At 37.0% G+C, this 288,358-nt stretch overlaps 2 protein-coding genes across 7 annotated transcripts; both read left to right on the top strand.

The window, feature by feature from the left end:
- The first annotated feature begins 153,193 nt into the window (after positions 1–153,193).
- On the top strand, positions 153,194–266,578 carry LOC145688027 (uncharacterized). Of its 6 annotated transcripts, none has more exons than XM_081761702.1 (17): positions 153,194–153,653; positions 164,719–164,806; positions 173,939–174,060; positions 180,203–180,304; positions 186,590–187,387; positions 208,284–208,410; positions 215,374–215,517; positions 217,048–217,169; positions 224,093–224,289; positions 230,922–231,028; positions 232,366–232,469; positions 244,509–244,677; positions 248,562–248,703; positions 250,712–250,764; positions 258,757–258,844; positions 260,456–260,565; positions 265,842–266,578. In XM_081761702.1, the coding sequence occupies exons 2-16, from the start codon at positions 164,729–164,731 to the stop codon at positions 260,557–260,559; spliced, it is 2,457 nt and encodes an 818-aa protein (XP_081617828.1). In that variant the 5' UTR covers positions 153,194–153,653; positions 164,719–164,728; the 3' UTR covers positions 260,560–260,565; positions 265,842–266,578. The 6 variants fall into 6 exon arrangements, 5 of the variants coding, with proteins under 5 accessions (XP_081617828.1, XP_081617829.1, XP_081617827.1 ...); XM_081761703.1 differs by having other exon boundaries at positions 208,281–208,410; positions 248,571–248,703; XM_081761701.1 differs by having other exon boundaries at positions 208,281–208,410.
- Positions 266,579–277,015: 10,437 nt separating this feature from the next.
- On the top strand, positions 277,016–277,516 carry LOC145687188 (uncharacterized). The gene has a single exon (XM_081760653.1). It carries the CDS (start codon positions 277,016–277,018, stop codon positions 277,514–277,516), a length of 501 nt encoding a protein of 166 aa, XP_081616779.1.
- The last annotated feature ends 10,842 nt before the right edge of the window (positions 277,517–288,358 follow it).

The raw sequence follows: 288,358 nt of genomic DNA, 5'->3' as shown, positions 1-288,358 counted from the left end.
ATTTGCATTCTCAAACCCCTCCATGATGGTCTTGGTTTCGTCACGCCACCCAGCAATAACCAAATTAATATCCTTCTTGTCGCGTACATACTTCATTGTGACATATGACGTGATTTTACGGCTCACGATATTGTTTTGTTGTTTGAGTGCCCCAGTCCATCCGTGACTAGCATTGAACGTACGGAGACTACACTTCAGAGCCTGCTCCTTTGCCCATAATTTAAGATCACTGTCATGGACAATGCGGTTATCACGTCGCGCAGCTATAAATTGTTGCAGCCCATGTTCTGTGATTTCGCGATACACTTCGCGTTTTGTTTTCAATAAGCCTTTGTCGCGTTGTTCTTTCCATTTAAACAATGTTCTCACCGAGGAACAGTTGCGGAATCTGTGTTTCATCGAACAATATGAACGATGTGCGAATGTTTGACGCCCTTTGCCTTTTACGTCAAGCCAGTATTGTAACATGTTAACTTTGTCCTCTAGCGTATAATATTTTGTATTACCTTCGTTTCCATTCGGCTCATAGTCACTGTCGGACGAGAACGGTGTTGCCTGTGGTTCGGGCGAAGAATCACTCCAAGGCAGCGTGCTGTCACCACTATCCGCGGCATCCTCTTCACCTGTTTGGGCCGGACCGGTTTCGTATTCATCAATGTCGAGAGTCTCATCCACATTTACTTCTGTTACATCGTAGTTGTTCAAAAACTCCAGCATGTGTTCAGCTGCTTTTCGTTCCGCCACTGTCGGTTCTGTCTATTGAACGTACCCTTGTTTTGAAAGCTCCCTTTGCATAACTAACACCACATTGAGAGGGTTCATATTGCAGGTCTACACTGGCGTTTTTAGATGAACAATAGTGCGGACACATTCACTATACAGAATATTGCGTGTTTTGACTCGCGTATGCCACAAACACACTATCACTTCTCACGGGCTAGCACTTGCTGTCACGCTCACTTCGTTCCATCTGTGCCAGTGAAACCCGTAAACACAATTCGAGTGGGCTCACTGTGTGGTAAATTAGCCCTCTCGTGGGAGATTGCAACAACTCATGGAACTCGACTCCGCAGCGCTGCCTTTCACTGATACTCTGATTTTGTTTGGGACCGTCGAAAAATAAAAAAATGAAATGAAATCTTTGAGCTTTACGTCCCACGATTATGCCGGTTAGGCTAAAGGAGACAGTGATGATGAGAGATGAGTGAAATGGTGGAATGAAGAAAGTGGGAGGAAACGGGAGAACCCCGAGAAAACCCACGAGCACGGTGTTTGTCCACCACAAAGTCCACACGGCGCAAGCTGGGATCGAACCAGGGACCCCAAGCACCAGAGGTGGACGCTTTACCACAGAGTCACCGCGTCTCCCGTCGAAAAACAGTGTAGCACATTGCGCAAAAGAAAAGAAACATTCGTAAAGAAATGTCAGCTAGAACATGGCTGGGCCTTATCACCCATGCATACTTTGTTTCAAATACTGTTGTTTAAACAAACGTAGGCCGGAATGTCCTTTGTTCTCACGAAACAGCAGGAAAAGTGAATAAGAAACGTACAAAACGTTGCCCAGGAGTGAGTTTCGATCCCAGGTAGGTCCTGCTTTTGGTAACCAATCCAATATTATATTACCTACTCTCCCGATCGAGCTGCCTTCATGCTGTTTCACAATAGATAGCCCTTTGTAGTTCCTGTAGTCTTCAAACGAACGCTCGTATCGCGGGTGCAACTGCGGTTTTTACTGTACCAAGCCGGGTCCCAATATCCTTGAAAGATATAATGCGCCAATGCGGAGACACTTCCATGTACATACACTGTTACGTTTACTTGTCGCGTACCATTGCCGTGGCATGTTACCCAATGCCGTGGCGTCTTCTGTCCTTCGCATACACGTTTGTTTTATCCGAGTCTTCTACACTTTCATCATTCCAACATTTCATTCATTTCTCATAGTCACCGTCTCGTTTAGCCTGCTCGGCATAACCGCGGGACATAAAACTAAAAAATTTAATTTTTCTTCTACACTTTATCACGTCCTCACCATTACACATATGTTTTTCGCGATTACATCATTGATTTTCATTTTGCATTTTACCTTACATTAATATATCACACATCCCACTTCTCATTTCAATACCTTACGCTATATCCAAGATCGTGGCTTTCAAGATGGCCGCCAAAACATTGTTATAACATGTCAGGTATCTTTTTGATATCATCCCGGTGCTTCTCGCCCTTTCCGTTTTCGACATAAACGGGTATCTTTGGACGTTTACCTTAGATCATATTGTCGCGTGGTGCGTTATGTTGGGGAGCATAACTCCGGTGTTTCTGGCATTGGGCAGCTCCATTTTGGCATTTTTTCTTCTTTTCCATTATGTGTCTTCTGGGCGAATTTTGAGTCGGATCTAAGTGTGCCTCGTTGTGGACCTTGCTTGTGAGTTAATTTTAGCTGGAGGCGAAAAATTGTGGAACAAGATACACAAACTCATTCTCCTTATCTGGAACAAGGAAGAATTGCCACAAGAGTGGAAAGAATCAATCATTGTCCCAATTCACAAGAAAGGCGACAAAACTGACTGTAATAATTATCGAGGCATTTCTCTTCTGTCAACATCCTATAAAATCCTTTCAAATATTCTGTTAGCAAGATTGACCCCATACGCAGATGAAATTATTGGAGATTATCAGTGCGGATTTAGACGAAATCGATCAACTATCGACCAAATATTTACCATTCGCCAAATACTCAAAAAGAAGTGGGAATACAATACCCCGGTACATCAACTATTTATTGATTTTAGAAAGGCTTACGACTCGGTTAGGAGAGAAACATTATACAACGTTCTTACAGAACTTGGAATACCGAGAAAGCTAATTAGATTAATTAAGATATGTTTAAGTGAATCCCAAAGTAAAGTCCGGGTAGGAAAATTTTTGTCCACGAGCTTCCACGTCGAAAATGGCCTGAAACAAGGAGATGCGTTGTCGCCATTATTATTTAACTTTGTGCTGGAATACGCCATAAGGAAAATCAAAGATAGCAACCAGGGCCTAGAGTTGAACGGCATTCACCAGGTTATAGCATATGCTGATGATGTAAATTTAATAGGGGATGGTAGGAGAACAGTAGAAATAAATGCAGAGATCTTATTAAACGCTTGCAGGGACATGGGTTTAGAAGTAAATGCAGAGAAAACTAAATACATGGAAGTGCGTCGGGACCGTAATACGGCAAATTGTGGAGGCGTTAAAATATTAAATAATGCTTTTGATAAAGTGGATACTTTCAAATATTTAGGATCAATATTAACAGACGAAAATCATGTTCACGAAGAAATTAAATGTCGACTAAAAGCAGGGAATTCGTGTTACTATTCGGTTCAAAATCTCTTGTCGTCGCGAATCCTGTCGAGGAATTTGAAGCTTAAAATATATAAAACGATAATCATGCCTGTTGTTCTGTATGGTTGTGAAACATGGTCGCTTACTCTGAGGGAAGAACATAGACTGAAAGTATTTGAGAACAGGATCCTGAGAAGAATATTCGGACCCAAGAGGAACGAGAATGGGGAATGGCGGAAGCTTCATAACGAGGAACTACATACTTTATACGGTTTACCCAACATTGTTAGGGTCGTCAAGTCTAGGAGGCTTAGGTGGGCAGGTCATGTAGCTAGAATGGAAGAAGGTAGAAACGCTTTCAAAGTCTTGACTGGTAGACCCATAGGAAAACGACCATTAGGAAGACCTAGGTGCAGATGGGAGGACAATATTAAGATGGATCTCGCAGAGATAGGAATACAAAGTAGAAACTGGATGCAATTAGCTAAGGATAGAAGTCAGTGGAGAGCTTTTATGAACGCGGCACTGAACCTCCGGGTTCCATAGGCCATAGAGTTAGTTAGTTTAGTTAGTTTGTTCCTTGTTGCAATGCAGTATACTAAAATGGACTTACTTCAGTTGAATGTTTTGAGCATTTCCTTACGCCAATTGATACCAGCCTCTTTCTAATCTTACGAGCATGAGATACAACAGATTGAAAAATTTCGTGCGTTCAGGTGAACTTGCAAAATCAAAGGTATTGCTTTCGTGATAATACTCAAGAATGCCTGAATCACCCAGTATAAAACATTTTGATCTCCTTCAATCATTTCCGCAAAGCATCAGCATTACTGGCAACGACAGAGGTGGACGGATGAAATTCGCGAAATTTATCACTGAGAAATGTGATATAACTTTTGGTATTCAAAATAAATAAATAAATAAATAAACAAATTGTACTACCGCGAGTAGGAATGCATTCACACTTCCAATATTTCACATTTTGTAAAGATAGACAACCAGCAATACAATGAGGCTTGCTGGGTTGAGAACTAAGTAAGGCGTTCTACAAGTACCCTAGTTTGTTCAAAAGATGTCAGTGTAGCAAACTCCAAAAGAGAAAAATATATTCCATGGGCCTACAATGAATAAACAATCGAGAAAGAGATAGCGTTTAGTATTTACGGAGCAAATGGTATCATGAGAAAGTTAGAAAGTGATCTTATTTAACCTTAGCGTACCAAAGAAAAATCAACTTTGTTCAAATCTTGTTTCACATGGTACAGTATTTCTCAAAAACTTCTTAAACAATTTATCTTTTTCACATTTTGTAAATCAATATATATAACAGTTTTGTTTAACGTCCCACGAATATGAATCGAAGGTTAAGAGTGACTAAGTGAAAATGATGATGATGAGGTGAATGATAATGGTGGAATGAAGAAAATGGGAGAAAACGGGAGAACCACGAAAAACACACGCACACAGTGTTTGTCCGCCACAAGGTCCACTTGCCGCGAATAGGATCGAACCAGCGATCTCACATACCAGAGGTGAGTATCCTGCCATTAATCATTGGAGTTCCAGGTTCGATCTCAGCTCGCGCTAAGTAGACTTTGTGGTGGAGAAAGAACGTGTGCGTGTGTTTCCTCGGTGTTCTTCTATATAACATTACAATATAGCCGATATTTTTTTCATAGGAAAACCTGAGGAGATAGTTAATAGGTAGGATGGATTTTTGACTTTCGACAAACAATATCAGTAAACAGTATTGTGATTATAATTCTTTTGAAAAAAAGTTTCGTCGGATTTACGCGTTTTATATCGTATACATGATTTAAAAGTGACTTTCTGATTCGATCCATCTGTCCTTTCCTTTCTACAGACCTAGAGGTCACACTGTTCAGTGTATCAAGTCAAAATTCTAAAAGAAAAAAAAATGATTTAATAAAATATCTCTAGGACGTATGTTGAATGTGTCTCGTGTAGCATAAAACAAAAATAGCGAACATTCTTGTTATATCAATACAAAGTAGCTTCCTTTTGAAGAAATTGAAAAATCTCGTCGAAATAATTAATGATTCACAAAATAAAGTGTTGTAACAATGCATTTTGGCATGGAGAAATTCATCAACAATACTCGTAATTTACATGGATATGTCGGATGTTTACAGTGTTGTGCGGAAAGGGGGATTTATTGGTTTTAACCCCTCATTCAACAAGATACTATGTAAAAATAAACAATTATCATATTAAGATATGATTTCAAAAATCGTGCGTACCCTGAAATAGAGTGATTTTGGGTGCTTGAACTTCCTCCATGATGAAATTCTGTGTACATCACTGGTTGGTTGATTGATTGGATGGTATTTTCACATCTTTTCAGCATCGAGGCTATATGAAACATAGTTTAAGGAGGAATCCGAATGACTGTAATGCTTTAAAATTTCTGAACCACAGGTATGTGATCTAGCTACCAGATCAACATGGAGGCTATAGCTCTATTTTGTTCTATCAGTTACCTTTCATTTCTGAGGGATTTGTACTCTCTTATAACATCGGTAGAAGTGACATGAGAAAACATTGAGCCTCACATTGAGTTTGAATTTAGCGTCCGTCCCAGCAGCGAGGCCATATAAGACGTGGACCTACTGATTAATGTGGAATTCGAACCACGCGAGCTCCCGCCGGGAATCGAACCTGGCTCTCCACGCCAAAGGACATGAGAAAAAGTAGAAAGATCTAACTACATAACATTTTAGAGCAATATTTTAGAGTAATGATAGTTCCACAGAGGGAAAGACCGAGACAAAATTTTCACAAGATAAAGTGACTTTTTGGCGCCCCCTAGTCCTAGCCTATATTTTACATTCTATTACAGAGATTTTAATATTTTAAACCCATTTTTCAAAAAGAAAAATTAATACTCAAATGCATGATATAGATATATTTAGTATTTAAAAATATGCATATGGTATCAATTACATTGTAAATTAAATGAAATGAAATGTTTAAGTTTTACGTCCCATGGTTATGCTGGCTAAGCTAAAGGATACAGTGATTAGAAATGAATGAAATGGTGGAATGAAAAAGTGAGATTAAACCGGAGAACCCTGAGGAAACCAACGCACCCGATGTTTGTCCACCACAAAGTTAACTTGGTGCGAGCTGGGATCGAACCAAGGTCCCCATGCACCACAGGTGAACGTTCTATAACTGAGCCACCGCAGCTACTCAATTACATTTTGTTTTTTATTACATTGTGTAAGTGCTATATATACTGTTCCCGCTCCACTACTACTTTAAAAGATAAACATATATAAAACTTAATAACATTCATTGCCTGGGAAAAGTTCACAAAGAACATGGCCAGTTATAAACAATACCAACTCCTCTTCCACCCTTTCTTCTACATGTCATGTCTCGTTTTGTCGATAAAGCCCCCATAATACTATGAAACTCTCTTCTTTCATGGTTTAATGAAAAAATGACGTAATTGACGCTACTGTATAAGAATATAAACCAAAAAAGTCAATAGAAAACACTTATAAACTTTACTTTTTGAAGCTCGTTTTGGCGCGCCCTGACTGTGGCTCCCCGAATAGTCGCCCGTGTTGCCCGGCCCTTGGTCCACCCCTGCACTTCCATACTTAAATTCAAAAAAATATTCCTATCAATATGCGTATAAAACAACTATACTATTGATATTATAATAACAATACTTTGTAGGTAGAGCTAATTTCTAATAGTTAACAATCGATGCTCCATAAAAGAATGTCCAAAATAAGACATCCATCAATCGATAGATCACGTTGAGCTTAACGATATGTGTGAAATTAGATACTCATAAGTGATTCTTATGCAAGAAAAATCGATGAAAATATTTTTTTATGCTACAAAAAATATACAATTCATGGATAACATTAACAGGCTCAGTAACTAAACTTTTACCAAAACATATACTATCCAACCTTTTATTATTTCACTAGCATGAAGACAGTCCACCCTATGGTTAATGAGATATAATAGCCTAAAATTATGATTGTCTTTTTAATTTTAAACGTATTTGAATTAATGTTTTCAGAATTTCTATTTATATACACTATAAAGACGCAACACTCTTCTCCTTTTAGATCAAGTTATTATTATTATTATTATTATCAAATTTTGACTGAGTATTCAAATAGGTATTTAGGTAAAATTCAAGATTGTAATTGTAATAAGGTTTCCCCTTGAAGCAAGATCGTATGAATCATAACACCTCGAATAAGGCACTGATAAGAACTATGAAAAATGTTTCAAAAAGTGGGAAAATTTCACCAGTGAATAATCCGTGGTAGACTGAAGTGGTCATTTGTCTGAAAATATTTCTGGCGAGCAAGAAAACTTTTAATATAATGATGGTAAGAAATGTCAGTCCATAAAATAAAAGCAGCCATATTTTCTAAACTACAAACTTCTGAGTACACTGGTTTCGGATGTCGCTGATGAATAATCACTTTGGTTTATCGATTAATTTAGATTATGTCGTCTCTTTTCAGCACCAAGACTATATGGAACATGCAATTACAGTTTAACGTGGGATCCGAATCAAATGAAATCCCATGGAGAATCGAACTCGACTATCCTATGCTAACACCCAGTTATCGTTTTAATTATTGTGACTTAGGAAATATAAATATTGACTTGTTTGTTTGCTTGTAAAATTTATCGTCACTTTTCAGCACTGTGTCTATATGAGACGTCGACATACAGTTTAAGGTGGAATCCAAACGACCGTAATGCATTTAATGCTCTCCAACAAGGAATCGAACCTTCAACCACGTACTGAAAGACGCAAACACTAGAAACTGGACCAGCTGGGAGAGTAATAAACATTAAGTATGGTGTGAGGGAAATTATTCAATATGATCTCGTAATTTCTCAGTTTCTCTCCCATCAAATATTGACAGCTAATCGTTGCACCTCGTAACTTAACACCCGTAGATATTATCCCATACCATACACCTAACAGTCTGTGATTTATCATAAAGTGGTTAGGTTTTGTTATCCTTCACTAAATGCCAATATTCTCCTCACAGTACACCCAACCACAAAAGTATCTCCCCTAAGTGCTCTAATTCCATTACTTGGGGTCAATTTGCAGTTATGAGAACGCCTAGACAGATGCAACCCAACGTACACTAAATTTTTCTCGGCACTGACAGCAGTTGGTAGCCCTGATCGAGGTGTTTATCCAGGTAAAATTGTAAAGTAGGTGACTAACGAAACAGTTCTCCATTCTAAGATGAATCTCTATGGTTCGGATGGTGTTTTCCAAAGAACACCATATATTAATCTCAATATTGCTGTGTATGTAATGTATTATTTCTTTATATACGGTATGTTTAGAGAAACAAAAATACTGACCGCACATTTATCAGAAAATGCTTGAAAGTAGCTGAAAATATCAAATCTAGAACAACTGCTGGAAATAAGTTTGTAAATGATTGCTTCCATTGAGAGACCTTCTCCCATTCTCCTCATTCCAACATCATTTTCTTTCTGGAGGAGATATCTTTCTTGTCACACAGAAAATGTATTGAAATGGAAATTGAAACATTTGAAAAAGTTTCAACCGGCTGGGATCGGAACCCGGGCCCACCGAACAGAAGTTAAATACGCTAACCACTTACCTACCGTGTCACTTAACCTTTTACCTAAACTTTTAGCTAGTTAAAGTCCTTGCATGTAAGACTATACAAAATACTAATGCTCGTATGAGAAGACGTTCTTTATGATTTACTCGAATTTCCTTCTTTAACTAAAAAGCAAGTTATATAGTCCTTCGTCAATGAGGAAAATATCACGAAACGTTCTTCAAGTTGAGGCTACCCCATCGTTTATAACTGCTTCCGGTTTACATTACTACTATTCTTCCTAATCGTAACTTCTAATTTCCAAAGAAGAGCCGGCAGCCCAAGAGTTTCAGTATTCGCGCGCTACCCTAGCCAGCTGTTTGAAGTGGGTCATGATTAATGTACAGAAAAATTTGAGCAAGAGAACAGAACCTAACGAACCCCTGCGGGGCTTCTAACCCATTCCTGCCACTACTACTACTGGTATTATTATTATTATTATTATTATTATTATTATTATTATTATTATTATTATTATTATTATTGATCCGTATAGTAAAACTGCAAGCTTATTTTAATGAAAGAAGTGTTATGAACATTTAAAAAAATCCTTGGGCAAGGTTTGAACCCACGCCAAAAACTATTTTCATTACCAGAATGTTGCCCTAGAACGCTCGGCCACAAGGTGCGAAAGCAATTGACCTTAATTTCCGCTATATGTAAGTCATGACTTGATGTCCTATCTGTATCGGCCAATAAGATCAGAGAATATCCTAAATTCTTGGAATTAGCGAAAATGCAAGCCGGCAGAGAGGCACGTAGCCAGGATTTTGTAATAGTAAAGGGGGCGTGACATGAAATATTGTGGTTACCCACTAGAGCAGCGTTTCCCAACCGGTGTGCCGCGGCACACTGGTGTGCAGCATAACGCGCCCGTAAAGAAACCGGTCACTAAAAAAAGAAAAAAATTAAACCAGCCTTTATCAATCGGGCGCTTTGGGTGCGGGTCATCTGAAGATTACTGTGTACGATATCTCAGCTCAATCCCCCAACAACCCTTACCTTTTATTGGTTCAATCAGTATCAAATTCCACCAGCCTTCAATTGAATATAACTTGCAATTAAATTGGCTGAAATAAAATAACACATACATACATACATATAATCTCAGAAATAATCACTCAAGATTCTTATTTTATAATTTTTATTGGATTCCAAAAAGGGATAACAAGAAATAATTCATTGTAAAGAATAACAACTATATAAATTTAATGTCGTATCTGTTTGCGACGTGAACCTTCAAAATTTCAAACTTTAAATATCTTCTCTTTTTCTTTACTTTCGAATATATCGAACCTTCTATAATTTCAAAGCTATCTAAAGGTCGCAATGTTTTACGCAACTCTTAAAAGTTACTGATATAAGAAATCTGGGGGGTACCTCCACCTAACCTTAATCTTTATGCAATTATCTTCTTTTTAATTTCTTTCTTTTTTAAAAATTCAATTTAGATTAGATTTGAATCAATTATAAATCAAAAGTGACAAGTGGTCACGCCACGTACTCATACTAATATAACACTGTGGTTGATTCCGTCAAGTTTCAACATTAATTTCAGTTTTCAAATATTCTCATGCTAATAAATAATTTAGTATTTCCAGGCAACAAAATGATCTCCTCTTCCTTCAACTGCTGTAAAAATTCGTTTTTTAGGATCGAGCTGAGATTTTTGCCAATAACGGCTGAGTAATTTAAATACGGTCTAGATAACTTTGTACTTAACGAACTACGGAATATAACCTGATTAAAGAAAGCACTCTAAGAGACAACCAACACATCTGAGAAAAATATTTCCCTAACATTGACAAGGGTCACAGGGAAGTACAAATATTAAACTGGTTCTTACATTGCAATGGTGGTCAAATACCTTTCCTTACCACATGACTTCTCGTCGTCCCTCTCCTTTGTACGGAATATTGACCTTCGATTTAACTCCTACTCAAACCACTCCATTCACCACAAATAACAATAGAAAAGACAGAAGACGATATCCTCTCAAAAGAAGTAATAGCGTAGCCAGGAAAGACGAAACAAAGTGGAGTGATCGATCTTTCATCGATCTTTCTACAAACAAACGATCTGGTAATTGGCGTGATAATCCAAAAATCATTCACTCTCTATAGTTTCCTTTTCTGTACCAGAATCGAATATTCGCATTGGGATTTAACTAAGTCCCTTGATATTTAATGACTCCACTTTCCTGCCCCACTTTCCGACATTCACGAGAATATATCGATTCACACTTTTTATATTTTTTTTCAGATATATTATTACTGATAATTATAAAACTTGGTCTCCTTTAAATGCACTAAGCAAAAGTCAAACGAAGTACCTAACACACCGAAAGAACAAACTCGTGGTCATGCAGCGAATCCACGCTTCCTCATGGTCACACAAGCCTCTAGCAGACATCCACACACCGTGGCAATGCCGAATACAACTCACAGGCAGGGAATCCGCTTCGCTCCAAGGAAAGAGGAAAACAGTGTTGCCGTGTGGAAATACTATTAACATTTTCCCCCTTTTTCTTACAATTCTTTTTAATCGTCGAAGTTTTAACTTTTACTTCTTTTTCAAAAAAAATAAAAGAATGTTACAACATTTTTCGACATTAAACAGTATAAGTTGATTTTATCTCCTTCTGTATTTGTAATAAAAGTCGCCCTGACGATTCTCTTCCAAATCCAGGATTCAGTGGCGGCTTTTGTTACAGCCGCGAATGGACCGCTGGTGTGCCGCGAGGAAATCGAAACAAAATTATTAATTCTATAGCAACCAAATTGCAAGACACAGGAAAAAAAATGTATATTTTTTTGTATTTCACATTACTATGAATTTCTACCATGGAAAAAATTACTGTAATTGTAATATATTATTCTACATATATTAATATGTAGCAGACAGTATTTCGGCTCGTACACATTTCCACGGTTAGCTGCTATGTTACGCTTCAATTGAGAGTCATACTAACACCGAGAAATGGAAGCACTTGTACGGTACACGTCAAGTGAACATCCGTAAAACACTCATTCGCACGTGAATGACAGAACAACACTGTACAACAGCCGTGTTTTGACTTCGACGCATCGTAAGCTGTGTGATTGCAGTAATATGCACTGGTTTTGGTTAAAACAGTAAAGTTAAAAATACAAGACATTTGTTTGTTCATTCGTTATTTAGTGATCCTCGTTCTTAGTGAAAGGTTAGATAATGTTTTGGAAAAAGAAAGCGTATTTTTAAAACTCTGAGTCTTATATTTCATTGCAATTGTTTTCTATTTTAAAATTAGAATAAAAAAAATAAGCATTATGAATTAGTATGGGGAAAACCAGTGATCGAGCTTTCATCTCTGTGAGGAGATCAGTAATCACAGAAAAAAATTACCATGGTATTTTATATTTGCAAATAATAATATCTATGAGTATGCCACGAGAATTCAAGTTACACCCGTAGTGAGCCACAAGTTGAAACAGGTTGGGAAACACTGCACTAGAGGCTCGATCAATCTAAACTATTTTACTGACAACGTATCCATATTGGTTTGTTAGGACAAGAAAATTAGGATATGTTAATAAGTAAGACTAACTTTAGTAACAAACTATGAAGAAATCCCGAGTAAAAGTATATTAAAAAATTGATAAAGATATAATCTTCCGAGGTCCTTCGCACTCGGTTCTTCTTGTCTTTTCTTTTTCTTGTCCATGTCTTTGTTTAATGTCGTTAAGTGTAGCAACGAGGCCTCTTTCGGCAGTGAAAAAATCATGTCGCGAAATGGATTAGTGTTGCCGCGAATTTTAAAATTTCTTTAACAAGTGTCACTGGTATCTATATTGCCAGGCTCATATTATTGGGGATCATTGGTATTTTTTAAGTTCTACCTGAGAGTCTATCTGATCATCATTTGTGGTCCATAGGATTAGCATGGAGCTAGATGGAATTCAGAATGCTCCGTTACAATAATATCGATTTTTAAATTGACACCCTTCCAGCCTGTTTCCTCCACACAATGCTCCTCATGAGAAAGAGTAACCAAACGCCTGCTCTAGTTTTATATTTTTAATTTCTTCTTTTTCTCGTTTCTTTTTGTTTCATCTTTCTTTTTTTTCATTTCTGGTCTCGAAGTTGGGTCCAAACTCCCGGAACAACCCTTTGGCTAGGTGCCTGCGGCAGCAGGGGCCAACTGGCCCACCCTGCAAATGCAGGGTGGGCCCCCTCCACTGATTTTAAAAAGATGTGCTCAGTTAAACCTACCAGCATCAAAAATATGGCAGGGTAACTCCCGCAAATTTGTGTTTTGCATAAAAAAGACGTAAACTTAAACTTTCATGAACAGACCTTATTCTTCTTCACGTTTATCGACTTGAAAAGGTTCCGTCTATGAGACAATCAGGCCCTGGAACATTGCGGGGTTTGTGATACAGCAGCTGTTAAACACGAGCACGTTAACTAGTACTTTTTTAAATATAAGAAACACTAGGCTGTTATTGGATTTGGATACCATTGCCTACTCCAGTCCTTTTACAAGCCGGCGAGTGGCGATGTTTTAAGGAAACTATAGTTTCGTAGATATTGTTGTTGTGGAAAGTGGAGGTGGAGCCGGAACGCTTTTGAACTGCATTTTCCTCAGACCAAGTTTCGAAGAAAGAAATCGGATCAGGCTTCGGTGTTTTTTTTTTTTTCCTTTTCAGTGCGGTAAAGCGAAAAGAAATTAGTCGCCACTATCAACGATTGTTTTATACAACCTCAAACAATTACTATGAAGTTGCTGCCCTCGGCTTGTGTTTTATTTGTATATTACATCGAAGAGCAAATCCGATAGCAGCAATTCAATTATTGGAAAACCAGTTACGTGTCGTTTGTCGTGGAAGACATGTAGTTGTGTCAGTATGGATGGTAGGAGTGATTGTAAGGTTACTGTAAAGAAAAAAATATAAAAGTGGTGCTAAAAATCGAGAACACAAACGAAGATGTGATTTACAAAAAGCTGCATCTGACCCAAAACAACGTAGGCTATTTGAATCTGTGAAGCCCCAAGAAACAAATGAGCGTGATGTGACTCATTCGAGAACTGCAGGACAGTAGTCAGGTATTTTTTTTTCTGTCTAAGGTGTTTATAAATTATAATGTATACACCACGTCTTTGGATGATTTCAGTCAATTGTAGCTTATCTTTTATGGCTATTTTTACTTGAAATTACACAACTTTAACAGGCGAACACGAAATTAACTGAACTGTTTGCTGCCGCGTAGTGCTTTAAACGGGTCAGATCAGGCTTTCATGGGTTAGGGGTCGAGTCAAGCCTGCTTGAGACATGGGTCGGGTCAGGTCACCTACGCTAGGGTCAGGGCTGCTCTAGTCACGGGTCGGTTCGAGTCAACTTTGTTTTGCGCCGTTTCGGCTAAATCCTTCTCGGGTAGGTTGAACTTCGACCCGACCCGACTCATGACCCGAATAGGTTTTAGCCGAAACGACGCATAAGAAAGTTGACCCGAGCCGACCCGTGGCTAGAGCAGCCCTGACCCGATCTGTGACCCAAGGAGGTTCGACTCGAGCCCTGACCCGATGAAGCCTGACCTGACCCGTTTGCGAGCACTAGCTGCCGGCACTGGGCTCAGTAAGCGTTGGTGTAACTTCTAAAAGTGCTGAACACTTATGCTGTCAGTCAAATCAGTGTGTATATCGTGTAAATCCCTTTAGTTATTTAAAGTTAATTTAAAATAAAAGTGTAGTAAAATGTAAAAATTATGTGTGATGTGCAAAGTAGGTATTCATATGAAAAGAGAAGTTGGGGCCAGCCGAGGAATGGGCGGACTACACTAGAAGATAGACGATATCTAATCTTTCTGCGACATGAAGATATGATATTATGACTTACTTATGTCAAGGAAAATCTTGCGTTTCGAAATCTATCGCAAATTTACCTTCAATCGCATTGAGACCACAAAGTTACAGCTTTTTCAAGTTTCCAACACTGACGCCATGTCTGTTGTCTCACCTGACACGCTTGGGGGGGAGGAGTTGTCTGCTAAGAGCGGGGCGTACTTCCTCGAGATTATACAGCAATATTTAGACGAGTTTGTGTATGTGGGTTACAACGTTTTCTTCTCGCCAAAAAGACAGGTACAGAGAGAGATTGCGGCACATTCGCGAGCAGACTCCCGACTGAAGTAAGTAGAATGCCAAGTACATTTTTTACATTTTTACACAGTGGGCCCTTATTTCAGTTTAGCAGGGTGGGCCCTATGGTTGCCAGTCCGCCCCTGTGCGGCAGACCTTATTTTCGCATTCTTTGAATTGCATCAACACGTGTAGAAAAAGAAAGTTCTATTTTTATCTTCCGTAACTACTAGTATATTGTTTTATCTTTGTATGAGGAATTTGTGGTAGATTGGCAAATTATGAAACTCGTATGGCAGAGACACGGGTTCGAATCCCGTCGTGGCAGCGCCATAACTTAGATTTTTTCTGGGGAGGGGGCAAGCATTAATACGTGTATTTGCGCCCCATAGAAAAAGTCGTTATCCTAATTCTTGGGAACCTCTTTCCACCCTTCTCTTACTCTTTATGGGCTCCCAGAGCGTGTGGGCCCTCCCGCACAGCAATGTCTGCGGGGTCGTTAGATGCGCCTCTGGGCACATTTCACACGCTCGGCCACGAGGCCCGACAGCAGTTTGCCTTAATTTCAACTATATGTAGGTCATGACTCTTGATGTCCTATCTGTATCGGCCAATAAGATCAGAGGATATCTGAAATTCTTGGAATCTCCCGCACTCCAAGGTCTGCGGGGTCGTTAGTTACGCCTCTGTGCCCGTTCCATACACGACAAATTAACTAAGGGGACCATATTGACAAATCTGACAATAATATACCAATATATATTATTTCTAGTGCCGCTAATAGTAGACTTTTTTTTTTGTACTGAAATGGGCCCACGACTCATTATTGTTTTACCTTTAGTGTGCTGTTCTGTTTATGTAATGTAGTGAGCCTGTTTGATGCTTCACTAATAATTTCATTTTCGTATCGTATATGGGGTAAGACAATTTTGTCTTAAAATGGGAACACCTTGAACGGCGGGGAGCTTCCCTGGGGGGGACAGTGGCCCTCCTTTCCCCCACAAGTTACGGCCCTGCGTAGTGGCAACCATTTTTTCTTAATTGGAAAGTATTGCTTAGGTAATTAGTTTTGGAATTCAGTTATTCCTTTATTATTATTATTATTATTATTATTATTATTATTATTATTATTATTATTATTATTATTATTATTATTATTATTATTATTATTATTATTGCAAAGTCGAGACTTGGCTATATATTTTATATTTTATTAATTTTCTGATTGGATTTAAAGTCTTTTCGTTGAATAATCAACATACTCCACTTTTGGGGTTTGGGGGCGGGAAATATTATCCTGTTGCTTTTCATTTGTTTACTTGCACGCTACACCAAGCCTGGATACTACATTTCACCTTTCTATATCTGCGGGAAGTACCCTAAAGGTTGTGATGATCGTAAGAAAATAAGTGAATAAGTGATGAGATCAATGAACTTTGCGTATTAACAACATTTAATGTATCAGGTTGTCGGAAAAGTCATTACGTATTTCGGTAAAATATGACAAATGATGGTTTGTGGATATACTAGACTTATTCGGATCATGGAATAATTTGTCATGAATAGCTAAGATGTTGCGCGTTTTGTGTATTAATATTGCTCTTTGTTGGTTTGGGTTTGCAGATTTGATCAGAGATGGTGTGGAGTGGATCAATGAAGAATTGACCCACCACCCACCATAACCCACTCTGACCCACTACACAACATGACCCACTCCGAACCACCATGACCCACTCCGACCCCTTCCCCCATGAACAACTGACCCACCAAAGCATATCATCAACTCTGACACCTGATTCACGGCCTCTTTTCTACCGACTAAAGAGTTATCATCGCCTCGGTGGCGAAGTCGGAAGAACGCCCACCCAGTAATCAAAAGGTTGGTGGTCCGAGCCCCTCTGGGGTAATTTCTTGGTACTATTTTTAGTGTTTTTAGACTCACCTTAATGTAAACAAAACACAAATATAGGCGATTTAACATATTTTCGGGGAGTAATTTTGTGGTTCATTGGCGTATTGTCGCGTCAGAAGATGCTGTCTAAAATGCAGTGAGCAGATAGGGCCGGTGGGTCAGACTGCGTCATAGTGAATGGTGGGTCGCAGTGGGTCACGGTGGGTGGTGGGTCGCAGTGGGTCACGGTGGATGATGGGTCGTAGGGGGTTATATGCTGTTGACCCACGACCCACTCAGAAATGTCGAATCATTTGAGACACTGACCCATTCCAACTCTAGATTTGACACCACATAGAAAATGGAAGACCGAAAATTGCATGTTCACCATATTTTATAGTTTTACTTCACGCAAGGAAAGAACGCGCGAATAGTGATTGTGATTTTTACTGTCCTCCATGTTTCTGTGTTTTGTCCCTGTTCTTAAGGAGTTAGTGGAAAACCGTAAAAGTGACTAAAACTCATCAAAATAGGAAAGAAGGTACTGAGGAAGGTTCGTTAGATCAGTTAACTTTAAAAAATAATCCAGTGCCCTGAAACACCACACTTGATGTGCTCCGATTTAAATGTTTTAACGAAAAAGTTGTAAGAAATACCGTTTAATTAATCCGGAGTCCCTTCCAACAGCGTCAGCAGCAGCTAAGTTCCACAGCATGATAGCTTACTACCAAACTTAAGTGTGGAGGGGAAATGATCAGCTGCTACCAACAGAATGTGGATGGTCCATTGACCCTGGACGACTACTTCCAATACTAACAGATTTACCTTCTGCACTTAAGGATGTATTGAAAATGGTCCAATATAACTGTAAGACAGACTATCTGTTCTTGCCGAAGCCATAATCTGACCATTCTCCTGCATGTGGAGAACGTCGGGGTTCAGCGTGCTCGAACAGCACACATGAGTACGACATACTGCATGAGTTCGAAGATGAAGATCAAAAAGATGATGATTTCCAGTAAGGATGAGAACAAATTATATAATGAACGTTTATTATTGATCGATAATATTACATATAATCATACACTACTATATAAACACCAACTGATCATTTATTTATTCCTGGTATCTGTCTTTTTCGTTAATCTCATTAGCAGCGGTGTATTTAGGAGGTGGCTATCAGGCCAATTAAATTTGTTATATGCACAACTTCATTCAAATTTGTCGGTACCCAAAATGAAAAATATAAGCGTTTATTCACGTGTTGTGCATAGCCCCTCCCGAAGCAAAGTCCTAAATACGCCACTGCTCATTGGCATTCAGTAGATTTGGTTGATTCGATACTGTACATTTTATATATATATATATATATATATATATATATATATATATATATATATATATATATATATATATATATATATAGTTATGTGTGAAATTCTTAACTTGTTGATTTGATTTGGAACATTGCACAGAAGAATGCTGTGAACGATAAAAGCATCACGATTTTTACTATATTTGTCTCTATCTTTCATTACAGTGACATTCTCGTCACATAACATGATCCAGCTCGCTTAGTTTCTAAGAAAACGAAACCATTTTATTATCAATGGAAAGAGCATATTCTACTCCACAACTTCTATTACGGATGAGTTTTTGGTATCTATAACGGTTTCATAGTTATGTGCCAATTACCATAAGTCACAGACCGAACCTAACGTAATTTTGGGGAGAACAGCCATATTTCGAAATGGCGGTATTATTGCAGGACTTTACCAGCGTTCCTCACTTCTATGACATATTACCATCAATTTGACACAAGAACGATGTTCCTATCTTAATTCTGTGAGCATCTATACCTGCTGTTTCAAAGTAAGGTGTTCACTTCCAATACCCAATTTGGCGGCTCAAAATGGAGGCAAAATACGCGTCAGATTTTGCTACACTTTTGATATACTGTTTAGATTGCTTTTCTCTACCACAAAATCGAAACAGAGTTTCTGTTACAATTTATTCCGGGTCAAATCATATTATGACTGGACTATTACCGTTTCGTTCTATGGCAATAAAGATTGGGACTGGAAATAGCTAATTTAAACAACTTCCCTTTTGAGTAGAGGGTTAACAGAGGAAATGGAGCCTATTTTCAACAAACTTAAAACGTTTGTTAGTTAATTCTCTGTGTATCTGTCTCTGTCTGTCCGTCTGTCTGCTATTTGCGATTTTTTTCAATTTTGAACCCTGCATTCGATAGAGCATCAAAAACTATCAGAGAAAGTGATTAAATTTTTCACGTCACTCTTACCGTTCCCGAGATATTGGCCCAAAATGGCCGATTTCCAGAGATTTAAGGAGCCATAGCTCGGGAACCATAAGTTGTAGAGAGATGATATTGATGCTGATCAATATGTAAAAGCATGGTAAATATTTAGGTAACAAATAGTAACGGGTGGCCACTGTTCAACTGGCCACTGGTTTGGCCAATGGCCAGTTGGCCAGTGGACACCAATCAATATCGGTACCAAAATGTTTACCATCCTCTTAGGTATTGATTAACACCAATAAGATGTCTCTATGACTTACCATTCCCGTGATATTGGCCAAACAATAACCAATTTCTAGAAATTTTAGGAGCCATAGCTCGGGAACCATAAGTTGTAGAGAGATGATATTGATGTTGATCAATACCTAAAAGAATGGTAAATATTTTGTCTCCACATAATAACCGGTTGCCACTGTCCAACTGCTCACTGGTTTGGCCAGTGGCAATTTGATGGTGGCCATCAATTAATATCGGTATGAAAATGTTTAATATTCTGTTAGGGATTGATTAACACCAATATTATCTTTCTATGGCTTACCGTTCCCGTGATAGTGGTCAAAAGATAGTTCCGATTTCGGGAGATTTAAGGAGCCAAATCTCGGGAACCATAAGTCACACAGAGATCATAGTCACATAGATCAACACATTAAGTGTTGGTCAATACCTAAGAGGATGGTGAACATTTTGGTACCAAATAGTAGGGATGCGCACGAAACAAGATTTCTTGCTGTCTCGTCTCGAAAATGTGCTGTAAAAGTGATGTCTCGACTCGAAAAATGTATATTTTTCTATTGGAAGAGCAGTGTCTCGACTCGAATTTTGCCAGAAAAATCCTGTCTCGGCTCGTCTCGTGCGCATCCCTACCAAATAGTAACCGGTAGCCACTGATTAACTGTCTACTGGCCAACTGGGCACCGTTTCCCAGATATTGGCCAAAAATTTTAGAATTTCTAGATATTTAAGCAGCCATATCTCGAGAACTGTAAGTCATAGACAGATGATGTTTTGCGAGAAAGAGAAGGTGCGGATAAAATGAATTACTTTTACATCTGAACAATGACAGTTATCTTTCCCGCTCCATCTCTCCATTCTTTTTAAGTTCGTTGTGGCAATGCTCTTGGAGCATTCTCAAGTGGTTTATTTCCGAAATAATTACAAGAAACCGCATCTTGAAAATATTTACCTTCTACGCTTCACGGAAATCCGTATTGCAACTGTAAGTAAAGTAAATTTGAATCGCATAAACTTTCGGTACAGCATTTTGGATAATCGTGGTATGTTGTCTGAAAACCTCGATTCGTTTGTGAAAAACTGCTTCTCGCTCTATTTTATCGTTTTTGTTCTTTGGCAAGAAACGCTGAAACCGGAAATTGATAATTTCAACTACTTTCGGTTTTAGTAGAGGGTTAAGGGAAATAATGGAACCCATTCTTGGGACCCTGAATTAATCGCAAACAATCATATCTTGATAATATTTACCGTTTCTGCTCTGCGGAAATCAGTTTTGAAACCGAAAGTAACAGTAAATTTGAACTACTTCCGATTTTGGTAGAGTGTTGTCAATAGTCATGATTTGCGAAGAAACACTTCTCGCTATATTGCCATTTTCATTCTATGGTGATCCATGTTCAGATCAGAAACGGGCTAATTTGAACAACTTCTGGTTCGAATAGAGAGTTAACAGAGGAGACAGAACCTATTCCTTGGACGCTGAAGCGATTGGGAACGAGTCTTCTCCATATCTTTTACCGTTTTTGATCTGATACCTGTTGACAGACGGAAGGACGGACAAAGCCGCTCTATACGGCTTCCGTCACTTATGTAACACCATAAGTTTACAAACTTTTGTTTGGTTTCATAAACATTATGAACAATGACATACTAAAAAAAAACTTCTGTGTATAGTTCAAAACGTCAGCCGTGATATTATGCCAAACCGAAACCAATTGTGGTATGCCCGTTTTTACATTATACGGGGTGGCGCACGAAATGTCATACTATTTTTTTCTTTCAATTGCGAATGTAATATTATAGATGGAATGTTGAGAACTCGTATTCGTATACTTTGGTTGATGTCACAAAAAGTTAGTATCGAATATTTAATTAGCGCCAAACAGCACTTTTCAAGATGGCGCATAAGAACAGATTGAATGTTGAACAGAAGGTGAAACTTTACTGTTTTCTACAGAAACGAGGAGCTTTGTAGTAACACGAAGACGTTTTCATGCACAATTTCGTACAAAATGGGTTCCAAATAAACAGACTATTCAGAAATTGTAGCGTAAATTTGAAGCAACTGACCCTGTGGTGAAAACGAATCGACGGCGTGAACCAAGTGTCCGATCCCCTGGAAACATTGAAGCAGTTCGCGTCGCTTTGACACGAAGTCCTAGCAAATCAAGAAGGACGGCTGCTAAGTTAGGAATATCTCGTCGATCCATATAAAGGATTCTGCATTCTGATCTTCACAATCTCCCTTTCAAGATAACACTTGTCCATAAATTAACAGCAGAGGACAAGAAACGAAGACATCAGTTCGCTTCATGGTTAGTGAAAGAAGATCATGTTTTACAAACACGTGGTTTACTGACGAGGCGCATTTTCATTTAAATGGTGTAGTGAATAAGCAAAAGGTTTGTTTCTGGGAAAGAGAATATCCTCACATTCTGCACGAAGGAAAATTAAGGAGTAAAGATCAGTGTACGGGCAGGAATTTCATCCTATGGAATCATGGGACAATTTTTCTTTGAGACGGTAAACAAAGATCGACATAATGACATGTTGGAAAACATACTTATTCCAGAATTATTGGCAATAAGGTCCCATTACAATTTTAATGGTTCATTCAAGACGGAGAGCGCCACACACTGCAAATGTTCTTGATTACCTGTATGTCATGTTTGATTGACAGGTAATGTCACATTGGTTTCCTGAGCGTCACCAAGGTGGAAGACAGAAGCACCCTCATAGCCCCGACATTAATCCATGTGATATCTTCTTGTTTGACTACTTGAAAGATAATGTCTTCGCAAGGAAGCCTGCAAGTGCAGCTCAACTCAGGGCTCTCACCATGCAGTTGTGCTATCTAATTTTAGAGGACTTGTGCAGGAAGGTTGTGACAAATGTAAAGGTTTGCTTGCAATAGATTGTGAAACAAAATGGTGATCACACTGAACATGTACTACATTGAACTGAATTTTCATGCTCATACAATTAATTCTGCACTAGTTCCGTAATACTTTGATGATAAATACATGTATAATGAACAAAAATGTTATGACATTTCGTGCGCCACCCTGTAGGTGGCGTAAGAGATTTGTAGGTGTTCAGGTAAAAGCAATACAAATTTCAATACGCATACTTTCTATTTTTCATCGGGATAGTAATGTATAAGTCATTTTCCATACAGCTGTTGACACATTGAGTGTTTAAACACGCGAATTGACAGTGTTAAATAGTTCAGAAACCTAACCCCTAAGGCAATGACAATGAGTAAGGCTTCGCTCGGTGGCAGACAATTTCAGTAACGTTCTATGCCAAAGAAAAACAACGCATTGTTGTGTAAATAACATGTTATGGCGTTGTTCTATCTTTTGTGTGAACCTTACCTAACCCTAACTAACGCTACCTAGTCACTAAAAATGCAGGAAATAAATTATTAGTAAGTATGAACATATAGTAACGTATTTCGTAAGAAAAAGCAATTCGCACCTACCGAGATTTGAATGATGGTTGCTATACTCAAGAAGCCAACACATTGCCGCATCAGCCACGGAAGAGCTTGCAAGTTCCCTTTTCGAAGCTTTGTTTATACCGCATGTGTGTTAAGTAACAACGTCACAAGATATTAGTGGAGTAGAGTAATCTGCATCCATGGACCATTTTTGACCTTGAAAGTACTCTCTAGGTACTCTATGTATACACGACTCCAAAAGTGCATTACCACCTGCATTTCTCGTTTTTCTGCAATAGCAGGCAACCCAAAAAGCTCGGCGGTTGGGTTGGTTCCGAATTCGAAAGGCGCTGGACCAAACCTCAATTTTGTAACAAATATATCAGTGTGGCAAACTCCAAATAAGAGAATTAAATAAATTGTTAAAAATGACAATTTTATAATCGTGACGAAGTTGGATGAGATCAAAAGTTACAAAATGATCTTACTTAAGCAGTTCAAACTTAGATGAATGGCAAGAAACAGATATCAGAGGAAAGCATTTCTCTCCTCCCCCCCCCAAAAAAAAGAATCTCATAAAAAAAGTTACATAATGTAAAGTTTAATAATAAAAACCCCACTCCAAATGGTGAAAGATAACACCCGAAAGGCAAGAACAACTGAACCAAAGTCAATGAAATTGTGCACAGATATTGCAGACGTAAAAGGAGGGAATACGAGTTTCGTATTTTCCTAAAAAAAAAAAAAAAAAAAAAAAAAACTATTGGGTGGGGCACGGACCAGTGCAAATCTTTGATCACGAAATATCAAAAGTGCTACTAACGGTATGTCAGAACTGCGCGAAAGACATGAAGAATTGCAACGAAACTTTTTGTATAGACAATACGCAAAAAATAAAGGAATAGGGCTTTTTTAGTTTTCTGCTCAAAAACGGATTTAGGGGCAAAAGCTCCGACCCAAAATTTTGAAACTTGACGCCCAAAAGGTAAGAAGAAGTGAACCGAAGAGAACGAAATTGTGCACAGATATTGTAGACGTAAAATGAGAATACGCGTTTCGTATTTTAATGCAGAAAACGGTTGGGTGGGGCACGGACCCGTCCCAAACTTTGATCACGAAAAATCAAATGTGCTAGTAACAGTATGTCAGATGTGTGTAAAGGACATGAAGTATTGAAATTAAACTTCTTGTATCGATAATACGCAAAAAATAAAGGAATATCGGTTTTTCTATGTTCTGCGGAAAAACGGCATTAGGGGGGAAAGACTCCCAACAAATAATTTGAAAATTGACGCCCGAAAGGCAGAAAGAAGTGAACCGAATTGAATGAAATTCTGCACAGATAACGTAGGCATAAAATGAGGGAATACGGGTTTCGTATTTTCCTGGAAAAGAAGTTGGGTGGGGCACGGAACCCTCAGAGCCTTTCATCACGAAATATCAAAAGTGCTAGTAACAGTATGTCAGATTTGTGTAAAGCAAATGACGAATTGAAACGAATCTTTATGTATGGCAATATGCAGAAAATAAATGAATAAGGGTTATTTTCTGCAAAAAAAAAAAACACATTTTTAAGGGGCAAAAGCTTTGACCCAAAATTATGAAAGTTGACGCCGGAAAGGGAAATAGAAGTGAACCGAAGTGAATGAAATTATCCATGGATATTGTAGACATAATATGAGGGAATATATGTTTGGTATTTTGCTGGAAAAAAGGGTTGGGTGCCGTACGGACCCCCCTAACCTTTGATCACGAAATATGAAAAGTGCTAGTAACAGTATGTCAGATCTGTGTAAAGGACATGAAGATGTGCAACACAACTTTGTGTATGGACAATACCCAAAAAGTAAACGAATACGGTTTTTTTAAATTCTGCGTGAAAACGGTTTTAGGGGCAGAAGCTTCCACCCTAAATTTTGAAAGTTCACGCCCGAAAGGCGAAAAGAAGTGAACCAAAGTGAATGAAATTGTACGCAGATATTGTAGACAAAAACGAGGGAATATGGGTTTCGTATTTTCCTGGAGAAAACGGTTGGGTAGGGCACTGACCCCCTCAAAACCTATGATCACGAAATTTCAAAACTGCTACTAACAGTATGTCAGATGTGTATGAAGGACATGAAGAATTTGGACGAAGCTTTGTGTATGAACAATAGGTAAAAAGTAAACGAATACGTTTTTTTATTTTCAAGGGAAAAATGGTTTTTGGGTCACAAGCCCTCGTTCAAAATTTTGGAATTTGATCCCAAAAGGCAAGAAGAAGTGGACCAAAGTGAATGATATGTGCACTAATATTGTAGAGGTAAGATGAGGGAATACGTGTTGCGTATTTTCCTGAAAGGAAAGAAAAAACTATTGAGTGAACCGAGTCGTTGAGTGGCGGTATCAGTGGAAATTGTATGTAGATATTGGATATGTAAAATATGGCCTTCCGTGTTTCACAAGTGTCGTGTCTCCATCCGATTTCTTCAAATTTGACATATCAAGTAACAGCAAGCGCAAACAGTATAGCGTATTTTATAGTATTTCAGAAGGCAACTTTTACCCTTGCAATGTTTTTCCGCATAAACAAAAACACATGTCGATTTATTTCCATATTGCTGTTGATCTGTCAAATTTGAAACAAACCGGATAGGGACACTTGAGAAATACGATAGGACTTATTCTACATATGGTCTATATAATATGTACACACAAGTTTAATTTGCTTGGGTCCACTTCTTCCTGGTCTATTATGGTAATATTTCCCATTTTTTCTGATGGGGCTTAGGCCCCAACACGGTTCTTCCGCAAAAATTAAAACACGTTTCATATATTGTTTTAAAAATAGCCTTTACGATTTTTCGTTGCACCTCTCCTTATTCTTTAGGAACTTATGCTTATTTGCACTTTTCATATTCCGTAATCAACAGTTTATAAGATCCGTGCCTCACTCAACCACTTTTTTTTCGGAAAATACGAAACCAAATTATCTCATTTTACATCTACACTTTATGCACACAATTTCATTCAATTCGGTGCACTTGCCCCATAAAACCGGTTTTCCGCAGAAAATAAAAGAAAAGCCGGATTTATTTTTTGCGTATTGTCCCTACACAATGTGTTGTTCCAATTCTTCATGTCTTTCAAGCACTTCTGACATACTCTTATTAGCAGTTTTGATATTTCGCAATCAAAGTTCTGGAGGTGTCTGTGTCCAACCTAAACGGTTTTTTTCCGGAAAATAAGAAAAACGTATTCCCTCATTTTATGTCTACAATATCTTTACACAATTTCATTCACTTCCTCTTGCCTTCCGGGCCTTAACTTTTGTTTTGGAGGGGTCCGTTCCCCACCTAACCGTTTTCTCCAGGAAAATACGAAACACGTGTACCCTCATTTTATGTCTGAAATATCTGTGTAAAATTTCGTTTACTTCGGTTTACTTGGTTTTTGCTTTTCGGGCGTCAAATTTCAAAATTATGGGTGGGGGCTTTTGTCCCTTAAAACCATTTTTCCGCAGAAAATAAGAAACCCGTATTCGTTTATTTCATGTGTACTATCTACCTTTCAAATTTTATGGAAATCGGAGTGTTACGCTTCGGAAGTGTTGCTTGTTAGTAATAATATTTTTTAAAAATTTTACGAACAAATCGAGGGAATTAAAGCGAAAGATTGGGATCTATTTGAACTTTCGGCTCCTACCAACATTGAAACAAATGACAGTACAAATATTTGGATGCAAGGTAGACATGAAATTTGAAACTGAGGTTTAACTATATTTCTGTCATGATTTTAATGCACACAGCAGTGTTCTTAAATGCTAATTAAGTCAGGATTTTACATCCAAATTAAGTTGCAACATAATAATTCTTGTTAGAAAACCCGAATCGGCAAAGCGAATTTAAGATTAGCCGATACTTTAGATAGCTTGGGAAAAGGTTGAAGAGTGTAACCTAAGTGTGTGGCCAAGTGGGTTGCGAGGTGATTTAATATATTGCATGTCTTCTACTTGGCAACATCCACCTCAACCGTTTCATTTTATTTGAACACAAAACATTTTTATCATGAGTTACATTTAAGGATGCGCACGATACGAATCGAGAAAGGATTTTTATGACAAAATTCAAGTCGAGACACGGCTCTTCCAATAGAGAAATATACATTTTTTGAGTCGAGACATAACTTTTACAACACATTTTCGAGACGAGACAGCCAAAAATCTTGTCTCGTATGCATCCCTAGTTACATTAGCACACACTACATGAGTGACAATTTATATTATGATAGAATATACTATGAGCTTTAATAGAAAAAGTGTAGTCACTCGAAAATTATTACGTAGTAAGACTTCAATTGATTCAGGGTTGATCGTGCCGTGTGTGAAGTTATGAAATTTGAATTGGTTTCAACAGGCGTGGATCCTAGGGGAATTTTATAGGGGTTACAACCCCCCATGACGCTCAGGTATACAGTGGATAAAATGGGTTTCAATGATACTTTATTTACACTGGGTAAAGTTGGAAATTATGGTTTAGTTCATCCCTTGATCATATCCTGGTTCTGCGATGTTAATGTCTGGTCAGAACTTGCTGTTCTAGAAGCCTCAAGTTCATACGTGATAAAATAGTATTTCTGCATTATGCACCTTTTAAAACTATTTTCAATATCTGTATGTATCTTCAGACAAACCCTACTCGAAAAGATTGCTGTATTGGATATTGTATTTCTGACGATGCTTCCATTATCAAATACTGTATGTAGTTTTAATTAACATAGAATTGAATACTCCAAAACAGTTGAAAACTTTCTCATTGTTTTAACTTTTCTTGAGTTAATTTTGAGCTTAACGTCCCTTTCAGCAGCGAAGCTATATGATACGTGGACCTTTTAGTTAACGGGAATTGAACCTGGGTCTTCCATGCGTTAACTTTACTTGAATTTGCACTCGAACGTTCTCAAGTGGATTTAAGAGGGTGCACTTGCTAACCATGAATTTTTCAATGAATGTGTTTTTTAGTATATAATTATATTAATTTTACTTTTCAAAAGCGTAAGCATTTCGCTTTTTTTAAAAAAAAAAAACCTTGAATGATACGTAGTCAGTGTTGAACACAGATTTCATTTTTATACTTGACAATAGTAATTTGCATAGTCTCCTCTCTTCTACCTCTAGACACAGAAATATTGCTTTTAATAACTGCCAAATTACGATTTTTATCAATAAAGAGTAGCTTTCCTACTAGGTGGTCCTTATTTATATGGGGAAAAATAAATTTAGGAATTTTCTTGGACGAGCCCTCTAAAATGGTTCCATATGGGACTAAATTAAGCAAAAAGAAAAACTAGATCCATTGAATAATTTTGAATGGTGCCTCAAGTAAAATAAAGTTTTGAATCCGATTACAATACGTAGTATATGGAGAAAATCTGGAAGAATCCTTTGTAATTTAGAAAGGGTTTAAGGAAATGAGAAGATATCTTGAATAATGGAACTAGAAAAACAGACCAATCTAATCCTGTATAGCATTATCATGGCGGCCATCTTGAAATCCGCCATCTTGAATTCAGGTAAAAAGTTTTAGACAGGAAGAGGGTCACAGGACATATCGTTTTGAGGTAGCGTTTAACCAGAAGCACAAATCTGGCATTATTTTCAAGATACCTATAATCATGTAGGAGTCATTACACATGAAAAACGAAATGCTTCTTATTGTAATTATAGGCAACATATATGTAAGAATTTTGAATTTTTTACATAAAGTGAAACAAACTGCTGGAAAAACCTAAATCTTTGTTTCGCTATGAACTAAAAATAAGTTTTCATCATGATGACTCATAGTCCATTATGAGGAAAGAGATAAATTATAAGTTGGAAGAAGTTTTCAATCTTATTTGCTACACAGTTCACTTCGGACAACATCTAAGAAGAGATTATCTGTGGACCTTCACTATCCGCAAAAGAAACTGTTTCTGTTCCTCATTTTTCGTAATAACGTTGTTGTAATCTTCTATTAGTTTCACTTCCCTTTCTGCTGCATCGTTTGTTACGTGAATGAATTTAATAGTCATTATTATTTGACCATGAAATCTTATCACACTCAAGAAACCCTTTAGGTATTTTAAATCTCTCGAGGAAAATTTGTGTTTATTTTAACAAAACGACTGATTTCTCTTTTCACAAGAATTTTTATCGTGTCATCTATTGAATCAAACCTCTTTGCTGCTCCACGGTTTCCTCTTACAGTTATCATTCTTTCAATCATTTTTTTCATAATGCTAACAAGTAAGTACATATAAAAAACTACGTGTTCCTTCGCCAAGTACCAGAGACGGCGAGAAAATTTAGAGAGTGAATTCAGCATCTATTTGTCTATAACTGTGCAAACCTTTCAAAAGTTGCAGATCTTGTAATGGTGAATGGGATGCAGAATTACATTTAAACCAAGCTTGCATATATAATCGTATCAGAAAAATGCATACTCTCCGAAGGCCCGTTTCTACGAGTATTTGCTTCGTTAAACGAAATTGTTAGCGAAAGGGAAATGTTTTTAAACAGTAGATTGCTTTTCCCTTCCACCCTGCATGATGAGTTGTTCCAGGCAAACGAACGAAAACGCCTCGAGGAGGAGGTATACCACCCAAGAATATGATGACCAGTCCTAAAAATTCCATGTAGTCTTCCTGTGGTGTCCTGTTTCTACAAGTTTAATACCAAAATTTAAAACTTCATTTCTTCCATCGGAAATATTGTTCCTTACAAAGTACGAATTACAAATTAAATCATAACTATATTCAAAGTGAAACTAAACGAGAATTAATGGAATATGTTTTTGACGGACGCCAAAACTTTGGGTCTAGGTCAAAAACCCCACAGTCAAGAAATGTCAAAACGCCCACACGATCGGTCATAACTTCCACAGAAATGGACAAATCTCCCAAACGCACGAACGATCAAAATCCCCACAGCCAAACTCCAACACTCAAGAAATGTCAAAAAGCCCACACAATCGGTCATAACTCCCACACAAATGGACAAAACAGCCACACAGAGCAACGGTCATAATCCCCACATAAATGGACAAAACTCCCACACAAATGATGAAATCTCCCACATGCAGAAATTGTTACAACTGCCACACAAATGGACAAAACCCCCACACAATCGGACAATTCCCCCTCACTCTGAAATGATCGTGATTGCACGTCTTTGTTGCTGCTCTTTATGACGCCAACTTTAGTATTTTTTTCGTTAGAAAATAGTGCTAGAAGAATAGTTGCAACATCAGTTTAAGTGGAATAAAAATGCTATTAAAAGTACAAGGGCGAGACATGCAACCAGGATCATTTCAGAGTGTGGAAGATTTGTCCGATTGTGTGGGGTTTTTGTCCATTTGTGTGGTAGTTGTGACAATTTCTGCATGTGGGAGTTTTGTCCACACGTGACCGTTGCTATGTATGGGAGTTTTGACCGTTGGAGGTTATGACCGACAACCAGTGTGGGGGTTTTGGCTGTGGGAGTTATGACCGTTCGTGCATTTGGGAGATTTGTCCGTTTGTGTGGAAGTTATGACCGATTGTGTGGGCGTTTTGGCATTTCTTGAGTGTGGGGGTTATGGCTGTGGGAGTTTTGATCTGTTCTCAAAACTTTAGCTTAGGTTACATTAGCAAACGATTCGATTAGGTTACATTGAATGGCATTACCGTACTTCTTATCTTAAGTACCGTTCTGTATATTATGAATTTCTAAAGTTCTTTGGTTTATATTTTGAGAATTTCTGCCAGCTATGAGGTTATCAATTTCGAGAAAAATTAGATATACTGTTTGCCTGATTAAATGCTGTAGAATTACCATTTCTGTTTCTTCTGGAATTGGGTTCGGTTCTATTACCGGAATAACTAAATCTATCATTACTTCTTACATTAGGACTACACTCTTCACGCACACTGATATTTCGGATTGGAATATGATTAGCGTGGTTTCGGTTATTACTAGTTTGGTTTCGAGCTAGCATTATTTTGCACCATTGATTGATTTTCAAATTTTTGCACTATTATAATTAGATGATTGAAATTAATGCATTGTACAGAAATCTGTATTTGCTGCAACCTAAAAGATAACAATATCCGGATTAATGCTATATTACAAAATCAGTAAGATTCTTATCAATTCTTGGATCATAACCTCTGTTTCGAACCAAAGTGTAAGCAGTCGAACTTACATCGTAATCATCAATTCCTGGAATAAAGTTAGTGCAACTTATTTTAGACCACTCGTTCTGAGAAACGCTTAAACAGAGGAACGTCCTGTTCAGCTGCAAACCAAACACAACACTTAACAAATACACATTTTAAAACTAATTCATAAATGTGGTGTCTACAAGGAAGGTATATAAGATATTTTTGGAGCTTCTACTTTAGCAGAATGCAAGAACCGTTGACCTCGTCCCTTCTGTCTTTGAGACAAAAGAAACTCTCTATCTTTTTTGATTTCAATTATACCTATAGCATTAGTGTGTGCTATATCAAAAAAATCAGGCAAGATATTTGAGAAGACTATTTCTTTTTGTCTTTGCACTTCACTCGACGTTTCATTGTTCTTCTGTAATGCTCACCATTTCTCATACAATATAATAAGTTTGTCAACACTGCGTTGGGCATCCTTTACCGAGATCTTTGCCTTTTGCTAAAATACCTCAGTTTCTTTAACAGCTAATCGTGCACTTTCTTTCACTGTCAGATTTACCGTTCTCAAGTTGTAGAAAAAGACACTCAACACTTGCTTGTTTGATGGTAATTTACTTTCCAAAATCTGTTCATTGGCACTAGTAATTAAATTAATTCCTTTTCGACATATAATATGGTTGTATCCGCAGCTTGCATTTTTCCATTAAAATTAACTAGAAAATTGAAATATTCAAATGTTAACCCTGACATTTGAACTAAAATAACATTTTTTTGGGGGGGTTAAACAAGAGTTTCATTTCTGAAATCATTTCATAGGTAATAATTCTTACACGACTAAAGCTATCTTTACAATACTGCCAGATTTGTGTTTCTGGTAAAACGCTACCTCAAAACGATATATCACATGACCCTCTTCCAATTTAAAAATTTTGATCTGAATCCAAGATGGCGGACTTCAAGATAGCCGCCATGCCAATACTATACAAAATTAGGTGTGTCTCTTTTTTTTAGTCCCATTATCCAGGGAATTTTCGCATTCCCTTAAAGGTTTCTAAATTACAAGAGTTTATTCTATATTTTCCCCATGTGCTATGTATAGTAATCGGATTCAAAACTTTAGGTCGCTTGAGGCACCATTTAATATTATTCACTGGAGCTAACGTTTCTCCTGGCTTAATTTAGTCCCACATGGAACCATTTTAGGGGGCTCGTCGAAAGAAATTCGGAAATCAAAAATTAAGGACCACCCTACGTCCTATTAACTCTGCTATCGATTTCCTGCTAAGCAGGGATAAAGTGAATCTGAAAGGGTAGGGGGACGGTAGGTAGCGGCATGACGTCACGCCGTCCTCCATGCCTATCTTTGCCCATTGTAATTTCTTAGGAACTGGGGGGACGCCATACACATTTTTTGGAGATGGAGGACAGCGTTCCCCCGCGTTCCCAAGCACTTTTACCCCTGCTGCTAAGTATTAATTGCTGTGAGGACTAACGAAAAAAATATGTGATACTACTACTACTATTACCACTACTACTACTACTACTACTACTACTAATAATAATAATAATAATAATAATAATAATAATAATAATAATAATAATAAAGGATCTGAATGATAAAGATATTTTTTCAACTTTCTATCCTGTGGGCTTCCGTGAATCTGGATATATTGTTTTTATAAGGAATAAAGAGGCTTCAAACAACAACCTTCTGTATAATAAAAAAGTCTTATCAGTTGTTTTACGAAGACCTAACCTTGTGTCTGCTTTTTTTAACACAATGTTACAAGGCACAGAGCCACGCTTGCGGGCATTTTGCTTGGAAGGCAGCTTTAGTACTAAAATCAAGACTTTCATTCTGTCGTTGGCACGTATCGAATCAGCTAGTTTGCTGTGCGATGTTTTGCCTTCGGGCGATCGACTAGATAGATAGAAGAGTCAAGAAAGAAAGAAATAAAACGATATGCTTATTTCATGGAGATATGCTTGCTTCTTGGCATTAAGTGTTTGAAAACCAAAACTGTTCTGAATATCCATTTTGTTATTTCCATAATAAGAATAAAAGGAAATGTTAATTCTCATATATAGTAGGGGTAAAACTGAGGGGGAACGTCGGGGGACGTCGCCTCTTCACTTCCAGAAAACATATGAGGCATCCTTCCACTTTCTAAAAATTTACAATGGCAAAGATAGGCACGGGGAGCGGCGTGACTCATGCCTCCCCCTACCTTTTCAGATCCACTTTTACCCCTGGTATATAGAAAGAAAGAAAGAAAAAATATATTTCACACAAATAACAAAATAAGATATTATACTTAACTTCGCCTTGGCCTTGTGTGTTTCAAAATTGTTCAGAATGTTTTCCTAACTCCAATAGAAAAATGATGGAATTAAAGGAATTGTTAATTCCAACAAAAAAAATTAACTTATTAAACAAAAAGAACAAGATAAAATATTTCAGTCTGTCTTTGCAATTCCGAATGCTTAGAACTATTTTTTCCCTCGCGAATACTTCAAACTAATATTAGTCTTGAACAAAGCAGTCTTAAATAAACATAAAAATCTTATAATTTTAAACCTAACGAACCATTATTATCTATCACCGCATTCATTCGAGGAGGCATGGAATCAATTAGTGACGAAGGAAGACAGGAATTGAAAAGGAAGGAGGTGAACTGGGACCTGTATGTTAGGTGCCATACCGGCACTTGCCTGGTATGAATGAGGAAAACCGGAGAAAATCCTCACTCAGAATGGCTGGACTGAAAAAGCTGTTACATCTTTACGACCAACTGTCCCCATACACATAATGAATGAAACCTCTTATTTCTCAGCATTTTCAATCAACAGTCTTCTTGGAGCGTTTTACATGAGATCTGATTCTTGATTATTTAATGGAAGGTGAAGATGTCTGGATCATTGTCCATCTGAAAATAAAATTTTTCGTTTGGTGTGGGCAGCATAATATTCAACTTCAAAATCTTTCTTATTCCTGTTACCTAAGGGTTTTGCTTTACTACTTCCTTCAAGACTAAGGACGATTCTTTCTTAATCTCTTAATCTCATTTATAAAGAATTTGTGATCCAAACTTCCCCCTTAACAAAGAGAAATAATGAAACCTGTTAAGTTAAACGCGTGAAACAATATTAGTGAAAATTTCACGAGCAGCAATTACGCAATAGATGATTAGGATATTTAAAACACAACTTATACAATAGTAGAGATGCTACAACTATAAAATCTTTTATTGCAATGTATGACGAGTAAACGACACGCTATAATACTGAAAACTGATACACATGCTATTTACTGATGTGTGTGTTATTGTGAGCCCAAAGTAATGTTGCTGAGGAAAAGACACAAGACGACATCGTCCAATAGAAATCATTAAACCTTTTTGAAAACGAAATTGAATTTCCATGATACTTCACGAGACGAGAGAGACCCCCTTCGTGAACAATAGTAGCAAAAATCATGAAGTTTACTTCGTTGTTGATAATGGTACCGGTATGTATACGTTTCGAATATAAATAACCCTCACAATTATACTGATGTAATCGCAGCTTTCATTCTTGATATCTGAGCATTTGAGATTAAGAAATAAACGCTTATAAGTTGTTCTGAGAGATAATATGTTTAACCCTGTAGTTGTAAGAGGTTATAAAAACAAAGATAGTTAAAGAAAAATGTACTGTTTCTGGGTGTAACTGGGTAACATTTATTGTTGTCTGGGTTTAACAAACTGTTCTGCGAACTGAAAATTTTTTAACAACCGGTTCTAGTTATCCGGCTGAATAGCACCACTTGACCGTGGGGAATTTCCTCGTAATAGTTAGAGTGCTTATTTTCGGCACGGGAGACCCGGCATCGATTCCTGGTGGGAGATTATGTGGGTCATATTCCACGTTAAGATATAGGTCCACGTCTTCAATTGCCTCGCTCTGAATAGAATAGTAAACTCCAAATCAATCCACCACCCAACCAATCGACGTCGGAACCGGGAGCGCCTTTCCGTCACAATGAGACTATGGTGGCTCAATGATAGATGGTGGTTTCAAGGTCATAGTCTCGATTCCAGCCTATACTATGTAAGTTTATGTTGAACAGCTTTGTGTCAATTTGTTTCTAAGAGTTCTTTATTGCCTTCCATTTCATTCCTCAGTTACTTTCATTAATTATTTAGTTCACTTATCATCTGTTTCCTTTAGCCTTCAGGATATAATGGTGCGATGTTAAAATTCCCATTTCATTTCAAAGTATTAGACCAATAATGCAATCTTGAATTTCCGAAATCACTTTTCATTGTTCACATTTCAATTACCTGTGAGTAGATCATGAGTATTTAGATATCTAAATTAATTATAATAGGTAATCTGGCACTTGTAAACTACTATGAATGAATTATTTGTTTTGTTTTCCTTCTCTGTCTAAAAGCATTAAACTTAGTATCCAAAAGAACATTGCTTTTCAGCAGATACTGGATTTGTTTTGGGATAGCTGCTTATAGACCTCACGTGAAAGCAGCAAGTCTCTCGGAGAAGTTAACTCACGTGAACAAGGTTGGGAATATTTTCCCCTCTTGCCCGCCTGACTTATTTCTTTCGTGACTGTACGTTGTAATCCCTTCCCCTCTTTTGCACACTGTGTGAAATTTAACTTGTATACTGTAGTGAGTTACAGAAATGATAATGCTATTTTTAATAAATGACATCAAATAAGATTGACGATTGTCACAATATATTCAAGATAACAAATATTCATTTAACAGTCGTCGTACGTAGTTGTCTGCACTGAAATTCATATAATGTGCTTTCTTCTTTACTAATATGAGCTCCGAGCTTCGTGACTAAGTGGTTAGCATACGCGCCTTTGGCGTGAGAGACCCCGGCGAGAGCTCAAGTGGTTCGGATTTCACGATTAATCAGTAAGTCCCGTCTCATATAGCCTCGCTGCTGAAAGGACGTTAAACTCAAAATCACATAAACTAATATGAGCTACTTGGCAATTGTACTGGGTTATTTCATAATTTCTTCGAGAAGATCTTTGTAGGAATGAAAAATCATCAAGTAGTTAATCTATGTTGGGACATGGTACTCCGAAGATAAGATTTCATTCTTGATAGAAACGAAAATAATCTTTCTGGTGTCACTGAAGTCATAGGAACAGGAAGGTTAGCTTATTAAATTCCGAAAACAAATAATGAGTTACCTTTTTTGGTTGAGATTTGAATGAAACAACCAGATCTTGAACACCTTCAATGACGTTCAAAGAATCATTTTTGCTTCGGTGAAGCGAGGAAAGTGCTAATAACAGTATGTCAGAAGAAATTGAAGAACATGAAACATTGGAACGACACATTCTTTAGGGACAATACGCAAAAAATAAACGAATACGGAAAAACGTATTCGTTAATTTTTTGCGGAAAAACGGTTTTAGGGGCCAAAACCCCCATCCAAAATTTTGAGTGTTGAGGTCCGAAAGGCCAGAGGAAGTAAACCGAAGTGAATAAAATTGTGTACAGATGTTTTAGACATAAAATGAGGTAACACGGTTGGATTTTGATATTTGCAATTGTAACACGGTTGGATTTGGCACTTACTACTTGGCTTTTGAGATGCAGGCTGTGAGATTTTAGAGTAGCTAACTACTGACAAAATTGGTTTATTACAAATATAACTTCTTTAGTCAGTAGAAAGGATGGCGTTGATCACGAATCAAAGTTAATGACGATGTATTTTAGTGGGTCAGAGTTGGTCACAATGGTTCAGAGTTGTATATAGTTGGTGGTGGTTCAGAGTGAGTTATGTTGGGTGAATCGGTTACGTTGGGTGGTGAGTCATTGTGGGTGACGGTGGGTCGTGGGTCACGATATGTGGTGGGCCAGTATGTTGTGGATCAAGGTTTCATTGACCCACGCCATCTCTGGTTAATATTGTACTAAAGAGGAGAGGCTCCGAAGGTGCTCGTCGGCGATTTTCTCAAATTTTGCACATAGATAGTACCCCACCAGAAAGAAATAAATCTCGAAACGGTTCACAGTACCATCTCACAGAACTCAACATAGAGGGATTTGTTTGATTGACTAAATGAAGACCTCAAAAATTTATTCTTCAACAAGCGAGATTTTCTTCATCCTTTCCGTGGCGAAGTCAGAAAGATACGCGGCTAGTAAACTTAAGGTTCAAGGTTCGCGCCCAACTCGGGGTACTTGCTTTATTTTCTAGTGTTCTTACTAGGGATGGTTACAAAGTTCCGGTTCCGGCGGAACCGATTCCGCGAGGAACCGCTTCTCGCAGATCCGGTTTTCAGAACCGATTCCAGACCTGGATCCGAAAACCCGGTTCCAGAACCGGATCTTCTAGAACCAGATCCGTTCAGACTCGAAAACCGGTTAAACTCGGAACCGGTTCTGGCCATCCCTATTTTTTACACTCACCTGAATATAAACGAATCAGGTATATAGACGATTTAACATATTTTGGTGTAGTAATTTTGTGGTTCGTTGGAGTTTCGTCGAGTCTCTGACTAGTGGTATAATTTTCAAAACAAAAGTGGGGCACCACGGATCGTAGCTGCTTCATCGCCAACTTTTGGCGAAAGGTCGTCAGTTGCGTATCGGTGGTCCACTGACGCTTACGGCATGGGGGCTTGTATCTGAAAACTAAGAGAATAAAGAAGCATGGTATCCATGAAGCCCGTTGGCACTCCTAAAAGTCTGAAACGATGAAACAGATGTCAAAACTGGAAAACACGTATTTTATAATTTCAAAGGTACCCCGTATCGAGGTAAAAGGATTGCGCCAAGGTCCCCAGGAGGGGTGCAACTCAAAATTTGAAGATGGCAAGGGGAATCAAGTAGTATATAATTTAAAAATATTGCCAAAATTAAAAGAGATGGTAAAAGACTCGAGTATTTATGCTAAACTTGTGCAAAATAGCAAGCGTTCAAGATGGTAATAAATCCTTCATTAAAACCTCCGTGACCACCTCTAGAAATGTGAAACTGTGAAACTGATATCACAAGAGGTAAACACTTGTTTTACCATTTCAAAAGTATAATGCACCAAAGTAAAACATGAAGTGCCCCATTGTGGGTTTATTACATCATTAATAATAAATTCTACGTTCCATGGTTGTGTCTTTAGTCTAAAGGACAAGGTGATTGTGAATTATGAAATTAATGGTAGAATACAGAAATGGAAGGAACGTTGGTACATTATACTTTTTGTTCTACGTTGGTGCATTATACTTTGCAATGATAAGACAAGTGTTTACATCTTCTGATATCGGTTTAAAAGTTTCACATTTCTAGAGGTGGCCACGGAATTTTCAATGAATTTACTATAGTAGTAGAAAATGGATCGATCTGGAACAGTATAAGACAACTTAGGACAACTCACAAGCCCCTGGGACATTGAGCACCGTACACCGTGAGCCCACGGTCTTTTACGACCTCCATTTTAGGGGTGAATTTATTCCCTTTTATGACCACTTTTTAGGGGGTGTATTCGTTCTATTTTATGAGCACATTTTAGGGGGTGAACTCGTTCCCTTTTATGAGCATATTTTCCAACCCCTACGAACATACAGCAGAACAGATAATACATAAGACTCGTTCCCTTCTATGAACACTCTTTCAGGGGGTGAACTCGTTCTCTTTTATGAGCACATTTTTAACATAGCAGAAATACAGCTAATAAAAGAGCATGGCATATTTTCCAACCCTAATTTTAACATAGCAGAAATTACACTGAGACTATGAACACACAGCAGAGCATAAGACTACGTAACACACAAGGGTGTACTAGTTCTCTTTTATGACCACTTTTTAGGGGGTGAACTCGTTCCAACCCCTATTTTAACATAGCATAGAATACATGGAGACTATGAACACATAGCAGACTCGTTCCACCCTTATTTAGAGTATGGTATATTTTCCAACCCCTATTTGAACCCATGGTCTTTTATGACCATTTTTTAGGGGGTGAACTCGTTCCCTTTTATGAGCATATTTTTCAACCCTTATTTTAACATAGCAGATAACAGATAAGAATATGGGGTGTATTCATTCTCTTTTATGAGCATATTTTTAAGGGTGAACTCGTTTCCTTTTACGAAACATGGCAAGGGTGTATTCGTTTTTCAACCCCTATTTCAACATAGCACATCAGACAGAGACTACGAAACATAGTGAAGATTAGATAACACATAAGAGTACATAACATAACATAACAAGAGTGTATTCATTCTCTTTTATAACCACTTTTAAGGGGTGGACTCGTTCCCTTTTCCAACCCTTATTTTAACATAGCAGAACTAGTAAAAGAGTATGACTTATTTTCCAACCCTTAACTGAAGATAGCAAAGAATACATAAGACTACGGGGGTGTATTCCACCCCTATTTGAACATAATGAACATAGCAGAGAATAGGGGTGTATCCGTTTTGGATTCCACCCTTAATTGAACATAGCAGAGAGTACGTTCCCTTTTAAGGGTGTACTCGTTCTAATGTAACATAGCAGTTGGTCTATTTTTCAACCCCTATTTGAGCATAGTCTATTTTTAAGGGGTAAACTCGTTCTAACCCTCTATAGTAAATATAATCATTTAAGCAGTGAACTTGTTCTAACCTATATTTGAACATAACAAAGATTATTTAAAGATTGCAGAGGAATGCGAAACTTCCGTGTTTGTTATCAGTTACATAATAACTTCCGCCATATGTGGATAAAATATATTTGAAAAAAAATATTTTAAAATGTGATACTGTTTTAAATGAGGATAGTGGATGTTTTTTAAATAATAAAAGAAACGACTGTTTAGATATATTAAAACAAGAACAAACTAAGACATCGTTTAAAGTAAATTTTTCTTTGGCTACAACTTTTGTAAAACCAGTAGATTTAGAAACATGTAGATTCTGTGTAAATAGTGGTAACGAAATTATTTTACCGAGTACAGATGTGAATTCTATAATAGAAAAACTATTTAATAAAATTTTAGTTGAACAAGAAAATAGAGCAATTAAGAAATCAGGGTGGTCTTTATGTTCTGAACCAAACCATCACTTAGAAATTAAAATCAGTAAATATGATCCTCTGTCAGCTTCTTCTTTTATAAAATTACCTCAATGGATTTTATCCAAAAAGAAATGTGATATAAATATTCAAAATAACGATAATAGATGTTTTATGTATAGTATTCTAGCTGCGTTGCATCCAGTAAAAGAACAACCAAATCGTGTAAATAATTACATACAATATATTAACACTTTATTACCATTATTTGAAAAAACGAATATAAAATTTCCAGTCGAAATAGAACACATAAGCACATTTGAACATATGTATAATTCCGTATTTACTAAGGAACAAATTTCTATTAATATATATGGCATTGATTATGATAATGAAACTATTTTTCCATTACGTATAAGCGAAAACACATCTGTATTTAAACATATAGATTTACTGTATTGTGAAGAAAATTGCAACACTCATTATTGTCTTATAAAAAATCTCAATGCGTTATTGGAAAGTCATAAAGAGAAAACCTATGTAAAATTGCCTCAATGGATTTTATCCAAAAAGAATTGTGTTTTAAATATTCAAAATAACGATAATAGAAGTTTTATGTATAGTATTCTAGCTGCGTTGCATCCAGTAAAAAAACAACCAAATCGTGTGAATAATTACATACAATATAATAATACTTTATTACCGTTATTTGAAAAAACGAATATAAAATTTCCAGTCGAAATAGAACACATAAGCAAATTTGAACATATGTATAATTCTGTATTTACTAAGGAACAAATTTCCATTAATATATATGGCATTGATTATGATAATGAAACTATTTTTCCGTTACGTATAAGCGAAAACACATCTGTATTTAAACGTATAGATTTACTGTATTGTGAAGAAAATTGCAACACTCATTATTGTTTAATAAAAAATCTCAATGCGTTATTGAAAAGTCATAAAGAGAAAACATGTAAAATTGCCTCAATGGATTTTATCCACAAAATGTGTTATAAATATTGAAAATAACGATAATAGATGTTTTATGTATAGTATTCTAACTGCTTTATATCCCGCAAAAGATAATCCACATCGTGTAAATAATTACATACAATATATTAATACTTTATTACCGTTATTTGAAAAAACGAATATAAAATTTCCAGTCGAAATAAAACACTTAAGCAAATTTGAACATATGTATAATTCAGTATTTACTAAGGAACAAATTTCTATTAATATATATGGCATTGATTATGATAATGAAACTATTTTTTCCGTTACGTATAAGCAAAAATACAGGAGTATTTAAACATATAGATTTATTATATTTAAACTCTCATTATTGTTTAATTACAAATTTAAATGGTTTAGTTAGACATCAGTTAGGTATTCATCAAACATTTATTTGTAAACGATGTTTGGTATCTTTTTATAACAAATCAAAATTAGATGAACATGACAAATTACGTAAAGAACACACTCCAACTAAAATTAACACGCCGAAACAAGGAGAAGTTTTAAAATTTCGAAATTTGAAATTGCTATTACAGAATGATGTGATAATAGTTGCAGATTTTGAAAGTTTATTAAAACCTATAAATAAACAAAGTAGATCTCATACAATACAAATTCAGCAACATATACCATGCAGTTTTGGTTATATTGTATGTTGGAGTAACAACTATATGAAATCAGATTTAGTTATTTATCGAGGAGAAAATGTATCGATGAAGTTTATGTCTGCTATGGAGAATGAATTAAGAAAAATCATAAACATATTAGATCAACAAAAACCATTAATACCATTAAATAGTTCTCAGTTACAGGAGTATAATATATCCACTGAATGCTCGGTTTGCGATAGTAAATATACGAGTAACAATAGAAAAGTTAAACATCATTACCATTTAACTGGTCAGTATATTGCCACGGTGTGCAACAGTTGCAATTTACAAATTAAACGTCAAAGTAATTTTATCCCTGTCTTCTTCCATAATTTGTCTGGGTATGATGCACATTTATTTGTGAAAGAATTAGGTTGCACCCCTGGCAATATTTCGGTAATTGCTGAAAGCACTGAGAAATACATCACATTCTCTAAACACTTTAATTTTAATGGTAGACCTATCGAGTTACGTTTTGTAGACCTATTTAAATTTCTGCCGTACAGTCTCGAAAATTTGGTGTCGAAATTAAAACCTGAGCAATTTGTCTATACAAAGCAATATTTTTCTGATGATAAGTTCCCTTTAATTCTTCGTAAGGGAATTTATTATTACGATTACATAACAAATTTAAATACATTTAATGAAATTGAATTTCCTGAAAGAGAGGCATTTAATAGCAAATTGAATGGAACACAAATTTCCGAGACTGATTATCAATATGCAAAACTGATTTGGCGTGTGTTTAAATGTGAAAATTTAGGGGACTACCACGATCTATATTTAAAATGTGATGTACTTCTCACAGCAGATGTGTTGGAGAATTTTAGAAAGACATGTTTAAATGCTTTTTGCATTGATCCTCTTAATTGTTTTACTGCACCTGGGTTGGCATGGCAAGCCATGTTATATAGAACAAACTTTTATCAGATATCAATATGTATATGTTTGTAGAAAAATCGATTCGCGGAGGTATTACTCAAGCTGTGTTAAGATATGCCAAAGCTAATAATCCTTACGTACATGATTTTGATGTGGAAAAAGAAAAATCTTATTTACTGTATATTGACATGAACAATCTGTACGGACTATCAGTGATTGACTATTTACCATATGTTGGTTTTCGGTGGGAGGATAAAATTGACAATTGGCAAGACAAAAATAAAATTATCAATTGGCCCACGGATAGTGAATGTTTTTTTTTCTAGAAGTAGACTTAGAGTATCCAAATTATTTACACGAATACCATTCTGATTTTCCGTGTGCTCCCACTAATGAAGTTCCACCAAATGGTAAATACTCAAAATTACTATTGACACTTAAATCGAAATCGAATTATATCTTGCATTATAGAGTATTACAATTTTATCTAAAACAAGGTTTAATATTGGTAAAAGTACATAAAATATTATGGTTTCGTCAATCTAAATGGCTTGCATCTTATATACAAGAAAATATTCAACGCCGTGCAAATGCTACAATTGAATTTGAAAAAGATTTCTATAAGTTATTAAATAATTCTGTATACGGAAAGACAATGGAGAATGTACGAAAACGAATTGATATAAAATTAATTAACTATGAAAAAAGTGTAAAAAAATTAGTAGCGCAAGATCAGTTTCAAAATTGGGTAAAATTAGGAGATAATCTTGCATTATTCCATATGTTAAAAAAATCTGTAACTTTAAATAAACCGATCTATGTAGGAGCTACAGTTTTAGAATTATCAAAATTAGCAATGTATGAATTCCATTATAATATAATGAAACCTCGATATGGAGATAAGATTAGTATTGCTTATATGGATACTGACTCTTTCATTTACTATATTAAAACTAACAATATTTATAACGATATAAAAGATATGAATGACTATTTTGATACCTCAAATTATCCTGAAAATAATTCTTTATATAGCACAAAAAATAAACACGTTTTAGGTAAAATGAAAGACGAATTAGGTGGACTTCCCATAATTGAATATGTTGGCTTACGAGCAAAAAATTATGCAATAAAAACTGGTGAAAATAAAGAATTAAAAAAATGTAAAGGGATCAAGAAAAATGTAGTTAAAGAACAAATTACGTTTGACGATTATAAATCATGTCTATTTCAAAACGAAACGATTCATAAAACACAATTTGAAATTAAAAGTAAATACCATAATTTAACAACAAATCAGGTGACAAAATTAGCGTTAGATCCGTATGATGACAAAAGAAAAATTTTAAATTGCAATAGACATACTGTTCCTTGGGGGTATCATAATAAAGATTTAACATGTACGATTTGTATATTGTACACCTTGTCTCAAAAAGGTTGAGCGCATTCTTTACTGGTGTTTTGAGGCAATAATTTTCTAAGTCCAGCTTCGGGTATCTTCGGGAAAAAGTAAGCCAGGTTCGAACCTCCAAGTCAGCCTTTGCAATCGGGAAAAAGTTTGCAGATGTGTTTTTCTTCTTTTAAATATAATAAGACTTGTTACCAAGTGTTTAAAAAAGCAACATTGATTGAAATACTTAATGACACAATATTTCGAAACTTTGTATTAATGTCACCACATGCTTGTTTGTCATTTAGCTCTCCATACGTAATGGAACATTTAAATACGTTAAGGAATCTTTCCATATGTAAAAGAATGCTCAAAGTTAAGAAATAGAACTTAATTATCGCCTGAGTACTAAAATAAAAGTCAAAGTAGAACAGAAACGGCGTTTGTAATGGATATGAATGTCATAATTATCTTGAGATCCGTTATACATCGCTAGAAGGTTGTGTTAGCTCATTGGTAAGCTGTCGGATTTCAAATCATAAGGTTGAGGGTTCGAATCCCGTCTAGGCTAATCCTTTTTTTAAAATTATATTTTCCGCAATGCATGAAAAATTATATAAAATAATTACATTAGAATACATAAGTTGTGTATATATAACATAATCATTGCAGAACATAGTAATTATTATGTTTAAAATATAACATCTGAGATAATTTTCACAGTAGGTCGGTATTATATATGAGGATGTAAATACAAGTTAAGAAACTCGTTCAATAGCAATAAATAAATCATGTAGCGTATTTATTTGCAGCTATTTGTCATATAGAGGGTAATTCTCAACATTCATAATACAGAATGTCATTTATGTTCTTGAAAAGTTATTCGATGCATAAACAGAAGGTATAAACAGAGAATCCAAAGTCGGAACGCTCGCAAAAAAAAATTCATGAACCCCAAAGGTCACGTGAGCAGACTGGAATTGTCCTTATGAAGCATGCCACAGCAGAAAGTCTTTACATAGATTTTCAATTCAATTCCTGATATATGCTTTTGCAATGTGGAGGTGGTGATGCCTTGAGTCGCCCTCTCTCGCTCGCTCACTCTCTATTTATACAGAATATAAAAGTGGATTTATGTGTGTATTTCAACATAATTCTGATATATCTAGAGCAATTTTAACTATATTTCTTACAGTCTGGAAAAAGAGTACTGTTGGGATACATATCAAAAATGCTAGAAACGGGTCGATATTAGTATCGAATCTATAGTTTCGTGGTCTCTTAGGTGAATAGTTCTACTTTCAATTCAAGTCCAATTAAGCTTCCATTAGCACCCAGGGTGGTTACGTAGCGACATAAAGATATCGAAATCATTCGATATTAGAATCGAATCGTAAGTTTTCAGCGCCGCTAACAGTGCAGCATTTCCCATTAGTCCACATTAGTCCACATTTCACATTAGTCCCATTGCCTAGAGGGCAACATATTTGCAGAGTGCAAAGTTTAAAACTTGAATAATATTTTAAATTTTTCCGTATGAAAAAGTTATAAATCAAGAGCAAATATACTATTTCACGAACAATCCTCTTTTACTATTCTAATATGTTTAATAATAGCGTAAGAAATCTAATAGTAATTCAGAACATGTTTCACAGTTGTTATTTTTTGTTACATAGTTGTAGCTGTAGCATGTAGTGAGTAGAATTTAACTGTAATAAATTCACTAATTAACCATATTCGAATTAAGTTTTATTTTTAAGTTCGGGATGAAGGGGTGGAGAAATATGTAGTTATTGGGGGCACCGAGCTTTTCTACATTTTACTTTCAAGATCTCCATTTTTCTTTTGTCATTTGTTCCTAATAAAAAAAGTTCAGTCACTTTTGGATTGTCATAGGATAGTAGGAGTTGGATTTTGGGATGCAGCATGTGAGATTCTAGAGGAGCTAACTGCTTGAAAAAATATTTTTGAATCATCTGTAACATATGAAATAAGGATATGTATCATAAAAAATTGAAAGTAACTATGTCTGCGTAATCATCACGGTCAAATTGCAAAGTCAAATGAATTGACGTTTGGTATATAATCAGGCTTCATTCCCAACTGGGAAGTTACCATACGCGTGTCACTTTCATTATAATACATATCCTTAGGGGGAGTAGAAGTCCGAATTTTTGCGAAAAATTTAGTATCTTACAAGCCGTTCAACTGAGAGCTGAAATTCAACATATAACTCTTTATTAAAAATAAAGAAAATATGTCCTGGCATTTTTTAAAATTATCTTTTATGAGCGGGGGGACGGGGGTGCATTTTCTATATATTGGAAATTGGTAGTGGGTTGATTTGTAAAAATAATCGAAAACGATTGATATTAGTTGAGAAACAAATTGAGTAATGCAAACTAAAGTTCTTTTTGAATTTTATACCCACTGCTTTCTATTTATAATTGCTGAAGCTGGTGTTTAATGTATGGAGCGTTCCGAGCATAAGGCAATCAAGCCATAAAGTTAGAGAAAAATGGCCATAAAATTTGTATTCTAAACTTAATTACATGGGCATTTTCAATTAGTACGGCATGCTTAATTATATAGAAAATTAGTTTCTCTCTCTCTCTCTCTCTTTTTTTTTTTTACGTTGGTCTACTTTTCTTTGATTTGAAACTTTCAAATTTCACCCTATTTTCTACTGAAATGTGTCTGTAAGGCAACAAAGAAATAATTATATATATGATAAATTTAAATTCATTTTAATTTGGAAGATGAGAAACACTTTGCCATTATATATCGTAAAGGTCAGACCCACCAGTATTGTAACAGAGAGGTGCTTGAGCCATTGACGGTAGAAATTCAAACTCCGATAAGTGATAATTTCACAGTCTTGTTTTATTACAAGTGTAACCTCTTTAGTCAATGGAGAGGAGAACGTGGGCCATCGGTCAGAGTTGATGTCGATGGGTTTTGGTGGGTCGGAGTTGGTCGCAATGGTTCAGAGTGGTTCATAGTTGGTGGTGGGTCAGAGTGGATCACGATGGTTGATGGGTCAGAGTGGGCCAATGGGGCATTTGGGTGGTGGGTGATAGTGGGTCATGGTGGGTCGTGGATCAAATTTTCATTGACCCACACCATCTCTGGTTAAAATTGTACTAAAGATAAGAGGCACCGAAGATGCATGTCGGCTATTATGCTCAAATTTTGCTCATGGATAGTACTCCACCAGGAAGCAATAAATCTGAAACGGTTCACGGTATCACCTTCTAGAACTCGAGATGTAGGGGTTTGTCTGATTGGCTAAATTAAGACGTCAATGATTTATCCTTCAACAACCAAGCTTTTTATGATCGTTTCCGTGGGGAAGTCAGGAGAACACGTGCCTAGTAATCGTAATATTGATAGTTTGCGTCCACCCCGGGTATTTGTTTTGTGTTTTTTTGATTCACCTAAATATAAACAAATCACACATATAGGCATTTTGACATATTTTGGGAGAGTAATTTTGTGGTTCGTTGGCGTTTCATCGCGTCTCTGCTGCTGGTGGTAAAGTTTCCAAAACGGAACTTGGGCCACCACGGATCGTCGCTGCGGGGCCACCAATTTCTTGCGAGAGGTCAATAATTGACCATCTGTAGTCCACCGACGCTTACAGCTTAGAGTAATGAACGATGTCTTTGCCTTGTAGAGTTCATGACTACCGACGTCGGCAGTCAACTAGCTTTTAGTATTCTTTTACTAACCATCTATTGTTCATGTTTTGATAAACTTGCTGAAATTGTGCTAGATTTGGGCAGGATGCTAAAAACAAGATGCTAGATGCTAGAGACATGCAAATTATGCTAGATCTAGCATCATTATGCTAGATCTGGCAACGCTGTTCCCCACAATAGGCGTGTCGTGCAAGTAACCAATCCCACGTCAGGTACTAGCTTTTACCTATTGCTTCCTTATGGATAGACGTTGAGTTGAGTTGATTTTAGTTTAGCGTCCCTTTCAGCAGCGAGGCTATATGAGACGTGGACCTACTGATTAACGTGGAATCCGAACCACATGAGCTCCCGCCGGGAATCGAACCCGGACCTCCCACGTCAAAGGCGCGGACGCTAACCACTTAGCCACGAAGGAGCTCATGGATAGACGTACAGCAGTAATTACTTTATGGGAGTTGGAAGGTTATTCTGCAACTGCAGCTAGCAGGCGAGTAGGTGTACCGGCCTCTACAGGAAGGCGATGGATTCGGAAATATGGTGCTACAGGTCAGACTGATAATTTACGATCTCCTGGTCGTCCGCATGTGTCAACCGAAGCCCAAGATGCGAGATTAGTAAACGAAGCCCGGTTAGACCCACTAAGGACGTCTAGACAGCTAAGGGAAGTTTCTCTCTTTCCTGGTAGTAAGCATACAGCTCTGCGAAGGCTTCGTCATGCTGGGCTACGTGGCCGTGTTGCTGCCGTGAAGGAAAAACTCTCAGGTGACCACAAAATTTACCGTCTCGCGTTTGCACAGGCGAATGTGGGTCTCAATTGGGAAAACGTAGTTTTCTCAGATGAATCCATATTCACAACATCAAAGGAGGGACGCCGTTTTGTGTATCGTCCGAGAGGCACCCGATATGACCATGGATATGTGGCTGCTTGCAATCGCAGTGGCCATGTATCTATTTTATGTTGGGGTTGGATTTCCAGTCGCGGAGCAGGACAGCTTCATAGAATTGAAGGACATCTGGACAATGCTCAGTACTTAGACATTATCAGTAATATCATGGTGCTATCTGTACGAGTATTTCAGCCTGATGGTGTAATTCAGTTCCAGCAATACCAGTCGCCAATACATACTTCCCGTGTGATTCAGGAATGGTTCGCAGGGCACCCTGAGATTGATTTAATCGACTGGCCGCTCGTGGAGCAGACCTCAATCTCATGGAAAATATGTGGGCAGAAGTGAAGCGTACTCTAAGGGAAAGTTGGCCTGAGGCAGATCCTCCAAGAACTCAGGATGACCTGTGGCATCTTGTTTCCGAAGCATGGCTGGAGGTAGGGGAAGGAGATAGATTTGTCACCCATGTAATAGATTCCATGCCCAGAAGAATGGAGCGTGTAATAAATTCAGAAGGGTCTTGGACACAATATTAATGTCCCCGCCTTAACTCCCGAAAACAGCCCTTTTCAGGGCTACCTAAACGCTTCTGAAAATATTTCTAGAAGTAAACCACTCCTTGTATCCGATTTCTGTGCAATCCTACCAACAAAAGAATGATAATTAGCTGTAGGCTTTGAACTCAAGACCTCTTTATTGGCAAGTCCGTACTCTACCAGTGAGCTAACATGAACACGCAAACCCAATCTGAAGAAACACGATTTTCAATTTCTGATATTCGATGACAATGATGCTCATATACTTGGCAAATGTTGTATTCAACTTGGGATATTCCGCAACACACACACACACACACACACACACACACATAAACAAAGCGAAAGAGAGAGAGAGAGAGAGAGAGAGAGAGAGATGAATATACAAAAGCATATTCAACGTATTCGAATGAGACTCTAAGCAACGACATTCCGTTGTAAAGAGAATTTGTGTTTCTTCCCGTGACGTTAAGGGGATCGGGAAAAGTTATGTGTCTTGAAGCAGGATACGACTTTGGATACTCTGTTTATACACTTTCTATATCCGTAGGAATATATTGTATTTCACGAATGTAAATGACATGCTGTAATGAGAATATTGAGAAGTTACATCTGTATGACAAATAGATGCAAATAAATACACTACATAACTTATTTATTGCTATTAAATGATTTTCCTAACTTGTATTTACATCCTCATATATAATACCGACCTACTGTGAAAATTATCTCAGATGTTATATTTTAAACATAATAATTACTGTTCTGCAATGATTATGTTATATATACACAACTTATGTATTCTAATGTAATTATTTTATATAATTTTTCATGCATTGCGGAAAATATAATTTTAAAAAAAGGATTAGCCTAGACGGGATTCGAACCCTCAACCTTATGATTTGAAATCCGACAGCTTACCAATGAGCTAACACAACCTTCTAGCGATGTATAACGGATCTCAAGATAATTATGACATTCATATCCATTACAAACGCCGTTTCTGTTCTACTTTGACTTTTATTTTAGTACTCAGGCGATAATTAAGTTCTATTTCTTAACTTTGAGCATTCTTTTACATATGGAAAGATTCCTTAACGTATTTAAATGTTCCATTACGTATGGAGAGCTAAATGACAAACAAGCATGTGGTGACATTAATACAAAGTTTCGAAATATTGTGTCATTAAGTATTTCAATCAATGTTGCTTTTTTAAACACTTGGTAACAAGTCTTATTATATTTAAAAGAAGAAAAACACATCTGCAAACTTTTTCCCGATTGCAAAGGCTGGCTTGGAGGTTCGAACCTGGCTTACTTTTTCCCGAAGATACCCGAAGCTGGACTTAGAAAATTTTTGCCTCAAAACACCAATAAAGAATGCGCTCAACCTTTTTGAGACAAGGTGTACATATGATATATTTTTTTGGATATATTAGTATTAAAAAATATGTCACAATCAGTTCGAGAACAAATAGTTGCAGAATTACATAAAAGTGCAAGACGAAACTATCCTCGAATACCCGTTATAACGAAAGGGATTCATGATTTATGGCAAGCTGATTTAGTTGAAATGAATAGTGGAAAATTGAAAGGTCTAGCAAAAATTAATCGAAATTACAAATATTTATTAACTGTCATAGATACATTCTCTAAATATGCTTGTTCTATTCCTGTGAAAAATAAAACTGGGAAAGAAATTACACAAGCATTTATAACAGTAATGAGAAAAGCAAACAAAAGCCCTAAATTTTTACAAACTGACAGGGGTCGAGAATTTTATAACTCAGAGTTTCAGAAGGCGATGAACCAAAATAACATTAAACATTATTCCACGTACAGTGAAGTGAAAGCAAGTATTATTGAAAGATTTAATAGATCATTACGTAATTTAATGTGGAAAAGATTTACACTGCAGGGAAATTATAAATGGATTGGCATTCTGCCGGAATTACTACATAATTATAATAATACTATTCATTCCACTATTAAAATGAAACCTATCGACGCTATTAAAAAAGAAAATGAAAAACATCTATTGACAAACATCTATTGCAAAAAGTTTTCTGTGATAAAAAGAAAAAGTAAATTTAAGATAGGTGAATATGTAAGAATTAGTAAACTTAAGCGTCCTGGTTTTGATAGAGGTTTTACACGCAATTGGAGTACAGAAATTTTTCGAATTGCTAAAGTTTTCTTCACTAATCCTCCGACATATCAATTAGTAGACTCAAATAATAAACCTATTGAAGGAAGATTTTACGGACACGAATTACAATTAACGAAATTTCCAAAAACATATTTAATTGAAAAAGTGTTGCGAAAGAAAAATAATAAGGCCTATGTGAAATGGTTGGGTCTGCCAAAAAGTGAAAATTCTTGGATCGATTTAAAACATACTATATTGTAAAAAAAGAGAAGTCAAGAATTTATAGGTGAAGCATGTCGTCACAAGTATTTCTTGTAGATTTTATAATTTCAAAAGGTGAATTTTATATTTTAAATTCTAGCAACACTGTAAATTTTCGTTGCTTAGTTAAATTGTCATCATCATCATCACGAGGTCTATCAGTATCACAAGTAAAAAGTATATTAAACCAAATTTGTTCTTCCACAAACGCTGTTTTTTTATGTAAAGGAAAAAGGAAACAAAATATTTAAAAACGCTATTTAAAATAAATTCAATATATCTGTAATAGAGATGGAATGGAAAATTCCTTTTACATGTATGGTAGCAGGTCCTACAGGTTGTAGAAAATCATATTTTGTTAAAACATTTCTTGACCATTATAGTAAGTTATTTAAAAATATTGTATGGTGTTATGGTGAATGGCAACCGTTGTATGATACTCTTTCAAACTGTACGTTAAAAGAAGGTTTACCTCAAAATAATGAATTTCAAGCACATGAGGGTCCACATCTTGTCATTATTGATGATTTAATGCGTGAGTGTGACCATCGGATTGTAGATATTTTTACTAAGGGTAGCCATCATAGAAATATAAGTGTAATATTTATCACACAGAATATTTTCCATCAACAAAAAGGAATGCGGGATATTTCGTTAAATTGTCATTATATTGTTTGTTTTAAAAATCCTAGAGACCAAGCTCAAATTAATTATCTCGCACGACAATTGTATCCAGGTAATACAAAATTTATTCAAGAAGCATATCAAGATGCAACTCGAATTGCACATGGTTATTTACTCTTTGATTTAAAACAAAATACTCCTGATGAGCAGCGAGTTCGAACAAATATCTTTCCAACAGATTCTTTTAATTATGTTTATGTGCCTGTAAAAAAATAATTGTAATATGGTTTATATTCTAACAACTATTTGTACTTTAATAGCCGTAAAAAATGATTAGTAAGGAAAATGCACATTTGTTAAAACTTTTAGCAAAGTCAAAACCGAAAGCACGTAAGGCAATTTTACAAAATGCAGATCCTGATTTAATTCGCTCTATTTGTGAATGTCCCTATAACGTATTACAGGGAAATGTTCCATTAAATAAAACAGAGATAAATAAGCTAAAAAAATATAAAAAGGAACTGAGATATTTGGTGAAAAAAGGTCCGTCATTAAAACAAAATAAAAAACGAATAATTATAGAAAAAGGCGGTTTTCTTACTGCATTGCTTGCACCTATTATTGGAGGTATACTATCTAGTTTAATTAAATAATTATGCAAAACGCACAAAAACTTATTTTAATCTCACCAGAAAAATTACATCATTATCAAACGATATCTAATCTTGATGATGAAATGAAAGAAATTTTAAATAATAAAAGTTTAAATGCAGAAGAAAAATGGACAAGATATAGAGAAGTCTTACAAAAATATTTAAATATAATTCAAAAACCGGCAGCAGTTACAACAACAGCAACTACCACTACTACGGAGGAAGAAGAAGAAGAAGAGGATGAGGAGGAGGAGGAGGATGATGAAATAATATCTACTCTCCCTGAAATTTGTAAACGTAAAGCGAGACCTTTATTACGTAAATTGAAACAAAATCCGAATATTCAATGGGACGATAATGGAAATGTGAATATTAATAATAAATTAATTCCAGGTGCAAATATAGTGGATTTGATATCCGATTTTGTTAGATGTCGTAAGAAAAATATTTCAGTTGCTGGCTGGAAACCTTTTGCTACATTATTAGCAAAAGCCAATATACCCTTAGAGTACATTGGTAATCCTCAACGAATAGATTATATTAGAAAACTAACAGAAGACGAAGAGGACGAAGAGGATGGTCCTCCACCCCGTAAACGCAAATGGTGTACTTATAAGCAATAATAATAATATTCTATTGTAATCTATTGATATTTTTAAGTATATAGAAAGAAAGAAAGATGAATGAGCCCTACCTTAATTATTACATACATCAAGCAGGAGGTGATTATAACGTGTATAGAGGTACAGCATATCAAGAAGCTTATGGCATTTGTAGCTTTCTAGGAGGTTTATTTCGTACTGTATTTCCTTTATTAAAACAAGGTGCAAAAACTTTTGGTAAAGAATTGATACGTACAGGAATTAATGTAGCAGGAGATGTACTAGATAATAATAGACCTATTGAAGAGTCTTTGCATGATCGATGGCAAGAAGCTAAAACAAATTTAAAAAATAAAGCTCAAAATAAATTAAATCAAGTGTTGGAAGGATCTGGAAGAAGAAAAAGAAAGAAAGTTCATTTTAGTGATGGTGGTGAGAAACGGATAAAAAGATCCAAAGATGTTTTTGATTGATTAATTATGGAGCAAAGTGATAGTTTTTATCTCACACTTCCTAGCAATAGTTCTATGAAATATTTTCCTCAAAATACTCTTGCTTGTTATACTACTAAATTATATCAACCTATTGTACTGGAGAAGGGAGTGTGGGAAACAGCTGTTGTTGAAGTACATTATACAAGTTCATTTCAGAATGTTCCCAAATACACAAATAATATTTATTATCGTCTCATGAATACAAAAAACTGTAACATAACTCAAATCTTACCAGGACACTATTATCATGTTGATGATATTCTATCTCAAATTAAACATAAAAGTGATATATTAAATTTACAATTAAAAGTCAAAGCATCAGTGAAACGAATTGAGGTTAATAGAGTAATAAAAGATCAAGAGAAGCATATACAAGTACGCCTATCTCCTGAACTAGCCAGAATACTAGGTTTTGATCATATTCAACAAGAAGATATTGCAGTTGTTCATCATGCTCGTTATCCACCTGATTTACAAAAAGCGCTACCTACACTTATGTATATTTACAGTGATATTGTAGAACCACAAATGGTGGGTGACACCGTAGCTCCATTGTTACGTATTATAAATACAAATATTACAGAGCATGGTATTAATAATGTACATATTTTTGATAATCCTCATTATGTCACTGTGCAACGTAAACAATTTGATCAAATTATTATTGATTTAAGAGATAGTACAGGTAATCCACTTCCTTTCCAATATGGCAGTGTATGTGTAAAATTACATTTTCGTAGACGTAATATGATATTGTAAATTTTACCATGTGTGAATATTAATAGTAAGAAAAGAGAAAAAATGCAGTGTGAGTGTATGAAATCAGAATTAGATTTATTTGCTGGTTTACCCACTCAAACCAGTATTATAGGTAATAAAATAGTTCCATATAAGCCTGTGGCTTCAATAACTGATAATGCACCAATAGAATTTGTAGTCCCCGGTCATGGGGATGACTATATTGACTTACCGCACACAATGTTATATGTTAAAGGTAAAATTACTAAATCAGATGGTTCTAATTTAACTTCTGCCGATAAGAAAATCGGCCCTGTAAATGATTTTCTCAATGCAATGTTCAGTGAAGTGCAATTATATTTAAATAATCAACTTATTTCCTACTCTTCACATACATATCCATATCGATCGTATATTGAAAAACTACTAAATTATAATGCTGAAGCTAAATCAACGCATCTTCAAACATCAATGTGGTTTAAAGATACTGCAGGGCATATGGACAGTGTGGCCGATGCTAATGTAGGATTTAAACAACGTTTTCTTCTCACTGCTTTAAGTCAGTCATTTGAATTATTGGGTTATATTCATGCTGATATTTTCAATCAGGAGAAATTTTTACTGAATGGTGTACAATTGCGTATTAAACTAATTCCAGCTAAACCTACATTTTGTCTAATGGGTGACGCAGATGCTGATGGAAAAATTGTAATTACAGATGCAACATTGCTTGTGAAAAAGATTGATGTATAACCAGCAGTTAAAATAGCACAAAATAAAGTATTACAAAATCCTAAATTTAGAATAAAATATCCTATAACAAAAGTGCAGGTGAAGACAGAAACTCTGCCACAAGGAATTATGGATAGTACACTTCCAGATCTGCTTTCAGGCCTAGTGCTTAAACGTATTATTATTGGTTTTGTTACTAATACTGCTTTCAATGGTACTTATCAAACAAATCCATTCAATTTTCAACATTGTAGTATGTCATTTTTTACACTGTATGTTGATGGAACTCCAATGCCCTTCAAACCTTTACAACCAGATTTTGATAATAATCTATATGTACAAGCATATTCTACGTTATTTACAGGTTCAGGTATTTATTATTCTAATCAAGGTAATAATATTTCACTCGCTGAATATCCTAATGGTTATACTCTACTGGTGTTTGATTTAACTCCTGATTCAAGCGCAAGTGCTGCATTTCATACTAGTCCACAACGGCAAGGAAGTGTACGTTTAGAGGTTCATTTTAAAGAAGCACTGCCATCTCCTGTAACAACAATTATTTATGGTGAATTCTCTTCAGAATTAGAAATTGATTTCCAGAGAAAAATATATATTAATTAAAAATGTTAAATACAATTGTGCTTTATGAAGCATTACAACAAAATTTGCCTAAAGATCATTTTATTGGTGTATATGCTGCTGATGAGTTACCTTTGTTTATTCATACATTTCCAGCCGCCATAATTAGAAACACTGATTCTAGTGATAAGCCTGGTGATTATTGGGTTGCTGTTTATATATCTAATATGTGTGTGGGAGAGTATTTCGATAGCTATGGTATACCTCCCTATATACAACATCATATAAGGTTTTTAAAACGAAACTGTTTGTATTATACATGGAATAATAGACGTATTCAAGGTGATTTATCTCAATTTTGTGGACATTACTGTTTCCTATATCTAGCATGTGGTGCATCTGGGTATTCACTGCACGATTTTTTAAACAAATTCTCACTTACCACTATTGATGCTAATGATATTATGCTTTATTCATTTATGAGAGTATGATGATGTTATTTTTTTAAACTCCGCCATTGCCGGTCCCAAGCCCTGGATGAGAAAGGAGGAGGGTTGCGGGTGTTGCTACCCCCGTAAAAGAAAATAATCTCTGCTGTGTTAAAATAGGGGTGGAGTTTTCAACCCTTAAAAAGTGGTCATAAAAGACCATGGGTTGGAAAATATACCATACTCTAAATAAGGGTGGAACGAGTCTTATGTATCTGCTGTGTGTTCATAGTCTCAGTGTAATTTCTGCTATGTTAAAATATGCTCATAAAAGGGAATGAATACACCCCATATTCTTATCTGTTATCTGCTATGTTAAAATAAGGGTTGAAAAATATGCTCATAAAAGGGAACGAATTTACCCCCTAAAAAGTGGTCATAAAAGACCATGGGTTCAAATAGGGGTTGGAAAATATACCATACTCTAAATAAGGGTGGAACGAGTCTGCTATGTGTTCATAGTCTCCATGTATTCTATGCTATGTTAAAATAGGGGTTGGAGCGAGTTCACCCCCTAAAAAGTGGTCATAAAAGAGAACTAGTACACCCTTGTGTGTTACGTAGTCTTATGCTCTGCTGTGTGTTCATAGTCTCAGTGTAATTTCTGCTATGTTAAAATAAGGGTTGGAAAATATGCCATGCTCTTTTATTAGCTGTATTTCTGCTATGTTAAAAATGTGCTCATAAAAGAGAACGAGTTCACCCCCTGAAAGAGTGTTCATAAAAGGGAACGAGTCTTATGTATCTGCTGTGTGTTCATAGTCTCAGTGTAATTTCTGCTATGTTAAAATATGCTCATAAAAGGGAATGAATACACCCCTAACATGGAGGTTGTTGTGTGTTCGTAATTTCTGCTATGTTAAAACAGGGGTTGGAAAATATGCTCATAAAACGGAACGAGTTCACCCCCTAAAAATGTGCTCATAAAATAGAACGAATACACCCCCTAAAAAGTGGTCATAAAAGGGAATAAATTCACCCCTAAAATGGAGGTCGTAAAAGACCGTGGGCTCACGGTGTACGGTGGTCAATTTCCCAGGGGCTTGTGAGTTGTCCTAAGTTGTCTTATACTGTTCCAGATGGATCCATTTTCTACTACTTATTATCATGTTGAAGACTCGCTATTTTGCTCAAGTTTAGCATAGTGACTCGAGACTTAAAATATTCCTTCTTCTAGCAAAACTTTCAAATGGTTTACTAAATTTCCCTTTCCATGTTCCAATTTTAAGTTGGACCCATCCTGGGACCATCCGGGGGGCCCTCTGGCATATGTTTTTACTTCGACACGGGATACCTTTGCAAATACTAAATACGTGTTTTCCGATTTGCATATCTGTTTCACCGTATGAGATTTTTAGGGGTGCCAACGGACCATGCCGTAAGCGTCGGTGGATCACCGATGGACAACTAACGGTCTTTCGTCAAAAATTGACGGCCCCGCAGCGACGATCTGCGATTGCTCCACTTCAGTTTTGAAAATTATAACACCAGCGGCAGAGACACGACGGAACGCCAACGAACGACAAATCTACATCCCCAAAATACGTTAAATCTCCTATATGCGTGTTCTTATATTTATATTTATTCTATATTCCATCTCTTATATTTTGGTGAATCAGAAAAAGAACACTAAAACAAATACCCCGGGATGGGCGCGAACAATCAACGTTACGATTTCTAGCAACGTGTAATTCTGACTTCCTCAGGGAAACAATTTATAAAAAGCTTGCTTGCGGTAGGATAAATCATTGCGGTCTTATTAGCCAAACAGACAAACCCCTATATCTCGAGTTCTAGGAGGTGGTACCGTGAACTGTTTCAGATGTACTGCTTTCTGGTGGGGTACTACTTATGTGCAAAATTTGAGCATAATTCGGTGCCTCTTCTCTTGAGTATAATTTTCACGAGAGATGGTGTGGGTCAATGAAAATTTGATCCACGACTCGCAATGATCCACCATCATTCATCACCCAAATAACCCATTGACTCACTCTGACCCACCACCAACGATGAACCACTCTGAAACATTGTGACCAACTCCGACCCACCAAAACCCATCGTCATTAACTCTGAACCATGATTCATGTCCTCCTCTCCTTTCACTAAAGAGGTTACACTTGTAATGAAACAAGACTGTGAAATTATCACTTATCGGAGTTTGAATTCCTACCGTCCATCGCTCTATTACAATTAGAGATGCAAGGGCTCGGAAAAAAACCGGCTTTTTTGGAAAAAAACTCGGTTTTTTCTGCTTCGCTTTTTTGCTTGGGAAATTTTGGGCTTTTTTCAAAATTCTGCTTTAAGTTGATAAAACAGACTTTGTTTCGCTTCTCTATAACACAAAAAATCATTTAATTAGTGGTTGATGTTGATAATAATATAAAACCTCGAAAATAAACTATAAATTTCGAAAAGATATTTCAAACAATTTTTCTTCAACATATTTACATTATGAATTCCACAGGATTAACCAATGTATATAATAAGAATTTTTTAACCTCCTATATACAAAAGTAAGCAGAGTTGGCAAGAACCATGGTTGTTTTTGAAAATGCCAAAAACCCGTTTTTTGGGGTATGTTTAAACCAGGCTTTTTGGTTTAAACCAGGCTTTTTTGATTTAGAATTTTTGCTTTATGTATTTATATTACATATTCACAGAAATAAGTTTGTTTCGTCTTGGTGTTATTATGCAACAGCGGGGTTATGCCGGAAGAACTCCCATAAGCTTAAAGAAGTCCGGTCAGTAAATTTCTTAAATTGAGAATCTCCCGCCCTAGCCATCGGGAAAATCCCGTCATTACTTGAAATGTAAGACAATAACGGGAAAATCCTGTTATTGCTTTGCATGTAAAATTTACGTATCATAATCAGTACACTAAAACTGAGGTATTAAATTACAAATTTAGTACGTAGATATCATTGAAAGTCCAATCCAACCTAATGTTGGAAGCTACGTAGGCAGTCGATAAATTTTGCCAATTTCTATCAATATATTTAAACAATCTTGGCTTCTTTGTAAAACAACAGGCATTTAGGCATGCAGAAATACAATTTGGTTTGTTTCGTATGTTTAGGCTTAACATCCTTACGAAATACCGAGGTTATCAGGAATAAGACTTTCGCTTAAACTGACATCCGAACCGTTACTTGGTTTACGCATGAAAGAAGGGTTGTGGTTCGACCGAGAATTGAACATGGGACACCTTGATTAAAAGGTGAAAGGGAAATAAAACTATTGCAGGTGGTTTGATATCTGGAAACGTCACCATGAAGTTCACACGATTCGCATTTTTCATTCTTTTTATTTTTTATTATTTTTTGGGGGGTTTAAACCAGTTATTAAAAAAAAGTTGATGTAAACCAGCCAACCCTAAAAGTAACCACTTCTTTTTTTAAAAAAATACACAAATAACTAGCAAAATAGTGTGTAGTATTTTTACTTCAAAATATTCCATATTCTCTTTTTGAAACAAAATAAAATTAAAATAAAACGTAAGAGAAATACTTAGAAATACGTAAGAGAAATTTACGTATCATAATCAGTACACTAAAACTGAGGTATTAAATTACAAATTTAGTACGTAGATATCATTGAAAGTCCAATCCAACCTAATGTTGGAAGCTACGTAGGCAGTCGATAAATTTTGCCAATTTCTATCAATATATTTAAACAATCTTGGCTTCTTTGTAAAACAACAGGCATTTAGGCATGCAGAAATACAATTTGGTTTGTTTCGTATGTTTAGGCTTAACATCCTTACGAAATACCGAGGTTATCAGGAATAAGACTTTCGCTTAAACTGACATCCGAACCGTTACTTGGTTTACGCATGAAAGAAGGGTTGTGGTTCGACCGAGAATTGAACATGGGACACCTTGATTAAAAGGTGAAAGGGAAATAAAACTATTGCAGGTGGTTTGATATCTGGAAACGTCACCATGAAGTTCACACGATTCGCATTTTTCATTCTTTTTATTTTTTATTATTTTTTGGGGGGTTTAAACCAGTTATTAAAAAAAAGTTGATGTAAACCAGCCAACCCTAAAAGTAACCACTTCTTTTTAAAAAAAAATACACAAATAACTAGCAAAATAGTGTGTAGTATTTTTACTTCAAAATATTCCATATTCTCTTTTTGAAACAAAATAAAATTAAAATAAAACGTAAGAGAAATACTTAGATTTATATGATACACTTAAAGGCTGCACATCTAGAGCTTTTGGTTCTGTATATTCTTGAAATTCTACAGTTAAGTTTTATATAACCACCATCACGGTTTACCCAATCCTCAAGTTTTCTGAATTTTTAACAAGAGGGATTCAACATATCATTACGGAACTCCCCCCCCCCCCGGCCAAAAAAAGGACTACGGAATATATTTAAGTTAAGCTAAATACAACTGCACAACAAACATGACTGAGTGGTTAGCTTTTGCACTTCTATCGGGAAGTCCGGGATCCAACCATTCTGACAAAGTTTCTCTTCATTCCATCTGTGAATGTAGAAATAGTGCGTGTACTGTGAGTTGGCCGACTTCCTTTCTTATTGTTCTTAAATCGTTATTATTACTAATTACCAGCAGTGACGGTTTTGAAAAGGTTAGGGGGGCAGTCTTTCGGACTGAAGCCCGTTCCCCAAAGTTACGGAATGTCTGCAACAAACGAAATATCTATTAGTTATTCCTTTACTTTAAACTCTCTACTCATAAACTTTAAGCTTCCGTCAAATAGAAATTACGAATGTTTAGAAAACTAAACATTAGTAAGAAAAACCCTTCCCAAAATACTTTTTTAAATCCGCCATTGATTCTCAGTATAAAATGATCTTTAAGGTTGAATCCGGAAGATTATTGCTAAACATATAAACGAAAACGAAATATTAGTTATGCCTGTACTCATAAACTTCAAGCACCTCCCAAATAAAATTGGGACTTTTTAGGAAACGAAACAATCAGAAAAAACCCTCCTAAAGTACTTTTCTAAATCCGCTACTGATTATTTGTGTAAATTGATATTCAAGGTTGTGTCCGGAAGATTATTGCTAAATCACTTCACAGCTACAGTATAACAGAAATGTGGAAGTACGGTTTGACGGATATATTGAAAAACGTACGCTTTGACGGATAAATAGAAAAACGGGCAAGTTTAACTTTTGCGCTAGAAGCTAGAGTACTAAAAGCTCTTAGAAATGAAACAAGGATGACAAACTAAAATGATCTAGAGAAGAAAAAAGATGTCGATAACTCAAAAGTTAAAATAAAGTTAAATAGCCTCTAAAATTGCCCTCAAATACTACATTCTTCATGTTAGCTTTAATTCATAAAACATGTGCTACATCCATCTTGATGGTGAATTTCAGAGCGAAATATCGCATTTAGGTCATGGAATTCTTATTTAACTATAGAATATACTATAAGAAAGCTATTTAGATAGAAAAATCATGAAAATGAAAAAAGCCAAAATTTCCAAAATTCTCGTTTTTTTTCCCAAAAAAAGCCGGCTTTTAATGTGAAAAAAACCATCGATTCAAAAAAGCCGGTTTTTTTGCATCTCTAATTACAATACAGGTGGATCTGACATTTACGATATACATTGTTAAAATATTTCTCATCTTCCGAATAAGGATGAATTTAAATTTATCATATATAATTATTTCTTTGTTGGCTTACAGATACATTTCGGTAGAAAAAAGGATGAAATTTGAAAGTCTCAAATCAAGATCAAGTAGATCAACATAAAATATAAAACTAGTTTTCCATATAACTAAGCATGCCATATTAATTTTAAAATGCTCTTGTAATTAAGCTTGGAATGCAAATTTAATGGACATTTTTCTCATAACTTTATGGCTTGATTGGCTTATGCTCTGAACGTTCCATATATTAAAAACCAGCTTCAGCAATTATTATAATAGAAAGCAGTGGGTATAAAATGCGAAGGACTGTAGTTTTCATTTCTTAATTTGTTTCTCAACTAATATCAATCGTTTTCGATTATTTTTACAAACCAACCCACTACCAATTTTCCATATATAGAAAATTCTCCCCCCCCCCTCCGCTAATAAAAGAAAATTTTTAAAAATGCCAGGACACGTTCTGTTTATTTTTAATAAAGAGTTATACTGAATTTCAGCTAACATGAACGGCTTGTGAGATACTCCATTTTTCGCAAAAATTCGGACCCCTACCCCCCTAAGGATATATAAGTTATTATAATGAAAGTGATACGCATACGATAACTTCCCAGTTGGGATTGGAGCCTGATTACATACCAAACGTCATGTCATTTCACTTTGCAATTTGACCGTGATGATCACGCAGACATGGTTACTTTCAGTTTTTTATATAATAATCCATATATTACAGGTGATTCAAAATATGTTTTTTCAGTAGTTAGCTCCTCTAAAAGCTCACAGGATGTATCTCAAAATCGACCTCCTATTGCTATTGCCACTCTTAAAATTGCAAATATCAAAATCCAAGAGTACCTGAACATTTTCATTAGAAACAAGAAAAATAGAGGTCTTGAAAGTAAAACGTAGACAAGCTCACCAATGTTCAGAAGATGCTGTCTACAATCTACTGGACAGAATGGGTCGGTGGATCACAGTCAGTGGCGTTTTGCAGTAGGTGACGTCCTTTTGACCCACAATCCACTGACCCACTCACAAATCTTGACCCATTTCACCCACTTACCAACCGAACCATTGACCCAGTCCATCTTTGATTTTAACATGTCTTATTTCATTTAAAAGATGAAACATACATCCACACAATTTCTTCATCGATTACGAAGGTTGGCTTAATATAATAGTTGAAATGGTCATTTCTTCTCACGGTGAGAAATTGATATGATTTAAAAAAAAACATTTTGAAGTGGGTACAAACTACCTTCCAAAGTTATTAGAATCGCTTTCTCAACCCCGAAAACTATGAATTCCACAAATATGTCAGTATCTTTTTAGATTTTACTTTTAGCTCTCCCAGGCCATCATCCTGTGAAGATGGGAAGGAATTTGGATGTAATCTCCATTTTGAGCAACACTATCCACGTCAACGATCGAGAAAATTATGGATGAAACACTAAGATCAGTCGTTTTACATTAATTTTACATGTCACACCTCCCACTTCCAAAATTCCATACTACTACAATATATTCTTCTTAGATTGAAAGTAATATGCCCCAAAATTTGGTAAAGGTTGTCCCAGACATTCCGCAGTTAGGTTGGAATATTCATTTATACAGAAAGATTAAAATACTTAGAGCTGTGCGAGCAATGGATTCTATGCTGCCCCTGTAAATTGAAAATCCAGCTGACATGTTCGTTCAGAAATTTTGCTATTGATCTCTGTTATAACGAAACCTTGGACTCTACACTAATAACAGTCGTTTTGAATCATTGGATATGTTACTCCCTTCGACTCTCATTATTAGATGTGCTAGGGAACCTTACACCTACTGGAAGATGAACTTAAAGGTAATCAGAACTGTTCCCAATGAACTTAGGGACCCGGAAAGATATGGATTCGACACTAACATTGGTCGTTTTCAATTACTTCTACATGCCATTTTTCACACACTCCTTCAGGGTGCTAATGGGAGCTTAACTTACATGACATCTGGATTGCAACTCTTTATCTAAGCGACCCCCAAAATTATGGATCTGACACTAATATCGGTCTTTTTTATAATTTTGATGTCAGCTCCTTTCATTCCTCCTAGGAGAGCAAACGGATGCTGCCACCACTAGGACTAAATTTGGTCTTAAATGGCATTAACATTTCTACCAATTAATTTAGCTACCAGTGCTGCATTTAGAACCTCTGCGTCCCTACTTTTGCTCTCGCCGCCCCCAATTACTACATATTTCTCCGACACTTGATCCCTAACTACAAAATAAAACAATTAGTGCTTAATTAGTGAATTCATTACAGTTAAATACCACTCACTAAATTCTACAGCTACAACTACGTAACAAAAACTAAGCGGGAAATGTGTTCTGAATTATTTTTAGATTTCTTACGCTTTCATTAAACATATTAGAATAGTAAAAGAAGATTGTTTATGAAATAGTATATTTCCTCTTGATTTTTTAACTTTTTCATACGAAAAAATGAAAATATTATTTAATTTTTAAACATTTCGCTCTTCAAAGATGTTGCTGTCTAGGCACGAGCCTAGTTGGACTAATGGGAAATGCGGCACAGTTAGCGGCGCTGAAAAATTAGGATTCGAATGTAATATCGTTTGATTTCGATATTTTTATGTCGCTACGTAACCACTCTGGGTGCTAATGGGAGCTTAATTGGACTTGGATTGAAAGTAGAACTATTTACCTAAGTGACCACGAACTATGGATTCGATACTAATATCGATTCTTTTCTAACATTTTTTTATATGTATCCCGACAGTACTCTTTTCCATATTGTAAGAAGTATGGTTAAAATTGCTCTAGACATATATGAGAATTATGTTGACACACACACACATGCATCCACATTTATATACATATATATACCGAGTGAGCGAGCGAGCGGGAGAGAGAGAGAAAGAGTGAGAGAGAGGGGGGCGACCCAGGGCATCACCACTTCAACATTTCAAAAGCATATATCAGGTATCGAATTGAAAATATGTGTAAAGACTCTCTGCTGTGGCATGCTTCATAAGGAGAATTCCTGTCTGCTCACGTGACCTTTGGTGCTCATGAATTTCTTGCGAACGTTCCGACTTTGGATTCTCTGTCTTTACCATCTTTTTATGCTTCGGATAATTTTTCAAGAACATAAATGACATGCTGTAATATGAATGTTGAGAAGTAACCTATATATGACAAATAGCTGCAAACAAATACATTATAACCTATTTCTTGCTTGGTATTATTTTCTTAATTTGTATTTTACATTCTCATATATAATACCGACCTACTGTGAACACTTATATCAGATGTTATTTATTTACCATAATAATTACTATGTTCTGCAATGATTATGTTATATATATACAACTGATGTATTTTAATGTGATTATTTTATATAATTTTTCATGCATTGAAGAAAATAGAATTTCAAAAAAGCAAAACCCAGATGAGAATCGAACTCATACCCTTACAATTTGGAATCCAACGGCTTGCCACTTTTTTATAAAAATAAACTTCCTGAGTTATTTTCTACTTTCACCACTTTTCAGGACTACTAGACTCGACAGGGACACGAACACAGATACAGCGAGGACAGTTACAAATCCACCCTTGATCTTCAAACGGATTCGAACCCCCAATGGGTTTCACCTAACGATTGTCAGCCTAACGCCTCAGGCCGCTCGGCAACAGCCACCGGCATCCACTGAGCCAACGCACGCACTCTTTGAAACGTGCTTCTAGCGATGTATTCGGCTCTCTAGATAATTATGACATTCATATCAGAGTCCTGCAAACCCAGGCCCAAAGAAGGCCCAGCCTGCCCGCCCCGGATGGATCTGTATTCTGTGCCAGGCTCGACGGGGCCTGGCCCAATGGAAAATGAGATATGTGTCGTCATAATATTGATGTCCTTTTGTCCTTCTTGAATGGGAAAATCGTTTGAAATGTTACCCAAGGTTTACTTTCTATATTCCTATTCTATCTGTCTATTTGTTATCTGTACTTGCCCTGTCCAGCCATGTTTATTATACAATAATACAGCTCATGGACGTAAAAGTCTTGTACTACACTCATTAGTGGGTTACGAGTGCTACACTGTATATAATACTAATACCACAACTGCTACTGCTAATACTACTATTACTATTACGATTACGAATGATAGTGCTAATTCCACTATGGCTGTCACTCCTACAAATATTACTACTACCAATACTACTACTAATACTCATTACTATACAAATACGACAGCGAATACCACTACAGTTATTACTAGTAATACGAAAACAAAACAATGAAAATGAAATCTTCGAGTTTTACATCCTACACTTATGCCGGCTAGGCTAAAGGAGACGGTGATGATGAGAAATAAATGAAATGGTGGCATTAATAAAGTAGGAGAAAACGGGAGAACGTCGAGAAAGCCCCTACACACGGTGTTTATCCACCACAAAGTTCACTTGGCGCGAGATGGGATCGAACTAGGGACCCCATGCACCAGAGTGAACGCTCAACCACTGATCCACCGTTCTAGGAACACCTAATAGACCCTGGCGTCTTGGTGAATTATCATTATATTTTGTTATATTTGTAGTATCAAACTATAAACAATATAGGAACATGTAACACCATTTGCTATTTGCCTTGCTAATTGAACATTACTAGAAATTGCACTGATCTTATGAACACGTCAGTTCACGGTTTCGGCCTCCGTGGGTTAATGGTAGCGTACCAAATTTATTTAGTAGGTCAAGTACTTGACTTTACCATAGGTAACTACGGCTCAGGCCGTATGGATGATGACGGGATGAATTGGTGGAATGAAAACAATGGGAGGAAAGGGGACCACCCCGAAAACTCCCACGTACACGGTGTTTGTCCACCACAAAACTCACATAGCATGAGCAGGGATTGATCCGACGACCTCTAGCACCAGATGTGAGTGCTTTATCTACTGAGCCACCGTTGTCCCTCGTACAACAAGCATCGGTTCACATTCTATGCAGACTGGCCATAACTAGCGTTTCTCTGCTTTTTCTCTCTACTTAGAAGGTAAATTCTGTACCATCAGACATGTCAACCCTGACGCGAAATCGTAGCAGTTATAGTAGTATCTAGCTGTGGTCGTAGTACTAATAATAGAAGTAGTAGTAGTAGTAGAAGTAGTAATATTAGTAATATTACTGTACGTTGCAGTCTTGAATAAAGAGTCAGTTTCCCAAACACATTACGATTAACATAAACTGGCAGTAAGACCGTACAATCACGGCAAAGGCAGGGGTAGTGGAGGAAATTTAAGAAAAAAATGACATTAATTTGCAATCAGCCTTTCAGTGCCCGGGCCGAGCCAGGCCGGCGGGGCTCGGCCCGGAAATACATGCGCCCGGTTCGGGCCTATAGCATTTGTGTCCGGCCCGGAATGTGCCGGTCCGGTTAGGGCCCGGTTCAGTTTGATATTACTTGAAACGGGCAGGGCCGGGTTGGGTCGGCCCGGGCACATTCTGGGCTGAACCGGGCACGCCCGGTCCGTGCAGAGCTTTAGTTCATATCCACTGCAAACGCTGTTTTTGTTCTATTTTGACTTTAATTTAGTACTCAGGCGAGAATTATGTTCTAAGTCTTAATTTTCAGCATTCTTTCACATATGGAAAGATTTGTTTACGTATCTAAAGTTTTATTACGTATAGAGAGCTAAATAAAAAAAAGCATGTGCTGCATTAATACAGTTTCGAAATATTGTATCATTAAGTATCTCAATCAATGTTGCTTTTTTCATACAATTAGTAACAAGTCTTATTATATTTAAAAGAAGGAAAACACATCTGCAAAGTTATTCCCGATTGCAAAGGTTGGCTTCGAGGTTCGAACCTGGTTTACTTTTTCCGGAACATACCCGAAGTTGGACTTAGAAAATTTTTGCCTCAAAACAGCAATAAAGAATGCCTTCGACCTTTGAGACAAAAAGTACCTTTCGGGAGTCAACTTTCAAAATTTTGGGGTGGGTTATTTTGCCCCCCTAAAACCGTCTTTCCGCAGAAAATAAAAAACCGTATTCCTTTATTTTTTGCGTATTGTCCATACAAAATGTTCGTTCCAAGTCTTCATGGCCTTTACACACATCTAACATACTGTTATTAGCACTTTTGATTTTTCGTCATCAAATGTTTGGAGGGGTCCCTGCCCCAACTAATCGTCTCCTCCATTAAAATACGAAACCCATATCCTGATTTTACGTCTGCAATATCTGCGCACAATTTAATTCACTTCGGTGCATTCTTTCTCGGCTTTCGACCGTAAACTTTCAAAATTTTGGGTGGCGCTCTGGACCCCTAAAACGTTTTCCCGCAGAACATAAAAAACACGTATTCCTTTATTTTTTGCGTATTTTCCATACAAAAAGTTTCGTAGCAATTGTTCATGTCCTTTACATACATCTGACTTACTGTTACTAGCATGTTTGATATTTCGTGATTAAAGGTTTAGAGGGGTGCGTGCCCCATCAAACCGTTTTTTTCAGGAAAATACGAAACCCGTATTCCCTCTATGTCTACAATATCTGTTCCAAATTTCATTGACTTCGATTCAGCTCCTACCTTTCGGGCGTCAACTTTCAAAATTTTGGGTGGGTACTTTTGCCCCCTAAAACCGTTTTCCCGCAGAACATAAAAAACCCGTATTCCCTTATTTTTGCGTATTGTCCATACCAAAAGTTTCGTAGCAATTGTTCATATTCTTTACATACATCTGACTTACTGTTACTAGCATGTTTGATATTTCATGATCAAAGGTTTAGAGGGGTCCGTTCCCCACCCAACCGTTTTCTTCATTAAAATACGAAACCCGTATTCTCATTTTATGTCTACAATATCTGTGCAGAATTTCATTCACTTCGGTTCACTTCTTCTCGTCTTTCGGGCGTCAACTTTCAAAATTTTGGGTGGGACTCTTGTCCCCTAAAACCGTTTTCCCGCAGAACATAAAAAACACTTATTCCTTTGTTTTTTGCGTACTGTCCATACACAAAGTTATGTTGCAATTCTTCATGTTCTTTACAGACATCTTACATACTGTTCCTAGCACTTTTGATATTTTGTGATCAAAAGTTTGGAGAGGTCGGCGCCCCACGCAACCGTTTTCCCCAGGAAAATACGAAACCCGTATTCCATCATTTTATCTGTACAATATCTGTGCACAATTAGTTCACTTCGGCTCACTTCTTGCCTTTCGGGCATCAACTTTCAAAAGTTTGGGGTGGCCTCTTTTGCCCCCTAAAGCTGTCTTTCCGCAGAAGATTAAAAAAAGTATTCCTTTAATTTTTGCGTATTGTCCATACAAACAGTTTCTTTGGAATTCTTCGTGGCCTTTACATACATCTGACATACTGTTACTAGCATTTTTGATATTTCGCGATCAAATATTTGGAGGGGTCCGTGCCCAACCCAACCGTTATCTCCATGGAAAATACGAAACCCACATTCCCTCATTTGACGTCTACAATATCTGTGCACAATTTCATTCACTTGAGTTCACTTCTCTTTGCTTTTCGGGCGTCAACTTTCAAAATTTTGAGTGGGGGATTTTACACCCTAAAACTATTTTTACGGAGAAAATAAAATAATCAGCATTCGTATATTTTTGCATATTATCCATACACTAAGTTTCGTTGCAATTCTTCATTAAAATACGAAACCCGTATTCTCATTTTATGTCTACAATATCTGTGCAGAATTTCATTCACTTCGGTTCACTTCTTCTCGTCTTTCGGGCGTCAACTTTCAAAATTTTGGGTGGGACTCTTGTCCCCTAAAACCGTTTTCCCGCAGAACATAAAAAACACTTATTCCTTTGTTTTTTGCGTACTGTCCATACACAAAGTTATGTTGCAATTCTTCATGTCCTTTACACACATCTGACATACTGTTACTAGAACTTTTGATATTTCGTGATCAAATGTTTGCAGGGGCCGGTGTCCCACCCAACCCTTTCCTCCAGGAAAATACGAAACCCGCATTCCATCATTTTAAGCCTACAACAACTGTGCAATATTTCATTCACTTCGGTTTACTTCTTCTTACCTTTCTTGCGTCAAATTTAAAATATTGGTGTGGGTTCTTTTGCCCCACAAAACTGTCTTTCCGCAGCAAATAAAAAACCGTATTCCTTTATTTTTTGCGTATTGTCCATACAAAAAGTTTCGTTGCAATTCTTCATGTCCTTTACACTCATCGGATATTTTTACTAGTACTTTTGATATTTCGTGATCAAATGTTTGGAGGGGTCTGTGCCCCACCCAACCGTATTTTTAAAGGAAAATAAGAAACCTGTATTCCCTCATTTTATGTCTATAATATCTGTCCGAAATTTCATTCACTTCGGTTCACTTCTTCTTACCTTTCGGGCGTCAAATGTCAAAATTTTTCGTGGGGACTTTCGACCCCTAAAACTGTTTTTCCGCAGAAAATAAAAACCCATATTCCTTTATTTTTTCGTGTTGTCCATAGAAAAAGTTTCGTAACAATTCTTCATGTCCTTTACACAGTTCTGACATAGTGTCACTAGCACTTTTGATATCTCGTGATCAAAGGTTTGAAGGGGTCCGTGCTCCACCCTACCGTTTTTTCTAGGAAAATACGAAGCCTGTATAGCCACATTTTATGTCTGGAATATCTGTGCAAAATTTTATCCACTTCGGTTCAGTTGTTCTTGCCTTTCGGGTGTCAACTTTCAAAATTTTGGGTGGGTCTTCTATATTAAACATTTACTTTATGTAACTTTTTCTTTTTTATGAAATTCTTTTTTTGGGGGGAAGGAGAGAAATGATTTTTTCTTATATCTGTCTCTTCCCGTTCATCTTTTTTGAACTGCTTAAGTAAGATCATTTTGTAACTTTTGATGCCATATAACTCCGTCACGATAATAAAATTGTTATTCTTAACAATTTGTTTTATTTCCTTATTTGCAGTTTGCCACACTGATATATTTGTTACAAAATTGAGATTTGGTCCAGCGCCTTTCGAATTCGGAACCAACCCAACTCCCGAGCTTTTGGGGTTGCCTGCTATGGCAGGAAAACGAGAATTGCAGGTGGTAATGCACTTTTGGAGTCGTGTATACATACTGTCGTTGAAGTAATGAATATTTTGATTACTTTAAGTACTCTCATTGACGTAATAAATGTTTTAATTGAAGTACAAAGATTCAATTGTAATTGAACTTGAATTATTGCGGCTTTTTACCGGTGCTTTAGGTACAATTACTGATATGTAATTACGCATGCTGTACCGGACTGTAGTCTCATTACTTCAATGTTGCTCTTTGCGTACGTAATATTGAACGTAATTAGTCTTCGTACTAACAGTTTAATTACTGTGTCCCTTTTTGTATGGATGTAACCTTGCATATATATATAATTTCATTACTCATATTTAACTTACTTTTGCACGTATGTAGTTTTATTGTCGAACTGTAATTGAAGTCCATAATGTACCTTTTATTTGAACTAAACTTGTAGTATTATGCTAATTACTAACCTTTTGCCATTAATATTAATATACGGCTGAAGGACACTTACCCTTTATACTCACCCTTCCAGGACAGTAGGAAGCATTCTTTCTTCTTGAAAGACCATTAATTTCCAAGGTCAAACCCCATCGGTTTAACTGCTTCTTACTCTTTTATATTCATATACGGAATTGATTTGTATGTAAGAAATATTAATTAGTTATAGGGATCCGGGGTGTGATCCCTATCAGGTCCATCTCGTGCATTTCTTAAGGGTGATAATATATTTTTATGAGAGAATTCTACTATAGACTCAATATTTGAAGATTGACGACTTGAGCGCATTCTTTTATGTTGTCTGGAGCGAGGTTCGGGGAAAGTTCCATCAGAATCATCCGTTCGCATTTCATGTTCGTCGGATGAGACATTGGAAGCAGAATCCTGTGGTAACGAAGTTGGTGGCGGATTTCCAGGGAGGGCCAGTGGGCCCGGCCAGACTTGAGGATGCTGCTGATCAGTACTAGTATTCTCCTGTTGAAGCGGCACTTGGCCAATAGTCGTGTAATGAAGACTCTTTGAAGGTTCCGTGGATTGTGCAGGTGCATGAAGGCTAGTCATGTTCTGAGCCAAATTGGCTGTATTTCCTTGTATTCGATGAGAGGGCTCCAACTTTTGCAAAGCCGGTTCGTTACGTTTGTTTGACACGATGAAAATACCTAATATTTTCCTCAAAAACAATAGCGCGAGAAAAATTTCAAAAGGGCAGTGATATAGTGCGTCCGGCGCGAACGAACTCAGCTCTTATTATGATAGATATTATAGAAAAATTTATATTACCTGACGGGGAATCAACCTAGATTTTCCGCTTGGAATTCTGGTACTTTAAGACTACAGATAAGTATGATGAGATAGAGCTCTCCATTTTGAACTCGCTAAACAGTTTTGTTCAGCTTTCACGTGCGACCCCGAACTGAGCGACGAGAAGCTAGGAATCTGATTGGTCGGAGAGACGCAACCTCGCCGGCCAATCACAGGGCTCCATTCCCCGAGTGTAGGGTATATAAGTGAAGTGACGGGCAACGCACCACAAATTGTATATCCAAGAGTATTCTCAGTTATGGTCAATCAAATACAAATGCAGGAAGAGGAATCTTGTTAGCGGTAAAGTCCGACTATAAACACGAATACGTACCCATTCTCCAATTAAAAACAATGGAAGCCATCGCAATTAAAATATTCGTTAAAAGTACTGCGGTTGTATTAGTTGGTATATATCAATCACCCAATACAATTATAGACACAAACGATGTCACGCTTCTTTCCCGCCTGGGAAACAGAGTTTTATTAATTGGAGATTGGAACAGCAAGCATTCTGTTTTCAAATCAAAAAGAGCTAACGAAAATGGCAAAAAGTTGCAAAATTATCTTGCTACATCAAGCATTGAAATACGCAAAATGAACCAACTTACTATCCTCATAATTGCAACAGTAATCCAGATGTCTTGGACTACGCATTATACAGGTATATTGAATTACCGCTCTCAATAATTGCTGATGATGACCTCCTTTCAGATCACACAGCAATTATTGTCACATTAAACACAGAACAAGACAAAGAACCACCACTAAAGAGACTAAATTATAAGAATGCCGAGGTTCCAACAATTAATATTAGAAGGACTAAATATAAAGATTTGAAATACAAACAAAAGGAGATATAGATACTGCCGTAAATTTCCTCACCGCATTTATTAAAACTACTTCAGAAAAAACTATACCCTCTACAACTACCCCCGAAAATTTTAGATATGATAAAAACGCGGAACCGATTTCACAAAAAATATAACAAAACTCGATACCCATTTTATAAAGCGATCTTAAATAGATATAGAGTATGCATAAAAGAAGAAATATCCGCGTATAAAAACCACATCTTTGAAAATAAAATCTCAAAAATGTCTCTGAAAGACGGAAGCGTCTGGAGATATACCAAAAATTTAAATACAAAAAACATTAACACGCCACGTATACATGGAGAAAACGGATTAGTCTACTCCTCAGAAGAGAAAGCCGAAGCTTTGGCTGACTTCCTGGAGGGTTCATTCAAACCAAATCATGAACTAGATCGTAGGCACGATATAAAAGTTGAGCGGACAGTAAGTGAATTCTTAAAAGCACCCCCATTAGACAAGATTAGGAAAACTAACACTGCAGAGTTAAATGGTATCATAAATCGGCTTCGGCCACTGAAAGCACCGGGTCCTGATCAAATACAGAATATAGTTTTAAAACACCTCCCTAACGCATGTATATCATACTTAAGTTACATCATTAACATAATGAAACTTAGCTATTTTCCAAGTGCATGGAAAATAGCCAAGGTGATAAGCATTCCTAAGCCCAATAAGGATGCTAAATTTTCTCAGAACCATAGACCTATAAGTCTTCTGAATACAATGGCCAAAGTAGCCAAAAGCATAGTGTTCAGAAGACTCAGAAGCTTTCTCTCAACACATAATATAATCACACCTGAGCAATTCGGATTTTGAGCACGACATTTACGCACACCAATTAGTGCGAGTAATAAAATTTATCACAGACAAATATAATAAAAGACAAATAACAGACGCGGCCGTGCTAGATGTGGAGAAAGCATTCGATAGGTGTTGGTTCCCGGGAATCCTATATAAAATGATACAATATAAGATTCCTGACTATCTAATTCATTTTGTGCATTGATATCTTAAGAACAGAAAATTTTTCGTTGAACACGAAAGGAAAACTACAAAGGAAAAAGACATTAAAGCAGGAGTCTCTCAGGGATCCGTGTTAGGGCCACTTCTTTTTCTAATATATGTTAATGATATACCAAAAACAACCAAAACACAGATAGCAACGTATGCAGATGACACAATCGTGTATGCATCATCATTCTTGCCAGATCAAGTCACAAAATACATACAGAATACCTAAACGAACTCAAACCATGGTTTAAGCGTTGGAAAATTAAAGTCAATGCTGAAAAGTGTAAAGCCATACAGTTTACTAAGAAATACAAACGAAAACCAAACAACCAACTAACTCCACATAACACACCAATAGAATGGAAAGATAAAGTTAAATATTTGGGAGTAATACGAGATAAAAGGTTTACCCTTAGATACCACATGAACTCCCAAAGAAATAAGGCTAGTGCTAGACTACGAACCCTAGCCGGACTTTTCCGCTCGCCTGCCCTCAATACGCAGAGCAAAGTTATATTATATAAAATGCTAGTTAGACCAATAGTCACATACGCTGCGCCAGCATGGGCTTTCTCAACACCTTGTTATACGCGGGCTCTGCAGAGACTTCAGAACAACGCTGTGCCCCATAATAACAAATTCACCCAGATATTTGCCTGTTCTACGCCTACAGCAGCGTCTAGGGTTGACTCTGATTGAAGATCACATACAGTATTTAGTAAGGAACTTCTATCAGTCTGTGAAAGCAATAGACAACGTCCTTGTGAGTTCTCTGGGTAGCTACACGATTTCAGAAAGCTACTACAAATACAAACGCCCGCTTCATGCGTTAAAATAGAAACAAATCCAAAACACTTTCGAGAATAATAAGAAAAAAATTAAATATGTAAACAAAAAGGTATGACGAGGCCTGTTAGGCAGAAACATAACTAATACATCTTACTTAAATTATTGAAATATCACTAGTATTAACAAAATTGACAAGTCCAATAGGATACTAATATCAACCATACCCCAGATACTATAATATAATTAAATACTACATAATCGTATACATGTATATATCTTAGTCTCATTTTAGATTGACGCAGTCCAAGGGTGAAGAAGACGACCAGACGCCAAGCAGGATAGACAGAGTTGAGGAGGAGAGCGGCGAAGAAGATGAGGGACCTCGTTTCTTTCAGAGCAACCCAAGTTTCTCCACAGCTGAGCGAGAGAGGATACGTGCTGAAGCACTTACACTAATGGAAGAAAACTTCAAGAAGTACCTGAGCAGAGGCGATGTGGAAGACCAGACGTTCGACTCGAGCCAGCGTCGGCACACACAAAACCAGCAAGATGCCGGCTCTTATGAGGACCACTATCCCACAAGTAGAGATACAATTTACGGATGAAGTATTGCATAAACATGAAGACCAAGCTGCCACAGCCAAACCAAAGACGAGAGGCGAGAATCTGAATCAAGAAGACGACAACTTCCAAGTGGTCCAAAGGAGAGGGAGGAAAAAGAGAACACCGGAAGAAAAAGCACCAACAGAGGAAACAAAACCAAAAGAAAAGGCCAATCTCGCACAGGAGAAAACCATTCACACACAGGTGAAAAAGAATTGCACACAGGTGGAACCCAAGCCAACACAGCTGAAAACTAGAGAGACCGGCTCGTCTGAGGACCAACAAGAAAGAAGCAACTCCACTCAGGTGGAAACCAACCCAGCAGAAGTGAAGACCAGGAAGCCCGGCCCTTCCCAGGACCAAAAGAAAGCGAGTCCACAAACCATAGCCAATCAGAAACCAATGAAGACAGAGCATCGAATCAATCACCGAAGAGGAGTCAGAAGAATCGGAGCAAGAAGCCACATATGTTCACATGTGTCATGAACGGATTCCCTTCAAACAAAGATCTAACAACCCTCGAAGAAGAACTACTCAATCAAAAAGTCCAGTACACCGCAATAACCAGGATCCAGTCAGAGAACGGACCAACTTCACTCATAAGGTTATTCTCTACCAACGCAGATCAAATAGACTAATTACCTACGGCCTACACACCGGAACTAGGACATAAAAAGTGGAGAAATCCAGAAGCCAGCCCCGACCGTCACCGTGTTGGAACTGCTACGCATACGGACATCGAAAGCACCAATGTACTAGTAAGAGAGTATGCCACAGATGTGGTGGCACGCATACAGACGCATGTAGCCAGCCAGTTAATAGGAACTTCTGTGCAACATGCATACTAATTGGTCACGGGACAGGAAGCAGTGAATGTTCTGAGAGACCAAAAACCTCAACTCAGATGTCCAGGCCCAGGCTCATCACAGAAGAACAGTACACATATTCAGGCCCTTATGGGAGACAGGAAGACAGCAGAGTTCAACAATCAAAGACAGAAGAGAGACAGAAAGAAACCAACAAACACCTAACAAATCAAGCAATAGAGGAAGCCATAGACAGAACGATACAGCAAATAGTAACATGGGTAACATCTATATTAACTATGACAACACCACCAACAAGCAGGAAAATACTTACAGACGAAATAACAATAGCAACAAAAAGATCTTTAAGTTAACAATAAACACAATGCAACCACGAGTATAGAGGTATATGTAACCAAACCACAGATGGCTACTAGAAGCAAGCAAGGCAGAAGGAGCGGCACTGCAAAGATACAACTCGAGGGAAAGGAGTGAAGTTGAACAGCTGCGACCACTGCAAACCGATAACGACCAGGCGAGTCCAAGGACCAAGTTGCATGCTTAAAAAATAACACAAAGCCCTACTAACCAAACTTACCCACCAAACTACAGACAATTAACAAGTTAAATTAAGTCACACCCAGCTTTTAATTTAGATTAAATACAGACAGTAAAATAATAATTTTACATGGATTTTTCCACCCCTTCTTAGTGTGGTTTACCATATAAATAACTTGAGCATGTTCATGACCGACAAAGGGGTTTTCCTAGACTCCATGTGTTTCCCAGGTTTTTTCCTCCTACTACCCAAGCCAATGGTGAGGTGAAAAATTTTCACCCGCTTTCCTATCTTCTATTTTACTCTTCTTTCTTTCTCTAACACACACTGCATGGTAAAAGTCTCAGGATAAAAACCACGGCGCGACACCACATACGACATGCTGCTTTAGATCTCTAACTGCAGGAGGTACACGTAGATATCGGTTGGTGCATCACTAAAGGGGGCGAGCATTCTTGCTAAGGGGCCCTCTTTATCTCTAATTTATTTCCGTATTTCGTCATGGTTGTGGATACCCAGCGGTGTTAGACGAAGCAACCATTGATTACAACAGCTATACGCCGCCCACAAGAAGAGCAGCAGAATATTAACTGCAGCAAGAAGTGAAGAAGTGCTTCAGAAAAGTAGTCCTTCAGACAAATTAAAACAGGATAGACTTTTCAGATAATCCTGTCCTTAGAGAAGAGCTGTTGATAATAAAGTTATAGTGCTAAACACACACATTATACACACTGCTTCCTGGTCAAATAGATATTGCTTTCCGTCGGCTTGACCCCATATTGTGGACCAAGATTCGCACTGGCCATATAGGTTGAACACTGACAGTCTGACGGGATCACAATACTATCTCGCTGGGATAGCGTAGAGAAGCAAATACACAGCAATAAGTGAACTGGCCCTTTTTAGGCCCACCAACCCAATTAGTGACTGTGAAAGTGACTGTGGCCTTTACCAGGACCAGCAAACCCGCAAAGCAATGCCCAGACCACCAAAAAGAACACCTACCAAGAAGCCACGTGATGCCAGCCACAAAAGAAGAGACGACCAAGTGAGTGTAAGAGAAAACGAACCGTCGTAAGAAACACCCAGAGGAGAGCCCAGCAAGGAGAAAAACCCTCCAAAAGACCGACGTCCAGGGACGACAAACACGAAGATGAAGTGAGGAAAGAAACCCATACAGAAATGATCGCCAGGGAGATACTGAGGGAGGCAACCAGACCAGCAGTACTAGAGACACCCCCAGAAGCACATACGCCGCTCAAAGAAGACTACCTGATGTTTCCGCCCGTGAGCATCTTGAAAACCAATCAAGAAATCAACATAGAAGCCATCATTAAACAGAAGATCGATGCAGAGAACTTCATGTTGCTCAACATGGGTGGAGGGAAGCATCGTGCTTACTTCAAGTCAGAAGCCACAAGAGAGATCTTCCTAAAAATATTCAAAAACAGCGACTTTGGCCCACAAGCTCATCCTTGGACGTCTCACAAACACCACAGAAACGACTCAACCAGAACGACCATCCATAGGACGAGGACAAAGCATCACGTCGAAACAGCTCACACAGGAGAGACCTCAAAATTCTGGCTCTTTTCAGGGCCACCAGAAGCACACACACAGGTGAATAATCACGCACATGTAGAAACCCCTTGTCAGGCAGGTGAAAAACCAATAACAGGGGTTCAAGAAGTTGAACTCAAGCCGGTTCAGCATAGAAGAAAAAGAAACCTACACACTGAAGAAGCGAGAAGATCAACCATGAAGACCAGGTCACAGGAAGACAGACAGCAGCACGCCCCACAAAGACAGGAGAAAAAGACTCCAACGTATACATGCGTTATACGCGGGGTTGAGACCACAACCAGCATCGATAAGATCAAACAAGCATTACATAAGCAGAAAATAAGGTTCGACAACCTCATACGCATAAACACAAATAGTGGCCCGGCACCAATATTAAGGCTTTTTTCCCAACATTTTGCAGGCATCAATAGACTCACAACTCAAGGACTGGAAACCGGAGATAAGCGATACAAAGTAGAGAATTCTCGTCAACCTCCAAGACCGATTCCCTGCTGGAACTGTTACCAGTATGGGCATCTGAAATTTCAATGCACTAGCCAGCGTGCCTGTTTCCGCTGTGGAAACTCACACCAAGAAGATTATAAGAAACCAGTTAACAATGGCTTTTGTGCCACTTGCAAGCAAAAAGGACACAGAACGGGAAGCAATACCTGCCCCCAAAGACTACGAAGCATCCCACAGCAGAAATACACTAAAATCACCATAGAAGAAGAAGCTCACCTACCGCACGTACTGGCCCTTCTCAGGACCATATCGCCACAGAAATAGCTCGAAACACTACAGAACCGAACATGCCAGAAGATCATCCATCTATCCTAGAAGACAAAATCACATCTGCAATAGAGACGGCCACAAACAGAATTATCACATGGGTTACAACCATTCTCATAGCAACCAGTCATCATGAAGAACGCACCAAGATGTTGACAATCATACAACCAGCCACAAAGAAGGTCTTCGCAAAAACAGTAAACGCCTTGACAGCAACCAATGGTTCAATAAGTGTCACCCATCCCACATATGGAGACAAAAAAATCCAGGGACAACCAGTCGAATACAAAATATAAACCAGCTTCAAAGAACAATGTAACAGAGGTGGAAGCTATAGAAAGCTGAATTGATGGTGAAACCAGCAGACAGATGACGACACATGCACAGCCAAAGGAAGATGAGGCGGCTAATTTGCATGCTAAAGAACAACACAGATCCAAACTAACAATTCATTCCCCACTACAGACAACACAGATTTGTATATAACATAATCAGATAGGCTTTAATATAACCTAATAATTTATGATTGACAGACACATTTACATGGATTTTTGCCACCCTGCTATAGTGGTTTTGCCATGTAAATACTATTGCATGCAGCATGACCGATACAGGGTCTTTTTCCTGGCTTCCAGGTTTTTTGTCCCTCTATCAAACACAAATAATTCTTCTCTCGCGCTTTCCTATCTTCTATTTTACCCTTCTTTCTTTCTAAACTTTATCTACAGATACGCGAGTAAATGTCTATTGAAAAAGATAGAAACCGCGAGACACACCCAGCGACAGCAGCTTTAGGTTACTAACTGCATGGGGGAGGGGCATGTAGAATGTTGGTTGATGCCTTACCCACTATCCAGGGCGCGGGCTTTTCCGAGGGGTGTCCTTATTTTTAACTTTACTGTTTTCTGTTTCGAGTCTTCGCAGTGATAATGTCATCCCATTTCTGCTAAGAGACTGCGTTCAAGAAGAATTGAATATGCCGTTTGTTGCAGTAGAAGACACCGTGACACACCGGGAGACCTTGCGGTGTTAGCGAAGGTATGGTCAGCTGCAAAGAAGATCTTACTCTTTGTTAAAAGAGTAGAAATTAGAGAAGAATTGTGTCAATAAAGAGAAAACTGATACAACACATTTACACACACACACCACTTTCCAGAGAAATAAGTATTGTTTTCCGTCGGCTGGACCCTCTATTGTGAGTCAAGCTTCGCGCAGGCCATATAGGTTGCACAGCCTTTGGCGACAGTCGGCTGACGGGAACGCAATATTATCTCTTTGGGTAAGTATATAGAGAAGCACTATACACAAGTTAAAGAGACTTGTCATTCCTGTCTAGAAAGCGAAACGGCCCTTGTTAGAGCCATGCCCCACTCTCGAAAGAAGACACCCGTAAGAAGAGCTGATGCAGCAGTAGATGATAATCAAAAAAAAGAAGTATTGACACTCACCCAGAAGAATCAAAGAACGGCAAGATGGAACCATCTGATCTGCCCAGGGAAGAACTGCGAGATATCTCTGCTTTTATGCAAGTATCTCCAGTATACATAAAAATGCAGACGAGGGCGTGACTGCTGTCATCAGCCAGAGGATGAACCCAAGCGAGTTCTATGCCATGGAAGAAGGAGAACGAGTTAAAGTGTTCTTGAAATCAGAATATGCCGGAGGAATCTTTTTCAAGATCTTCCGACCAAAGCACTTTGGTTCAATTACCTTGTTCCAAACGAGACGCAGCCCTGAAGAAATACAGCAACTCTTGGAGGAACGCTAGCACTCCGGGCCTTTTCAGGACCACAAGCTACAAAGACCAGAAAACCCACTAGAAGAAGACGCAGTTGCCCACGAAGACGATGCAAAAGCCACTCCACTCGAAGCAGGAACTGTAGAACATAACCAAGATGACAACTTCCAAGTTGTACAAAGAAGGCAGAAAAAGAAGAAAACCGCTGGTGAGAAGCCACCAAGTCAGGAAATTAACACCAGCACCACACAGGAGAGAATCAAACCCGCACAGGAGAGATCCAATCACACACAGGTAAAAACCAAGCGCACACAGGTGAAAAACAAACACTCCGGCTCTTACCAGGACAAAAACAAGTGTACAGCTGCCAACCAGAAGACTCCAACCAACCAATCAGAAGACAGCGTTGAACCACACAATCGCCAGCAGGGGAACCAATCAGAAGCCAGAATCTCTTCAAGCAATCAAGCAGCAAAAAGCCAATCAGAGGACAGCACTGTTCCAAGCAAGAACCAGCAGAGAAAAAAGTCACAGAACACAAGCATCAAGAAGCAGGCTATGTTTACGTGTGTGATAAAAGGTTTTCTCGCCAACAAAGATTTGAAATCTCTAGATGAAGAGCTGCACAGAAAAGATATTCACTACAGCTCATTAACCAGAATAAAGTCTGAAAATGGCCCGACCCCGCTAGTTCGGCTATTTTTTACTAACTCAGAAGAAGTAAACCAATTGATCGCACACGGTCTGAAGACTGCATCCAGAAGGTACAGAGTAGAACAATCGTAAAATCAGGCGCGCCCTCTCCCCTGCTGGAACTGCTACACATATGACCACCTGAAATACCAATGCAAAAGAAAGAGAGTTTGCCACAGGTTTGGTGGTTCCCATAATGACCCATGCAAACTACCAGTCACTTCTGTGCCACCTGCAAGCTCTCTGGACACAGGACGGGGAGTGGAGAGCGCCCCAAGAGACCAAAGGCTACTAATCAGAAGTACACACCAAGGATAATCACAGAAGAAAATTTCAAGAAATAATGCCCTTATCAGAGACACGACCAAACCAGTAACTAGCAATACAATAGAAGCACACAGGAACAGGAAGAATCCACCCAGCCACCACTAATACCATCAATAAAAGAGGCAATAGAAAGAGCAACACATAAGGTCATAACATGGGTCACTTCAATACTGACGGTCACAGCACCAGCAACAGCCAGGCCCAAACTTACTGACACAATTGCTACAGCCACTAAGAATATCTTTCATCTAACAATAAACACTCTAACCACGACGAATGGTCAGCTGTACATCACCAAGCCAAAAACAGTAAATCAGAAGCCAAAAAACAGGGGAAACTTCGAGAAAGCAGAAAAACCATTGGAGGTGAAGAGATAGGACGCTGGGACCACTGCAAACCGATGATGACAAGCGAGGCCAAGGAACAAAACTAAAGACTTGCATGCTAAAAAAATAACAGATACTCCACTAACAAATCACCCCAATACAGACAACACAGATTTGCATCAAGATTAACAGATTCTAAGCTAGGTTTACAATATAACAGATAATTAATTAATTTATTACTACAAACACTTTAACATGGATTTTGGCCACCCTTCAACTGTCGTTTTGCCATGTAAATACTATTGCATGCAGCATGACCGATACAGGATTTTCCCCTGGATCCCAGTTTTTTTTATCAGTCTATCAAAACATAATAAAATCTTCTTCCGCGCTTTCCTATCTTCTAATTTACCCTACTTTCTTTCTATCTTACACTTTATACACAGATCCGCGAGTAAATGTCTTCCGTAAAAGGTAGAAACCACGAAACACACCCACTGACAGTAGCTTTAGTTTACTAACTGCATGGGGGAGAGGCATGTAGAAGTTGGTTGATGCCTTACCCCTATCCAGGGCGCGAGCTTTTCCGAGGGGCGTCCTTATTTTTAACTCTGTTTCTGTTGAGTCTTCGCAGTTCGCTGCACCGGAACAGAGAAGAGTTCCAGAAAATCAAATATAGTTCCCCATACTAAATAAACATTTACTTCCCATAGCAAACACAGCGGAATATATGCCCAGTAGTAGCAACAGGCTAAAAGAAAAATCGGCCCAGCGGGAAAACGCTTAACAAGTTCCCGCAAGTCCCCACAGTGTAACTACGATCAAACAATTGTGCAATCTGCGATAACCCAGGCCCTTACTAGAGCCACTTACAGACGCTGCCAAGCGGTCCTTACCAGAGCCACTGAACAGTACACCAGTGTTATTTATATTACTGAAGTGTTAGTGTCAGTACCAAAACAGCCCTTCCAAGTGCCAAACACACAGACGTTACCAACTGGTCCTTACTAGGGCCACCGAGCAGTGCATCAGTGACCGCTGAATCTTCTTCTTTGAGAGCCATTCAGTGAACAGTGTCTACCACAGCCCAAGGAAGTGTTACAATAAGTGTTACCACCATGTCAGCCAAGGCAAACATTCTCCGAAAACGAGCCCTCCACCCCATCAATGAGATAACCAAGAATTACAAGGAGACATACACCTCCCTTGGAAAGGGCCTTAGCAAAAGAGAGTCCCAACAACGCTCCGCACCATTGAAGGCCCAACTGATCAGCGAGGCCATCCAGGACACCGTCGCTGGCGACAGTCATCCCCCCTCCTCCGGCGACAAACTCAATACAAGTCTTTCCCCCAGAAATTCCCCTAAGACCAGAACCAAGTGAAGTGGCAACCACCTCCTTCAACGAGATGGAAGTCGCAGATCACGAACAACCCCCCACTGAAGAAGCAATCCCCCCAGGTTTCCAGCGCCCAAGGAAGACAGCAAAGCCAGCACCCAACGGACTCATCTCCTCATTAATACAATTCAAAAACAAAAACGCCCCCCTGGGAACTCCAAGAACCAGAACTCACCAAGAAAACCATATGGAACAAGAAGAAATTGATGGCTCCGACTCAGATGGTGAGCAAGAAGAAGAAGAAAGCGTGCTCTCTCTCCCAACCCGCAGAATACCACCTATCTACATCTATGAGGTCCAAAATCCGTACACGCTCATCAAAACGCTCTCAGCCACGTGCAAAGTTCCGCCAGTGGTGCAACCCACCAAGGATTCCCTGAAAATCCACTGCATAATCATGGAAGACTTCACAAAAATCCACTCATACTGCTCCCAGACCAACCGCTCCTATTCTACCGAGTTACCAAAAACAATGCGGCGAATGAAAATGGTACCAAGGAAGCTGCCAATTGACACTGAAATCCCGGACATTCGTGCTGCCCTGGAAGAAGAAAGTTTCACACCAGCCGACATTTCTCAGATGACAGGAAGAGCAGACGCTCAAGGAAACCGCCCCAAATTCCCACTGTTCCTGGTCAGTCTATCCAAGACCGAAGCAAACACACGAATATATGAATTTCGCACCCTGCTTTACTGTAGGGACGTGCTTGAACCGTACAGCGGGACTGAGCTCCTACAGCGCTATCGGTGTCAGAGAACCGGGCACTCGCAAACTACGTGTCAAGCCACAGCCAGATGCGTCAAATGCGGAGACCCATACCACACAAGTGAATGTCCACAGACAGAGACACACCAGCCACTTGCGCAAACTGTGGAGGAAAACACCCCGCCAATTACCAGGGGTGCGCATACCCTAAGGCCGCCAAGGCAAGAAAAAACAAGCAGAACAGCTCAAACCCAAATCAGAGAACCAACCTGAAGAGGGCCAGACAACCGCAAAAGAAACAGACGCCCGGGGAATCCACCCCCTCACCAGCAGCTCCCCCACCATCAGGCAGCAGCGAGACAAAGGAACCACCTCCAGAGAAACCCCGATCAACCAACACCCAAGAATCCAGAGATAGAGATAACCCTTCTAAGGAAACCAAACCCGCACCCAGCGAACGCTCCACTGACACCACGCCAGCACAGTCGAACACATCGACGGACACGACCTCAACCGAACCATCACTTGTCTCCACCATCAAGAAAGTCATGAAGTTGTTCCAAGGACTGAACCTCGAGTCATGTCTCACAAAACTAAAGACAGGACTAAAGAAAATATCCCCAGAAACAGACCCGATTGTCAAGATGACGTCACTCCTCGAAATCTTCGCGACCCTCATCGATGATGGCTCGGCCTAAACACACTATAACCAGGCATCTACGTGTAGCGAGCTGGAACGCTGCAGGCATAAAATACAAATGTTCTATTTGTCTTCGGAATAAGATTTACAAAGTTAAAACCATATGCATTCATATTGTAAGGTTCCGTATGTCCCCATAACATGCGATAACCATGTGTACTAACATGTTTTAATAGTAAACAAAAACATCGCAGAAGACGGACCCGAAGAGGAGTCGCCCACATTCGCCAGCAGTCGGCAAGACGGAGATCACCAATGGCAGGCGACACTCCAGGATAAAAGAGAGCAGCACGCACTATCGAGCATCAATCTGCCCAGGTTGATCAAAGCACTTAAACCCCTCTCACTACGCTTGGTCACCGGGATCCTATCTTAATCTAACCCAATATTAGAGGAACTATTTACTACAATTTTGTATTTATGAAGACTTTTATAATAAAAGGTGAAAGGAAAGTACAAATCCCGAGTACATTAATTGCTGTACCCTTATAAACTGAAAGAATTTTACACGGTAGATGCGTCGGCAGGCAATAAAACGACTTTCTTACGGAACGCTCTTTTTATTAACGAAAACGGACTTAGAACCTTTTGAAAGTTCACTATTAGTGATAGTTTTACTAAAGCAGGATTATATAAAGATAATATCCGTATTGATATATGCACTTTCATTACTCTTAACGGTATATTGATTCGTTATAGGAGGCTGGCAGGTATTTATGGCGAACACTAAATCTGGGATAAATACGTATAGAGAAGGTAATAATATGGCAGAATCAGACTCCAATATACCTTTAATATTGCTCATCTAACTAGATATTCTGGTTACAGTACAGACGACCCGCATCGATTTTTCCTGTTATTTGATCATTTGGCTTTGAACCCTCGAAAAGAAGAAAGAAATTCTCCCGATGTATTTACAGGATGTAGCTTTCGATTTTGTCTTACAATTACAAAATCAAAATCAATTTTACACCCTCAATTATGTTCAACTTAAAGCCAAATTAATCTCTTTGTCTCGCCCAAATTTACCAGCATAAGCCGGAATTAGAAATTTTCCAAATACAGCAAAACGAAACTGAGTCGGTCGATTCATATTTCTTAAGGAAATTAAGGGCCATTAGGCAGCTAATGCCACAAGCTTCGGAGGAACAGAAGATCCGTTTTCTTTCATTGGGGTTACAAAGAAATGTACTACAAAAGATAGCGTTGGAATCCTTTCAAACAGCCCAGCGGCAGCAGGATCGGCTTCATGAATTCGAAAAGGCCCAGGACCTCATGCAGAAGAGGAATTATGTGGAATTGTCACAGGTAATTCATTCTTTAATCGGCCAACCTAACATCCCCTCAACATTTCTTTCTACGATTATCATAAACAAACGAATCATAATTCATATTTGCCAACCTAGGTACAACAACCAACTTCTACTATACATTGCACCCAACCTGCTCCTTGTTATTCACAATTGTTATCTTCTGCACCTCCATCGCAGAATATCTCCAATCCACAGTCAACTTCCACTCCACCTGAAGTTTCAAATCCGCACCCCCACCAAAGTCAAAACCCGCCCTCACAACCCCCCCACACGGATCTCACTAACTAGCCAACCAAATGGCCGAATTATCACTAATGGTGACACAGAACGCTATGAAAACTAATTTCAGACGTAATAACGGAGGAAGACATCGTCAGAATACCAACAAAGGGAATAACGCTAGTAGGAAAAATAAAAACTTTGTAAACGACAATATAGTATCTGTGTGTGTGCAATATAAGAACCACGGTGCAACTACGTGTTGGAATAATCAAAAAATTCCAACCAGGAAAACGCATAGATGGGCTCGCAGGCCAATGTCAAGCCTCGTTGGCCATTTCAGAAAAGTTGGCGCGGGCCACACAGAAAAAACCGCAATCAAAAAACCAACACATTCAAACTGAGCAGACAATAGCTGAAACTTTTAGGGAGACGGAGGGCAATTTTTCACTCTGGTGACCTGCAACGATCACCTAGAACATGTTAAGCAGGGAACAGAAAATAATAAACTACTACTTAATATTAGAGTAAATTCAATCAGTCTACCAGTAATAATAGACACTGGATCCAGTCTTAGTTTACTGTCTAGGCGAGACGTACCTCCTAATTGCCAATTAGTACCATTTCAAACTGGTATGAACGGCATCGCTAACAAAGTTCTGACTTTGAAGGAAATATCTCTAATTAAATTTAAAATTGACACCACAAATTTTTCTCATTATCTTTGCATTATAGATGCGGACTTCAGTCCGATTTTTGGGAACGACATTCTCACTAGACTTTTTTCTCAAATTGACCTGGAAAAAATTCCATGTCGTTATATAGGAAACCTAGGAAGCCTACGTTTCCTAAAGAAAAAAGAAACGGAAGAAATGTCACTACTCACTCTTTGCACTTGCACACAAATGCAAACGTAATCACAGCTAGTAAAATTACGATCGCAGCGAAATCACATTTCTACTTCACTATTTCAATTCCGAAGAAAAATCTTGACGCGGCATTTTACATCATTACTCCACTGCAATCACTGTTAGAATGATATAGATTGGAGGCGATGGCCATGAAAATACCAAGTAACGACCTTGCGTTATTAATCTCAAATCCTACTGCACGAGTAATAAGTTTAAATAAAGGCATGCTAGTGGCGTATACAGAGGAGGATGCGGAAGAATTTTCTTTCAAAATAGAAGACGACGACAAGAAAGACATCAATTTAGAACACAAGAAGAGATACAGGAAAAATTAAGACAGACCGCTAAAACACTTAAAATTGACCTTTTTAATATAAATCCTGATTTTCTCGGAATACCAGGGAATAGCTGTAAGCAACTTAATATACAAATACAGAGATGTTTTTCATAGAGTTCAGAGGATATAGGTTATTTTAGGAGATACGGGCATAAAATACGCATAGATAAAAGTGCGTCATTCCATCACCGTTCCCCACCTATTCCATTAAGAATAAGAAATCAAATTCATAGGCAGATACAACAACTGTTCGATGCCAAAATCATAACTGAGACACTAACGAGTAATTACTTTTTGCCTCTAATTGCGATAAAAAAAAGCCAAAGAGTTCAGAATTCCGACATGCGTTGAATCTACAGGCATGTAATAGATATACCAAATATTTAAACATACCATTCCAGTCTACAGAAGACGTTTTGCAGGTTTTACAAGGGAAAAACCTAATTACAACCCTGGACATTTCTCTGCATTAAAAAAGCACTAAATTCATGACTTCTGAGGTGAATCATATACGCAAAAGCTATAAATTCCTTAGATGCGTAATAGACCAGTTGTTCGACAGATCGTACCTACCTTAAACTCTGGAGGCTGCTATGAAGCTAAGGTTTTATCCTAACCACAACTAATCCCTGGAGGCTGCTATGAAGCTAAGGGGATCACCTTGAATACCATACCTCGTGAGGGCTGCTATGAGCGGAGGTTCCTAAACCCAATTCCTTGAGACTCCCAGAGGCTGCACTGAAGCTAAGGAGTTGTCCGTAAAGAACACTATAACCTGTAACCTTGGTCATTGAAGAGATATTTTATTGTTAGAACTTTTGTAGACCCAAAAGAATTAATTTTATAATAAAATTGGTGAAGGGATACATCTCGGTCCATTATTGACTCTACCAAAGTCATTACATGGTGATAGGCACCGGAGTTTTGTACGGGACGCTCCTTTTATTAACTTTTAAACGGTTACTGATAAGAATCTATTTTATCTACGTTTTACTATTAAAATTAAGCTAAAATTTATATAAATGCTTTCCCTCCCTTTTTTCTCTTACCATCCTTAAGTGCGATTTATGCCGGGAACTAGATCAGGTAAATAAACATACAGACCAGGAGAGAATAACACGAATATGACAGAGAGTGCATCTAATATATCCTTTAACATGCCACACTTAACGAAGTATGCGGGACACGTGCACAAAGAACCGGACAGGTTTTTCATACTATTTGACCATATGGCAGCAATGCAGGCACGGTCACCGGCTAAGAGAAAGGAAATTCTACCAATATATTTACAAGACACGACACTAGATCTCGAATTACAGCTTAAAAATCAAAATCAATTTGATACAATAACCTATGACTATTTAAAATCTAAGTTAGTAGCATTATGTAGGCCAAAGGTACCACCGTATAAAGCAGAAAAGGAATTATTCGAGGTACAACAGGGAATTATTCGAACAATAAGGCAATTGCTACCGGAAGCGACGGAAGAGCAAACGGTCCATCATCTATCCTTGAGATTGCAGAGGGATTTCCTTAATAAGATAGCATTAGAAAGGTTTTCAACGGTAGAAGCCCTACAAACTAAATTAAATACATTGGAAGCCGCTAATGACCTATGGAAAAGAGAGCATGCAGAGCTATCGCAAAGATTACAGATGTTATACGGCCAGAATAATATGCCTAACCCGTAAAATATACCCTATCCTATATCTTATGGTTTACCAACCGAACCGAAGTCAATATATCCTGGACAACAGGTATACCACCATACCTATCCTGTAGAAACGCAACCTGTCACAAAACCAATGCACACTTATGCACCCGTATATCAACAACAAAGTAATCCTTCCATGGCAATTTCTCAACCCGACCCTCAAGAATATCAAACCCGAAGTCAGGAACCCAAGACAGTTCCAGAACATGAGTAAAATCCTCCCCAAAGTGACCTCTACCTTGGCCAATAAAAAGGCAGAATTGTCGCTGGTGATAGCCCACACGAATTACAGAAGTCAACCGAAAAATAGGAACCAGGGAAACAGAAGGAGAAGTAAAAATAATAATGGGAAGAAAAAGCGGGAACGAATCCAGAACAATCAGCAAGCTACACCTACGGCAGATCAAATTTTGGTTCATGCGATATGCCGGAAGTGGGGTCATGGTGCATCTCTTTGCTACAAGCGTCAAAAAAACGCATAAGGCAGCCCTTTGACAAGGGGGCCGACAATCATCATCACATGGAACGGGGAGTCCAAGGAGAAAGTGGCAAAAACTACGACTTCCCTGTAATTAAAGAACAATCAGGACAATTGCAGAAAGAAGGGAAAACATTGCATTAGAGGACGAAAATAACAGGTCGTATTTAACAATTAGAACTAAATTAGGCACTCAGAATGCGATACTTGACACAGGAAGTACGGTGTCCCTCTGGACAGCCAAGGCCGTTCCCCCTGCATTAATAAAATTTAAAATAGGTCAAACAACTTTCACTCATTACTTTAGAGTAATTGACAAGACAATGCCAATAATGATAGGAATCGACTTTCTCGGACGTTCGCATTCCACCATCGATTTAAACAAGAATACAATCTCATTTTTCAAACGACCGAGAAAACCACAACTACTATTAGGAAGCAATGAAAATACACCGTCAGCTTTTACGACTCAGATAGTATCGCAGGCAGACCACAATTGTTTATAAGTGACTAAGCAAATAACTTTACCTCCACGTTCTCATACATATATAGAAGTTGCAGGAAAGAAAAATAGCTGATAAAGAATTTCTGTATGCATCACTGCTTCCTGGAATAAGCGAGAAGCATAGGTTAAATGCCCTCGATCAAAAGTTATTGCAGTTTACTCGAAACGTAATTTGCTTAATTTCGGATTCCAATCATAATATTAACCTTCACCAAATTGAAAAATTCTGATATGTCTTACTATCTCTTGCTGGTAAGAGGCAAAAGATCCAAGGGACAATATTTGTTTCCTCCAAGTTATGTTCCCGTTCTTGAAATTTCGATATTGTCTGTACTGAAAACCCTGATGAAAAACGCATGGTTTCTTCTTAGATGTTTCGATTACTGTGATAATTTCCATTAAGCAGCCCGCGTGATCTCCTCTTATATATTCATAACCTACTAAAATCAGCCAAACAGAATGAATCACATATATTAGGCTGTTGCATCTGCATACCCAAGCTCTTTATTAATGTATTCATTCTAATTTAGATTAACGGAGCTGAAATGGATGATTTTGGCGCACGTTCCACGGTGTGTATCGCAAATGTCCTGCTGTTTAAGGGAAAGTTTTGAACAATACCGCAAATATTAAAGAAAAGCTGGTGTTCTTGTTTTACCGCAAATGTCCTGATACCGAGTTCAAGTAATGACCAACTGGATTCTCTAGGATTTAAGTACAGACTAAGAGGGTATATAATGCAAAAGCATTCTACGGTAAAATGTTGAAGCCATTGAAGAACCTTTTACATAGCGGGAAACTAACATCTATATTAACCTTTAGGACACGAAGTAACTATATTTAGTTTCCTAAAAATAAGGCTTGGGATACGAAGTAACTATTTATAAATACCTTGCAGTTTGCCCACTAAACCTAATTGTTTTTTAACTTTCTGGGTATCACATATATGCACTTGCATGTGTTTTATTCAGGAGACATACTAGGCAACTGCAGAAATTGGCGCCGTATCCCAGGCTTTATTTTTTTTAAAAGGCTCCGTAATCAAAAGGTTAATTGAAGATGAGAAACTCCACACTGCATGATGAATTATTTACAACAGTACCAGTGTTGTCAATGGCTTGAGCGGATCGGATCAGGGCTCAGTAACAACCTAGCCGAGCCGAAAAGTCAACAACTCACCCAACGGAGCCGGCTCGAGCCAATTTCTCACCTGAGTCAAGTCGAACCGAGCCGGTTAGGCGCAACATCGTCCTGATTAACAATAAAGAAAAAATATGTTCGCCTAAAAATATTTTTGTTATTGGTAAGTAGATGGAAGTAATAAAACAAAACAAGTCTCTAGATAAACACAAAGGATGCCTTTAAAAAAACTACGTAGATGCTGTTACACGACCTTAACAATAATAGTTTTAGGCGTACTCGCACTTTTACATATTTGTACTAATATTTCATTAGTTCAGTGAATTGTATATACAACAGAGATCAAACTAGCGCCCACTGATTTAAGAGATTGATTAACGAATCAGTTACTACAAACTCAAATATAAAACATTTTGTTTGTCTTCACGTAATGAAACTTCGAAAATTGGGCTTTTGTTTTAACATTTCGTAGCAAGTAGTTAGCAACTTTAATCACAGATTTATTTCATTGTAAAACAACTAATTATCTTAATAAACTGCATGAAGTATTAACTTTATAATTGCAAAGGTTACGACAAAATAAAGAGATGAATTTGAAGAAATACGTATATTCTACATCAATTTTTTACTTGTTACGTGAGCCCACAAGCTTGTTATGGTTGAAAGTATAACACACCTATGTTTGACGAAGAAGTCCTCAGGTTTGATTCCCAGTGGGGGCGAAAGGAACACACAGTCTTGGTGCTGGTTTCCATAATAATAATAATAATAATAATAATAATAATAATAATAATATTAATAATAATAATAATAATAATAATAGTAATAGTTTATTTGTTATGTTTACTACAAGCAAGAAAACACGCTCCGAAGCAAGCGTCTTTAACAGCTACACGTTACTGCTGATTTGCAATGCAAGTGTATCACTCTTTTAGAGTTTTGATAAAATGCCTTGATCTCCGCATGTAAGTTTGTTTCCAATGAACGAACAACCAGTTTCTACTATGTTTCATTCTTAGTAATTTTGGGCCGATAAACTCTATCACATTATACATACGGAATGCAATACGAAACCCATCACTCTTCCCTCAGTTGGGTTATTTCAAAAGATTTCTTGTTTAAGAAGAACTTACGTTCTCCTAACCACCTGTCTATCCCCATACCTTAAACAGACAACATAATTTAGAAAATTATCAATTTAAGACATAAAACCTCTGTATTCTTCGTTTATTCATAAAGGTATTTAAGTTGGAAGACTGCAAAACTCTCGCAAGTGGGTCTCACTCTTGTTCGAATCTTGCGGACTTGGTCTTGAACTTGTTTTTGGACACTTGATCTTGGTCTCGGTCTTGCATATAAATACTCGGTCTTGGTCTTCGAATCAGGCAGTTTTCACCCAAGTTAGCAATCTATCAATTCCATTGGTAGTTGGAGTTCGGAGGTTGAGGTCGACGGAGAATGATTTATTGTGGGAGTTTGGAGGTTGAGTGGTACTTGAAGTTCAGAGATTGAAATCGAACTGAATGAAGGTCAAGGAGCAATCGGAGTTTGACGGTTGAGATCGTACTTACCCGGAACTAGTGTTGTCAACGGCTCGACTGGCTCGGCTCAAGGCTGTCACAACCGAGTCGAGCCAACAGCGCACCCAACCGAGCCGGCTCGAGCCTCGACTAAGTTGGGCCGAACAGAGCCAAGCCGATGGCTCACCTAAGTCAAGCCGAACCGAGCCGATACCTCACCTGAGCCGAGACAAACCGAGCCAATGGCTCATCGTAACCGAGCCGGATAACATCACTAAACAGTACAGCTGTAGACGCATATTTTACCAGAAGATAAAAATGAAATTGAAGATCAAATGTATTCATTTAATACGCACGATCTTGAAGAACAAAATCTTGAATTACATCTGGGGAGCTAGCTTTTTAATTTAAAATAAAATATCCAGCTCTATGTCAAAGAACCTCTTCAGGGACTACAGTGCAATTGGACAAAATTTATCTCAAAAGGACTAACATTTTCATCAAAGGAACTTCTGGACACAATCAAAATAGCTAACGAATATTTTCTTGAATGTAATGAAGAATTTATCCGAAAAGGAAAGAACATCATTAGAAAATTAACAGGCATCATAAAAAATGAATTTGTTAGCAAGAAATTCTGATTGACAAACGCAAGTGGATTAGGCCAACTGGGGATACAATTTAAGGGAAAAAAGAAAATGAAATCTTTGAATTTTACGTCCCACGTTTATGCCTGTTAGGCTAAAAGCGACTGTGATGATAAGTAATGAATGAAATGAAAAAAGCGGGAGGAAACGGAAGAACTCAAAGAAAACCCCACACAAGGTGTTTGTTCACCACAAAGTGCACTTAGCGAGAGCTGCGATCGAACCCGGGACACAAGCACTAGAGGTAAACATTCTACCACTGAGCCACCGGGGCCCTTAAGGAAAAGAAAAGAAAAGCGCACCACGGAAAATATCTCTAGAGTTTTGGGGAAACTTGTCCAAATAGACTTTTCTTTTTATTTGCATTTAAAAAGAAATAAAATATATTTCCACGATGGAATAAAATTCCAGTAATATAATAGACATCTAAATTAGAAATAGCAAACACAGCTGAAAGTAAGGAGAAAACAGTAATTTCACATCAGGTTCCAAAGAGAATACACAGCAGCAAGGGAGTAAGCAGACAACAGCGTTACTCCTCCTGCGGTCCTGTCCCGAGCGTGTGTCAAAGGTGACGTCATTGCACGAGTAGGACGGAAACGCTTTCAGTGATGAACTTATCAAGGCAGTAAATACTGTATTTACGCCACGGAGTCCGACACACTATAAAGTGCCTTTTATCTATACAGGATTATGCGCGATCAACATTATAACTGTTACATTTTTCACTCTCTGTTGCAAGAAAATAATTAACATAAGGATAGGACTTGTACTTAAACGCAAAATTACATAAACGATCTGATAGTTTTAGTTAGAACGATCCGTCAATTGGAGGTGGGGTAAGTTCTCAAACATTTAAATATACGACGTCTTATGTAGGTGCACTACGCAACCAGTTACTAGGAACAAGCCCCGAAGTAGGACTGGTATCAAAACGAGACAATACGGGACTACTTACAGTCAGTGGCGGCTAATGTTAGTGCTGCAGCGTTGCGCAACGACCAAAGTATTTCAAGAAAAAACATTATCAATAGTAGTAAAGAACAGAAAAATTCTTTTTAATACTCGCATATATACACTTCAAATAACATATTTTTTTACTTCTGTAACTGTCCGTTCCGTTAATCCATTTTAAAAAGCGAAAAATAATCCGTCACAGAGTCTCTAATTTATATTGTGTTGCAGCGAGCATACAACGACCAGATTCCTTCAGCGCGGGAATTGGAGCGAATGTTAAGTCTCCTTTCCCCTATCTCAGAAGTTAAAGGGACTGGTCTTTGCAGTGCTTTTGCAACACAGCACGATTTCCAGTGAACGAGGTTTTTCGCGCTAAATAAGATTTCTAAATTTTATTTAGAATTTTATTTTACTAGCAATTACCAATGGAATTTGTTTTTATGCATTCATATTTTTAAATTACAGGACCATACTGAAGCAAGTCAATATAATGACAATTAAAAAAAGGGATTGCAGAATTACAAAATAAGAAAGAAAATATTTAGTAGAGCAGAAAACAAATGAAAGTAGACCCGCATTTACAAGTTAATTCTTAGCTTATATTGTTAATGAAGGCTTCTTCCACAGTAATTTGTGCTTCAAATATTAATAAGCCAGTATATAGAATCGCCCCCCACCCTCTGTGAATAGCCTAGTATTTTAGTATATTCATATTTCTTTTATAAAATAAGTATATTTTATACTCTTGATAATTTCCACATAAAACTGTATGATGGGGAACGCCACATTGAATTTGGGACTAGTTAGCAATGCTCAGGGGCGTAGCCACGAGGGGGTTCACCGGGTCCGGACCTCCCAAAAATTTCGAAACTTGACTAACATTTGTAGACTTTCCTAACGAACTATACTTGTTTAACAGAGAAACGATTGATGTAGGCTAAATATTTTATTTTACGCCTCATCATGTACTCTCTATTTTCTTAAAAACAATTGTTCTATCATTGTTTTGCTAAGAATATAGGTGGCAGTTATTACTTATCGTCTTTTCGGATGCAGAATAAGAAAGGTATATATTGCATAGACGTATCGAACCCCTCCCAACACACATTTCTTGGTGTAGAACTGGCAGTGCTGTTTGTTTTGATGTTCTTCGACTTTTACCTTCTGTTAGGTATACTCGTACATGCTGATCCTACACCTGGCGGGTATCGAGGTTTCCTTTCCAGAACATATGACATTGATAAGCATTGTTTTGCCTTATGCGGAAGTATATTGTATTCATCGTGCATTGCATAACAACCAAGACGGATGATTTGAAATGTAGTTTTTTATTTTACGCACATGTGTGTATGTTGATGTATGAATATGTGACATTCGGAATTCATATACCAGTACCTCTTTTGTATCACTGTTTTGTTTTTTATTTATTAGATTTAATTTGATTGTGTGTGCTTTAAGTCTGTAAATAACCTACAAATTCTGAATGAATTGTGTACCGTGACTTCTGTAAATAACTTAAAAAACATTGGCCAGCTTTCAACTGAGAAAAAAGGCTTGCAATTAAGGCTTAGAGAAAGCAAGCAAAGGACAATTCAGGAGAGTGTTCCAAAAAAAATTAAGTTTAAATTTACAGGATGTTTTATGGCAGTAATGTTGTTTGCACTAGATACATTTCCTCAATTTCTTTTAAATTTTCCTGGATAAACTGTGAAAAAAGTGTGTTCAATGGACATTTTTTATAACGCTAATCTCTGTTACGAACTCTCTTCAGTCAACGCTGAAGAATAATTCGGATCACTGTCAGGAACTGAGTTTGCTAGAATGAATCGTTCGCAATAATCTAGAAAGAATATTTAGTGAATCTACAAAGCTTCTGAAATTAATATTAACTGTACCTATGGCGTCAGCAAAAGACGAAAAGAATTTTTCTACATCAAAAAGAATTGATACTTTCAAGGAATTGAATGTCCCAAGAAAGGTTATCACCATTGGTTATGCTTTCCATCGAAAAAGACCTGACAATAAGAATACCAGAGTTCAACCAGCATGTATTAGACAGATTTGCTCTAATTAAAGAGAGGATAATAAACTTACTAATTAATTAAGGTGATTAATCGGATAAAATGTTCTGCATTTTTTAAAAACAGAATTTTATTTAATTTCACATGTCATATAGCATTTGCATCTAAAGTTATGCTGATTAGTCAATGAGTCCACTTTATATCTTCTGTCTCTTATCGTTCGTACTGCAACACCCGAAACCACAATCCACCGGCCGCCACTGCTTACAGTATTAGTCTCCTTTCGATCGACAAATAGCGGTCTCAGTCTCGTCTCGATAGTCTCGAAATAAATTGTGTGAAATTATTCCACACTAAATTCGACAGTAGATAAATAAAATATACCTCCAATAATTCTCCCTATTACTTCAGAATATATCCTGGATGCACAATTTTCTACTACATAAAGTATGAATGAGCAATTCATATACAACATTCAAAAATACATATGTCTATTTCCATTGAATATACTCATTCTTTCTTAAATTATTTATTTTCTAATTGAAATACCCGGCGTTGCACGGGAAGAATAAGTTTATATTTCAAAGATATATTTGAGATTAGTTTTCCCAGTAGAATACGTATTTGAATCGGAATGAAATAGTACGAATCCATTTCCAGCAGGTGCAAATGAATAAACTTGCCGCTAACGAAGAATAAAGCCTTGGGCTTTTATGGTATCGGGGTGTCATTATTCACTTCAGCGACCCCGAAAACTATTGAATAGATACTCATATCTTTCAATTAGGAATTTTTAGGACCTCGAAAGCTATGGATTTAACAATAATATCGTTAATTTTCAATTATTTTTACATGTTCCTGTGTCCCATGATAGAACTAGAGGTGATACAGGTTTCGATTCCTGGCAGGAGTCGTGTGGTTCGGGTTCCACGTTAAGTCGTAGATGCACGTCTTGTATAGAGTCGCAGCTGAAAGACACGCTGAATTCTATATCACCTCACCTCGTTAGATATTCTACTTTTGCATAATTTCTAAACCACTCTTTTTCTTCTTTGAATCTCCTCCTTCCTCTTAGGACACACATAAGTTCAAACAGAAACATTCTTCATGGTTGGAGGATGCAAGGCTACTGTACCATACGCGTACAACCCTTGTGGGACTACGGTAGTGAGTTGCGCAGTTTGAGTAGCACGCACGAATAAACCACGCTTACATTTATTATATATAATTAATAAAATCTCATATTAGGACTTACTTCGCACGTCAAACTTTTAACAAATGCGACTTTTTAAATTCTGTTCTTCTTCTTCTTCTTCTTCTTTATTATTATTATTATTATTATTATTATTATTATTATTATTATTATTATTATTATTATTATTATTATTGCAATCGCTATATGAAGCAATTATCTCGGTGAATTTCGTTAATACACACCATTCAGCAACTGGTAGTTGTAGAAATCAGCCTAATCTAGTCTAAGTCTAAAGGTTTATTTCTGACATAATTCTTGAAATGGAAATGTTTCTCTCTTCATCTTTATCTCGTAATTCTGAATAGAGATGTTTGGATGTGAAAGAAAAAGTATACTAGAATATAAGAAAAGAAAGATAAATTACATGACACCTTTTGCAATTTTTAACTATATTTTCACCTATCTAGGACCTTTCTAAAAAGTTCAGACTTCTAGACCTTCTTTTCGCTCTCTTACGTGTCCTTTAACTAATTTCTACAGTTACTTAGTGAATCACATATACTTATATTACAGATGTCGTATCTCTTTCTCTTCTCTCTACATCATGTCTGGAGATAAATGTTTTGACAATAGGTTACAGACACGATTTTAAAAAATAATACGATCTGCAGTATCAATGATACATATTGTGGTGTTTAACTTAACATATAAAACAATAAATAGAAAAACTGAGAATACGAATCTTTTCGTGCACTTATGCTTCAATGACAGTGAACTGATGCTTCAAATCTGTGTCTTTACTCCCTATACCTATGTTAATTCCCTAGTCAAAATAAAAACTCTTCAAAATTAATCAAATTCTTATAAAACCATCCCTTCCTTGGAGTACTGCGCGGTCACATACCCGTCACGGCGATGTAAAGGCACTTTTGGCGACGAGGATACATAGTACTTATCTCAAGCTGGGGTATACTACGTACGGTAGGAGATTCAAAATTTATTCCTAAAATAATATTTTACGGATATTTATTATTACAGTTTGATTAAAATATGTGTCCGAAGGGGGAACGGACTCGTGGTCGAATAGATTGACGGAATATGGTCGTCCGCGTCCCAGTATATATACATAAGGTGTCCCAAAAGTAATGGCGAAAAATAAACCACGGATTCCTGACAAAACAAGAAGAAAATGTTTATATGACATAGAGTCCGGTAATGGACATGCGAGGAGCTAGACAGCTTCAAATGTAGGGGGAAAGGAACTTCACACCTGCCAAAGGAATAATGATAGGAGCTAGGAAGAGGGGTTCAGAAAGACATAAAAATCATATTGGCTTGACATGTTAAACGCATGTTACATAGCTGCGCCAGAGATTCTCCATATGTTATTTAAGAATTCACCGAATGCCTGTACGGCAGGGGTAATAAAACGGTGCATTAAAGAAAGAAATCATACAAAAAAGTTATCCATGACACGATTGCATGCACATGTACAATGGGAGTCAAAGCAAGGACCACTTACCATGGTTGGATAATCTCAAGGGGCAATGGAAAGTGCTAATTACTGGTAGATAGAAACTTGAAGAGAGAGGGTAGAAATAAGAACAACTGTAACTAGTGCCACGTAATGAAATAAAAGGTAGTATCCACAAGGACGTACCGAATTTGTAACGTAGTATCTTGCACAGAGTAGCACTACAAACTATGAGGTCATACATGCTAAAAATAAACGTACCTACAGATGTTCAAAGTGAGCTGTTTTCCCACATCTATGAAGCGTGCTAATCATGAGTTTCAAATGCATTCCATCACTCCCAGTGTGTTGCATAACTGTTCACTCACATCTTCAGTGCGGTTTTACTCGTATTAATCGGCAAGTTCCTCTTCCTAAGTTTGAAGTTCTTTTCCCCCACATTAGAACCTGTCTAGCTCCGCCCCTGTCCACTTCCGCAGTATATATCATATACATTTTTTCTCTTGGTTTGATGCCAGGAATCTATGGTTTCGTTTTTCGCCATAACTTTTGGGGTATTTTTCGCCGTTTACTCAAGTACTTTTATAAATTGAAAAAAAAAAAAATATGTTGACTACAAATGAATATCAATTAGGTATTTACATAAATTTGTCCAATAATTTGAATTCCTGTAGTGAACTTATCGAATATTCTACCGGCCAAGATATCAACCACTCGTACATTCTACAACAACGCTTGAATTCTTTGAACGTTCTTCTTGTAGGTAAGTTTGATAGTGTAAAAACACCAACAGGCACATTTCTAGGTGCCTGCACTTGCCTTCTGACTTTCTTACTCTGCACTTAAACAATGCGAAATACATAGCTTGAAGAAAAAGTACTGGCGTCACTGTTCTCACATCAGAGGCTGTATCTCAGCACTACAGGAGTTCCGTAGGTGATAAGAGAATATGAGGTAATGGGTGATATCAATAAAACGGAGAAGTTATTCATTATTCCCAATTTTGTAGTAGTTACTTGTATTGGTATCAATAAAAAGAGAACTGAACACTACTCGTCTCGGCTGACCTCGGAGAAGCCGTGCCCCTTTGGAGTAACCACACCTCTATTCTCGAGCCGAGTAACTACTCCGCGTTTGATATCAATGAAAATCAAAGATTCTCCGTGATGCAAGTAACTTCTCTAAATTTGTGGAGCAAGCTCAATAGGTGACTCCGTGCGAAATGTGGCAGAGTATATGATATTTTTCCTACGTAGAAAAACTTATAAATTCATAGAAATGTTGCAAATGGAGATTACAAAAAACATTATAGGTTCATGAAAGAAAATGAAGAGTTGTAACCACAACATTTTAAGGAGAATCAACCGAAATTCGGAGTGGCGCACTACGTAATGAGGAAAAGATGCGGGTTTTCTTGCGTTACGTGAGTGATGCGGGATTCCAGGTCGGAATGTCAAAGTACTGTGACAAAGTCCTGTACTGTGTCTATGACAAAGTACTGTGTCTATGACTACTACAAGTTTAATGGATGCGATTATTGCAAAATCTGGAAATTGATTGTTTCCGGAAGTGTGCGTAATATGTAAACAGCAAAAGCATAATGGCAAGAAAAATAATTATACATTTCAGGATGTTATCGGAGCACTTGATTATACACACGTGGCAATGAAGAAACCTAGTATTTTAGAGACGAATACGTTAATAGGAAGAGCTCCTTTGTAGCTAAGCGGTTAGGGTACATGCCTTATGCATGGGAGACCCGCGTTCGATTCCCGGTGGGAGCTCATGTGATTCGGATTCCACGTTAATTGGTGGGTCCCGTCTCATATAGCCTCGCTACTGAAAAGGATGTTAAGCTCAAAATCAACTCAACTCAACGTTGATAGGAAAAGGGTATACATGTGAATGTATTTTGTTTATATGAAGGTGAAAGGGGACACGTATGGTGTGGAAAAAGCAATCAGACATGCTTTATGACGTGACTGGCTAGCCTTTTTTAAAAAAAAAGAAACAAAGGGGCCAAGTGTCCGATTTCGTTCTTAAAGACAAACAATCTACAAAGACCATGGACAACACGTGATATGTGCTTGTCGTGTTAATCTTGATACAGAAGTATTGCTGGATTCGAATCAACATTCATCAGCTCCAATTAGTTCTTTCCCATGGTTTTAATATTACTTCATTGTTTCCAGTTTTTCTCTTTTTCTTTATATATATATATATATATATATATATATATATATATATATATATACAGGGTGGGCCATTTTAATCAATCCACGGAAATATCTGAAAAATGATAAAACATAGAAGAAATGTTTGAAGTACACGTTATATATTGCTAAGGGGGAAAACCAACTCCGCCAAAAGTACCCCTCCTCGCCCCCGTAAATGGGGGTAACGGGGGGTAACTTTGAAATGTCAAATGGGAACATGGGTCGAGTAATACCTCGTTCGAAAGGTCTTGGAAAACTAAGTAACGCTGTACCAAAAGATGTTTCATATTGTCCACCAGTTTCAAAATGGCCGCCCTGATATGGTTCGGAAACTCCAGTATCAGTAGTATGAAAACCATGCAAGGTAAATGAATGGAAAAAATTGAAATACGTAAATATTATAGGGTGATCCCTGTGATCCCAGTGGCCTCCCTGAAGGGGTTTTGGGGGCTAACTTCAAAATTTCAAATACTAACATGATTCGAGTGGTACCTCGTTCGATAAATCTTGCAAAATCAAACATCTTGCAGGAGAAAACGATTGAGGTGAAATGGTAGTGTTCTCAAAAGGCCGCTAATAGTTATTCAAAATGTAACTGTGGCCATCCGCATTACTCAGTGCACCAATTCTCTATCCATGAAGTCTGCCTTCCAAACAGCATTGGGAAGGTCAAGCGTACGCCCGAACCGTTGTCCGGTCGGACATTGAAATTTTGAAGTTAGCCCCCAAGACCCCTTCAGGGAGGCCACTGGGATCACAGGGATCACCCTATGATATTTACGTATTTCAATTTTGTTCCATTCATTTACCTTCCATGGTTTTCATACTTCGGGTACTGGAGTTTCCGAACCATATCATGGCGGCCATTTTGAAACTGGTGCACAATATTAAACATCTTTTGGTACAGCGTTACTTAGTTTTCCAAGACTTTTCGAACTAGGTATTACTCGACCCATGTTCCCATTTGACATTTCAAAGTTACCCCCCGTTACCCCCATTTACGGGGGCGGGGAGGGGTTTTGGCGGAGTTGGTTTTCCCCCTTAGCAATATATAACATGTACTTCAAACATTTCTTCTATGTTTTATCATTTTTCAGATATTTTCGTGGATTGATTAAAATGGCCCACCCTGTATATATATTCTCGCTCGAATATTAAAGTTTCTCTTTTGGATTTGTGTCTCAGTCGTAGATGTATTTGATATTTCGTTGCATTTCACTGTAATTGCCTTCAAAACTTCGGCTTTCCTTTGTTTACTTTCTGACTTTGAAAGTACCACTTAAAACTCTTTTATAATATCCACAAATACACTTTGAAACTGTCGTCGCTAGTTGTCCCTTCTATGGCGCTTAGGATACTGCGCCATAGGTTAAAAACAACGAAATGACTGCGTGACGGATGGGAGAAATGAGTAATTATTCCTTTTATTGATACGACTCACTGCTACGCGCAAAGGAACCGCGAGTGAACGTTCACAAATCTCGAGCAGTCTAGACCTGAGTAGTGGCTTGTTTTATTGATATGAAATTGAAGGAGGAGATTACTCCAGACGTTGTTACTCCGATTCTTGAGGAGGACTTCTCAGGAGTAGTTACTTACTTTTATTGATATCACCCAATGAGTGATAACGACTATGCGCTATCTAGTCAAAGGCAGCAGTGGCGTAAAGCAAAGGATAAAAGTGAAAGCGCCATAACAATATGTTTCGAAAAGACGAACAACGTACCTGGATCATGATTGAAGTTGCACGTGGACGCAGTTCCCAACAACGTTTTTTCAGGGTCTTCATGACGACCTTTTCGCCAAAACGAAGCAAGCACTGCGACACAAGAGGAGCCATCATCCATGCACATGGTGGTCTCTGCGAGACATTGACAAAGACGGACGCGCTGACGGTTTAGGACGGCTGCACACATGTGACAAAACGTGATAAGAAATGAGAGGCGATTACATTATCGGTATGTAACAAGTGTTCTGTTCATAAAGACAGGTACGAATTATAACAATGTTGTCATTACTTTTGTTCCAGCTCTTGTATTTGTATGATTATCTATCTATTAAAATGCTACAATTAGCAATTAAAAGCGCCTTTTTAGTGAGTTTTACCGCAGGCGATAATGTCGTCTCTTCGGGAGTGATTCAGATAGACATTGATTATGATTTATCACATATATGGACTATGAGGTTTAACGACAATAATAAAGTAAGTCACTTTATTCATACACAGGTGAATTATTATTGTTGTTGTAAAGCATAGATGGTACAAACTAGAAACACAGATATGAATGTGGAATATTAACATGTAGGATTGAGGACTGATAGCAGATAACAGTGATCGGTTGTAAGGATTATGAGTTTTAGAAAGAGATGTTTATTTAATGAACGGAGCGAATGATTAGATGAAGTGCTTGGACGCCACAGTACACAGGGAAGAGTTAGTATTCACAAATGAGCTTATCTTCTGTGTTGGGGCTACTCAACACTGATGGTAGACACGGGGGAAGCCCTTGTTAGGTGGAGTCACTCTGCAGACGATGGGTATATGTGCGGATTGAAATCTGATGGATGATAAGTAGCGAAGAAATGATGGTCAGGGTGCTCTGGATACTTCCGGCTATAGATGGAGATGATATGTCGCAGTGTAGGATAGTAATAAGTAGGTGAGGCGAAAAGGCGACTATCAATGTGTATGGTGTCCATAAGTGTATGGTGCTGTGTTCTTCATTTCTTGTCTATGTAGCGAGAGCGAAGATCTTCCAGATGTCGAGTGAAGTGCGGGAATGTTAGTCGTTCATATAAGAGACGTGTCGGGCTAGGTAATCGGATTCGAAATGCGAGACGTAAAGCATGGCGTTCTATAATACTTAGGCGCTCGTAGAAATCGTCACTCGCACTAACCCAGGCAGTGTGACCGTGAGTGAGACATGGGCGAAGAAATGCCTTGTACGTTTTTAAAACAGTATCAGTATGCAAAACCCAGGTAGTACCGACGAGCCGCTTCAGAAGATTTAAAAGATTTTGCGCTTTCTCCTTGATGGAAAGAAGGTGAGGTTTCCAAGATAACTTGGCGTCGAAGGTTACTCCCAGATATTTAGCAGTAGTGCTAGGATGGATGGGTACACCGTCTACATTAATGTTAAGTAATGATGGATTGCGGCGTACTCGACTGCGTCTCTTGTGTGGAATGATGACGAGAGCCTGCGTCTTAGTACAATTTAATTTCAACTTCCATCTACTGCACCAGTTGCTAAAAGCATCTATGGCTTTTTGCAGAGAGATGTTGATTTGGTGCATAGTTTTCCCACAAGCCAGCAGTGCAGTATCGTCTGCAAATGTGAAGGTATAAATAGGCTCAGGCATTACAGGCAGGTCACTGACGTACAAAATATATAACAATGGTGATAAGACTGAACCTTGCGGGAAACCGGTGTAAGGAAAAATAGGGAAAGATAAACTGTCGTTGATGGAGATATATGCAAGGCGATTCGTAAGAAAGTGGTACACCATACGTATATATGCGGCAGGGAGATTGAAGAAGTGTAACTTATACCCAAGACCATTATGCCACACGCGATCAAAGGCCTTTTCAAGATCGAATAAAAGTAGGCATGAGGGTGCAGTTCTATTATAATGGTTCGTAAGAATAGTGCTAAGTCGTAAGAGGTTATCAAGGAGGCTATGCTCAGGACGGAAACCAGCTTGGTGTTTAGGTAACAGGTCATGTATTAGCAAATGCCTCTGAAGTCTGCGGACTAAGATGCGCTCAAAGATTTTGCCAAGTGTGGACGTGAGCTGAATTGGCCTATAAGAAACTGGATCCGTTTTATCTTTGTGGAGTTTCAGAAACATGAGTACTTTAGATACTTTTCAAGTAGGCCGATAGTAGCCGGTTCTGAGGACAAAATTGTAAGGCGTTGCCAAAATATGTAGCAAAATAGCAGGACCTTCTTTAATATGGCGGTAGGTTATACTATCAAACCCTGGCGCAGTGTTTTTCTTGTGACGTATCACTTCAGTAATATCCACTGGCGTTATTGGCGCCGTTAAAGAATGCTGATCATCCAGAGTATGGTCCACGTTAATTTGAATATGTCCATTATGAGGGTTGGTATATCTAGCAATGCGTCTGTAAAGTGTCGACCCATCTCGAAAAGAAGTTTCTGGTGTAAAGGTAGTCTGAAGAACATGGGCAAAGGCATCCGCTTTCGCAGAGTCCGTTGTAAGAGCAGTAGTCTTTTCTAGTAGAGGGTACTGAGGGGTACTGGTTTTCCCAATTAGCCCATTGAAATGTTTCCAATACTTAGTTGGATGACATTCCTCTGCTAAAGCGTTAACTGTCTTTATCCAGTTGCGTTTTTTGTATGCTCGGATGTAATTTGGAACCATACGAAGGTACTGACGATGAAGTCGCAGTGTGACATCGTTACGGCTGTGTAGGTATTCCTTATACGCTTTCCGAGCTAGAGATATGAGTGAGAGATATAGAGGTGGTAGTTTAGGGCGGTAAAGATTACCTGTGGTTACAGGAATGTGTTTTGCACCGCTGTTTTGAATGCTTTGCGTAAGGTGATCTAAAGTCGTGTCAAACGTAGAAATGTCAGATGGAAGTTGGATATCTGCTAGTGTATCATGTATATCCTGCCGGTAGTCTAGCCAATTAGCACGGTCAAAATTTGGCCGGGAACGGAGAAATTCCTGAGGTGGTTTTGATAGATTAGGAAAAATTATGTCTACCTTTATAGGATCATGGTCGCTACCAATAGAATCGAGGACACTGACATCAAGGTATGGTAATATACTAGATGAGGCAATCACCACATCAGGAGTTGTATTAGAGGATGGACGAGTCGCTCTAAGCAGTGGACAAATTTCGCCGTTCGTGTGTGTTAATGAAATCGGTAAAGGAGCGTTTTTCGGTAGCACTTCTGCTATGATAGTTAATGTCGGCCATGACGATATACGAGCGGAAATTATTATCCAGGTAAGTGAAGAACGAAGTGGGTATGCGAACATGTGGTCGGATATATATGGTTGCTACAGTGATAGGTCTGGAGTTGAAATAAATGGTGACAATATTGTGCCCCGGTAAAGATTCAGTGAATCTATGATTAATAGTTTTGCTGGGTAACTTATGTTGAGTGCCGATAGCTGTTCCGCCATTAGCTCGCTGGCCCGGTGGTCCATCGTGGCCTATGAATTGATAGCCAGGAAAATAAACAGATTGTTTGGCAGTCAGGAACGTTTCGTTCAGGAGAAAACTATGAACCTTGTGCTCATTTAATAAAGCAGTAAGTCTCTCCTGGTACAGAGTGACTGTATATTGAGGTAAAGAAACGTAATAATGAAGCCCGTATCCATGATATATGACAGTTAAACTTCGGTTGTGAGAGGATAGATTTGAAAATGTACTGTCTGTCCGAAATAGGTTGCTTTCACATCTAGGTTGTAGAGTATTTTAGTTGCATAGACAACTTGGTGGATTATGTGAGGGCGTAAGAAAGGATGTATATTTTACAGAGATAGACTAAAGAAGCGAATCATGTCTTCGACCGTAACTGGTTCTCTGAGAGAATTATGCGGAGGCACTGGTGTATCTGGTGTACGTAAGGGCACCACCAGTTCGGGTTTAGTGGGCTCAGGTTGAGGTTTGGCCTTACATTTATAGCTGTAAGTAGGATGTGCATCATGGCAGGTGTTGCAATTTGGGGGCGCTGCTCCATTAGGACAGTCTTTAGTCAAATGGTTTTGGCCGGAGTAACCACATTTAGAAATGTTCGGACAATTAGATGTTAGATGTTGGTTGTAAATCTGGTACTTTTCGCAGCGAATCGGAAGAGGTGGAGGTGTGCGAGATGGTTCTACTTTATGGCGGCGTTTAAATATGTAGGCCCCATATTGTAATAAATGGTCAATAGCTTGCTGTTCGTTTGTCAGAACTCTAACTAGATAGGTCGGACCAGTATTGTTGGTTATACGAATACATTTTTGGATCTTAACGCCTTCAGCAGTAAGCTCTTCTTGAACTTCCGATCGACACCATTGATGACGACGGATAAAAGCGGTCGTTTTCTTGGTGGTGGAGCTTGAGTGTTTTACAATTGGTTTGCAACAGTAGGTCGGCAAAAGCTCTACTGTAGCTCTACTGCTGTTTCATTAGAGTCTTTGAACTTAAATTTCGATAAACGTAAGTATCTCAAAGCTTACGAAATGTATACCATATGCAAGAGAGTTACAATTGGAAACACTGAAATGTATTACTATCCAAAAGAGTTCTTAGAAAATAGATCAATGTTGGTAATTAATACAAGCAAACATAAATCAGTGACTGCAAGTGATAGAACTTATTTGAAATTGAGTCTTAATTTTGGAAGTTATATCCCAGATAAAACTATTTGTGATGTTATTATGATTGGTAAGAAGAATTTTGAATACGATGTACAGAAGGAAAAATGATAGAAAAAATGTAACCAATTATATGTTTATTAGATTTGTTTAGTTTGTAAGTGTTTTATGAGTATATCATAAAATATTCATTTAATAAAATGAATATACCAGATAACATTCCACGAGAGAATCTTATTGCGTTAATTGAGGATACTATACTAATTCTTGAGAAACTATTAACGAAAGACAAAAGGAAGTTCAAGAGAATAAAATGTGCCTATATTACTGTTATTACGTTATCAATTCTACTATCAGCTTCTACGGGGTTTATTAATGTGTTAATTCCTGTTATTGTGTATTTAATTATTACAACTGCTTTTGCTTCCGAGTTTGCTATTATCACTGGACTCTCAACACGATTTAATATAACTTCAAAGAAATAGTATCATAAACATATGGTGAACCAAATCGAGTTGTTTAAAGATGAGCTTAATGTAATTGAAGGGCTCGGGAGAAAAACACGATAACTGACAAAATCATGTTTCGAGATAATGAGTAACATATTTGCTATTTACCGTAATTTACTTGCAGAAAGTCGTAAGAGGAAACACTTTCAACGAGAATTTCTCTGCCATCTATTGGAGGATTGACGAATTTTCTAAACCGATCGACTGTTCTTATGATGAAGAACACAGAGATAAAATATTTCAAAATAACGAAAATGTCAGTCATCGTGTTTTCCCCCGAGCCCTTCTATTAAATTAATGAATGGTGAATTAACATATGAAAATGTAAAGGCTATTGTTAATAGAATCAATGATATACTTAACATAAGTCGAGACTATTAGAAACAAAAATGAAGTTCATAAATAAGTTGCTAGAGAGAAGTGAGACGCTAGTATGGAACCTCAAAAGAAGTTTATTCTTACCAACACATTCAACGTAATCATCAGAATGTTCAACAGAACACTGAAGTGATCTTCGAAATTCAAGGTTGCTTATTTTCTTTCAACTATGATCAATGGGTTGAGTTCAGGAAGTCACTGTTTCCCATAGAGAGTGAAGTCACTGTTTCCCATAGAGAGATAGAACTATGTTTCTTTTCGGACTACTGCTTTCGACAATAGAAGAACATTATCATTATCTTGTTGTATTACATTCTGTTTCATTCACACAAGTTTGAAGAAATATGTTACTACTACCTGGTTCCAAGCCATACCTTTATGCCGTGTGAAGCTATTTTGTGGTTATCAAGAAAAATCAACAAAACAAGTCATATGTACATGCCGGAACGATCTTGTCGTACAATCTTGTTGGAAGAGCCAGAGTGCACGATCAATTTAATGTAATACGCATGTCATCTGATATAAAAGTATACAATCCATTTCCAAAGTGTGATTCAAAGACACAGTGGATGAAACTGGCAGCAAGGTTAATGTGCGAAAGGTGACTGCTGTCAGAGTATCGGCTACTGAACCTGGGTTCATCTTGGTTAAGTGCACCTACTAATCAGTTGAGGTATGGAAGAAACTTCATGTGTCCCAGAAACATCCATGGACAGGGAGCTAATGTATTGTGTCCGCTACGGATGATCTATGGCCCCTGTTGGACAGCTTGGATGGATGGAAGATCAACTTTTCTGATAATAGGAAGATAAATTATCTGAAGTATATTGACCTGATAAAAATGATGCCATTTATTTCACCCGTGTACCACCCATTCTACAGTAGTAAGGGCTACACTTGGTCTAACTTTGGACTTTGTGCCTGAGTTTGTGACGTCATAGGTCAAAGGTCAATGACCTTGGCCCAGGGTCAATGACCTAGGCGTACTTAGGACCAACCCCTCTAGATTTTGGCAGGGGTGCCTTGGACCACCCCCTACATTTCGGCAGGGGTACATAGGACAACCACCTTAAATTTTGGAAATTGCCAAATCTAAAAATTTGGTATGGTAGCCTAGGACGATGATATGTATTATCTGTCAGGAAAGTAAATGTACACCTATTTTTCGAGTCTGGCATTCCTGCGCTCCATCCGTGGAGAGTATGAGAATTAAATCAATCAAATGTTTACTGAGGGGCAAAAAGAAAAGTTTAATCTGAATTAGACATTGCAGAGGGGCACAAGCTGTGATTAGGAATAGTGCATAGTGTAAATAAAGGACGACACCAAAAGACAAGGTCAGAAACAGCTGTTAAACTTAGAAAAAAGTAAAAATTGTCGAAGTGGGAACATAAAACACAAATACAACAAATACGCCGACAACTAAACATTCATCGAGCCATGATCTTGGTGTAGTGGTTAAGGTGCAAGTTTACAAATACGAAGGACGCCAGTTCGAATCCTCGTCAAGAACGTCTTTTAAAAATTTTGTTAATAATACATACAGCTCATGAGAGATGGTAAAAGAGGTCGTATTTAGTCTTTCGTAGCAATTATAATTGGTAATGTTTAGTACTGATAATATTTTTGTCTTTGCGTATTGCTTTTATTATTTTCTTCATTTAAAAAGAGAAGAATATCCGAACAAATGCCACCAAAATTCCTCATATCTTGAATGTAAACGCCATTTGCAATTAGTAAAGAATAAAAATTGAACGTTCCGATGTAGCTGCAAAAAGTAAAAAGGAAAACATGGATGTGGAGTGTTCGAATCCATACTCATGGTTATTAAAGTACAATTTCTACATGCCTTACACCTCCCGACCACGTTTCTACGTTAGCAAGTGAGAGGTTTGTGTTTAGGTTAGGCCGGTCAATACGTTTTGGAAAGGAGCCCGGTTTAGCTTTGACGCACCACAGATGCGAGAAGGGAGCAAAACACTTTTTCCCTCTCCCTAAGTGTGTTTATTTATCTATCTATCTGTATATATACAACGCTATTTGTGAATGCCATAACGACCCTAATTTTCAGCGGCTTGAGACGAAACTTGGCACAAACATTAATTGTTGAAATATCTTGATGAGTTCGTTAACCAGAATAATCAGTTGAAAATGTTCAAAATGGCAGACCTTCAAACTCTTAAAAACTTCCAAGGGAACCAAATTTCGCCCATAAATAGGTATTCAGAAAGTTTGAATAACTTTTCCTCTTTTACTGAAATATTTGTGTGAAGGAACTTATTGAAATATTGGACCCGATTAATCGCCTAAAGAAGGTTCACGCCCTTTCGCTATGGTCGGTCTTTTTTTTTTTTGCAGGAGGGGGGGTATTTTCCTATCGGAACAAGATGATTATTAGTGATGATATGCAATTACACATTGAAAGTGAAGTAACTTGTGAAACGTGTTATTTGAAAGAATAATATAATAAATGTACTTTCCCCTAACACAGAGAACTGTAAATCATGTATTTCGAGTTCGGGAGCCTGAATGGCGAGGTGTGTTATTTGATTTGCTTTTTAGTAACACATTGCATTGCTAATAAAGGTAGGCAAATTTAATGGTAAGTAAAACAACAACAACAATAATAATAATAATAATAATAATAATAATAATAATAATAATAATAATAATAATAATAATAATAATAATAATAATAATAATAATTCGTGTTGTTTGTGGCAAGGCAATACCTTCCTCAATTCTTCAAACGTAATTACTTTAACGCCATATCTCCCTTACAAACAAAATATTAGCAATTTATATCGAGAGAACGGGAAATTGTAGAGTGATGGGAGCAACGTTCGACAGTATGCACTCATAGTACTCAGAAAAATAAGCGATTTCAATGCAAAATGAACGAAGAGTCATTGTCATGGGTAGTCATGGGGCCACGGCAGAGCCCTCTTTAGGCAAAATGTCGATAACTTATATCGGGAGAGAACAGGAGATGATAGTGAGATGTGACCAACGTTGGACAAAAATTAGCGGGAAGGGGGTGCGCCAGCAGAATTACTTATTTCCACATAATAAGATAAAATTATATTGTCGAAATACACACACGAGTTAGCTGAAGAAAGTGGGAGGAAACGGGAGAACCCCGAGAACACCCACGAGCACGGTGTTTGTCCACCACAAAGTTCACTTGGCGGGGGCTGGGATCGAACCCGGAACCCCAAGCACGAGAGGTGAACGCTCTACCACTGAGCCACCGCGCCCCCCTAATACAGACACGAATTAGCTACTAATATTTCGTGTTATTATTATTATTATTATTATTATTATTATTATTATTATTATTATTATTATTATTATTATTATCGACAGCGTCTTTTCATTACGTGTGCATGTTTGACATGAAGCCAAAGAGAAGATCCATCATTCGTAGAAAGAATAACAATAGTCAGTTACTTTAACTGTGAACGACGGCGAAAAATACAAAAAGAGTGACTACCTGTACCGAAAAGAAATAATACTTTCTCTCAAATGGATAAAAAATCAAGCCGAGATAGATTCGAACTCGCATGGACGGCGCGAAAAGCCAGTTCATTGTCCACCTTTTTTTTAACTTAGTCACCGAACGTGTTTTAGTAACTTACTTATTGCTAATTTTAATTGCTTCACTCGTGTAACTTGCTTTTTCTAATAACTTATAACGACAGGGACACGAACACAGAAACATCGAGGACAGTTAAAAATCATAGATGCTCTCCCACCGGGAATCGAACCCGGGACACCATACACCAAAGGCACACGTGCTAGCCACTAGACCAGCGGGGAGGGCACCGCTCACTCCCTGTGTCGTTAGGGATTACGGCCACTGTATTGCCAGCTATCACTTCTGTGGGTTGTATACTATGATCACATGTTTCTTCTTTGCTGGAAAAGTTAAACCTACAATCTATGTAATACATGAGGTATTTAGACCTACATGCTATTCATATAATGTATAAAAGGGTCATGCTGGGAATAAGAAAAAGAACATTCCTTGGACAAACGGAAACTATTGGCATCAGAAATATTTATCTACGAAGCATGCGCAATAGAATATTTCAGAATAGTTACTGTTTAGTTCAGTAAACGAAGAAAGGGGTATAAAAAGCAAATATGTCGCGTCAACAAGATCGACCAAAGTTGACAGAGGCGGAAGCACATGTGTAGTAATACAACAACTTGGTTAAAATGATAATTGGTTCTTTATTCTGTAGTAGATCGTATCACAGCTTTACGGGAGAGCAGAGGAAGACTTAGTAACGCAATCATATAGCAAGCTTTAGTAACACGATTATATACACACAAATAGATGTAACTGTGAGTACTACAACTTGGATTTAACGAAAGCCGTTTAGATATTCAGTGGTTTGCAGGGTTGTATAAGACACAAAAAGATAAGACACAATACAATTCTTCATACCTCAGCTTCCAGTAGCTAGATACATGCAATTTCTGGTTAGATACTGAAACTGCTGTCGGATTTTAATGCATGACGTATTGCAGGATACAAAATGCTTCGCATTACTTGTTTGTTTGTAGACAGCTACTAGCTTAGTGTTCTGAAAGGTTGTGTATAAACTAGGAATAGCCAATTCCGGAATTATTACTTTCCGGACTCCCGAAAGTAAAACCGGACAAATTCCGGAATTCAGAAAATTCCGACTTTGGAATAATTCCGAAATTCGGAAAATCCGGAATTTAGAAGTTTCTGATTTCCTTAACATTTCGGAACAATCCGGATTTTTTCGAAATCCGGAGTTTTTCTCAATTCCGGAATTTTCTAAATTCCGGATTCTTTCCGAGTTCCGGAATTCTGTCCGGTTATGAATCGTGACGGAAATAAGTCTTTGACCAGGTAATGGCGACTGCTTTGAAGGAAATAGCATCATCATAGGTATTCTGCCTTTATTGGCAGGTCACTTGCCGCAGCTGAGAAGCTTCCATGCTCCACGGTCCTCCGCTAACCTTTTCGTCTTCGCGTATGATCTTTCTGTTTTAATATCATCCATTAATTGTAGTCTCCTTCGCCCCCTCCCTCTCTTTCCCGCCACCATACCCTCTAGGACGTCCCTCATGATACAATCTCTTCTTATGCAATGTCCCAACCAGTTTCTCTTCCTCTTCCTAATAATATCTAAAAGTGTTCTTTTCTCACCCACCATTTCTAACACTCTCTCATTCGTTTTCCGCTCGACCCAACTAACTCTTTCCATTCTTCTCCACACCCACATTTCGAAGGCTTCCAATCGATTTTCGTCACCCTTACGCAATGTCCACGTTTCCGCCCCATACAGCATAACACTCCACACGAAGCACTTTATGAGTCTTTTTCTCAACTCTTTGTTCAAGGTCCCACAAAACAGACTTTTCTTTCTTTTAAAGGCTTCTTTCGCCATTCCTATCCTTACTTTTATTTCACGTTCGCATTTCATGTCATTACTAAGAACACCACCCAGGTATCGAAAACTATTCACTTGTTCTATTTTCTCACCTCCTACTTTTATATTTGACACAGACCCCTTTGTTCCAATCACCATGGCTTTTGTCTTTCTAACATTTATTTTCATCCCATATTCTTCAAAGCCCCTTCTCATTTTTTCTAACATTTTATTGATTTTCTTTTCAGATTCTGCAACAAGGGCCATATCGTCTGCAAATCTTATGCATCTAATCATTCTACCTCCTACCGAAATGCCATCATCATCATGTAGGCTCTTTTTCACTATCTCTTCTAGACATTAAATAGTGTTGGCGAGAGGCAGCATCCTTGTCGAACTCCCCTTCCAATTGCACTCTCTTCCGTCAGTTCTTCCCCTATCCTAACACTTACTTGTTTGTTCATGTATAAGTTTCTTATGAGTCTTCTATCTTTCTATTCAAGGAAATAGAGAGTATGTGAATTCAATCTGTCACATTTGTACTTTCGTGTGGAGAAAAAACAAACTTGTGACCCAACGGTTTAAGAAAAACTCAAGTTATTAATGTAAACTTTGCCGACATCATAAAAGAAATACGAAAGACATTTTGAATCGAAGAAATATAACATACAACTTTGCAAGCGGAGACAAAGAAACCTAACGTAACCAGACTAAAAACGAATTGTTTACCGCGTAGCGATCGCGGTTCAGTGGTCAAGGTGCTTGTCCGAATGCACGTTGCAATTATTATTATTTTTTTTACTTTAGGATTTTTGATGGCGATTGATCAGCGATAACATACGTTTTATTGTATTCAGATATTTGAATACTCGGATGTTTCAATACTTGAACTATCAAATCTTCAGGAATAATAATAGTGATAATTATAAACTAATAATAATTATTATTATCCCGTAGAAGATTAAAAGCTAGGAGCTAATTATCGCTCAGGTCATACCATTACAAGCAGAAACGTGACATTTGGAAAGAGTATTTCGGTTTGGTTTAACGTTGCTCGCGAGAAGAGGAATTTCTCATCTTGTTTCTGAAACAAACAAAATAACATGAGAATTAACATTTTACATTCGAGACAGGTCAAGGCTAACTCAAAATTTTCGTCTCTCTTTGGGTATGAGAATCGAGGCGAGACGAAAAGTATCGTAAACATTTCCCGTCTTCTCTCAATTCTCGAAATAGTGTATGTCCATTCTTTAAGTAACAATTGCTTTGTAGACTGAATCTCATAGGCTATTTCGTTACATTGTATTTCAGAGCTCATTGAATTATGCTCTGTGTAGGTATTTTTGTAGCAAAGCTTTCATATTTACCTCTGCATATCCTAAAAATTAGTTTATTATATGATTTTACGGTTGCCTGATATTCAGTTATATTTATTACAGTTAATTTCCTTAAAACATACAGTAGAATACTTCCTACATGAAACTTCAATGGAACACTCTAGTTTAAAATGTTGGTAGTTGCAGAGGTCTGTCTTGAAGATACGGAACCCTTTCCCCGAAATCTCTACTTTTAAGTAAGTTTTGCCAAATTTCAGGGCAGTTTAAAACTTTTATTATTATTATTATTATTATTATTATTATTATTATTATTATTATTATTATTATTATTATTATTATTATTATTATTATTATTATTATTATTATATCAACACCGAGTATAATCATTAAAAGATATACGGTTTGTATCTGAATAGTAAAAGCTAATTGACTGTCGATCTCGGTCGTCGAGAAGTCTTCAGGAGGGAAGGACATCGGTCACTTTCTGGGTTTGAGTTCCGAAGGGGCAAGTACTCGGTCTCGAGCCAAAAATTGTTAAAAGTTATAGGCTTCAGCCAAACATGTTTAAAACAGCTGGGACCGGGCTTAGGCATTTCAACGGCTCGAGCGGCTCGGCATACAGCTCATTCACTATCGAACCGAACTGAGAAGTGAGCCGAGCCAACAGCTCACCCAACCGAGCCGATTTGAGCCATGGGCTTAGTTGAGCTGAGTCGAAACGTGTCGATGGACTAGTTTCAACTTAGCTGGCTCGAACCAGTTTACATGAGCCGAATATATGACCCATCCCAACTAGAGATGTGGGTCGGGTAAATACCCAGTGGGTAGGTAAATAAAAATTGGTATTTACCCGGGTATTTACCCCTTTTGAATTTACCTACCCAAAAAATGGGTATTTTACGAAAGTTCAGTTATTATGATGTTTTAAGAATTGTTAACAGTACCGGTGACGTTTTGCTGTATTTTGGGGTCTCTCGAGCGTGATGTCTCATTCATTCACTATAAATATACAAAATAATAACCAACTGTCCCCGTTCAGGTGCGGCGCGGGTTTGCAGGCAATTTTAACCATGGCGCGCCAGCGGTACAATTTTGGACATTATATGTTATTCTAGGTTAAAGCGATATCTAAAACCTATTTTTTAAAAATAATTTTTCTCGAAGAACTTCATAGGTAAAGAGATCAAAATATTAAGTCGAATGTTTTGAAAGGGGGAAATGGTGGGAGTGAGTTGTTACATTTTTCAGACGAAGCCCTCGTGTATACCTATACATACATCAAAGTTTTATCAATGTTGATCAAGCCAATCTTGAGAAATAATTCACAGCACATTTTACGTCATCGCTCACGAACAAATCAGATGGAGGATCAGAATCAGAGTTGAAAATTGAGGGATTAATATCTCCTCGGAGTACCTACGTTACCACCCACTTGTCGTCTCAAGATTGATTTAGGGGTATTTTACTATTGGTCTATTTATCCGTCTATGCCCTTTCTTCACCAAGGTATGAACGGCTTTTAAACTTGGATTAGTTTTACACCAAGACTTAAAAAAAGAAATAACAAATCGTAGTATGACTTAAGCCTTAGGTTGTCCAAACATAGAAATCGTACATAAACCCCCTGTGTTGAATCTTTGGGAGACAGACCCAGTTTTAAATGTACAGTCTGCAAAACGCCATCAATTTTCAAGAACCCAATCAAGTTATTGTGTATTTTCATTTGAGAACAGATGTTTTGAGACTCCTTCAATCCAACACTTTTTCCTGAAACGTAAAATTTTGAAATTTTAAAACTCTCAGAAATGTTTCACAGAAAACAACTCAGACACCCGACACATAAATAAAAGATAAACGAAAGCTGGATCATGTATCTAAAGCATTACATATCAGAGGCTATAAATAGTTGAATAAAGACAACCAAAATTATCAAAATCTTTCCGAGTCGACTATTATGAACTTCAAGATAATCATGAAAAAATGTGGGCTCTATCTACTGGTTTCGAACTTAAAAGGACATTTTAGAGTAGTTTTGCCATGAAAGGAGAAACTGAGTTCGATATATTTGATGTAGTCGCACTTACAGGTATTATATGAAAATATGCTGAAGTAAAAAACATTACGTCAATTTCCATCAAAGTACGGGCTTTCCTTAACTTTTTATGGATTCTTAGGATCAATGTTACTATTTACGATTTTTGATAGAATCTCAATATTGACGGTTTTGTATGGCTGCGAAACATGGTCGCTTACTCTGAGGGAAGAACATAGACTGAAAGTATTTGAGAACAAGATCCTGAGACCAATATTCGGATTCAAGAGGAACGGGAATGGGGAATGGCGGAAACTTCATAACGAGGAACTACATAATTTATATGGCTTACCCAACATTGTTAGGGTCGTGAAGTCTAGGAGACTTAGGTGGGCGGGTCATGTAGCTAGAATGGAAGAAAGTAGAAACGCTTTCAAAGTCTTGACAGGAAGACCAATCGGAAAACGACCATTAGGAAGAACTAGGCGCAGATGGGAGGACAATATTAAGATGGATCTCGCAGAGATTGGAATACAAAGTAGAAACTGGATGCAGTTAGCTAAGGATAGAAGTCAGTGGAGAGCTTTTGTGAACGCGGCATTGAACCTTCGGGTTCCATAGGCCATAGAGTTAGTTCTCAATATTGACGTATCTTAAAACAAATACCGACGTATAGAAGGGTAACGAAGTTTTACAGGAAGTATATTACAGAAAGTGTTGAACGAAAGCCTTGCCAACGCGATCATATTAGTGGGTGTCCCCTGTCACTTCTTGGACACTTTTTGAGGATTGAATTTTTTAAAGAAAATTCGTCCTTCGTATGCTCCCCATCAAGATATCGTCTGGTTACAAGTCACTTGGATGCTCAATACAGTGAAATACAAGGGAAAGTTTAAATGAAGTTAGAGGAATTCTCCAAATCTACATTTACAGTGTGACGGTTGGAGTAGCTTGAGAAATGAATCTATCATTTATTTCGTCATTCCAGGTCATTTATTTCGTCAGGTCATAAAGTCTGGACCTGTTTTTGTTGATTTCGCGTTGTCAAAAGATGCAAATTACTTGTCTGAAGAGATCATGAATGTTCTGTAAACAATAAAACCCTGAAAAAATTTTAGTAATCATAGGAGACAAAGCGTATAACATGAGAGCAGTTTTTATATTAGTAAAACAGAAGTATCCTAATATAGTATATTTGGGTTGTCTTGCTCATCTCCATTTGCTTTGTTCTGACCTCCTCGGATGTCCATCGGTAAAGACATTACTGGGAAGCGTAACTGATGTTAATACATAGACATCACTTGCAAGCACTATTTACACAAATATCAAAGGAAAAAAGGATTACAATTTCGTTAAAGTTGCTTGGAAAAACAAGATGAGGAAGCCATTTACACTGCTTCCAAAGTTTGCTTGTCAATAACACTAGGCTTCAGACGCTCGCTGTAAGTGAGGAATTGTCATTACCTTCAGAAATCAAGAGATCGAGAAAAATGGAGAAAGCAATTTCATCAAACGCGAACCTAAGGAAGAACTTAAATTTCGTGTCATAAATACCAGGAGCTATTGACAGACAGAATACTTAATAATAGTGTATGGTTAGTTTGGTGACAACTGACTTCACTTTCTTTGGTCATCATCATGTTCTGTCATAAATTTTATATTTTCATGTTGGTTTGGTCCACTATCGAATTCTATACTGTGCAACTGATTGGACGCCTCAGGGGCACACTAAGGTAAGAATTTATGGGATAGATGGACAATTATTTTCTGCCAAGGATAATAGAAGGAAATCTAGTATAAATAGAAAGAAAAATAATGAAAAGTAGCTAGGAAATCCGTACTGTGTTACTTAATAAATATCAAATTCATTCTTTAATTGCTAGAAAAAATGATGAATTTAGTGGTTATTTAGTGCTCCTGTTGCAGGTGATACAAATGACCATTATATTTTTCATTGACAATGATAAAATTCATTTATTGGTAATTGAAACATATAATACCCACTAAAATACCCATTTTGGGTAAATACCCGGGTATTTACCCGCTGAAATAAATACCCAGGTATTTTACATCCCTAATCCCAACTGAGAAAGCTCGAGCCATCGGCTCAATTGTGCTGAGTCGATGGCTCGTTCCAACTGAGCCGGCTCGGGTCATCGGCTAATTCTAACCAAGCGGACTTGAGCTGTTCGCTCAGTTGATACGAGCCGAGCCGGTTGATATCACTACCCGAGATGGTATTCTGCTTGGGCTCAAGAATTCGACGGTGCAGGTCTCAGCCTTGATTTTAAGAACTACAGTATATACTTATATTGGTGATTACGACATTTGACTGTCTCGTAATAATAAAAAAAACTCTTGTGTTCTCGTTATCTGGACGAGACAAGATACACTAAAATTACCCCACGAGAAGCACTAAAATTACGAGACGATACGCACCCCTGTCGTGAGCAACACTAAAAGTATTCCACATTACTGCTTACATTTCTCATGGTTTTCGCTTTCCAGTCTAATCAGGCCATTATTTCAAAACAAGTTAAAACGAGCTGAACGAGCGAGCGAGCCATTATCAAACTCGACTCAACTCGAAACTCGACCTCGAAAACAGCGACTTGGCTCGGAACTCAATTCAAGAAAATTACCTTTGACTCGACTCGAATTGAACTCGAGTCGAGTCGAATTTTGGCTCGACCCGTGCTCATCCCTATTTGTATTTGTATTTTGTGTTTCCACTTCAACAATTTCTACACATTTTCCTTTGTTTACCTGCTGTTTCTAGGTTTCTCTTTCGGTGTCGTCCTTTATTTACACCATGCACTATTCTTATTCCCAGCTTGTGACCCCCTTCAATGTCTTATTCAGTTTAGGCTTTTCTCCTTACCTTGACTACACATGTGATTGATTTAATTCTCAATTTCCGTGCAGGACCGATGAAAAAATTTTATTATTATTATTATTATTATTATTATTATTATTATTATTATTATTATTATTATTATTATTATACTATTGAACTTGCATGGCGAAATTACTGTATAATACGATATCATTTCTGTAATTTTACTCCATTGTATGTTATTTAGTTTATTAGTGGGCACTAAATTGTCTCCAGATCAACGAATAAATTAACTACTGCATGCAATTTGGTGGAAATATCATTACATGAACATGTTTGGAACTAACCAATAATGTTCCTGTAATGATATTTCCACCAAAGTGCATGCCGTAGTTAATTTATTCGTTGATCTGTAGACAATTTAGTGTCCATTAGTAAACTAAATAACATACAATGGAGTAAAATTACAGAAATGATATCGTATTATACAGTAATTTCGCCGTGCTAGTTCAATAGTATAATAATAATAATAATAATAATAATAATAATAATAATAATAATAATAATAATAATAATAAAAATTTTTCATCGGTCCTGCGCGGAAAGTGAGAATTCAATCAACCACATGAGTAGTCAAGGTAAGGAGGTAAGTGGAAACATAAAATACAAATACGAATAGGGATGAGCACGAGTCGAGCCAAAATTCAACTCGAGTCGAGTCATAGGTAATTTTCTTGAGTTGAGTTCCGAGCCAAGTCGCTGTTTTCGAGGTCGAGTTTCGAGTTGAGTCGAGTTTGATAATGGCTCACTCGCTCGTTCAGCTCGTTTTAACTCGTTTTGAAATAATGGCCTGATTAGACTGGAAAGCGAAAACCATGAGAAATGTAAGCAGTAATGTGGAATACTTTTAGTGTTGCTCACGACAGGGGTGCGTCTCGTCTCGTAATTTTAGTGCTTCTCGTGGGGCAATTTTAGTGTATCTCGTCTCGTCTAGATAACGAGAACACAAGAGTTTTTTTTATTATTACGAGACAGCCTCAAATGCCGTAATCACCAATATAAATATATACTGTAGTTCTTAAAATCAAGCCTGAGACCTGCACGGTCGAATTCTTGACCCCAAGCAGAAGACCAACTCGGGTAGTGATATCAACCGGCTCGGCACGTATCAACTGAGCGAACAGCTCGAGTCAGCTCGGTTGGGATGAGCCGTCCGCTCGGCCCAATTGAGCCGATGACCTGAGCCGGCTCAGTTGGAACGAGCCATCGACTCAGCTCAATTGAGCCGATGGCTCGAGCTTTCTCGGTTGGGATGGATCATATACTCGGCTCATGTGAACCGGTTCAAGCCAGCTAAGTTGAAACTAGTCCATCGACACGTTTCGACTCAGCTCAACTAAGCCCATGGCTCAAATCGGCTCGGTTGGGTGAGCTGTTGGCTCGGCTCACTTGTCGGTTCGGTTCGGTAGTGAATGAGCTGCAAGCCGAGCCGCTCGAGCCGTTGAAATGCCTAAACCCAGTCCCAGCTGTTTTGAACATGTTTGGCTGAAGCCTATAACTTTTAACAATTTTTGGCTCGAGACCGAATACTTGCCCCTTCGGAACTCAAACCCAGAACGTGACCGATGTCCTTCCCTCCTGAAGATTTCTCGACAACCGAGATCGACAGTCAATTAGCTTTTACTATTCAGATAAAAACCGTATATCTTTTAAAGATTATACACGGTGTTGATATAATAATAATAATAATTATTATTATTATTATTATTATTATTATTATTATTATTATTATTATTATTATTATTATTATAAAATTTAAACTTGTCCTGACATTTGGCAAAAGTTACTTAAAAGTATAGATTTCGGGGAAAGGGTTCCGTATCTTCAAGACAGACCTCTGCAACTACCAACATTTTAAACTAGAGCGTTCCATTGAAGTTTCATGTAGGAAGTATTCTACTGTATGTTTTAAGGAAATTAACTGTAATAAATATAACTGAATATCAGGCAACAGTAAGGCATATAATAAACTAATTTTTAGGATATGCAGAGGTAAATATGAAAGCTTTGCTACAAAAATACCTACACAGAGCATAATTCAATGAGCTCTGAAATACAATGTAACGAAATAGCCTATGAGATTCAGTCTACAGAGCAATTGTTACTTAAGAAATGGACATACACTATTTCGAGAATCGAGAGAAGACGGGAAATGTTTACGATACTTTTCGTCTCGTCTCGATTCTCATATCCAAAGAGAGACGAAAATTTTGAGTTAGTCTTGACCTGTCTCGAATTTAAAATTATAATTCTCATGTTTGGTTCAGAAACAAGATGAGAAATTCCTCTTCTCGCGAGCAACGTTAAACTAAACCGAAATACTCTTTCCAAATGTCACGTTTCTGCTTGTAATGGTATGACCTGAGCGATAATTAGCTCCTAGCTTTTAATCTTCTACGAGATAATAATAATTATTATTAGTTTATAATTATTACTATTATTATTCCTGAAGATTTGATAGTTCAAGTATTGAAACATCCGAGTATTCAAATATCTGAATACAATAAAACGTATGTTATCGCTGATCAATCGCCATCAAAAATCCTAAAGTAAAAAAAATAATAATAATTGCAACGTGCGTTCGGACAAGCACCTTGACCACTGAACCGCGATCGCTACGCGGTAAACAATTCGTTTTTAGTCTGGTTACGTTAGGTTTCTTTGTCTCCGCTTGCAAAGTTGTATATTTCTTCGATTCAAAATGTCTTTCGTATTTCTTTTATGATGTCAGCAAAGTTTACATTAATAACTTGAGTTTTTCTTAAACCGTTGGGTCACAAGTTTGTTTTTTCTCCACACGAAACTACAAATATGACAGATTGAATTCACATACTCTCTATTTCCTTCAAAGCAGTCGCCATTACCTGGTCAAAGACTTATTTCCGTCACGATTCATAACCGGACAGAATTCCGGAACTCGGAAAGAATCCGGAATTTAGAAAATTCCGGAATTGAGAAAAACTCCGGATTTCGAAAAAATCCGGATTGTTCCGAAATGTTAAGGAAATCAGAAACTTCTAAATTCCGGATATTCCGAATTTCGGAATTATTCCAAAATCGGAATTTTCTGAATTCCGGAATTCGTCCGGTTTTACTTTCGGGAGTCCGGAAAGTAATAATTCCGGAATTGGCTATTCCTAGTTTATACACAACCTTTCAGAACACTAAGCTAGTAGCTGTCTACAAACAAACAAGTAATGCGAAGCATTTTGTATCCTGCTATACGTCATGCATTAAAATCCGACAGCAGTTTCAGTATCTAACCAGAAATTGCATGTATCTAGCTACTGGAAGCTGAGGTATGAAGAATTGTATTGTGTCTTATCTTTTTGTGTCTTATACAACCCTGCAAACCACTGAATATCTAAACGGCTTTCGTTAAATCCAAGTTGTAGTACTCACAATTACATCCATTTGTGTCTGTATGATCGTGTTACTAAAGCTTACTATATGACAGCGTTAGTAAGTCTTTCTCTGCTCTCCCGTAAAGCTGTGATACGATCTACTACAGAATAAAGAACCAATTATCATTTTAACCAAGTTGTTGTATTACTACACATGTGCTTCCGCCTCTGTCAACTTTGGTCGATCTCGTTGACGCGACATATTTGCTTTTTATACCCCTTTCTTCGTTTACTGAATTAAACAGTAACTATTCTGAAATATACTACTGCGCATGCTTCGTAGATAAATATTTCTGATGCCAATAGTTTCCGTTTTGTCCAAGGAATGTTCTTTTTCTTATTCCCAGCATGACCCTTTTATTACATTATATGAATAGCATGTAGGTCTAAATACCTCATGTATTACATAGAATGTAGGTTTAACTCTTCCAGCAAAGAAGAAACATGTGATCATAATATACAACCCACAGAAGTGATAGCTGGTAATACAGTGGCCGTAATCCCTAACGACACAAAGAATGAGCGGTGCCCTCCCCGCTGGTCTAGTGGCTAGCACGTGCGCCTTTGGTGTATGGTGTCCCGGGTTCGATTCCCGGCGGGAGAGCATCTATGATTTTTAACTGTCCTCGATGTTTCTGTGTTCGTGTCCCTGTTGTTATAAGTTAGAAAAAGCAAGTTACACGAGTGAAGCAAGTAAAATTAGCAATAAGTAAGTTACTGAAACACTTTCGGTGAGTCAGTTAAAAGCAAAGTGGACAATGAACCTTCTTTTCGCGCCATCCATGCGAGTTCGAATCTATCTCGGCTTGTTTTTTTTATCCATTTGAGAGAAAGTAATATTTCTTTTCGGTGCAGGTAGTCACTCTTTTCGTATTTTTCGCCGTCCTTCACAGTTAAAGTAACTGGCTATTCTTATTCTTTCTAGGAATGATGGATCTTCTCTTTGGCTTCATGTCAAACATGCACACGTAATGAAAAGACGCTGTCGATAATAATAATAGTAATAATAATAATAATAATAATAATAATAACATGAAATATTAGTAGCTAATTCGTGTCTGTATTAGGGGGCGCGGTGGCTCAGTGGTAGAGCGTTCACCTCTCGTGCTTGGGGTTCCGGGTTCGATCCCAGCCCCCGCCAAATGAACTTTGTGGTGGACAAACACCGTGCTCGTGGGTTTTCTCGGGGTTCTCCCGTTTCCTCCCACTTTCTTCATTCCACCATTTCACTCATCTCTCATTATCACCGTCTCCTTTAGCCTAACCGGCATAACCGTGGGACGTAAAACTCAAAGATTTCATTTCATTTTTTTTCGTGTCTGTATTCCAACAATATAATTTTATCTTATTATGTGGAAATAAGTAAGGCTGGCTGGCTCCGGCCCCCTAATTTTTTCGATGCCCCTTATGGGTCCACGGTGTCCAACGGTGGTCCCATCCCACTATCACCTCCTGTTCTCTCGATATAAGTTATCGACAAAGAGGGCTCTGCCGTGGCTCCATGACTACCCATGGTAAAGGCTCTCCCTTCATTTTGCATTGAAATCGCTTATTTTCTGAGTACTATGAGTGCATACTGTCCAACGTTGCTCCCATTACTCAACAGTTTCCCGTTCTCTCGATATAAATTTCTAATATTTTGTTTGTAAGGGAGATATCGCGTTACAATCATTACGTTTGAAGAAGAATTGAAGAAGATATTGTTTTGCCACAAACAACACCTATTATTATTATTATTATTATTATTATTATTATTATTATTATTATTATTATTATTGTTGTTGTTGTTGTTGTTGTTGTTTTACTTACCACTAATGTTGCCTACCTTTATTTGCATTGCAATGTGTTACTAAAAAGCAAATCAAATAACACTCTTCGCCATTCACGCTCCCGAACTCGATATACATGATTTACAGTTCTCTGTGTTAGAAGAAAGGACATTTATTATATTATACTTTCAAATAACACTTTTCACAAGTTACTTCACTTTCAACGTGTAACTTCTTATCATCACTAGCAATCATCTTGTCTTGATATGAAAATAACCACCTTCTACAAAAAAAAAGCCTGACCGTAGCAAAAGGGCGTGAACCTTCTTTAGGCGATTAATCGGGTCCAATATTGCAAGTAACTGCACATAAATATTTCAGTAAAATACGAAAAGTTACTCAAACTTTCTGAATACCTATTTATGGGTGAAATTTGGTTCCCTTGGAAGTTTTTAAGAGTTTGAAGGGCCGCCATTTTGAACATTTTCATCTGATTATTCTGGTTAACGAACTCATCAAGATATTACAATAATTAATGTTTTGAAAAGTTTTGTCTCAATCCGCTGAAAATTAAAGTGGTCATGGCATTCACAAATAGCGTTATATATATATATATATATATATATATATATATACAGATAGATAGATAAATAGACACACAGAGGGAGGGAGAAAAAGTGTTTTGCTCCCTTCTCGCATCTGTGGTGCGTCAGAGCTAAACCGGGCCCCTTTGCAAAACGTATTGACCAGCCTAACCTAAACACAAGCCTCTTACTTGCTAGAAACGTGGTCGGGAGGTGTAAGGCATGTAGAAATTGTATTTTTAATAACCATGAGTATGGTCCACTTCCATGTTTTTCTTTTTACTTTTTGCAGCTACATCGGAACGTTCAATTTTTATTCTTCGCTAATTGCAAATGGCGTTTGCGTTCAAAATATTAGGAATTTTGGTGGCATTTCTTCGGATATTCTTCTCTTTTTAAATGAAGAAAATAATAAAAGCAATACGCAAAGACAAAAAGTATTATCAGTACTAAACATTACCAATAATAATTGCTACGAAAGACTAAATACGACCTCTTTTACCATCTCTCATGAGCTGTATGTATTATTAACAAATTTTTTTTTTAAAATGTTCTTGGTTTCGATTCGAACTGGATTCGAACTGGCGACCTTTGCAATTGTAAGCCAGCACCTTAACCACTACACCAAGGTCATGGCATGGTGAACGTTTGGTTGTCGGCGTATTTGTTGTATTTGTGTTTTATGTTCCCACTTAGACAATTTTTACTCTTTTTTTCTAAGTTTAACAGCTGTTTCTGGCTTTCTCTTTCCGTGTCGTCCTTTATTTACACTATGCACTATTCGTATTCACAGCTTGTGCTCCTCTGCAATGTCTTATTCAGATTAAACTTTTTTTTTTTGCCCCTCAGTAAACATTTGATTGATTTAATTCTCATACTCTCCACAGATGGAGCGCAGGAATGCCAGACTCGAAAAATAGGTGTACATTTACTTTCCTGACAGATAATATCTCTATCAGTGTTGGATGTATATCTCGTTCCCTTTCATAGGAAAAAATTGCCAAAAATCAAATTTCGTTTTTTTTACCTAATTTATCCCCTTTGATGAGGTTTAATTACCCTATATGGTTATATGGGCGTATACAGGGGTACATTTCCTTTCATAAGACATGGGTTTACTGATGCATTCCTTTAAATTTTGGGGAGGGATACCTTGGCCCACCCCTTAAATTTTGGAAATTGCCCAGTTGAAACATTTGGTATAATAGTATAGAACATTAATATATATTACTATAAACTTGGGTGGTCCACTTCTTTCCCTTTTAGGGGTAAAAATTGCCAAAATATAAACGTTAGCAATACGTTTTATAACGTCCTTCGTTTTTGGTCCAATTTATCCCCTTTCATGAGGTCCTATTACTTTATGTGTTTATATGATCATGTATAGGGGTCCATTTCGTATCATAAGACATAGGTACATTGGTGCACCCCTTTAAAGTTTTGGGAATGGTACACTGACCCACCCCTTCAATTTTGGAAATTCTCCAATTTAAGCATTCGGTATCATAGTACAGGACCTTAATATGTATTATGATAAATTTGGGTGGTCCATCTCGTTCCCTTTCATGGGTACAAAATTGTCGAAAATTATTACGACCACGTGTTTGGTTTTTGGCCTAATTTGTCCCCTTTGATGAGTTCCTATTGTACCGTTGTTGTGGGTGGGTAATGTCGCCATTACCAGCCCCCTCCCAGAAAAGTTAATTTTTACGATGACTAAATTAAAAAAAATACAAAGAAGAAAATAAGTTGTCCTTCCTGAGAAAGGTATCTCCAACTGGTATATATTTTGCAACGTCGCTTAGCGCACGTAAAAATGAGAATAAAGCTCAAAAAGAGATAATTATTAAGCACATTTGAATATTCAGTCTTCACTGGTTGCAGGATTAAGTAGAAATTCAACTTGACAAAGAACACCTTGGAATAAAGTTGACATAACAAACTTTTATTAACAAAACTAAAAATAAAAATAAAATTTCAAAATGTAACAAGAGTAAACTTTCTATAACTGACACGTAGAATAAAACATATATGAATTCTCGAGTTATCTTCGATTATTTGATTTCATACAGACACTTAATTATTCCTTACGTCATGGTATACCACATATTTTAACTTGTAATCTGACTCAATATGGCTAATATCTTCAATTATAATCCAGAGTAATAACGTGAAATAATATTCTAAAAATATAATCTTTTTTGTTTAACTAACAAAATTCTTCAGTAAATGACTAAATACTCTACATTATATACTCACGTAGAGAATAACGAATGGTAACAACACTAATAATAATAAACTTTTTTACGCAATATATGAGAGATGTATATTACATACCATTGCAGAGGACAAGTGATGGGTCCTTTCACTTGTTCCCTATACATCGCAGAGAAAACCTATCAGCCAATCAGAATGCAGTACTACAATCACGTGACTTCTACCAATAGCTATGGTACCAGATCGCTCAATTCAAAATATAACTAAATACGCACACACACACACATATATATATATAATATTTGCTGCAGTTTGACAAACGAAGAAAAAAGGGTAACATGGAGAAAAGAACGGGAAAAATTAAAGGATTAAAGGATAAACAACGCTGTCCATAAATTTACCAAATATCCCATCTAACTATAGTTTAATCTATTTAATATATATATATATATATATATATATATATATATATATATATATATATATATATATATATATATATATATATACAGAGAAGTGTGGGGTCACTACCTTACAACATCCCCCTTCAAATAGAATGAAAAATATCTCCAAAATATTTTTCATCTTCAACCGTGTATATAAGTAACAATATAGCGATGAGCATGAAATGAAACGATGATGAAAAAAGTGTTAGTAATGAATGAATGATGATGGACATGAACATCAAATATACAATTTAAAACAGAAATACCTTATTTTTCAATTATTATTTCCCGTAGTAGTTGATCTAGGTTCTCTGTACAATTTAGCAAGCATAGTGTGTTACCACTACATTATTATAGTCCGTTTTACATAGTAGAGTATTCATAGTCGGTTTAGAGACAACAGTTACCGGCCCCTACCATGGATACGCCAGTGGTTTTGTGATCATATCCTGCAAGGACGACTTTTGCTGGGATTTGATCAAAACCCGATCTCCCACAGCAAAAGTTACAGGGACAGTGCGTTTATTATATAATCTCCTACGATCCTCCCAAGCCTTATTCATATTTTCCAAGGCCTGTTCTCAGATCGTGTTACTGTTTGGGGCGTCGAGATCCTTTGATGAAATCTTACATCTTACCATTAATGTATCAATGGGTTATCTTCTCAAAAATAATCTAAACGGAGAAGATTTTAGCTCCGAATGTTCCGCCGTATTCAACGAAAACTGCAGTTGATTTATAAAGTAAGCCCATTTCTCCTGTTTTCCCTTTAAATATGACTTCAAACTCGTTTTTACCAATCTTACATATTTCTCCACAGCATTTCCACCTGGAAAATAAGGTGAACATCGAATATGTTTAATTCCGTTCCCGAAAAGAAAGTTCTTAAATTCCACTGAAGAAAAACATGGTCCCCTGTCACTAGTAAGTGCACGGCAATATCCAAAACGACAAAAGATATCCGTTAGAGCCTTTATAACAAGTTTACTCGTAGCATTGCGTAATGGCACAAGATGTAAAAAGCGGCTAGCATTATCAAGACATAACAAAATGTATCGATACCCATAACTATATGGGAGTGGCCCCGCCAAATCGACATAATTATGTCCATTTATTTCCGAACAATACTCTGAGATTAATTGCCCTTGATGTAAATAATTTCTTACCTTGGAAAGTTGGCATTCATGACAGGAGAAGACGTATTCACGCACCTCCTGGTATACGTTTTTTCAAGTAAAGTACTTCGCTATCTTTTTATAGCTTTTCAAAATTCCAAGGTGTGCACCGTTGGGTAACATATTATGAAAATAATTCAACAACATGGGGACAAGCAAACGGGGCACCAGGATCTTATATGGAGACACCTTTGCCTTAGTTTTCTGATACATGACCCCCTTGATAATTTTATAATCCTAAAATTCCCCTCCATGATCAGACACCTTTTGATACAGATCCTTAGTATCATTCTCTGTTTGTTGATACTGTGCAATATCAGTATGCGCTAATGGCAAACTCCACAAACTGAACATACAATTTTCAGAAGAATTAATAGAACAGGGGTCAAAATCTACATCTGTAGGATTAATTTCATAAATTCGAGTCAAAAAGTCTACCTGAAAATTCTTCGCAATGGAAACATGTACAATCTTAAACTTAAATTCAAATAAGTTCTGCACAATATTAGCGTACCGTCCTAAATTCTTAGGATTCCGTAACATATGCACAAGAGCGCTATTTTCAGAGAAGATGGTAAACTCATTATTCAAGAATGAACGAAAACGCATAACCGCGTTATAAATAGCAAGTAATTCTAACTGATAGATCGTTCTATTAAAATCCGCTGGCTTTAGTGTCTTGCTAAAGAACCATACCGGTTTAAGCAACCCATCTTCCGTCTTTTGAGACAATATAGCCGCCTGAGATCTCAATGTAGAATCAACGTTCACGTAAAACCTTTTATTTAAATCCGGAATACGCAAAGTAATTTGTTCTTCGAAGGCTTGCTTTATTAATGCAAGGCTAGCGTCCTGAGCGGGCCCCCAGATAATTTTTCACGTGGAGAACGAAGTTTATTTAATGGCGCAATAATCCCCTCGAAATCATAGCAAAAACGAGAATAAAAATTCAAAAAGCTCAACATTTTACACAATCCTCGTATGTTTTTAGGAGATTGAATGTCCTTGATAGTCTGTAATCTCTCAGGTAACATTTTAATTTCACCATTCTCAATCAAAAAAAAAACTAAAATTTAATTTTTGTCCTCAACAATTTACATTTTTTCCGGAGAAATGGTAAGTCCACGTTTAGAGAAACGAGACAACACTTCCTCCAACAAAACATTATGTTCCTCGATAGTACTCCCATAAACAACAATATCATCAGCATAGAACTCGACCCTCTTTTTTTGTAAGTAGTGTTGTAAATAGAAAAAAAAAACGTATTTTTTCAGAAAAGTACGTTTTTTTAGAAAAAAAACATTCTCTCGTTTTTTTCTAAATTTAGTTCTTTTTTTCAAATAGTCATTTGTAATGCATCTTACGTCTATTTAAGTATTAAATATTTTTATGTAGATGTAATCACCGTAAAATGCAACATAAATTAAACACTAGATACTGATATGCTAAAAATATTTTACAATTTACATGAATACCATACCTATTAACAATTCGGTTTTCAACAGTTTTCATCAATATCAACTAAGAAATAAACGTAGAAATGAAATTTTGATTTTCGTGAAGACAGAACTTTAATAAGTATGAAAATAATGTCACGAACAGTATAAAAGTCAAATAACTTGTCTAAAGGTAAAAACTAATACTAATTTGCCTAATAGTATTTTTCTAAATATCATATATAAATAATTTGTCGACTAGATATATATGAGCCGGCTCTACCATATATGCAACACGTGCATTTGCATGGAGCGGCAACATTGGAGGGTCCGGCAAAATCTGTCATAAGTATATTATTTAAATTAAATATTTCTTGTTGGAAACAGACTTCATGATGATGGTAGTTACACTTACTAAGCTGACCTATTTGAATACTACCTTCATAAATTATGTTTAGGCTGCATTAGTTTAAGGTCACATGGACAATGCTAAAGCAAATGGTCGAATAAATCCGAGCACAAATTGCTTGATTGTTGTTAACTGCAAGAATTCAATTCTCGAATAGTAGCGAATATCTGTTCCCTTTAGTAAATTATCACAGTTTTGATATGACAACTAGTCTTGATTTTGTCAGAAACAAGTTCCTTATCTTTGAAGACAGAAACAAGTTTTTTTAAATTAACAGATGTAGAAGAAAAATAAAAAATAAAGATAAAAGAGCTAGATGGACTGGAATTGCAAACTGATACATTGATATTGAAGCTCCATATTGAATTCTATAAAAAGGATTACCATCTTTCCTATGCAGGTGTGTTTTCTTTATCTTTCACTAACATAATAGATTAATATTTAGACACAAAAATAGACAAGACATAAGAGAAAAACAGACACAACGAAATTGCGTTCTTAGTAAGTATTTAAGCCTTTCTGAGTGCGACTGCACTTACCCTCCCCTTCGTTGTTCATGCTGGAGTAGCATACTTAAAATCATGACCTTTAAGATTTGTTCTTTCTGGAGAAAGGGGGAGGCGACAAATTATGCCATTGCACGGGCGACAAATTGCCTAGGGCCGGCCCTGATGATATGTATATACAAGATATGAATATAGGATGACACAATTTTAAACAATGCAGGGTATTTCAAAATTAATATTAGGGTTTTGAAACTTTGTAGTATCTATTACAATTAACTTACAATTATAAATATTATATCAAATGAAAGAGCAACTCAAACAGTATTGTACTCACGCATGTACATGCATTGTTTCTTCTATCTGCCGTTAGAAAGAGCAAGTAGCAAAGATGGAGACTAGAGAGCAGAAAGCTTTTTGTGTTTTAATAAAGACTGAATCTGTACAGTGCAACCGTCTGTGTGAAGAATATGAAGGAGACGCTTGCAACTAACTCCTTATCGTTTGTAGTTCCTACAGGTCTAAAGCCTACAAACTACGGTTTACGTGCCAATTTCGCAAGTGAAATATTGCTGTATAACAATGAATATTTCCTGGATCGTGTCGTCTTCAGTGATAAATCGACATTTCACCTAAGAGCTAATGTGAGCACTCATAATGTTTGCATCTGGCCGTCTGCAAATCCTCAGGAGATGGTACACTTGAAACGAGACTCCCCTAAATTGAATGTGTTTTATGCCATATGGCGGAAAGTTTATGGGCCTTTCTCGTCTATCGACTAGATGTGTGCCGTGTGACGAATGAATCTCACATCGAACACTTGTAGCAAAGACTGTTTGAGGTGCTCTTTTACTTGATGCGTTGCTTATAATTGTACGTAAAATGTAATAATTACTAGGAAGACTTAAAACCCCGATATTCATTTTGAAACACCCTGCATTTCTCACCAACAGTGTTGGAACTAAGAGGTAAAAAGGAGGTAAAATTTTCCTTATAAAGTTATTGTTTACAACAACGATATTATTATTATTAGTCGAGACTATAACTACAACAACAAAACTGGTTAGTAGACAAAAAAAGTAATCAAATGTACACTCGGTGGCCCAGGTGGCCAAAGTGGCACACACGGGTGTGTCGCTTTTTTAATCCGCTCCTGTGTAGACACTAATTAAGATATCGGGATATTATTCTTGCCAAATATGGTTGCACCATAGTTTATCATATTAATTTCTTTTTCTTCGGATGTCGAATTTCCTTCTCAAATTTCACCCTAGTCAAAAATTCGATTATGTTTTTAATTTCGAATTTCTTTTACTTCCTTTTTCCCTGTAGCTTCCTTCGTTGTAGAAAGACCTAATTAAGACTTGCCATGTAGATACCTCGGATGGATACCTAACTGCTGATATCAATTGGACAAGCCTGCTCGCAGTGTTGCCAATTAGGGAAATTAAGATTTCCCTAAATTTCGGCAAAAACACGAAATTTTTGTTTATAAATCCGTACCTATATGTCCGAGTGCAAGTCAACTTAGGCCAACCGAACATTTGTCCTTACTTAACAAACACAAGTACAGATCGTTAAAATGGGGTAATTAGGGGGCGCACCAAAAATTCGTATTTATGTTCTAACCCTTGATTTCTGTAGCTTTTCCTTACTTTTCTGTTTACCGTAATATATTTTTGGTAATTACAAGCTTTGTTCCTTAAATATCGCCATAATACTTGTAGGATATATTAGTGGTGTACCAATGTTTAATTCAAGATAGTTTTCGCCTGTCTGGTAGCAGTGTTGCCAGGTATAGAAAATTTTCATTCCAGATTTTAGGGGGAAATTTTGGGAAAATTATCTGTTTTGTCTCTATTATTTCCCTCTTTGTTCGCTACATTGGAACAAATGTACCAGTATCTGGAAGTCTCTTCTTTGCTCTACACTACGCATTATAGAATGCTTCAATAGGATAATCAGGAGAAGTACAGTTGAGGTTTACAGTAGACCTTGTTCTCTAATTGGAAAGATAACTGTGATTTATTAAAGGTAGAATGAGATATTTTTTATTGACGTGTTTACTTTATTAGATATCGTCACAATACTTGTATGATATATTAGAGGGATACCAAAACTTATTTTAAGAGAGTTTGTGTGTGTGCGTGTGTGTGTGTGTCTGATAGCAGTGTTGCCAGCTACAGAAAATTTTAATTCCAGATTTTAGGGGCAAAGTTTGGGAAAAAATCCCTTTTTAGTTTCTATTATTTCCCTCTTGTTGGCTACACTCGAACAAACGTATCAATGTCTAAAAGCCTCGTCGTTAGCCTACACAGCGCAGTATAAAAAGTTTCACTAGATTAATTAGGGGAAGTACAGTTGAGGTTTATAATAAACCCTGTTCTGGAAATGGTGAATTTCTGAGGTAGAATGAGATATTTTTTTAATTTCATGCTTACTTTGTTAGATATCGACATGATACTTGTAGGGTATATTTTTGGAGTACTAAAGTTTATTTTCAGATAGCTTTTGTTTGTCTGATGGCAGTTTTTCCAGCCAAAACAATTAATTCCTGATTTTAGATTAAAAATTTGGAAAATTTCCTTTTCCCCTCTATTATTTCGCTCTTGTTGGCTACATTGAAACAAACGTACCACTACCTGAAAGCTTCTTCTTTGCCCTACAGAACGCACCATAGAGTTTCAATAGGATAATTAGAGAAGCTGTAGCCCCGGCACATCTGTTGGTTTTTGCTTCTGAGGGGTAAAAAGTGTCAAAATTTCTTGTGTATGACGACAGAGAATTTTTCTTTCTCTCTTTGAATGGAAGCTAGCGACTTCAGGATTTCACTGTGTCTTGTCAAGACACCAAAGAATTTTGTACAAAGAAACAAACGATTTGTAAGTTACGAGGGCTTTGACTCAAGTTCTGTTGATTATTTCAATAATCTGCAACATAAATCAATAAATAATAGTTGCCAGAAAAAAAACAGACATTTAAAAAAAACATGAAAAAGAACGACGTTTTTATTGAAAAAAAAAACTTCACAGAAAAAACGTTTTTTTACAACACTACTCGTAAGTCTCCGAGGATGTAGATTAAAACTCTCATCAAGGCTTGAGTGCCTACACATATTCCTATGGGGATACGCCCGTATTCATAAGTTTATCTTGAACAGCAAAGGCTGTCAATTTTCTACTCTCAGGAGACAATTCAATTTGGAAAAAAGCTCGGCGAGCATCAAAAACACATATTACCTTTGTATTAGAAAGTGAACTAATGCACTCATCAAGATTAGGGCAAGGCAGCCCATCCCCACAAATAAGATTATTGAGCCGAGAATAGTTAACCACTAGGCGTGGTGAAGAGTCCCTATTCTTGACGAGAAAACAAGGAGATCTATATTCCGAAACTGAAGGACGAATCACGTTGTTTTCTAATAATTGTTCAATAATATTAGACAATTCCCGTTGTTGCTATCGCGAAAAAGGATATTGCCTCTCCCGTACAACTTCATCGGACTTCTTCTGGATATGATATACAAAATCACTCACACAACCAATACGGTGGGTAATAACATTATCATATTTACTCAGTAATCTATCAACAAAACATCCTAAACTCTTATCTTGTTCTAATAATTGCTTATCAATACTATCAATAATCATCTTTCTTTCCTCGACAGTAATATCCCATTTACTATTATCCCAAAATACAAACGTAAGCAATACGTTGTACCACGTGTTCGGTTTTTGGCCCTATTTATCCCCTTTGATGAGGTCCTATTACCTTATATGGTTATATGGGCAAGTATAGGGGTTTATTTTGTTCCATAAGACATAGGTACATTGATGCGCCCTTCCTAAAATTTGGGAGGGGTACCTTGCCTCACCCCTTAAATTTTGGAAATTGTCCAACATAAACATTTGGTATAATAGTATAGGAGCTCATTATGTATCACTATAAATTTGGATGGTCCACCTTGTTTCCTTTCATGGGTAAAAAATTACCAAAAATCAAATTTCGGAGGTTATTGACCCCCTTTGATGAGGTTTTATTACCTAATGTTTTGGATATTGCCCAATTTAAACATTTAATATAGTACTATAGGACCCTAATATATATCACCATAAATTTGGGCGGTCCATTCGTATGCTTTCATGGATAAAAAATTTGCCAAAAATTTAAACTTCGGAGGTTATTGACCCAATTTATTCTCTTTAATGAGGGCTTTATTATTTTATATGAACATATGATTGTGTTCAGGGGTCTATTTTCTTTTATAAGGCATAAGTACATTGATGCTGTCATCTTAAAATTTGGCAGAGGTACATTGACCCACCCCTTAAAGTTTAGAAATTGTCCAATTTCGTATAATAGTACAGGGCTCTAACAAATATCGTTATTAATTTCGTTCCCTTTAATGGGTTAAAGTTGTCAAAGAATGTAATTGTACCCCTTTGATAAGAATGGATATGTACAGGGGTCCATTTCCCTTATACTTTGATTTTCTCTTTTATAGTTTGTTTGCTGTACATAGGACCATTCCTGAAATTTGGGAATTATCAAATAACAGAATTCGGTAGACATTCTCTAGAAATCTTTGTAAATGTTGGTGTCCCTCTTATGGCCAAATATTCAAATTTCGAAGGTTATTTTATCTTCTTTGATACGGCTTTATTACTTTTTTCATAAGACACAGGTATATTTGTGCACCAATCTTAAATTTTGGAAGGGATACATTTCTTATTGTCAAATCAATAATTGGGAACTGTTCTCAGAATTGGGTGATCCAGTTTATCTCATTCTTCGAGTAAATCATTGTCAAATATTAGTATGGTCACGTGGTCAGTTATTGGCCTATGATGTGATTTTATTATCTTATGGGAGTCCATGACTGTGGTACATTGATACGTTATTCTTAAAAAATGAAATGAAATGAAATCTTTGAGTTTTACGTCCCACGGTTATGCCGGTTAGGCTAAAGGAGACGGTGATTATGAGAGATGAGTGAAATGGTGGAATGAAGAAAGTGGGAGGAAACGGGAGAACCCACGAGCACGGCGTTTGTCCACCACAAAGTTCACTTGGCGGGGGCTGGGATCGAACCCGGGACCCCAAGCACCAGAGGTGAACGCTCTACCACTGAGCCACCGCGCCCCCCGCGTTATTCTTAAACTTTTGGGACGATCACTTTTCTTAAATTTGAGAATTGTCAAAACAAAACTACGTTATTGGTCTTGATTATTCCGCCTACGGAACAAAATATAAACGTAAGCAATACGTTGTACCACGTGATTGACCTTGATGAGGTAATGTACCGAGATTCACTTCCTTTTGAAAATTCGTGAGAGTTATCAAATAACACACTTCTAGACAACAGTTGATTCTGCTTATTTCTTTCTAAGGTAAACAACTGACGGAGGTTATTGACCTCATTGAGAACTAACTACAACATATCATTATACGGTTAATTCTAAGACAGGTATATCGAGAGAGGTACATAGGACCATTCTTTAAATTTGAGAATTGTGATAAGCAAAATTTTAGTATAAGTCGCAAAGTTTGAACGTTCAATACCTGATTAATATGAAACAATACTTTGAACTTTATTCACAACTCCTAGTCTAACATCATTGGTGTTGGTTGATTTTTACCTTGAGTTTTCAGAAAATTGATAGGTAACCTTATTGAATCTTATGGCACATAGTCTAAAGGCAATACATGATACCTGATATGCTACAACACTGAAATTTAGTCACAAGGTGATGTAATCTGATCACCGGCAAAGTTATTCTTGATGCAATTTGATTGGCTTATCACTATCTTTCATGCAATCTGATTGGTTGATGACTTTCAAATCTTTGTGATTAGTTGATCACTACCTTTCGTTCAATCTGATTGGTTCATGATTTTCAAATCTTTGCTCCAATCAGTTTTAAGTTTTGTTTAACATTTATTGATTACTGTTTAAAAGTTTTAGTTTGAACATTTTGAAATTTTTCCTTAGTTTAAAAATTTTGTTTTCAAAAATGTTTGTTTGAAAAATTGTTTGAATTTTTTTTTCAAATTTTTTTGAAATGTTTGATTTTTTTCAAAATTTTGTTTGAAACTTTTTGTTTGTTTTATTTTAAATTTTTGTTTGATTTTCCTTTAAAATTTTTCTTTGAATTTTTTTCAAAATTTTTCTTTGAAATTTTTAGCTAAAAAATTTTGTTTCAAAATTTTGTTTGAATTTTTTGTTTGAAATTTTTAGTTTCAAATTTTTCGTTTCAAATTTTTTTTCAAAATTCTTCTTTTCAAAACTTTTGTTGAATTTTTTTCTTTTAAAATTTTCTTTTAGTTTTAACATTTTCGTTTCATTTCTTGCACTGTTAGCGAAGAAACGGAAACCGAAATTTAAATTTTTGGCAATTTTTTTATCCATGAAAGTAAACGAATGGACCGCCCAAATTTATGGTGATATATATTAGGGTCCTATAGTACTATATTAAATGTTTAAATTGGGCAATATCCAAAACATAAGGTAATAAAACTTCATCAAAGAGGGTCAATAACCTCTGAAATTTGATTTTTGGTAATTTTTTACCCATGAAAGGAAACAAGGTGGACCATCCAAATTTATAGTGATACATAATGAGCTCCTATACTATTATACCAAAAGTTTATATTGGACAATTTCCAAAATTTAAGGCGTGAACCAAGGTACCACTCTTAAATTTTAAGAAGGGTGCATCAATGTACATATATCTTATGCAACAAAATAAACCCCTATACATGCCCATATAACCATATAAGGTAATAGGACCTCATCAAAGGGGATAAATAGGGCCAAAAACCGAACACGTGGTACAACGTATTGCTTACGTTTATATTTTGGCAATTTTTAACCCATGAAAGAGAACGAGGTGGACCACCTAAATTAATAGTGATACATATTAGGGTCCAGTAGGGGATGCCGGGGATGGTTGACACAGGGGTAGGTTCACACAGTGCGAATAAAATTCGTATGCAACAGTTGGTACCACCGACACTTTTGTCACACAAGTGCCTACGGGTGGCGCATTTGCTTACGTACTTTCGTTGAAGTCAGAGGGATCTCCAAGACTTTAGAAGAAGTAAACGCTTTTCCAGAGAGGTAAGTAAATTTTTATACTTCTAGTTTTTGTGTGATTTGACGTAGTAAGTTATTAGTAAAGAAAACAATGAGCAGCGTATTTCAAAGGTTACTGTTTCCTCGGCAATAGGTATTGAGGCAAACAGTGTGTGGCCAGTAGTCATTGTTTGCAGAAAAAACATAAACTAAAATGGCGTGCTGGGGCTGGTCGACACAAAAGGTTTGGGGCAGATTGATACGTGTGTCAACCAGCCCCGTTTAATAATTTAATACTTTATGAAAGTATTTCTGTAAACGTTTTTTTAATATTTTTTTATGTTTAAAAGTTTGTAATATTTCTTTTCTTTACTCCTAGTTTGGCACTGTTTATTTATTTTTTGAAACTTAATTAATAATTGTTTTCAAAAAGAGGCTCCATTAGTTTTTTTTTTTTTTTGCAAAACTATTTTTTACCTGCTCGTATGGATAATCCATTTATATGGGTAGCTCACAGCGTTGCCAAATCTACAGAAGGACTTGCGTCGTAAATAATTACATAAAAAAATCAAACACTTGCTATGAAGAAAAATTACAGGTGAAAATTTGCAGTTGTTAAAGTTGAAAAAGTGACCTTAGATTGACCTGCTGATGTAAAGAACAATCAAATAAAGATCTCAGATACAACCATGTGTCTTATAAACCTCCTCGAAATAGTAAAATTATACAATCAGCTTACCTGCTGTTCTTGTAGGCATACTCGAAACCAAGCTTTGAATTTTCTCCAGAGGATGGGGATTTAGCAATTTAAGTTAACACTAGTTACTGTTAGGTCAATTTTATTACTTGGAAAATAACATAAATAAGAAGTGGTCTAGTTACCAATAGATACCAATTTTCACGAGATCTTCAAGAAGTTAGAGGGACTCTTATAGCCTCTACTAACTGAGGTTAAATAGCCTATTACATCTGTTTTGTTTTGTCATTAGGCGTACACACAGAGCCACGGATATGTCGAAACGACGCAAAAATGCATGTCATCAAATTTTGACATCTTAACGCATGTCAAAATTTGATAACAATGCTTTACTGTGTCATTTAAACCTATCCTAGCACGTCTAAATAATCTTCTTGCATGTCAAAATAATCTACTTACCATGTCCTCAGTAGTTTTGACATATTAACATATGTTAAATGTGATTACATACATTTCTCCGTCGTTTTGACATGTCCATGGCTCTGTGTAGGTCTTTGTATTATGATGGACAGATCTACACAAGTCAATTTATTTCAGAAAATGGTGCGCACTTACCAAAGAAAGACTGATAGATCAACTACACCAGTAGATGTTATTCTACAGGCGATGCGAGCTGTGAAATATGATGGCAGAACAATTCGTGGAGCAGCCAAAGATTTTCAAATTGTATTCAAGTCTCTGGTCACGTACTGCAGAAAACAGACAGGCAATGAGCAAACGACTACAATGAATGTTTCTTCCCTCAATATAGGATATGTGAAAAACAGAATGATCTTCTCGAGGAATCAGAGAAAAAACTTGAAAAATATTTTAAGAAAGCGTCCGACTCTATTTTGGACTGACTCCCAAGAAGTTCGTAAATTCGCTTATGAGTACGCAAAAGCTTTGGGTGTTAAAATTCCCTCAAACTGGAGTGAGAAAGAAATGACTGGAGCAGATTGGTTTGCGTCTTTTCTAAAACGTCATAAAGATCTATCCATTAGAAAATTAGAAGCCACAAGTTTAGCCCGAGCTTCTGGTTTTAACAGGAAGAACGTGAATGAATTCTTTACGAATCTCAAAGCTGTGTTGAATCGTTTGAAATTACGTCCAAGTGAAGTGTGGAATATGGATGTGACTGGCATTACTACTGTGCATAAGCCTGACAGAGTAGTTGCACGGAAAGGGTGGAATCAGGTAGGCAAGATAACTTCTGCTGAGAGAGGACAGATAGTTACCATTGCAGTTAGGGTATCTGCTACTGGCAACAAAATCCATCCTTATTTTGTGTTTCCCAGAGTTCACTTTAAGGATTATTTTCTGCGCGGAGGTCCCATAGGAAGTGTTGGTGGATCAAACATATCTGGATGAATAAACGAAACTAACTTCCTTGCCTTCGTTAAGCATTTTGTGAGAGAAGTTAAGGTGGATCACTACCCGGAAGTCAGTATAAGCATTAATTCATTGCCTTAACCAACGCGTAAAGAAATGGCACATATTATAAGTATTACACTATAAAATAGAGTTATGCGTCAGCTACAACATGACGTACTATTTTCTGTGCTTGTGTATTCTGTTAGCTAAAAAAAAGTAACATATAAGAGGGAAACTTGATCAGTTTTAAGATGAGTACGCAAGATGGCGCTTGCTTTTAGATTTTACTACTCCTGTGCTCGGTTTTATGAAATTTTTACTTACAAGCATAAATTATTTTACAAGTAGTTGTCTCATTACGGAATATGGATATTATATTATCATTTTTTGTGTTATGTTTTACATTTTATCCAAATATTATTTTGTGTTTACAGAAATAGTTTTAGCGGCTGAATCTCATGCTTACGCAGGACGTCATAATGCTTCGTTGCCAAACATACATGTGTACTGTTGCAGTCACAGTAGTAGGGCAATCCCTTGTTAGCGTTTGAAGTCCAGAGGCGAAACCTGTGAATTGTAGCGAGAAAACGGAAGGAATCATATATATTCAACTGTTTGTTTCCGCCTAATACAAAGATAATAATAGAAAGATTTTGATGATCATTTTGAACGTTAAATATGTAGCCTAATATGTGTTCTTTCTTTTTCTTCTTTTCTTTCCTTTCTTTCATTCTTTATTTATTTTTGCTGAAACTTAATTTGCTTAGGTAAAATATTATATCTTCTTGAAAATAATCTATATATGTTTCTGAGCTTTCATACATACACGAATAGTAGCCTGAACCCGTTAGTGGAAAATAGTAATCAATTCCACTTACTAGGGAAGGTCATGGGGTGTTACTCTGACTTCATATTGATACTATGCTCAATCGACTTCTTTTTACTTATGAAACAATTAGGCAACCGGAAAAATCCTCGATCGCTAGCTTGTTCGAATTATGGGAGTTAACATTTCAAAATTGAACAGATTTTGAAAAAAGTTTGAAGAAACCATTTTTTGAGATATAAGCTTCATTTTTGGTACTGGGGTATTTTCTTGGGTAGCCGACGGAATGGTGAGGTCAAAACGTACGCATTTTGCAAGATGAGGGAACTTATTGGGGAGGGGTTGAAGGGTAATGGCGTCTTGCAACTTACAATTTTCAACGGATTTCAATGGCGATTGTTTTAAAATAGTGGCCAAACTTCATACAATATTTTACAGTATATCGCGAGAAATGTGACCAAAAAACAAACAATCGGCTAGAGATGATGTATGCAAACAGTGGTTTTCTCGAAAATAAAAGTCACCTGGTTCACAACTTTGAGAGCACATTCCCGCTAACCATTTTTTTTCTTTAAATTTTTCGGTCTATTTTCTCGTTGAATATCTTGAAGTTTGACCAATATTTCCTGGAGTTTGACCAATATTTCCCTATAATCGACATTCCAATTGCTGAAAACAAAGCACATGGCTAGCGATGATGTATTAGAACACCGTATTCTGCGATGCATAAGAATAGGCCGAAAGGATTCGGAGTACCGCGGCAGGGCAAACCTGTCTGGCGCTGCTCGAGCTGTTTGGACCTAGCTACAGAAGGGGAAAAACCACGCCAGTAGTCAGTCCAAAAATGCAGGGGAGCGGTAGAAGTTAGGGGGGGCGATCAAACCATATTATATAGTTCATCACCATATTATTGTTTATTTGCAACCTTATCGTGACAATTTTAGGGAGCAGTAAAAATTTAGGGGGAGCCCGGCCTCCTAGACCCCCCGAGGATACGGGCCTGGGAAGAACACAACAATATAGCTCATCACAAGTTTAATTGTGAATATCACGTCGGTTTTCATTGAATTTTGCAGGCCTGGCAAAGCGTTTCCAAGACAAATGTGATTGTTCAATTTGAAGGTGGCCACACAGGAAAGTGATATTTGAATAACAATATAGCCGAATTAACTAACTAACTAACTAACTAACTCTATGGCCTATGGAACCCGGAGGTTCAACGCCGCGTTCACAAAAGCTCTCCACTGACTTCTATCCTTAGCTAACTGCATCCAGTTTCTACTTTGTATTCCCATCTCTGCGAGATCCATCTTAATATTGTCCTCCTATCTGCGCCTAGGTCTTCCTAGTCGTCGTTTTCCGATTGGTCTTTCATTCAAGACCTTGAAAGAGTTTCTACTTTCTTCCATCCTAGCTACATGACTCACCCACCTAAACCTCCTAGACTCCCAGTATGCCAAATGGGAGGCAATTTGCATGGTGTAAGACGCCATTACCCTTCACACCATTCCAAATAACTGCCCTTATCTTGCAAAATGCATACGTTTTGATCTTATTACTATGTTGCGTATCCAGGAGAACTCCCTGATATCAAAACTGAATCGTCTATCTCAAGAAATGGTACTTCAAATTTTCTGCAAAATCTGTTCAATGTTGAACTTTTAACTCTCGTAATTCGAACACGCTTGCGATCGAGGATTTCTCCGGTTGTCTAATTGTATCATATGTAAAAAGGCGTCGACTGAGCATAATATCGAAACCAAGGCAAGGTAATATCCTGCGACCTTCTCTACTTAGTATTTAAAAATTCATAAAACCGTACAGCTTGAATTGTTTTTTTTTTTTTCCTATAATGAAAAGGAAGTATTCAGACCATATAGCTTCACTTGAGAAAAGCAACCACTCATGTAGAAATGCAAATCCTTTTTCTACTCCAGTGTGATTAGGGGCAATGCAGAGTGACTGGATAAAGTAGCTACAATCATTGGCATAGGTCATTGTTCAATCTGTAACATTATCCACGCTGTGCTCAGATTTTGGAATTTGTGTGCCAGGATGGTATCACGCCAGTTGATAGACGAACTGAAGCAGCAATGTGTTGATGTGTCACGAGATTTTGCCACGCCGTAAACGAGAAGGTAGTGACTTTCAGAAGAGATTCGTTACTGGGTATGAAATATGGGTGCACTATTACATTCCGAAAGTAAAAAAGCGAGCATGCAATGGCAGTATCCATTATCGGACACAACCATCCACAGGAAAGTTGGGACTTTCTTCTGGGACCAAAAGGGCACTTTCTGCAAAACACTTGGAGAAATAAAGTAGGTTAAATATACTAGTAGATTTTAATAAAACTAGCTCTAAATAGCTTGGTAGATAGATCACATCTGGCGCACGAGATCGCTGGTTCGATCCCACTTTTCGCCAGGAAGACTTTCTGTAGTGTGCGTGGATTTTCTCGGTGTTTTCCCACTTCCTTCAGTCCACCATTTCGATAATCATCATCACTGCTCCTTTTAGATTCGGACTATGATCTTGGAATATTAAACTAGAAAATTTCAAATAGCGCCTTCGGCACCCTAAGACCCGTGCTAATCACGTAGTTTTACTCGCAGGGTGAACTTATGCAGAGTCATTCTGACGCGTGATTACTAAAGAGTTCGACTAACATGTTTCCTGCGGTAGTCAGGCCATTAGTATGACGCTAATCATACGTCAAAACGAATCTGCATAAAGCCCTATCTCAGATTCCTCATTCCACCTGGATTGCGGAACAAAATCTGTCTATGTAAGTAAGCAACCTAGTAAAAGTTGGTGATAGTTTTCATTTAACGAAGCCATATTTGGTCCAGAAAACGCTGGAATTTTAGCCATAATGATTATCATCCCGGTAGCCACTCCAAAATTGTAGGGGGCCCGGCTGAAGTTAGAGGTGGCTCGATCCAACAATATTATAGTTCATTACCATATTATAGTTCATTTGGAAGCCTACCGTGAAAATTTTAGGGGGGCCTGGCCCGCCTAGACCACCCTGGATACGGGCCTGATGATTATGCCATCTAAAGTAAAGTTACACTAAGATATTCAACTTACAAATTATATGCACTGGGGAACACAACTTACAAAATACCTGCACGGGAATACAACTGACAAAATACCACGTTTGAAGGAACTAAGTCTGTTTTGTTGAAAAGATCGAATTTGTGTAATGGTTTTGTATTTGTATAGTTATTCTTAATTTGTACTTTTGAGACATCTAGTTATAGATAAACGTATATCTTTGTAATTTGCAGAGAAAATTTTACCATAAAAGTAGTTTTTGTTACCCCTAAATGCAGTTTGAGTCGAATTTTACCCAGAAAACGCTGGAATCTTAGCCATGATATTTAAACCCCTAAAGTAAAGCTGCTCCAAGGATTGCAACTTCGCCTATAAAATAACATTTTTGAACCTACTAAGAATCTGTTTTCCCTATCTATCTAGGTAAAGATTTTGTATTTGTACACGTATCCTTAATCTGCACCGTATGTATAACGTTTAACTGCCGTTTTCTAAGAAACTATTACCATAGAAATGATATAATTTTCCCCTAAATGCAAATTGACTTGCCCTTTGACCAGAAAACAATAGAATTTTAGCCATGATATATTAAATCTCTAAAGTAGAGATAAGTTTTACACCAAGGATTACAACTACGCTTATGAAACACCATTTTTGAGCGTACTGAGAGTCTGTTTTGTCCAAAAGATGAAATTTATGTAATGATTTTGTATTAGTATCAAGGATGTTATAAATAGAGGATCTGCCTATATGTATCTTCATCCTATTAAACCGATGAAGCCAAAAAAAAAACGAGCATCGGCACGTCTGATTGGCTACTCTCAGTTTTGCCATCATCTGATTGGCTACTTTCGTTTCCGCTATGATTGTTGTCTCAAAACATTACGATCCTATTGGGCGGAGTGAGCAGAGTAGGGGTGGCGAAACTGTGACGTATGGCTTCAAGATTTTGTTGTAAGGGCAGATCCTCTATTTTATAAGATCCATGATTACATTCTTAACCTGCACCGTAAAGACATCTAGTTTGAGAGATACGCATAACTTTTCATTAGTTAAAAATCACTTTTGATCAAAGAATATACTTAATTCATATTTTAAAGCAGGCAGTATTGAGTAAAATGGAAATAAAAGCTCTCATTTCTCTTTGTTGTAAGTCATGTATAAAACGCGATCGTGCCTAAACATTTTTCTATCCGTAACTCATGTAGCAACATCGCATGTATCGCAATGTGCTCTGCCATCTAGTGAGAAAGTTTTACCCTAAAGGTGACTAGCGATCCAGCTTAAGTGCACCAAAAACACGCCTGTTCTTCTCCTACTGGACAACCATGACTCCCACTTTTCCATAGAAGCTTTAGATCGCTGCAAAAAAATGGAGTTACTATATTATCATTCCCTCCTCATTGCTCCCATAAGCTACAGCCGAAGTGTTTTTGGCCCATTCAAAAACTATGTGAACTCGGCTGCAGATGCGTGGATGACAAATAATCCAGGACGTACTATGACAATTTACGACGTTCTCGAAATCTTTAAACTTCCTTGCCGCTGGCTGCTACGGAGAAGAATATTTAAGCTGGATTTGCAGTCACTGGCATTATGCCATTCCATCCAGACATATTTCAGGATGTGGACTTTAAGCCAGGATATGTGATCGACAGACCTAATCCTGAGGAAGTGAATGTAGAGAATACAGGAACGGAACAAACAAGCATCGAAGAGCAGAATAGCATCAACAATTCGCAAACTGAATTTCAGCCGGTTGCCGGAACATCAAGAACTACAAACGAAATTGCGTCTCAATAATCTGTGCCTAAATCACCCGAAGAATAAGACCACTTCCAAAAGCAGGGCAACGGAAATCGTGTCAAAGCCGACAACGAAGAAATCGTCGATCTGCAATATTAACAGACACGCCAGTGAAAAGAATGTTAGAAGAGCAGAAGAGAACGGCAAACTCCAGAATCGTGTCACGTCGTGGGAAGAAAACTAGAAATCTTGAGAGTAATTTCAACATATCTGAATCATCAGATGAAGACAATATATGTCTGGTTTGCACGGACGTTTACTCCAATAGTAGACCAAATGAGGCGTGGATCCAATGTTCTCGTTGCAAGACTTGGGCTCATGAGGCATGCACTGACGGAAGCGAGTTTTATTTGTGCCATAATTGTGACTCAATGGACGATATGTCTGAGTGAGAAAATAATATGACTAGGTTGCATAAGAAATAATTTTATTTCTTCTGTTTTACTTGAAAGCAGCCTAGAATAAGTTATATTAGGCTTATCCATTTTGTATTGAATTAACATGCAGTTTTGATAAAATTTTCAGTTGTACTTTTGAACTAAATGCAGACCTGATTATAGAGAATTTGAAAACGTAACCGTACACACATTTTAGTTAACCCACAATAAGCCTAATAGTAGGCTATTTTGTATTTTTATATTATGTTTTGTTCAAATAATAGTTCTATTAATCATTGCTGAACTTATAGCATGAAACATATAATTTCAAAAAAATGTGAAAGAATCCACTAAAAAGATATATGAATATATATGTGTGTCCACTTACCCCATATAGTGTGTCAACCAACCCAGACAGGGGGCTAGTTGACACATTTTACCCACCATCATTTTAACACGTCTAGCTACCATATTATAAGAATGATAATATTAATGTTGTTAAAATTAAAAGTAGAAACTCTAACGAGTCTCCCAATACTTTGTTTTATTCTCTAGGCTAAATACTTTACCAGTTATACCCGAAAAATGTAAAAGTGTGTCAACCATTCCCGGTCTCCCCCACTATTATACCGATTTTTTAAATTGTGCAATCTCCAAAATTGAAGCTGTGGGCCAAGGTACCCCTCCCATATTTTAAATGGGTGCACCAATGTAACCGTATCTTATGTAAGAGAATGGACCCCTGTACATATCCATATAATCATATAAGGTAATAGGAACTCATCAAAGGGGATAAATTGGGCCAAAAACGAAAACGAAACACGTGATACAACGTATTGGTTACGCTTATATTTTGGCATTTTTTACCCCTAAAAGGGAACGAAGTGGACCACCCAAGCTTATAGTAATATATATTAAGGCTCTATGCTATTATACAAAATGTTTCAATTGGGCAATTTCCAAAATTTAAGGGGTGGGCCAAGGTACCCTCCCAAAAATTTAAAGAGGTGCATCAATAAACCCATGTCTTACGAAAGAAAATGTACCCCTGTATACGCCCATATAACCATATAGGGTAATTAAACCTCATCAAAGGGGATAAATTAGGTCAACCCTCCCCCCAAAATTTGATTTTTGGCAATTTTTTACCCATGAAAGAGAACGAGATAGACCCCCAATACTGATAGAGATACATATCATGGTCCTAGGCTACCATACCCAATTTTTAGATTTGGCAATTTCCAAAATTTAAGGGGGTTGTCCTATGTGCCCCTGCCAAAATTTAGAGGGTGGGTCAAGGTGCCCCTTCCCAAAATCTATAGGGGGTGGTCCTAAGTACCCCTAGGTCATTGACTCTGGGCCAAGGTCATTGACCTTTGACCTATGACGTCACAAACTCAGGTACAAAGTCCAAAGTTAGACCAAGTGGGGTCCTTGCTACTTCTACTGAAATCTGAATTCAGACCATAACACGGACGATTTGGCGAATTTAGGTTATGTTGGGTAACAAATCTAACCTAACGTATTGTATTTAATTTGTATTAAATAAACTTCCAGATATCATCCCTGCAAAATATTTCAGTTACATTAGTAACATTCGTTTTCATTGACCTTTGACCTATGACGTCACAAACTCAGGTACAAAGTCCAAAGTTAGACCAAGTGGGGTCCTTGCTACTTCTACTGAAATCTGAATTCAGACCATAACACGGACGATTTGGTGAATTTAGGTTATGTTGGGTAACAAATCTAACCTAACGTATTGTATTTAATTTGTATTAAATAAACTTCCAGATATCATCCCTGCAAAATATTTCAGTTACATTAGTAACATTCGTTTATTACTCTTTATACAACATACTTTACATCATGTAGTACAGGTTAAAAGTTGCACAGATGTCTGTAGAGTGGTATGCAGAAATAAAAGAACCACTTTCACAGGGGAAAATTTGCAGTTATTTGTCCTAAACTTTACCCTTCGATTTCTCGGAATTTAGTTTTTGTGGCTTGGCTCCCTCTCTTGGTCTGCCCGTCAATTGTATATTACATTCATTCACAATCACGAATTTTGGCTGAAGGAAAGAGCAGATTCGGTAAATGCACTAGCCCCTTCATGAGTTACTAACCAAATGATTCTATTTTTCAAAAGTACATAGTAAATAGAAAATATTTGTTTCCTTTAAAAAATGTTTCTGTTCTTACTTTTGTTGGCACTGAAAGCAATATATAACGTTGACGGGAATGGCAAACACTATCGGTGCCGTGCCGTGCCGTGCCGTGGAAAATCAGCGCCCGGGGTGAGAGTATACGACGGTGCCCCCTTGTACATACTGTATGAGTGAGGTCGACAGACCAGCCGCGAAGCGCTACTATGGTTGGCGCAAACCGTAACAAAATTTTCAAAAATATACCCTGACTTTTTTCTTTTTATCACTTTTCCTTAAATTTGATATATATATTCCTCCCGAATTTTGCGCCCCTTACTTCGGCGCACGTGGCCATCGCCCCGCTCTAACCCTCACGGCACGGTACTGAACACTGCTACATTTAGTAATGAAGGTATATTGTTGAAGATCAAAGTAGTTATGTCAACTTTTTGACGTAAAAATTCAAAGCTCCTTCGTCTCTAGCACGGTAATGCAAACCGCAACTGCCAATATTCCCATTTGGGAACATGAAAGAATAAATGTATGCTACTCCCCTTCTTTTATATTTATACAAACACAATGCTATTTATTATATATATTGATGTCTCTCAGTTGATATTTAAGAAATTTTCAAGACAAGTAGTAATTCGACACGAATCAGAAATCTTTTACTAGAGGTATGGTGAAGAGTGCCAAAATACTAAATTCCCATTTTAAAAAAAAAGTTTAAAAAATTTTTCACCAACAAAATACTTCAGCTAAAATAAATGATTCGAACTTCCTGCTTCATAAAAGGCCAACTCTCGTCCATGTCGTTAGTTTACAAACTCTCAACAGGATTTCTAAAAGCATGTTCCCAATTGGGGAAAAAAATGAAATCTTTCACTTTTACGTCCCGCGGTTATGCCGGTTAGGCAAAAGGAGACGGTAATGATGAGAAATGAATGAAATGATGAAATGGAGGAAGTGGGAGGAAACGGGAGAACCCCGAGAAAACCCACGAGCACGGTGTTTGTCCACACGGCGCGAGCTGGTATCGAACCAGGGGCCCCAAGCACCAGAGATGAACGCTCTACCACTGAGTCACCGTGTCCCGGAAGCCTTTTTGGGATAGTAAATTCTTTCATTGAAAACCGGGACTGTCCTGCAAAGCCGGGACGTCTGGCAACCCTAACTTGGCCTCAGTTGTTGCATCCTTATTGGTATGCAACCGTGCACATCATATTGCATCGGGTTGAGGGAATATTATTGGTGAATTGGCAACGTCTTTCATGTTCATGATGCTATTCCTTACATTTCCGATGGTTTGAACTCACGTTTACTGAGTATGAGTGCATTTCCGGACATTTTTCATTACGTGTTTCCACACATGTGAATCACCCTGCTTCATCTGTTGTGCTCTACCAACCTCCAGATGTCTTTCTAGGGCATTGGACTGCAAATTCGCTACACTTAATACTCAGAATGTCAATGTTGGCCAGCATCCGTACCTCGCGATTATGCAACCACACACAACGAGCATGAAGTTGTCCGCCATTTTGTACTTGTTCAAGATATCGACTTAATACAAACGAATTATTGTTACCTGGTAGAAACCCTATCAATTCATATCTATTTAGACCAATTTTCATTTGGCAGATTATCCGGGACACCCTACGTTCCTTTGGGGAATCCCTTGCGCGTGCATTGTAGGATTGTGAAACATGCAAAATTCAATACAGCAGGTATCACTTCTTCAGTGAACTTTTTACTCGCCCTCTTTATATTGAATAATTTCGGAACTATTTGAATCCGAAAGTCATTTTCCCGCGCTTTCGGCACCTTGTAGGTCCAAAACTATGTCCAATGGCCGAAAGTTCAAAAGATTTTTTTTCTTGTCTCAGTGCAAGATTCACCTACCAAGAGTTTGTAACACTTATTTTGCAACATATAGTATATAAGAAAATCAAAGAATTGGTCATCACTAAATATCCATCAATGCACTAAGCAAACTGATACACAAATACAGAAACACTAATTGCTTATTGTATATCTAGTATAATGCTTATTGTAGATTCACAGGGCCTTATGCAGAGTCGTTTCGATGTTTGATTAGTGCCATACTAAAGAGTTCGACTAACATAAGGTTCCTACAGTAGTCAGGTCTTTAGTATGACGCTAATCTTACGTCAAAACGACTCTGCATAAGGCGGACAGTGTTTTTGCAGAAGGCTATTTTCACCCCCAGGATATTAAATACTCGTGTGGAATACCTTCTGAAATTATTACTAATCAAGATTAAAGCAAGCAATATCCATATGCGATTTATTATTATTATTATTATTATTATTATTATTATTATTATTATTATTATTAATATTATTATTATTTTAGTTTCTCAGCACTTGAGAAGTACGCTGTCATGAAATCAGTTAAAAGTCGCTTTCCGCAATATTTTCAAGCACTTTCTGTGACTGCGTCAGAATGACTATTTTAATTGAAATTCAACGAGACATAAATTTATTGTAATATCCAATGTTGTACTCCAACATTAACTTAAATAAATAAATAACATGAGAGATAAATTGGAGTGCGCAAAATGAAAAACACGGGAAATTTTCCAATAACATTAAGCTACTATATTAAAGAAAGGTTAAACATATTTAACACTAAGAGTATTCTAATGTCTGGCTGTAATTAGCCTTATGTTCTGAAATTCATAAACAGCAAATAATTATCAATTATCCACTACTATTCAACATATTTCCACTGGTTATTTGCGTTTGTTGAGTCGGTTTAAAACGACAGGGCGGTTTTCAGCTATGTAACAAATTGGCCTGCCACCTATTGATAAAAACAAGCGTCGAGCAGATTGAGAACGAAATGTGTTTCGTTTCTTTCGACTCTTGTGTGTTATTTCAAACAAACGTGGTTATTTAGTTTCGTATATATTACTTGTACAATATATATGTGTTGAGAAGTTATCATATGTTTGTTTGAAATTAATCAGTACGTGATAATTTGGAAGACAGTGCTACGTATATATATTTTTTTTTTTTTACTCGTACAAAGTTCTGTGTACTTCATGTAGACAACTAAACTACTACTAGATTGACTGCAAAATGCAACTCCAGAGAGTAGAAGTTAATTCTGGTTTTCCAGTAATTGACAGTGACTGTATGATGTATTGCTTCTTAGCAAAACATAGTAATTATAAGAGAAAAAGAAAGAAAACATGAATATGGGCAAACACAATGTATTGTATATCCAAGAAAACTTTCTCATTATAAGAATAGAGGAAATTTCAGACAAAAGTAAGTAATGTTTCAGTTTCCGCCTTTAAGATTTTTTTTTTTTTTTTTTTTAACTCTGTGAGCAATTGGCGATCACTCTTTGTTATCTCATATAAACAGTAAGATTTCAACTGCTTCGGTGCTCGCCAGAGGGAACATATATTTACGAATTCTGGTATTCATTCCAGTGTTCGTAGTTAAAGGGATTTTTTTTTTTTTTTGTTAAAAGAGTGAAAGATGTAGAAGCAAAAAAACAAATGTTGCTGGTACTAACTTTAATATAGCTAAACTAATCTTATCATATATAACTTCCATTGTAAGACTTGGACACTCAAACGAACTAGGAGAAATTTGATAAGAAAATGGAAAATTGTGTCAGTTGAGGGAAATTTTCTTAAGGAAACTTACGAACACATTCATTCCAGTGTTGCTAAACTTTCAAAATATCCAATCTCAGTAGTAGAAAAATTTTGGCTTATAGTCAACAGCCCTTGCTAGAGGGGGGGGGGGACGTGGGCTCAGTCTTCTGCAACATCCTTTAGCCCCCGAAGTTGTTTAGATAAATTTGTTAAAAGAGTAAACACTCAAGAAAGTGACGTCAACTCAAATTATCCATCCTGGGGGGCGCGGTGGCTCAGTGGTAGAGCGTTCACCTCCGGTACTTGGGGTCTCTGGTTCGATCCCCGCTCGCGCCGTGTGGACTTTGAGGTGGACAAACACCGTGCTCGTGGGTTTTCTCCCGTTTCCTCCCACTTCCTTCATTCCTCCATTTCCCTCATCATCACAGTCTTCTTTAGCCTAACCGGCATAAACGTTGGACGTAAAACTTAAAAGATTTCATTTCAAATTATCCCCCCAATTTTCTTGGTCCTTTTGTCTTAGGAGTTGTATCTACGGGCCTTATATGAGAATTTTATGGTATGAACCAAAATTTTCTACTTTTAAAAGGTCCAAACTAACTGCGAAATATTTACGACTATAGTGAAAGGAGATTGTCATTTGATATCTCTGTGTAGTAAAATTCTACACTGCATAACATATTATTACATATTGTTTTTATTCTAAAAGTCGACTTCAGATTCCTTATAAAGTTCTTCTATCGACTCCTCTACGGTTTTCCTACCCTTCACCAGAGACATTGACAATTCCGCTTACATATTATGTCTATACATATAACGGATGTCTTGTCGGATTTATTACAGATACAAACTAAATGTCTTTTACAGACCGTAGATATTTCCCTCACACACAGGCTGATGTTTAAAAGTCTTATCTAAGTAGGAAATACGACTGACTGAAGTGGTGTAATGATAATAAGGGTAATCTTTACAATACACGCTCTAGCTGCGCATCAACAAGTAGGGCCGGTTTAAAAGGGTATAATACAATAAGATAGGGATAAGTAGGGTAGAGGTAGGAACGGGTTAGCGTGAGGTTAGGAAGTTTTTATCCATTTTCATAAGATGAATAGAGCGTAATTTCTCGTCTGAATGTGTATACCAGCTGGAGCAGAGATTGTAAAGTTAACCGAATAATAATACTAATGCAAGTTTCAAGATCAATAACATAGATGTCCAAATTGATAAACCCGGTTCTTGGGCTTAGTTGGTCTCGTGCACGATTAAGCGCTAGGATGTTTGCTCAGCCGTTGTAAATGTACAGCATGCCTGATCTCAAGTCCAAGCCAGCACGACCCATATTGATGAAGACGTACACGAGGTAGATGTGTATTCGAGCTGGTGTAAGCCTCATTAACATTAGTAAGCACTAGCCACTTTGAGGATAACTAGCCTGATCCCGAGATCCCCGATTACGAAATGGCTATATCTACTTCGGAACTGTTCCATGGCGGAAGCCTTTCACTCAATGTAGCAGGCCCGTAACCAGAACTCAAAGACAGGGGGAGGGATAACTTGAGCGCACCTTACCTACATACCAGTGGACAACTAGAAGTTTCAGAGTGGGTCGAAGGAGGTCGTAGAGGGCCTTGAGCCACTTTGCCACTCTCTAGATAAGGACATGCACTGTAGCTAATCTACCATCTAATATACATAACTGGCATTTACACTATATTACGCCTAACTGTTTCCTAATCCCTTCCCTCTATCTCCCGCACGTTGAGTAATCAAATAATATCGTGCAATTACGCCAAGTAAATCGGTAAAGGAAGAGTAAGTAGTCATATATAATGGCAGCTAATACATTTGCCAAGCGGCAAAGGCGGCTCGTGAGTTAAATCACACCAGTAAGATTTTAAGTTTCTTTTTTTTCTCTTGAAACTAAGAAAATTTTCTTAGTACACGAATTGTTGTACACGACAGTTAATATGATAGAAAACCTTTGTTCTCTTAGTATCAAGTCGAAACGATTTAGTTTTTTTTAGTGCGTCTTCCCGGAAACGTTGGAGTAAGAATTAAGAATTGCTGTTATTAATTAAGAATAGTTCGTCACAAAAACGATAATTCTAGGGTTAAAATGATGGAATGCACGTGGAAGAGGATTTTGTAGGATATTAAATCCAACTGGCGGAGAAATTTTTCGCAATGTAGGAAACCGCTATTTGTGTTTACAAGTGTGAAATTATTACGCTTCACACTTGCGTACAAGGGCCATACTAATTTTGAAGTGAACGAGCGTAAATCAAAGATAAATGCATAAATAATAATTTCTACAAGTGGAGTATTTTTGTACAATGCGGGAAAAGTATATTTATATTCACAGGTGTAGAGTTACAAGTGCTCCAACCTATGTGATTTTATTCGATATTAAGTTTTTATTATTTATTTTATTTTATTTTATTTATTTATTTTTTGCACTCTTGGTTTTTGAGCATACCCTTCTTTGCTGACGCACCTACTCCCTGTGGTCGCAACCCCGCGTAGGCCCACCTGCTGCACTCTTGCCCAGACTTGGTTAGAAAGCGTTCTCGCTTCTACGGGCCACCTAGCACAAGTTTTATGTTTTCTTGCAGAGTCGATTTTATAGCTTGCGTCCGGCCACGTATTTATGTCGGAGAGGGAAAGTTCTCGTAAAGTGAATCTGTACTCATAAATGCAACTCGTATCCTAAGAAAAAACTTCTAAGACACTGTGAGTGAATTTCGTGACGAAATAATTGCTTAAATAGAATGTCAGGTACTAGAATAGCACATAGTCATAGCCAGTGCACATCAGTTCATATACATGTTATCAATCTGTACGCTTTTATTTGAACATGCGCAAAAGTAATAACTGGACGCTTTAGAGATTCGTTTAAAGCAAGAAAAGTGAAAGAAATGTGCTTTTCCAATTTGATGGACTATTCTTAGTCTGCACCAAATGATTATAATTATGAGGTTTATAAGGTAGTAGGAAATTATTTCTGTAAAGAAACAATGGACAATGTTTAGCAGAAGGGGTCCTGATATTTTTCCTAAAAAATGTTACAATTTTCAGTATTTTCTGTTCACATTAGGTTAGTTTAAATTAGTTCAGGTTAGGTTATATTAGGTCTAAGTACTTGTATCTTCCATTTTTCCCGTAAATTTTGCAGTTTCTACATACTTTTGGACCCCGTCTGATAAACATTTACCGAAACAATAAATATTTACTCAGTGTATGTTTGAGCAAAATAATCCATCAGTACGCCTTTTACCGTGTCCCATTCCAGTTTGCTGCTATTCATCATCTATATTTGTACCATATTTGGCTTGTTATTCTCACGTATATTACGTTACGTGTCCCGTTTCTAAGCAGAATTTGAGGATGAATTACTATTTTAAGGATTAGATGGTCCTAATAAATTTTAGGGAAATATTGAAACCGATCTAGAGAATTACTTTTTTTCCATCTGGCAACATTGCCGTTGGCGCTGCTTACTTGGCTTACATACCGTTGGCATTTGAATTTGCGTTGTTCGAAAGGTAAGTTTTTACTTATATATTTGTTTTTTTAATTTTTAGAATAAATTAGGTAGTTGTGTGCTGAATGATTTAATATTATTCAACCTTTCTTCCTGTTGTTTTTAAGATGTTTAAGTAACATTGGCATGTGTCATCAACAGTGAAATAGCACTGAAATATGTGTTTTATTACGACGTTTTTTTACGGTATGTTTACAGTGGAATCCATTGCTTTAGGATTACACAGGATGAATAATGTTGATATTCCGGTATGTTAGAAATATAGAGTGATGAGATATGTTCTTACTGATGAATACAGGACAAACAGTAGGGTAATTGAAGCAGTCAACTTCGGCATTTATTCCGAAGTTGGGCGTCCGTTTTGGTCAAGTTTTTTTCGCTGTTATCTTCTTTCCACACTTTCTGCAATTTGTTATTAGGTTCATTAATCCGTGCTCTTCACAAACTTTTAAAAGATTTTGCTCGTTATCAACGTATTGCTTCACAAATGTTAAAACTGCTAGTTCATTGCCCTTGTACATTCGCCATATTGATAACATAAATTCTCGTTTCTTTCCCACAATGCAACTGTTCGGTTACCTTGCGCCAAGTAGTTCCCTCCGCTCGCCGTATAGTTCCATGTTTATAACCGCTTGTATATAACAAATAAATCAGGTTTTTCGAGACTCTTATATATTATCAAGCATACAAACGATCAAATTATCCATATCTTTCCTGTAAATTTTAAGAATTTCGCTGGGAACGGACGCCCAACTTTGGAATTTAACCCGTCACTTCTCCATAAGTAATTTATTATGGAGGCTATGCATAGATGATTCAACAGTGTTAAATACTAAAGCGGAGCCATTGAAGTGTCACAAGTGAGTTTTTCACTTTCCTAAATTATCCATGTGCCCACAATCCCTGATGGATCTGCTCCCTACAGACGCAGTACGGCGCGGAGCCCCTTTTGCACCACTGCTCTGAATCGTTCAAACGGCATTCTCGTTAGTGTTTTCCCACTTTAGTTTTTATGGTGTACGTACAAAAGCAGTATATGTATACGCCTAACGCATGTTCTTTAAAGTAAATGTGCACAGAGAAATGCAACTCAACCCACAAGAAACAAATTTATGTATGGATCCCTATTGAAAATTTGCACCAGCAGCACATTGTGAAGGTTAGACTTGTATGTGTACTGGATATTTGTTCCCATACAGTGACTGTGATTGGCGCTCGCGCCCACCCCTGAGCCTTCGGATCCATGAATATTTATAATTCGGCGCCGCAAGTAATATTTTAATACCTTTTATACTGTAACTTCTGTTCGTCTTCAGTAACTAGAATCGCATGCGGAAATACGTTCCATCGCGCATTGACGAGTGTAGGAGCCGGAGTAAGTGATAGTGGTGGAAGGCAGGAAAGTACCGGTAGTACTGAGTGATAGGGCGTCAAAGGCATTTTTCTCAATTGCTGCATAAGTAGAAATTTGCACAATACGCATAGGACATAATGTTCAACATGCATTATTTCCTTCTTTATGCTATTTGGGTTTGGCGATTAAATATATGCCGTCTACATAAAGTCCTTTAGATATGGCTTTTCTTTTTTGAACTATCAGATTTTTCCCTTAAAATTTTCAGAGTACAGTTCCCACGCTGCAGTAATGAAGGAAAAAATGAAATGAAATCTTTAAGTTTTACGTTCCACGATTATGCTGGTGAGGCTAAAGGAGACGGTGATAATGAGAGATGAGTGAAAACTGTGGGAGGAAACGGAAGAACCCCGAGAAAACCCACGAGCACGGTGTTTGTCCACCACAAAGTCCACACGGCGCGAGCTGGAATCGACCCAGGAACCCCAAGCACCGGAGGTGAACGCTCTACACTCTTACATTCGCAGGTTAAGGTTTGGTAGTTGGAGTCATTGTTTTTAAATTCTGAGGTAGCTTATACCGAGCGTTAAAATATGCCCCTGTCATTGTTTTTTTTTTTTTTTTTTTTTTTTTTTTTCAGGGTAGAATTTTTCGTCATTCTTACCGTAAAAATGCATGTTCCGTATATGTTTATCATTTACAGTACGGTATCTGTCTTGTTTTGTGAATGTGGGGCCAGTTCATAAAATTGTTTTACACAATCTACCTTATTCTGATAAAAAAAAAAAAAAAAAAAATATATCCTAACATTTTCTTAGCGCATTCGCAAATAACTGCTTACAGATTCATAATATTGCGTCAAACTGATAAGCCAGACAACATTTTTTCATGAAAAAGACGCATGGACGCGTGCTAGAATAAAGTACTTAGAATAAATAGGGTATTTTAGATTAGTAAGGTAGGTAATGTTTGTATGTTGCATTTAGAATGCACTTTAATCTGCGTTGGCAATAATAAGATTTATTATAGCACTTAATATGGCTTCACACTATTAATGCTACTTGCAATCGTAAGATACATCGTATGTACACTGTGCAGAAACACTCCACCGGCAGGAAATAATATCAAATACCGATAGTCGTCTTTCATATTTAGTCACTTATTTTAATCGTACTGTTATTTGTTTGAGAGTAGTAACCCTACGCAGGGTGTCTAGCAGTCGGGAAAATTGGGAAAGTCGGGAACTTGTCTTAAATTTAAAAAATGGTCGGGAATTCGGGGATTTGTCTGGAATTTGCGAAAAAAAAGTCGGGAAAAATGGAATTAAATTCCACATGTTGGAAATATTGCTGACGCTTGTCGGAAAATCGTAAATCAGTTGTCAGAACAGGTTGCTACCATAGAGGAGGAGATCAAAACATTGCATGATTAGATTGTTTTATTGCATATATGAAGAAATAGACATTCTATGATCAGGTAAGAACTTGTACACTTTTTCATTACGTTCAACCTTTCCTAATTTTACGAAAACATTATTTTTAGAATGAGTCGGGAAAAATTTGGAAATGGGTGGGAAAAGTCGGGAAATTGCTGAGAAAAATTTGCTAGACTCCATGCCTACGGTTGTAAACATAAAATACGCGTCAGTTGTACTGTATATGTTATAGATTAGTGGCCTATAACATTAAGTTCCTTAAGTATCATTCTTCCTGTGTGAATTAGTACATTTTATCTGTATGTTTTCCAGTAAGTGGCCCCGATATTCCTTATCTATACTCCGTATTTTACCGGTATTTGTTCTTTTGTTGTCATAATTTAGTAATCCAATGATTAGCCGAAGTCCACACTAGGTAATGTTACCTTACTCATTTAAGATATTTCATTTCAATTAAATGAACAGATTAAAATGAGTTTCCCAGTTGAGGAAAAATTTGTTCTTCATTGATTTAAGTACATCTTTTTCGTAAGTACACATATTTTAATTTATATGAAATACAAAAACTGTTGCACCCAAGTGTACTTTAAGTAAACTAAGCTATTTTCAGTAATTTCTGTCACCTTCATATGTAGCTCTGGGATACTCAAATGGAAGCATTTTTATTCGTACAAGTCTTCTTTTGAAGAATCTACTGCTTCCAATATTTTGCACTGGAACTTCTGTGACTAACATCTGTGATTCCAGTCGTTTCTATGTATATGTATTTCTAGAAACTATAGGTTCCTGGTTCCATCCGCAGCTTGTGTATTTTATCCATTTTAAAATTTCAGTTTAAGTGTGAAGGTTCCGACGAGTGAGATACCAACAAATATTTGTGATTTGAGAGGGACAGAAATTAATACTTCACTGTAATAGGATTCTGCACCCATGAATTTATAACCTAAATACGCACATAAGTGCCAATGACACGTTCGATTAGCATTGTACTTATACGGATCTATTAAAAAATATCGTTTGACGCTCAAAATCTCACGAATCATGCATGCAGCAGAAGAATGAGGAAATATCTTTCCCGTGCTATTAATTTACTAAACATACATATACATTTTAAAAAAGTAAAAAAGAAAAACTTATTTTTAGAACACTTATACTACGCTTTATGCTTGGTACTGGTATTTTCTATTAACATTCTCAGACGTTTTTGCCTTTCGTAGATAGATCAAGTGGGATCTCGCAGTTAGTACACGTAGATTAATGATTATATATCACTCGTTATTTGGGCTTAATGAGATTTGGAAGAAATAGTAGCTGACAGAGCCCAAGAAATTTCTGTAAATTAATATAGTTCAGGAAGCAGCGCTAGCTTTTTCTTCTTATTGTAATATTTCACTCAAATAGTGCTTTAGTGGTCCACAAACACCGTGCTCGTGGGTTTTCTCGGGGTTCTTCCGTTTCCTCCCACTTTCTTAATTCTTACCATTTTCATTCATTTTTCATCATGCTTTAGCCTATGAATCTCCCAACCCACTCTAAATTATACTTTATAACCTTGAAATGAACCATGCCAGGTATGGAATTTCTTATGTGTGGATTGTATAGAACAGACATATCCTCTAATTAATACATGTTGAATAATAAAAATTAAATGCAACACGTAAGTACTACCAAGTACACAACAAACATTCACTTGCAGTAAATTTAACTCAACAATACGTATCATGAAACTGGCACTGTAGTTTTATAAACACTACTAATCTCTGAAATGTTTCTATTTATACGAGTATTTGATTTTTTTAACATGGAAAGCAGAAAGAAAACAATACTAGTAAATAATAGGCGCAACTTCACTTTACTGCCACAAGATGAGTAGTTATTGATACTTTAAGGTGAGCGAGGATCGTATTTTATCGTAACAAACCATGGGAACGACGTGTGAGAGCGCTGAGCGGAAGGAATGTTTACCCCATAACAATGGATGAACTGATAACTACCATTCTGCTTAGAGATTTCTGTAATTCCTGAATACTCTTTGTACTTCCGAGTTTTCGGAAACAGGTTTCGGAGCTCCAAAAGCGTTACTAACTAAAGTTTTACATTATGCATAAATTCTAAACGATAATTTTGTCTACTACGTTTGCGGAACAATTATTTCTAACTTAATTAAATTTTCACTAAATATTTTTGTTGTTGAACATTACTCTACAAATAATTGAGGAGTTTGATGTAATAAGGGCGTAAACGAGTTTACGCCCTTCTTGCATCAAACGCATTAGTGGCTTTTGCCATGTTTGTTGCCTCCTAGTAACATTTCAATTTATAATCGGAATAAAATTCTGTATATTACATTGTTTTATGTAAGAAAAAAAAAAAAAACACTACTTAAATTTTCAACATCGTTTTTCTTCAACTGCATGTTTCAGACTTACGCCCTTATTGCATCAAACTCCCTCAATTAATTCGAACTAGAAAACCCATCACGTCCATCGATTTGCCATTTCTTTTCTACCAAGTGACCAGCAGATTATACTCGATTATTCAATTTCTCATTAATTTTTCCCCTTTAGAATGCAGCTCTTAAACGTTTGTACTTGTTATAATGAGAAAGGAAAGGTCGAACATACTGTTGTTTTTTCACTAAACTTGAAATGTACAATGAAGCTCAAAATTTCCGAGACAAGAAAGCCCAGGAAAAAACTTCGGTTTTTGTTCCACTATTCTGCGAACATCGTCAGGATAGTTTCCTAGAATTTGTAAGAGATTTTTCGTTTATTACCTAACGTAATTTCTGCGAATATCTTAGTGCTGAATGATATTTGCGGAGTGTTCCTACATACAATTATATATACGTACAAAGTTATGATTTCGGTTCCTTATTGTGTAATCCCATGTCTATCTAAGGTTCCTTTGTCTAAATTGAATTTAGAATCCTTTGCTATGATGAAATATGATCCATACATTAATCACTTAACTGACGAAGACGTGTTATGTAATACCTGTAATGCATGCTTTGATTCACCTAAATTTTTGATATCCTGAAACTGCTTGACTTACATCTTTGGGAGTCTCTGTTGTATCCTTTATTTTATTTTTTCATCCCTATAGGTGTCTAGTTACAATAACAATCCATCTATTACACGCCAGAATTTTTCTTGACATCTACATAATTTGTGTATCATGTAGAAAATATTTAAGAGATATTTGTCGAAATTTGAATTCAGTTTTCAATTGATACCTTTGTTCAGTTATTTCCTATCTGAACAAGAGTCATAAAATGAAAGAGACTCGTTTGTCTTTATCATTTGTAACTATTTTAATTCATTGGTTTGTGCGTCCTTTTGTGTGAATGATTATTTGCCACATACAATTTTATTACTCAATTTCTTAAAGCTGCGTATATCTCCATACTTATTCGCCCCAAAGCAGAACATGCCGCGGTCTGCGATGTGATCGCAAAAAAATTTGCCGCGCCTGTGCAGAAAAATAACTAACAGAAAAGTATAAAAACATCCTTGCTGTGTAGATGTCTTAAATGCGCGAACGACTCGCATAAATATAGTTTGGACTGTATTTTACGTCGCATAAAGCATATTTTTAACAATCACAAGTGTTTCTTCTGCAGATAATTTTTGCAGAATTCGTGCAGAAAATTTTTAACTTACAAAAGCTCGTCGCAGAAAGACAGTTCTGCCATCCGGCTTGAAGAATAGTTTTGGTGTCTATTCATTTGTAGTTTCCCTCACTTCTGAGAATACTCCACAATCATTAACTTTCGTATAGCCTAAAGGGCATTAGTGTTTGGCTGACATTCAATTGAGGATTTTTATTACCTAAAGTTAACACACTTGAGTTTTTTCTTGGTAGTGTTAGCGCTGTTTACACTTGTTCGTATTCTTTAGCCTATACAGAGTCGCGATAACGTAATGCTCAGTAATTTTGTTCCAACAAAAAAAAAATACTGATATTTAAGGGTTACATTTGCGTTCGCTTACTTCAACGTGATATACGTGAACGTAGGCATTTTTTAATGTCCTAGAAGTATGCTCGGAGTCTTGAGAAATTATTGTTGCAATGAAGGTGGGAGAGCCCAGTGTTCGATTGTTGAGCCCATTTGGTGGGAGGTGGGGTTGAATCAGATCCCAGACAAAAGGGGTTAGATATATTGCCACAGCCACCGCTGCCCTCGAGGATTCTTTGCTCTTAGAAATAATGCCGATTGCGTAGGGTTTTTTTTTTTTTTTTTTTTTTTCAATCGAGTTAATTATTCGAAGAGACAAGGGCGAAGTTTGTAGGTAGGTTAACGCAGATTTTTGTGTTATTCTGTGATCGTATTTCGGAACTGCTTGACGTAAATGAACTTGATCTTTAATACTTCATGCATCTTAATTTTTTCGCAGTGCTCAGAAGATGGAATTCAGGGAAAATGATTCAGATCCCGACAAGCGGGACTCTTCCGATGACCCACCATGGAATCCTTCAGAAGAAGTGAGTATTTGTAATCACTTCAAGGAACAAGTTTAAGAAATTTGAAAATTCGTAGTGTTCCTTGTCAGGACTTACTGTTCAGACACGTGTTTCAGAAGTGTAAGTTTTGTCTAGAATTTAAACTAATTATATTAACATTGGAATCATTTTGTAAACTTTAATTGACACTACGAACTGCTAGGAAAGTTGCGGATTAAATATACTTTGATCGAATTAAAATGTAAAGAATGCGTGCAAATCAGATGTATAGAAACATAACCTGCTAAATCCATTTTTTAATTTTTTTCAGGAGACGAAACAAAAGTGACTCCTTTATGTTTCAGAATTGTTTTTTTTGTTTGTTTGTTTGTTTGTTTGTGGTCACTAATGCAGATGAGTGAAATCAACCACTAAAGATAAAGAAAATTGTTCAGCAATTCTCAAACATAAGGGAATCATTTTTGTTTCGCTTCCTGACATTTGAAAATGGATTTAGCAGGTTTTGCTTCTATATCCCTGAAATAATGTCAACTAATTTTTTGGTAGCGTAGTTTTCTCCCGTTTTGATTCTAGTGTGTATTTATGTGTGTAGTCTTTCCAGCTGTGGTTCGGATTCCACGTTAGTCGGTTGGTCTGCTATTGAAAGGGACGCCAAAATCCCCCTCGTAATGCCGTGCACCTAAAGTGGGCAGGGCTGGATAATGATATTTTCGTATAATAGGGTTCAGGATAATATGCAGAAGAATGAGATCTTTTTAATTTGCGAAAAATGTTTACCTTGTTTGTGGTTAAGCATAACTTCTGTGGAATCCCAAACTTCGTGCATGTGGAACTAGGATTACTTGCTCTGGTCACATTGACATTGTAGTGAAAGGAAACATTTTTTTTTTCCGGATTTCAATAGTGAAAGGTGAGAGGACAATTACGGGTCATATACTGGAACTTTCTTAGCAGTAATGTTTGAGCTACCAAGAGAACTCTTGTCAGGGGTAGATCTAACAGCGTTAGTGGTCAGTTGTGGGCTTCCAAATGTTAATCGCAGTTACAAATGACCTTGAATGTTTTAATATTTTAGTCTGGTTGCACATCCTCTGAAGTAACTTTTTACTTGTATATGAAAATGGTTCCACAGATTAATGTATGCATTCATGTTCACGAAACTCGGAGAAACGTTTGCAGATGACCTTAGAAGTTGGAGGACACTTCTAATTCTCAGCGTCTCAGATAGTCCGTGGCTTGACAAACCAGCCGGCAGTGTATTCATCCGCCAAAGCGCATGGCAACGTGGATGTAAACAAACCTCTATATTTTTGCAATTGGTCGTCCAAAAGTGGAAACACCCTTAAGTGGTAACCGGTGCAAAATATAACCAAAATGTAACACTTCACGTCAGCCATGTTTAACTTGACGGAATTTTAGGGGAATACGATGGTTCACGTAGAGCGCTGACCTCTGGTGCATGGGATCCCTGGTTCAATCCCGGGTAAGTTTGGGGACAACGTCTGTGGATTTTCTCGAGGTACTTCCGTCCTCCCACCTTCTCATTCCATCAATACTTCTTCATTCAAATATTATTCCTCCGTCTCCCTTAGCTTAAAGGGCATAAATATGCGACGTTAACTAAGAGTTTTTTTTTGTTTTTTTTTAATTGTCTTTATATTGTATTCTGATTTTACTTGCAAAATTTTGAAGAAATTGAATGGCGTTATTTTTGCTGTAGCGCTAACAGTTACGAAGTTGTCTTTGTCACAAAATTGTCACGGCAAGGACGATGCACTGTTACAGAACGTGTTCAGTGTTCCCCATTCCGGTTAGTTTCACATGGATTCTGATTTCCCGGTCACGTGAAACCTTGCTTAGTGTCGGTTGTAATGTTTCAACGTTGGTCCACAATTTGTTCCTTATGCTAAACATCCCTAATGTTGGCCGCATACAAGATTGTTCTCATGACATAGTAATACTGAGTGGCGTAAGGTACTTGGGAACGAGGTTCATTCAACAGCACCTCTCCGATCAATTCCTAGATTAGGATCCTGATCTAGATGCTCACGGAACGAGCTACCGGGTTGGAGTAAGGCACCAGTAGTGCTTTTAGATCTGACGATGATCTAACTTCCGACAGTAATGATGACAACATGTTTTGACACGCACCGATGACCCATCGCAGTAAGGGTCACTTCGATGTAGAGTGAACCCACAATGCGTCTTACCCATCAGCACACATCTTACCACACAATAACCTTGCCAGAAATATCATGCGTTAAACGAATACGAATTACCATCAGATCGATACCCCGATTATTTGGAGGCGTATGTGAGGCTTTGTCGTGGCTGTTTAGTTGTCTTTGAAGCCAATTCAAGACTATGATCTTGATAGTCTGTTTGGTATTGAAGTTGCAGCTTAAGGATGCTACCTGTTCCGACATAATGCACATGATTGAGGTGCGACTAACACCACATTGCTGGCTACGCTGCACATACTACTGAATAATGGCAATGCTGCCAGTTCTTGCCTAGTCTGTCGCCGTGCGTGGTCGGACGGTCTTGGTTCAATCTGCCACAGTTCAGGTTTCTTGGAATGTTCCTATAAGGAGTACCATTGCTGATGGAAGTATTTTCGGGTAACTAGGTAAATTCGTCTGCAATCGCCCTTTTACTTCGTTCTTCAGAAATAAGATAAATCTCAATTCATTCTGCATGTGTCAAGGAAATTGCTGGTAAGTCATCTACAGCGATACACAGGAGTAACGGGTTAGTGTCAGAACAAAAAATGACCATGCCTTTAAATTTCTACGCGCGCTATTAGTCAAATCATATGGTACGGTATTCATTTCATCAATTGCGTAGAATTAGAGGACGTCCTTATTTCCCCACCTACATTGTTAGTTTGATTATATTTTGCAACGTTTACCGCGTAGGGTAATACCTTGGAACAACTGAAGGCGCTTGTTCAGTAATTCCGAGAATTGAAAATGGTAGAACAAAGTGCAGCACCTTACAGCATTTTAGATCTTTGGACGATTGTTATTCAAAAAACTGCGTTTGTCGTAATCAGCTACAATCGCTTTCAAGAAAACGCTTACGTCAAAGGTGCCCTGAGGTACTGAGTTTCTGCAATTATTGCCTTCAGCAGATACCAGGAATCAGTGGAACTTACATCCCGTCATCTAGGATTGTACTGAAGTTTTTTTTTTTTTTTTTTTCCTTTCGTAATTGGTAATTTTATGATGAAAAAGTGCTTATTAGAAAGCTTCCTTAGCAGTCATCGTAATAGAACTTTTATTAATCCAAGGGGCGAGGGGCACCTCGGACGCGTAAGGTAGTTTTATATTCTAACAATGTTATCGGCCGGTGTTTTTTGTTACAATTTGCCATAGTGGTGTGATATAATTCATGGTTAGCTTAGGGAATGGGATAGTGGGTCCGATCATCCAGCTCCAGTTTCCGTCCATGGGCAGGCAAAATCTCAAGAACCATTTATGGATCTACATAGTTCGGGCAGAATGTGGTGGGCCAGAAGTTCTTGGAGGCGGTCTTAAGCTAGAAACGTTGCCGTTATTCGACCATTTCCGGATTTTACGTTGATCGGAGTAAAAGCGGTAATACCGAACTGTTTCCGTGAAATTTCTCAGGAATGTATAATCTAAATTCTACTAAAACCTGGAATGTAGGGGTCATAGGTTCAAATGTGATTGCATTTTTCTTGTGTAATCCACATTAGAGACTACCCTCACCGTATTCTATTTTTTAAATACATTATTTCACTTTTGTCTGACTAGAAATATTTTCTAAACTTTTTCTAGTTGCAACTCTTAAGTTGTTAGTTCATAGATACACTATTATAATTTGTCCAAGGTTGGGAACCCTGAGCTAAAGAAGTTTAGTAGTAGTGATAATGAAACAAATGATGCAATAAAAGTACTCGTTCGTGGGACGAGCAAACTAGAATCCTGGCGTAAGGTTTTTAAGTAACTTAAAACCTTAGCAACACCTCTCTGAACCCACCTTGCCCACACGTAAACGTCAGTAAAGATCGATGCATTTGGTGTCAATCGTGAAACATTTGTTTGTACCACAGTTCACTTGCAGATTTGCACCACATGTAGGAATGTGGAATTTCAAATTGCCACACTGTGTATATAATTCACATCCTATATGCATATTAATTACCTTTCACCATATTGCTAGCTTTTCTTTGTAACATTGTTTATGGCCAGACGGTTTCGTGTAGTTTTTTCATTTACGTTAATTTGCTTATTGGCTAACTAATTTGATATGCAGAAAATAGCTGAGGGTTATCACTAAGTGAATCTCGTCAGTAGAGGGGAAATAATTCAATCTTAGAGGAAACTTGTCCTTCTGTAGTTCCCAGTACTCTAAATGAATTTTCACTTGTTGATTTGTGTTTAACTTGCCTGTTCCCATAAAAGGCATCATAGAGACGTGATTACTTAACAGGTTTGAAAAAACCTAACCCACCTGGGCCCATGTGGGTTTTTCGGGTTTAATTGTTTTTTTTTTTTTCTTCTTCTTCGAAATATTTCAATGTCTTTGAGGTAAAAATGTTAAAATATGATTTACATTTCAAGATTGTCATTGTCACAACTGGCAACAATTTTCTATTCACTGCTGTTTTGATAAAAATGGCCGCCATTTTGAAATTTTATATTGGATAGCCGAAAAAATCTATACAGCAAATTTAGAATGTCTTGTGTTTCTACCCTCAAAATTTTAACTTAAAAAGTCCGAAAATTGCACCGCGTACCATGGATACCCGTTATTTTAAATAACGGCCGCCATTTTTAAATTTTTTGCCGCCAAAATATGTACAGCTAATTTAATCTCTCGTGCTTCTACTTTGAAAATTTTAACTTGAAAGATCGAAAACTGCCCTTTGTAGCGTGGATATCCGCTATTTTGAAGAAAGAAAAAAAAGAGAGAGAAAGAAAGGGCGCCATTTTGTAATTTTACGTCGGTATGCCGAAAGAATCTATAGTGTCAGAAAATTTAGTGTCTCCAGCTTGTATCCTGAAATTTAAAAGACCAAAAGTTAAACACTGTGTGGTACAGGCAGACAAACGAACAAATGTAGATCGAGTCTCCCAGGAGCCTGTGATATTCGCCAAATATGAATACCAAATAGCTATATTAATTTTAACACACAATTCATGAAAATGTCTTATATGAAATAAATATTTTTCAACGTAAAATAAATGGTTTATTGTTGAAGTTCACTTTCTATGCTTTGCGCGTTCAATTACGGGAATTTCCCGAGCACTTGTTGCAAGACGGTTCTTTCCTGAAAATTAATTTAAAACAATTAACAAAGATAGGCCTATAATTCATATTTTATTAAAGTAAATGTTTCAAAATGTCGTAAATGAAATTAAATATCTTCCAAAGTAAAATAAATAGTTTTATTATTGAAGTATTCACTTCCGATGCCTTGTGGGTTCAATTGCGGGAATTTCCCGAACACTTCTTTCACGACGAGTTTTCCTTGAAAATTCAGCTTGCTTTACTGTACGTTGAAACTTCCTTTAATACTGATGTGCTTCAAAATAGTCAGGGAAGTTACTATTTCATAGAAAATCCAGGAACCTTTTCTGCAGTCAACATTTGTGATTAAAACTGGATATGTAGCTGCAAATGGCTTTCTAGTAAATCACATGCAATCTTACATTGAGCCGAAAAGTTTCATAAAACGTGTCCGGAATGTTTGCAGATTAAATTAAGTTTGATGGGGCAGTTAAGTTCATGATCTCAAAATTCCGGGAGTTCTATTACTCAAGCTGTGTACGAGAATATAATGAACACATCAGGGAAGTCAGAAGATAAATCTTTAAAACAGAAGCTTGGAGTTCAAGCTTCAAGCCAGATTTAAATCAAAATCAGATGCAACGGTTCTGTTTTAGACAACAAAGAAATAGACCAAATTGATAAATGTTTGAGTGTATTTAGAATCTAGAGATAAGGGCGGTGTTCATTATTCGGCACTATAGTTTTATCGTATTCCGGATGCAAGAAGCTTCACTCAACACGTAAAATATAAAATGAACGGTCGGCGGTTGTGGGAATGATAGATTCAACTTTTTTAAAACCATAAGTGTTGTGCCATCGAAGAGTTTCAATGAAGAGAATATAGATTTCAGTGTGAACTATGGAGATGAAATGCTGCTTGTAGTTAACTGTCACTATTGGATCTAATTAGTTGTCTTTCATCATATGCCTTTTTTAAACTTCAGAAATTTTCCCGAGAGTATCTCATAGTAATCCTAGTTGTAATGATCCAATAGCCTAATGCAGTTTCGGCAATGAACAACACAGCAGCAATCTTGATTTTTTTTAAGGGCGAGGTGTAGTTTTTTAGCCTATTTATCTTGCAGTTTGGTAATTATTACGTCGAGAGGACTGTTGTATGACAGTCTAGAAACTGCCAGTAAATAGTTTTGTAAATTCCTTTGATATCAGTTGTAATAAATTAATGGGTCTGATGGATGTTCTAGTATTCATGAAGGTTTAAGCAATTCTTAGTATATAGTAGAGCTCTCTCTTATGGCTGTGTAAACTGCGCAGAGGATTGTTATATTCTCTATTGAGCTAGTATTTCTGATCCTACGTTCTGTGCTGAACGAGGCTACTCACTTCCAGGGTGGAAAAAAAAAAACATGATTTTTTAATGTCATTTTGTTGATTTTTTTTTTATTTATTTATTTAAATCGATTTTTTCGATTTAAATCAAATCTTTCTCCTCGTATAATGCAAGTCGCGAACTGGAGAAAAAAACATTAAGAACATTAAGAATTAGTATTAAATGACAGTTATGCCATTTAAATGAAGGTATTTTGGTTTAATTTTGAATTAATCCCCAATCTTAACCTATTTCAATCCCAAACAATGTTTCTTAAGCATTAAGGAAAAGACGTACAGCAACGTTTATCAACATGACACTTTTCTTTTCACGAAAGTTGCTGATATTTGGCAGGGGTATATTTTTAAAAAATCGGAACTAGCCAGCGGCACGAAATATATGTAAAGTACATAAATTTCGCCTATAATTAACTAATTAACTCTATAGTCTATGGAACCCGGAGGTTCAATGCCGTTCACGAAAACTCTCCACTGACTTCTATCCTTAGCCATCTGGATCCAGTTTCTACTTTGTATTCCTAATTCTGCAAGATCCATCTTAATATTGTCCTCTCATCTGAGCCTAAATCTTCCTAATGGTCGTTTTCCGATTGGTCTTCCAGTTAAGAATTTGAAAGTGTTCCTATTTTCTTCCATCCTGGCTACATGACCTGCCCACCTGAGTCTCCTAGACTTGATGACTCTAACAATGTTTGGTAAACCGTATAAAGTACGTAGTGTTCCTCGTTATGAAGTTTCCGCCATTCCCGTTCCTCTTGGGTCTGAATATTCGTCTTAGGATCTTGTTCTCAAATACTTCGTCTACGTTCTCCCCTCATAGTAAGCGACCATGTTTAACCAGGGTATGTACCAGTCGGGGAATTTAATTGTGTCAGGGAAAAATATTTCCCAGGCTGTGAGGGGTGAAGGAATTCCACTAAAATAGTCATAAATTACAGGTAAATGATTTGGTTCATTTGTACGTTTGTAGAATGCATATAAACAATGATGAAAGCTTACAGTTCACTTTAAATATAAGTTGGGGACGCGGTGCCTCACTGGTAGAGCGTTCACCTCCGGTGCTTGGGGTCCCTGATTCGATCCCAGCTCGCGCCGTGTGGACTTTGTGGTGGACAAACCGTAGTCGTGGGTTTTCTCGGGGTTCTCCCATTTTATTCATCTCTCATCATCACAGTTTCCTTTAGCCTAACGTGCATAACCGTGGGACGTAAAACTGAAAGATTTCATTTTCATGTTCTAAATATGTTATTTTTCATGAGTTATACTAAGAAAAAAAGAATGACAGAGTCAAGGAAAATTATAATTTTGCTAGGGAATTTGTGCTTGCTGGGTAGACACCCTGAGAACAATAGGTATAGGCCTATGTATTTTAATCTTCAAATTCCAGGACAGAATTCTTGACAACAAGAGATTTTGAACTGAATAATAACACGCATTCCCAGCTTTTAGTCGACATTTAACTTCTTCGTAAAGATCGTTTTCGTCTGTTAATACTGATCCTAGATATTTGAAAGAATCCACTTTTTCAAAAGTATTATTCGGTATTTTAACGCATCCAAAATTTGCCGTATTACGATTCCGAGGAACTTCTATGTATTTAGTACATAAATTTCGCCTAAAGTTTTATTTTATTTTATTTATTTATTTTATTTATTTATTTTTTTTGTTTGTTTGTTTGTTTCAGAGAGGGGATCGGGCCCCACTAAATACGACCCTATTATCTGGAAACATATAGACGTGGACACAAAAGAATTTTTGTCTTAAATGTCCATGGTGATTTCTCCGTTGGAATAGTTAACGATTTAAAAATCCTATGTTGCGAAGAGAAGAAAGCAGGATTCCCCCGTTATCCATTCAAAACGGATATCCCCTAATCATCCTCTGCATGATACTCATTTTCGTACTGTGCTTACATACATTTGAGTCTCATTGTTTTATGATTATTATCTTCCATAATCGAAATAACAGAACAGAAACGGGATTTTACTTATTTTCGTTTTAAATTAATTTATTTCGGAATTTGATTTAAATCAACGATTTTTATTTTAAAAATCAAGTGATTTAAATCTTGATTAAAATCAAACTGATTTAAATCTTGATTAAAATCAAACTGATTTAAATCAATCCACCCTGCTCACTTCTAGTGAATATTTAATCATAGGAGTTTAGATTGGGAACTAGTTTTGCATATTGCTTGTAATTAGCCGGATTGGAATAATAGAATTAAATATTTTCAGAATATTCAGTGAAAGGCTGACCTGTGATTTGAACCAGTATAGCATTTCTTTTCGCCGCATTTTAAATGTGTGAAAACTAAATTTGGACTCAGGAATGAAGTAGCACGTGGAAATTAGTGCCAAGAACTAATGGAACTCATATTAGCTTGTAAATTTCTAATAAATCATACATTGGTTGAACGTTGTCAGAAGTTTTTAGCACATTATGCAATTAGCAATTCATGTACTTTGAGTAGACTGATTTTTATTTTTTATTATTTTCTAGTCTACTGAGGTGACACAACAAAACAGAGATGTGTGTTTACCCGCACCTGTGAGGTTCAAAGTGCAGAATAGGAAAGAAAGCAGTATGGAATGTTTACAGGACCAGGTCGTCCTAGAAAAGAAGTGAGTATTTGGACACTTTCAATTGATTATTCATACGTTGAATTATGTGGGAAGGGGACATGTATTATTTGCAAAGAGAAAGTCATTGATGCATCTCCGTATAAAGTAGTACCTCATTCTTTCACCTTAACCAGAAGTGTTCAGGCACAACAAAATACTATGAATTTCGTAACTCAAGGTTCCAAATTTTATAAATTGATATAAATTTTTAGTTTGAAGTATTGCTAACAAAATATATTTTCCATACTCTTCATTAGTGGAGACTTAGCAGTTTTTAGAATTGAGTGGCATATTTTGTGAATAAGTCAGAATGTTTTTGATCCGATACTTCATTATCACTCCTCATAGCAAATTATAGGAAAACAGCACTTCTTAACCGTAAACGCGCATATTGTCTGAGTTCTTTAGGAAACCAAAGAAAGACTGCTTTTCATCACTACGTTGTGGGTCAGTCTGTACTGAGCTATAGTAAACGTGATGAAAAAGCGATGCGTATTAATCTGACAGGTAGGTCAAGAGAAAGATTCAGTTAGCTTTTCAAATATGCTTAGCGTGGTTTTTCTCGGGGTTCTCCCGTTTCCTCCCACTTTCTTCATTCCACCATTTCATTCATTACTCATCATCACCGTCTCCTTTAGCCTAACCGGCATAACCGTGGGACGTAAAACTCAAAGATTTCATTTCATTTTTTTCAAATATGCTTAGCAGCGCATTTACGGGTTAATTTAATACATACAAGCCCCAAAGCAGAACATGTTGCCGCACCTGTGCAGAAAAAAATGCCAGAGAAGAAAAAAAAATAGCCAACAGAAAATTATAAAAACATGCCTGCTATGTGTAGATGTCTTAAGTGGACGGACTACTCGCATAAATATAGTTTGAACTTTTTTTTTTACGTCGCGTAAAGCGTATTTTTAAGAATCACAAGTGTTTCTTCTGCAGAAACTTTTGACCTACAAAAGCTCATCGCATAAAGACAAAGTTCTGCCATTGGGCTTATTCGCAGTACTACATGTACTTTTTTTTTTCTTTCTTTCACGAATGCACGCTAACCAAAACTATTCCCCCTTTTTTACTGAAAAATTGAATAAAGATTGAGAAATTCTGATTTGAGAGTGAAAACTTTCCCTATTGTGTAAAATTGATTAATATATCACGGGTTAATTGTTGATTGATCACAAATTTGAATATAACATTGTCAGTTCAACTAATGTATTGGAACTTATTGTTTCTTCTTCCCTTCTTTAAAATGTCTTAACAATCATTTGGTTCAATGTAGCACTAAATATTTAAAACTGAAGGAATAAACATTTATTCTTTTAACTTCCCTCCACATTACTCATACACTTAACGATGGCAATTTTTTTTTCGACTTAAGTGTAAAAGTGAAGTAAAAGCAATCATAAAACAGTAAACAGGGTTGGAAAAAATAATTCTTTTTTTTAAAGAAAAAAAGAACAAAACTTGTGTTTAAAACATGATTTTAAACTTACTTCAAAATCGTGTAATAACGTATTTATTAGGACTTGTATTGCTCTTACAACTTTTCATTTATTTTATTCTTGTTGTTTATTTTATTCTTGTTAAGACTACACAGTGTTGGGTACAGGATATTTCAGTATAGATTAGTAATGCTCAACTTATTTCATATCACGATCACCTTTTATTACACTCTCTTGCCAGTAACTCTCGTAAGTACTTTCTTGGTTGTAATAAGCTTCTTAGGTAGATTTTAAAATCTACCTACGACGGAGATTTAACACAATTTATCAATATACATGGCAAAACAAAAGTCCTTATCATCCTTGTGTATTGAGAACGGGTTGAGGGAGAATGATGAAACTTGGAAGTGTTATGTCACATCAGATGGTGCTGTCATGCATCATGACGGACATCTTTGATTGACATTCGAAATTATGCAAAGGGAGTCATGTTACATGTTTTAAGACTAGAATTTTACCAGAAATACGGTTTTGCAGTTATTTTAGCCGTAAAGCAAATCACTTCGGAGTTATCGCTTCTGGAAGTTTTCTAGTTATGCCTTTAGGGCCTAAGCTCGCGTTTCGTGGAAGCGGGTGAGATTTTTGTTGCAAAATTTGATTACTATTTCAGAACACTGATGCTAATAAAATTGTTTAAGAATAAGAAATTTTCGAAAAATGATGTTTGAAGCACACTTCATGTTGTGCTAACTTTCTGCAAGCCTGTGCAATTGGTTGTTTTTTGAGTCAATAATTTATTGAAGAAAGGTAATATTTGGAGCGTTCAGAGCACAATGGATCCAAATCTATTTTCAATAAAGATCAGTTTTGCTCAGCAAATTAATTCTATTTCAAAACGTAATATCTTCTCAGTCAAGAGTCCAAAACAAATGTAACTGAAACCATGCGAAAGGGCGGGGGATAGTTTCATATGACAGCTGCCAGACAGGGGCGTCAGTGGGACAGGAGGTCAACCGCCTCCATCCCCCACCCTGAATTTCAAATTTTAGGGGCAGTAAGGCAGTTTTAGATATCTTTTGATAAGCAAAGTCCAACAGAACAAGCTTGAGGTCCTTACACCGAATAAATATGGAGAACATACAGATGATTAAAAGTGGAAAGTTGCTTAGGCCCAATTTCCAAAATTTTAAGCAGGCTCGAAACTCGATAGTAGTGCCACCTTTGAAATCCTTGGGCTAAAAAATATACAAGGGAGCGATATAGGCCTAGTTCCTTACGGCCAATGGAAATGGATTATAACTGATGAAAATCCGTATTTATTCGTGTAAGGACTTCAAACATTTTATGTATTACTGGCCCAAAATCTGAAATTCAGGGTAGGAGGGCGGATGACCTCTAAACGAACGCCCGTCTCTAGCGGCAATCATATAAAATTCTAGATTGCACTTTGTCATGTAGTTTTTCTTTCTTTCATCTCAGATTCGTGGTTGTGAAAATATGACATTTTCCATCGGTGTATACTTTTGGACACTGCATTTATTTAACGTAAATATGCATCATTGACTATGGCATTCGGAGTTCGACTTGTTAATCATTCCCACGCTGCAGCGTGCACAATATAATGTTATGTGAGCAAGGAAGGAGATATTAGCCCTCCTCCCCCATTCCATCAACGCCCTTGTCTAGCGGTTGTCCTATGAAACTTTAGTCCACACCCTTGACTACGAAGATATTACGTTTGCTGAGCAAAAGTGAACCTTTCTGAAAATGGACTTGGATCGCTTGTGCTCTAAAGCCTCATATCTACCTAGGTAAAACTATTTTATTAAAAACCGAGTTGGTGCCAAATTTATCCTGCAACCCAAGTTCGTTCGAAACACATAAAATTAGTTTGTTTAGTTTGATTGGTTATAGTCTTGTATTAGTAGCAAGGCTATGCGACACAGGGCTTTTTGTTTAAAATGGGATCCGAACCACTAATTTTGAAATTTTACGTCGAATCGCAGTCAAAATCTATATAGCAAATTCCGATGTCTCGTGCCTATAGCCTCAAAATGTAATGTTAAAAGACCAAAATAATGCCCTGTAGCGTGGTGCAGTGCATACATACAGACAGATGAACAAAATGAGATCAAATTGTCCCAGACATTGACGTTCGGCACTGATGTTACAATAATGGTTAGTTACGCAGGCGACTGCTATACCTTGGGCTTTCTCGCCTGGTCCCTTCATACAAGCTATGCCAAGGTGTAAATTTTTTTAACAAAATTTAGAACTGAGGTGGGGAAGAGGGACGAAAAATGAAAAATATATTGTTGATACAAAATTAATTCTTATCTAAAGTTTCCAGCTGCATCTCAACCACATCACTGACGTTAGAATCATCAGAAGCAATCTTCGGATCAACACTTGTACCATTTGTTTGGGTTTCCAGTTTTTTTTTCACAGCATTGCATTCTCATAATGATTCTTCATTCTTTGAACTAAACCAACCATTTCTTTCTTACATGTTTTGCAACCAGCTTGTGTGGTCGTTTTCTTATCTGTTGGAGTTTGAGTTACTTTAATAAATTTGCTCCAAATGATGTCCTTTTTTCTTCCCGTAAAATTCATGTTAAACAATTCCAAGACACTAAGAACCAACATGTACTGTATCAACAAATGCCTTTGATATTTTAATTTCAGAACCGCAATTCAGCTAATAACCTTTTGTTTGTTTTCAGAATACAACACAAAAATTTGTTTCCATGATAATTATTTTATTTATATTTTAATATCAGTTCTACAAGTAGTGCAACCTTCGACTACGATATTTTCTCGCAAGTTAACCGAGAAGCATTTAAACAATGCAATATACGTTAAAAAATAAGAGGATAAAAGAGACAAAGTAAATTGTAGATCACCACATTGACTTGCTATAGCCACGAGAAATCGAAACATTCACATGGGAAGAAAATAGTCGTCAGAATCTAGAGCACTTTTTCACAATTTTCTTTCTCTGGCAGATTTTTTTACAAAAATAAAATAAAAATAAACATATGTTTAAAACAAGTCTTAAAAAATACACGTGTTTAAAACAAAATGTTTGAAACGTATACGAAATTTGTTTGAAACAAAACAACCCTGACAGTGAAAGCAATCACGCAATTGTGTTTAAATATTAAGAAATGTATATATTGTAAAATTCTTCCATTTTTAGGTTTATGTAGAGCTAGGTTCGTAATCGGCTGTGTAAATGAGTCCAGAATCGACTCCCACTACCGGTTTACTATAAAATCTTCTAATAAAATAGAACAGTATTTACGGAAATATTACAATATAACTTTCTCTAATGGGACGTAGGGAAAAGGTAGCTCAAGACCTTAGTGGCTTAGAACAGAGCTCCGGGCAGGCTAAGTAGAGTAGTGTAGGAAACCCCAACGCTCCGAAGCAAGCAGTGAGGAGGTTGAGTCACAGAGCCCCGAAGCAGGCTAAGCAACTGAGGTTAGCACTTCAGCAGAGCTCCGTGCAAGCTAAAACGGGTGGAAGGAAGCCTAGAGTTCCAGGCAAGCTAGAGGAGGGGAGACCAATCGGAGACTTGTGACTATCCATTGAATCATCTTCGTTATACAGGCGCTCCGGGCGGCGGTGGCGCAGCTGCTCCCATGTCGTCATGTGACTTGTAGGTAGTGCTGATAGTTCGTCGTCGTCGTCTCGTAGTAATCCGACGTGGAGTGTAGCACTTCATCGTAAATATTACAAGCATGTCGTACATTACAATATATATAATAAACAAGAATTTTAGAAATGATCAAAAAAAAAAAAAAAAAAAAATGGATCAAAAGATTGCTGTCTTGGCCAATAAGTAGATGTTGGGTCAGGAGCCACAAAATTTTTGAACGGCCTCTAAATCCAGTTAACGTATATTTTAGGGAATAAGCACATCAAAATGAGTTAAGTGGTAGTTTTGGTTTGGCTGTACTATATGTAGTTCTCGAGATATAAGGCCTACAAGAAAATTTATAATTAAATGAAAAAACATTGGATTTTTTGGATCAGGGCCCACAAAAATTTTTAATGGCCCCTAAATCGAGTTTTCGTATTTTTTTACGGAATAAGCACATCATACTGAGTTAAGTGGTAGTTTTGGTTTTGCTACACTGTGTGTAGTTCTCCAGATATAAGGCCTACAAGAAAATTTCTGTCTGAAATATATTGGGTCTTTAGATCCAAAAAATATGTAATGAAGTATTACTTACGTAAACAACCCTCGGTAACAATGGCAGTGTTGACCGTAGACAGCCAGGATGTAGAGGGTGAAAAGCTAGGGATGAACTTCGTTGACAGTGATAATCAACCATTTCCGGTTTTAATATTAGTCTCTATGAGCAGAGATACTAATAGATAGTGAAAAGCAGTTCTCCGTAATCGATTGAGCGTCTCAAAAAATCTAGTAAAAACTGAAGTGATGGAAATATCTACATAGAGCAAAAACGATAAGAGATACCAGGAACTGGCTTTTCTTCGGAATATATTTATCGTTCGAAGATTAGGTATCATCTCCTCTGATAACCCTCTATTCAGTGTTAGAGAACATTAAATATTTTTTCTTTCTTAATACATGTAAAATATCATGCTAAACCGGTCTATAATTAGGTAAATATGTATTTTAGAGCAGATATTATAGCCTATTTTTAAATCTATGTTTCGTGTGTTTGCAGAGATCTAGTGGCGGAGAAAGATGAGTGGACGCTAATTGCAGAGCAGGTTGTCAGAGAAGTCCAAGCTGCTGGCCTTCCACTTACCCTTCCCTGCGCAAAAGTGTAAGTAATATGTTACGTAGAGTGATAAGTCTCTTCGGAAATTATTAAACCGCTCTATATTCGATATATGATGTTCCTAACATTTGCAGTTGGTATGAGCATTACAGTGGTTATCATTTGATGAGTTTTAGGATTTTAGTTTAGTTTATATATGCTGTAATAGATGTATTAAAAAAATGTGATTTGTTCAGGTGAATTCCTTATTTTTCTTGCATTGTTTATTTCTTATTTTTCCTTAGAGCGTATGTAACTATAATAGTGCTTTAAGTGAAACTGCAAAATGTGGCCATAGCAAAAGTTAGGCAATATATCAGACCATATATAGTTTTAAAGTAATGAATACTGTGCATCATAGAAGTAAGCAAAACTTTATTACTATTATTACTACAATATTTTTAAATCGGTGAAACGGAGGAATTCAATCACTCGATATTGATTTATTTCGAGCCCAAGAAGTAGTTCGAATAGTTCAAAATAACAGCTGTTGTGAAACATATTTCCTAAATTAAGGGCAAAAGGAACTTAAATTCACTCCCTTATTCTCGACAAACCTTTAAATTCAAGCAGTGATGATTTCGAAGCCTCTGAAAATTTATCCGTAGTCGAGTGTTTTTTTATGAAACTTAACGTGGAAGTTATTTTTAAATTGGGGACATGGATTTTATTTATTTATTTATTTATAAATTTCAGCTTCCAGAAGCGGCGATGATTGAACGCATATAACCTCAAATCCGAATAATGTCTGCGAAGAGTTATCGATTTTTTTTAACACTGGTTAAGTAAAGAAACTGAAGTTTGAGGGAACTTCCCTCTTCTATTCGTTTATATTTGACTGGTGTTAAATGAAACCAATCGGAACTATCCATATCCCTTAAAGACAAGTGAAATACACATAGTCATCAAAAAATTTGCCCTTCATTAGACTTCTATTTTTCTCTGTCCAAGATTGACCTTTATTTGCTATTTAAAACGGTATTCAATATGTTTGTGTTATGTCAAATGCTTTAGAAATTCGGTTGTACATAACTCGAGAACAAAGAGCCTGCACAACGTAATTTCTTACACGCTACTAAACAGACGAAGGTCTCCCTCCATGCCAGTTGGATCCCAGTCGGGTGAATTCGGTGTATAGGTTTTTGTTTATAATGCATGATGCGAACTTTGACCCATAACTCGGAAACCAAAACCCTACGCAGCATAATATTTAACACGCTTATATAGCAAGTCTATGTCTATATGTTTAAAATCGTGCCAAACTTGGTGCCGATTGGACGATTACGTATATATAGAGAACTCCTACGTACCTACATGGTTAGCGTACGCGTCTTTGGCGCGGGAGAGGCGGGTTCGATTCCTGGCGGGATCTCAAGTGGTTCAGATTCCATGTTAAGCTATAAGTCCTCGTCTCACAGCCTCACCGTTGAGAGAGACGCTAAGCTTCAATCCAATTTATTTATGTTATTTATTTATTTTTTCAAAATTATGACGCAAAATTTGAAGCCTATATTCTGGAACCGTCAGCCTATACAACATAATATAGCATAGAAGTTTACCGCCATGCCAAGTCTAATCTCACGTCAGTCGGATGAGTTCGGTTCTTTGGTTTTTACTTTTGAGAATATAAGTAAAAATTCGATCGCAAATAACTGGAAACCATAAGCCTGTACAACATAATGTTTCATACTCTTACGTAGTAGGTTAAGCTCTAACACTGGCAAATTTGATCCAAATCGGGGGGTTTTCTTGCCAAAAGTATAACGCTAAATTCGACCGCTATAACTCAAGAACCATATGCCTACGGAACACAAAATTTCACATGATTTTACAATAGGTAAAGCTCTACAACCGTGCCAAGTTTGATTGTGATCGGATGAGTTTGGTCTATGCGTTTTTGTTTTCGAAAATATGACGCAAAATTCGACCGCCCATAACCCGGGAACTATAAGCCTGCACAAGATATTTTATATGCTTCTATAGCAGGCCCACGTCTACTACCATTCCGACTTTTATCCCAATCGCATGAGTTCGGCTGAAGTCGTCTGATGTATAGTGTCCTTGATTTTTCAGGGAAAATTCAAATAAAGGACGAAAAAATACCGTGTTTTATAGAAATTTAATTAATTTTACGGACCTTCTATTAAAAAATTTTTTATATGTACAGCAGAGTCCCGATTAACTGAGTTCACTGTGAACCGTGTGGTTCTACCAAAAAAAAAAAAAAAAAAAGCCAGAGCAGACGGCTCGCGTGTTAAATAGTGTGTGTTGTAGTGTATGCAGAGGCCGAGGTGATGTGGCAGTTGCTATAAAACATTGTGCGTTTTCTTTAATTAATCAAATTTTTCTGCATTTGCCAAGGTACTTTTGCTCTGAAACTAACATTACACTAAGTAATGAAAAAGGATCTGAATGTTTCAAACAGCAAACAAGATGATGTGTTGGAAAAGGTTCACTACTCTCTCTCTCTCTCTCTCTCTCTTTTTTTTTTTTTTTTCTTTCTTTCATTCTTATAATTTCGAGTGCGTTGTTGCTAAACTCACAATTTTAAGGGACTTATAAAAATTCAGACGTGAAATTATATTTTGAAGAAGTATGCATGTGTCAGTTGACCTTGGAGGAAAGTATAAGAGAAAGAAAGTGCATGTTCAGGTGTGTTCCCCGTGTTAATTAAATTTGCTAAGTTTTCTGTCTTTTAAAATAAGATTATCCTAATTATTATCATTATTCAATTTATTTCGAAATACGCTTAAATCTGTGTTCTGTCACTAACAAGGAGACTTACGGAAGTGTAACTTCCCGATTTCAATGAAACTTTGCATACGTGTCCAACATTAAAAAATAAGTGACACGTTTGTTGTGGTTATTATTATTATTATTATTATTATTATTATTATTATTATTATTATTATGTCGGCAGTAGTGCAGGATTAAGGGTAGAAACCACCTGTTGAACGTTAGGGGTGGTCTCCACGCATAAGCAGAAAACAATTATTTAATATAGAAGAAAATATACTGCCAGTTTTTTTAGGACAGCTGATTCAGAATCTTAAATTCAAAATGACGGATCCAATGTGGTGATTACAATTACAAAAAGTCTTCTGGTTTGAAATGCTCTGCAGTCAAGAACAATTATAGTTCTTGGCTAACTGCAGAGCATTTCAAACCAGAAGACTTTTCGTAATTGTAATCACTATATTGGACCTGCCATTTTGAATTTTGTAATTTTGACTTTAGATTCTGAATCAGCTATCCTGAAACCCCACAGGCAGTACGCTGTCTTCTACATTAAATGATTGTTTTCTGTCTATCCTTGGAGAACATCCCAACGTTCAAAGGGTGGTTTCTACCCTTAAATCAGCACCATTGCCGAAATAAAAGGTACGTGTCGCTTATTTTTCGATGTGCTACAAGTAAGTTACTAGTTTAATAAAACCAGGCATAGACGACTAACTGTACTTTTTTGTAAGATTAGGCAAGGATCTATAAACAGCAGCAACAACAACAACAGCATTGGCATTATTATTATTATTATTATTATTATTATTATTATTATTATTATTATTATTATATTTGAAACGCTCTACCCTCTGACATAGAGGGGAGAGGTCATTACATAGAATTGAATTTTCAAATTATTAGGGTAGTTGAAGTATTGACTTTGATTACGACAAATTTTTAAATAATAATAGAAAGAAATAACAGCTATTTACAAATAGTCTCCGAAGGCTTGGGGAAAACGTAGAAAGAGAAATAAATTAATAACTTAAGAAAGAAAGAAGGAAATAAATCAATTTTCCCTTTAAAAAACTACCCATTTATTAGACTTTAATCTATCAAATAGTACACGTCATTTTATACGTCTCACCTCATGGTATACATGTTAATAAGCGCCACACGCAGTTGATTAACATAAGAGAAAAATGTAAGTGAATATTTAAATTATACAAAGAGATAATTTTATCTGAATGAGGGCCTTAATGTATTATGTTACATTTTCAGCGTTGTTGCGCACCTGGAATCAGTGGGGGGACAGACATAACCGAAACACAGTTTGGGACACGTAACCACGTCATCGGGGGACAGAATTTTGATATACGTTCATATAAGTCTATTGTATTTTCATATTTTAACTTGCATTTTTGCGTTCAATTTCGGTCGAAAGTAGTGTTTATGACAATAAAAGCATAGTTGTATTTGTCTATTTTTGTAAGATTATTACTCGGATTATTTTAATCGCCTTCCATATTATTATTATATTGCCTAGAAGGCTAGAAATAAATGTGTTAAACCATGTATCACTGAGCTGAAAACCATCTTGGCTGACAAAAATCTTTGTTTACTACCGTCAATTATTCGCTTCGCTGGGTTAAAATAGGAAAAAAAATTAGTAATATTCCGTTAGTCAGTCACTGTGTTACTACTACTGAAACAGTCTTTGATATCGATCATTTTTATATATCTCCCCCCTCTCCCAAGTTGCGGGGCTGAATTTTGATTTAAACTTGAGAGGAAGTGTCACTGTTGATCTCAGTGACCCCGAAAACTATTGATTCGACATTAATATCAGTCATCGATCATTTATGTATATCGTGAACACAGGTCCAAACCGTCGTAAACGTCGGACGGCGCGTCAACGGAGTGTAGAATAGAAAATAAAGGAAAATGAAAGAACGCCTGATCGACCGACACCGGTCCACCGGTCCAATTGTGTCACTGACAGCCATCAAGTAAATATGTTGCAATACGGGTAAATTATTTGTTCTGGATGCCTTGAAAACCGCTCATAATCGTTCCGCATAGTAAGGACGAACTCAGAGGCTACTACGTGCAATCTGAGGTACTCTGATTTTAATAACTGATCCGTGGCAGTGCGTTCTGTGTTTATATGTATAGATTGTCATTCGTCTTTCCCTTAAAAAGATAGTTTCAAAGTAAATTCACGATTATCTCGGTCGTTCAGAGTGCTGTCCTGTAAAGAATTTTCAGTAAATAAACCTTTGAGTTCGCCCTTACTACCCGAAAAGCCTCATATATATACTTGCTAAACAGAATGCGAATAACTTAATTAATGCATATCGAGCTTCCAGTTCAATTTGTATTTAAATTAATAACTGTTAATACAATGAGTTTGTATTTTGCAAAAGCGTGTCTACAGTATCCAGTTGTACTTTCATGTATTTGTTTGTTATTAAACATGCATTCGTTATAAATCTTTGGACCAATGAATATGGGTCGAACTAAATCTTGTTATGAGCTCCTTCGTGGTGCTGGGCGGTTAGCGTCTGCGCGTTTGGCGTGGGAGACCCGGGTTCGATTCCGGTGGGAGCTCATGTGCTTCGGATTCCACTTTAATCAGTAGGGCCACGTTTCATATAACCTCGCTGCTAAACGGGACGTTAAACTCAAAATCAACTCAACTAATCTTATTATCTAGCATGCTTCACAATACTTGTCCGAAGTTAGTTAATAATTATTCACAATTAAACTGAGTACTTGTCACTGTGCTGTTTATGAGGGAAATTTAAAAAGTTAGTTGCACTGCTTGAGGAAACAAACGAGGAGCAAACTTTCACAATACTGGTACACAAAAGTTCAGCGCGGATTTACTTTTCGATCTAATCACCTCCATTATTTAAACATTTATCGACGCGTTTCACAATATTTTCTAGAATTCCCGCCCAACGTCCGATAACCTTTGTGGGTTACAGCTTTCACTTCGTCATCCATATCTTCGATATCATATCTTTGGAAGTTCTTTCGTAGGAGCGAAAACATGGAAATCACAACGTGCAAGATCTGGAGTGGTGATCCTATATTTCTCACTGAAATTTGCATAGATCATCTCACGGTAGTTTTGCCTTATGTCATAGAGGAGCATAATTGCGATATTACATATTCATCGTACACTTCGTGCACCTGCCTATAAATTTCTTTGCGGTTACACAGTTTTGCCCACAAAAACTAATCACTGCGCGCACTTCCAATTTGGACGCCAACTGCCGAGATATGTTTACAACTGATTAGCAAGTAAACCACAACTACCACGCCAAATCCGTTACGTCACGCGCTGCAGATAAATGTCAGCAGTGTTGCCGCCAAGTTTCAAAAATATCCTTGTACCAAGAGATTTTACGAAGGTGTGCAACTGACTTCTTGACTAACCCTCATATTTACTGTATGTGCTGTTTACTTACTATGTTACTCCGTCAATGTGCTATTTATAACCCTGCATTACTTCCTTTTACTCATACAAATACTTGCTGATGAAAGTGTGTTTATTGATTTCAGGTTCGGAAGCCTTGATAGGCGGAAGCACATGGCTCACAGTAGTGCTTGCCTTGAGTCTCGTAGTGTTGACGATCTAGATGCTCTGCAACGTAGTGTAGTAGAGCAGAATCCAACCCCAGCGCAATACGTCGGGTACTATCCTGTGGAAAACGTCCATTACGTAAGAGAGAAGCGGCATGACACGAATGTTACACAAGGATCATCTTCATCAAGAAAACATGGTCAAAATTCTGCTCATGTTAATTGGGGCAGGGAAGCCGAGGATCAACAAAGGTGTGTAAATGTTTCCTCTAGCCAGTCCACTGTACAATATCCGTCCAGTCCAATGGGGGGAGCTTTGCTGCCTGGACAGACATATCCGGAACACAGTTTGGGACACGTAACTGCGTCGTCGGGGGACAGAGTATTGTCTAGGGCTCAGTCAATGGGCAGTGTTGACACGACTACAAACATGAATGGTGAAGCCAGAAGTGCAAAGGAACATTTGCGAACTAGCGATATGCACTCATCAACATCTTACAGTCAGTTGAAATCGCCTGAGGCATCTACTAGGAAGCCGAAGGAAAAGGAGTGGTACGAAACGTCCCTTGATTCTCCAACAGTGCCTCATCGCTCCCGATCGTCTTCCAGTGAGGTCCCATCTAGTCTTCCATGCCCTACTCCGCTTACGCAATCAGAAGAAAAAGATATTGACCAGCCCCAGCTTATGGCATATGAATTAATGGAAGGTTCTGTTGATTCATGTAGTTCTATAATATACAGTACAACATCTACAGCGAAGTCTGAATTGGAAAACAGGTGAGTGGAAACGAATTCATGAATTCCTTGATATTATATTAACATTTCATTTCAGCACCAAAACATAATGGAAACTTAAACGTGACATCCAAAGCACATATATTCTCATCGGAAGCCAATCATATGTACACTCATGTCCAAAATTATTGTCGCATGTCTTTAAATATGTTGTTATAGGAATATAATTTGATAACGAATTTGCCCGGTATTTCTTACAATGTTAATATGTGTATAATCGGCTGAAACATGTATATGGCAAATTTCATGTGAAAAGAGCAGTAAATAGGAACAATAAAACGAAAATAAAACTTTCTTGTCCATTTAGCAGCATTTTGTTTTACTCATTCTAAGTTTCATATTTATAATTCTTTTCATATGAACTTTACCACAAATATACATTTCCCGATTATACACATAGTATCAGTATTAAAAGTACCCTGCAAAATCATTATCAAAATATATTGTTACAAGAAGACAGATATGCGACAATCATTTTGGACATGAGTGTACATGAAATAGCCAATTCTTTATTCGTGATCCCCTTTGCATTCAATATTGTAATCATTTATATTACGAAAAATGATAGAATTACAATATCGATTATTCAGAAACTGTATGGATACATATGTCCTGTCCATTATTTACACACAGTGTACGCCATTTCAACACAATAGTTTTTCGTTTTCCTGGGAGAGTAGCTTTACAGAGAATCAAACAGGTGTCCTTGTGTACTGTTTACTTACTCCGGAAGAATATATCCTGTTAAGTATCCAGTGCTAAAGCATGTTCAGTAATAACTGCTGACCGTCATTATTATTATTATTATTATTATTATTATTATTATTATTATTATTATTATTATTATTATTAATAGTAATAATAATAATAATAATAGGAATAAAATGCACTTTCATTCAGACATTTACAATGTAACTTTCAGAATTTTTAAAAACCTACCAGTAAGATAACGGTTTCTATCACTTATTTTTGGATCAGAAGATCCAATATATTTCACGCAAAAAATTTCTTGTAGGCCTAATATCTCGAGAACTACATATAGTGTAGCCAAACCAAAACTAACAATTTACTCAGTATGATGTCCTTATTCCGTAAAAAATTGTGAAAACTCGATTTAAGGACATAGGGGCCGCGGTGGCTCAGTGGTAGAGCGTTCACCTCTGGTGCTTGGGGTCCCAGGTTCGATCCCAGCCCCCGCCAAGAGAACGTTGTGGTGGACAAACACCGTGTGCGTGGGTTTCCTCGGGGTTCTCCCGTTTCCTCCCACTTTCTTCATTCCACTATTTCATTCATTACTCATCATCACCGTCTCCTTTAGCCTAACCGGCGTAACTGTGGGACGTAAAACTCAAAGATTTCATTTCATTTTCGATTTAAGGACTATTCAAAAAAAAAAAAAAATGTGGCCCTTGATCCACAAAATTCAATATATTTCATACAATCAAACATTTTCTTCTACGACCCATATTTTGGGAACTACAAATAGTGTAGCCAAACCAAAACTAACAATTTACTCAGTATAATGTGCTTATTCCGTAAAAAATACGAAAACTCGATTTAGGGACCGTTCCAAAGTTTTGTGGCCCCTGATCTACAAAATTCGATATATTTCATACAATCAAACATTTTCTTGTACGCCCTATATTTTGAAAACTACATAAAGTGTAGCCAAACCGAAACTAACAATTTACTCAGTATGGCCGTAAAAAATATGAAAATTGGATATACGGGCCGTTTAGAAATTTTGTGGCTCCTAATCCAAAAAATTCAATATATTTCATTCAGTCAAAATTTTCTTGTACGCATTATATCTGGAGAACTACATATAGTGTAGATAAACACAAACCATCACTTAGCTCAGTATGGTGTGCTTATTGCGTAAAAAGTACGAAAACCCGGTTTAGGAGCCGTTCCAAACTTGTGTGGCCCCTGATCCAAAAACTAATTATTGGCCAAGATTGTAATCTTTTGATGCATTTTTGGATCATTCCTTAAATTCTTTGCTCAAATCGCAATCTTTTGATGCATTTTTTGGATCATTCCTAAAATTCTTGTTATAATATAATAGATCGTCGTGTTGGTGTAACAATGATACCTGCAATATTCCAATATTTTTTCTTTTTCTTAAAAAGTGTTTAATTTATTATTTTTATTTCCTGCATCACGCATGGTGCATAACATAGCATATGTTTGGAATAATTTAAGGGGTCCAAACAATGTCTTGAATTTATTAGAAAATTTTTGTAACCACTAAGAATTGTAATAAATTGTGGCTAGGAAAAAAATACACACACACATTTTTTTCTTGAACTGTTTGATATATATATATTACAAGGTCCATCAGTTTCAGATAAAAAAAAAATATAGTGAATTAATTTCCCCTGAATATGCAAAAATGTGTAATTTACACTGCATAATCGCAATACGTGAGATTATATGGTTGATGAGCTGTGCATAGCTCTTACTAAGATATACTGTGGCCATATTTACGACATGGGTTGACTGTTTTTTATGTAGTATTGTGTAAAGACCAATTCTCAATCTATTTAGAAGGTGAGTACGATGGCTCAGTGTAGAACGCTTACCTCTGGTGCGTAAGGTCCTTGGTTCGATACCTGGCCAAGTTAATTTGTGGCGGACAATATCGTGTCCGTGATTTTTCTCAGGGTGCTCCCGTTTCCTCCCACATTTTCATTCCACCAATTTTTCCATCAACATTCACTTGCCTTAATCATCCCTCTCCCTTACAGTTCAGCAGCCATAACACTTCTGTATGCAAGTCATTGTAGGAAGGAAATTATTATTGAATTGGTTAATTGGATGCATAAGAAGGATAAAAATCTTGGGTGGACACTCCTCACTTCCCACACTTTTATGTCATATCAGGCTTCCTGATAACCCTGATATGACATAAAGTATCCAAATGGAACGTCCTAGAGACCTAAAAATGAAGCAAATTTACCAGAATTTGCTCCCTGCCATGATCTGAGATTCATTTACTATGTAGATTAGTGTAGTATAAATAGATTAATAGTGTGTGTCCGTAAAGTCATGGTGCACTTTTGACTGGTCACATGAAAGCAACAAAAGAAGATAGAAATGTGAAATCTTCACCAAATAAGTAGTATGACGTGCAAGTGTGTTCGCACACAGGTGAAGATGTAATACCACGAACTGCGCAGCAGCCCCGCCCACGCCAGTCGAGATGTGGACAGTATAGATGAAAGTTAAGTGTGTTCTGTGGCTTGCTAAATTCGAATTCGTTACCAAAGTGCAACGTGAATATCGTCGCGTGTACAACGAAGCGCCACCACGTAAGAATAATATTACTCGACGGGATAAGCAGTAAAAAGATACTGGTAGTTTGTTGGACAAACTCCGTTCTGGGAGGCCATCGGTAAGTGACGAGCCTGTAGAGGCATATGGGAGAGCTACCTAAGGAGTCCTAAAAAATCTGTGTGCGCGTGGACAATTACACCTAAGCAAGACTAGTTCATAAGGTGGTAAATGAACGTCTACATTTTTCGGATTACAAAGTACAGCTGTTGGACGCTATCAAACTGGTGGATGGTCCCAAACGATTCGCGTTTGCTACAGATATGCTTCATGAGGTCGATAATGATGAACGATTTTTTCAGAAGATTTTGTTTAGCGATGAATCGACATTCCATGTCTGTGGACATGTTCATCACCATAACGTCCGAATATGGGCTGCTGAAAATCCTCGTACCTATGTTGAATAGGAACGTAACACATCTAAAGTGAACGTGTGGTGTGGTCTGATACATGCTAAAGTGATAGGCCCATTTTTCTTTGCGGAGCAGACTGTGATGTAAACAAGTACCTTGACATGTTCAATTGTATGCAATAACACAGTTTCCAGAAGGTGTCATCTTTCAACATGATGGCGCTCCTCCACACTATGCCGACATTGTTCGTACGTTTCTGGATACAACATTTCCCCAGTGGTGGATAGACAGGCGTTCTGTCAAGCCATGGCCACCACGATCCCTGGATCTTTGGTAATGGTAATACTTCACTTCATAATTTAGTCACTCAAGTTGCGGTGACTGATGTCATGAAATGTATGATGCGTACAGGTTAAAACGTTATGTTGAGAAGATTGCTCGCATCTGGAATATTATACACCACATAAAATTTGGAACATTTCGTCCAAAAAAGAAAGTGATCACTAACAGTGAAGAGAAACAAAAATGTAACAACACTAAATCAAAAGCTGCAATAAACAAGATCATTAAAACAGCCCAGCTTCGACGATAAGTACTTGAACAACTATTTCACTATGAACTTTCTGATTCTTGTACACTTTTTGATGATCATGGACTTCTTGTAAAAGCAAAGCTCGTTGATGCAGGAATTAAAATGCGTGCTAAACGAAGATTCCAAAGGTTCTGTTTGCCAACCCGATGACACTACTTGCTTTATCATTGATGCAATAGTAACAAAAGAAAAAAAGAAACATTTGGAGATGTAGCTATTGCTTATGCTATATACACATTGTCTATTTCATCACAGGCTGCAAGGGTCGACCATGTATTTGACAGTTACTTTGAATGTTCTCCTAAAAATATGCTATTGATTTTGTAAAAATAACATCGGATACCAGTACAAATGGACAAATTCTGGCCATCATATTTAAATAAGTTACTTCTTCAACAACTTACGAGCGATAATTGTAAAAGTAAATTGATTAGTCATCCAATGACTCAGATACATGTCTCCAATGCCTTCTCAAGAATGAACAGTGAAATTTTGGTTAACTGTATAGCTGTGAAAAATGATTTACAGAGAACAATGCCAAGTGTAGATCGTCTTGCCATTGAAGAAGCCGATTTTCGGATGATGGTTCATGCCATGGGCGTCTCTGGCAGGGGGAGGAGGAGGCCGACGGAGACGCGTCCTCCCTAATATTTTGAAGTACAAAATACTCAATATTTTATTCTAATTTAATTTATTTACTAATGATAGAATGACGTATAAATAATAGTCTAATAATTATATTTATTTGGAATATAATATTCAGGCTGTGAAACGATTATAACAGAGTTCTTGATATACCTTAGGGGGTCCGTGAAGGTAACCTCCAAGATGATAAACAGGTTGGGCTAGGTAGTACCATTTAAATCACTTTCTTTGATATGTTCTCCAAATTTTACATGCCAGGGACGTCAGTGGTTCATGCTGAACATTCTGCAAATCAAGGGTATCAAAAGATAGTCTTTGTTCCTTCTGATACTATTATGGTCTTACCTCTCTTTCACTGGAATAAACTAAACAGAATGGGAGCTAAGGAAGTGTGGTTAAGAACTGGTGTCAGCGAATCAACAAAGTGCCGATATATATATCGATAGAAACATTGGATATGATATGTGCTCTGTGCTGCCTGCACTTCATGCTTTCTCAGGAGTAGATTACAGTATTAAGTTTGACACAAAAAAGCTGCTATAAACTCCAACCCAGTCAAGATTTTGAAAGGTTTTGGTACATCACAGTAAATGGTACAATTGGAAACTATCATGAAATCAGCTGAAGAATATCTTGCGCAGTTACTGAAGAAAGGAACATCTTGTAAGACATTAGACGAGTTTAGACTCTGGAGATACTTTCATGATAAAAAATATTTATGTTGAATACTTGCCTCTGACCTACTTGTGCTAAGGGATATTTTTCGACCTTTCTTTCATATATATTTGCACATTCAGTGTGCAGAGGAAGGATATGAAAACTTTGACCATGAAAGATATGGTTTTGAAATTATTTATGGTGTTCTAGTGATATCCAAATAATACATGGTTCCATTTCCAAATGACTTTGCTAGTGCATGTACATGTTTAAAGTGTGCCACGTCTGCGTGTCGGGTGTGAAATCTGAAAATTCGTGTTGTATGTACTGCAAATGTCGAAGTGTAGAGGCAAGAAGTGAACTGCAGAAATCCCTATGATGAGTGAACAAAAGAAATGTATCTTCTTTTTGAAGAATATGATGGCTAAAAAACACTACTGTCATTTACGTTTATTTATATCTAATTGGTAATACTTCGGCATGCAAATTCTATTCTTATGCTATGTTTATTGAATTTATCGATATGGAAAATGTACCCTTTGGACATCAATATTGTTACTATAGTGTCCTCATACTCGACACGGCAGGTGTGTCATTCTGCGTGCTATTTTCCAAAATGGAGGTGATCTTCGAATCTAATGTACCTTCAACATTAATAATCTTGGTTCACAGGACGAGGATACATAGAATTCTGGTAGATTTACTTCATTTTTAGGGCTCTTAGGACGTTCCATTTGGATACTTTGTCATATCAGGGTTATCAGGTAGCCATTTTAAATGACGTCATTCCTGAAAAAGTGTGGGGGTGAGGAGAGTCCACCCAAGATTTTTATTCTTCTTATGCATCCAATTAACCAATCCAACAATAATTTCCTCCCTACAATAACTTGCATACAGAAGTGTTACTGGCTTCAGGACTATTAGCCTAAAGTGCGTAATCGTGGGACGTTAAACTGAAAGCTTCCATTTTCATTTTATTTAGAAAATATTCGTAACAGAAATGAAATCAAGCAATACAGTCTTCTGATACGTATAAGTGAATGGATTAACTGATAAGTCATTGATGTATTGTGAATTAATATGCTGATTCAGCGGATCTGATTTATGTCCAATTGTGTCCATAGTGTTACTTATGTTCAATCCAAAGATACACGACAAAATGTTTGGTTTCATATATTTATTTCTCTACATTAATTATACACAGTTCGTATTATATGCTGTAAAATATTTATTAAATATATATATACAGTTCGTATTATATGGTACAAAATATTTATTAAATATTTAAACTGAATTTTGATATTTGAGAACGATTAATGTTAATAAATGTTAATGTTTGCGCTATCGCACCGTGAATATAATTATAATGAATATTTAATGTGTTGCACTGATTGCGATAATGAATGTACTGTTGTGACTGGGCTGCTTGCTCCCAGCTATGCTTTGCTGCTTCCACTTGCTCACTGAATGTTTTCGGTTATATTTGAAAATACAAAAGCAAATTGTCCGTAGCTTTTCCCTGCTTTCTGTGCACTACTACTACAATAAAAAGAGAAAGTCGGTGGACAGGGAAGGGGAAAAGTCACCAAAGTTTTCCATTGGGAAGAACGATTGTCTAGATCTTACTTGATTATACAAGTACACACACACAAAAAAAGAATACAGATTAAAAATTCTTATATTTGAATATTACGTACATGAACAATAACCATAGTCTTGTTGAGTTTGTTGTCGGGGACTTTTGCTTATTTTTGTGAAAGTATTTCATTAAATTGTGTTTATTTAAAGCGTGAATCGTGAATAATAAACAGAAGTTACAGTATAGTAAAGTGTCAAAAAGTCTTTAAATTCCTGATAAATCAACTTTATTTAATTTCGTATAGGCAGGAAGGAGATTTACGAACGAACCGTATGGTCTTAAATGTCATTTACCATTTTTTTCTTGTGATTGAAAAGCTTGAAATATAAAATTATTAGTGTACCAATAATTGTACTGCAACTCGTAATTTGGGGAATTTTACACTAATAAACATAATCAGTGCTGAATATTCTAAAAATTTTCTTTATTTTTCAGACTTCGAAATCCCAAATTTTTCTAATTTTTAAGGCCCAAAAATCATTAATCTTTCTTTAATTGAAGGCTGAAAAAGCCTTGGAAATCCCTAAATGATTCTTGAAGTTCCTTGAAAGCATGCTGAGTACAATTCAGTGAGAAAGAAGTTTAATATCTAGTTTAAGAAGGAAATAGCAATAACTATTTCTTTTCATCATTAAGTACATGTAGTGTTAAGATCTGTGCCACCATCTGTGTAATGGACTGAAATTTCTTTCCTATATATTTGTTTCGAGGAGATATTCTGGATTTCATCGGTTAGATTGAATTAAGGTACGTCATAGAAAAACCTACTTAATGCCTGATATACAGTGAAACTATGCTCGTGCAAACTTATGAGTTAATAAAGAATTTTCAAGTGCGTTTTAGAAGGCGTAAAATAAAAATAGTTTTACCTCATTGTATCATGTACTTTTATAGTTTTATAACACATTTGTAAACATTTACATCACTAATACCAAAAGACAAGTACTTTTACTGAAACAACCTGTATGCTGCTGTCCTCAGCGAGAACTTGAAATTTCGTCCCTATAGATTTGTATCGAGGAAAATTCTGGGAGTCAGGCATTAATATTTTATGGGGGTTTTCCATACAAAATTTCATATATTTTAACCATTAGTAAGTGGAAATGATTCGTTGTAGAAGCGAAAAGTTATTCTGAATGAACAATAGTTAATTCTTCGTGAACTACGGGGGCCGCGGTGGCTCAGTGGTAAAGCGTTCACCTCTGGTGTAGATGGGGTCCCTGGTTCGATCCCAGCTCGCACCAAGTGAACTTTGCGGTGGACAAACACCGTGTGCGTGGGTTTTTTCGGGGTTTTCCCGTTTCTTCCCACTTTCTGCATTCCACTATTTCATTCGTTTCTCCTCATCACCGTCTCCTTTAGCCTAGCCGGCAGAAGCGTGGGACGTAAAACTCAGATTTCTTTGTATACTACGATACAGTGTATCTGCTTTTGTAAATTCTTCACTTAATGCTTTCTGAAGTGTTTAAAAACACTTCTTTAGGAAAAACAGTATTAATGAACTTCAACAATGTTGCTAAAAAGCAGGAAAATAAAGCTCTGAAAAGCAGGGAATAATCAAAACGCTAAAAAGCAGGAAATAATCGAAGCGCTAAAGAACAGAAAATACCAAAACACTTGAAAGCAGAAAAGAATTCGTTACTATTATCTATAAAAAAATAAAATGAAGTCTGTGTGAAGCTAGTAAATTAATATTTATGATGAATATACAGAAAATAGTCTATTTTTGGTATAAATATTGAAATACCTTACCCCCACAGAATACATCTTTATTCAAATTGATATGAATAAAAAAAATCAACTTGAAGTGGGTACCATCTATCTCCCGAAAGTCATTTCAAAGTGGTCTGACCTTTTCCTGTCCCGAAAACTATGAGTTCGACAAAAATCTGTCATTTTTGACATTTTATTTTTCACTTCCGCCCCTCCACCTCACCCTCTGCCAATGGGGTTATACTTGGACTTAAACGCCATTGGGAGCGTCAGTATTCATTTCAGCGACCCCGAAACCTAGGGGTTGCACACTAATATTAGTCGTTTTGCATTATTTTTACATGTTCAGGACTTTTTACTTGTTGCGCACCTGGAAAACCGAGAAAAGTCAGGGAATTCCTAACATTTTTCTGGAAAAATATAATATTACATACGTTTGCTTTTGTATATTGTATTAGAAATCGGCTAGCTGAGGCTTCGCCTCTAGACCCCTTGTATGCTCGCCCTACCGCTTCGCACCTCAAAAACCTGCAACCATACCGAATTCCGGTTCAAATACCAAGTTTCATGTCTCTTACCTTCCGGGATTCCGAGATATGAACATTTTATTATAATGATTACTATTCCTACTCAACTGGCCTAGAGTGGGGGGGCGCGGTGGCTCAGTGGTAGAGCGTTCACCTCTGGTACTTGGGGTCCCGGGTTCGATCCCAGCCTCCGCCAAGTGAACTTTGTGGTGGACAAACACCGTGCTCGTGGGTTTTCTCGGGGTTCTCCCGTTTCCTCCCACTTTCTTCATTCCACCATTTCACTCATCTCTCATAATCACCGTCTCCTTTAGCCTAACCGGCATAACCGTGGGACGTAAAACTCAGAGATTTCATTTTCATTTCAACTGGCCTAGAGCCCCGCACCTAATAAAGTTGCGAACATACTGAATTTTAGTTCAAATACAAAGTTTCCTTTCTTCCCCGTCGAATTTCCAAAAATCCTTCCTTAGTAGTATCCTAGTTTACAAATCCTAAGCACTTTCCTAATTTCATTGTTTTTAGCTTAAGCGGTTTGGTCTGGGCGTCAATTAAACTATTCGCCATTAAAATTGTAACACCTAGAAGGAGATGAGGTAGAAATGTGAAACTTGGCAAACAAAGAGTTAATAATAAGAGAAGAAAATGATTACACTAACAGGTCGGTGATGTGATATGTGACATGAGTAGCAGGGTAGCAGAACATCTCGGAGCTAGTAGTGTGTAGTCTCTCCACGGACGAAGCATGGAGAGAATGAGCCCATCGACGTCTGCTTAAGGTATGGCGTCCCAAGCATCTTCTACTTGGTGCCAAAACTCCTCAACATTAGGTAGACGAAACCTGTGTTTAGCCAGCCGGTGACCCACCATGGACCAGACATGCTCAATTGGCGAGAGATGAGGCGAACGTGCGGCTTTGTAAGCACTGTATTCAGCTCAGCTGTGACTTTGGGCGCAGTAGTGACCTGACTGGTCACAATCCTACCCAATGTGCGTCTGTCTCTGTCACGCAACAAACACTTGCGTCCACGCTGGTGCTTCACTGATGTGGTTTGAAATGTCCATTATTTTAATTAATAAATTTGTCGTCTTCTTTGAAATTAGAATTGTGTTTTTTGTTTTTTTTTCTGTACTGCATCTTCCGAAAACAGGCTCTTGGTTTTGATTTCTTTTCTTTTTTTATTCTTCCGTTGCGCTTTGTTTCTATTGACGGTCCTGTCGGCTCCAATCAGGGTTGCTAGGATCCCAATTTCGGGGCTGATGTGGCTGGACCATAATATATTGAGATACAAAAGAAGACTTATGAGAATTTTCGACACTACAATTGGCTGTTTTTTCAGTTTTTTATATATATATATATATATATATATATATATATATGTATGACGGTGCTTTGTGTTTTCATAGGTTAATGTAGGGTGTCATTATGGCATCATCCAAGTGTAAGTTATCTTCGCTCAATTCTCAAAACAGTGAGTTCTCTTCCTGGCTTTTGCCTTGCAAGTCTGACAAATTTTCATTTTGCTGCAAAGTATATAATGTGTTCTCTCAGTAACATGGGGAAACAAGCTGTAGTTTGCCATGTGAAAAGCAGAAAGCATATTGTTGCTGTGGTTTCTGTTAATCAGACGGTATTGAGATATTCATGGTTCAGAAAGAAAAACCGAAACTAGTGTGTCAAGAAAATGAAGTGATGCCTGCTTCAGTGTGTAGTGACAGTTCCCAGGAATCAACGCGTAAAGGTTTCGTTTCTGGACTGACTACAGAGACCGACCGACCTCTAATGCAAAAATATCTTACAAAGGAAAAAACAACGAAGGCAGAAATAATTATGGTGCTTGCAGTCAGTTTGTTCATTTGTCACTTTGTGCAGCTGCTTTGAAATTTCAGTTCACCAGAAGTCTGTCGTTTTGTGATTCGAACGTAATATGTAGAAGCCTAGAGATTGCTATGAAATGACTTTATTCTTGCCTTGAGAGGTTGGTCGAAAACAACTGGATTTCTGGAATGTGCGCTGATCGAGTGGAAAGAGAATTTAAAATTCTGTGTTCAGATCCAGTATTTCTTGGAGAGGCGTGTAATTACTTAAGGGCAACCCGACTTGACACATTCTGGAAAGTGTTATTGTATCTTCTGAATCAGAACTCATGTCATTCCTTAAAAATATTTTCGAACTTTCACATGGTAATACTGCCGTAGAGAGAGGTTTTTCATTAAATAAAGATTGCTTAATTGAAAATTAATTTCAAGAATCACTTGTGGCACATAGATTGGTATGGGAAGGAATAAAGAATGCTGGTGGTGTTGAGAATGTTGAAATTACAGAGGATATGATGCATTATGTGAGAAATGCCCGAGCGAGATACCACGAAAGGCTTGAACAGAAAAAAAAAAACAGGAGGGACAGGAACATAAAAAACTAGAGAACGTGAGAAATGGTAGGGAAACGCAGAAGTGAACTAATGAAGTCTTTGGAAGAAAAGAAGAGGAAAGTGCTTGCTGAAGTTGAAAAAGAAGCACTGTTGCTTGATCAGTTTCGCACATTACAAAACTCTTAATGTTAATATCCAGTTTTTATCTGTGTGTGTGCACGAGTGTTATTGATGTTATACAGTTTCGTGTGTGCTGGAGAGAAATGCTTGTAGAGATATGAAGAGGTGAGTTCCTTAATGACACGTACAGTGCAGTACGAAATTAATGTTTTAAGTATGGTAGTAAAATCATAAAACTAAAAATTAAAAAAAAAAAAAAATATATATATATATATATATATATATATATATTCTGCGTTAAATAATTATATGGGTCTCCAAGAGAACAGAAGGAAGAAGGTAAAAGGTAAGTTGTTTATTTCATTATATGACCATTTTCACATTTAAGAGGGTTCACTCAAAATATTTTAGGCACTTGGTGTAAAATTATGCTCTTTCTGTACAATTAAAATGTATAATTAGACTGCTGCAAAATTATAAATAACATTTTTCTCACTTAATAGTGCTACCTGGAAAATTTACTCATTGGACCTGGAAACCTGGAAAGGTCAGGGAATTTCGTATCTCGAGATGTGCAGCAACCCTGATTTTATTATTTATGTGCGTTTCATTAATGTTATTGTTTTAGAAGTTTATAATAAAGGTTTTCACTGGTGTAACGAGATGAAATCTTTTGACACAGTTTTTTTTTCTTTTCTTTTCTTTAATAAGAAAACAGTTTTTTCTTAACCTTACGTACATCAAAGTGGGTTAAAAATTGTCCACACTTTTATTAGGATTAGAATTTTTATGGAAGTTTCTTTAGTGTCATGTCGTAACTCAGGTTTCTTGTAAAAAATAATATAAATTTTATTTTCTGACCTTTAATACTTTTAATTTGTAGAAAATAACTCAGAATAAAAAAAAAAAAAAAAGTTTTCGTGGTGGACATAAAGTACCTTTCCTTGGTGTAACGTGTTGCCCTAATGTGCATCTCGTTATTTCCAGTTAAAGTTAGAAATTCTGACACTAGGCGTCGCTACGGATACAGCTGACGTAAAGCGTGGTACACCTAAAGGGAAAAGACCTGCTTGTTTCGGAGTAATTATATTAAAAGTGGAATCAGACGTACACCAAGGGGTTACGCGCAAGAACGCGTACCAAGGTAGGGTTAAAAAAATGCCCACCACATAAATTATTTTCTGTCCCAGAAAATGAAATAATATTATCTATTTTGTGCTATCGACAAACTAAGACAACTGAAGGCACAAAATAAAGAAGAATATTACATTTCCTGAGATAGAAGATGATGATCTACGTAGTGGACATTTTTTAACCCTTCCTTGGTGCACGGTGGTGTTAGTGTAACCCCTTGGTGCACGTAGGGTTAATAACAATACATTTTAGATATATATATATAATTTTAGAATGAATAGTTGAATATAAAATAAGTAGAGCAATGATTACTTAGTATTGTAAAAGTTTTAAGTTAATTTGAAGTTTAGTTTCTTGACCTAAATGCAGTTTTTGGTTGAGAGATTTTATTTTATTTATGTTATTTCATTTACATGTTAAAAGCATTGGTACACTTTACACATGAGAACTTCGGTTCTCAAAAATTATTTATTTATTTATTTATTTATTAAGAGGCTAAGCAAATAATATTTTGACTTTCGATAGGTTACAAATTAGGACAATTGTAGCTTGCTTGGTACGTTATAATGACCATTACTTATTGTAAGTTATCTCCTATATCCTTTCCAGGAAACAAATCTGTCACAAAGAGTGGGGCGAAAATCTGTCTCTTTGCAACTAACAACACATTTTATGCAAAGAACACAAAATTTAAATATTGACTTATATGCTTTGAAGCAGATTAACGGGGATTTTTTTTTTTCGACAATAAACCTTTTGCAAAGGACCAAACACTGCAATTTATTTGAAACAGTACAATGTAACTAATGAAACTTCATATTTAATTATTTTGCTTAAAAGAAAGCTCAAACTCTTATTATGAATTAATTACTCTTTTTGCAGATCAACATTCAATTTCAGAACCCATTTAGTATACTAATTATTTATGAAAAGAATTTCTTTATTGCAATACAAAGATAACACCTGCAAGTTATTTGTTATCAGGTTATTGTAAGATTGTTTAAGTTTTAACAGCTATATAGTTACATTTATACTTCGTTTGCAACGGATATAGACAGGATTCATACACTACCTGGAAAACCTGGAAATCTCGGAAATTTTTTGAAGAAAAAATCGTGGATAATTCTGGGAAATTGATCATATCTAGTAAAAAACCTGGAAATATCAGGGAATTTGAGTTCAATATTTTTGTATATTTTGAATGTATTCAATGAGTTGACTTGATTTTAGTTTAGCGTCCCTTTCAGCAGCGAGGCTATATGAGACGTGGACCTACTGATTAACGTGGAATCCGAACCACATGAGCTCCCGCCGGGAATCGAACCCGGATCTCCCACGCCAAAGGCGCGTACGCTAACCGCTTAGCCACGGAGGAGCTCTGAATGTATTCAAGTATGGAACAAAAGTATTTACTTATTAATTTCCTTAGTAGACTTCTCAACTTAATATTTTTTCCCTTTAACCGATCCGCTACAATGTTCATAAATGAACCTTTGTTGATATAATGGGCGCACTAGTAATCTTTCCGCTTTTTCTGAAAGCGATACTGACCTATAAAAGCAGTTCTCTAGAATTTCATCCTTGCACCCTCAGCATTGACTCCTACTCTTTCTAAGAGAATAAAGTATTTCGTAGATGTTGCCAAAATCTTGCTACTAGCTTTTCTTCAAAAATGTCCTTTTTGACTTTTGTGGTATATTCGATGTATTAGCATTTTGTGGAGGTACATAACACCCTATTATTTTTCCTATATTGAGAAATGACTCCTGAAAATTAAGCAGCAAACTTAAAACAGCTAGACAATTCTGTTCTCCAAAGCCAAAAAGTCGTATCTACAGTTTTGGCCAGAATTGAGTTAGTGACGTCAGCTAGGTCATATCAACGTAATACATTATCTGAAAAAGAGAGAACTCTGAATCTGCAAAATAGCGGAGCAATGTGATATAAATTGTTTATCTGATATAGACGTTGTACCATAAGATGCTGGCTTATTAGTAAACAGTAAATAACGATTTACTCAAAAGCAGATTTTCTGTGGATATGACTTTTGGCATTGGAGGGCAGAATTGTCTAGCTCTTTTAAGTTCGCTGCTTAATTTTCATCTCTTTGCAGGTATATTAACTTTGAATTATAGAGAAGTCTGGCCAAAGATCAGTGTTTAATCGTCAGTGGTTTGATCCAGCATTACATTCGGAGTGGACGCCTTGGTTGAAGGAGGTTAAAGTGGATGTGCATAGTACATTTTGCGGGGTATGCTCTAAAAGTTTTTCATTGAGTAATATGGGAGTATAGGCAATTAAAAGCCATGCGAAAGGACCAACACACAGACAAAGACTGCGGAGTTGCAATACAGTAAAAAATCAAAGAAGTGTTGTAGATATGTTTAAGCCAGTTCTAAAAGAAGATTAGCAACCATCACAGAAGCCAACAGAAGAACTAAAATAACCAGAACTAGAACTAAAAGGCTTCGTTGAAGAAGATGAAGTGACATCTGCAGAAATATTGTGGACAATGAGACTTGTAATGGACAGTGAATCTTACAATTCCTGTAAAAATGATAATGTACTGTTTAAACAGATGTTCCCAGATAGTGTAATTGCACAGAATTTTAGCATGGGTCCCTTTGAAGTGTAGTTATGTTATTTGTTACGGCCTCGCACCATACTTTAGAAACAGTATTGTGGATGCAGTGAACGGGTGTCAGGACATTGTAGTGTGCTTTGATGAAGCGTTAAATAAGGTAGCATAAGGGGCAGATGGACATTCATATGAAGTTTTGGAACGATACAAAGGAAGTTTCCACGATATATTTTACGTCAGTTTTTTTGAACCACGCTAGAGCTGAATATCTCTTACCTAAGTTTAAGGAATTACTTTCAAAAGTGCCTCTGAAGAAGATTTTGCAAGTAAATATGGACGGACCTTCTGTGAACTGGAAATTTCTGTCAAATCTAAAAGAAGAAATTCAGACTGATTCTACAGATCCACAGTTATTAGATTTAGGATCATATAGTCTTCATGTGGTTCATGGGGCATTCCAAACAGGTCATGCAGCTGCAAAATGGAATGTTAATAGTTTTTTTTTTTTTTTTTTTTTTTAATGTGCTTTACTATTTTTTTAAGATAGTCCAGCACGACGAGGAGACTACGTTGCATCCTCTGGGATTTCAACATTTCCCTAAACGTTTTGTCAGGTACGCTGGGTAGAAAATGAGAAGTGCGCAAAAATGGCATTGGAAGTATTTTTATACGCAAAGAAGTACTTGAATTTAGCTAACATTTCCGGCAATGTATCAGTGAAACATGTCAAGGAAGGAGTTGATGATTTGTTAATGCCAGCAAAATTGGCGTTCTTCAAGACCTTGGCAAGAGAATTATATAGGAATTTTTAAAAGCATTTCAGTCCTCCAAATCTATGGTACCGTTCTTGTACAACACACTTACCAACCTTGTTAAAAGCTTAATGAGGCGATGTGTTAAAGCAGATGTTATTGAAAAGTGTGAATCAGTTAAGAAATTGATTTCGTTGGATTTGGAAAATAAAGACATTTTGTTGAGGTACAAAGATGTTGATGTGGGATTCGGGACAAGAAAAGCGTTAGCTTAATGTGGAGCTTCTGATCGGCAGGAAGCGGAATTTTCTTTGCATTGTCAACGGTTTCTAGTTGCAGCAATCAAAAAGATCTTGGAGCGCAGGCCTTTAAAGTATCCCTTGTTCGTGCCGTGTCATTTCTTGATCCAGAGGTTATTTTGAAGACGCCATTTTTGGCTCAGGAGCGAATGAAAACATGTATTCAGATCCTTCATTCCAGCAATCGGTTGTCAGAAAATGTTGCAGAGAGAGCAGTTGCTCAGTATATGACTTTCTGTAGGTTGACAAAAGACGAATACCGGGGAGTCTTTGAAAACTTTTGTGAAACTAAAGATGATCTACACAAATTCTGGGCAAGTGTACTTAAGAAAGACAAAAACTTTACTGACTTGTGGGCTGTATTCAAAATTGTTCTTATATTATCACATGGAAAACGCAACAGTTGAATCCGGATTTTCAATCAACAAGAGTCTGTTGGTTGAAAATTTGCAGGATGACTCAATTGTAGCACTCAGACAAGTACATGATGGCATTCAATATGCGGGTGGCATTAGCAATATTCAGATCTCACAGGAATTAGTTAAAGCAGTTAAAGGATCTCGGACAAGATATGAAATGACATTGGAAAGAAAACGCCGTGCAGTAAAGGAAAACGATCGGAAAATTCAAATGAAAAAGCGGAAGCTAAAAGAATTAAATGACTTGAGGGGGGGAAGAAACGCTTGGAGAAAGCTCATAGTCTGGAAGCTGAAGAAATAGATAAAGAAATCAGTAAGGTTAGTTATGCAGGACTTGTAGAATAAAACTACTTTATTATAAGAACATTATATATTACGTTGTTTATTCTAAAACTAAAAATTGTTAATGACAATGAAACAGTAGAATTGTGAATTTTGTTAAAACTGCGTGGATAGGGGAATAGCGTGAAAGATTGCAATTGTATACCGTGATGATTACCTATGTTCTAAAGAAGTTGTGGATATTTTAAATTTTATCTGTTTTAATTATTTATTTTCTTGTGACTCAATATTTAATTGCAATCGTTCATTGGGGAGAAGGGTGGCCATTCTTAAATATATTATCCTTGAAATGTATGTGTTCTCTTACTGTTATTTTCTTCCACTAGACCTGGAAGTTGGAAAATTAATGCCTGGAAAATCTGAAAATTCAGAGAAATTGAGTTCAATATTTTTGTATGAACCCTGAATGTAGTAAAATATTCGAAAATTTCAATTTTTCCCAAATTTTCCATTTTTTTCCAAGCTCGAAAAAAAAAAAAAAAAAAAACTGCCCCAAAACAGAACATGCTGCGATCTGCGATGTGATCACAGAAAATTTGCCGCACCTATTCAGAAAAATAACCAACAGAAAAGTATAAAAACATGCTTATTATGTAGATGTCTTAAATGCACGAACGACTCGCATAAATATAGTTTGGACTGTTTTTTACATCGCGTAAAGCGTATTGTTAACAATCACAAGTGTTTCTTCTGCAGATAATTTTTGCAGAATTCGTGCAGAAAATTTTTAACTTACAAAAGCTCGTCGCAGAAAGACAGTTCTGCCATCGGGCTTGAAGAATACTTTTGGTGTCTATTCATTTGTAGTTTCCCTCACTTCTGAGAATACTCCACAATCATAATTTTTCGTATAACCTAAAGGGCATTAGTGTTTGGCTGACATTCAATTGAGGATTTTTATTACCTAAAGTTAACACACTTGAGTTTTTTCTTGGTAGTGTTAGTGCTGTTTACACTTGTGATCATTCATGGTTTTTGAAACAATTGGTCGGCTACGTAATCTTATCTGATATGTGTATTGTCTGGGTGTGAGCTATTAAATGACGGGGTACTGTTAGCACGGGGTTTTCCTTTCACGGTTTGTCAAGAAGTCTAATTTTTATTTGTAACTTGCATGAGTTTAAATTATTTGGAGTTTGAAGTAGAAGCTGTTATTACCGTGTTCTGCATTGCGCTGCTTGGAATTAGTTGCTTTTTTAGATTTCTTCGCTTTTTGCTCTTTGGCCATATTCAGAAATGGTTTCGCTATTCACATAGGTTCTGAAATTTTATTATAGCGGAGTAGCCTACCGCTTTTATGTATTTTGTAACGAAGTGCTTTTATGAAGCTTGTGGCAGTTTTTTTAATTAATCAATTAATTAATAGAAATGGAACTGCGAACTTCTGATCTTTCCAGTGTTCGGTAACATTTGTTTAGTAGCAGTACGTTCTCTCAACATGAGCGGACAGTGGTCCTCAGGATTGATTTCACAGTGATCTTACGAAAATTACGATCTTCGTACGTATTTCTTTTAACATGTTAATCAGTAAAGAATGAAAATGAAGTGTGCACGTGTATAATAACGCTAGTTTCGCAAATTGCAAAACTTGTGCATTACATTCGCATAGCGAATATTTAATGTTTTATAAGTTACATATTTGTGGCTATAATTACTGTCTTCATCCGGTTAGCTTGATTCGGATTCTACATAAACTGTAGGCCCAGGTCTCATACAACCTTGGTACTGAAACGCTAGACTACCTATACAAGCTGGCCGTCCTTGTAACTTCGCAAGTAATGACAAAAGTGCAAATATCGACAGGGACGTTTTCGATATTTTCGTACAAGGTAGAGTTGCAAGCGTAACAAGTTTTTCGAACTGCGCTACGTCAGGTTATTACATTTCATAATCCGCTTTGAGCGAAATCGTACAACGTTTCATTTATTCAGTGTTGCTAGGATATAGTTTTATTCTTTGTAATATCTAGCTAACCTTTGATTTTCGTACATCCTTATGGGGATACCTTGCCTTTATTGGGAAATCTGTTCCATTCGCATTTGTGCCTACCGGTATCTTTCTGTAGTTGCGGTTGTTTTAAATGTATAATGGCTCTGAATAGTCTCTCCATGAACGTGTATTATGATTTGACCCTCGGTGCAAGGAATTGATTTCGTCTTGCTGTGCGAATTTGTGGTTTTCAAGTTTTCAGTATCCGCTTACATTCTCATTTCAAATTATTAGCTTCCATTAATAATTCCTATTCTTTAGCCTATACAGAGCTCCATAACGTAATGCCCAGTAATTTTCTTCCAATAAAATTAAACTGATATTCAAGGGTTACATTGGCGTTCCCTTACTTCAACGTGATGTACACTCATGTCCAAAATGATTGTCGCATATCTGTAACCGTCTTATTGTAAGAATATAATTTGATAATGATTTTGCACGATACTTTTATTACTGATACTATGTGTATAATCGGGGAATGTATATATATTTGTGGTATATTTCATAAGAAAAGAATTATAAATATGAAACTTAGAATGAGTAAAACAAAATGTTGCTAAATGGACAAGAAAGATTTATTTTCGTTTTATTGTTCTTATTTACTGCTCTTTTCACATGAAATTTTCCACATACATGTCTTTTACACATACTAGCATTGTAAGATATACCGGACGAATTCGTTTTCAAATTATATTTCTACAATAACATATTTATAGACATACGACAATAATTTTGGACATGAGTGTACGTGAACGTAGGGATTTTTTAATGTCCTAGAAGTATGGTAAGAGTCTTGAGAAATTATTGTTGGAATGAAGGTGGGGGAGCCCATTTGGTGTGGGAGATGGGGTTGAATCAGATCCCATACAAAAGGGGTTAAATGTACTGCCGCAGCCACCGCTGCTCTCGGGGATTCTTGAAGTTTATTTAAAGACCTTAATTCAGACTCATCAATTTCGATCAAAATTCTGCCCTTATTTTCAGTTGACATGCGTTTTGTGAATCCCTTTACCTTCAGTATCGCATTGCCACTCAGATTTCGTTACTTTTGGGTTGCTTTATGATCAATCTTGGTTTACGTTTGTGGGACAATAAGTTTAGTACTGTGAAAGTAGAGGATTAGTCTGTAATGCCATGATTGTTGTTCTAGAACAGCGGATTTTGGACAAAGTAACATGAAAAAGGTGGTTCTGAAATTCTTTGCTCTTAGAACCAATGCCGATTGCTTTTTTTTTTTTTTTTTTTTTTTTTTTTTTTCAATCAAGTGAATTATTCGAAGAGACAAGGGCGAAGTTTGTAGGTAGGTTAACTCAGATTTTGGTGTTATTCTGTGATCGTATTTCGGAACTACTTGACGTAAATGAACTTGATCTTTAATACTTCATGCATCTTAATTTTTTCGCAGTAGTAGTAATCTGGACTACAAAAAATCTGACTTTGATCCCGATGAGCCAAACGAATTGCACGACTCCTCCGATGAGCCAGAACAATGGCAAGACTCCTCCGATGACCCTGCTTGGAATCCTACAGAATCGGTGAGTACTTGTAGTCACTTCAAGGAACAAGTTTAAGAAATTTGAAACTTCGTAGTGTTCCCTGTCAGGACTTACTGTTCAGACACGTGTTTCAGAAGTGTAAGTTTTGTCTAGAATTTAAACTAATTATATTAACATTGGAATCATTTTGTAAACTTTAATTGACACTACGAATTGCTAGGGAAATTGCGGATTAAATATAATTTGATCCAATTAAAATGTAAAGAATGCGTGCAAATCAGATGTATAGAAACATAACCTGCTAAATCCATTTTTTAATTTTTTCAGGAGACGAAACAAAAGTGACTCCCTTATGTTTCAGAATTGTTTTTGTTTGTTTGTTTGTTTTTGGTCACTAATGCAGATGAGTGAAATCAACCACTAAAGATAAAGAAAATTGTTCAGCAATTCTGAAACATAAGGGAATCATTTTTGTTTCGTTTCCTGACAAATTTGAAAATGGATTTAGCAGGTTTTGCTTCTATATCCCTGAAATAATGTCAACTATTTTTTTGGTAGCGTAGTTTTCTCCCGTTTTGATTCGAGTGTGTATTTGTGTGTAGTCTTTCCAGCTGTGGTTCGGATTCCACGTTAGTCGGTTGGTCTGCTATTGAAAGGGACGCCAAAATCCCCCTTGTAATGCCGTGCACCTAAAGTGGGCAGGGCTGGATAGTGATATTTTCGTATAATAGGGTTCAGGATAATATGCAGAAAAATGAGATCTTTTTAATTTGCGAAAAATGTTTACCTTGTTTGTGGTTAAGCATAAATTCTGTGGAATCCCAAACTTCGTGCATGTGGAACTAGGATTACTTGCTCTGGTCACATTGACATTGTAGTGAAAGGAAACATTTTTTTCCCCCGGATTTTAATACTGAAAGGTGAGAGGACAATTACGGGTCATATACTGGAACTTTCTTAGCAGTAATGTTTGAGCTGCAAAGAGAACTCTTGTCAGGGGTAGATCTAACAGCGTTAGTGGTCAGTTGTGGGCTTCCAAATGTTAATCGCAGTTACAAATGACCTTGAATGTTTTAATATTTTAGTCTGGTTGTACACCCTCTGAAGTAACTTTTTACTTGTATATGAAAATGGTTCCACAGATTAATGTATGCATTCATGTTCACGAAACTCGGAGAAACGTTTGCAAATGACCTTAGAAGTTGGAGGACACTTCTAATTCTCAGCGTCTCAGATAGTCCGTGGCTTGACAAACCAGCCGGCAGTGTATTCATCCGCCAAAGCGCATGGCAACGTGGATGTAAACAAACCTCTATATTTTTACAGTTGAACATGGTCGTCCAAAAGTGGAAACACCCTTAAGTGGTAACCGGTACAAAATATAACCAAAATGTAACACTTCACGTCAGCCATGTTTAACTTGACGGAATTTTAGGGGGACACGGTGGTTCACGTAGAGCGCTGACCTCTGGTGCATGGGATCCCTGGTTCGATCCCGGGTAAGTTTGGGGACAACGTCCGTGGATTTTCTCGAGGTACTTCCGTCTTCCCACCTTCTCATTCCATCAATACTTCTTCATTCAAATGTTATTCCTCCGTCTCTCTTAGCTTAAAGGGCATAAATATGCGACGTTAACTAAGATTTTTTTGAATTGTCTTTAGATTGTATTCTGATTTTACTTGCAAAATTTTGAAGAAATTGAATGGCGTTATTTTTGCTGTAGCGCTAACAGTTACGAAGTTGTCTTTGTCTTAAAATTGTCACGGCAAGGACAATTCCCAGTCACGTGAAACCTTGCTTACAAGCAACGTACAGAACAAGGCAAGATCAGATCCGACTCGAACTTCGCACAGAGGACACATAATAGAAAAGAATTAAAATGCAAATTGGAGCTGCCCCCATCCAGGAACACCAGAAATATGCTCCGCAACATAACTCACCACTCAAGAATATGATACAAGATAAACGTCGCAAGATACCCATTTATGTTGAAAACGGAAAGGATGGGCAGCACCAGGATGATATCAAGATATTTGATATAACACTGACTTGGCGGCCATCTTGAAAGCCGCGATCTTGGATATAGCGTAAGGTATTGAAATGAAAAGCGGGGTGTGTGATATATCAATGTAAAGTAAGATGCAAAAGGAAAACCAATGATGTAATCGCGAAAAACGTATGTGTAATGGTATGGAAGACTTGGGCAAAACAAACGTGTATTCGAAGGACAAAATAATAGGGCAAGACCCCACGACAATGGTACGCGACAAGTAACTGCAACAGTGTCTGTGCATGGAAGTGCATCCGCCTTGACAGATCATGCCTTTCGAGGATATTGAGATTCCGTTTGGAACGGTGAAAACCACAGTTGCAACCCGCGATGCGAGCACTCGTTTGGAGACTACATAAACTTCAAAAGACTATCTCTTATGGAACAGCAATTCGGTAGCTCGCTCCGGAGTGTAGGAGATATCATCTTGGATTGGTGATCAAAAGCACGACCTACCTGGAACTAAAGCCCCCTCCTGGACAACGTTTTGTACGTTTCTTGTTCAATTTTCTTGCTGTTTCGTGTGAACAAGGGACATTTCGGCCCACGTTTGTTTAAACGACACTATCTGAAACAAAGTGTGTATGTGTGAGAAAGCCCAGCCATGTTCTAGCTTACATTTCTTTACGAATGTTTCTTTCCCCTTGCGCGGTTTGCTACACTGTTTCGCGACAGTCCCAAACAGTCACAATATCAGGGAAAGGCAGCGTTCAACATTGACTCGATGAGTTCCATGAGTTCAATACCTTACGCTATATCCAAGATCGCGGCTTTCAAGATGGCCGCCAAGCCAGTGTTATATCAAATATCTTGATATCATCCTGATGCTGCCCATCCTTTCCGTTTTCGACATAAATGGGTATCTTGCGATGTTCACCTTATATCATATTGTAAAGGAATCTGTGTGTTTGTGCTGTCGCCCGCATTAAAGACTGGCAGTAATTTATCTATTATTGATCGATTGATTTTGTAAATATCATATTTTTCAGCGAACAATGATCTAGGTTGCCTAATTTTGTCTGTGCTGTTTGTGTATATTGCGATTTTGTGTATTACAGGAAAGGACAGAGACCTTTGCAATCTTATTATGTGTTGTTATTATATCGTAAGAAACGAGAAACATGTGGACTGATTCCTTGAAGAACTAGCAACCGACTGTTCAGCACTCTGCAAATGTAAAATGTTTTTATGTAATTGTTTTTGTATTTAGCAATAAATCTGTGAGAGACTCTTTCCTGACTCCTCCCATTACCTCATGACACACCTCCCGTGACGTCTGGGACTCGCTTCTAGGCTCACCTGTAATAGTCGCCGAGCCTTGGACCCGAGCTTAAATAGGACCGAAAACTTCCGCTTTGGGGAAGTCGTGGTCTAAGAAGAGGAGGTTGCGGTCGGAGTTAACTGTCGAAGTTGGAGTTGCGAACTGGCTGATGGCTGTTGCATCTGGCCAGTGGACGAGAGCCTGATATATAGAGGGGATTCCATCAACGATCCGAGACCAGCGGACCACCAGAGCTATTGAGAGAGCCAGAAGCCGAACCTGTGGACACCAGCCTTGATCATCGAGGAGCATCACCTTTTGAGCCCAGACGTCGAAATGAAGGTATTCCTTTCAATTTCCTAAACTCTTTCCTACACCCAGTTTCTCGTTTATAAGAAATCCTTTTTGTTAAATTCATTTCTGATAATTATGCCTTTTCTTCAAAGGATAGCCGTCCGATCTTAGTACCTGTCTAGAGCTAGAATCCCCAATTCTTTCTTCTGACGGCTAGTGTGTATGAGGTGTCTTTGCCGATTTTTTCCTCCCTCTTACTCACCCTTTTCAATATTGTAGTATTGTTCTTTTCTACTGTGTGTCCTCTGGGCGAAGTTTGAGTCGGATCTGATCCTGCCTTGTTCTGTACGTTGCTTGTTAATGGCGGTTGTAATGTTTCAACGTTGGTCCACAATTTGTTCCTTATGCTCAACATCCCTAATATTTGCCGCATACAAGATTGTTCACATTATATAGTAATAGTCCAGTGGCGTAAGGTAACTGGGAACGAGGATCATTCAATAGCACCTCTCCGATCAATTCATAGATAAGGATCCTGATCGAGGTGCTCACGGAGCGAGCTACCGTGTTGGATTAAGGCGGTAGTAGTGCTTTTAGATCTGACGACGACCTAACACTCGACAGAAATAATGGCAACATGTTTTAACATGTACCGATGACCCATCGCAGTAAGGGTCACTTCGATGTAGAGTGAACCCACAATGCGTCTTAAAAATCAGCACACATCTTACCACACAATAACTTTGCCAGAAATATCATGCGTTAAATGAATACGAATTACCATCAGATCGATACCCCGATTATTTGGAGGCGTATGTGAGGCTTTGTCGTGGCTGTTTACTTGTCTTTTAAGCCAATTCAAGACTATGATCTTGATAGTCTGTTTGGTATTGAAGTTGCAGCTTAAGGATGCTACCTGTTCCGACATAATGCACATGATTGAGGTGCGACTAACGCCACATGGCTGGCTACGCTGCACGTACTTCTGATTTTTACTGAATAATGGCAATACTGCCAGCTCTTGCCTAATCTGTCGCCATGCGTGAACGGGCGGTCTTGGTTCAGTCTGCCACACTTCAGGTTTCTTGGTATGTTCCTATAAGGAGTACCATTGCAGATGGAAGTACTTTCGGGTAACTAGGTAAATTCGTCTGCAATCGCCCTTTTACTTCGTTCTTCAGAAATAAGATAAATCTCAATTCATTCTGCATGTGTCAAGGAAATTGCTGGTAAGTCATCTACAGCGATACACAGAAGTAACGGTTAGTGCTAGAACAAAAAATGACCACGCCTTTAAATTTCTACGCGCGCTATTAGTCAAATCATATGGTACGGTATCCATTTCATCAATTGCGTAGAATTAGAGGGCGTCCTTATTTCCCCACCTACATTGTTAGTTTGATTATATTTTGCAGCGTTTACCGCGTAGGGTAATACCTTGGAACACTTGAAGGCGCTTGTTCAGTAATTCCGAGAATTGAAAATGATAGAACAAAGTGCAGCACCTTACAGCATTTTAGATCTTTGGACGATTGTTATTCAAAAAATCTGCGTTGGTCGTAATCCAGCTACAATCGGTTTCAAGAAAACGCTTACGTCAAAGGTGCCCTGAGGTACTGAGTTTCTGCAATTATTGCCTTCAGCAGATACCAGGAATCAGTGGAACTTACATCCCGTCATCTAGGATTGTACTGAAGTTTTTTTTTTTTTTTTTCGTAATTGGTACTTTTATGATGAAAAAGTGCTTATTAGAAAGCTTCCTTAGAAGTCATTGTAATAGAATTTGTATTAGTCCAAGGGGAGGGGGACACCTCGGCCCTGTAAGGTAGTTTTATATTCTAACAATGTTATCGGCTTTTTTTTTTTTTTTTTTTTTTTTTTTGTTTTGTTACAATTTGCCATAGTGGTGTGATATAATTCATGGTTAGCTTAGGAAATTGGATAGTGGGTCCGCCGTCTATTGGGAGGCAAAATCTCAAGAACCACGTATAGATGTACATAGTAGCGGGCAGAATGTGGTGGACCAGAAGTTCTTGGAGGCGGTCTTAAGCTAGAAATGTTACCGTTATTCAACTAGAAATGTTGCGTTCCGCAGTGTTTCCGGGTTTTACGTTGATCGGAGTAAAAGCTGTAACACCGAACTGTTTTCCTGAAAGTTCTCAGGAATGTTTAATCTAAATTCTTCTACTAAAACCTGGAATGTTGGGGTCATAGGTTCAAATGTGATTGCATTTTTCTTGTGTAATCCACATTAGAGACTACTCTTAGCGTATTCTATTTTTTAAATACATTATTTCACTTTTGTCTGACTAGATATAATTTCTAAACTTTTTCTAGTTGCAGCTCTTAAGTTGTTAGTTCATAGATACAGTATTATAATTTGTCCAACGTTGGGAACCCTGAGCTAAAGAAGTTTAGTAGTAGTAATAATGAAAGAAATGATGCAATAAAAGTACTCGTTCTCAAGGCAAGCAAACTTGAATCCTGGCGTAAGGCTTTTAAGTAACTTAAAACCTTAGTAAAATCTCTCTGCACCCACCTTGGTCACATGTAAACATCAGTAAAGATCGATGCACTTGGTGTCAGTCGGGGGCCGCGGTAACTCAGTGGTAGAGCGTTCACCTCTGGTGCTTGGGGTCCCGGGTTCGATCCCACCCTACGCCAAATGAACTTTGTGGTGGACAAACACTGTGAGAGTGGGTTTCGGGGGTCTCCCATTTCCTCCCACTTTCTTCATTTCACTTATTACTCATCATCACCGTCTCCTTTAGCCTAACCGGCGTAACCGTGGGACGAAAAACTCAAAGATTTCATTTCATTTCTCTCTTTTTTTTATTTTTATTTTTATTTATTTATTATTTTTTTTTGTGTGTGTGTATGTGTGTGTGTGTGTGTCAATCGTGAAACATTTGTTTGCACCACAGTTCTCTTGCAGAGTTGCATCACATGTTGGAATGTGGAATTTCAAATTGCCACACTGTGTATATAATTCACATCCTGTATGCATATTAATTACCTTTCACCATGTTGCTAGTTTTTCTTTCCTTGGTATTTATGGGAATAGTATTTATGGCCAGACGGTTTCGTGTAGTTTTTTAATTTACGTTAATTTGCTTATTGGCTACTAATTTGATATGCAGAAAATAGCTGAGGGTTATCACTAGGTGAATCTCGTCAGTAGAGTGGAAATAATTCACTCTTAGAGGAAACTTGTCTTTCTGTAGTTCCCAGTACTCTAAATGAATTTTCACTTGTTGATTCGTGTTTAACTTGTCTGTTCCCTTGAAAGTCTTCATAGAGACGTGATTACTTGAGAAATCGAATCTTGTCAAATTGATCTGTTCCTAGATGAAAGTAAACCTACAATTTTATTTTTAATATTCTGTGATTTTTCAGCCTGCCGCATATGTGATACTGAAATCGGACATAGAAAACAATGTAAAGGATCCACCAATTTGGAAAATCGATGGGAAAGCACAGCTGCAAAAGTACCTGCCAACTGAGATCGATGGAAAGATGTTATATAAGAACTCGTCTACGGTAAGTTTCGATGTAACTTTTTATAAACTATAGATAAGGGTTCGCAATAATATAGGAAATCAGGGATTGTTAGGGATGTGCTTCAAAATAGTCACCGAAATTACTATTTCATAGAAAAGCCAGGAACCATTTCTGAAGTCTAGATTAAAACTGGATATATAGCTGCAAATAGCTTTCTAATGAATCACATGCAATCGTACATTGACCCGAAAAGTTTCATAAAACGTGTTCGGAATATTTGCAGATTAAATTAAGCTTGATATTTTCACTTGCAGGGGAGTAATTTTTCTATAAATAAAAACTTCTGAGGACAGTTAAGTTCATGATCACGAAATTCAATGAGTTCTATTACTCAAGCTGTGCTAACATAACTGTGTACGTGAAGATAACACATCAGGGGAGTCAGAAGATAAATCTTTAAGCCAGATTTAAATCAAAATCAGATGCAACAGTTCTCATTTAGACAACAAAGAAATAGGCCAAATTGATAAATGTTTGAGTGTATTTAAAATCTCGAGATAAGGGCGGTGTTCATTATTCGGCACTATAGTTTTATCGTATTGCGAATGCAAGAAGCTTGACTCAACAAGCAAGCTATGAAATGAACGGTCGACGGTTGTGGGAATGATAGATTCAACTTTTTAAAGAACCATAAGTGTTGTGCTATCGAAGAGTTTCAATGAAGAGAATATAGATTTCAGTGTGAACTATGGAAATGAAATGCTGCTTGTGGTTAACTGTCACAATTGGATTTAATTAGTTGTATTTTACCATATGCCTTTTTTAAACTTCAGAAATTTTCCTGAGGGTATCTCATAGTAATCCTAGTTGTAATGATCCAATAGCCTAATTCAGTTTCCGACAATGAACAATACAGCAGCAATTCATATTTTTTTAGGGCGAGGTGTAGTTTTTTCAGCCTATTTATCTTGCAGTTTGGTAATTATTACGTCGAGAGGACTGTTGTATGATAGTCTAGAAACTGCCAGTAAATAGTTTTGTAAATTCATTTGATATCTGTTGTAATAAATTAATGGGCCTGATGGATGTTGGAGTATTCATGAAGGTTTAAGCAATTCTTAGTATATAGTAGAGCTCTCAGAGGATATTCTCTATTGAGCTAGTATTTCTGATCCTACGTTCTGTGCTGAACGAGACTACTCACTTCTAGTGAATATTTAATCATAGGAGTTTAAATTGGGAACTAGTTTCTCATATTGCTTGTAATTAGTTGGATTGGAATAATAGAATTAAATATTTTCAGAATATTCAGTGCAAGGCTGACCTGTGACTTGAACCAGTATAGCATTTCTTTTCGCCGCATTTTAAATGTGTGAAAACTGAAGTTGGACAGCAGGAATGAAAGTAGCATGTGGAAATTAGTGCAAGAACTATTAGAGCTCATATTAGCTTGTAAATTTCTAATAAATCATACATTGGTTGAACGTTGTCAGAAGTTTTTAGCATATTATGCAATTAGCAATTCATGTACTTTGAGTAGACTGATTTTTATTTTTTATTATTTTCTAGTCTACTGAGGGGGGACAACAAAACAGAGATATGTGTTTACCCGCACCTGTGAGGTTCAAAGTGCAGAATAGGAAAGAAAGCAGTATGGAATGTTTACAGGACCAGGTCGTCCTAGAAAAGAAGTGAGTATTTGGACACTTTCAATTGATTATTCATACGTTGAATTATGTGCGAAGGGGACATGTATTATTTGCAAAGAGAAAGTCATTGATGCATCTCCGTATAAAGTAGTACCTGATTCTTTCACCTTAACCAGAGTGTTCAGGCACAACAAAATACTATGAATTTCATAACTCAAGCTTCCTAATTTTATAAATTGATATACATTTTTAGTTTGGAGTATTGCTAACAAAATATATTTTCCATACTCTGCATTGGTGGAGACTTAGCAGTTTTTAGAATTGAGTGGCCATATTTTGTGAATAAGTCAGAATGTTGTTGATCCGGTACTTCATTATCACTCCTCATAGGAAATTATAGGAAAACAAAGCACTTCTTAACCGTAAACGCGCATATTGTCTGAGTTCTTTAGGAAACCAAAGAAAGACTACTTTTCATCACTACGTTGTGGGTCAGTCTGTACTGAGCTGTAGTAAACGTGGTGAAAAAGCGATGCGTATTAAAGTCTGTTCCAGGCAACCTGATAGGAAACTCCCCTACCTCCCACCACTTACCACTGCAGAAGGGGAAAGCAAGTCGCTGACCTTCACAGGGAGGGAAGCTTTTCTAATAAACAGAATCGTGTAAACTCTAAATTCGTACGTCAATTCGCTCGCACCTAATGTTGACATAGCACTGCTATTCCTTTTAGCTATCAATCCTGAGTAACAAACAATTATTGTTTTTAATTTTTGTCTTGTAGATATTATTTATGTACTAAAGTTTACCCTACTGTAAAACATTTTATTGTCTTAACAAATATCGAAAACATTAAAATCAATAAGAGCTCAATCTGCCCAATTTTGCATGAATGTGGAAGTTGATCTATAACACGAATACGAGAACGGGAACTCTGCGGTTTCGAAAATAAATGCTGATAAAAATATTTGGAGGAAATGAGGTATACATTCAGGTGAATTAAAACGCTATGCAAACTTTTATTTCACAACAACTACAGATCACCGAGTATTATAGAAATAGTAAAGTTAATACGTAAAAGATAAGCATGGCACGTTGCTTGTATGGGAAATACGCACCAAGTCACCAAGTTCTATTCAAAAAGCCTAGGAGAAAAGACTATTAACTGGGCGAAAGAGAAGGCTTCCGGACAATGTAAAGCAGGATCTTTGAAGAATGGTTGATAAACATGATACATTGAGTTTTCGCAGGTTAAAATCTAATGGAAATGTTTGTTTCTGTTACGATGAGCCTTTGAGCTCTTTAAGCCAAAACGTTCGTTATTTTTATACAATTGAAAGAACTCGTATATTTATCGTTACTCTTTCTTTCTTATATAATAATCAACTCTTGTTACAACATTAGATTGTTCTGTACGATCGAGGTGGACAGGGGCCTCCACTATGATCAAAGTCTCAACTAGCTATCTAAAAAGAACCATGAAGATACAAACTTCATCATAAAATAAAATATGACCAAAAAAATGAAACATATTCCCTTAACTTTCCTACTGTACTTTTATAGAAATGTACTAGGTGAAGCAGGCCCGTATCCACGGGGGACTAGGGTGGGCCGGGCCCCCCTAAATTTTCACTGGCCCCCTAAAATGCTCACGGTAGGCTTGCAAAGGAACTATAATATGGATGGGTCTGGGCTCCCCTAACTTCTACCGGCCCCCCTTACATTTTGGGCTGGCTACCGGCCTGAGGTAAAGTTAGTGGGGACACAAAATTATTATTAGTTTGTATATATATATAGTTCTTTATCTTCTTGTTCTTTTTAAAGTACGAACACCTGTTAACAAGAGAGAAAACGAGTTTTTTTTTAGCTTTTCAGGTTTTATTGTTAGCATCTTAACGCTCTGATAATTTACCCATACATATTGTACTTGGTTTTCGATTTTACACCGTATGCGTGGGTTTTCTCGGGGCTCTTCCGTTTCCTTCCGTTTTTTTCATTCCAGTATTTCATTCATTTCTCATCACCGCCTCCTTTAGTCTAGCCAGCATAACCGTGGGAAGTAAAACTTATATAGATTTCATTTTCGGTTTTCGATTTTATATTACGAAAGTATTGTATCAATAAGTAAACACCCATTCAATTACCAACCCTGCCATCCCTTGCCATTCCAACATTATGTCACAAGCCCGACTGTGAAAAAGAAGGAAAATAAACAATACAACTGTTCAAGAAGATGTCCATTATAATAATATATGTTACTTACCTTACTAATACAGATAAAGGTAATTAAGTGTTTTAAAACACGTAGTGATGTTATGAAAGTTGTAATGTATTGTTTAGACATATTTAGGTACACTATATACCTCCGTGTGCGGGGGCTGATGGTGGAAGACGGAACACCAACATTCGCCTGTACTTGAGCGTGGTGGGGGTAAAAACTTCTTTTTCCTATCAGGTTATGTGAAGCAGATTATAATCTGACAGGTAGGTCAAGAGAAAGATTCAATTAGCTTTTCAAATATGCCAAGCAGCGCATTTACGGGTTAATTTAATACATACAAGCCCCAAAGCAGAACATGCCGCGATCTGCGATGTGATCGCAGAAAATTTGCCGCACCTGTGCAGAAAAATTGCCAGAGAAGAAAAAAATAACCTCAGAAAATTATAGAAACATGCCTGCTATGTGTAGATGTCTTAAGTGGACGAACTACTCGCATAAATATAGTTTGAACTTTTTTTACGTTGCGTAAAGCGTAGTTTTAAGAATCACAAGTGTTTCTTCTGCAGAAACTTTTGACTTACAAAAGCTAATTGCAGAAACAAAGTTCTCCATCGGGAAAACGGTTAAGCACTGGTTTTTTATCCAAAATTTTCGGTTTCTTCCAGGCCTTCACAACACTAGTCCGAAAGCAACAAGGAACTAGCGCGAGACAGCATTTATTACCTTTTATACTGCTGTACAGGGCATCAGATCCACAATGAACGACATCATTTGATGAAACCGCCGTCAGCGGTAATAACAGCCTCTACATGCTCTATAAACTGCTTGCAAGTAGTAATGAGATAGGTCTTGGAAATGTTCGCCAGTGCATCCACAACAGCTGCCTTGACAGCCGCAACGATGTTATACGAATGCTTATTGGAATCGCTCTCAACTACGCCCCATACATAGGGGAGAGTTGGGCAAAACGGGATACCATTCTTGTTTTTATTTTACTACGGAAAATGTGTTGAAGAAAACCACACATTATTTTTTTTTTTTTTACCTACAACAGTTATTGAAGCACACAAAAAACATATTGTTAATTAATTGTAATGACTGAAATAGTAAAAAAAAAAGTTCCCAAACTCTTACATATCCCGTTTTAGCATACCTGGGTCGGTAAAAACGGGATAGGGATTACAATGTGGAATTTTTTGTGTAAAACTAACTGAAAAGCATAATTAACTGACAGAAAACTACTGTGAAGCAAAATTTCCGCTTGAAAAAACAATGTCTTCAGTAATCGGAGACGTAAAATAAGAGTTTTTCATGTTATTATTTACAAAATGGGAAAGAAGACCTTTTATGTAGGCCTATAGCAGAACATAAGTCGCACACAAAGGTGTCATCATCTTCTTCGGCTTTAGAACACGCTTCGTGAGCTCATTCTTTGCATCCATAGTGTTGGATCCAGCCTTAGAGTCGACGTACAGTGCATTACAACGTCCCTCCATCTTCAGACGGTGACGACATGCATTCTTGGCTGCTTGCTGAAGGTTTATTAAATGTTTCTATGTGTTGACTTTTAACATCAGGATTAGGCGTTCCTTTGCATTTTTTGTAGGCCTGCTTTCAGGTTTGGCTGGACCTGGTAGGTCTGTTTCTTCCTCTTGTCCATTTCCTTTTGTTACAAACTTCTTTTTGGGACGTTTTTAAGGGGGATTTCGTAGCAGTCTTTTCTTCAGTTTTCTTGGTTCTTTCTTGTAGTTTAATCATTCTTTTTCTTCCATTTCTAACTCACTCTTATATGGAGGCGATGTCATTACGACAGTTTTCTTCTTTCCCTTGTCAGCCATTTTTTCTGGACGAGGTCCTTTTACTTGAGGTATAGGTAGAACAACTTTGGAGAGATGGAAATGGGTAGGTTTGGTCGATAACAAGAGAGTTCTAATCTTTTCTCCCCTGAGGATTTTACAGATTGGTCTGGCCGTAGGCTGTCACCTGACAGGTTTGTTGGTTGGTCTTCTCCTACGATGTCCCTTGAAGAAGTTGAACGTTGCTCTTAGTCTTTACTCACAGCAGTCTTGTGCCCAACGCCTGGAGGTTCTTACTGCAGGTCTGGCGTAGGGTGATCTGTGGTGACAGAGGGAAAACGTCAGGATTGTAAGGACTTATGTCGGTTTTGCTAAACCTTTTAACGGCATTTTCTGCAAAAGCTGCCCGTGAATACGCTGCGCTGAACATTTTCCAACTTCGTAAATTGTAACGCACCCACCTGGATGGTTGAACAGCCACTTTCGAACTGCTTGTTCATATACGTGCTCAGTGAAGCCATGAAACTGACATCCAGGGGCTGAAGGCGATGAGTTGTATGTGGAGGGAAGGTTAGGATGATGACATTATTTTCTCTTGCCAAATCTACAAGTTCCAAACTTTTGGTGTGACTGTTGTGTCTATCAAGCAGCAACAGCACTGGCTATACGAATTTTTAAAACCAAACAATGAAGGTCTCCTTAGTGATCCAGCCGGTCTTGGGATATACTGCAAATGATCCTGGGAAAACATCATCCATGAGTCTTGGGTTTTCCCTCACTCGAGGAAATACAAACATAGGAGGGACGAATACCCCAGCTGCACTGATGCATGTTTCAACGGTAGCCAAAACTCCTCGCTGAAGACAAACTACCCACTTGCTTTTTGCCTCGTAGACTCAACACTTTTGAAGGCTTGTTTGGCACTTTTAGAATTCCTGTTTCATAAACATTATAAATATTATATGGAGTAATCTTATATTTACTGATTAGAGAACTCAAAAGGTCAAAAAACTGTTTAACTGCAGTACGATTAAACCCTTTTGCTCAGGTCATACACGTGGGTTCTGGATTGCGGAGTCTAAGTTCCTTATGTCCGCCAAGAAATGAATACAATAATCAACACTTTCCAGCCATTTTGTTTTCTGTGTTAAAATTATGTTGAATATATAATAACTCAAATGCTAGCATTCACTCGCATGTCCTTTAGAGTTATATCAAATAACCTCTCTTCTAGAGCCAAAACATGCTCAACAAGCGCTTTTTCTTGTTCATCATTGAATACTGTCTCATATCTGCCCAACGTTTTCACTGCTGCCACTTCAGGGGTCAATGAATTTATACGAGCTTTTCTTACCTTTCTTTCAAGCGTAGATTTTGGAACTGTTTGTGCGTCGGCTGTTCTTTTGAAACCTATAGTTCCATCTAGCACTGCGAGAACAGCCTCAGCCATACTTGTCTTACTTCAGCTGTTTCTGGTTGAAGTTCGTTGATACTTGGATGACATTTTGTTTTCTGTAAAGAGCAACACGATACCATTAGTAATCATAAGCTGATATAGGGCTACAATACAAATTTTAAGAGTTGAAAACAATCAAGCATCGAGAAAACGTTTTTTTTAGAAATTAGTAAACAAATTTGCTTTACAGTTTAATCCTTTTGTTATGCAATTATTTTTAACAGTTTTAGAAGAGTTTTTACAAATAAAAAGCCCAGGCCAAAACACATTTACCTAATGTTCTTGAAATCCTACATTCAATTCTTCGAGAATGAATCATGTGAAGCTCTTGAGTACTTAATGAATAACATCCAATTCTTCTATTGTCGACTAATAATAAAATATTCCTGAAAGGTTCTTCAATAATCAAGTAGGCCTATTTAAAGTAATCAAGATGGGCTTTTATCATGTTACTTCCAATGAAGTTCGTATTATATGAGGCTAGAGTATTTCAAAATTTATGGCAAAAGTAGAGTATCTGGTGTATTTTTATCATCATAGTTTTCGTGAAATGCATATCCTAAGGGGGAAGGGGATTCAGATATTTCCTATACAGGTATTCTCCTCGTGCGGAGAACGGGCATTTCAGCTAGTACAAAGTTAAGATAAGGAACAATTAATACTTTTGACCTACAACTTGGATATTATTAGATGGGATTTACGTTAAAGTCCCTTGTAAAACAGGCATAGAAATATTACACAGGCACACACACACAAAATAAAATAAAATAAATAAAATAAAAGTTATGTGCACCAGACCCAGGGTGTGGATTCAGTCAATGTATTTTGTTATACAGAATCCAAATTTCGAAACCCTAGGACGATTGACCGTGTCAGTTTTGTTTTATGGGCGAAAAACGTGTATCCTCCCTATCCAAAATCGCTCAAGTTTTTCGCCCATAAATATGAATTGACACGGTCAGTCGTCCTGGGGGGTTTTGAAATTTGGATTCTGTATAACAAAATACATCGAATCCATACCTTAGGGTTCGCTGAACAATATATAGTTGTGTTAGGCGTGCCCTCCGTATCCGAAATCGCTCAAGTTTTACGCCCATAACAAAAAAATTGACACGATCGATCTTGCTGGGGTTTGGGAATTTGGATTCTGTGTAACAAAATACATCGGATCCACACCCTGGTGTCCTGTCCACAGAACTTTTATTCTATTTATTTATTTATTTGTTTGTGTGTGTGTGTGGCTGTGTTTAATGTACATGTTAGGGAGATAGGTTTCATTAGCTTATTGTAATTTTATAGACAATTCTGGAACAAGACCTGATTATTTTGTGTCAGGATTTCACTTGTATGACCTTTGAGCAAACCAATAAGAAAAATTTTTAATACTTAATACATCTGAAGGAAAGCTAAATTAGATAATTTAAGAAGCTGTGTAATTGTCTGTTGTGCATGTCTGACATCTTCACAAAATTATATATCTTTTTTGTCATTTAGTTCACAGAGTCCAGAAAGTGAAAATGAAGAGGAAGGGTTGATTATTCCGTTGAATGAACCGAAACTGCGTGAAGGTGAAAATTCGGAAAGAGTGGAAGTAATCAAGAAAGCAGATAATGCAGTCGATGAAAACGCTGACAGGGCTAACAGCAAGGAGGAAACTCTGGAAGAAAGAGCTGCGAGGGAGTTATTGGAAGGTATGTTTAGTGTTGATTTTTTGAAATCTTTAAATGTGTCTTCTCTTGGGAAATTAAACTGTTTAGTATTAGATTAGTTGATCATTTACTTTCTTCTAGAATTCTAGTGTGTTTACATTCACATCCTGAAAAAGAAAGATATATTTTACAATACCGGTACGCTAAACAAATTTATTTAATTGTCGTTAAAACCCGATACGAATTTATAACAGTTTTTAAAGGCGCTTTTCTAGATAAAGTATAAATCAGAAAAGAGTCAGTGCGACATACCTTTCCTTGCCTTTAGAAGAAATGTACTGAGTCGAATCGAAGTATACTGTGAGAGTAGCAGGATATGCTAGTAAAAATTCAATTCATTGTCAAAGTATGGCGGTACACGTGGCTAGATTATTAGCATACACTCAGTGGCGAAAGCCGGGCCCAATTTTTGGTAGCCATGTGGATCCAATTCGAAGTAGAACTCGGTTTCGCCCTCTCGTGTAGACTCGATGCTGAAATTGGTTGCTACTTTCCAAATTGGTAGGGTGACGTGGGGCAGTGATGCAAGGGCATATAATTTCTATGTATTTCAGGTTTATAGCTCAATTCGGTGTAATGTGTGTTATTTAACATGACGCTTACACAGATCAGGCATAATTGTTTTAGAAACCTGATTTTAGTAGCCGAGGTGATTTTACTGTTTCGAAGCACTATAAAAAAATCACAATAGTCATTAGAATAAATGATACGATTCGCAAGGTGTGTCATAGTTGCCCCATTTTGTTATGCTATGAGGCAATTATGGTTAAAAAAAAAATGAGCCAGCGTGCTCTTTTTAGCAAGAATATCAAATTTAAAGAAGAAAATGTATTAAGACACTGCTTGTTGCTGTGTCCCCACTCTATTGAAGGTCTACTGAATTTGGATGTCTTGTAAACATCTGTGACATAGATACCTACATTACAGCTAATGAACTTCTTTTTCGATGTTGATGTAGTGAAATGAATATTTTTCGCCCTGTTAACCGTAAATGAACATGAACCATTTATAGCAGAAGACAGCGAAATGAAAGTTTTAATTTTTTCAAATGGTACTACGTCAGGTTATTACATATTTCAAATCTACATGTAAAACGAAACATTAAAATACCACACTTTTTTATTCAGTGTTGGCAACTAAGGATGTGACAGTATGACAAATATCCAAATTTTGGAAGGCTATACAACAGTAATAAAGCAACTGAGATGAATGAGGCGATGCATATGTAAAGCAATTTGGCGTCGGATACTATGACCTTGATATGATGCATTTCGGACAAATAGGAATAAAGTCACAAGAGATTGAAAATATAATTTTCTTTATGCAGACTTTATTTCGAAAAAGTGCTAAGTTTCTTATCTATAGAGTTAGATGATTTTCAGCAGACAATATAATCATCATGCCGTTTACAGCAATTTGATATCTCAAACCGTACCTGGGATATGATAAAAATAGGTACGGTTTGCAATACTGCTTCAAATTGATATAACCACAACTACCAAATACTATCGCTATACTGTTATAAGTTTGTGCAAAAGAAAGCAACGATAATTTTGGATTCCCTTCAAATTCGTCATTTTAAGCAGTGCTGCAAACTCTACCAATCTTTATAATATCTCCGAAACGGTTTGAGACATCAAATTGTTGTTAACTGCATTGTGATTGTTTTGTGTGTTGAGAACTATTTAACTCCCTATACAATACTTATCCTAGCACTTTTTTCAAAATAAAGACTGTATAAAAAAATAAATTTGCGATTTCTTTTAACTTTGTTCCTATTTGTTCGAAATGTAATCATAGTATCGACAGTAGGTTACTTTAGGTATGCACCACCTCGTTCATCTCAGTTGTTTTGTTACTGTTGTACAGCCCTCCGAAATTTGGATATTTGTCATACTGAGCAACCTTAGTTGGCAACATTGAATAAAACTCGGGTAATGTATTGTTTCGCAGATTTGAAATATATAATAACCTTATCTACTGCCGTTTGAAAAAAAGTGAAACTGTATTAAGATGGTAACACTGTTAACCTGGTTTCTGTATTGTCGAGTGTCAAACTTTTTCCTCCTTCTGATATTTCCTTGGTACAAAATTTCAGCTATTTCTGTCAATTAGTCTAGAAGTTACAAGGAGGGGTCACTTTAAGTGGTTCACTATGTATGTATGTGTATGTGTGAGTGTATGTTTCAGCATAATTGGGGAACGCCTTGAGCAAAAAAAATTCCCGAACTTGGTATACATATAACTTAAAATCTCAAAACAAATTGTGTGGGAGGTAAGACATCTATAGCACCCTGGGGTGGAGTGGGAAGTGTGATAAGTAAAAAGAATTTAAAACAATCGATATGAGTGTCGAATTTATAGTTTTCGGGGTTATTGAGATGAACACCGGCACTCTCAATGCCATTTTAAGTCCAAGATTAGCTACCAGTGGGGTAAACACTCTTAGCACCTCTATGGGTAGGAGTAAAGTTCGCATGTAAAGATAATCTTAAACAACTAACACTAGTGTCGAATTCATAGTTTTCGGGGTCGTTGAGATGAATAGTTACACTCCGGATTCCGTGAAAGTCCAAATTCATCTCCCATCAACATTGGTTTGAGGATTGAATGTGGGAAAGGGTGATATTGTCGTCTGAGATTCAATACCGCGTAAGTAACATTTCACCAATTTTACAGGAGAGACGAGAAAAAAAACTGTTTAAAAATTAGCTTCAGCCTCATTATACGCGGTATTACGTTGAGGGAATAACAGAGCCATCTTTCGTGATATAGGTGTACTACTTAAGCAGATTGTGCGCCATCCTGTACTGATTCTTATGGTATCAAAAACTCATATTCGCCAAAATTGGAGATACGCGGTGTTAAATCTCAGACGACGATATGTAAAAGTAAAATACAAGAAAACATTTTTAAAAACATGGTTTCCTTGAAAAATAAAAAAAATCCAAACAAAATAACTGTTGTTAAGAAAATTACATTTAAAAAGTCTACTTACGCATGACTAAAAAGAAAAACATGGGGTAGGGTGTCATGTAGAATTAATTTTAAAATTTTCAATGCTCATGTGATAATATATGTGAGTATACCTCATTTTTTATATCAATAAAAAATGTTATAATAGTATTGTGTGATGTATTAAGATACGTATCTATACTTCGTTATATAACAATACACTAAAATTTAATATTTCATATATTACGAATTATATGCAAATGAATCATATATAATATAGCAGAGAACGTTATTTCATACTAAAATGCTAAATAGATATACAGTGTTTTATAATATTATGTAACTAATAATAAAATAACATTATGTTATAATATTACGTCAGATTTGAAGAATGTACAAATTGATTGTATATCAGAACACTCTCCATCCTCGTTTTTTTTTTTTTTTCCTTTTTTGGTTATGTATAAATAGATTCTTTAAAAAGTAATTTTCTTGACAAGAGATTTTTTTCTTACGGTTTGTATATATATACTTTTGGGTTCACTCGAGCAGACGGCTCTACCAAAAACAAAATTTATGGGTAAAATACGATGTGAAACACTTTTAGTAAAAGAAGAGGAATGTGAATATAAGTAATTTCAGTCAGTGGATATCATATTGAAATATATTTTTAATGGTAGTGAACGTATTCTAAGTGTAACTATTTCCTGAAGCGGAAGGCGGAAGAATACAAGAAAGCGAAGCAGGTGGAAATAAACGGTGGGAATGTTCTGTTCGTGTTCGCAATGGACGTTTGCGATGGATGTAATGCTAATATACGATTCTATAACAAGAATTGTGCGATAAAGAGCGTAATATTACAAAGTTTTTGCAGCGTCATAGCATGTTGAAACGTAAAATAAACTGTGCAAAGTGTGGAAAAGAAGTAAAAATTCAGAAGAGAAGCAATACATACACAACGTACTATTGATGGGACACAACCAAATTTCAGTGCATACACAGTGTACAGAATCAAAGTGGAGGAATGTTCGTTACTCAATCCGACTGTTAGGTAAAAAAGAAAGATCATTTCGAAGGTTACTTATCCAAACATGTGTTCAAGCAATCTACAGCGAAGTCGACAGTTGTCCACGAATTTCTCCTCGCAGCGGGCCATTTGTACCCGGGAAAGCAGTGAAGCCATTTTGAAAATAAGAATTTTATGTATTTTTCCACTATCCTCGTTTATGCGTATGCCCCCCGTCGTTGACGCTCCTGCCCTGACTTGGTTAGATAGCATTCGTGCTTTTAGTGGCCACCTAGCACAAGTTGGTTCGTGGTTTATGCATTAGCTCCTCATTTAGTGCCTGCTCTGCAAGAAGAAACCGGAAAATGTGATAAATGTGTGAAAATTTGGTAGAACCGTCTGCTTGAGTAATGCCATACTTTTTAGTGCAATTTGTTTTGTTTAAGTGTAATGTCTTTTTATGTTAATTTAGGGGCCGCAATGGCTCAGTGGTAGAGCGTTCACCTCTGGTGTTTGGTGTCCCGGGTTCGATCCCAGCCCCCGCCAAGTGAACTTTGTGGTGGACAAATACCGTGTGCGTGGGTTTTCTCGGGGTTCCCCACTTTCTTCATTCCACTATTTCATTCATTACTCATCATCACCGTCTCCTTTAGCCTAACCGGCATAATCGTGGGACGTAAAACTCAAAAGATTTCATTTCATTTCATTTTTATTTTAATTTACTTCACTTTTTTAAAAAAAATATTGCATAACTGAAGAAAATAAAACATTTCTGCTACGTAATTTTCAAGAAATACAAAGGTTGGAGTGTAAAAGTTAACTGTTAATGACAAAATGGGCAGAAGGTGTTTTATCAATATTTAACGTGCAATTATGTGATCAATGTTTGTTTATAAATTGTAGTTGTCAAGATGATTGAAAATTGAAGTGAGAATGTAGAAGCAGTTATTGTCTTGTGCCGTTGTGTAAGTTATATGTAGTGCGGAATAGACGAATGCAATCAAGTGGGTGTCTTGTATATATTGATTACGCGTAGTTATAGTTCGCGTCACCCGAATTGGCGTGTGGCATCAGCCAATAAACTCGCAGTGCACTGTTACTAAACCTTCAGGGAGGAATCTATAACAATTTATGATTGTCCACAAATACGAACAAAGTCAATTATGAATGACTAGATTCCTCTCTGAAGGTTTAGTAACAGCGCATTGCGAGTTTATTGGCTTATGCCACACGCCAATTCGGGTGACGCGGTATATAGTATAAAATTATATATTAAACCAAAATAGCTTTCACTGTTTTATGTTTTAGAACAAAATACTACTTAGGGAACTAAACAATGTTTCTGAAATGGTCTTCATTCGTTCCCAGTTCATCTAACCCTGAGTGAGACCTTATAGTTGGAATCTTTTTTTTTTTTTTTTTTAATATAGTATATATCGTCGGTACAAACTGTTTCACTAAGTAGTAGATTTTAGATACTAAGTAATTACACAAGATAGATTGTAGTATTCAAACTCGCCATTTTGTTTATGTATGTGTATCTTTAGAAAATCTTCTGAAGATAAAATGCAACAGCAAAAAAATATAAACTGGGTACAATAACTATTTAGTTCTCATCTTTGAAAGAAGTATTGATTAACTCTTATGCGTTAAAGATTTGATTAGGGTCATATTCTTAAATTGAATTGCTAGAAATAAAAACTAGTTCGTCAAAAAATTAATTTAAAATCATTCTTTCATTTAAGAGTCAGGGATGTTGTGAGGCAAACCAATCATGTCGAGATTCTACCTTCCAAATTTGAATGAAAGCAGTCTTCTATACGATGGGATAATTGAATATACTATAGAGTATTGACATGTGCAAAACATTGAGCGAATTTAGCGTTTGTAAATGTTATATATCGGACAACCACACATTACAATCTTAAAATCATAGGTGATATGACACAACGAAGTCTCCAAATTTTGATTGGAGTGATATTCATATGTATGTGCCTTGATGTCTGTTCTCTTTTGAGAAAATATACGTATCTAATATATCATTGTGTTCACATCAAGTTATTCAAGTATTTTAAGAGTATCGTTCCATATTTTGTAGATACATTGTTTGACAGTGTTCGTGTATTTTACATGAAGGACAGATAGTGGTTAGTTTTGTATAGTGCCCTTTTTCAGTGCACATGAGACCTGATGGATCTACTGCTTAAAGTGAAATCTGATTCTGAACCATTGATGGAGTCGTGGTGATTCAGTGGTAGAGCGTTCACCCGTTCTATTCCAGCTCGCGCCAAGCGAACTTTGTGGTGGACAAACGCCGTGTGTGTGTGTGTGAAAGAGAGAGAGTTTTCTTCCGTTTCCTGTAGCGTACAAAGCATAAGTGTGGGACGTAAAATCGAATGATTTTATTTCCGAACCACGGCTTGAGTTTATCTATGCTTGGTACTCCAACCGTGGATTGAACTTGGGACTATGCCCAACGACAACGCTCGTTAGCCTCTTGGCCACGATGGGGAAGAGGTGATGTATTGCTTTTTATGATAACGAAATGAATTTCTTTTCTTTTCAACTGTATCATAATGATATAATCGCAATATATTTCTTACTGTTCGAGGAATTTAATTTATATCGAAAGTTGTGATTTTGTCTTTTTTAGAAGCAAAGAAGACCGCAAAGAGTGCAGAAGTTTCCCAACAGTCAAGGTATATCCTGCCTTTATTGGAGAAAAAGAATGAGGAAATCGATGAAGAACTAATGGCTGAAGTAAGTTCGATTTTCACATGCCTTATCAGTTGTAGTTGCTTGCATATATTAGGCACTCATAATTTTGAGCTAGAATATTTGAATGTGAATTCTTCGTGTATATTATTCACGTGTTGTTTGTAAAGAATTCGGAAAATCATACGTGGACCTATATTTCCGAGTCTGACAAGAGGTATTTAGATAAATTTTCATTTTAGCGGACACAAATATTAGCAGTGAGATTATTGAGTGTCAAAGTGGAAACTTATTACTGTGAAGTATCCAAAAGAATAATAGCTATACCGTATCCACAGGTAAATTTGCAAATTGCTGTAATTACAGTCATTCATACAAAGTGGCTTCGAAGCGTAAATTACAAGTAACACTGTATTTTTAACACAGTGACTTTTCATGCTCAGCTTCAGTCTGTTTTGTGTGATGATTCATCAGGTTATTAACTTACAACGAAAATATTTTCTGTCTATTGTACTGCATCTCAGATTGCGTAAAATATTTCTGATTGTATTCTAAATCGCGGAAAGCGTTTTCTGTGCTAAACACGTATGAGCTGAGAATAATTCCTGAGCATTATGAAGAGTTACTAAAGCGTTTGAATAGAAGATTTGTATCTGAGAGTGCCCGTACCAGATAGGGTTCTGTCCCGTAATACCTGTGTTTTTGCCGGGACAATAAATCTGTCTATATTCTGGAGGTGTCAAGGGAAGTTTCACTGTATTCACAGAGTATTTTGTATTTCTTTTAGAAACGTCTTATGTTCTGTGAATCGAACATTCAAATGGTATTCGAAGAGTTATTAAGATGTTGCGTTTTTTGGTGAAATACGTCAATCACAGGTAGACGAAATGTCACTCAAACTATGAGCGTTGTTGAGTTTTTTTAATGACTTTTGTATCGGAAGATCCTCTACAAACAAAACTTGTTTTTGCAGTCAGTAATATTAGATAGGGAATATTTTCTGACAAAACTTCACTCAAACAAATCTCAGGTTTATTTCTGTTTTAGGAGTCTTCAAATGTAAGCTAGTCTTAGCGTGCAGTTTCAAAATAGACAAATAAATAATTCTTAGTAGTAATATTCTGATAGCGTCTAAAGTTTTTCTTGATCTTTGAAGTGTTTTAATTTTTGTTAAACCTATTGATCTAAAATTCAAAACAAGGTATAATAAATATGTGGTCGTTAACGAGTCAAGAATGAATATGCGATTTCTTAAAATGCTATTTATTTATTTAAAGAAGAGACAAGATTAATACCCGTTCGAAGAAAATGTCAAAAAATTCACAAAGCTGCGTTTCTGGACTTATCTGTGTTTATTTATTACGATAATTATTATATTTCAGTCCACGCTTGATGATTATGAAGTACTACCTGTTGAAAAGTATGGGCTGGCAATGCTCCGAGGAATGGGATGGAAACCATCGGAAGGTATAGGGAAAAACCAAAAGTAAGTTTATTCTCTAAGCTGCTGTGAATCTCTTTTGTAAGGTTTTCACCAATTAATTAATTTGAAGAAAAATGAGGGAATGAGTGGGAAATTTCTGAATGTAAAAGAAATGTTAGTAAGGCTCTGTTGATATTTCATTGAGGTAATTTTTTAATTTATTATTATTATTATTATTATTTTATTGTACAAATTCAAACAAGGGTGTAGAAAAACATCATTCCTTGAATAGGCGTCATTTACATGTTAACGTTCTCGAGTCATGATCAGATGATCTGTGGTTGATATCTGGCTAACATCAAATTTTCCTCAGTTCTGCCAGGATAATTTCGATATGGTGCTTTTAAATATATAAGGCCTGGTTCTCTTCTTTGGAGAAACTTCTTATCACCCATTTCTAATATTTCTAGTGTGAAACGACATTTATGTAATACTTTGTTAATAAATGAGACTTAAGTGTGGGTTTTGTCGGGCTCTGATGACTTTCGAAACAGAGAATTAGCCGTCTAAGTTACACAACTCCTCCTGTGGATGGTGATGTCAGGATTTTGGTAGGATATACATTTTAAACATGACTGTAATCAACAGAACATATGTTAAAGGAATCCAGCTTGTAATTTATTGTTACATTGCATACCGATATAGACCTGAGTCCGCGGTGACTGTGGTTAGAACGTTCACCTCGTGTGGGGTCCCTAATGGGCTTTGTGGTGGACAATCACTGTGTTTGAGGGTATTCTCGAAGTTCTCCCGTTTGCTCACACTTTATTCATTTCATTCATTCTCATCATCACCGTCTTCTTTAGCCTAGCTGACGTAAAACTGAAAGATTTCATTTCATTTTCACCAATAGTCCTTACACATAGTTCTTGTTCATGTATGTATTTTCATGTAGATTGTGTTAAACTGGAAACTGGATTTACTGCTTTGGTATTGATTTACTAATCATCTCGCTGTTTGGAGCAACGCAAAAGCATAACGTTTTAGATTGATGCTTTACTGAATACGGATCGACGGTCGAAATAAAACTAATTTTAGAAGCATAATTTTGAAAGATAAAATATAAAACAAATTCTTGGAAACTAATTGTCTCTTTAATTGGCAGTCTACAAGAATTAAATTTATTTTAATTTTTTGTCTTTTGATTTTTTTGAAAGCAAGGGCAATATATATCATACGAGCTCAGCCAAACTAATCTGATCAGGATCAAAGTTGGCATGGTAGACCTTGACCTACAGGCTTATTTTTCCCGAGTTGTGAATAGCTAAATTTTGCGCCGTAAAGAGAAAAGAAAAAAAAATCAGACTTGACATGACGAGAGGACTACTTCTATAGTGGTTTTCAAAGCTAAATCAAGTTTTCTTATCAGCAGTAAAACTGTCATATGGTTGTTAGCGGCCACGTGCGGTTTGTCAACCAGTTGGATGTTGCCGGTATTACGAAAAGCTTAGCCGCTCTCCCTGTCGCCAGGGTAAACAATGAAGTCTCTAACTATTCTCCTTTGTGAGTGTTGCAAACCAATAAGCAGATACATAAAACAAGAATAACCATTTAAAATAGGGATAAAATACGTACAGGTCATTCAACAAGTAATTTTCTCTCCTATTAATATAACAATAATAATAATAATAATAATAATAATGTAATAGTTTTTACGTCCGAGCCGTTTCGGGCTACTGTGCATTTTCGGTAATGCTCGGAAAATAGAATAGATCCCGGACCGCACGTTAGACCGATATTGTATTTTTACCTGTATGAATCGGGTTTGCCCGATTGAATAGAGATGACCTGATAACCCCGTTTTTATAAAAACAAGCTTAGTCTGTCATTATTGCAAATGATGTGTTGTTTCACTTTATTATCATAACACAAATTGTTCTAATTATCATGTACGAACTCGTAACGAGTCTATTGGGTCAAACGGTCCAAACAGGCCAAACACGGGTCAAACGGGTTTATCAGGTCTAAGGATCGAGTAAACCAAACGCAATGGGTATCGGGCGGGTACAGTTTATCCGAAAAGTTCAAGCACTAATTATAGGTTAAAGTCAATACTTAAGAGCTCTAATTGTTTGCATTCATTTTTTTCTTTTCCTTTTTTCTTTCATTTTTTTAGTTAGCCGACTAACGAACTTGCGGATACATAAATATAATGCTCAAATCTAAATTATTGCATTATATTATTGCATTGAGCATCAACGTGATTTACTATTAGGAGTTAGCGTGATGCACTAATGTTAGTCTTTTATAAATGATATTATTATTATTTTTATTATTTATTATTTGTTTATGCCCTTCATACAACTTAGAATCAATCTCACATAAAGCACTATATCAGACCTGATTGAACATTATTTTGAAAATTCTCACATAATAGATAAAATAAACAATTGAAACTTAAAACTTCAAGAGTTCAAAACATGTCCTCGTTTTCCTGAATTTCTGAGGACGATTGATTTATCTCGATGACAACTGTGAGGTGCAGGTAGCCAGAGCCTAAACTAAGGATACCAAAGAACACCCACACAAATAAAATAAATACAAGAAGGTGGAGTGGCTGGGAATATTCAAAACAAGGTTCAAAATTTTCATAAAATGCAAATTATAGGCATCTGCATACCTAATTCCCTGCTTGGAGAGAAATGAAATCTCCTGTGAAGCCGCCACTGCCACATATAAATTCGGTAGAGCATATAAAATTTAGTTAACTAGAACAACAGATCTCAAGGTAATCTGTATGTCAGTCATGGCCTTGAAGCTACTATAGTGAGTTTCTGCAAATAACAAATAGGTTAAAAAAAAATCTACTTTAATCTAACAGGTAGCAGCCTGTTTTAAACTCACTATACTCATGACTGTAAGCATTGGTTCTATGGGCATAATACTCTCTGGGCCCCATTCAGAGAGCTGGTCAGATATACAAACAACAAGGGAAAATGCTTCCTTGTCTCACACTCCTGAAACAAAACATTTTGAATTAGTAACAGGTACTCACCCTGCAGCAAGAACAGACCAATGGAAATACTGGGTAAAGATGGCGGTTTATTTCCGTGTTTGTAAAACATATGATGAATAGGTTAACACTCCATTTACACATTAATTTTGAACTTTCCTTTGGTAGTGCACTACGGAACACCTACACTATAAAATTATATATATATATACACACCGCATTTTTCTTTTCACTATTCGTTAAGAAAAAAAAATAAACGAGGATGTGTGGAAACTTGAATTTTAGAGATCTGTCTGATCTCAGAAAAAAAAAAAACAAATGGAATTTTATATACAGAATTTCTTAGCTCCTCATTTTTGTGAGTTCAAAGTCTCTGACTGTCTCAGAGAGGAGGAATTCAATAACACATATTTTAATATTGATGCAACACTTTGATGAATATAAAATTTAAAGAATATAAACTGATCAAATATGTTAATATGTTCGGTGCACTGTTCCAGTAGCAGATATATCACTCACACACACAGTTCTGGCTTGAAGTCACCATGTCGTTGTACATTATCATTCCACTGGAGAAGCTGCAATGTTCTTACAATTTAACACGCTGGATGATGAATTATCTTGAAGTGGACATATTATATGTCCGTAAAACAAGCAATTTACCTATTGCTTAGATCCTTGTTCAAAAGTCCAAGGAGGCACTGCCTTAAATGACGTGACAGGCCTATAATATCTCAACTAGAGATATTGTATATTTATGTTTCCACTTCCATACTGGAAGTTGTAAATGCTCCCCTGTGCTAAGATGGGGTTTTTAGACAAAACTGTCTACTTAGTTCTGCTTCATACGAGTTACAGATAGCACTGTGTCGTAAAAAAAAAAAAAAAAAAAATGATGTTAAAAGTAACTTTTCATGGTAAATCGTCGTCAATATGTATTACTGAGTTCTACCACTTTCAAAAGTTAGCACTGTTTAATGCTTTGATGTATCTCACATTAGAATGCATTGAGTAAAAGCAAAGTTCACCACACACACGGTTTCCCGATACATGTCGGTTCATGTATGTTTCAACAGGAAATCCTTGGGAGACCGATGCTCACACGTTTTCCTGGGTCCAAACTGCCCGATACTTAAGGAAGTATAGATGACTTCCTTCCGCAGTCGAATCACGTTTACTCTTCTAGAGCTAAGAACGAACTTGTTCACTGACCGAACAAGTGTATTAAATGCACCAAAACCAAGAAAAGGAAGGACTCGCTCCTTTTCGAGTCTTTCAACAAATGGTTTTGTGCCTCCGGCGATTCTACTGGGAGGTCTTCCGCAAATACCAACTCGGAAGCCTGCTTCTGGCTGCTCATTCTCCCAGCCATCCTTTGACATGTGCTGCCCTCATTTCAAATAGCGGTAACATTTGAAAATTCTGTTCACAACAGAAGTCTATGGAGTTTTCCAAAACACATAATTATTTTCACTTGTAACTAATACTACAAATAAGAGAAATACATGATACTATATACAGAAATAAAGCAAATTTTACATAGAATACATTTATAATAGTGTCATAAACTGTCATCTCTCACAGTTCTTGAAATAAGCCTATTTTCCTGCGGCTGCCTTTCAAAAATGTCTGCTACCAATCGGCATCCATGTTTGTAGGAGAGAGAGAGCGGAAACATCTTTAGTTATTATTAATTTTGACAATTACAAGAGCCAAATGTCTTGTACGAAAGGGATACACGTTGACAAAAATAGTCATGAATTTAGAACGGTATTTCCAAGAACGAGTGAGCGTAATACGTTAATATTAATATTTTACATAGAAAAATGAATCAAAATAAAGTAAACATTTCAAAACTGCTGTGCATCCTGGGTAAAAATTCTAGGCCCGTCCGCTGACGATACCGGTCATGGGTGAAGGGGGGGGGGGGGCGGAAGAGACGCTTCGAGCTCGCTGCTCACAAAATCACACCTATACAAATCCAAAAACTCACATGTTGACGCTAAAAATTTTACAACATTTTCAACAATAGAAGTTGAGCGTCTGTAAGCACTGTTTCCAATTCAGCGTTGCTCCACTAAAGGAAGTGAGTAGGATCCTTCCTGTGTATAATGAGTCTTATTCTGTCACTCATTTGGTGCTTTCCTGCAACTGTGAGTTGTGAAGGACCTCACATACAGTATTCCAGGCGACGAAGAGTCGTGGGAGAAAAAAAAATCTCTGTCAGCGTAGCTCCGTCTTCCAAGATTCTAAACTCAATGCATGATTCCATAGAATATGCTTTAGTTTCTTCATTAATTAATCCAATGTAGCGTAATATAATTACTATCTTCCTTCATCCCCATGTATACTATACATAATACAATGACCCAGTAATGAGATGCACGCAATAAACTTAAATATCATTAGCCTATAAAGGAAATAACACACATGAATAAATACAATAAAATATTAATATTGTATTAATATTTCCGTACTACGCTCGGTGTTTAAACATAATAGTCATAATAATAGGATAATATTCAATATGCAAACTAATTTCCAAGCAATTAATTGTATCACAAATTAATCTATTTACATAATGATATGTAAATGTGCCCCTCATCTGCATTTTGATATGCAGATGAAGGAGAAGGACTTCGGCCTTCTACAGTTTTTCCCCCCTATGATTCTAGGTGCTGTACTTGCTAGTACAGGACGTAGATCATAAAGAGGGCACATTTTTGTTCCTGAAACATAATCACAATGTACTTAGGTTAAAAAAAAAATCCATACAAAGTAAATCACACAGTAAACACAATAAACAGAAATACCAATACAAAAGCTAAATGTAGAGAATTCAGGAAGCCCTAACTTTACTTAACCTGAATATACATAAGTTCCCCATAAATACATAAATACACTAATACACTATTACACTAAAATAACACTATAGCACTACACTATCTGTACACTAGTTGTCCAGTCCGGGATTCGATGCGTCATGTGTGATACTATTGCGTCTCTATTGCACCAGTACCACTGTGGTTTTCTTCTTCTCTAGCAGTATACTGTTTTAAGAGGAAGGCATTTCTGGTCATTTTGACCTCACCTGTCGCAGGATCCGCTAGTGTGTACATATTATTTCCCGTAGTAGCGACAATTTTCCACGGGCCTGAGTATAAGAGTAAGAGTTTTTTCGAAACACCTGCTAGAGCATCCGACTTCGGGAAAACTCTAGATAAAACAAGGTCACCCACGTTGTACTCTACTGTACGGTGTGACTTGTCGAAGTTTCTCTTTCGTGCAGCAGCATTCTTTTTGTGATTCTTCCTAGCAATCTCTATGTAATACTGCACGTCATGGCGCTGATCCACTTCTGGGATCTCGAATAGCCTGGCTATGTCTCTAGACATAGACTGTCCAAAGTGGCATTCATAGGCTGACACGCCAGTGGTCAGGTGTTTCGCAGAGTTCAAACACTTCTCTATTTTCTCTAAGTATTTGGGCCACAATCTTTGGTTATCATGACACAATTTACGCAGTAAGCGTACGGTCGCCTTCACGGCCACTTCCGCCATTTCTCCCTGGGGATAATGTGGAGTAGAAGTAATGTGCCTGATACCAAGGTCTGCTAATTCATTTTTCCAGCGGTCAGACTGGAAAGGTGACCCTCTGTCTGTACAGACGAGTTCCACACTAGGGTTTACTTTTAAGTAGTCCTTAAGTTTCCTTATTGCAGTGGTAGTGTTCGCTTTCCTACAAGCATATAAACCAATGAGTTTAGAAAATGCATCGTAGAACACTAGAATGTAGTGGACTCCCCCAATTCCTTTGGTTATGGGTCCTAACCAATCAGCACAGACCAAGTAGCCTGGCTTCTCCACGACGACGGGATTCAGTGGTCCCGGCCGATAACAGTGGGGAGGGTTGCTTTTCTGGCATAATTCGCAGGAAGAACAAAATTTCCTCACTCTTGCTCGCATCTTTGGCCATACGAAGAATTCTGATAGAAGTGGTAGTAATTTGCTGGCCGACATGTGCCCTCGATCTGTATGGTAATAATCGAGCAGTGGAATTACTAGCACTTCTGGGATGCATATTCGGACTCCTTCCCGGTCACGCTTGCATAAGCGTCCGTTCAACACTTCGAAACGGTGACAAGCACCATTCACTCTTGGTGAGTCCGTCTTCTCTTCTACTTCTCTCTTGATCTTGCCGTAGACAGGATCTGAAGACTGCATCTCCGGTAGTATGGCTATCATCTTCCTCAGCTCACATGGAATTTCCGTCAGGATGGACATCAGCGACTCCTGGAGGATAGGCTTCCGTGCAACACTGAGGTCTTCTTCTGTGTGAGGAGGGTACCTTGAGTGATAATCACTCAAATTTACATTGGACTTCACAAACTGAAATTCAAAGTTAAAATTGGAGAGCAGCATCGCCCACCGGGTGATGCGCTGGTTTGTAAGCCTACAGTATAGAATAAACTTAAGCGCAAGGTGGTCACTGCGAATTATGAATTTAGTTCCTACTAAATATTGTTCGAATTTAACAACACCATCTATCAGTCCAAAGAACTCCTTTTGAGTTATAGAATAATTCTTCTGTGCCGCATTGAACACGCGTGATGTGAATGCGATGACCCTAATGTCATCATTATCATCACGCTGGTACAATAGAGATGAACACGCAATGTCACACGCATCAGATTCTAATATGAGTTGTTTGTCAGGCAGGACGGTCTTCAACACAACTTCTTCTTGGAAGATCTGTTTGATCTTCTCCATCGCTGCCTGATGTTCGGGTTCCCACTTGAGCCTCACGTTCTTCTTCAGTAGGTTGAAAAACGGATGGAGAACTTCCGAGTACTTCCTACTAAAGCATCTGTAATATTGGCAGTAGCCAATGAAGGAACGCAGTTCCTTCACGTTCCGTGGTGTTCTGAAATTCAACACCGACTTCACTTTCTCCGGATCTTTACCGATACCGGATTGAGAAAGTTGGAAACCAAGTATGTTTAAACTTTTCCTTGCGAAATTACACTTTTTCAGCCTTAGAGTTAGGCCACCCGCAGTGAGTAAACCCAACACTCTGTCGAGGTGTACAAGATGATCACTGAAGCTCCTGTCGGCTAAAATCAGGTCATCGACATACGCGCCGCAGTACTCTCGCGCTTCAGTTCCTATAAGCATATCTAAAGCTCTAACACAAGAAGCAAGGCTTTGTTTAGTCCCAAACGGTAGTTTCTGAAAAACATAGGATATGCCTTCATGTAAGAATCCTAAATATTTTTGGTCGCTTTCCTTAACTTTGATCTGTAGGAACATTTCAGTTGCATCTACGCAGCTGAACCAAGAATTATCACATATGTCCTGGAGAACAGATAAGGGTGGCATTGGTCTGTCTGATAGATCGCCAGATATTTTGGCCAGAACTCGGCCGTCAATACAGACTCTAATACGTCCATCACTCTTAGGTGTCACTACCAGTGGGTTAATATACGCCGTAGGCTGTTTCTTGATCACCCCCCACGCTAGCCATCTCGAAATTTCATTGGATACTAAGTTCCTGTATCTCTTAGGGTAAGGATAGAGTTTGGTCTTGATTGGACGTTCGTCCGTTACTCCAATCTCATGCACGTAGTTAGCTATGCAACCTGGCTTGACATCAAAAAGGGCTTGATGCTTAAGCAGCACAGCTTTCAAACTATCTCTTTGGGAGGCTGAGAGATCTGAGTAGTTCGATACAAACTCTTCTATCTCTGAATGGGAGGCGCGAGTCTTCACTTTCATCCACTCTTCTGGTGGGAATACGTGAACTGCCATTTCTTGGGCACTTGGGAACCTTCCATCGTCCAAGTTTGGGGCACGAGTGGCCTGCTCTCTGGAGGTCTTATATTCATTTTGTGCACTAACCCGTATGGCCTTCCGTCTTTCGTCTGACGGGGAAAAATTACAATTAACATTATCTACTTCATCCAATAAACTAAATGGTTTTATGCACTCTCCATTCAACTCCAAACATCGAACCACTAGATCCTCAGTCTCGCAATCTACTGATCTAAACGCCACTTCTACATCATGAGGATGTTTGAGATGTAGAAGGCCGGTGTCATAGTCGAACACCGCACGAGATTCTGTGAAAAAGTTGGATCCTAGTATCAAAGACCTATTCAAGCCTGAAATTATTATACCTAAAGTATGATATTCCTTCCCTTGTATCACAATGACTAACAGAGTTTGGCCAATTAGCGTCGCTGATTTACTACCAAAAGCGGACGTTACCCGTATATTCTTAGCACTCAAAAATGCGGGTGGGGGTTGGCTATTTGAGACGGTGTCCCAAACTTCTTTTGAAATTGCGGAGCAGGTTGCCCCGGTATCCAATAAACAATTTACTTCTTTTCCAAATAAACACACACTTATCTCGGGAGTGATATGACGTTATTTGCAGGTAATGCATCATTACCAGAGTCAAAAAGGTTCTTAAAAATGCCATTCGCTTCCTCATAAATTTCCCTATCTATGTCTATATGTTCTCCGTTCCTACTTAGTAACACTAATTTATTTTCTAACATGCCTTCATTAAAATGCTTCTTAGCCTTTATCTGTAAACACAAATTGCAATTTTCTTCTTCTATTACATAAATTTCTTTCACTGCGGTTTCGCAAGAATCATACATATTTTCATTCTCTAAACTAGTTTCTGAATTTCGCACATACTTGGGATGTAATTTCGTCAACTCGGGTGAACAAGTTCTCTCCGTGTTCATCCTACCGCCGCCGCAAGTATATGCGGACAATCCTCATTCCCTTGAAGAAGGAGATGAGGATTGGTTACTCCTGGTAACATTGGAATTCTGATGTGGAGGAGGGGGCGCACGGTCATAGTGCTCAAGCAACTGTATTTCTTCCTCTTCTCGTCGGAAGGAATTCCCTCGCTGACTATCCGTGTTGCGCGTTCCTCCCCTCCTACCGCGGGCTCCACGACTGTTGTTGTTGTGGTTGGTGTGGGAGTTCCCCCCACGTGACCAACCAGACGACCCACTTCCATTGCTCTGATTTCGAGGAGGTGAGCGCTGGTTGTTTTGGTTCGTGTGTTGTCTACGTCTCTGGTAAGGACGCTGGCAAACTAATTTCCAAGCAATTAATTGTATCACAAATTAATCTATTTACATAATGATATGTAAATGTGCCCCTCATCTGCATTTTGATATGCAGATGAAGGAGAAGGACTTCGGCCTTCTACACAACATGATCTTTGTCTCCATCAAAAATATTTTGTAAGACACGATAACTTTGTTCAATGTCCTGTTAAATTATTATTATTATTATTATTATTATTATTATTATTATTATTCTACAGGCCATCTGTCTATAATGACAATTTAAAACTTTTTTCTTTTTTTTAAAAAAAAAGAAATGATTAAAAAACATTCTATTAAGTACCTATATCCTTATATGTATTAATGTATGCAGATTAATATCTGAGTAATAAAGCTATCATTATTAATTTCCTGTGTATAGTATCCTAATTTGTAGTTTGTCCAGTTTTTATACACGTGACGAATCACATTAGAAAGAAACTGATCAATTATATATTGACCTGTCTAACTATATCTTAAAGTTAGAAATAATATACTTACAAGCAGAGCAGATAAATAGGCAGAATCTTTATTAAGCCTATTACTAATATTACATATTATTATTAGCAATAATAATAATGATAACTAAATTCCTGGCGCAACAGTCATTAGAAGACCTGGACTTATGGCACTCATTTCTGTGGGGTAATGCGTTTAGAGGTCTGCACGGGTTGGAGCTACTATGATAACCGTAATGGGATTAGCCATACAGAGAGCTTTATACAGTTCTACCTGAGTTGGAGCGGCAACGCCGGAATCTAGTTACAATGAAGGATTTATGGTAGGGATGAGTAAACCCTTAGATCTTGACCTTCGAGGAAAAAATTGGTTATGTTTTGTCGCGTACTATACTATAAGAGCGTGTGAGATATGATGTTTTGGAGGCTTACTGTTCCCGAACTACGAGTGGTCAAATTTTGCGTCATATATTCGTAAAAAGCCCATACACCAAACTTATGCTATCGTGATCTAACTTGGCATGGTTACAGACCTTGATCTGTTTATTAGCGTGTGAAATATTACGTTGCGCAGGCTTTGGGTTCCCGAGTTATAAACAATGTAATTTCTAAATTATTGAACAAAACTAAATCATAATAAATGCCGTTTAAATAGCAATTAAAGATCAGTTTTGGACAGAAAAAATAAAAATCCAATGATTAATAATATTTTTACGTCTGTACGTATTTCTCTTGTCTTTCCAGCAACAATGAAAGGCTTGGCATTTCAGCAATTAATATTTTAAGAGTTGAAAAAAGAAAGAAAGAAAAGTTTTCCTACAAACCTATACTGAATTTAAAAATGTAACTGCAGTTCCGTGTTGAACAGGACTTCAATTAAAATTACATTACAGTGTGTAAAGGTTAGCTATTTCGTGATCATTGTCCACTTTGAATCAGAACAATTCATCATATCCTTCAATTGAGAGAAGCTTTTCTTCTCTCAATTGCATTTTGAATTCTAGAAAGTGGTGTCTGAGAAGAAAATCTTGAGAATCACCTAAAACTTGCAAATAATCACCCTCTTCAGCATAGTGTAGATGAAGGTACTGAAAGTGACTGACATACGAGATAATGGATTTTCATTCTTAAGCATTGTTTTGTTGCTATTGCAGCGTGTATTTGTATGACGTTTTACTATCCTACTAGTACTTAATATAAAAAAAAAAATAATATTAATAAACACCATTTAATTTTAGTCTGTCAATATGAAATAAACTGTGGTGTATTTGAAATAATAAATAAAACATAAACATAATGTTGGGTACTCTCTCTAATCATGCTTGGTTACATTACCTCTATGAATTCATATATTATCTTGGAGTTCTTATGTATTATGTACGTATTTATTTACTGATTGAGATCATCTTTGTTTTGGAGCTTGTCTGTTTCTGTCAATTTGAGGCTTACTTGTGTACGGAACCTGTGTGGAATATTCTTGACGTTCCGTTTATCTGTACTTCTAGGGCAGTAACTCCAGTCCTTCCAGTATTACGACCAAAGGGAATGGGCCTTGGTGCAGAAAAGCCAAATGTTGGGCGTAAAACCCATTCGAAAGAGGAAGAAGAATTGAAATTAGTGAAAGGGGCATTTGTGAAAGTAATACTAGGCAGCAATAAAGGAGCGTACGGTGAGGTGAGTTAATATATATAATGCTTTGAATAAGGACATTGTTTTCAAGGTTATGCTTAAAGTACAGTTTTTATGTCAAATCAATCAGTTTTCCATTAACCTAGTATATTTACTGCTTGAAAATGGCTTTACCGCCAATTACAAAAGTGTTACCGTGATCACGCACAGGGCGGCAAAATGTCGCGTTCAAACCGCGTAGCTGCCGCGCGGTGTATGATACAATGTTAATAAATGGAACGAAGTACGAAGCCCTGGCCGCGCGCGGCACCAGCGGCTAGTTGCTGCGTTACACATCGTTCCGTAGTGTTTAATGAGATCCAAACACATGGGAAAAAAAACTCATGCGGCACGTGAATTGTTTCACTTGTGATTAAAACACCTTCAGATTTTACACATAATCAGAATAAACTCGAACTTCCAGAGAAAAATTAATGGTATTTAAATTTTAACATACTTTATTCTTTTTTTTTTTTAAGAAACACCTAAAGTTAATAATAATAATAACTTATATATATATATATATATATATATATATATATATATATATATATATATATATATTATTTATATTTTTTTTTAATAAAATATAAATGCTTAACGCTTGAACTATTTTGGAGAGACAGGATTGATAGTATACATTATAGCTTTTATTATCTTATGTAAGTTTGTAAAGACAAGTGTTCGCCCTTACTGTGTTTTATTTTTTGAATAAAGGATTAATGTAAATGTGTATACAATTATTGTTACTAATAAAGGTAAGTCTGGCCAGACATATATATTTAATTACATATATATACGTATTTGTGTTATAAATTTTATCTTGAATACTGCTTTCTTATATCTATGTATATATATGCTAAACTGTATATTTCTGTACTTGGTTTCTCTCAGCTTTGTTTAACATACACAACGTTCAAGTTTTTTCTGTATAGCTTCTTTTTCTTATAGTGACTAGATGGAAATTTCCAGAAGCTTCCGACGGTTGTTCAGATTCATTTTTTTTTTTTTCGGAATTTTAAGCGAAAATAAAAATAAGTAAAATTAAAAAGAGAAGAGTCTTCGACCGTATAAAAAGAGAAACCTCTTAGTGCATCGCAGGTTGGATTCCTATGGCTGCTAGAGCCGTTTGACGTTGAAAGGCCCTGCCTCTTTTTTAAAGAACTTTCCTATCTTGTAGGAATTGGTCTGAATGATGACCGAAGACAGAGAATGAATGATTTCTCTGGCTTTAGATTATATATATATATATATATATATATATATATAAGGAAATAGTAGGGACTAGCCTAAGTGATGGCTAAAGCAAGGAATGAGTGATTTCCTTGGGTCTGAGTGATGACCAAGTTAGTTAACCTTTTTTAGCTTAGCCAGTGATAAGCTTGAATGATAGCTTATTGGGATAAGTGATTCCCTTTATCTTCTAGATAGGAGAAAGTAGGTTATGAACATTTTTTTAAGCTCAGAGGCAGAAATACTTTTAAGGTTTCTCTTAGAACTTTCTTTTGCTAGACCAGAGAAGCCTGAGTGATGGTCTTCCCTTTAGAGAAAGAGTAACGTGTCTGGGGTAAGTGGTGTCCATATACAACAGGGTACTCTAAAATTTTGTTGACGGAAAATCAGGCTCTCCCGATAGAAATGAAATATTTCAGTTCTACGTCCCACGGTTATGCCGGTTAGGCTAAAGGAGACGATGATGATGAGAAATAAATGAAATGGTGAAATGAAGAAAGTGGGAGGTAACGGGAGAACCCCAAGAAAACCCACGCTCACGATGTTTGTTCACCACAAAGTTCACTTGGCGGGAGCTGGGATTGAACCCGAGACCCCACGCACCAGAGGTGAACGCTCTACCACTGAGCCACCGCGGCCCACGCTTTCCCGATAGAGGTAGGTGTCAGACAAAACTGTGATGGAGTGGCGGATCAGTAGAGTCTGACTGAATAAATTTGTAGGAGTCTTTTGGTCTGAGTGATGATCAGGAGGCTTAAGGAATAGGGCTCTGAAGTGAAAGAGCTCCAGATCTTTCTAAGGAATTTCATCGAATCACATTATTATTATTATTATTTCTGAATAAATATTATATTTACCTTGATAAGACTGTTTCATTTGAGAATAAGACAACCTATGATATTTCATGGTACTTTTATATTTGTTTGTGGTTAATTATGATTGGATTCCCTTGGAGAGCCAAAACAGTCTTGAAGGAGTGAACCACAAGTTTATTGCACATAGAGGTAGCATGGTGCTGCCGGGTATTACAACATACAGTTCCAGCACTAAATAGAATAAAAATATAATTGTTATAGATTTCAAGTTTATATATGTTGAAAATAAATATTAATATGCAGGTTACGTTTAATGTCACTACTAGAAATTATTGATCAAAAATTAAACTTCTTTTGGTAATCATCCTTTTATAGTGTCATTGGGCAACATGACATTACATTGTTCGGCACAGATGTAGTTGAGGGGCATCATTAATATTACTATGCATGAAAGCTGAATTGGGAACAAGGGTATAAAGGAGGTTGATGGTGGAATTCGTGGATTGTTATTTTCTAGTGCTCTACTACGAACAGCGTGCAGAGTTACATTATCGGTAGAGACTGAAATACCATTATAATCAATTCTGCAATATTTGTTCCCAGGCAGAATGGAGTGTGTACAGGCTGGGCAGTGTGACGGGAGTAGCAATGAATATTAAGGCCAAAAGGCACTGGGTGGGCGCTTTTATCAGTTTATATATATTTAATTTTTCATTTTTTTCAGTTCTCAATTTATGACCATTTATTGAAACCATAAATGATAAAACTTCATTACTTTCGGTTACAATAGGGGTATTAAAGCCAATTTGAACCTATTTTTCGGACACAATTCATATCAAGATTTTCTTCGCTTTCTAATACGCTTTTAAGTAACACATTTAGAGTTCTAAATTATCTATGCATAAATAGTGGAAGTCTTATAGAATGCTATGTCCGTCCATTAGTCTGTTAGTTGACAGTTACCAGAGCAAATGCAGTAATAGGTAGCAAAATTATATTTTCTGCAATGAATGCAGCATCCCGAAAATATGTCCTATCCCTTCCGTTATCTGTACTAAAACCGGAATTGATAAAATCTACTACCATTTCCGGTTTTAATATTGATCTTCAGAGAGCAGAAACGGTAACAAATAGAAAGAAAGGTTTTTAAGATAAGAATTTACCTCCGACTTTATCCCTCTATTGCAAACAGAAACCTACAGGTATTAAACAAAACAAGTGAGTTTCGTTTAACAGTGCGAAACTACGGTAAACTTCCGAACTACGGGACTTCAATACTGAAGCTTGAAGTAGTACATCCATAATTACTGATTGCAGTAGATTAATAAGGTCAGATAGGTAGTCACTGAAACATGTGCGTCGAATTTGCATATTGGTGCTTTGATGAGTACACTTTTAATTAATTGATATGCATTCTGTCACATAATTAAGTAATTTCCCATGTGTTACATGTTTGTATCTCAAAAGTTTTTATTGTAACGGTAAAACGAAAATCACAGACAATGGTTGCAATAGTTTTTAACGTGGCATACAGTTCTTATAATAGTATCATCGATGGAATGCTACCGAAACTTTTTACGTATGAGATGTATATTATGACATGAAAGATTTGTTACATTTTGCAAAAACCTCAATATTTGGCATCTCCGCAATATTGGCTAAATGTAAACTAAAATGTTACTCATGTTTTGCTGCTTAAGGAGTGCTATAGCGTGGAATTTTTAGCGTTGCTGGATTTGTATTATAATTAATTTTTATTTATTTATTTATTTTTATTTTTATTTATTTTATTTTATTTTATTATTATTATTTTTTTTTAATATTCAGCGAGTAATTGTTTAGCTTTTCCAGGTTAAAGGGCTTGGTGATGAAACGGGGCGTGTTATTTTGAAGTTGACTTTAAGCGGAGAAGTAGTGTCACTGAACGAAATTGCTGCTGTTGTTGTCTCGAAATCAGAATACTCCAAAAATGCTAAAGTACTAAGTAAGTATTTTCATAAAATTGTACTGAAATGTTTTTATCACAGAAATTATTTATCTTGTACATAGATTTGAAGTGATGGTATTTCAATTCTTTGTACATTGGACTCATGGAGTTTTCACATTCATTGCTGTTTGAGCCGTTTTTTCTTCTTTCTTCCTTTTTTCTCCTCTAATGAAGATAAATAGATGCTTTCTTCCAAGTAACTAGTTACACCTTATATACATTGCTCACAAACTATTTGGAATAAAATGAAGAAACCAGTGAAATGACTGCGCCAAAAGCCAAGTTCTGTGTACGACACAATATCAGAGAAACATACTAACTGAAAATGTACATTGTTCGGCACAATGTAAACAATCATAAATTACTTTTATGGTCTTTCCGGTGGGTGTTTCATGATGTTTACAATTTCACTTGTCTTAGAGGCAGTGTGTGACCCCTTCCAATTCTACTTGTGTGATTATATAACCCCTTGCTTTTTGGTATCCCTATAATATATGCGTGTAAATTATCCTTCGCATACAGACCCGTTCTTTTTTGTAATATCACAAATGAGGTTCTGAAGTTTTAATGGAGATTCTGAAAAAGTCCCATCACATTAAATTCAGTTGATGTCCAGTGAATTTGTTGGCTAGTTCATATTGACACGAACTATATCTAGTGCCCTTTATTGCTTAACGCTCCTTGTTTGCTATAACACAGTGTCCCGATATTCCAAACTTCCAAACTTTTTGTGGTATGAATATATATTTTGTAGTGTTTAACTAATTGTTGACATGCCTCTGTAGTTTGTGCTCGTCTAATCTAGCCAATTGAATATGAAACATGAACATTTTTGTTGATGATTAATGTACCCTGTTGGTATAGGAGTTCTTTTAGTGAAGAGGTTATATGTTTTAAAATAATAATAGTAATAAAATCGTAAAAGAATATTGTTGTGTAACTAAGATTAAGCTTATAGTAATACATTGGCGTGGGAGACCCGGGTTCGATTCCCGGCGGGAGATCATGTGGTTCAAATTCCACGTTATAATCAGTTGGTCCCGTCTCATATAGCTTCGCTGCTAAGAGGGACGTTAAATTCAAAATCAACTCAACTCATTAATATAATGCAAAATTAAAATCTTGCTTTTGTACCCAACCCAGTTTTCTTTTTTAGGATTTGATTTTCATAATTCGATCCTCTCTGTGGCCATGCACTTGTGCTTGTAAAACGTAAAGGTAAGCTGCTATACACTTTGACATGTGCCTAATAATATAAATAAATCTGGTGATTTTCAGTGTATAATTATGTATTAAGACCAATCAACGTGGAAAACAATAAGAAATGATGTGCATCCATTTCGTCGTCTTCTTATTACAATCTTATGTTAGAAAAACTTTCATCCGTTAGAAAAACTTGCCTTTCATCCATTTTATTAGGAACACTGTGGAAAAGGCAAACAGAATTTTTCAATCCTTCTTCCCTGTTACACAAAATTTTTCCTCTTCCTTTATTAATCTGTTGGTTTTTGCATTCCTACCGACCTACCTATCTTCTTCCACTAAATTCTTACCTATGTACAGCCTGGTATCACTATCATATGACTCTGTTAAACATGACACCCACCTGAACGCACCATCTTTCTCTATGCTTTTAATTTAATTTCTGTTTTGTTTTTGTCCCTACTTCCCCATCTCATCTGATCGGGAGTTTTAGCTAAAGAGCGCATGATGTGTTTTTTGGAGTTATGTTTTTGCTATTTCCTACTAGCTCATTTTATATATATATATATATGTATGTTTCCAAAGCGATACGTTTCGTAACTTTCTGGATACAGCAGACACGCATACAGTTCTACAGAGCTGAACGATGAGATAGTAATTTAGTAAGTAGCTATTAATTTAATTTATTTGTTTACGATAGTTACGTTGTCACCTTTTGCAGGCTATATATTATTGGACTGTTTGTAAAATGTTTCTGAATTTCAAAATCTCATAAATTTGGAATGGTATTCATATTTTTCAGACAAAATGTACTTGCATGGAGAAGAAGCTGTGGAAGCCAAACAAATAAAAGAAGTAAGTGTTTTTTTACTATAATAATTGAACGTTATTCTTTTTTTCTTGCCGGCAAAGATACCTTATAAGTTTGGAAAGAGTGGCCCCGTGTAGCGAAGTCGCTAACGGTCTCACCTTTAGTGCGACCGGTCCCGGGTTCGATTCCTGGTGGGTACACTCGGTTGAAAGAGTATAACAGCTTTTTCAGGACAGCCATCTTAAGTGAGATTTTCCTGGGTTTCCTTCATTCCCACCAGGCAAATGCCGCAATGGTACCTAACATAATGGTCCCAGGCCGCTTTCTTCCGTCCTTTTCAAGAAATTGTTCGCCCTCATATACGTGACGAGCTAAATGGCCTTAGATCCGTAAGCCCAAAAACCTAAATCCTAATTCTAAGTTTGGAAAGACAATTTTAAGTTAGTGAACATATCGTACAAAGGTAGCAACAACTTTTAAATAACTAGGGATAAGTTGGAAATAACGTTAGACCTGCACTTGTGGTGAAAAGCGCCCCAAAACGTATGTCACATAATATAACCCGCTCCTATTAAAAATTCTGGATTTGAATACAAAGGGTCGGACTTCAAGGTGGCCGTCATGATGGTACTGTACAGTAATAGATGAGGTTCTACCTTCATTACCCCTATTCAAGATATGGTCACACTCCATCTAGTTGTTCCAAAATTACAACGTACCTTTATGTTATATTTTATATTGTAAAAGCATTGAAAACGTGAATGACCCCGCGTAGCGTAGCCCGGGTTCGATTCCCGGTGTGGGCACTCGGTCGAAAAAGTGTAAAAAAAGTTTTTCAGGCCAGCCGTCCTGAATGAAATTTTCCTGTGTTTTCCTCATTCACACGAGACAAAAGCCGGGGTGGTACCTAACTTATAGGTCCCAGGCCGTTTCCTTCCTTTCCTTTCCTCGGATAGTGTGTTCGCCGAGGGACATCATTCCTCATATACGTGATGGGCTAACATGGTCATAGATTCCGAAAGCCCAGAAATCTAAATTCTGAAAACTTGAGGTCGCTTGGGACACCATTTAATGTTATTCAGTTGAGTTAATTTTTCTCATAGATTACTTTGGCATGATATGAAACAATTTTAGGGGGTGAGGCTCAAAGAACCTCGGAAGTTGGAAGATAAGGGTCACCCTAATATATATATATATATATATATATATATATATATATATATATATATATATATATATATATATATATATATATATAAAAGAAAAATTTGTAATATGTTCCGTTAGTCAGTCACTTACTACTACCGAAGCGCCTTCAAACCGACAAAAACAAAGAAAATATAATGAAAAATCAGAAAAATAATAAGTAATTTATATTAAAAAAAAAATATCACTATTGAGGGCTGAATTTGGATTGAAACGGCATCGGAAGTGTCACTGTTCATCTTTGCGACCTCGAAAACTGTTGACTTGACCCTAATATCGGTCATTTTTTATCATTTATATATATATATTTATATATATATATATATATTTCCCCCTCCACTAAATTGCACCGTCAAAGTGAAATGATAAAAAAACAACTCAGCTCGAACCTCATCTATGTTGAAAATTTGATCGAGAGCGGTCAGGTGGTTCAAGAATGATTTAGTCACAAAGATAGTATATATTTTTATATATGTATATAGTTAAGACGCCTTACCAGTGTGGAGCCCAAACAGCTACTGCGATTGAAAATTCAACTATTTCAAATTGAAAAGCACGCATTTTTAACAAATTCCCAATTTTTCGTATCTTTACATAACAGAGCTGGCTTTTGTCCTCAACTTTTGATACAACCAATATATACAGGATTGACCATTTATCTTGATACGCTCTTGTAACTTTTAAACTAGTTTACAAAAAACACTGAAGTTTTGTACCATGCAAATATCGACAGCGGGACATTTTCTGACATACTCTATGATACCACCAGGTTAATAGCGTTGCCAGCCCAACATAAAGTTACATTTTTCAAATGGCACTAAGTCAGGTTATTGTATATTTCAAATTTACATGTTAAACGAAAACTTAAAATATCAAATTAGTTTGTCAGTGTTGCAAACTAAAGACACTACAGTATCACAAAAATTCTAAATTTGGTGGCAACCATAGCTGTAATAATGCAAGTGAGACAGACTGAGGCAATGTACGTCCAAAATACTTTAGTGTCTCATACTATGATCATGATATGACGAATTTCGAATGAATAGGAACAAAAATGAAAAGGATTGAAAAATTCGGCCTTTTTTACAGAAACCTTTATTTCTAAAAACTCCGTAGATAAGTACCTCATGTAATTGCATAGATGGTTTTCAATAGATGTGAAGACCATAATGCTGTTTACAGTAACTTGAAATCTTGAATCATTCTGGATATATGACAAATAATGGTAAAGTTTGCTACCTTGCTTAAAGTTATGTAATTCCAAGAACATATGGTTCACCTACCAGAAAAGTATTGTAATATCATAGAAGTAAAGTAAATCAAAATGTGTTTTTAAAAGTTCCCACAAATATGCCATTTTAAGCAATATATCAAATTTAGGTACTTTTTTTTTTCATACCTGCAGAATGGTTCAAGATATCAAATTGCTGTAAACGGCACTATGATTTATGACTATTAAAAATCATCTACGTAATTTAATGTGATACTTCTCTAAAGACTGTTGAAATAAAGTCTAATTTTAAATTTCTATATGATTGTAATAATCGACGTAATATAATGGACCCGGTGTCAACGGCCTTGCGTACTGAAAAGGACTCGGTCTCCACAAGGTTAATTATTATATTATTAGGTTAAACTTTTAATATGGTCTTTATTGTTTTGGATTTTTTTTTAAATAAGTGTCAATATTTGTTGTTTTTCCAGTTATTTGCGTAAAAAACTTTTGTGAGTATATACACATTTACAGTGAGTGCTAAATGAATTGTGACCACCCCTCCACACAAGAAAATGTGTTCAGCAGCCGAGCTGATTACATGACCACCCCAACTGGTAGTATTAAAGAGAAAGAACACACTCGAGACTACATGTCGGCAGAGAGCACACTGTTATAATGGGAGGTGGGCGGGATTTATCCTCATTCCCATAGAGCATGAATGTGAGGACCCGAGCAATAGATGCGTCAGTAACCCAGACAGCAATACTTGTCGGATGTGCCCGTTCCTGTGTACTGAAGGTGTACAAGGAGTGGGAAGAAAATAGGGTAACGGTCTCCAAGAGACGGAACTACAGGGGCGTACGGAAGTTCAAAACGTGGGGCAAGCATCGCGTCAAACAGCTTGTGACAGCCAAGTGAACCATCAGTGCCCGGGAATTACGTGACCAATACAATTATGGATGCATAACACCCATATCCCATGCAGCTATACGACGTACGCTGCCACGCATGCAGTTCCACAGCAGACAACCTACTCCTTATAACTCGTCGCCGCCGACGTCATCGCGCTTGGGCACAGGAACACGCGAATTGGACAATGGGTGATTGGAAAAGGGTATGTTCGTTCGATAAATCGCGGTTTGTGCTACTCCTCTTGGACGTGCATGTGCATGTGTGGCGCCAACAGCACGAAGCTATGAACCCTTCGTGCATGGTGCATACTGTACAGGAAGGTGAGGGCGGCTGTATGGTTTGGGGATACTTCTGTTGGCATGAACTGGGACCATTGGTGTGCAGGACCACAGCAAGACATCCATTGTGTACTACATGTGTTAGAGAATCACATACACCCTACAATGCAACACTTCTACCCACACTAAGACAGCATTTTCCAGAACGATAATGCACGGTGCCACCAAGCCAGGGCTCTACTTACTTGGCTTAAAGAATATTTCACGGAGCTGCAGCATGTGAATTGGCCCCTAACTCACCGGATCTTTATCGTATAAAACATTTATGGGATGTTGTGGAACGAGCTTTTCACACCATGACTTCTCCAACTCGGTAAACTCATTGTGGGATGCCATCAGCAACTACCAGAATCCATGCCACGCCGTATCTAGGCGGTCGTCTGACCAGAAGGTGGACCAACAAAGTATTAGATAGGTAGTTGCAATTCAGTAAGCACTCACTGTATATCGCGATTTTTTTTTTTTTTTTTACTGAAATTATTATTATTTTGTATATACGAGGGCTATTTTTTCGACTCCCACTAAGCTAAAAGAGAAGAACCACGTGGGATTACGAAACAAGGGCAAGACAAAACTATTCATTGGACGTTGCCTTCCTCGATCTCCTACCCCCGTTTAACTACTGTGGAGTAGCGAGCTCTAAAACATGTCAAGTCCAATCGAAATACCAGTCAAATGTAATTCCACTTCTTCAGGGGTTGATTTTGAAATTTCCTGGAACTCAACAGACAGTTCAGAAATCGTAATATACTCCTTTCACGAACCACATAATTCACGCGTTCAGCAAGGGCGTTTTCCGTCATAGTTTTACACCCTTGATTGCCCTCGTCTACATCGGTAAGTCCTTCTTTAAACTCTCTGCATCAGTCGTGCACACAGCCATCATTTTCCGCCAAGTTTCTGCCGTAATCTTTACTCATTCGACGATGAATTGCGGCTGTATTATGCCTTTCCACCTGGAATAATCAAATAACAACCTGTAGTTCAAACGTGAGGCGAGTGTCGCGTCAAACAGCTTGTGACACCCAAACAAACTATCGGGAATACACTGTGTCATTAACGTACAAATTATGTTATCATCTGTAGCAGCAACAACGCAAGTGAGACGGACTCGGCAATTCATATCTAAAGTACTCTAGTGTCTAATACTCTGATCATGATATGACGAATTTCGATTAAATACGAACCGAGATACAAGAGATTGGAAGTCTTACTTTTTTTCAAAAACTTCTGTTTCGAAAGAGTACCTAGATAAGTACCTCATCATTTGCTTAGATGGCTTTCATCAGATGTGAATATAATGCCGTTTACGCCGTTCTGAAAATACGGTAAATAGTTTAGTTTGAAACACTGCTTAAATTTAGGTAATTGTAATTACACCTAGCAAAAAGTAATGTTGTAATGTTATGGAAACATAATAAATCAAAAAGTATTGTAGTTGTATAATGTTCTTACAAATACGCCATTTTAATTGGATATGTTACCATATTCGTGTCACTTACTCAATTACTGTTGTAGAACCCTGCAAAATTTGATTGTTTTTCGCTGTTTGCGATATTGTATCGTCCTCTGGGTAGGGAGGGCGGTGGCTCAGTGGTAGAGCGTTCACCTACGGTGCTTGGGGTCCCTGGTTCGATACCAGCTCGCGCCGTGTGGATTTTGTGGTGGACAAACACCGTGCTCGTGGGTTTTCTCAGGGTTCTTCCGTTTCCTCCCACTTTCTTCATTCCACCATTTCATTCATCTCTCATCACCGTCTCCCTTAGCCTAACCAGCATAACCGTCGGACGTAAAATTTAAGGGAGTAGACTACTAAATAGTTTTCAAAAGCTAACAATTTTTCTTTTGCCAGTTTTTCGTAAGTGAAAAGAGACAATGAAATGTAACTCACCTCAGTAATAGATAATGTTATTCTACATTCGAAAATACGAGTCGGAAAAATTTTCAGTGTTGCCATCCATAGAAATTACAGTGTGACCAGAATTTGAATTACCCAAAAATCTAGGTTATGGCAGGGGGCGCGGTGGCTCAGTGGTAGAGCGTTCCCCTCCGGTGCTTGGGGTCCCTGGTTCGATCCCAGCTCGCGCCGTGTGGACTTTATGCTGGACAAACACCGTGCTCATGGGTTTTCTCGGGTTCTCCCGTTTCCTCCCACTTTCTTCATTCCACCATTTTCACTCATTTCTCATTATCACCGTCTCCTTTAGCCTAACCGGCATAATCGTGGGACGTTAAAGACTTCATTTTTTCTAGGTTATGGCAACGACTGGAAAAATGAATTCAACGGCAATTGATGACTTATCATACTATCTGTGTTCCTTGTTAACTACTTTTTAAATAATATTTGTATTTATTCTGTAATAATTTATGTTAGTTATTACAAAATAAATACAAATATTATTTTAAAAGTAGTTAACAAGGAACAGACAGTATGATAAGTCATCAATTGCCGTTGAGTTCATTTTTCCAGTTGCTGCCATAACCTAGATTTTTGGGTAATACAAATTCTGGTTACACTGTAATTTCTATGGATGACAACACTAAAAATTCATCTGACTCGTATTTTCGGGTGTAGAATAACTCTATCTATTGTTAAGGTAAGTTACATTTCATTATCTCTTTTCACTTACTAAAAACTGGCAAAATAAAAACTGTTAGCTTTCGAAAAATATTTACTAGTCTGCCCCCTTAAAGATTTCAATTTGTATCGTCCTTAATGTGCAACACTCCTTAATAAGTGTGGAATTGTAAGTTTTCGTTCTTCATGTATAAAGGTAACCAAGAAAGTTCTGTTGCTTTATGTGGAGGTCTGTGTCCAATTGGCTCTCACACCGTGAGTTGAATGCAAATGGAGATAAGGCGAAGGTCAATTGTAGATGTGGGTATATCCAACATACTACCTGGTTATGGCAATTCAGTTACACTGTGAACTTGCGTAAGTACAGAGTGAACATGGGACCTCCACAGAGCGTCATTAGGGCGTGTATGCTGTACGAGTTTAAACTGGGGTCAAACGCCGTTGCAGCGGGGTGGTAGATATGCCAGGCCTTTCGTGAGAGTGTCGAGACTACGCGAACAGTGCAGCGGTGGTTTAACAAGTTTAAGGACGGTGACGAAACTCTCGAAGACGCATCACGTGCCGGAAGACCAACACATGTATAAAATGAAGATCTTCAGGCAGCAATTGAGGCGAACAGTAGCCAGGCATGTAAGGAACTGGGACTACAATTCAGTGTGAGTGAAGAAACCATTTGGCAGCACCTCCATCAACTTGGGAAGCACTGCAAGTTGGGTCGATGGGACCCACATGATTTGACTCCGAGCCAAAAGGCAACGCGAGCAGACACCTGTGTTTCTTTGCTGTCTCGTCTGGGGAAGCAGCCATTTCTGGACAGGGTGTTGACATGTGACGAGAAGTGGGTCCTGTACGAAGTTCCACGGCGCCGTCATCATTGATTAGCATGCCATGAACCAGTTCTGAAACAGCCGAAACCAGCACTGCACCAGAAGAAGGTACTCCTGTGGGTTTGGTGGACTGCTCGTGGCATCGTGCATCAGGAACTGCTACCAGCTGGTCAGAGCATCAATGCATCTGTGTACTGTCAGCAGTTAAGCCGTGTTCAAGAAAAACTCGAAACTTTGGAGCCAACACTTCTGAATCGCAAAGGAGTCCTCCTGTCACAGGCCAACGTTAAGCCCTACGTGGCTAGGATGGTGACCAGGGACACCATTCTACGCCTTGGATGGGAAACACTATTGCATCCGGCATACTCCCCGGACATTGCACCGTCCGATTATCACCTGTTTCATTCCTTGACTAATCACGTTCGAAGACGTCAGTTTAAATCCCTAGTAGAGGTGCAAAATGCACTTGATAACTTCTTTGCTTCACGGCCTACCATGTTCTACCGTGATGTAATCCATGGCTTTCCAGAACGTTGGTAAGAAGGTTGTCGATGCTAATAAGGACTATTTTTGATCTTCCAGGTACGTCTTAGGTGACATATCGATGTTCAAAGGTGGTGGGTGAAAAAGCGACAGAACTTTCTTGGTTACCCTCATAGATGTGAATTGTGTGTGCAGTAACGTGATGTAGTAGGATTTGAAAAAAAAAAATACAACTTTATTTTGAATTGGTAACGCTGTTAATGTGGTGATAATGAAGAGTACGTTAGTGTGCCCCCTGTTGATAATTACACGGTAAGAAATTTCACCGTATCTGGTAGTTCAAAGGTTACCAGGTCATTAAGGTTATTAAGATCAATGGTCAACCTTTGTATTGTAGGATGCACTGTTTTATAATGATTTGCCTCATGTTCAAGGTATTTTTGTCTTAATTTTTATTAGTTTATTTATTTTATTAGGAAGCTCACCCGATGGAATGTGAATATTTCGAAGATAGGTGGAACAGATGGGTGAGGGAAGAGGAGAAGAGGGAAGAAGAAAGGATAGGTGTGTTTTAATAAAATTGTATATAGTCATTTTCATTATATTTCGCCACAACAGTGGGGGTATATAACTTAATTTCAAGGATAAAAATGAGCAAACAGTATAATTTTATTATTAAAGTAGTTAGATGGAGCAAATTAAATATAACCCAACGTTTATAGTCATTCGAAGAAGTTCTTTAGTAAGGATGAATTCTACATACCTGTCTTAGTTTTATAGACACTATAGATGTAGCTAGATGCCCAGAAAAATGTTAATACATGCAGGGTCAAATATAACGTCATACTGTTTATATGAGGTCCTACCTGAACTCCATTGACCTTCAGCTTGACGATAGCTGAAACAGCACAAGATGAAGGTAGATGAATTCCCATGAAGTTTGTAACTATTTGTAAGTGGTGGCGTAACAGATGGTAGGTACAATTTTCGACCTCTTGTGCCACTTGGAATCTGAAATTTATACTTATCATCTGAAATGAGTGTTCTTCGCACTGGGAGAATAAGGTTTATGCAAAACACTTGAGAGTAAAGAAATGAGTGAAATAAATAAATAAATAACGGAGCAACGCCTGTGGCGTTACCCCTGTTAATATGAAGTAAATATATAACAAATATTTGTGCGTCATCTCGCATGTTCTTTCTTTGCTAAGCTTGAGCTTAAATGTCAATGGGACTGTCATCAGTCAGCTTAGCAACCACGAAAAATATGAATTCAACACGAGTATCAATAATTTGCAATTATTTTTACATGTCACCCCAGCCCAGCCCCTGGGGTGTTAAGGGGCTGAACTTTGACTTAGACGGTATCGAGAGTGTAACTATGCATCTCAGTGACCCCAAAAACTATGGATTCAACATTAATTTAAGTTGTTTTTGATTACATTTACACACCCCACTATAAGTGCTAGGAGTATCTTATTCACACAGTATTTTTCTCACATTATAATTCATGCGTATCGAGTTCGGTTGAAATTGATCCAGGCGTTCCAAAGTTAAATGCTGGAATATAAACACAGAAGTAGATTTTATGTATATTGATTTGCCTTCTACCCCCCCCCCCCTTAAAATGGGAATTTTAAAAAATGCTAGGACACGGATCCACTTATTTTAAATGAAGAATTTCTATATTTTGTTTCATCTTCCTAAGTTGACAGGATCGTGAAATACAATTTTTATTTTATTTTATTTATTTATTTTTTATTTTATTTTATTTTATTTATTTATTTATTTTTTTTTTTTTTTTTGACACCTTGTCCAGCTTCCCTTAGGATATGCATTTTAATAAAATAATGTGTCTGAAACCTAAGCACCTAAGCTAGGTGAGGGTCAAGTCAGGTAACAAAATTCAACAAAATCGATCCAGCACTGTAGGAGGAGTCGGAGTGGCTATATATACCAAATAAGTAGATGAGCAATTTCATGAAGTTGAGATTGTATCTTAATTAAGCTTCATTATTAATAGTAAGGTTGTAAAGCTTAACGTAATTTAAAATTTTTTATTATAATTTTCGCAAGATTTTATCTTTAAATTGAAATTTGTAGCTTCATTTTTACACACGAGAAACTTAAAGTGGTGGATACGAAGTAGTTTACGGTATATTACTTTCATTTCAGCACGTATGCAGAGAGACAAGACAGTTGAGTTCATAGAACTCGGATCTGACGAGTCGGATGTCTCAATGGTAGTCAACATAGAGTCATCAGACGACCAGGATTAACTTTAGGTAAGTGATGTAAAATCCCGGATATCCTTCATTCTCGTGAAGTGTGCGCAGTTTTTCAAAAGAAAATAATGTGTAAAAAGGAGTAACTAACTCCGCCATCTAGAGAACTTAATTGAAAACGTGGATTTGAATACTATCTATCCGGAACTGTAAACTGCATAACTTTGCACGGGTATGCAGTTAACAAATAATAAAAATTGTATGTTTGGACAAAAAAAAAAAAACTCCCGCTGATGCTAATAGCACAATGAAATGAAATGAAATCTTTGAGTTTTACGTCCCACGGTTATGCCGGTTAGGCTAAAGGAGACGGTGATGATGAGTAATGAATGAAATGGTGGAATGAAGAAAGTGGGAGGAAACGGGAGAACCCCGAGAAAACCCACGCACACGGTGTTTGTCCACCACAAAGTTCATTTGGCGGGGGCTGGGATTGAACCCGGACCCCTAGTACCAGAGGTGAACGCTCTACCACTGAGCCCCTAATAGCACAATGAAACAGTTTAAATTAGAGGTAGTTTCGGGCCCTGTGCTTTTTACTTTCTAATATACAGATTAAGGTTAAAATCTAAGATGACGAAAAGAAGCAACAGTTTTAATACTTGTAACGACATCCATGGAGCTAAATTTTAAATGTATTAATAATAATAATAATGTACTTAATCACATTCAAATTTATAAACAAGTAATTCGTGACAGTAAATTACTATTCTAACAGTTCGAGATCCAAAAACTACTTTATTTCCTCGCAAGGTAATCAAGAATAAATTGTCCACTATATATTTAGATCAGACATCGCAGGAACATGAGATTTTCGTATAATATTCACTTTACTATGTACTTTTGGCGCTTCTTTCTCTGCTCTAATTCTGTAAAGAAGTATTGGATACAAATTGTTGTTCCCTAATATGCAGAATCTAGGCTATACATTTGAGAGGGTATATATAAAGTTACTACTCTTCTCCACGGGACGAAACGAGACAATTATCGTGACGAAATTCGAGACAAGATTAGTTTCTTAATCGAAATAGATAAATTTCTCGAGACGAGACTGCTCTTTTACAACAATCTTTCTAAAGAGGTCAGGACCAAATCTAGAAGTAACTTGGAAAAAGAAAAGAAAGGCATCATGCTTCCTTACAATTGTTTTCCCATCTGCTCCCTGTAATTGAAGAGGCTGCAGTGGCGAATCACCTAGTATCACTGATAGAGTTGGCAGTACAGTTTAATCAATCACATGGGACAATTTGGTACATTGTCCTCAAATATTTAGACAGAAAAGTGTACAGCAGGTGAGTTCCGTGACAACTGACATACGATCGCAAAAAATCCTATATGGGCGCATCCCCATTAATCAGTTAGTGTTGAAATCTAAAATGAAAGAACTTCAAGAAAGTCAAATGTAGCAGCTCACACTGAGAGAAAACGTTTTAAATAGAAAACAAAATCCTGTTGAAACGCTTATATGGGAAGCGCTACAGGTCCATTTAACCCAGGCCATGTATTCTAGGGTTAAAAGTCACGCTCAAATATTTGTGTTTAAATGAAAGCTTTTAAGCTATTCTTGTGGACGTTTCTAAGATTTTGGTAGATATTAACTTTTTTTTGTCATGTCTAATTTGTAGTAGAGGTGGTTCTGGTCTTTGCTTTAAGGAGAAGCCGAAAAATATCCAATCAAGATGTCTGTCGTTAGGAGATAAAACATCTTATAAATTTCATGATTAATGCTCCGCCGTTTTGTCCCATCCGGCTTTGCGAATTAAACTTGTTCCAAGATTAAGAAGATATTTTTATAATCATGAATAAACCAAAAAGAGGTAATAAGCTGCTTTCTGTCATATTCTGTTTACGCTGTTAACACAAAATGCTGTATTCTTCTTCTTCCATTGGAAATCCAAATTATGCTATGCATAAATATCATAAGTCGATAGAACAGCTATGTCTATCTGTCGATAGTTATAAGCAAGACCGGTGATATCGAATAACGTTCTTTTATAATCAATTCAGCATTCCTTGAATGGGTTCCGTCTCCTTCGTTAACCCTCTATTAAAACCAGAAGAAAATAAGCCAGTTCAAATACCGTTGATCGCCATAGAGTGAAAACGGTAATAGATAACGATAAGCGGTTTCTTGGAATCGATCAGCGTCCCAAGAAAAGATGCCGTCTCCACCATAAGCCTCTACTAAAACAGGAAGTGATATAAATTTAGTGGTACTTCCAGTTTCAATATTGCTCTCCATAGAGAAAAAACCGTAATAGATATCGAGAAGCAGCTTCTTAGTATAGACTCAGAGTTCAAAGAATAGGTTCCATCTTCTTCGTTAACCCATTATTCAAGCAGGAAGTGGTAGAAACCAATTATCCTGGCTTCAACGTTATTTTCCAAAGAATAAAAACGATGATACGAGGGTTGTCGAGAAAGTCCGAGACGTTTTGGCCTATCATGGGAGTGGGCGGAGCTAGAGTCATCATCTTGATGTCAGAACGTTGGATCCAGGCGTGGTAGCGTGAGGGCTCTGATGCTCTTGCTGAGCTCTCTGTGACGTGTTACAATGTGCGCTGCAATAGCAAATCCCGCCTCTTGTGAGGTGGGTTCTGTGGTTAGGTTTTCGTTGGCAAAAAAACTACAAGCCAATTGAAATCCACCGCCAACTGTGTGAAGGTGTTGTTTTCTCACGACAACGCAGTCCACACAGGCCAAGCGTACCCGAGAGCTCTTGGATGGTTTTGGATGCGAGGTGTTCAATCACACACCATACAGTCCGGATTTGGCGCCGAGTGACTGCCACATCGTCCCATCGATGAAGACATGGCTCGCTACACAATGTATTGATACTGGCGTCGAACTGCATGCCGGTGTAAGCCAGTGGTTGAAATCACAGACGGCAGAATTCTACCGCAGTGGTATTGAAAAACTTGTGCTACGGTATGATAAGTGCTTTAATTTGCATGGCGATTATGTGGAGAAATAGGTTAAGAGTGTACCTTTCAAATGTATATAGTACAATTTGGTTTGCTCATTCTGTTACATTTTTTTATTTCAAAATGTCTGTTATTTTCTGAACAGCCCTTGTAGCATCATTTTTTTTTAAATATCGGTTCAGCATCTTAAGAAAAAAAAATCAATTTTCTCCTGTATTTGTCTACTAAGACTGAAAGTAGTAGAAATTTATTACTTCTTCCGGTTTAAATTTTGATCCCTATAGAGAAAAAGCCGTAAAAGATATCGAGAAACGGACTTTCAGAATCAATTGAGCATCCCAAGTAAAACTTTACGTATATGTTAGCCGGAAGTGATGGAAAATCTATGATTTTGGGTTTCAACACTGATCACAGTAGTGGAAAACCGTGATGGACAGGGAAGAACGGTTTTCTAAAATGGAGGTAATATCGTAAGAATGAGTTCCATCTACGACTTTATTTCTGTATGGCAGTCTTTCTGTATGGTGGTCTGCGAACTACTGGGATCGTGGAACAAATTTAGGAGACCGTGCCATTATATAATTCATAATTTATAACGCACTCAATTGTACAAAACTAGCATTTTACAACCTGTTCGAAAAAAAAAATGATGTATGATTTTTTCCATGGCAATTACAATTAAAGCTTGGTAATTTAATTATTGCTAATATCCGCCTATGTCTACCATTACTACGCAGATACCAGAATTTAAAGATGGAGTCCTTAAACTGCCTTAAAAATAAAAATATGTCCATAACTCCGAAGCAATTGGAAACCACTGCTCTATTGCAACCAGAAGTGGTAGAAATGTATTACTACGTCCGGTTTCAATATTGATCATCACAATGCTTAATCGCTAAAGTATAGCGAGTAATGGCTTTGCAACGAGAAAACAATTTTGTTTTACAACTAGTAGGAACATCTCTCCATTGGCATCTTGACGTTCGAAAACATTTGAATGAACGCCCGTCAGAGCGATGGATTGGATGCGCTGGAGGTCATGATAATATTTTTTGGAAGCGGCCACCTAGGTGCCTTGAATTGAACCTCTTTGGCTTTTTTTTAAATGAAAATACATAAAAATATATATATATATATATTTATGTACAGGGTAAGGCACAAGTCTTACACCATCCCTTTATTTTTGAAAGGCTTGAAAGATGTCTAAATTTTGGTTGTGGGTAATTTGGGTGAGGGTGAGGGTGGTGTGTGTATGTGACACGTGGAGTACACATTGAGTATCTGTGAGCCTAACAGTACAATTTGTTTGTTTTTCTATCTAATTACAATTAATAATAGTACTAATTCTAATACGATTAATAATAGTCCTGTTATCTGCGTTTATCATCACAGAACATTTCTGTAGATACTCTGTATACTGCACTTACACAGTAAAGTAGAATCTTTTGGAGGTGAGTGAGAACAATTGTCTTTGCACAAGGTAAAATCTCATGGTGGAAAACATTTTTTTAAAAGCCATAACATTAGTTATTGTTTTCATTGTGAAACAGTAGTGATGCCGTTTCATCTCGCATGTGTGAACAAAATCATAGAAAATCTTTTGTTTACATTGAACAGAACATCATTTGAAATCTACGGTATCCATCACTAGAACCACTTGTGTTTGTCCTGTTATATATTTTGAGAAGTGTATTTAGTTGTACGTTCGATGCTTATCCCTTGTAGGTTAAAGGAGATTAAACCATCATAAGATGATTTGGGATCACAACTGACTCTTTCGATTATTTGGAAAACCCTTATTTTGAGTCAATTACATGTATGCTTAAGTTGAAAGTATGTAGTAGCGTATGTAGAAGTGCGTCAAGAAATGGGATTCATGCTTCCAAGTTCATACAGTTTCAGGTGTTTGCATACATATCTTCACATTAAATGCAATTTTTTACATAATATCTTGCTCAAAGAAGGGGGTAAGCCCCGATACTTCTCCCTTGCGTACGTCACTGGTTGTAAGGAATGTTGACTCAAAGTTTAATGTTATTGCCAATGTTTATCCATGAAAAATAAATAAATAACAATAAAAACGATTCAGTGCAGTTATCATTGATTGTGCCAGAAAAGTTCAGAAAACTTTTTTTTTCTTTATAATCCAGACATATTTTTTAGTTCAGTGGAAGTATGTACAATGTTTTTTGTAACATTGAATCACCATAATTTATGATTTATGATTTGTTGTTTCTTTTGTTTTTAATGCAGTGAATTTCACGCGTTGCAATGAAATTCACGAGGCACAAGACATAGCAGTACCTGCTATTGAAGCATATAATTACACCTTCATTTTTGATTGGCTAACAGGTTTGGACAAGCGTTTCCCTCGACCAGTACAGCTGGGACCTACCTTCCCACGAAGAGCCTTTTGGGTTTTGCCTGAAATGAAATACAGGCATACGAAAAGAATAATCGCACCGAACAGCAATTACGGAAAGATGGCTGCCCTTCCCAGATTAAAAGTAGTTGTGCTCCGAAAGCCGCCAATTTACTTCTTTTACAACGTCGATTTTACAGTATTTGAAAAACTAGATAAACTATTTGCAAAGATAGAGAAAGCTAAAATTGTTAATAAACTGAGCCCTTTCTAATGATGAACAACCTTTCTTGCTGATTTCTTTTTTTATAATCTAGTAGCTAATGTAGATTTTGAAAATTACTAAATTCTTGTAAGTACATGAAACGTTCACAAACTCGTATTTGTGGGTAAATTTTATGTGAATTTTCAGTCTTTCTTGTACAATAGTTAACATTTTTATTTCTGTCGTAACTTGTGAACGGCAGTCTTTCATATATGGGCTTTTTGCAGAAGGATTAAAGTTTGGTTGCTATCTAATATATATCACTAACATCCTTTGATTAGTAATTCCTTAATTAAATACAGTATTAAATCAGTTATCATACATATTTGATATTGTAAATAGCTACTCTTATTTACTTTTTGAATACTTTTATATAGAATTCATTTGAGAAATATATGCTGTAAGCAATTCTTTGGATACTGTATAAATTTATGGTTAGTAATTAAACTTTTCAACATTTTACCTCGGTGTTTCATTTTATTTTTAATTAAATTAATTTTAATTAAAATCGATTGCTGTATTATATGAGTACTTACAGCCTTTAGTAGTGATAAGACATGTTTGTATGATAAAAAAATTTTCTTCATAAATTCATTTGGCTTCGAAAAATAGCTGGTAAACATACTGAATAAGGCTATGAAACGGACTATCATAGGTGAGTGACTACTTCAAAAAGTCTTCTATCAGGCTGTGTAAGTTAGCAGTGAGAAAGGTACTCGTAAGTTTTTTTTTTCCGATTACCAACAATTGGAAGTCAAAAAAGAATTAATAAAATCAGCTGTAAAAGCTAGAACTACATGGCAAAATGCAAATCTTTTGAAATCTTTTAAGTTTTACGTCCCACGATTATGCCGGCTAGGCTAAAGGAGACAGTCATGATGGGAAAGGAATGAAAAAAGTGGGAGGAAATGAGAGAACCTAGAGAAAACCCCCACACAAGGTGTTTGTCCACCACAAAGCTCGCTTGGCGCGAGTTGGGTGGAACCAAGGACCCCATACACGCTCTATCACTGAGCCACCGCGGCCCCGCATTGCAAAATGCAGTGCAAAAAGAAAGACAAACTGGCGATCAGAATGGACAGGCAGGAAACATCACTAATCTGATATCTTTTAAGGCCTTGGATTATCTATCAAATATTCCAGCACATTCTCTAAAAGAATACAATGACCAGCTCAATCTTTCTGGTGTGTGACTAAGGAAAGCTCTGTAAAACCACACTCTACTCTGTAGTCTTTTTTTAATAAACGAATATAAATGCAATTTTGTACATATGATATTGCAGCGTTATTTGGAGGAGTGTACAATCTTCAGCATGTTTGTAAGCTAAAGGAAACAGATGATGTATGCAAATGAATAATGAGGACAACATTATTTTATCTTTTTATACATATTTTTTGGAATTACGGGCATCTATGGTCTTATGCCTGTCACGTATGAGGGATGACGTCCCTTGGCGAGTACACTATCCGGGGAAGGAAAAAGGAAGGAATGGATAGGAAAGGAATGATCTGAATGTTAGATATCATTCCGGCATTTGCCTGATGTGAATGAGCAAAATCCAGGGAAATCTCATTCAAAATGACTGGCCTTAAAAACCTGTTACATCTTTCCAACCGAGTGCCCGCACCAGGAGTCGAACCCGAGACCGCGTTAGGCGACTACGCTACGCGGGGCCACGAGAGGACAGAATTTATGTAATGAGGGAGAACTCCAAAGAAAACCCTCAGATAAGATGTTTGCTCAATACAAATTCACATGTACAATCAGATATAACAAGGAACCTTTCGTACCAAAGATAAACACTTTATCACTGAGCCACCGTGCCTGAAGCCTTAATTGAGAATAACTAATTTTGAGAAATATAATAGTTATATTGGAACTCAAACAGGTGGAAAAGAAAGAGTATTGTAAAGAGGTTCTGCGTTGAATGGGATCAAACAAGTAAAAGCAGCGAAATTCTAATAACAGACTAAAAAATAAAAAAGCAAATAGTAACGCTCCGAGATGAACAATCAACAATTGGACCGCTTGGATATAAAATAACAACTCTAAAGTTGAAATTCTTCAAGGGTGAAATTTGAAATTCATTATCTCTTGAACAATTCACATTTCTGTTATGTTGGCAACCTAAACCATAATTATGAATTTTATGGTTTATGGTTTTTACTTACAAAACATATTTTTAAGAAAAGTACTTATCTGTAGTAATGAATAGAATTTATTTATTTATTTATTTATTTATTTATTTATTTATTTATTTATTTATTTATTTTTTTTTTTTTTTTTGGGGGGGGAGTTAGACCACTTAACATCCAAGCAGTTCAATTATATGAAGAGAAAGCCTAAAAGAGATTTTTCCTTTGCTCAAGAAATATCTAAATAATCTCTTATGGACGCTGTTCCATTGTTTAACTTAAGGAATGCAAACCATTTTCCAATTCTGTTCAACCAGAGAAAGTACCAAATAGTTTCCTAGATAATTGTATTCACTTGATAACAAGTTTCCAAGTATTTTTTTTTTTCCAGAACGTGAACAGGTATCCGACTCTACAGAGAGTTTGTCAACAAGATATAGAATTTTCCATCAACAAAAATCACCTTCACTGTCCTTCTTTCTGTATATGTTTGGCCCATTCCACTCCAAATTTTGACTTTTTGGCCAGGGACGTTTTCTTGGTTCCTTTGAAATCTTTGATTGAAATACGATTGTGATCATTCCTTCTCAATTCCTGACTCCTTTGTTTGAAAAACATGACACATGACTTATGGTTGATAGAATTTTCGTGCTGTCTCACAAATTGATCTCCGTGCTTCCTATCGCAAAAAGTTGATGTTGCAAAGGTAGATGATCCTCTATATAAGCAACATGGGATACAAATAAAGTTGATTCTGGGAGAGTATACGACATAGGTCCTGAACACTGACTCCTCATTTACGAACTGCTTTTGAAGTATTTCCAGCGATCATCGTCCTACCTTTTACTGGATCTGGTTTCCTTTTTTTCCCCACAATGCTAGATCAACACTAATTTTATTTATTTTACTTCCATACGCATCACTATCGTTACTTTCACTACATGGATACTGATCTTGTACAGTCACCTACAAAAGTACCTGGACCCCTGACTATTATAATTCCATCATTTGTGGTCCAGCTACTTATGTGGGTGACTACATTAGCATAGTTTCTTCACTTTTGCTATCGTAAAAGCTAGTGGTAGGAACCACGTCACACAATACTGTAGATGTATTCGGAAACACCACTTGTATCATTTTTACCACCTTGGAACAAATGCCCTATCTTGTGTGTCACATTAAGCAATTTCTTTTCTTTTTCCGATTTAAGTTTAGATGTTCTCTACACTTAGCACCACTTAATCTTTTTCTCCCTCCTTTTGTTTTGTTTTGTTTTGTTTTGTTTTATCTTAGGCTAACTTGTATAGTACAAAAGAGAATTATCAATCACACCTGGCTGGCTGCTTGTGAGTCAACAACTATTATTCATTCCAGATAAGCTCATTGATCAAAACAAGTTTTCTGTCTCTCTCTCATGCATCTGGTGTGATAAAAAGTGAATTTTGTGTTCTGTCCACCGTCCAGAGTTGTCCGTGGTTTCACCTCTCTCATTACTTGTCTTCTCCACGTTCTCATTTCCCATTGTAACACAATAAATCTCTTTCTCGTTCGATAAAACTTTCTATTGTAATCACTCCTGTCTTCTCAAATCGAATCCATCAATCCTCTTTTGAACGTTAACAGAAATGAAGATGAAGGTTTGATAGCTGGCATAAAAAAGGAAAATAATTTATTTCTAATTTCTGTACAAAATATTTGTTGAATCACTATTACACTTTTTATTTATCCTTTAATACCTGAATGATAGCTACACTGTGATCCAAAATTGAGCACCAACAATATTCGAATACACCAAGATGCACCGTGTCTTTACAGTCCCACACCAGGATGAAACACAATATATATATATATATATATTCGATGTAAAACAATTTGTTGAACGTTACAACCAGAATCCTGGAAATAACAAGAATCATAAAAAGTTAAACTTCAGCCGCCTTATGCAGAGTCGTTTTGATGTATGTTTAGCGTCATACTAAAGGCCTGACTACTGCAGGAAACGAATGTTAGTCGAACTCTTTTGTATGGCACTAATCACGCATCAGAACGACTCTGCATAAGGTCCTAGTTGTCAATTTGGAAACAGGTAAGGTGAGAGGAGAAAGTTCCTTAATTTTGAGATTAACGTATTTCTTGAGGCGGATAATCTGAAGTCTCTTCTCAGATTCACGGAGATCTCCGATTAGTCACCAGATGTCTCCACATTCAATGTAGTGTTTTCTATCTTCACACTGCAGTATACTGAAGAGAACACAGATGTGAGTATTTTTTTTAAAAAAGTCATTCTAAATCTCATCCTTAATCAATGTAGTCGTCTACTTTAATCTTCCGTTTTTATACTGACTTGAGAATGCTAGGGAAGGAAAAAGTCAAATGGAGAAAATTAAAAGAATTTTACCAAAAGACAAGAAAAAATAAAAATAACTTCGTAGCTAAATAAATTTGATTTGTTTCTCACGTTGCAAATAATTAACCGAAAAGCTCTTAATATATCTAGAATGTGTTGTGAAAGTTACTACTTTATCAAAATTTGCAGCGATATATAATTTAGCTATTCACTATAAAATCAAATCCTATATACAAATATAACATTTATAATTACCATAATTCAATACATAAATAAAATATTCAATCGTGTCTGAAGAATAAAATGTTTTTTTTTTTTTTTTTTTTTTTATTTTACGAGCTGCATGTCATAAAAAAGTGGCTAATAATTTTTTAAAGAAGAAAACGATAAAGGAAGAAAGGGTATATCCGGATAAGGCGGTGAAAAGTGCCATTACATGGATTGCTGTGATATTTATACCAAAAGTACCTCACAAAAAGGTCAGAAAATTAAATTAAATTCCAGTTTTAAAGTTACTGTTGAAAATTCGAAAATGTAAAATTGTTCATATCTCGGAAACGACTTAAGTTACGAGGGTGAAACAAAATATGTATATACTTTGCTAGAAGGGCTTTACCGAAAACAGGAAACAATGCATTCCGCGCTTCAAATTTCTAGCGAAAAGCGCGTCGAAAATATTCGAATGCAAATATTTTTGTTTTATGTTTGTGTGTCCACCATAGAAGCAGCACCAACTTACATATGATAAATTTTGACCATGGTTTGATACTCGCGGTGCAACTTGGAACGCCTGGAAGATACGCACCCCGCATTATTTATAAATGTTTTAGCCTGTACGAATACCGTCATAAGTCAAAGATGATTGAATTTGAGTTTTTGACTCGTTATGAATGGTTCTACGTGGGAATATAACTCATAATCGTACCTCTTCCAGAAACAGCGTGAGAACACTAATACCATTGACTTTTAGTCTGGCTTAGTAGAATACCAATATTTTAAATCGAGATTTACAGAAAACAACAATTTTGATTGTCTCCCTATAAAATGTACAGCATATTACAATGCAGATGATGATGATAATACAAAAATATTCAAAATGTTTTTGCAATGTATTTCCTGTATTAGAAAACATTACAAGGAAATTGAAGGACACGGTATGTGGAACCTTCAATCTTCATCACTATGTGTGTTTATTACTGGAGTGACAAGACTGGCAGCACAAAATTTTCTTAAAATCTCTGCAGCCCGAACAATCTTAGCAAAGTATCGAGCACGTAAAAGGTAATAAATGATTGCAGCGATATATGAACAACATCAAATTGTTCGATTCCCATGTACACACTCACAATAATACTGCTTTAGATTCGAATACCCTATTGTATTTGGAACAAAATCAATATAACAGCTGTATGTCTTCCTACTAATATGTCGAGATTGTACCTCGAATTTAACGGTGTGCGTATTTTCTTTCAAGAAAATTGAGATTGATGGTGTTATCTTTATTCATCATTGCATAAGTTGAGTTGATTTTGAGTTTAACGTCCTTTTCAGCAGTGTGTCTGTATGAGACGTGGACCTACTGATTAACATGGAATCTGAACCACACGAGCTCCCACCGGAAATCGAACCCGGGTCTCCCACGCCAAAGGTGCGTGCGTTAACCGCTTAGCCACAAAGGGAGCTCTCGCTCATCATTTTAGCTGAGTAGGAAACTGATTGAGACAACTGATAGGAACCTGTAAAAAGAATTTTAGTTCTCTGTCAACTCCGGAAAGTCCGGGATGTTTGCAGATGTGACTTTTGCGAAAGAGTATGTACACCGTACTTTTCCACTTCTACTCCTAATGTGTTTTCTGATAATAAACTTCAGAAAATAATATCAGATTTGTGATTCTGGTGAAATGCTACTTCAAAAAGATATGTCACATGACCCTATTCCTATTTTAAAATTTTGACCTGAATTCAATATGGCGGACTTCAAGATGGCCGCCATAATAATGCTATACAAAATTAGGTTGGTCACTTCCTCTAGTTCCATTATCCAAGACATCTTTCCATTCCCTTAAGCCGTTTGTAAATTACAAGAGTTTATTCCAGCTTTTCCCCATATACTATGTATTGTAAACGCATTCAAAATTTTAGGTCGTTTGGGGCACCATTTAAAATTATTCAATGGATCTAATTTTTCTCCTGGCTTAATTTTGTCCCATATGGAACCATTTTAGGGGGTGAGTCCAAGGAAATTCCTAAATTTATTTTTCTCCATATAAATAAGGACCACCCTAATATATATATATGCTTGTTATTTCGTTCACATTGGATATCAACTTGTCCAGATTGGTTGGTTTGGAGTTTAATCCCCTCTCAGAACCGATGTTATATGAGGCGTGGACCTACAGCTTAATATCAAATTCGAATCAGATGAGCTATTATCGGGAATCGAACCAGCTCACTTGCTAACTATACAGCCACGAGACAGCTAAGTGTCGACATCAAATGAATATGTGCCAATACACCGAGTGTATACAGTAGTGCAACACCTACCTGCGACAGAACAAATGTCACACCGCTCTTAATTGTTATAAAACAATCTGTCAGTCGCTTTTGTAATAACTTATGAATTGTGTATTGGAGCCTTGTGTGCTTATGAGCCCTATCCTATTTTTTTTTTTTCAAAAAAAATCGTTCAAAAAATAATATTATTATTTCTTTAACTTACACTAAAATACAAATGCTGAGCAAAGCAGTGTTTTAATATAAAATAATAAAGAAATAAATGTGACAGTTTCGGATATCTAACATATCGTTCTTCAGACACTATCGAAAATAAATGGAATTGTATATATATATATATATATATATATATATATATATATATATATATATAATATAGTCATTGTTAGGACAATTTTAAAATTCTTTAACTGACATATATTCATTGTTAAGAAAAAAATAATTTCTTTTAACATATATATATATATATATATATATATAGATAGATAGATAGATAGATATATATATAGTCATTGTTAAAACTGTTTAAATTCTTTTAACATATATATATATAACAGAAAAACGGAAAATTCTGAACGCTGATTGGCTATTCAATAAATAATAGAAGTTGATCTAATTGAAACTAAATACCAAGATCCTCCCTGGTCCAGTGGAAAATAAGCTACAAATTAAGACTTTCCAATAATTTGCCCCACTGCTCGTCGACTATATACAGTATATATATATGTGTGTGTGTGTTAAAAGAAATTAAATTTTCTTAACAATGAATATATGTCAGTTAAAGAATTTTAAAATTGTCATAACAATGACTATATATATATATAATATGGAGTTTCATTTATTTTCGATAGTGTCTGAAGAACGATATGTTAGATATCCGAAAGTGTCACATTTATTATTTTATTATTTTATATTAAAACGCTGCTTTGCTCAGCATTTGTATTTTAGTGTAAGTTATTGAATTAGCAAAGCTAATATGAATCAGTTAATTATTTCTTTTTCTAATTTTCTACAGAGCAGAAAATATTACTTACTAAACTAACTAATGTGTTTGAAATCGTTGAAATTGAACTGGACATAATTTCAGAAAAGGGAACATCGACAGTAGAAAATATTCCACTAATAGTGTGGACGCATCAGATGAAAATTAGGGTCAACCTAGAAGTAATTGGTATAAAGCTGAGTTTGGTCTCATTTGATGCAGAATTCATCCAAGATTGACACATTAAAAGCTCACCGCTCTCCAAGTTGGGATAATGTATACAAGGTGATCCAAAGTTGCTGAAATTACCATATAAAGTGCATAAAATGATATTGTAGTAAAAATGACCCAAATAAGGACTTTAATCCCTTCGAAGTGGAAGACTGCACAGTTTTACATGTATACGTCCTCTTTTAATAAGAGGTTTATGCACAGACAATATATGGTAGTACAAAATGTTACCGTTCCTTCACGTAATACAAGCAAGGATGTAGTAAAACACATTCTGATAAAAAGATTCTAAACATTATAATTTCGGTAAAGTATCAAGTTTGAAATACTTTTCAGTATGAAAGATATGCACGCTCCTCAATGTATAACTATGCGTGAGAGCAACTACCATACGAATTAAATCAGGTAAAACGGAAATAGTAACAAGAAACTAATATCTGACCCTTTATAAACAAGCAAGTCATCTGAATTGCAACTGAAATTGGGCACAACATTCATTTCAAATAAATCTTAATTACATACTCAGCGTAATGTACACATTTACATTTCGTTGTCAAGGTTTTCATCGTCACTGTCACACAAGTCAAAAATATCAGCATTGCAACATGATACATACTTCAGTCCATGCTTTCGACATGAGCAAATATTTGTGTTGCACGGGTTCCTGGATGAATATTTGCATTTGCAGCGGATTACCTTCAGGAGAGCCTCTTTCGTTTTATTATCAAGCATCCTGCCCCACTTAGTTGGGTCGAAGACCTTGCAGGTAAGTGTTTTCCAACGTACTATTTGAAGATATCGCGTCCGTAGAGCGCAAAGGTTCTAAGTCCAATTTTTTTCGAAATTGAGTTTTTTATATTGGGTGAATATATCTTTACAACATAAATCGTATTATATATATATAGGGTATTTCAAAACAACACCGACAACATTTGGTAGGTGATTCCTGGCACCAAGATAAAACAAAAAGTATAGACCAACCTGGGTGCACAAATGCTTCCTTTTGGAGTTATAGGCTGCCGAAAACTTGAAAAAAAATGAACTTTAAAAATCCATAGCTCAAAAACTATGGGACCTATCGCAGTCGGGTCAAGACTTCACTTAGGAACTAGTATGTGCCCTATCATTATATATATAATACAGGGCGCGAGGGATAGCATGAGCTATGACCTTGAAATCCACCACCAACACGCTTGAAAGGATCAGGCAATCGTAATAGTGTTGCTAACAGCCACAGCGGTGAACTAGAATTTGGCGATTTGAAGCATTTCTGGGAAGGGATGACAAAGACACTTTGAATCAATCTGCAGCCTGCATTTCTCATCTTCATTTAGAAAAATCTGAACAATAAAGTAGCATATTTATTTAATAAGATGTAAAAGTGCACTCGGTCCGTTAAAGGTTTCCTTACTCGTTTATTTTTATTAATACATGATGATCGTAAGCTAAAATAACTAAAAATTATATCATATAACACCACCTTTATTTGCAATCCATTCATTCTGGGGACCACGACTCATGTCCTAGCCTTAGGGGAATCGTGGCTACAGACGTGTCAACTCCTTCCCCTCTCATACAGGGAAGTTTGTCATTTTCTCTGGCAAAACAAAGTGGTCCTATTGGTACCCTCCCTCCCGGGGTGATTATTTATGACACAGATGGGGGCGTCTTAAGAGACACATGCAGAAGCCGAACTGGACACAGTGTTTTTGTGTTCAGTGAAGAGTGGTTCCTTGTATATAGTTCTGTGTTGTGTGCTGGTTTGTTCCTTTTTTTAAAATCGTAGTGGAGGGTAAGAAGAGCGGAAAACTTGGAGGATCGAAAGTAATTCACAGCCAAAGCAGAGAGATTTTGGTTAATGTTTATGATTTTATGAAGAGAGAGGCTGACAGTGGAAATCCAATTAATGTAAAACAAGTGCAAAAGCGAGTATCTGAAGCTACCGGTGTTTCAGTAAGTACACTAAAACGTGTTTTGAGTGAGCGGGAAAAAAACAAAATCACGGGAACGAGCTTTTCTACTCCGAATATGAAGCGAGCACAACGAAAAACTAAAATCTCAGTGGATGATTTTGACAAATGCGTTATTCATCAAACAATTAATGAATTTCATATTGTTCACGGTCAACGACCTTCTGTAAAATCACTGTTGTGAGTACTTCGAGAAAAGATTAATTTTAATGGAAGCACTTGGTCTTTACGGAAAATAATCCGTTCCTTAGGATTTATATGGATTAATGCTGAAAACAATACACGACTACTTATTGAAAAAGATTAATTTCGGTCAAAGAGGTTGGCTTATTTGCGAGCTATAGATCATTACAGAACGCAGAACCGCCCCATAATTTACATGGATGAGACGTACTTGCATCCATCGCACACAAAAGAACACACGTGGAGCGATAAGAAGAATACAGGTTTACTCACACCAATTTCTAGAGGACAACGCGTAATAATCATGCATGCTGGCGGAGAAAACTGTTTCATTCCAGACTCGTTAGTCATGTTCAAATCTGGAACGAAATCTGGCGATTATCACGACAACATGAATTATGAAAACTATGAAAAGTGGTTGAAGTCACGGCTAATTCCTAACTTGCCAAGTAATTCAGTTTTTTGTGATAGACAATGCACCATATCACAATGTCTGAATAGATCTTTCACCGACATCATCATCTCGTAAAGCTGTAATGATCGATTGGCTTGTAAGACACAATATTCCTTTCAGAGAAAATATGTACAAACCAGAACTTTATAATTTAATCAAAGCCAATAAAGCTCGTTTTCGGACATTTAAAGTAGATTCGCTCCTTGCTGAATATGGACATACAGTTCTTCGTTTGTCCCCGTATCATCCTGATCTAAACCCGATAGAGTTGATTTGGGCTGCAGTCAAAGAATATGTAGCAGCAAGAAATACCACTTTTTCCATTGTCGATGCGATGAAACTCGCCGAAGAGAAACTTACAATGATAACAGCGGAAGAGTGGAAGGCTAGGCGTGATAAAGTACGAAGATGTGAACAAGCATATTTGCAAATGGAACCTCAGTTAGACGTTCTTACTGAAAACGTTACAATAAACTTAGCCGAGGACAGTGACAGTAATAGTGACTCTTCTGAACAAAGTGACGACGAGACGGAAGACGATGATGATGAGATGGATTGTATGGACGGTATTGAGCCTTTATAAATATCTGAAGCTACAGGTAAGCCTATCATAATATATATAAGTTGCGTTAAGTAGTTATTGTCCATTGTTGTTATTTATGTTGGAGGTTAGTATTGGCATGGGTTAGAAACACTACCAAAAATTCTTCCCTCTCTCTCCACTGTCACTCTTGCAGCGATTAGCGTTCTTCCTACCTCCCGCTTCTCATAGCTCATGCTATCTCTCGCGCTCTGTATGTAGTAACCGGCCACTTATAAACTTTTTATTTCTATTGTACTTTGACTTCAAATTTAAAATTAATGGTCAAAGAAGATGAACAAAACAAGGAAAAAAATCCTTCACAAAATTTCAGGTCAGAAAATCTATTATAAAATGTTAAGAATTATGATATAATTTTGTCTGCGAATTCGCTCTATGCGCTGAAGACAGTTTGACTTACATAATGGACTTCACTATTATGTAAATATTGCATTGACAGACTTCATCGTCTGAATCAAATTACATCTTGTACACGAACCTAATTTTCTGGGTCACTTTTTCGATGTCACTCTATCATAACCACAGGCACTTGGGATAACAACCTCAGCAAAAGTAATAGTATAAAACCTCAAGGTACTTCGGGAGTAGCATGGTGTGTTACCAGATATTATATCGTTAGCTGTCTCGATGTAGCTTCGAAACTGGAATCACATCTTGTCTTCCAACTCCAAACATCATAGTCAGTATCTGTTGAAGTTCGGAAAAAGTGACAATTTCATCAAATAACAAACTGCTCTGTGGATCTCCACGATATTAAGTATTTGTCCTGAGATTGCGCTCCAAGTGGGTGTGGTGTGAGACAATAACTTCAATAAGAAAAGTAAGTATGTGCTTAAGAGAAATCTGTCAACTATCAAGCATGTCTCAAAACATAAACAACTCAGAAACACCACATAACATCTAATCAGAAACATTAAATTAATCACACAATGAGGTTTGTATCTTTTTATTCATGCCTAGATTTACCAATGTGATTAATGTCATTAAACTCTTCTAAGTCACGAAACCCTCTCGCAATGCATCCAAATTAAAATTTCAAGTACAAAACTTAAGCATAACCACATTGTGGAGACGTCAGGTATCACTAAATCAGTGTACTGGGGTCACAAAATAGATACTTATATGTCTTCTCCGAAGTGTTTACTATGGTTGTTGATCTTCTTCGTCTAAAGTTCATCGATTTTCATCCAAGTATTTGATTCTAACTTGATTCAATTAGACTCGATGTATTCGATTGGTAACCAACGGTTACTTTCGTCTGTTGACGAATCAATAACTAACGTTATTAGTTTTTCTAATACACTATCCTTGATTTTATATAAAGACAAATTTTAAGTTTCCCACGGTGACAAAAAGCAATGTTACAAAATACTAAGCGACAACAATGTGCTGGAAACTTTTTTTTTACCATAAACCACTGAAAAACTATTATTTTTTTCTATCCAAAAATAAATTCTACATTCAACTAAAGCCGACGTTCCACAAAATCTGAACTTTAATTGAAGATAATTTCCTTTGATATTCAATTATCTTTTATGTTTCTATTCGTCCAAACAAATTTAACACAATTTTGGAAAGGTTGATAACTACTATATTTTCTGAATATATATATATATATAATATTGTGATGTCCCATGTGATATGATAAACAATTCCACACGCCAGTGTTTACAAACATCACCACGTGGTTTGACAAGAAGATATGACACCAGATGGATCTACAATCACTTGCAGACAACGGCTTCTAGCCCCTCCCACGGAGCAGCAGCGCCACCGCCACCCAAGGAACCCTATAAATTGGATGGACTAAGGCAATTCTGTACCAGTTTTCTGGTGACCCTCCTATTGTTTGCTTCGGAACATTAGGACTAACCTAACCCCAGGGCTTCTAGTCTGCTTCGGGACTACGCCTATCCTTTCTCCTGGCTTAGCCTGCTTCGGGGCTCTGTTGGCCATTTAACCTTCCGTCTGCTTGCATGGGAGCATAGGGTCCCTAATTCCACTCTGCTTAGCCTGCTTAGAGATTCTGTCTGCGACCTTATGGTCAAAGACTACCTATAACTTACCTTGTAAATTTGAAGAGATTGCTTGTATAAGTATTTTGTAAAAATACTTTTATAGTAAGAACTTTTTAAATAAAAGTCGGTAGTGGGAGTCGATTCCGGACACTGTTTTTATTAACGCTCTACCTATACCTATATGGGACAAAGTTTTACGTGGTCGAGACTTTGACCGGCTCAATTGTTCTCTGAATACTCCACTACCGGACAGTATTTTTATTAACTGGAAGTGAACTCTTTTCTAATAGGTATGTGATTTTCTTATTAGTGTAATTAGTGAATCGGACTTGACTTTATTTTAGTGCATGCCTCATACTAGAACAGGCAAGAAGACTTTCCCGGAGAACGGTGCAAATATGGAGCAGAATTCGCGCCCTTCATTCAATATACCACACCTCACTAAATATTCGGGATACGTTACGGAGGACCCCGATAGATTTTTTATGCTTTTTGACCATTTTGCGTTATTGCATTCTTGGAATACTGAAAAAAGAAAGAACTATTACCGATGTATTTACAAGACATGGCGCTCGATTAAGTCCTACAGTTAAAGGCCCAGAACCAATTGGATTCGCTTAATTACGAACAATTAAAGGATAAATTAGTTGATATGAGTAGACCAAAATTACCGGCATATCGGGCTGTTAGAAAATACGCATCTATTGGCTCATTTTCGCCCTTTTGGACCTGAAAAATTTCAAAGGAAATTGAGAGAGATACGACAAGTTCTGCATCAGGTCACAGAAGATCAGAAAATAATTTGTTTATCATTAGGATTAAAGAAAAACTTTTTACAAAAGATCGCGTTAGAAACATTCACAACTGTTCAAGCCTTGCAGAGACACTTACATAAACTGGAAAAACCAAACAACCCAATGAAGAAACGTGATTATGTAGAGTTACATTAGACAATATATTCACTCTGCGATCAGAGTACACCAGTCAGCAGTTTAAAATCATCAGCAGTCGCTGGCGCTTCCTTCCCTACACATCATCAACTGACTTATCCATTATGTAATCCAACACCTAATTGGAATCATTACCAACAATCTGCTTCACTCTGTCCTACACCTTCAGCACCACAGCTACATGGTGCATCACAAAATCAATTACCTCCAAATCCTCGCTCCCAAGTTGGTAATTCGAATTCCCCTCCCGCGCCTAGCACATCTAGTACTTCTAGTGCAGATAATTCATTAGACTTCACTAAATTAGCAAATCAGATGGCCGAACTATCTCTTCTAGTAGCCCAAAATGCTATTAAGAATTCACAATTTAGACGAGGCGGCCGTAACAACCAGAACAGAAATGGAAAGAAAAATAATTCTATAAATAATAATAGTAATCTTAGGCCAGGAATAGTCACAGTTTGCGGTACGTGCTATAAAAATGGTCATTTTTCCAGCACATATTATAAGAATACTAAGCAGGGAAACGTCTAGAGGGGCCCCAGGAGAAACCCTCTCAAGAATATGCTCTGAGGGCCGAAAACCAGGAAGTAAAGAAGCAACAAAAAGTTGTAAGTACGAGCAATAATCAAGTTGTTAAATCAAGAACATAAATTGTTAATTAATGTAACAATGAACAAAGAAAAATATCCTGTAATCATTGACACAGGCAGCTCGTTGAGCCTATGGCCGAAAAATTGACTTCCTCCAAACAAAATTGATTCATTTTAGCACCAATCTACGAGGAATTGAGAATTCCATCGTAAATTTTCGTTATATAGCTTTAATTAAATTCAGGATTGGCTCAACAACTTTTCCCCACTATTTTCGAATTTCAGAGCACGGAGACTTTTTGCCTTTATTTGGAGAGGACATTCTAAATCGCCTACAGGCCAAAATTGATTTGCAAAATAATACATTATCATTATACAAGAAGTCACTGCCACCGCCGTACCCAATTGAAGTTAACGCTCAAGAAAAAATTATCACCAAGCGCAATTCATACAATAAAGCAGCATAAATCGTCTGACGTATTCACTACTCGAAATGTTACCAGGTCACATTTCTTTTTACCAATTAATGTCAATAATCGGAAAATGGATAATGAATATTTTATCACCTCTCCATTAGGCTAGTTTTAGACGGGAGTATTTATCGTAGCATTTCTCATAGCAAAAATCGTATCATCGATATCCTACCGTGTAAAGTAGCAAATGCTATAGCATTTCCCATGCCATGGCATATCCTATGGCATTTCTTGTCGATAGAACCTGCTCTATTTCATAGCATTTTTCCCAGCATTTCTGTCTGATTGCAGCGCTGTGGTGTGTTAAAAAGAAGCGAAATATTTTGTGCCAAATATCCATGTTCTTTGTTTTGTGTGGGAAATTGAATTGTAAAGAAAAATGAGTTGGAGTAGGGATGCTCTTTGTCCACATACTTCTTTGTGATTTTCGTTTTTTAATATGACCGGCGAGAACTGTTGTTACAATTACTATAGCTTTAGCTACCTCATGCTTAATTTCGGAGCCATAATTGCGCTTTTCTCCAGTGATTTTGTTTGCTACGTCGCGACAGATGCTTATCAAAATGTCACCGTTTAAAAGCACCATATACTTTTGATGCCATAGAATATTATATGAAATTTTTGGCAGCACATCTGCTAAGAGAAATGCTACGATAAATGCTTCAGTCTAAAACTAGCCTTAGAAAATTTGTTAGACAAGTACCGGCTACAAACTTTGCCTACTAAGGTACCTAAGAATAATTCCACGTTATTAATATCAAATCCAACCAATAGGCCAGTAACACTAATAAAAACACACCGATTGCATATGTTGAAGAGAACGTTCAAGAAGTAGATATACAGGGTGATTACCAAGCAGACGAACAAAATGATGAAACATTCTATAGAACTGAACAAGAAATTCAGGATAGGCTGCACATAACCAAATCACTTCTTGATATTAAGTTATTTGACATAAATCCGGATTTAACGAATGAACAGAAAAAGACTGTGCATGATCTAATTTTTAAATACAGGGATGTCTTTTCTTATACACCAAATGACATAGGCTACTTTCGTGGATATGTGCATAAGATAAGGATAGAAAAAGGAGCCTCTTTTCATCAGAGGTCACCTCCCATTCCGTTGGCAGTAATTGATTTGCAAATTGATTTGAAAATTAAACAGCTTTTAGAAGCCAATATTATTAAAGAGACAAGTGACAGTTCCTTCTCGTCGCCGCTTCTCATAGTTCGGTCGGAATTCCGCCTAGTTTTGAATCTACAGGCTTGCAATAAGTTTACACAATATTTGAGCATTCCATTCCAGTCCACAGAAGACATTTTGCATGTACTTAGACACAAATCTTGCATCTCGACTATCGATATAAAGTCTAGCTATTTCTAGCTATTATTGCATCCTAAAAGTAAAAAATACATGACTTTTGAACTTAAATCATATTAGGAAGGCGTATAAATTCCAACGCTGCGTGATGGGGCATACCACTTCAGCAGCCGAGCTAAGTATAGAAGTGCGCATGCTTTTAGAGAGTTTACCACCTCGCATAACTGCCTTTGCTGACGACCTTGTGACAGGAAGCAAAAATTGGAAACAGCAACTATCGGACGTGGAATTGCTCTTCAAAAGACTAAGAAAAGATTATTTTAGAGCAAGCCCGAACAAGATCCATCTATTATACTCGGAATTGGATGTTTCGGGATTTACAGTTAGTGGCAAGGAGATCAAAATTTCACCTAAAATTGCCAATAAGATACGAAATTTTAACAAACCAACTTCTAAACGGACCTTGAAGAGTTTTCTAGGACTCTGCTCTTATTTGAGGGCGCATATCAAAAATTTAACTGAAAAGATGGAACAATTTCAAATTCTTTTGGACAAGAATTTAAAATTTAAATGGACAACTCAGAATGACGAGCTATGTGAGAAACTTAAGTTGGATATTATTCAGGCTCTATGTTTCATTTCGATCCATCATTGGAAATCCGAGCATATTCCGACGCATCCTCAACTTCAGCAGGCGGAATATTGGCATAACACTAAAACTAATCAGGAAGTGTTGTTTCATACTATAGTCGTCGCTTTACCAAGACCGAGAGAAAGGCCTCAACATGGCAGAAAGAACTATATGCATTGATATATGTCCTTCGAAAATTTCGATATTTCTTACTGAATAGAAAATTTAAATTATTTATAGACGCTAAATGTTTGGCTTCACTCAACACCCAGCCGGAAGGAGTCGGCAAATTTATTCGCTACAAGATATTTTAGCAGATTATAATTTTGAAATTCAACACATTAAAAGTCAGCATCATCCTGCAGACATTTTAGCCGCTTAGAAGACAAGCAAGATTTGCAGCGGGAAGAAAATCAAGAAGCTGATAACTTCTCGGACACAGAGGACGCTAAAGTCTTTGCTTCTCACTCATTAGGACACACCTTTCAAATTGATCAAGCCATGACGTTTCCCAATTTAGCAGATGAACAGAGGAAAGATCCTTCATTTTCAGACATTATCACTGTTTTGGAAAATAAAGAACCTAACAAGTTATCTACACTCCGTGCGGCGAAATACTTTTCTCTTAGAAATGGACTGTTATATAGAACTCAGAAACACCCTCAATTAGGACTACTATATTTACTTTGTGTACCAAAATCTTTACTAGGCAAATGGTTTGATGCTGTCCATAACAACCCAATGGCCCCCTATTTTGGGTATACTAACGAGGGAACCTATCCAAGTGTAACTCTGACTTCGAGTCGAGACTGTGGCCGTTGGATATCCTGTCCCAAAAGAACATAACACGAAATGGGATATATCCTCGATCTCAACCGTTGCGAAGATATAAGCATGAAAAGTTAGAAATTGAGCTCCATACTATACATTACAATGTCAGATTCCGGGCCAGATTTTTCGAAAACGGTCGGGTAAGGAAATTCAGCGAATATATATCAAATTAGTGTGGGGAGACCAGCATCTTTTGAATGAAAAAATTATGTTCCCGGGGCACTCGCAGGGTCCCAGGCGGGGTCCAACTCATATTGCAAATTCAACTGGGGGTTAAGTAACATATTGTATGAAAGCTATTGTTGAATGAAGATAGAACAAATCTTAACTCTCTACGACAGCTGTGCAAACGGGCAACTGGTGAAAATGTCAATACAACCTAGATCAGAAAATCTATGGCCACTCTTCTAAATCCATTAAGTTGCCACAATAACAAAACAGAAAAACACGTTTAAAATGCAAGGTATTGAAGTATAGCAAATTGCTCTTTCACAGAGTAGCACAATGGACCTTATCCAAGTATAAGTGTGACTTCGAATGACCAATGGACCATAGAATGACCATGACAATTGGATTTCGTGTCCTAGAAGAGAAAGGATACATTGTCAATCGCAATCTTCGTGGAGGGTGAGAAGTTCAAAAGACAACGGGTCTGTTTTCATTGAATTTTACGATATTTGTTTTAATTTCGTCTAGCGCAATATATGTTTTCTTTATTGAAGTAACATTCTGTAAATATTCCAACACGTATATGCAAAGTTGTATATTTATTTTGTTTGAACATAGTTTTGTTTACTTATATTTCATCCACACATTCTTCCAATAAATTGCATATTGCTAGAAATCAATATCGTATTGTCACAGAGTATTTTGTGTGCCAATATTCTATGAAACACTACCTTCTGGTACTTTCACTATGTTTTGGCTCGTCTCCCATCCCACTTGGTTATCGTTTTCTTTTCCGAGTTTACAATTATCAAACTTATTTCCAAATTTATATTTTAATGAAATATTATTCTTGACTATTCCCTATAGCCCTAGAAAAGCACCCTCCGATATATTTTATTTCAGCATCATTATTCTAACCCCACTCCTCTTCAAGTTGCCTCACAGTTTCAAGGTCACTCCTTTTCGTCTTCACCGTCATGTTTCTCGTTCAGCAAATCATCCAATAGAAATTTCACGGTGCAATCTGCAAATTTGGGGTCCCGATTCGCGAAGCATATACCGTTGCCTTTTGAACTTCTCACCCTCCACGACGCACATAAGGCCGAAAAACGAAATTACGGCAACAAAAAAAGAAAAAATATTCTGATGAAACTAATCGGAAATGCCTTCAAAATAGTCCCTATATACCAGTCCATGATGTACCGTAAGAATTTGTTTTGTGAACGCAACACAGTATCCAGGTATGTGCGCAAAGTTGGAGTTTATTTCGAACGGCCAACTGCAGTTAGTTGTGCCTGAGTTGCTGACGGAGAAACAGCTCGTGCTAAATTTTCCCAAAGTGACAGTAACAAGATTTCAATACGAATATTGAAGAGTTAGATATATATAGTGTACATCTGAAATGACTGTGAACCTAACAAGTGAGCCTAGTGTAAATACAGTACAGGTAGTATGATGGACTAGTGCGGTGTCGAAACAAGGAAGAAATATTTACTATACGTAGAGTTATAAAAAAAAAGTTCCAAAGAGTACCGCGACTATTCTTGGACAATTCGACAATATATCTTATATCGAACATAGAATAGGAATACACACGTCTCCCCTTTTCCTGATTGGAGCGTATTGTCTACACATAGTTGTGGCAACGATCTGTGAAGAACATGAAAACTAAGAGAACTCTTTATAGTGTTATTTAAAGAGCATTTTTACAATAGGTCTTCATTAAAATGTAACGAACAATTATTACAGTATACATTAAAGAAGTGTGGTATCGGTGAACTTGCTGAAAAACGTGGAAATAAACTGAAAATTGTAGTGAAAGTATTTGTGTCAAAGGTTTTGGCAAAATGGCGGACATGTAATTACAGTACGAGTGGGAAATAAGCATATGGAGTGACTTGATCAAGACGTAACACTTCCGGTGTTACAACCATCACAGCGTCCCTCAACAACATCACGGCTTTCGGAGCAAATGAGAAGAGGAAGATCAAGAAAAGTGTTCGAAGAGAGTTCGCAACGAAGTAAGAAAAGATATGTGAAGGAAATTGTAAAGAATACCAGTTCCGAAAAGCTGTGCTTGTATGTAGAATCAAGTTTGGTGAAATCTGGCAAGAGTACTGCAGCCGAAGTTGTGAAATTAGCGAACCAGTGTTCGCCTAAGAGATTGGAAAATATGAAAGAGATCCATGATACATCATCTGCTACTATATGACCGTGCAGCCCTGACGAAGCTTTAGGCCTTCTAGTGGATCTTATCTTGGCAAAGGAAGATTAAAAAAGGATGAGACTTGGAGCAAAAGAAAGAGGAGCAGATATTTATCCCTCATATCATGTGCTAGCAGAGACAAAGAAGTGTTATCCTGCAAATATCACGATAACTGAAAACGAGGCTGTGGTCCCACTGCAAGATGAGCTCAATCATACTACACTGCGTTTAGTACAAGTACAGAGTGATGTGATACTGCAGAACATTTCGGAGGACTGTGATATTATCGATATTTATTATAAATGGGGCCTAGATAGTAGCGGTGGCCACAGCATATATAAACAAACTTTCGCGAATAATTCCTAATACGTGGATTCCAACATACTTTTATGTACCATTGTGCCATTGTATGTGTCAATCTAATTGTAAGAACATAACAATAGTTTGGAAGAACATGACTCCATTATCGACAAGGTAGTGCCGACCAATTGCCTCTAAGATAAAAAAGGAAACAGTTCACAATGCTAAATCAGAGTATGACGAAATACAAACACAAATATTGCAATTGCAGCTAATAATCGTTCTCAGCAATAAGACAATAAAATTTAATCATATTCCGCATATAGGCGTAGTTGTCTCATGAGGATTTCTGAGCAGGATATCCAATAAAATCAACTCTTTTTTTTTTATTTTTGGCGTCGTAACTCGATACTTTGGCCCTATGTGCGACGGTTGAAATTGAAAATGTATCTTTTCCTTTCTAGGACACGAAATCCAATGGTCATAGTTATTCTATGGTCCATTGGTCATTCGAAGTCACACTTATACTTGGATAAGGTCCGTTGTGCTATTCTGTAAAAGAGCAATTTGCTATACTTCAATACCTTGCATTTTTAAACGTGTTTTTCTGTTTTGTTATTGTGGCAACTTAACGGATTTAGAAGAGTGGCCATAGATTTTCTGATCTAGGTTGTATTGACATTTTCACCAGTTGCCCGTTTGCACAGCTGTCGTAGAGAGTTAAGATTTGTTCTATCTTCATTCAACAATAGCTTTCATACAATATGCTACTTGACCCCCGGTTCAATTTGCAAATTTTGAGTTGGACCCCGCCTGGGACCCTGTGAGTGCCCCGGGGACACAATTTTTTTCATTCAAAAGGTGCTGGGCTCCCCACGTTAATTTGATATATATTCGCTGAGTTTTTTCACCCTACCGTTTCCGAAAAATCTGACCTGGCATCTGACTTTAATGTATAATATGGAGCTCAATTTCTAACTTTTCACGCTTATATCTTCGCAACGGTTGAGATCGAGGATGTATCCCTTTTCGTGTTGAGGAACACTAGCTTCCAACGAGGCTCTGCAACTCCAAAAATGATGCACTTTATAAAATTACGTAAGCAACATTTAGTTCACTTTTCCAGTTGATGCTGTAACTATGATCCCACAAAAACAATACTTCTTCATAGCCATTTACATACTAGCACATAAGTAAGTTCGTCCGACGTAGACTTTTCGTGCCGCCTCGTATTAACACCAAGCGCCAACTCCTCACTTCTGCCAACATCTGGAAAAATCCCGTTGTCGTATCTCTGGTTGGCAGTGTCTTTTAAAATTTAATAAGAAAAA

The sequence above is a fragment of the Thermobia domestica genome, chromosome 6 (assembly GCF_964235325.1).
Source record: "Thermobia domestica chromosome 6, izTheDome1.hap1.1, whole genome shotgun sequence".
NCBI lineage: Eukaryota > Metazoa > Arthropoda > Insecta > Zygentoma > Lepismatidae > Thermobia > Thermobia domestica.
The sequence above is the reverse complement of the archived record's forward strand: the minus strand, read 5'-3'. Positions and strand labels throughout refer to the sequence as shown.

Bases quoted from the DNA above. Each gene is read 5' to 3' on its own strand.
- LOC145688027 (XM_081761701.1), top strand. From the start codon at position 164,729: ATGGAATTCAGGGAAAATGATTCAGATCCCGACAAGCGGGACTCTTCC. The intron at 180,305-186,589 runs GTAAGTAATATG...TATTGATTTCAG, and splicing joins ACCCTTCCCTGCGCAAAAGT to GTTCGGAAGCCTTGATAGGC. The intron at 250,765-258,756 runs GTAAGTGTTTTT...TTATTTTATTAG, and splicing joins AAGCCAAACAAATAAAAGAA to GAAGCTCACCCGATGGAATG.
- LOC145687188 (XM_081760653.1), top strand. From the start codon at position 277,016: ATGATCGATTGGCTTGTAAGACACAATATTCCTTTCAGAGAAAATATG.